The sequence below is a fragment of the Anastrepha obliqua genome, chromosome 3, assembly GCF_027943255.1.
Source record: "Anastrepha obliqua isolate idAnaObli1 chromosome 3, idAnaObli1_1.0, whole genome shotgun sequence".
In the NCBI taxonomy this organism is placed as follows: domain Eukaryota; kingdom Metazoa; phylum Arthropoda; class Insecta; order Diptera; family Tephritidae; genus Anastrepha; species Anastrepha obliqua.
In genome coordinates, this window is record NC_072894.1 from 66277465 (window position 1) to 66565822 (window position 288358).

At 35.4% G+C, this 288358-nt stretch overlaps 8 protein-coding genes across 12 annotated transcripts; 6 read left to right on the forward strand and 2 right to left on the reverse strand.

Moving 5' to 3' along the window:
* Positions 1-4219: 4219 nt before the first annotated feature.
* On the reverse strand, positions 4220-5390 carry LOC129240393 (oxysterol-binding protein-related protein 11-like). Its single transcript, XM_054876160.1, has 3 exons — positions 5076-5390; positions 4626-5022; positions 4220-4560 (listed from the first exon to the last, which is right to left on the reverse strand). Exons 1-3 carry the CDS (start codon positions 5164-5166, stop codon positions 4374-4376), a joined length of 675 nt encoding a protein of 224 aa, XP_054732135.1. The 5' UTR covers positions 5167-5390; the 3' UTR covers positions 4220-4373.
* Positions 5391-7482: 2092 nt separating this feature from the next.
* LOC129240394 (triple functional domain protein-like) lies at positions 7483-131831 on the forward strand. 2 transcript variants are annotated; one of them, XM_054876162.1, is made up of 22 exons: positions 7483-7581; positions 8289-8924; positions 22720-23275; positions 23349-24647; positions 24726-25520; positions 25593-26398; positions 26467-26585; positions 26704-27555; positions 27617-27738; positions 29913-30116; positions 78284-78554; positions 78633-78693; positions 108503-108602; positions 110007-110252; positions 127037-127111; positions 127181-127339; positions 127473-127588; positions 127657-127773; positions 127848-128037; positions 128124-128261; positions 128339-128605; positions 130747-131831. In XM_054876162.1, the coding sequence occupies exons 2-22, from the start codon at positions 8746-8748 to the stop codon at positions 130966-130968; spliced, it is 6894 nt and encodes a 2297-aa protein (XP_054732137.1). In that variant the 5' UTR covers positions 7483-7581; positions 8289-8745; the 3' UTR covers positions 130969-131831. The 2 variants fall into 2 exon arrangements, with proteins under 2 accessions (XP_054732137.1, XP_054732136.1); XM_054876161.1 differs by having other exon boundaries at positions 7500-7581; positions 7656-8924.
* Positions 131832-144270: 12439 nt separating this feature from the next.
* On the forward strand, positions 144271-148066 carry LOC129240395 (ubiquitin carboxyl-terminal hydrolase 5-like). The gene is made up of 3 exons (XM_054876163.1): positions 144271-144888; positions 144945-145474; positions 146451-148066. The coding sequence occupies exons 1-3, from the start codon at positions 144399-144401 to the stop codon at positions 147864-147866; spliced, it is 2436 nt and encodes an 811-aa protein (XP_054732138.1). The 5' UTR covers positions 144271-144398; the 3' UTR covers positions 147867-148066.
* On the reverse strand, positions 147881-149677 carry LOC129240397 (alpha-1,3/1,6-mannosyltransferase ALG2-like). The gene is made up of 2 exons (XM_054876165.1): positions 149537-149677; positions 147881-149464 (listed from the first exon to the last, which is right to left on the reverse strand). Exon 2 carries the CDS (start codon positions 149451-149453, stop codon positions 148170-148172), a length of 1284 nt encoding a protein of 427 aa, XP_054732140.1. The 5' UTR covers positions 149454-149464; positions 149537-149677; the 3' UTR covers positions 147881-148169.
* A 3085-nt stretch (positions 149678-152762) lies between these two features.
* On the forward strand, positions 152763-155089 carry LOC129240396 (ribosomal L1 domain-containing protein CG13096-like). The gene is made up of 3 exons (XM_054876164.1): positions 152763-153624; positions 153709-153982; positions 154040-155089. Exons 1-3 carry the CDS (start codon positions 152849-152851, stop codon positions 154922-154924), a joined length of 1935 nt encoding a protein of 644 aa, XP_054732139.1. The 5' UTR covers positions 152763-152848; the 3' UTR covers positions 154925-155089.
* A 1308-nt stretch (positions 155090-156397) lies between these two features.
* Positions 156398-191416, forward strand: LOC129240832 (hippocampus abundant transcript 1 protein-like). 3 transcript variants are annotated; one of them, XM_054876849.1, is made up of 10 exons: positions 171203-171446; positions 176548-177938; positions 183966-184061; positions 184159-184491; positions 184627-184818; positions 184923-185131; positions 185237-185323; positions 185387-185484; positions 189952-190239; positions 190300-191416. In XM_054876849.1, exons 2-10 carry the CDS (start codon positions 176931-176933, stop codon positions 190395-190397), a joined length of 2409 nt encoding a protein of 802 aa, XP_054732824.1. In that variant the 5' UTR covers positions 171203-171446; positions 176548-176930; the 3' UTR covers positions 190398-191416. The 3 variants fall into 3 exon arrangements, with proteins under 3 accessions (XP_054732825.1, XP_054732824.1, XP_054732823.1); XM_054876848.1 differs by lacking the exon at positions 171203-171446 and adding an exon at positions 175546-175720; XM_054876850.1 differs by lacking the exons at positions 171203-171446; positions 176548-177938 and adding an exon at positions 156398-157148.
* A 3580-nt stretch (positions 191417-194996) lies between these two features.
* Positions 194997-205669, forward strand: LOC129242042 (uncharacterized). The gene is made up of 12 exons (XM_054878603.1): positions 194997-195209; positions 195281-195368; positions 195472-195600; positions 195665-195819; positions 195877-196032; positions 197814-197932; positions 199061-199223; positions 201307-201449; positions 203410-203516; positions 203594-204404; positions 204472-204649; positions 204729-205669. Exons 1-12 carry the CDS (start codon positions 195071-195073, stop codon positions 205667-205669), a joined length of 3129 nt encoding a protein of 1042 aa, XP_054734578.1. The 5' UTR covers positions 194997-195070.
* Positions 205670-209428: 3759 nt separating this feature from the next.
* LOC129240742 (prominin-like protein) lies at positions 209429-261642 on the forward strand. Of its 2 annotated transcripts, none has more exons than XM_054876714.1 (16): positions 209429-209554; positions 236994-237748; positions 237840-237984; positions 238087-238215; positions 239301-239488; positions 239553-239717; positions 239809-239933; positions 241643-241808; positions 241918-242087; positions 244330-244439; positions 244524-244628; positions 244695-245553; positions 245619-245740; positions 253742-253792; positions 257732-257872; positions 260908-261642. In XM_054876714.1, exons 2-16 carry the CDS (start codon positions 237394-237396, stop codon positions 261017-261019), a joined length of 2943 nt encoding a protein of 980 aa, XP_054732689.1. In that variant the 5' UTR covers positions 209429-209554; positions 236994-237393; the 3' UTR covers positions 261020-261642. The 2 variants fall into 2 exon arrangements, with proteins under 2 accessions (XP_054732689.1, XP_054732690.1); XM_054876715.1 differs by lacking the exon at positions 209429-209554 and adding an exon at positions 223665-223938.
* Positions 261643-288358: the final 26716 nt, after the last annotated feature.

Sequence of the window (288358 nt, forward strand, 5' to 3'; positions counted from 1 at the left end):
AAACCGCACCAAACAGTCACACGTTGAGGATGATTTTTCGATGGAATTCCGGATCTTTTTCATGCATTTCAACGACCCAATCAGCAAAGAGCAAGGACACAACGTTGTTGATGATCGGCCGGCTTGAGTTCTTTTGTTAAGTGGACTTTAAAAGCCTTAAGACCCAAATCTTAATGCAAAAGACAGTGTAATGACGTTTGTGGAATGCCTAATTCCAAAGAACGACGAGGAATGGACAAACCTGGTTTTTCTTCAACACTTTCGGCTCAACAGCAATATTTGAGGCTGTTCTTGAGCGACGTGCACGGGTTTTATTCTTCACATTACTAACTCGTCCCAACAGCTCGAATTTGTTCACAATTTTTGTATTACGGTCCGACAAGGTGCTTCACGATGCCCCAAAAATGTTCGAGTTTAACGAACCGTCTCTGTCAAATTTTCACAATTTTTATAGTGAATTTTAATAATTTTAGTGCGTTGTTTAAGCGTGTAGTGTTCCATATTTATTAATGGCGTGGTTTCTGCTTGTCAAATATCAAAAAATGACCGCTTCAAAAGTGGCATCTACCAAAATAGCGGGCTATTCAAAACAACACCTGTTATTGGAAAACCCTTTATTACGGCAGCTAATCAGCTGAGTAAAAAGTAGCAGAAGTTGTATTGAGTGCGACGAATACACCCGTACTCATCATGGAATATAAAATATCTGCCCAAACTTTCCGCCAAGGATGGCATTATCACTCCTTGAACTAACTTATCTTACACCCTTGCTTTGGTTCGACCGCATCCAAAATGTAAGTCTCTTTAGCCTACCGTTAGTTTAGCACTAACACAATGGTTGACAGTTTTGAAAACTTGGGATAAGCCCAGGTTTACTTCATTGCGTTAATGCGCCTACAAACGGTTATTTCAAATTTCTCAACGGAGTCAGCGGAGTGCTTTCGATTCACTACCCACCTAGCGAGTAGTGAATAAATAAAAAATGGCCTTAAATCAAACGTTGCATATGATTTAGCAACACTGTTTTTATTTTCGTTTTAACGAACTGTTAAGTAATTATATTGCTTTTCAAAGCGTCCCGTCCGAAAGTAACGACAATGGTATGGTCCCTGGCTATGGTGGCTCGCAGTGGACAAAGCTCCAGACCTGTCAAAATACTGCTATCAAGGCAGCCACGGGATGCCACTCACCTAACACTTCTCTCCCTCTGAACCCGACCTGCCCAAGCAGCACGTTTCCTGGGTCTACCATTAAATAAGTTAAAGATTGACTATCGGTGACTACACCGCACTGGCAGGGCCTAATGAACTGCTACAACAACAACAAAGTAATGTAAAATATAATAAAAAAAGTATTCCCACTCTTACTGGGCTAAAAGTACGTTCACATATACAAGGATTGGCATTAAATCCAGAAAAAATAATCTACCCGTTCACATACAGTGTGCCACTTAAGTCACCGTACTCTTGTTATATTTGCACAAATCATTTGTTTTTTAATTAATAACATTACATTAAGTTTGAAATCTTACTATGTATTTTTATTTCATGATTTAAAAGAAAATATATTGTTTTGTTAGCCTGCATCAAAGTTTTTTAAATTTAACAAAAATTTGGCCAAGTTACCGGGTGATTTGTGCAAATATGACAAGAGTACGGTAACTTAAGTGGCACACTGTATGACCGATTAGCTGCAAAATTGGCAATCAGCTGTGAAGATTGTTTTGAATGGTTTTTCATAAAAATTTGTTTGGTGGAATATTTTCTGGCTTTTGGTTTGTTTAATTATTATGAACGGTATGAAAAAATGGAAAAGAGAAGGATTAGTTAGTTGCGCCAGGGCTGGAATTTAGAACAATGCCGATTTTGGAATTTCTGGCAAACTATAATGTTTTTTTTAATGAAACTTGGTGGAGATGTTAGTGAGGTGTGAAGGAACACTCTTTATAACTTTAAATTAATCGGGAAATAATAATTTTTTAATTATTTACATTCAAAATGCCCTTGGGAACATCACTCTAATTTGCCACATTACACTCTATATTTTTTAACATTTCACTATAAATCACCAAATATACACTCACGCGCGTGTTTTTACCGATTTTCATGCTAATATTCTAATTATATCTATTAAAATTAAATGCAAATACATTTGCCTATGCAATCACATTCCAATTTTAAGCGCGAATAAGAAGAAGATTGGAATTACAACAGTATGGTGTTGCCGGATGCCTGCAAATGAAAACAAAAATTAAGTACTTGAGTTTAGTGTTAATGATGGGAATGGGGGTTATTGTGCCTGCTTACTACATACACGCATATGACGTTTTAATTTTGGGTTCAATGGTTTTAACACGGAAAGGAGTTTTACGCAAAAATACTGTGCATTGCGTAGCCGGAGTTGGACTGATGAGGGTTATTTTTTTGAAGTGCGGCCGAAGGCCGCCCACGCGAAAAGGAGTTCTACGCAAAAATACTGTGGATTGCGTAGCCGGAGTTGGACTGATGAGGGTTATTTTTTTGAAGTGCGGCCGAAGGCCGCCCACGCGAAAAGGAGTTCTACGCAAAAATACTGTGGATTGCGTAGCCGGAGTTGGACTGATGAGGGTTGTTTTTTTGAAGGGCGGCCGAAGGCCGCCTACGCGATAAAGAGTTCCACCCAAAAATACTGTGTTAATTAATTTAATTTAATTTTAATTACTTTATTATTTTTTGTGATACGCTTAATATCATTGTTTTTAAGTTTAAATGAGTTGTATGTTTTTATTTTCAAATTTATTTCTCAACTTTAAATTACAGCAAAAAATACTACAGTTTTACAATGAACCTACCACTGAACATCCCTGCGTGCGAACTTCGTTTTTATTTCAGGTGTATGGCAACACCAACTTTTCGCTAAATTATAGAACTTTAACATTAAATTACTTAAAAACTATAAGCCTCCGGCAGGTTCTGTTTTCAGTTTTACGATGGGGATACACCCCTCTATCACCCCCTTTTTACCGTTTTTTCCAAAGCGATAGGCATTATACTAAATTCTAGCCTGCGCCAGTAATAAATAATTTGAAGAAATCCGTAAATGACATCTACTGAAGCTGCAAAAAATTATGGCAGCAATACGAAAGCAAAATTCGAATAATTATTATTTTATTTCGGCCGCTGTAGGCGAATAGATGGTGCGTAACTCCCATTCGGATTTCAGAGAGAACGTAAGTTCGAATCTCGGTGAAACACCAAAATTAAGAAAACGTTTTTTCTAATAGCGATCGCCCCGCGGTAGGCAATGGCAAATCTCCGAGTATATTTCTGCCATGAAAAAGCTCCTCATAAAAATATCTGCCTTTCGGAGTCGGCTTAAAACTGTAGGTCCCTCCATTTGTGGAACAACATCAAGGCGCACGGCACAAATAGGAGAAGGAACCCGGCCAAACACCCAGAAAGGGTGTACGTACCAATTATAGTGAAATAGTGGCGTTAGAGCGTGCAGTCAATGGGCGATCGCCATCCAAGTATCTTGCTGGTGGGCATTCCTGAAGTTGCAATTTTTCTCTGTAATTAACAACAATTTTTTTTCGTTAACAACATGTTTCCTAAGAATATAAACCGAGTTGTGATAAAATAGTATTGAAAATTACATGTTTTTGAAACGCTTGAAACGCATCGTATCGTAAGAGCTATGGCGCCCAACCGACGGGTGGTTGCTTAAATGATCATAGAATTGGGAATACGGCAAATTTCGCTTTAACATTTTTACTACATATTCTTGAGTACTAACAATTATACAATTTATACAATAAAATTGTCGATTTTTCGATCAGTCTAAACTGGTTTCCCCCTTAAATATACGACATCATGGTCAGAGCTGGCCCTTGTGTTATCTAACAATAGTAAAACCCGGCATCACACTAATTATCTTATTGGAAATACTTGGTTTGAGGTTCACCGAGTAACAATGGGTTCGAACACTGTTTAATAATTTAAAAACATTTCATTTCAGCATTTTAAGCTTAAGATGTGTGCGTATATTTAATAACTCCATCGAATGTATTCTTACCTAAAACATGTATGTATATGAGTAAATATCGTTAATGTAATTTGTAATAAAGTGTAAATGTCTTTCATAATATATGTATACACATACGCACATATTGTGAATAAGTGTTTAAGGTTTCCAATAAATTTTCAAATGTTTAACAGTAGAGAATGTAGAAGCACATCGGTTATAAAATTAAATTGTTTTACGATTGCACTTATATTATAATTTGCAACCATACATATTTAAATATATGAACAAAATAACAACGTACTTAAGCACTTAAAAACGAATTCATAATTCACAATTGCAACCAATGTAGCTTAAAAACTTATGTCGTCTCAAAAAGCGCCCGCTGATTCAACACTTGTACTGTGTATCTCTTCATGTCGTTGCAATAGGCTTAGGCACTGATGTAAACATTGTGTGCTAGCAGTCGAAATGGCTTTCAGCAAAAGCAAATCTGGATCTGTCGGCGAAAAGGTTTCACATTCGATATTCTCAATTGTACGCGCAAGCGATGCATTGCTGTAATATATAATACCGACATATAACACATATATATAATAAGGAATAAAATCAAACCATCGCACCATTGTTCGGTTAGATAGAGTGCTTGTCTGGCTGATACCATCGCATCAGAAGCAGCAAGCAACTCCCGAGGCGGCAGGGGTGATGAATTGCTAATATCCATTGCTTTGGTGTGACTCTCCACGACTGCCCGCAAACCATCTACCCATTCTTGCCGAGAACGTGCATCGGCAGCACGCAATTTGACTGTATCTCCAGATGCACAACCGATAGAAAACGTCCGTGAATCTTCATCACTAGGACAGACCACAGCGCCTGCAAGTTGGACTTGACCACGCGGCGCACAAGCCAGAACTTGTGCGGATGGTGTTACTTCATCTCCAGTTAAAGAGGAGTCACATAAGTAATAGCTAAGTGTGCCTGTCTGTGCATCAACAGTGAACCAGCGGTACTGCCAACCTAAAAATGATAACATATAAAAGCCTTTATGGTGCTTGATATCATTTTTGCACCTTTCATAACATTGGTATATTTAAAGAGCAGTCCGTGCAACGGATGACGCAAAGTCTGATTTAGCACCCGATTAAGATTGGTGGTATCCATGACCGCGGTTTCCCCGACTTCGTTTACTGATTTCTCTGTGACGGTAACCACTTCACTTATAGTAACTATTGTAGCAGTTGTCGGAACTCCAAATAGCGATTGATTTTGCTGTTTAGATTTACGTTTACGATGCTGCAGAGATAATTTGATTTTACGTAGAATTTTTGCAAATTTGGGAAAAAAAACAAGATATGTGAAAATTTTAGAAGCGATAAAGAACCCAAGATTTGGAGCTGTCAAAATTATCCGTTGACAAATTGACATTTCGGCTAAAGTGCATTTTATCCAACACAGAGTTGTTATTTGGCAGTTTTCGAGTTAGCTCATTCGCTGTATGAAGCCCAGTTAATATATAAATGCTGTTGAATTTTGAAATATATTCCTGCACAAAAGGAGTAAATCGAATAACTAGAAAACCGGACAAGAAACCTCATATTTTATTGTAGCATTTGCTTTCAATATCAGATATTTCAAAATAGTGAAATGTAAATGTATTTTTCTTTCGGTGTAATTGACGCAATCTCTCCACCCAGGGTTGCACATTTTCTTCTTTTACGCAAAGAAGATTCAAATGTGGGCAATAATGATAAAATAAAAATTGTACCTTCCCATTCAATATGACGTCAGTATAGCAAATAAACGAGCAAAAAAGAGGGAAGAGTAAACGAAAACAACACAGAATTTTTTGTCAAAGAGTTATTGACAAGAAATGCAAAAAACTGCATTTGGCAGTTGTGTTATAATTCCTGTTTTCACACTTAGAAGGCGGCACTTAATTTGTAACATTTTGTTTAATTTAAAAATCACAATTTTCCCCAAGTCATTCACTTAATATTCGCAAACAATCAGCTTGTAAACAAAGGTTAATTAATTTAACCCAAACAAAACCCCGGGGCCTAATGGAGTCCGCCCGGTAGCTGTACAGCAAGGCGGCGATGTAATACTAACAAATGTTGTTGGAATAATAAGAGGCAATCTCGCGGCCGCCGTAGCCGAACATTTTTCTAATAGCGGTCGCACCTCGGCAGGCAATGGCAAACCTCCGAGTGTATTTCTGCCATGAAAAAGCTCCTCATAAAAATATCTGCCGTTCGGAGTCGGCTTGAAACTGTAGGTCCCTCCATTTGTGGAACAACATCAAGACGCACACCAGAAATAGGAGGAGGAGCTCGGCCAAACACCCAAAGCGTGTGCACGCGCCAATTGTATATATATAAATCTCGCATTGACCTACATCCTAACAGTGTTGGAAAAAGCAAATCAACATGCATACAGTGTCAGTTGTCTACGGAGATCCCGAGTGCTTTTGGCTGTGAGGAAATAGTACTCTATGCCTTATTTGCTACGGGGGTGCTTTCTATAACGCTTATCCCTCGGGAGCTTATCGCACACTAGGGATGTGGAACGCACATAGATTGATTGATATTGATAGATTCCCTGCTACAGGCAAGGCATTGACTAGGGAGGCTGTGGCCTCCACCAACCCAATTCGCTACGGCGGCCGCCATTTATGGAACAATATCAAAACGCATGTCACAAATAGGAGGAGGAGCTCGACTAAATGCTTAACATAAGTGTACGCCCCAGTTATTGTTTTTATTTTTAAGATTTGAGACGTAAGGTGGGACCAAACAATGGTCTATAAAAGTCTTTATTACTGGGGGAATATAGTCAAAAGAGGTTCAGGCAACTCATAACTGTCCCTAAGGACAAACTGAGAATATTTATAGGGATTTTCACAAGTTACTGCAGATTGCGCAGCTTTCACAGAGTTAGCACACCTTCATCTAGAATGTAATGCTATAGCGGGAAGTGGGATTAGATATCTCCGTTCCCGTTGTTGTTGTTGTGGCATTATAAATATTCCCCATATAAATATATACAGGAATGCTGCATGCTGCTGAAGTGACAGTCCTTGGTTGGATATAAGTCCTAGTCGTTCCAATTACGTAGAACCGACTGTAGTGGGATCGATAGGCTATCACTTTATTTACTTCCGGAATTTAATGAAAGTCATGATGGAAAGAATAATACTCATTCTTGAATGAAAGTAAAATTCAGCTTTCAAAGAAACTGAGGTTCATGTTTGAAATTTTATCCATTTTCTAAAATGCTAAAAATATAATATTCGGAATAAAAATGTTTAACATCAAATATTTGGGGAAAACCTTGTCAATATAAATTCTTAAAAGAGAAATTTCGAATACGCCTTCTAATATGCTTCACCCGTCAAATTAGTTAGTATATTATCTAAAACTTTAACATTCCTTTTTGGTAACTTTGCATTTGTTTACTTTAGTATCATTCGTATTTTCGTTGTCATCGACAACAGTGGAGAGTTTGGAGAGAGCTCAAGAGAAAAATTTTGTTTCGTTTCGTTCTCACATTGGGCAGCAAAATCCTCTTGCAAAATTGGTAATTTTCAATTAGAAATACATAAAATTTAATTCAAATTCAACTAAAAAGTGAATATTTATTGTGCACGCTAGTATAATATAATAAAAAGTGTTAAGATTTGTGGTGAAATAAAGGTTTTCCAGCGACACGAAGTTTCTCAAAAAATCAATGACAGCTAAAAAGCTGTGGAGCACCACCATCATCAGTCACCACAGGAGGAGCAAAAGAATAGCGGGAGGAAACAGAAATCGTCGAAGTGTAATAGGAGGATAAAGAAGAAGCAAAATACAGGCAAGTAATTAGGCAGCAACCAGCGAAATCACACAACCAGTCCGCTAGCGGCAACCAGCTCCGAAAAAAAAAAACAACAATAAAAGTTCTTTTTTCATGCGTTTATCTGGTTCTTTTGTTTTTATTTTTTGTATAAGACAATTCCAATGAATGTTGGTGAGTTGGTGATGAAAAATAATACGAAGATTTCAAACAGATAAATATGAAATCAAAGAAAGAATTAAAATAAAAGAAAACGGAGCGAAGTCTGGAATGATTTTGCTGTCTGTGTTCTGCTGATGATGCTACTGAAGCTGACGACGACGAAGTCAGCGACGTCAGCGGCAGTCAGCTTTTGCGGCAAAGGTGGCAGTGGACGCAGCGTAAACGGAAATATTTTCACCAAGTAGTGTTTTCCCAATGCAAATTAACAATTAATAACCTAAGTTATATAGCTATACGAAAATGTGCAACTGGAAAGCCAACATTTTTATTAAAATTACAAGGCCATGAAACGCAGTGATTAAATAAAATAAATTTGTTAAAACCTATTGTCTCAAAATTGACAGCAGAAGCAACAAAAAGTGCATTTTTATAAAAATAAAAATAAAAAAATATTTTATATTGGGTTCGCGATCATTCTTGAATATTTTTGTGAGCTCATATAGTATAACTATCCGCATTCATTTTTGCGCGCCCAATTACCAAATTGTAACCCAACATAACAAAAGGTTGCCTACGCAAAATTTACAACACAACCCAAAAGAAAAGATCGGATTTGCAATGGCGGTAAAAAAAAAACTATTCGTTGAACGTAAAAACCGTGAAAAGGTTGGCAAGAAAATCGCTTAAAACAGTCATAGTAGTGACCTTCGAAAAAGAACATACACACATTTACGAAATACGAGAAATATGGATGGACAAAGAGCGCGCGATATTTTAACCCTCCTACAGGAGCGAGTCGTGTGCCTCACTGGTGGCAGGGACAGACGAGGTGGCCCCCTATTATGCTTCCCGGCAACACCGAAACGCGATCGCCTCAAACCGGAGGATTTACGGCGACTTTTGAGTTACTTGATTATGATACCAAGGTATGTATTATTCCTTCAGAAAAGATAATGTTTACTAATTAACTAACGTCCCTGAGCCTTCTCCCAAATATATATTATTGTAAAGCATAAAAGCCTTGCTTTGACATTCAATTAGATCATGAGTTATTTTCTGAGTCAATGTATTAGTAGTTCATAAAGTCTCCAATATCTACAATAGTATCATTCTTAGTTCTTGCATATTTTCCCCCTGAAGTCTTTGCGAAAGTGCAATGATAGGTTAATCAGCAGCAACTGCTCGCTTTTATTTCGTTACTTCGCACTCTTTTTTTTTTTTTACTCTTACATATTCTCTTCTTGTTTTTTTTTTTGTATTTTGTGGCTTCCACTATCCGCTTCATGGATAAAATATAGGCATACGAGAGAAATTTCACAGTGAATAAAATCTTATACTAATTACATATAAGAGCGATTGCATATTGTGGCATGATTCATCTAAGTGATATGCGTTATAAACTCCAAGCGCAAGGTTTCAGGCTCAATGCAACCTGCGCACATATGGTACTCCAGGCAGTACATAATAGTCTCATATGGACATGTAAATACAGCGGTGGTACGCTACCTAGCACAGCCTGTCATGTGCGATTACAAAATAAACATTCTCGAAAAAATTTTACACTACAATTTATTAATATGTCAACTTCAATTGCAACAACAAAAAATTTTTCAAATTAATAAATATTTCACAATGAATATTTTACATTTTGGAGTATATGCGGTTAAAACTTTAAGAGTATTTTGAGGTCGTCGTCATAATTGATGCCATAAAGTCTGCTTAACACGTTCCCTGTCCCAATACAAAAATGCAAAATTGACCGACAAGGGTATTTCTACCTGAAACACATATGGTCCATGAGCGTAGAGGGACATTTTTGCTTCTGCAGGTTCATGAAACACATGTGGTTCAAATACCTCCTGACGCACATATGGCTCAGGAACGTATCAGTGCTTATCAGGCGCACGTTTACTGAACCATATGTGGCTCAGCGGACAGGGAACGTGTTAAATTCAGCTTTGACTCGTCGCTGCAAATCGCAGCATACCAGGGGTCAATCGCAGTCGGAGAGGAGTCAATGTCGCTTCTGACAAACGCAAATCTTTTTTTGGTCTCTTTTGGCTTCTTCAAACTGTCACATCACCTGAGGTAGTTCTGTAAAAGCCGCTGGCCTATGGTTGTGCTAGTAAGAATTATACTATAATATATTTGCACTATGACTTTAATTTGTGTCAATATGACGAATACATTTTGCAGCGCTTATTTAACAATCAACGAATCCTTCCATGTTGCAGTTTATCGACCTGGAGCGTTGTGAATTAGTTTTTTTTTCGATAATAATTACTCGCATATTGGGTTTTCTTTGTTAAGAAGCTAGCAATTTCGCTTATGTTTACTACTTTTTTATAAAGGGTGGTTAAGTTTCAAGAGCCGGTGTTGATTTTGAATAAAATACAATTTTTCTAGGAAATTATTGTCCTTTCTCTTTATTATCATAATATTGGTATGGCTCAATTACTTATGGAACAAAATATCGGCCAAATGGCCGCCGCGACCTCGGCGGCATACCTCCAAAGACCACTAAATGCAAATAGTTCCTTATCTAAAGGGTGGTTAAGTTTCAAGGGCCGGTGTTGATTTTGAATAAAATACAATTTTTTTAGGAAATTATTGTAATTTCCCTTTATTATGATAATATTGGTATGGCTCAATTACGTATGGAACAAAATATCGGTCAAATGGCCGCCGCGGCACACCTCCATCCGATGGTCAAAGTTTTCGATGAGGCTGAGTCATAATTGAGATTCTATGCCGTTAATGTGCCGAATTATATCATCCTTTTGCTCTTGAATTGTTGCTGGCTTATCGACGTACGCCTTTTCTTTCAAATAACCCCAAATAAAGAAGTCCAACGGTGTCGTTGACGTTTAGGTGTGGTTCACATTCATTCCGTATTTCGTATTCGCCTCTCATCCCACGTAGAGCTGTTGTTTGCCATTCTGATTTTTTTAAATTCAACTTAAATAACCTCTTTCCAGTGTTTAATATGACAGTGGTTTTAAGTGGCACTGGATAAACTAGAAAAATCGCTGGTTGTGATTTTCCAGCCAAATATAATGTAATCACACTATTCCGTTTGAAATCCATTACTTTTTTTTACTCTTTTTTCGTGTTTACTCTCGGCAAAATGCTCAACGAAGCAGCGATGCCATTTTCAAAAAGGCGTAATTTCAATAAATTTCAAATTTAAATTTTTCCGAGCGATACAAGGAAACCGATGGATAAAGACAGCGTAGCTATTTTAATGACCATATGTGTGTATATACATATAATAGGCGTGGGTGTTTAGCTGAGCTCTTTCTCCTATTGTGGTGTGCGTCTTGATGATGTTCCACAAATGGAGGGACCTACAGTTTTAAGCCGACTCCGAATGAATGTGGGATGTTTTAAAGAGCTTTTTCATGGCAAAAATACACTCGGAGATTTGCCATTGCCTGCCGAACACTATTAGAAAAAAAATGTTCTATCATTTCGTGCTTCATGCACCAACCCAATAAGTAACTGCTATAATAAAATATATAAAAAATTCAATACATGAAATCCCTAAAAATCACTAATATATATAATATAATTCTACGCACAGGGTGTGCTAATTAGCGTGCCAGCACTGTACGTACAGTTATGTGAAAAATAATAGGGACAGGCCAACCCAAACTTACATTATATTTACAACCGAATAAAAAATCCAAAATTTTTTCTTGTTTAAACGATTTATTTTTTCTTAAACGGCAGAAAAAAGATTAATAACAAAATTTTTGCTATTCCTATAATATATTCTGTTTTTTTTTTTTGTGATTTTATCTGAATTTATATAGTTAAACGTGTGCAAAAAATAAGGCACTTCATGAAATCTTAGAGGTATAAATAACTTAAGTAAAACTAAATAGGTATTTTAACTGAATATTGTTGCATAAAGCCTTAGTGCCATATTAGTACTTTGTTGGGGATCCTTTGTTATCCAGAACAGCAGCACATCTTCGAGGCATTGAGTCGACCAAATTTTGACAAACATGTACCGGTTTTGCGTTCCATGCATCCTGAATAAGATTCCAAAGCTGGTCGCAACTTGATGGACACTCTCCCCTGATTGCCCTCTTAACTTCGTTCCACAAATTTTCTATGGGGTTCAAATCAGGGGATTGCGCTGGCCATTCTAAAACATTGATTTTGTTATCCTGGAACCAAGAGAATGACCCCCATACCATGATGCTACCACCACCGTGTTTGACCGTCTTTAAAGTATATTTTGGATTGAATTCTTGATGGATAGGCCTTCTTACATGGTGCACACCTCTATCAGAAGAAAACCAGTTTACTTTTGTTTCATCGGACCACAGAATGTTACACCATTTTTCTTTAGGCCAATTGATATGATTTTTAGCAAATTGTAATCTTTGTTTTATGTTCTTTTTGGATAACAATGGCACTTTTCTCGCACTACGGGCTCTCAATTCCTCACCGATGAGTGTTTTTCGAATCGTTGATGTGTCAACGTCAATGTTTAAATCATTTTTATTCGTTTAGATGTGATAAATGGATCTTTTTTTACGCATCGAATAATACTTCTCTTTATAGTAGGTGTAATTTTTGGTTTTCTACCACGGGTTTCATCCTTGGGAATCCATTTAATAGCATTTTCAACCATCGTTTTTGAAATACCGAGTATTTGTGCAATTTTTCTGTACGAATTTCCGCTTTTACTTAAATTTTTAATATTATTTCTAGTAGCATGGTCGCAGTGCGTATTTCTACCCATATTTGCCTAAAAAGTTACAAAAGTGCAATTTATTTAGCAATTAATGTGAAGCGATTTTCACAGCAGAAATCGCGCACTTCTTAAAGAAAATAATTTGTTATCTAAACGAAAGAAAAAGACACACAAATTGTAACGGGATTTCTCAATGTCGTTTACAAGCATTGCTATACAACTCTCTTTTAGCACAAATTCTTTCATTTTACATGAATTCGTAAACACAAAAAACGGTGAATACAACTGTCCTTATTATTTTTCACATAACTGTATGTATTTACATAAATATACTAGTGCATTTGGCCTTATGCTCTTATACATACATACAATATTTTATTGGACGTGAGCTTTAAAAAAAAACGAAAGAAATTATACCTTGCATAATAATACAAAATTTCAAAACAGGCACTCGGATATAAAAGCGAATTAATTATTATATAAAAGCATTGAAAACATGCAGAAAGTAAAAAAAAACGCAATCGAAACAATACAAAAAAACTTCCACAAACATATTGTCACTCGAAAGCCCCCTAAGAGGCTTCGCCCCTGTCGAATGCACGAATGCATTAACTTACGAATAAGGAAATATACAAATTAAAAACTAAAATAAAAATAAAAAAAATATAAATATAAACACGCCAAAACGACACAATAGTGGCAGCTAGGAGCCTCGCAACTGCACGCAACGTCCAACAAAACGCATAATTAAAAAACAAAAAAATTATACATACATACACATATACTACAAAGCAAGAAAAAAATCCAAGTGAAAAATTACGCAAAATAAATGAAAGAACAGAAACCGAAAACAACAACATAAAATAATAAATCAACAGACAAAGAACAGCATTGGAGGAGCACACTGCAAAGGATTGTCAAAACTTGAGAAGAAGGTGATGGCGACGGTGTCGGCGATGCGGCAAGTCTGAGGAAAACAACGGCGCTGGCTGCTACGCGGACGACTTATGACTGCGGCTCTGGTTGCTACTTCGACAATGACGCGACTTATGCGACATTATTGGCTACCCGGTCGATAGCAATACCACAGCCAACGCCTCCTACTCCGCTGGCATCACAAACATCATTGTCAGCTACATCAGTCCCAATGCCAAAACACATAGTGGCAAAAATTTCTACGGAAATCCATATGCGTTGAAAATACGTCTTTGCATAAATACACTCGTAATAATACAAAAATACAGATTATATTGTATATGTGTGTGTTTATAAATGTTATGTATGAATTAGGTACCAAACTAAAATACCACACAGTAAATCACCATTGCTAAGAATAGAATAGAACAAAATGGAGGTTTGCACCGTCGACCTTAAGATCTTTTGTCTCGCCTCATCGCAATACCTCATTCAAAACTAGTTCCCTCAATAAATTTGGATGGAGCTTTGTTGGTCAGAGCGTATGTGTCTTTCTTGTGGCTGAGATTTTTACTCCTTCTTATCGCTATGACATGGCATACGAGACACAAGGGTAATAGCCGGAGATAGGTCGCAGGAACGTTAGACAACATCCTGAACAGATGGCTGTCCTGTGCAGATGACTGCGCAATCTGGTATGCCAGTAAGCATTCTCAGTTTGTTGTTGGGCAGATTAATTACATTTTGAAATCCATTTTGATTATACCCTCCCATTAAATAACTTAGCCTATAAAGCTACAGTTTGGTGCCAACTAACGTCTCGTCCTTGATAGTATTTTTCTCATCGCGTCCGTTGTTGTTGTTGCAGCAGCATAAACATTCCCCAATCATATACGAGGAATGCTGCTGATGTGACAGCCCTTGGCCGGACTTAAATCCTGGTCGTTCCAGTAACGTAGAACTGACTGCCGTGGGAATGACTACCAAACCTTATTTTGGCATGGTTGTAGGAATATTAAAAATAGTTATTTTGGGAACGCTGCTAAAGTAACAGTCTGTGGCCAACTTGAATGTGTTGACTTTAAATCGGCGACACTTAATGCCAAAAGTATGTCTTGAACCATCTACTTTTACCGAGCATGTACCCTTGAACCCTTTCATAGAACACCCCCTTTTCTTTTAGACCGAAATTAAGTTTCCTGGACGTACCGGCTTACTGGACTTACTACAGCCTTACTGAGTTAAGGCGGCCTTAGAAATGATTTTACGCCAACATCAATGTTAAAAATAACAGCCATATAAAATTAAATTCTGTCGCGTACTCGCATTCACATTCGTCGCTTGCCTTGGTTTAGGGATAGTTCTTAAGTAAGTAGTATCGAATTAGTCGTTTTATGAATCTGGTCCAAGTATGGGCTGTAGGGTATATGCAAGCATACATACATATATAGAGGTGCATACATATGTATTCATATGAATATGTACAAACACAAATGTTCCACTGTACAAGATTCTGTCGAAATGAATGATTGAGTTCATTTGGACAAGAGAACTTGCGAAATACTTAAATGAATGCAAGACTAACGGTTGCGATAGTTGAGGGTTGCGACCATAAATACTGAAGAAATTAGTGATTAAGAGTATTTTCTTACGAGGGTTGATATTTATATTTCCGACCTAACAAGGAAAAATGAACATTGATTGTTGAAAACGGTTTTATTGTTTTTCAAAATATTCTCCATAATAACCAAAAGTCTTCGAAACACTTTGTCCGGTCGCTTTTCCAGACCGTTTTTTAAGTTATATGGGATCCAATGCGAACCCACCTTTTTACCAACACAAAATCAATATTTTTTGGCATAATATCTGATTTTGAACGTCCTTCGGTGAGTGAACAGGGGCAGTGCTTGAGCGCACTATAATGGGCTTAGTTCATCCATGCGTTCTTGTGTTGAAAGCCAAGCTATTGTTGAAAAATATGTTTCCAACGGGAGTAGCTTTCATCACTAGGGTGTTTAATTTGTCTACGACCACTTTTTTTTACCCTCAATACTGTAGACTTTTGAAGCCCTCCTACTTCCGATCTGCATCAGACATCTGATCCCAGCTGTACCTCAACATAGCTTCCTTAAAGTACACAGCACCACCATTGCACTTAAACACACCGACTTAGTTAGACCAGTTAGCTATTCCAAGAATGCCGCAGGGTGATGTCCTCCTTTCTCCCTTGCTTTTCAACTTCGATATTTCCAAGCTTTCTCAACCATCATAGACAGTTGACTTTCTTTAATACTCAGTCGATTGTTCGAAATTGGCGTCCGGGAATGCCATCAATGGCTTATATTCGAAAGTGAACGATTATCTTTCTAGACTTTTTCACTTCTTGACTGCAAAGAATGCCCAACTATCCCCTACTAAATCCATGGCGGTTCTATTTACCATCTTTTTACCAGCAGGGTGTTAAACTACAACTAAAGGTCAAAGTGGTCGTTTCAAAGGTAGGTGTACTCCAATTTGCCTTAATGTCCAGTTCAATTCTGAATGATTTCATGTTTTTTTCCCCTTTGCCAAAATTTTCCCCAGCCATGTTAAATAAGGTACGCTTAGCTGACTGTTAAACTACTATATTGTTAGCTCGGGGAATAATCACAACTGTCTCACAGCTGACAGTCAGGGATGCCCCTACTGTCTATAGGTTGGTTATTAATGCTCACGAAACTGTTGCTACGACCCTGCTTTATATCTGGACAAGCACTGCCACTTAAAGGGCACTGAAATCTAGTTAGGCAAAGATATGCTAAATATGTATGGTCTGAACTGCCACGAGCTACGGAAAAGATGATTATATATAATTGGCGCGTACAGCCTTTTTGGGTGTTTTGCCGAGCTCCTCCTCCTATTTGTGGTGTGCGTCTTGATGTTATTCCACAAATGGGACCTACAGTTTCAAGCCGACTCCGAACGGCAAATATTTTTATGAGGAACTTTTTCATGGCAGGTTTGCCATTACCTGCCGAGGGGCGACCGCTATTAGAAAAATGTTTTTCTTAAGTTTTGTCTTTCACCGAGATTCGAACTTACGTTCTCTCTCTCGGAATGCCGAATGGCAGTCACGCATCAACCCATTCGGCCACGGCGGCCGCGGAAAATATGATTATTAGAATAAAAATTAAGTGATTTGAAAGGACATCTTTCAAAGCTCATGGCAGAAGTTGTGAAAACGTTTATGATGCTGAAGGAACTGACTGCAAGTTATCTTAAATTCATAAATAACGAACATTTTTGCTTTGCTCTTCAAGTTTCTCCCTGATGCCAAATAACTGATTACATTGCTTCTCTCTTGCATGCCAAATCGTAGCATTTCGCGTTCTGTCGCATTTTTAACGAATTACCAAATTACGGTAGCTTCACGTATTTCTGTTTTGTCTAACGCGAGTACTAAAGCTTCATTTCTGAAAAACTCGTTATCAGTCAACTGTCAATGCTTAATGATGCATCTCATTGTTGCTGTTCTAATTAACTCGTTACAAACGACTGAGTGCCGCCCCCAACTCTTATCAGTAAATATTTTTATCGCCGTCGTCATGGGTACAAATTCCAAGCAGCCCGTTCAGCAGCCAGTTTGACCACATTTTGTTGCTTATCAATGCGCATACAGCATTACATACTTATATACATATGTATTCGTATACTTTGCTATTTATATTTGGAATGGCTTGTTATTTTTCACATTACTTATTTGCCATTTTGCGATAAGTTATTTGTGGATGTTTAGAAATTATCTTTTTTTGGTGTCGAATGTCATGTTGTCATTTGTTTAGAATTAGATAGCTATTACTTACCATTTTATAGTTGCTAATTTTAGTTTTTTGCGCGTAAGCATGGTACCGGAAGGGCTTTGTTTACTGAAAAATTATGATGACTTTCAAGCTATATAATTTGAAGTTAAATAAAAAACGAGTTAAAAAAAGTCACTTTAGTTCCTTTCAAAATTACATCAAGCAGTGAGCTCACCGCAAACGTGTTGTTAATATTTTTCAAAGTTATAGTAGCGACTAGCAATGTGTTGTGGACCACTTAATGTTGGAAATTGTTCCAGTCTCAAACCATTCCAGAATTTTTACAAACCTTAACACTAATTTTGTTTGTCCCTTCATGTTTCGAAATAACTTAGAATTGGAATATGTCTTAAAGACATATGCGCTGAAAGACACTCTTTTCCCGAACTACAGTGTATCATCATACGAACTAGGCGAAGTTGATCGACTTCAGATCGTCATTGAATAAATCTTTTAGAGGCCAACTTCGTTTCTTAAGTGAATTTGATCTTGCAAGGGTGCCGTCCAAAATTTGCTATGTGCCTGAAGGCCCTCGCCTCTTGGCTCTTTCTATGTCCATTGTCCATTAGCATTAGATCTGTTCAAGGTTTGCGACACAGCCACGCAACATTACTATTTGACTTTGAAAAATTCACTCTCCCACAAGGACTAAGAAGTGGCTTGCAAACTATGTGTGATAACTCGATATCAAATTTCCAAAAAAAAAAAGAAGAGCATAGAGCAAGGGGAGCTACGGTGTAGTGTCCTTTTTCGCGATGCTTTTCAACTTCTATATTGCGAAGTTCATTCAACGACCAGAGAGAGTTTCGTTGATCTCATACGCTGACGATTGACCGAAATGGCACCGCCAGTTCTTTTGATACTCGGTAGAAAAAGAATACAAGTACTTTTACTTGTCACTTTTCGCCCCTGTTAAGATATACAGGAGTGTACGAGAATTCCAAAAAGAGTTGGAATTTCATTTAGTGTAGTTAAGTAGCATTACACATCAAAAACCGCATAAGATTGAGTTGCTCACTTTTGATCCAATGAAGTTTACATTTTATTGTAACACCCTATACCTACGTAATTATTTTACTTTTACTTTATATAACCCTTATATGGTGCCGACGGGTTTTCTAAGTCCATAAACATTAACAATGAGCACATTCATGCATGCATTACCCACGTCATTTGCCGCCCATTCCCAAAGAATCAAGAGCGAACAGGCACAATTTTATTGTTGGCTAATAAAAATATATTTAAATTATGTATTCAAAACAACACATCGGAAAAAGTAGGCATACACATCTATACATATATCCGTGTATACAAACAAACATTATTCATTTCATTGTGGCTTGTGGTTAGCCAAGTAATAGCTTACAATACAAAAAAAAAACAAGGAAACAATAGTAAAAAACGATTAAAAATACAAGACTATCGTATTTTTATAACGAAAGTTGATTTTGTTGTTAGCCAAAAGTTTTAAGTCACAGAAAAATGTATCGATAAATGAAGCAGTTTAATTTTTATAAAAAAAGTTTACTTGATTTAGGCCTTTAATTGAGTTATAGGTACTTAAATGTGCATACTCATGTACATATATATTTATTAGGGATGCAAGTTCTGTAATCACTGAATCCCGACATCTTGGCAGCATGGAAAATGAAACTTAAATATGCTTTGTTGCTGTCACTTGCGTTTCCTTTATTATAGAATTTGTTTAAATTTACTCATCATCAATTTTTGTTTTTCTCTATTTGATTTTAATGTATTTCGTTTTTTTTTTTTACTTTTATTTAAATGACGGGATGAAAATCTAAATAACGCCATGATATTCCACCGTCTGTGGGATCACTGGTGTGGAAGGCAGTGCTAAAATTCAAAGGTAGTTTCTTTAATAAACGGAAGCAAATTTACTGTGTACTTTTCATTTCCATGTGATAATACTGATTTAAAGCCTTTATAGCCTTTATAGTTATCGAATAGTTTATATATCTATACTCTTTATGAGCATAAGAGTTTACCTTTCCGCACTCAGATAGCTCCGCGTCGATGGCACGAATCATGTATAAGTAGCTGCCAACAAATATTCTGTTGACTAGTTTTATATATTCAATATGGACTTACAATTTTTGAAGCAGGTTTTTGCTGGTAACTTTGTGAAAATTTGTGCAAAAAGGTCGATTAGGTCGTTTATTTACTGATGACAGGAATCCATCGTACTATTCAGAGAAAGTGATATTGCAAATCATTCTCAAAGCAACTTCGATGACAGTTGTTGTTGTTGCTGTAGCAGCATAAATATTCCCCATACTTACATACGTGGAATGCTGCTGGAATGACAGTCCTTGGCCGGATATAAATCCAGGTCGTTTCGATAATGTAGAATCGACTGTCGTGGAAACGTTCGATGACAGTGCTATTAGCTGCTGCTTTTTTTGAAATTTGATCTGACTTTTCATTTATTGGAATACCAGGACGGCCCAGAGACCACCCACAGAAACAGAGCGTTACAATGATTGCTGGAACAATTGTTTTTTAAGAGGTTCCAGGCTGTTTGGCAGTCTGAGAAGTTAACGACTTTGCCTGCGCGCGTCTGATAAGCAACAGCTAATGTCTTTAACAATACCCAAAACTCTCCATGGATGACGTGGGAAATTCTTTTTTTAAACAAAAATTTTCTTCTTTGTTCTGATGTCAGTCCCTGCCCCCACCCGAGGCCATCAGCCATCATGCAAAGGTTGCTCTCCTTTCTGCTGTGGTAATCGTGCTCTTAACGTTTGGTAGGGTGTGCGTGTCAATGCATAGGCTTTATGCAGCTTCGAAAGGATCACCAACGTTAGGTGTTGTTAAAAACGCCTGACATTTTTTTAAATACCCAGGTCTAACTGGATTTCGTGTCAGTATTATTGGCAATTTTGTCATACATTGTAGGTAGGTAGGTAGGTTGGGTGGTTGTTGTAGCGACACTCTTAGACCTTTCGCAGTCCATTGTGATACCACTGAAGCTTATCCTTACCCTACGTGTTCCTTTTCAAACCACCCGGTAGGTTTAATAAACGAGCAGAGCTTCGTTAGTTTTAGATGCGCTATGTCCGCTACATCGGTTAAAAATGCTGTATCAAGAGTGCGCAGCCTCCTCATAGCTAAGTTTTTACACTCACATAAAAGGTGTCTGAAGTTTCCTCTTCTTCTGTATTAAGGCAGCTTCTACAGGCATCAAAGTACGGGAGTCCTAACCTTCTAGCGTGGCTGCCTATTAAAGAATGACTAGTTAATACCCCTATCATTTTTCTTATAGCTTCTCTGTTAAATCTAATAAAACAAGATTTTCGATTGACCCTTTCGGCCATGTCTGTCTGCTTAGTTCGCATGTTGTGAGATTTTGCCAGCTTGTATTTACATTTTTTATGGTTTCCCTATCTATAAGTAATTTACAAGGGGCTATAGGCGTGGGTATCAGCGTCTTATCCGGTTGGAGGTCGAGCGTTGTACCGGTTCGAGCAAGTTCATCTGCCACGCAGTTACCTGCTATATTCCTGTGGCCTGGCACCCAAGTAAGGTGCACTTTGTAGCACTTAGATACGTCATTTAGAAGTTTAAACCATTCATATATTGTAGCATTGAATTGTTTTAGCTTTAAGATATTTCGTTTTTTTTTTCATTTGGTTTTTATGAAGTTGGGTTTTTTTATTAAGCAGACTTTTTAGGGCTGCATAATGAGTTTGTAAACAAATTTCTCATTTGACAATTAATAATTTGAATTTTTGTATGGTAAATTTGATTACAATTAAATCCTAAATTGTTTAAACGATCTTAATTGCCAATAGATGCCTGTTTAAAAGTAGTCTTAGTTGATATCAAAAGCGGAATAATTTATGATTTTTTTTTTCAAGGCTTTACTTTGATAGCAAGAAGAATTTTTACGGGATAATATTTAAAGAAAATTCATATTAATATTTCAAAATTTTCCTATTGCCCTACAAAGCGTGCTTTTGAAAAATGTGTAGTCTGCAGAAGAACCTTTGCTAAAACGTTCTATTCTTAAAGACATTTTCACTTTTTAAACGGCACACTAGACAGGGTTAGTTTACTGGGGTGGCAGCCCTTGGTCGGGAAAAACCCGAGTCATTCCGATAACGTAGAACCGGCTGCTATAGGAATGTCATTCCGGTAACGTAGAGCCGGCTGCCACTTTTCGTATATTGTTTTAATAAACAGGTATCCAACTTCTTGTCTCAAACCACTTGTATCAAATTCATCCTAATAAATTCATTTTTACGGTCACCGTAGCCGAATGAGATGATGTGTTGTTGTTATTGTTGTTGAAGCATACATGTGTAGGGAAAGCTGCTTAAGTTGCAGTCCTTGGCCGGATGTAAGTCTGGGTCGTTCCGGAAACTTAGATTCCACTGTCGTGGGAACGTGGTGCGTGACCACCATTCAGTCGTGCATGGGTTTGACACCCCAGGTATGAAATACCAAATGATGGAATTCACCTTGCAAGTAATGACACACCTTCAAGTGTATTTCTGCCATGAAAAAGCTGCTATTAAAAACCATCAGCCGTTCGGAGGTGGCATAGAACTGCAGGGCCTTTCCTGTTATTTGAAAAAGATTAAATAGGAGGAAGAGATCATTTTTTTTATCTGCTTAACGCCGTTTTCGCTAATGTTTTTGAAAACACAAACCCTTGCCCCTGTTATTTAAACTTTGTTGAACACCCTGAACGCTATGATTCGTGCGAGGCACATGGCAACAGGCTCATGCTTAGGAGAATCCAATTACATATTTTTTTTTAGTTCCGTGGGTCTATCCTAAGTAATTTTAGTTTTCTTATCACTGTATTTAGGAATCTTTCAGAAATTAAAAAAAAAAAAACAATTTTGGTTGCAATTTGCCTTTACAGCGTAATCTCCAGGGCGCGCGGCTTAGCTTGTTTATCAAAAATGACTATGAAGAAACTAATGAAAAGAAATTGTGTCAGTAAATACATAAATTAATCGTAAAAATCTTAATTAATGCAAACTTTAAGCTATCACACATGAAACTCAGTTACCTGCCTATGTCGCAGTTCATTGTCGCATCGAACATACACATTTGTGCATAGCTACACGCCGGTGTTCGTTGTATTGTTTTCGCTCCTATTTTCGGCTTGTTCACGTTCGCTTTCCCTCTGCTTCTGCCCTCTCGACCACTTTACACTTCGACTTCAGCACATTGTTTTGGCTCCAACTAGTTTCACTAATTTCCAATTCTTTCACTCCATTGCAGTGATTCGGCGAAGAACCTCGGCTTCACGGTCATCATTGATATGCGAGGCAATGGCAATTGCTCCACCAATCTAAAGACAATACTTAAAGTACTGCAGGAGCATTTTAGCGCTAACATACACAACGTGGTACTCATTAAACCGGATAATTTTTGGCAAAAGCAACGTGCGTCCATATCGACAAATAAATATAAATTTGAAACATCGAATATATCGATCGAAGCGCTACATAAGATTGCCGAATCTCATCAGTTGACTTCCGATTTTGACGGCACCCAACCTTACGATCACCAACAGTGGACTGAATCACGTCTAGCCATCGAAGACTTCTTTTGGCAAGCGAGCGATATGGCTGATCGCATTGACGATCTGCAGGAAGATTTACAGCGCAATGACTTCGCCGAAGATGTGAACGGCGCAAAGCATTCGCTAGACCATCACAACGAAATGAAGAAGAAAATACAAAATCTGCCAATTGAAGATTTGGAATTGCAAAGTAAAAAGTTGCTAGCTAAAATAAATAAGAATTCTGTTGGTACTGGTGTGCCCGGCAGACAGGTAAGTAAAGTGGCGACATAATTCACAATTAAATTTATGATTTAAGGTATTTATTCATTTATTTTTACTTTAGCCCTGTGTTGGTTCTGGCGCCGACTGTGGCGGTAGCGATTCCGGCACTTCAACGCAGACACAAAACTCTTCACCAGCTTTTCGGGCGGCAACTAATAATCCCGATATGGCCGCGGCTATTAATAAAGCGCTGCGCCAAGTTGACCTCATACGGAATGGCCAACAGCGCCTGCTTACACTATGGCAACACAAGAAGTCCAAATTGGATCAGTGCTTTCAGTGGCGCCTCTTCGAGCAGGATTGCGAAAAAATGTTCGATTGGATTCTGCACAACCGCGATGTCTTTCAGATGTCGTATGTCGAAATCGGGCATAACTATTCTGTGGCAAAATCGCTGCAGGATGAACATCAGAAATTCGCAGTCGCCTCAATGAATGTCTCAGTTAATATCGACCGTATACTAGCTGTAGCTTCACGCCTCATCGAGAGTCAGCACTATGCCGCGCAACATATTAAAACGTTGGCAACGCGCCTCGATCGCACTTGGAAGGACTTTGCGGCTGGATTGGATGAACGAACAGCTGTGCTGCAACTTAGCGTGCTGTTTCATCACAAAGCGGAACAGTATTGTAACAGTGTTGCATCATGGGCAGCAGCCTGCCAAGCATCGCAACCACTGCCCTCGGACATACAGAGCCTGGAGACAGCAATTCGAACACATCAGTCACTGTACGAAGCGATGTGCCAGGCCTATACGGAGGTACACTCCACCAGCAAGAAACTACTTTACCAATTGGATCACCTGGTGCAGGTGTGCAATCAACCACCGCCACCTGGTGTACCCGATCACCGCAAGAACAGTAGCTTTAATAAATATGAACGTCAGAATCCGGCAGCTGACTACAGTGAGGGCGCTTCACATGTGCTTGCTGTAATCCACCAGATCCTCGGACACCATCGCTCATTGGAGGCGAAGTGGCACCAGGAGAAAATAAGATTGCATCAAACTTTGGCACTACGTCTATTCCAAGAAGACGTAAAGCAGGTACTAGATTGGTTGAAGAATCATGGTGAGGTATTTTTGCGAAAGAACACCGGCATTGGACGCAATCTACAGAAGGCGCGTGTTTACCAAAAGTCTCATGAGCACTTTGAAAATGTGGCACAGAACACTTATAGCAATGCTGAAAAGTTACTCTCAGCAGCGGACGAATTGGCACGCAGTGGCGAGGCAGACCCAAATGAGATTTACTCAGTTGCGCGCGAGTTGGAGCTGCAAGTGGCCAGTTTCGCTGAACGCGTAGAGCAACGGCGGCGTCGCTTGGAAATGGCTGTAATATTTTACACTCACGAGAAAGAGGTGCGTTAACAAACTTAAATTTGTACATTTTTTCTTTTTTAATAAGCGAGATATTTCAATTTTTTAAATTAATTCTAGGTTACCGCTTGGATTGATCAATTACGCACCGATGTTTCCACTGACCAAACAATGCTCTCACAAGAGAATCTCGAAGGCATTGAGCGACATCTGCAGCAGTTTCGTGAACAACAGGAGAGCACACTGAAAGGTTGCATGCAGACTATAGCTCAAGGCGAAGCTCTATTGCAGGAAATGCGTTCGCTCGAATATGATGAAAACAGCGTGTCGATATCTGGACTCGAAACCACTTTGGAGAAATTAACAAAACAGAAAGTGGAATTGGAGGAACTCTGGTCAGCACGTCAATATCGCGCAGATCTAATCTTGCGATTACGTTATTTCGAACGTGACGCAATGGAGCTATCATCCCAATTGGAAATTTGGTCGGAGGAATTGCAACATGCCGATCTGTCACGTGATTATCAGAAGGCAGAGCAACTGATACGCATGCACAATGATTCTGTAACTGATATTCAGAATACCACCTATGAAGTGCTGCAACAGGGACAAGATTTGCTTCAAATGTTCGAAACAGCTGGCATCATTTCGATGGCTGATGCCACACATACTGCGCAGGCGCGCATACAGTACCTCTTGGACTTTTTAGGCGAACGTGAAATTGACCTTGAGGAACTGTCTGAGGCGAAGCGTGCGAAATTGGAACAAGCTGTACAGTTGTGCCAGTTTCAAAATGATGCCAATCAAGTTATATCGTGGATACGTAATGGCGAAGCTATGCTGGTGGCCAGTTTTGTTACACCAAATAGCTTACAAGAGGCAGAACAACTGCGCAAGGAACACGAACAATTTCAGGTGCTTTTCTTTAAATGTTAAGTGCTTTTATTCGATTTTATACTATTTTATGTACTTTTTTTCTTGTAAAAGGTTGCTATTGAGAAAACGCACACCTCAGCGGTGCAGGTGAAATATCGTGCGGATGCACTCATCAATGCCAACCATTACGATCCACAATCGATACGCGAAATTTCCGATGATGTCACCAAGAAGTGGCAACAGTTGGTAACCTACGCCGAAGAGCGTCACAAACTAGTGACCGCATCAATGAATTTTTACAAAACCGCCGAGCAGGTATGCTCCGTCCTCGATAGCTTGGAACGTGAGTACCGACGCGAAGACGATTGGTGTGGCGGTGGTGGCTCTAGCGATAAAGCGCAAACCATTGTGCAATTAATCTCAAAGCATCAGGAACAAAAGGAGGCATTCCTCAAGGCGTGCACACTTGCGCGTCGTACCGCCGAAACATTCCTTAAATATGCAAATCGTTCGCAACAATACTACAAGTATCAGTCGCAGGGTAATTGTGAGACGCATGTGCGCACCATTCTTGACAAGTTGTTGACTCAGGAAAACCAGGTGCTTGAATTTTGGACACAACGCAAAAAATCGCTGGACCAGTGTCAGCAATTCGTGCTGTTTGAGCGTAGCGCAAAACAGGCAATCGAATGGATACATAACACAGGCGAGGCTTATCTTTCGTCACGCACGAATCTTGTAGGTAAGACGCGTGAGGAGACCGAAGGTCTGCTCAAGGAGCACAACGAATTTCGCGGCACTGCGAAGGAAACACGCGAGCGGGTTAAACTGCTAATACAATTAGCCGATAGTTTGGTTGAGAAGGGACATGCGCACGCTAGCGCCATCAAGCAGTGGGTGGCTTCAGTGGATCAAAGGTTTGTAAAATTAGATTTAAAATATATTTTTATCTTTAATTTTAAACATGAAATTTATTTACAAACAGATACAAAGACTTTAGCAATCGCATGGACACCTACAGAGAGCAATTGGAAAAGTCATTAGGCATGTCAATGGCGGTTCCTGTTGAGTCGGATGCCAATTCTTCTATTAGCTCTGCTTCCGGTAAGTAGAAATAATGAAATATTGTGAGGTAACTGATGAAAAGGGGGAAGAGGGCATACGAAATCATTATAGAAATGTTTAAATTATATTAATGACTTTGTACATTTATCCATCGCAGGCTCCACAACTGATCGCCACTCGGATCCGTCACTCGAGGCCAAACTTACCACATCCTCTACGGCCGCATCTAAAGAAATTAATGAAGAAAAACGTAAATCAGCTCGTAGAAAAGAGTTCATCATGGCTGAACTAATGCAGACTGAACGTACCTATGTAAAAGACTTGGAAACGTGCATAAAATGCTTCCTTGAAGAGTTTCGTACCGGCCAGGGGGTGCCAACTGCATTGGCCGGTAAAGAAGATACACTATTCGGCAACATACGCGAAATTTATAATTTCCATCAGAAAATATTTCTGCGCGAATTGGAAAAATACGAAACCATGCCCGAAGATGTTGGCCATTGTTTTGTGACTTGGGCATCGAAATTCGATATGTATGTGTATTATTGTAAAAACAAACCGATTTCGAATAATTTGATGGTACAACATTCGGGTACATATTTTGATGAGCTCCAACATCGGCACAAAGTTGAACATCCCTTGCCAGCGTTCCTCATCAAGCCAGTGCAACGCATTACAAAATACCAACTACTACTTAAAGATTTACTCTCGTGCTGTGAGGAGAGTCATGGAGAAATCAAAGAAGGTTTGGAGGTAATGTTAAATGTACCGAAGAAGGCAAACGATGCGATGCATTTGTCATTGCTGGAGAACTGTGATGTGCCCATAGATAATTTGGGTGAGGTAGTGCTACAGGATGCATTCCAAGCATGGGATACAAAACAATTGATACGTAAAGGGCGTGAAAGGCGTGTGTTCTTATTCGAATTGTATTTACTTTTTGCAAAAGAAGTGAAGGACTCAAATGCTTCAGTGAAATATCAATTCAAGAGCAAACTCATGACAACCGGTCAGTTCGAATTCATAAAATAGTGCAATTTAATGTAATTAGTTTTTAATGGTTTTTTCAGATATGGGTATCACCGAACACATTGAAGGCGATGAAACTAAATTCGCTGTATGGACAGGACGTTCTCCAATGCTCTCTGATTGCCGCATCGTATTGAAGGCAAATAGTTTAGAGACCAAGCAGGTAGGAAAAAGAAATTTGGCAGATAGGAAATATTTATGTATGTCGGTAGCTTTATTTATATATTATATATTTACTCCTTCTGCTCCATAATGAGGCATGGACCCACGATCGGCCTTTATTTTAAATAAATATAATATGTGTTTCCCGCCAAAATGTAGGAACATTTGTTTTAGGTAGATCTGTCACGACCACTTGTTGTAGCAACGTAATGCATTTGTGAAGAACCCCGTAACACCATTAAACTTGATGGTTTTTCTTAAAATATGCATAAATATATTCTGCAGTATTTAACTTTAGTCTTTAACTTTTTTGTTAACGTTTAACACTTGCGTAGAGATTTTCGTTGCGCTCTTATTTTCCAAAATTAAGTTTCTAGAAATATAAGGCTTTTTACTTTGTCACACAGCTTGCAGCATGTGGAGAAAGCGAGATAGACCTATCTGAACCAGTCACATAGTAATTTCAAATTTTTTTGCATTTTTATACTCGCGGACTTGTGCACAAAGGTATTATAATTGTGCCCAAGGTTATTATATGTAATTTCGTTCCACAACGGTTGCATGTAACACCGCAAAGGAATCAGGATAGATATAGACATACGTATATGTATCAAACTGTTCAGAATAATGAGAGGCGCATATTTACCTATATATGCCCACCCGTCCTCGTCTGTGCTTAGCCGACTGGCCGAAATGTACATGTATTGTTCTGATATCCCTCATTTCTGGTAAGACGCAACCTTGTCCAAAGCAAAAAAGGCGCTCATGATATGCAAACGTTTAGCGGGAAAATCCTGGGGCTGTAGCCCTAGAATCCTGTGGATAATAAGGTTAATGACAAACTATGCGTTGCTTGGGTCCGCTCGGTCTGCGCTTAGAATGCGTGTGCATCACGGGGGCGATACGGATCTGCCCTACAGCTGCGATGGAGGTGATGCACGAGCTGACGTCGCTTCACACAGTTATTCAGCAATTAGCCAATCGTACCTTGTTGAATATGGCTAGGGAAGGTTTCGGTAAGGGAAAAGTGATATCAGCTAAGAACAAGGAATTGCTATTTTCCAAGCGGAGGTGTGTGCATTCAGTCTATGTGCAGGGATCAATTTAGACAAGAGTTTCTGGAAGAACGAATTACCATTCTGAGCGGCAGTCAGACGGCACTCACGGCACTGCCATCCTGTGAGATTGAGTCCTCACTGGTCCTTGAGCGTATCGAGAAACTAAATTTGTTGGGAATGTAAAATCGTTTCCACGACAGTCGGTTCTACGTTACCGAAACGACCCGGATTTATATCCGGCCAAGGGCTGTCACTCCAGCAGCATTCCCCGTATGTAAATATGGGGAATGTTTAAGCTGCTACAACAAGCTGCTAAGCTGGAATGTAAAATCGCATTCGGCTTATTTGAGTCCCAGGAAACAGGGGTATAACATTGAATGAAGTAATGGACGCATTGGCTAGAGAGGCTGCGACCTCGTTACCAATAGTACTCGAGCCTTTATTTGCTATGGAACAACACACCATGAATAAGCTTAGGAGTGAAAAGTAAGGCTAAGGGAGTTTAGCTGGCACCAAATTATGCGGCTGCGCCAAGCGAAATTTTTACTGGCAACGTACAATCAAAAAAGATTTAGGAAACTCATAACCCCTCCCTTTTAATAAGGGAACTGAGTTCGGATGAGGTACTGTAATGAGTAGAGGGCACAGAAGGCCATGAAGTCGAAGTGCAAACTTCAAATATATCTATCTATATGAATTTTTCCTCGAATTAGCGGACGGACGTACATAGATAAATCTGCTCCTCTCATTTTGAGCATTTTGGGATATAAATACTTGCACATTTTTATCATCATCATTATGCAAAGCATTACGGCTCGATGTGAGCCTTAGCTTCCGCCACAATTTTTCTCCATGCATCTCGGTCCACAGACATACTACGGTAGTTGGTCGTTTCTATGCTTCTTAGATCGTCTTCAACCTCGTCTTCAACCTCGTCTAACCATCTTTTCGGCGGTCGCCCTATTCGTTGTTCACCAAACAAGCGTGCAGCCAAAAGTTTGCGTGGTATGTCTATATCTATCTCGATTCCTTTATGCTGTTACAAAATCAGAATTCAAATAGGGAAATAGTGCTTTTTCTGTATGTCGTTTCTAAACTCTTTTTTATCTTTCTATAGGTTTGGGTAAAGAAAATGCGCGAAGTAATGCAGGAAACCTGCTTTTCGGGCACATCCCTTACGTTACCTAAGTCACCAGCAAAAAATTCTGGATCATCACAACGTTCGTCGCGTGATTTAGATGAACCATTGACGGAAAACGATCATGATCGCTGCTCATTAGCCAGCTTCGGTTCCGGTAACACCACAGATAGTGACAATAAGGTAAGTGACCTTAGCTTCCTTTGTGCTCGGCGAACAGCGTTTTTTTATACACTCATGCGGCAAGTGTGAACATCCATTTTCCAGCTTGTTTTGCTTACGTTTGCACATTTCAGTGAAAAAGAATCAAACAAAAAAAAATAAAAAATGAGAGAAATTGTTTCACACCCATATTTTCAAATTTCGCACTTCAATTATCACATTTCCTTTGAATTCAATTTTATAGCTGCACTTACCAACTACTAATGGCCCGGCGTGAATACTCAATGACACCATTGCGAAGGCACGTTTTGCAAACATTTCCAAGAAGAAAATGTCTAAGCGATCGATTGATTGCTTATGTTTACTACAATATGCAGCCACATCTGTTTGCTTATTTGGCGTTCGATCTGTTTGCTGGCTTCCTTTAAAGAAATCGCAATAGTAGAAGGCATGCATCAAAAGATGTGGAATTGGCGGTAAAGACCGCATTCGCGAATTCTAAAAGGATGTAAGCAATTCACATACATCGTTTTGAAAGATGCATTTTTGCATGCAGATGATTTAGAGAAATGATAAACAATTTTCCGCTTTCCCTTTCGCTTTCTTTTTTGTACATCATCAAAGCTCTACAAAGATTGTGAAGTATCTCTCGCAATAAAAACTTTATCAAATATTTTGTTACAAAAATAAGAAATCCAAAAAGCGAAAAGCTTCTTGTTGCGGTCGCGGGCTAACAAACATCTGAAATAGCAGCTTTTTCGTGTCACCTGCTATGACATTGCGTACTTTGTCAAATTACAAGCGTTTACCCCCACAAAAGGAGGGCAAACACTGAATTTGGCCTACCTCACTTTGGAATTTGGTGTATATTTACGTGCGAAAATTCTGTGGGGGCCATATGTTATATGTAAACCTTACCATGTTTTTGATGGTTTAGCTCTTTCCAGTCATCCTTTACTCTCGCAAAGGACCGCTCTTTCTGAGCGAAAATATATTTTGTCAAGGAGAGACGGAGAGGCGAGGGAGAAAGAGATTGGAAAACAAGAGAGTAAGAGCGCGAGTGTATTTTCAACCCTCATTAAAGCTTTTTGCCACTCAAAACCATTTATTTATACGTTTTCTGCTAAGGAGCGCAATGTGCATTTATGTATGCTTGTGGGTATATTTTTATACCTATGCTTCACACTTTAAGATTACAAAATTATTACTTCTTAATGATTATCAAATTAAAGCTATGAAATAAATGCAAGTCTATATCGCTAAGAGTTTAATATGTGTTAATAAATTCGGGACTTCAAAATTACAGCTTTCGCGGTTCTTCAAACCATTCAACTATTTTTTATCATAATAACATCTGTTTCACTGATCATTGATATTTATTTTATTCCTTGCGTGGTAACCAATACACAAATTAAAAGGTTTTTTCCAAATTTTCACAAAACTGCGTGAATTATTCTTTATCATATCAAAACGCTTTCCGTGAATTAACTTGAGTGAGGAAACACAAGAGTGTCCCGTGGGATAAGGTATTAACGTTCGAGCATTCTCGCTCAAACACTTCAGTACGCTCACATAATAATACTTCTTACTTACTTACTCTTGCAAGCAAATGAAGCAACAAAAAACAAATTGACGACCATCAAAATAGTCTCTTTATACGTTACTCCCATTATTGTAAGCAATCTTGGTAATCCTTTGAAGGCAAACTTCTTTCCCAAATGGAGAAATCGAGACTATAAGGTGGGTGGTATAAGGTTCAATTTACTCACCTGTTCTTCTGCTCAAGTATACATATATATAAATTGAAATTCCGTTGGAGAAAATAAATCAGCCACAAACTTTTACCTATTTGCTGTTGTTTGATAGATCTTCAGTAAGTTAACTTCTTCTTCTTCTTAATTGGCGCGATAACCGTCTTCCTTTTCCTCTGCTACCACCAGCTGGTACCGCATCGAATACTTTCAGAGCCGGAGCTTTTGTATCCATTATTACAAAAAATAGTGTGCCTGTGCAATTAAGTTCTGCGGCTCGTACGATCATTTCCAACATCAGATTAAAGAAGTCACACGACAGCGAGTCACCCAGTCTGAAACCTCGTTTGGTATCAAACGACTCGGAGAGGTCCTCCCCAATTCTGATAGCGTTGCTGGTATTGAGCAACGTCATCTTGCATAGCCGTATTAGTTTTGCGGGGATACCAAATTCAGACATCGCGGCATACAAGTAACTTCTTTTCCTACTGTCGAATGCAGCTTTGAAGTCGACGAAAAGATGGTGTGTGTCAATTCTTCTTTCATGTGTATTTTCCAAGACTTGACGTATTGTAAATATCTGGTGTAAATTAACTAAAGGGTTTTTTGATATCAACCGCATAAGCTTAATCACTGAAGTTGTTCTCGGAGTTATCTCACCGCCTTCATCTTTTATCAATTGCCTTCTACTCGGACGGAATAAGTTAGAAAGGATACCCTGGCGTATAGTAGAGAGTCATTTAAGTAGATCTTAATTTAGAATCTTAATAATTTTGCACACTATACACGAAGGAGAGAAAATTTCGTTTAATTTAGTGAAAAAATATGTCGGCATGATATTTTCTTGTATTTATTTATTTTTGTTTTTGAACTGCTACCAAATGCTTATCTTGAGTTTATGCCATGTCGTAGAGTGTTGATTTAAAATCTATACCGCTTATTAAAAATATATCAGAGAATGTTAAGGGCCCTAGAAGCTGTCATCCATAACGTCTTATTTCAAATAGTCTTCTCACTTTGTTATGTGCCAACCAGCAATCACCTTGTTTAGCCATAATTATATATGTATATATTACACAACAGCCGCCAACCTCATTTTCCATGGAAACCGGTTTTGGTCCTATCTCACGAATGGCTCGGTCGATATTCGTGTAAGGGCAAAAATCGTTTTTAGATTATAAGCTTTAAGATATGTCTTTAAGGATAACCCACAAAAAAGTCTAACGGGTTTCAATCGCAACTCAGAGCCGGTGAATGAGCAAATTTTAGATTTTGTGATGAGCTGTGAGGCAAGATAAGCTATCCTGCTAAAATTAAAATCTTTCACGTTCATTTTGTTAATTTCTACTCACGAAAATCTATAATATGGCTCCCTACAATATTAAAAATAGGCATTGCTGCTTTCACTGAAACAATAGCATTAAATGTTGTTATCTAATGTCGCTTTGCCAATCACGTGCGAGTATCCCTATCATCATAACCTATTTAAAAACAAAATTATATAATTATTCAATAAACGCATAGCTGGGATTACGCATAGCTTGGACCAAATTTTCAAAATTGCATCGATTTTGTGCCACGAAAATATGGCATTGGGTATATGCTATTTTTTAGCGTAAAATGATACCATGTTTAGGCATGCAACCTAATATGCAATAAACGAATTTAGGTGAGCTCAATTAAAAAAAAACCAAAAAACATATTTTGCATTGCAATTTCCCTATGCTAGCGTGTGACAATCGAGGCAGGAAGAGTTGTAAATGTTTGAATATCGGTAAAATATAATACAATAATTTAAACAGTTTCTGAACATAGCTCTAGCTATTTTAAGAAGATTTATGCTGCTGGGTGTTGTAAAATTAATCACTCTTCCGGAAGATTTATAATTTTTGTCAATTACAAACTAGACAGCTGCAGTATACAAACCTTCAAACAATGGAACGCATAAATACCAATTAAGATTTCCGTCACACTGTATGTATTTAGTAAAAAAAAATTATTTAAAAACAAAATTGGATGATTAATTTTGCCGCACCTTGTATAACCGTCTCTGATAAAGGGTCTGAGAATTGTAGAATAGTTTATCAAGTAGAATTTTACAATACAGAATTTTGAATGCCTAATATTGCACCATAAGAGTTTTGTATACAACCCGTTCGATTTTTAAGTGGCAGCAGCACATCTACTCACAGTCGCCGCCCAACAAATTAGAAATAGATTTACAATTAAACAGTTGCAGTCCTGCAGCCAAAATATCGTGCTGTCGTCTAAATAAATGCATTCATGAGAACGTGTGCGTTTTAATATTTTGCAGATGCTGCCTGTTCATAGTGGCATTAATTTGATATCAGTGTTATCCCAATTTTCTTCAACTACGTTAGAGCTTTTATGAGTGAAATTTGTATGCCAGCGCCCAGTGCGCCTCACATTATTTAGCTATGCCTATCTCACTCCTCCCTCTTTGTTGTTTCTATTTGTTTGTTTATCATCAGCTCCGCATTATTTTTTATTAATTTCGTTATACGCCACTTGAGTTGTAGATATAGCAGTAATGTTTTTTTTTTTGTTTTTTTACCTACTTTTAAGCACAATGTGGCGCATTGTTAGAATAATAATAAAGTTGTGCAAAAACAACAACTGAGAAAAAATGAGCTTTTACGTCAATGCAGAATTTGTTTACGAAGAGCGAGTAAAAAGTGCTCTCTCCACAATCTCTCAGCATGTTCGAGAGTTCCTTTTTAACACAGCGCATTAGCTTTACCCTTTCTCCGAGTCGTATTTATTGCTTTTGCTGCTATTCATTACCAAAAATCGTTCTCACATGCCATCTACAGCTGCTCGACGCAACCTCAGTACACATTAGAGTAATAGTGGGTGATGTGGGGTTAAAAGTGCCCGAGTATGCAACGTTAGCAGCAGCGAGCAGTGTTCGGCCGGTGGGTCGGTCGTGCGTGGACCACCGACGATGCTATTTGAACTATAGAATTATGTTATCTCGTCGTCGTTGATGACGGTAGGAGCAGTTCGTGTGTTCCCACTCTTAAACTCATATGCTCGCTCGCTTTGCTTGCGAGTCGAGTCAAATTGGTGGTAGACTTCCCGTAGCGGCTTCCAGTTACGGTGTTTTGTTATGTGCGAAAAAATGCGCATACAGTCTAACGCGGTGCGGAAATTGTGTCGGTTGGTCGTGATAAAAACAGTCTCACGGTCGGTCACACGACCGTTTGATGGTTCTGGCGATTCGCGGACTATGTAGCTGCTACGGCCGCTGTTTTTTTCAGCCTACTTACCTATTTGTGCGCCACCTCCTTCACAGGCACAGCTCTATATTTTCTTCAACTGCGCGTCTACAACTAAATGAAAAAAACAAAAAACACTAGGAAAACTATTCCTTTGGCCATCTTTACTACCACTCACTATTGGTCCTGCTGCAGCTGCGGGCGACTGCACTTCTTCAACTTAATACTATTGTCTTTACGATGATGCGCGTTTCTTCGTCGGTCCAGTGATTTTTTTGGAGATAAAAATTGATAACGATTTTTGTTTCGATAAAAGTGAAAAAGTGCAATTTTTTGGTAAAAGAAAATGTTAGCTGCAGTGATATAATTTTTTGAATTTTGCAATATTCAACGAAGCTTTTAATTGGTATTTCAAGTGTTTTCCCTTGTTGTTGTTGCTATAGTGAACTACCAATACTTTGATGTACTGACTATTGAAAGTAATGTGTGAAAGTGGGTAGCTACTATCTAATCTGCAATTGTTGCTAGTAAAGTGCAAAATAAATGTAAAAAAAGAACTCTAAGGAATCAAGTCAGTAAATTAAGCAAACTCAGTGAGCAGTTTTGCAAAGTAAATACATAAGTCGCAACACTTAAGAACCAATGGACGCGCAGTGACTTGAAAAACAAAAATTTACAAAATAAGAAAACGGCCGACCGATAAAGTATTGCAAGAATGCTTGTGAGCTGATTAACCCACCAGCAGTAGCAATGTCTGACTTAAAAGGAAAAAACCACATACACAAATTCAAACACATATTCTTATAATATACTAATGTACATGTATAGGGAAAAAATGCAAGCGCAAGCAAATTTTATGGATCACATTTAGAATATTGAAGCTTTCGGTTTTATCAAATCTATTATCCGCTTACGCCCCAGCAGCCCCAAAAGCAATTGCCGAAATTCCGAGTGTGTGCATGGTCACGTACGTGTATGTATGCGTGCGTGTGTGTTTGGGTATGCGCAAATATTAAACGTTAAATCTATGCTAGATATCATCTATGGGATGCTTTGATAACTTAAATATTCTTATAGCAATCGTTGTCACCAACACATATTCTCTCAAATGCACACACACACTTATGTGTATTCTTTATAAAACTTTTATATACCACAAAACAAAACAGCTGAAAAGAAATAAAATGATATAGAAAATTGACAAACAAAAAAGGGGCAGCAAGAGAAAAGTTGGCACAAAAAAGGCAAACGAACGGCAAATACAGCTCTCAAATTCGTAACGCATTCCTTGTAAAATATGCTGCCGGCACTGGCTGGCTATGTCTATGGCTGATGGCAAAGTGGCATGGTGATTGGTGGTAGGTGGTGCTGTCGGACGGTTAAGTGGTCTTTCGTTGTTTGGCTTGGATGTCATAAAATAGGCGAACACATAATGCGCCAGCTCTCATCTGCAGATTTACCACAAATCCGCATTTCTTGGGATATTCATTCAAATACCCGCACACACATGCGCACATACATTCATATTAATATATACAATATACAAATATACATAAAATATGTATTACAAATAGTGCTGCAATAAAAACGAATGTATTTTATTATTATTATTATTTTATTAATGTCGGAAAGCCCAAATTTATTATTGCACAACCACTATGGTGAGAATACCATCTAGTTAAACTAGTTTAGAATTACTTCCTATCTAGTGGTTGTTAAAAAAATCGATAAACAAAGCATTATGTGCATTAAGTAGCTGCTTGCATGAAAAAGTAAAGGCGAGTAAATTAATCATGCGTTCTACTTCACTAAGAGCCTGCCAGTTTCCGAAAACCGATTTCTCCGCAGGGAGAAGCACATACACATACATACATATGCATGTAATATGCTATAGCAACAATACGTATGTATATGTACATGTATGTAGTTAGTACACTTGACGGGAGCCCCTGTTTTTCCTATGAAAAATAAAAACACCCTTCTATCCTCTGCCTGGTACAAACGCACTTTTGTGTAATAAAATTTCACAAAGACGTACAAACGCACTTTTGTGCAATAAAATTCCTCAAGAGCGCTGTGGATATAACCATATTTGGTTAAAAAAACAGAAAAGTTTTAGTATTTACTCAAATTTTGTGTATCGCCTTTAAGGTATGCTCCTTCTTATATAATACTCGTACTTATGTATACACTTCTTTCAACGTATAATCCACTCATGAAAATATAATATATTTTAAATGTGAAAATATCTTTCGGAATGGACTTAAGTTCTCGCCGCGAAATCTATTTTATGTTTTCTATCGACTGACACGGGGTGGCTTAAATTGGTAATTTAAGTTTTGTAAAGAGAAAAGAGGCTGCCGGAGCCGTATCAGGTGAATACCATATGTTCAGAATGATATTATAGCCTTGATTTTTTTCCCCCAAATCTAAGCATTTTTCATGCAAATGCCGCACAGCTTTTGTGATATTCTTTGTTTACCAAATAACATATTTGTTCAATTTTGGCAATACATACTTTTAAATGGGCTATTAAATCACCAATTCCCTGCAATTTTCGGACAGAATGTGTGGAAGCGCTCTTACTTACAGGCTTGTTCGCGTACTCGAAATGTTAGAAGCATAGAAAGTGACAGCTGCATTAGATTTTATAGATACTTTCTTTTTGTTATTTTCGATGCCCATTAGAGCCGGTACCAACATACATATGTATGTAAATGAATGTAAACTATGGTGAATCTCTTCTTGCTCCACTTTTTTCGTATCACGTTCCATTAATGGCAGCGAATAGATTTCTGAGAAAATAAGTATTCAAAAACTTTTTACTTAACATAATAAATGGCGTTAATATTTGTTAAAATCATCCCATACACTATGTGAATACTGGAGTGAGTGGTGAAGGTCTGATTATGCTATATTGGGTGTTTTTAGCTGCATGAGAAATGTTGATATCGATAACTAGGGTTTGACAGAGAAACTGTTGCAAACTTTTTTGACATTTCTGTTCAAAAAAGGTTGGCCATCTTTTAATGCCAGAACAACGATTCCACATTGTGGAAACTTCCTTTGGAAAAAAAACATGTTCAGGTATTTCATTGAGCACTGGCAGCATCGTCGGTCCTTATTTTATTTATTTCTTAATTAGGAAGGAAGACGGCGCAACTTCCCATACAACGCGCTTAACAATCGATTTAATGCAATATTCAAGCCACTATTAAGGCCATACGGCCAGATTTATTGCACTGATCGAATGGACCATGCAACTCGTAGCCGCGGCGGACATATGTCGAGTATTATATTCATAAAATAAATGCCATGAAATTGTCTACCAAATTATAATAAATCCATTCCAAATATATTTCTGTTCTCAAGCTCTTAAAAAACACCCGATTCTATGAATTTATAAGTATATGGTATATAATTACCCGTACAATCTTTGTTAGAGCTTGTGCGTCTTAATGTCTTATTGTTGCGCCACAAATATAGGGATCTGTAATTTTACGCGGCGTCCAAACGCCAAAACGTTTTTCATAAGGAGCTTTTTCATCAAATCACTCACGCGGCCGCCGACGGTTTAATAGTGATATTCCATATATGTATGTATGTAAAACTATAGTTCAAGAATTACTTTTTTTCTGAGTTCTTTCTTATTAAATTCAAACAATATTTTTGTCACTACCCTAAATTTACATTGCCAGATAAGCCTCCTGATATTAAGGGTTCTTTTCCGGCTCTCCGTCACATTTAAAAAAATTAGATTTAGATTTGAATACAAATTAGTAGATTCACTGGCTACTTTTCATTCCATTTATGGCGCGCATTTTGAATTCTCCCTCAAATCAAGAACTCAGCAGCCTTATGCCCTTATCCCATTTGCAAATAGTCTTTATACTAAACTTTCTGAAAGTTATTCAACTAATAATTTCAAATTTTCTGTAAGCTGATATTCTTACAAGCAGATGTATTTTTTAAGCTTTTTTGGCCATATGTTATGAAAATAACGACCCGCAACGACCAGGATTTATATCCGACCCAGGACTGTCACTTCAGCATATGTATGGAGAATGTTAATGCTGCTACAACAACAACAATACATTTTAAAGGGTACATCAATTAACCATTAATTTGCAAGCTTTTGAGAGAGCACAAGTGTTTATCGTCAATCGTCACGATAAAGTGCTCTGTAATATTAGAAGTTAGCGGACAAACGGCCCTAAGTCTACCGTAATAAGTTTAGCGCAATCGGTTGATGCGATTTTGAAATTTCATGAGAAACCTTTTATATATATATTATTTTATATAGATTTAAAAAGCGTTTTATATGCAAAAACTTGTTTTTGTCTGCTTATGTAGACTTTTTGCTTCCTTTTGGCCATACTTCCTTAAATATTTTGGTTCGTTTTGTTACAGCCGGTATATACAAATGAGAGGCGATATAAAAACATTTGCTTTTCATATTTGTTTCACACTAATATCAATCAATCAATTATATTTATAAAAAAAATCGTATCACAGTGATCCCCCGAACAAGAAATATTATTACCACAACAACACAGATTTTCTAGTTATGATTAATGGTTCACAACTTAAATTGTTGATAGGAAATTCACTGTCTGCTCATCTGTGCTTTGTTTAACTATTCAATGTGGTATACAGAGAAACAACAATAATTTTTGCGAATATTTTGTTGCGCTATGGGAAATGGCGTTAAAAAAAAATACTTTGAAATAAATATTCCGTGTAGGTGTATATACTTAGTGGGAGATAAAAATATGCTAATTTCGTATATTTTGCTTTTCGAGAGCATTTTTTGTTATATTTGTCATATTATTTAACTTTGCCTATATTTACTATTTTACTGTTTACTATTATTTTCTTAGGCGTCCCTTTACCTTTACCTCGATAACGATTTTGTATGGTAATCAAAATGTTTATTTGCGACTCCTCTCTACCAAACTTCTTCATGTATCTCATGCAAAACAAGTAAGCATGAAGGCATAAACGTAGAAGTTATATAACTCCTAGTAAAATGCTATAGAGTTCGTTGCCTTCATGTACCTGGTCTTTAATTTGCATTGGCTTTTCAGTTGTTTTGCCCGAACCTTACTTTCTATGCGTGAAATACGGAGCTTTACCATATCGTTACAAAAAATCACTTGAACAACTCAGTTGGACTTGGAGCATGAAATTATGCCTGTTTTCCATGCTTCATATGATTTCGCATGATTTTTCACTTATGAAGTAGTTCTCAAATCTGATCTTGACTTATTTTGCGCGAGGTTATGACAGTAAAATGTAGATGTTTTTTTCTCTTCTCTAGAAGAGGTTTTTCAGGAATTGTTGTTGTAGCGCCACCTTCAGAAGCTAAAAATATTACTCTAAATTTAGATGTGAAATCAAAAATCATAGAATTCCGTATGTAGAATACATCTAAGGGGAATTTCCTAATTATTCGTAAACACTGTATTGGCTGAACCAAAACAAATCTATGCAGAAATGTTAAGAATTTGATCAATAAATGAATTGTATTAAACAGATGTTTAAAAATACTTCGAATGTTTCTCAATTAAAACCAATAATGTTCTTAAAGAAATTAGCATTAGAATATTAACTTAATTTGAAACTAGGAGTTACATTTGAAGTAAACATCCGCTGATATAGACTTTGAAACCAAATACGTATGCATCTAATAATCAGTAATTAGGTATAAAAGGTTCATTTCAAAATACGAGCTAGTAAGAATAAATAAATGCCCTTTGAAAATTTTCCCCTATTTATATCCGAAAAGATTTATCGCAACAAATGCCACCAAAAATAAAAAATACATATAATATTTTACCAGACGAGGAAATAAAACTGAAAAAATAAGACAAATACTAAAATTCATTTAGGAAGTTGGGATCAGAGAAATAATCTCAGTCCACAAAGGGGGCAAAATGGATTTTCACGTCCCAGTGCTAAATTCCTTCATAGTAATAATACTAAAAACTTAATATCATTGCACCGTGGCCCGAAAAAAAAATTCAAATTTTAATTAAAACACAAGTTCGCGCGGTAAATTTCAAGGCATTTACTCGTGTTATTGTTTAAATAGGGGACGAAAATTATAGGAAATGTGCTGCAAAAATTAGTTCACAAGATGTGTGATTATAGAGCCATTAGATTAGATTTAGATTTATTGGAGGTTTGCACTTCGACCTCATGGTCTTTTGTGCCCTCTACTCATCACAGTGCCTCATCCAAACCCAGTTCCCTTAGTAAACCATAGATATAGCTGGGTTAGTCTGAGCGGATGTTCCTTTCTTCCAGCTGAGATATTTCATTCTTCTTCGCGTTATAGCATTACATTCAGGACTGCTCGCAGAATGTCCATAAGAATTCTGAGTTTGTCGTTAGGGAGGGTTATGAGTTGCCTAAACTTCCTTTGATTATATCACCCAGTAAGGGAACGCGAGGCGTAGCCTCATAATTTTTTAGTAGCTCACGTCTCTTATTCTTCAAGGTCTTGATGTTTATACTCATCTACATGTTTATACTCGTTTGCGCTATACAATAATAATTTTTTATTACATTTTGCTTAATACTTCAATACATAGTTACTCGTATAAACATTTTCAAACCATCAAATTAATTTCCTTTCCCTTCAAAGAGGCTAATTTCTCTATTTCCTTGCTTTACCAATACACCGCTCTGTTGCGGTTATTCTGCACGCGGTAATTCTCACAAGCATTAATTTTTCATACCGAAATGATAAATGTTTTCACTGTTCGCCACTGTTTATCATACTTCTCTCATTATTAAAACATACCTTCCTTCCGTACCGTGATTCGCTTGTTTTGCTATGTGTATCCAATGTTTGATTTGATTGCTTTTGTGTTTTGCTCGAATTGTTCATTATGCTAAAAGTTGTGTAATGGAAAAGAAAAATTTTTGTACATAGGTATTAAATTCAAATTCGTGAATCGTCATATAGCGATGATTGAAACCATTGTATAAAATATTAATTGGACTGTTATTGATATCTGTTAAGGGTCGCGCCTTTGATGTACCTATGCTTATGTGCAAGACATTTAAAACTTTCTTGTTCGAGTCTACGTTGGTACGAGACCTCAAAATTTCGTAATATCCGCCCAATCTTTATACTCAAAACTAGGAACAAGTAGCCAAGCGCCAATTATATGTATATCTAATATATAACTGTACAAACAGCTGTTGTAGCAGCATAAACATTCCGAATGTAAATCCCTGTCGGTCCGGTTACGTAGAACCGACTGTCGTGGGAACGACTAACTGCTTTTCTTACTGACTGGCCAATTGTGTTGTGGAATATGTATACCTGCAAACCTTTCATTGATAGCCTAACAGAACTGGTAAACATAAATTCATTTAATTTGCCACGAGTTGAATTTAATGAAAAGAGAAGATTTTGCTGGCCGTAGTCGAATGGGTTGCTGCGTGAGTAATAAAGTTCTTAATAAAAAAACTATCTGCCGTATGAAGATGGTATGAAAACAACTGTAATAACTCTATTTGTGGAAAAACGGCAGGACTCACATAACACATAAGAAGTAGAGCTTGGCCAAACAGCCAACAAATGGATATAAGCGCCAATATATATATACTATTTACTTGTATACTATATATTCATATAGAGATTGAGCGCTTTGAGAAATCAATCGTTTGATTAGGCGGTAGTAGCTCATAATATTATTATTCCCTTCCGATCCAATTAATCGCACGTTTAGCTTTACCATCTTTACTATCAATTCCGAATTTTCTACCATTATATGGGTTTCAGCTCGCTTTGTACACAGTCGTGACAAATATGGACATTTTTAACCATCCTTTGACATTACAGCCTACTTTAACAAGACGATAAACATATTTTCGTTCTCTCACAAGCTTGTGAAACTAATGTGAAACAATATAATTAATTAATGGTTAATTGATGTATGAATTGAAAAATTGTGGCTAGGACGCCTAAATGAAACTATTTCAAGTGATGTTGCAGTTGGTTGTGCTCACAGATATGACCAGCCTTGCTGTAGTTTCAAGACTGCAGTCCCAAATTTATCTAGCAAAAAGTCATAGTGCACTTTAAAGTTGGGAATAGTATATGGGCTGTATTAGTAAAGCTCACTTAAATCGCAAGATGAGAAAAGGCCTTTAGAATTCCTAACATGATGATAGTCAGTCAATTGCAAATAATTTTTTTTTTACATTATTTCTGACCATTAATTTAGTTTAGAAAGAAATTCCATATACATATACATATATATGCAATATTTTTCTTCGCAGTTATAGTTTTATAGTTTCCGAGAAACGTAAATTCTGGCTTTAATGCATCCTTAATTTAATCTCACAACCACATCAATTTTACATCACCGCTAAGTAGCTGCTCTTAGCTTACTTGTAAATAAAAAATGAAATTTATTCGAACACAGAATTTGTAAGCACGTGCAACTACTCAAACAGTTATAAACTTACTTACATACAATGTGCAACAATTTTAGCTTTGCAAAAGTTTCAGCTAAGAAACAGCTTCAGTTTTAAATTCACTTGCAATATTTCCCCAGTTTACAATGTTTCACACTTTACTATTTTAATTAGCATTCCTTTTATGTACGGGTGAAATCTGCATAAAGAAAAGCTTGTGGAAAACAATCAGTAACGAATAATAAACGAATTTTACAGAAATAAATGCATTTAATGCAAGAAATAGTAAATAGTATAGAATTATGTATAAGCAAAAACCTGCATATTTCTCGCCAAGGCTAAGCTGTAGTAGAGAGAGCTGCTGTATCAAATCAATTCACATTGCCTACCTTCGTACACTCTGCGTCCGTTGACCGAAGATGGCGCAATTTTTTATTTCTTTGCGCGTTTTTACTAACTCTCTTAAAATCAAATACAGTTCAATTTTTCTTATGGAGTACTTTGCCTCTTAATTTCAGTATCGAAAATCCGAGTGTTACTAAAATTAAAAACTAAAACATACATAGTAGTCACACATACAGTGACTCACAGCTTATTTAATGCAGCCAAAAAAAATTATTAAAATATCAAATATATTTTATGATATTTCCATTACAGAAAAAAATTGTATATTGTGAAATAGCATGTTTTATTTAATAACAAAAAATAACAAAAAATTTTTCTTCTTAAGAAAGATATGGCAAATTAAAATAATTCAGTTACAGTTTTGAGGTCACAGCATAAATGATGCACTAAATTAAAAGTATTCAAAAAACGTAAAGACATTAATATTTCGATTTCATGATTACAGCTAATACTTAGTGGAGTATCCTTTTTAATTCAGAACAGCTTTTAATCGGGAATTCATAGATTCTACAAGTTTTGCTGTATAATCGGAACTAATTTTATCCCATTCTTCCTGTAGTGCCCATTTCTGATCAAAAGCATTAGAAATATTGTGGTTTCATATTTTACTTTCCAGCACTGACCACAAATTCTCAATAACGTTGAGATCCGGATTCTGTGCAGGTGTGTGTACTACAAGTGGGCAGTTCCAGATAAGCCAAGTTTTTATACCAATACTAGACGTATGCTTGGTATCGTTCTCTTGGTAGAACCTAAACGAATCCCTAATGCCCATTTTATCCGCACTTTGTACTAACTACTACTATGTTTCCTTCGATAAATATAGTATTAAATTTCCGACGCCTGAATAGGACATGCAATCCCATACCATCACACTGCCCACGCCGTGTTTAACTGTAGAGCGCAAATTACATGGTTGAAGCGCGGTGTTTGGTTTTCTCTAAACGCAGGACTTCCCATCAGACCTGAAAAGGTTAAATTTGTTGTCATCCGCAAAATCAACGAACTTCCAGAACGAAATGTCTTTGTTCAAATGTTGTCTGCAAAACTCTATTCTTTGTTTTCTATTACGAGCATTAATCAACTACTTATTTCGGGAAGTCCTTCCATGAAAATTTTCTTCGCGCAGAACTCTACGAACAGTTTCAGGGTTACAGATCTTGCCTAAGTATTTTTCGACTTCGTTTGTTAATTTTGGAGCGCTTAAATCGGGGTTCTCTTCTGCATCGTTAAATATTTTATTTCGCGCAGATCTGCCCTTATCTTCTATCCTGTTTTCGTGGCGAAACCTTTCTATAATATGCTGGACAGTTGAGGAACTAATAGCAACAATTTCTGCATTTTTTCGTTACCTTTTGACCTCTTTATAATAACGAGTAACGTCTTCCCTTTTTCCAAGTGAGGTCCGTTTTCCCATTTTATAAAATTTAAATTTTTTCAACTTTTCTTTACAACAATTTTTTGAGAATGACTTAAGACGCTAAGCTAAACAGGAAAAATACATTTCACCCTTATTCCATTCTCAGAGAAAATATAAAATACACTGCATCATTTAAGATATGAGTATATTTTGATGAGAAAACTATTTGTTTCTATATTTTTTCAACAAGCTTTGTTTTTGTTATTGTTCTTTCAGCAGTGGTAAACGGTACATACATATTTCAATACAAGTCGTATACATTTTTTATTAAATTTAATAATCGAATTATTTTATTTTTTCTAAAAAAGTATTACCTGCATGAAATAGCTGTGAGTCACTGTATGTATGCATGTAGGACTACAGTACTTACAGTCGCCGCCTTGGTTGCCTTCACTTGCATTTCAGCTGTTCTTATATCTTAAAAAGTGTTTCGGTGGCCTCCTTTTGGTGATTTGATTATATAAAGTATGATTCTGCTGCTCGTTAGAAGCTACAATACATTTGAGCACATAGGAGCCTGGAAAATACCCGACGTGCCACACAGCGAACAAGATAATTTTTTTTTTGTTTTTTTTTTTTTTATATAATTTTAATATGTAGTTCGAAATAATTGATAAATTTGATTAATGCCGAATAAAATGGGTTGAGTTATTTTTGATTTCCTACAGTTTTAAAATTAATTGTATGATTTTTTAACACATTTTGGCATACCATAAGACATAGAAAAACTTGGAATATTCTGTGTATAGATATTAGCATACTAACATTTTTGGGACTTAATTTTATAAGATGTTGATGTCTTGCGTAGACATCGGTTAACTTAAGCCTCTAGGCAAGAATGATAGAATAGAATACAAGATTGCGGTCATAAAAATTTTTTTTTTTTAGAGTAATATTTGCGTGATGCCGCACTGGGACCTTGCGTGAGAGAAATGTGTAAATTCTTGCAAGAAGGCAAGATGTAAAATAAATTACACAACGTGTGTTACGAATGAATTGCCCGGGTGTATTGTCACACGTAGACATTTTGTTAAATGCACTGAGCGCGGAATAGTGGTACAAGATGGGCGCTGCCTTTGGTATTCTGTTAACATTGATTTCAACCGGCAGTATGAGCTTGAAAAGCTTAACTTTTTAGTAATGATCATAGTTCAGACTGCAACAAACTATAAAGAAAATACTTATATTTATAATAAAATAAGTTATAAGGTATCACTGGAGACACTGTGAGCTAGAAAATGTTTTCTATCCAGATATCACATTCAGACTTGACGTAATGAAAGCTAAGGAAGCCCTTTGTAACCGCATTCCTTATAGGTATTATTAAGATCAGCTTTGATTTTAAAAGTCGATGGGAGGTAGTGATGCATTATATTTAGGTATACTACTACCTGTACTTTAAATGGCGAATCCAACTCATATGGAATATGGGTTTGGGAGCTTGAGACTTGTCGTAACTAGAATATTTTGAGCTACTGAAAATGTTCAGTTCTCACTAGATACCTAAATTCACTGAGGTGTAAGTTTTTTGCGTTTTATATTTCTCAAAAATATATGTGTGGATACATTTATATTTCATTATAAACAACAGTTAATGGTTTGAATGAAAGTAGCGAGAAATTGGATGATTTGTCAGCATTTGTCGTATTGAATATATTCAATCCATTCAGTTTTTTTTTAAATCACGGCGATAAATTCAAAATTTCCGTAGCGCGATTAAATCTGCTCTGACATCCTATCAAAAGGTGTTCGAAGTGGTTTCGAAAATATTCACAGATCTGTTTGGGCACATTCAAAAATAAATGTATTTGTATTTTTGTATTTAAATATGGATTAAAATATCAGAACTTAACTAAATGCCGCGAACTGTATATAAGTATTTATGTAGGTATGTATGCAGGTATAATGGCAAACGAGCGCACACCGGGCCAAAGCTTCTCGTGTATAATTTTTATACTTTTTTCTTCAAGGTTTCGGTTTTTCTCTTTTTATTAAAGTAAATATCATGCAAACGGGCAAGGCAAAAATCCCCGTTGCATGCGATTATACACTGGAATATGGGAACAAAATATGTAAATGCAAAGCTTGTACTAATTAGTTTTCGATTTTTTTTTTCATAAAAACTGCATTTGCTAATTTTTTCGTGTGAATGCAAATTAAAGCAATGTTTGTAATAAATAGCTAGTTTTAGTAATGGTTTAAAGAAGCTTGAGCGCCCTTGTATTACTTCAACTCAAAATAATATCAATTAATAGAAATTATTTAAGGAAACTGGTTACAGTTGCTGTCTGATATTTATAGAGTTTTGTTGCTGACATTGAATTCCCCCTCTCATGTTACAGACCCTGTTCATATTGTTGACCGAATTGATAACATCACTACGAGTCCCTCTAATCAGTTAACACAATCAAATTCCGTAAATGACACACTTTATGCATGAACTTACATATGTACGTGTATGTATGTATGTATATACATGTGCATATATAATTGGAAAATATATGAAGCGTGCATAATACCCAATGAAAAATTCACTAGATTCATTTAACAGTTTTACAGGTATTAGTGCAAAAAATATTTATTGTGAAATATTCCATGAGAAGAAAATAATGTAAGCTGATAAAATATAAGTTGTTGTTGCTGCTGGGTCATTCAAATGATCACTTATGCCGAATAATCATTGGCTACAAGACAATTCATTGAATATATTTATTCGTTAGAGCTCGGTAACCACTCGCGCTCAGCTTTCTAAATGATCTGCGAGAGTGGCTCAAGGCCTATAAAATTTCAAATAAGTAAAATTGTACGGCAGCAAACAACTTTTTTATGTTTCCACACAGCTTTCTATTTGCTTGGTACACTTCATTCAAAGTTACTAATATTTTTTTTTGGATCTCCCCTCGTTGTCTTATAGACCCGTCGTGCCCTTTCGACCGCATGTCTCGATATTTTGTGGTTTATAGTCAATCATTCGTCTATGGTTACGAAGCGTGCAAGAATTTAATTGCAAGAAAATGTGGCATCCATCTTGCGGATAGCTTTTTTTACATTTGTGTATTAATTATATATGATCTAGACTCGATCCCAATACCTCGGAGCGCTCTTAACATGCAAAAACCATTTAATGTAAGTTACTCCATTTACAGCTTATCCATGTTTGCTAACTCTTAGTAAAAGGCTAATACGCATTGAAATTTCTTACAATGATCCTGACATTGTTTTTCACTAGTCCAGGTATGAATTGCTTTAACTACAGAGGCTTTCTAAAAGTAATCAATTTTTACTGAGTATAATTCGTTGCGGCCGCCGTAGCCAAATGGGTTGGTGCGTGATTACCATTCGGAATTCACAGATAGAACGTTGGTTCGAATCTCGGTGAAACCAAAATTAATAAAAACATTTTTCTAATAGCGGTCGCCCCTCGGTAGGCAATGGCATACCTCCGAGTGTATTTCTGCCATGAAAAAGCTCTTTAAAACATCCCACATTCATTCGGAGTCGGCTTGAAACTGTAGATCCCTCCATTTGTGGAACAACATCAAGACGCACACCACAAATAGGAGGAGGAGCTCGACCAAACACCCAAAAAGGGTGTACGCGCCAATTATATATATATATATAATTCGTTTTATGTTTTCTCCCTCTCCGGTGTATGCAAATTTCTTTCGAAATGTGTTACGACATGACGAAGAAGTTTGAAAAAGGAGACATTTCTGTTAACTACATTTCCCATAAGGCGACAAAATAGTAAACATCCTACGTGCATGCGGTGCTAAGCTTTTGAGAGCAACTCAAGTAATCAGTAGCGAAATTTGCAAAGTTTTTTTTGTTTATAGTGAGGTTAAAAGATGTATGTATTTCATGTAAATAGTGCATGTCAGCTCAACCAATTGCTGAAGAGTCAAGGCAACATCTTTCGGATGCGCAGCCATTATGTCGGTAGTCACACAGTCTCATGCAACCCCACATACATATATGTATGTAAGTATGTAAGATATTGCATGTACGTAAGAAATTTTGGTTTCGCTCATAATATTTAGTTAGTATTGAGCGAAAATTAAACAAATTATTTTTAGGCATTTTGAAGACTAAGGGATATTAGGCGATATTGCTTTATTAGATTGTTATTAAATATATTATATTAGAAACTATTGCTTTCAGCGATTTTTAAGGCAAATAGATTTTGTTTATTTTCTCACATTATTTTTTAATTAATATATTTTTAAGTATTTTAGTTGGTATTCTGTGCCCATTAAAGCGCCGCGTTATGGACCTAATACCTCACTGGTCTTCTGACGTCTGAATAAGTGTTACTATAACAATGGTTATTGAATTGGCGCCTTAACTATTTCATAGCCTATGAACTTATTATCAGATATGCTGCAGTGGCCTATATATATCTATTGAAGGGAAATGAATTCAGAAAAAAAACTACAGTTTTCTTATCAGCATTAAAAGTACACGTATTTGAAAAGAGGAAACCTAAGGATTAATGGGCGCTTTAAAATCAGGAAGAACTTGTCAACTCGGTTAGTAAAGACCCATTTATTATTTCCACACAAGTCGAAAGAGACGTTCTAAAAGTTTTAGTACTAATGAAAAAAAAAACAATATTCTATTGTATTATTTACTCGAGAAAATAGTTCAATAACCAACCCAGGCGGCCGCCGCACAGTATGGCCGATTCCCAAAAAGCTGGCCAAAAGTCGAAAAAAAAGTTTCTAGATAGAGTTTTTTGTCTTTGGGTTGGCTACAGTAATGCTTTGAGTAGTGAAAACCGTTCATAGCAACGTCCTGTACCCTAAGTATCCTCTGTATTTTCAGTCGCAACGTGGCCTTCGTTTGAGCATCGTATTACTGTCGATGAATAGTGAAAGTTGTACACATTTCAAAGATTTTGTAATGGAGTAAATTGAACAAAACCAAATGGAATCATCTTCGGAAGGTTAGTAAAATACGAGAAATCTTTAGTACATATCAATACCTCGACACAAAATTTTTAGCTGCAGCAATACGTAGATACATTTTTTGCAATTTTTTTTATAAAATTTGAGTTTTCAAACTGTATAGTAATACAAGGCCGTCATATGCTGCTTTGAAACCTATTAAAGGTTACTCAAAAAAGTAATGGTTACTGAATAAAACAAGATTCAGCTGCTCCCACTTGCTACCTTGCGACCCCGAAAACATATAAATTTACATGCATCTTGATTATGTTCTTGAATATACGCTATTTCACGTGAGGGGGTGGCCAATAGGGGTGGAAGGGGGTGGATTTTCAAAATTTTAAGATCAAATTCGTAATCAGCGACCCCGAACACCCCCGAGTAAGAAATTTTGAACCAATTACTTAATTTTTTGAGTTTTGACCAGCTTTTCGGGAATCGGCCGCACTGTGCGCCGTAGGCAAATGGATTGGTGCGTGACTACCATACGGAATTTTGAGAGAATGTATGTTCTAACCTCCGTGAAACACCAAAATGAAGAAAAAGTTTTTTCTAATTGCGGTCGCCCCTCGGCAGGCAATGGCAAACCTCCGAGTGTATTTCTGCAATGAAAAAGCTCCTCATAAAAATATCTGCCGTTCGAAGTCGGCTTAAAACTGTAGGTCCCTCCATTTGTGAGACAACATCGAACACCACAAATAGGAGGAGGTGCTCGCCAAACGCTCAAAAGGGGTGTAAGCGCCAATTATTTATTTATTTTATTTCATTATTATTAATTTCAGTATTTCTCCTATTTTATTGGGTTAGATTAACCCATTTGCATCTTATGGAAATATGAAAAAGGCCAATATCGCCGAATTTTTTTATGTGTAAAATTGTGTAGAAGTAAAAAACATCATATTTCAGCATTATTTATTATTAGTTTTTTGCAGTATGGTAATATTTGAAATATGGGATGCATATAGCCACTTAACAATATTCACACTGATAAATAGTTTCCCTCCTTTTCTTTTCTTTTAAACAAACAACGCAAGGCTATTGAGCTGGTATGATAGTTGAAAAATGCAGGCCGGAAAATGTTGATGGTAACGATGGGGACTTTGTAATTTTTCGTGTTTTTCACAGCTATCTGTGTGATCTTATACTATCACTCGCTGACATTATATTATTTCTCCGGTGATAGTAGCCAGGAAAATTGACGTAAATAGTCGCTTTTGATGTAAAAGGGTTAAAATTAGTTTTAAGGAAATGTCCATGTAAATATTGCCAATTCGTTTGCCATACCATATAAACATAGTCAGCGATGGATCACAAGTGGCTCGTTTACCTAACTTACACACATACATAGCACATGCACACTCGCACAATTCTCCATGCTAGTCCGCATTTTGTGAAAATTATCGATTTTACTTACATATATGGATATACTGCTGCTGGTGGGTTTTCATGTGACTCCAGTTCGCTTTGGCCAACGACTGTCAATTATTTTTAAACGTTGTAAGGTGAAAGGAGCAACATGCTAACAACAACGTTTAAGCCGATAAAATTGTAACGTATTCACAAACATACAAACATGCTTAGTTTTTTCATTTGCAACAACGACAACGGCACCGACACGTTTAATGGTTTATTAATTTTATTCAATAGAATTTAAAATCGAACCAAGTCGTTAGGTGGTTTACATGGATAGAATCTCATTTCAGTGAAACAGTCGTCCGTCGAGCAAAGTATTGAAAACATTACTTTATTTTAATATTTACCTTATACATATAATATATAATAAATAAAAAATAAAAAAGTGCAAAAAACAGTTATGCTTACCTGCATACTGCATATGTTTTTACATGCATATGTTTTTGGAGTTAAATGCGGATAAGTGTCGGCAACAGAGCTTCAAGTGTCCATGCGATATTATTCTTGTGTTACGAATTAAGTGTCAACATCTGTGATTTATTTCAACATTAACGGTATACGTTTGCCTAAACAAATTTTATGGTAAAGGAAAATAATAAAACGTAAAAAAACACAAAAGCAAATATAATATAATTTAAGAAAAGATATCCACATCAAAGCACAAATTAAGAAAGAAAAACCAAGTCACAAAATTAGCTACCATCTAAACAAAGCTCAAAAAATACAAACCAAATGCAACGTTAGCTTTAGTTATTCGATTTTATATACAAAAAATTAATAATAAATATTTGCAAGCGTTTAAGTAGCGCGAATAATCAAATCACCAACTTAAAGAAATTAATAAAAGGAAACGAAACAAAAAGCACACCTAAAACAAATGAAGACGGTTAAAAAATTAATTATCGAGCGCATCAGCAGCATCGATCATCCGGATGGCAGCGCGTCGCCCAGCGGTAGCAAGAAACCAACTACAAACAAACAGAAAGCAGACAGCGGCGGCGGTGGCGGTGGTGACGGTGACGGTGTCATTGGTGATGTTGGTTGTGCTTATGGCGAAAGTTTATCGTCCTATGCCACCACTGATCCATCTCCTAGTCCTTCTACAGGCGCTGAAACACCCAACACTGAGTTACAGCCAATGACTAGTGGTAGTAGCCGTTCACCATCCTCTGCTGCCACCGGCAACAACAGCAACTCTCCCATATCCAACTCACCTTTTAATTTTACTCCCAATACAACCGCAGCTGGTGGCGCAATTGGCGTTTCAAATTCACTTTCCGCACCAGCTATTAAACCGCAAAAAAGTCGTCGGAAAATCTCATTACCCTGGTTTCGACAATCGAGCGTCGTGCATAGTGGTTTGGCGCGTCAGTACACCATCGATTCCCCGGGCTCATTTCGCCTCTTTCGACAGACGAGTAATACAGTTAAGGTTTGTGCCAATGGCATATTTTAACGCAAAATATTGTATGTAATTAATTGTTGACGTATTTGATACCAAATGCATAAATGTATAAGCCTATTATATACATATAATATAAGTGCCCTCTAGGAAAATTCTCTAGTACTGATGTACGTACTTTCCATCGAGTTTAGGTATAAGTCTGACTAGTTCATCCTCATTCGCAATTCGCTGTTCAATTTAGGTAAACGAAAGCTAGTTTCAAGACGGATTTATTACAGGTGATGGAACTTCTAAAAGCAAAAACAAAATACATTTATATTTTCACTTATACGCGGATGTAATCACCTATAATAAATTCGCCTTGGATAGTTTGTTCTGCATCCTTTTTTCGGTAGTTTTGAATCAGGCTGAGTTGATGACTCTCGCGATAGTCAATAAGGTAGATAATTGGTGTAGAACTTCTTTTTAGAAAGTAATGTAATTTCTTAACATCAGGTTTCTCCTCATTTTACATTTTACTTCGATCCATATAAAATGTTTCCTAATATTAGAGATAAACGAAGGCTGGCGAAAAGCTTTGAAAAGGGGAGTTTTACCACATAGTTTCTCTCATAACCCTTTCCTACTTGTTCACAAGTCTATGCAAAAAAGTTGTAAAATTGAATGGACTATAAAACTGCATACCCACACCTATTATACAAATTTTGGTTAAAACTTAGAAAATTTTGATAATAAATTTTTAAAGTTTGTTAAGTTTTTGTAAATTTTGTACAAAGTTTGGAACTTCTATTTATGATGTTTCTGTTATGCAATGAATTATATTTTTTTAAGTAAAGACAATAATTTATCAAAACTTAACTAGCTAAAAAATAGAGAAAAAACAAACAGTTAAAATTTATCTAATTGCACAAAGAATTAAGAGCCTGAGCAAATTGAGTATCTTGAACTCTTATAATTTAAGTCCCATCAAAATCTCAAAATTCAAAATTTTCGCATTAAAATATCTTCTCTTCTCCTCATTATGCATATGAGGGTTCTTAAAGTGCATCGCTCATTATCGAATTTTGAAATAAATTGCTTTTATCGTGATGCTTTTCACAACAAAAATTGTACACACATGCATACGTATTATATCTACTTACTTACATATGTACATACATACAGTTTGTCTCTTAAATGTATTATACTTACTTACGTATATATACAGTTTGTCTCATAAATCTTTTGATAAAAACATATTTGACAAGGAAAAATTTGAAGTGGGTTTCGAAAGTAATGCACGTATTTTTTTTGTAACAAAACAAGCTTACTAATTACTTTACTATTTTCTCCGCCATATTTAAAGTGATTTAGTAAAAACAATTAAAAAATAGATGTTATATTCCGCACTGTCTCAAAATACTTTTCACATATCAACAAAGTAAAAGATCCAATAAATGCGCATGACTATTTTTATGTTAATATTTGGCGTAACCACCTGCAGCAGCATCTATTACCGATTGTAACCTGCTGGGCATAGTTCTTTAGGTCATTTCTGTGTAACCTTTTCCCATTTCTTTGATGCACCGTATCAAGTTCTTTTTGTTCGTAAGACACCTTTTTGTCACTTTCTTTTTTAAATGCGACCATAAATTTTCAATTGGGTTGCTATTTGTGCTTTTGGCAGGAGTATCTAGCACTTTTGAGCAATTATGTAGCAAGCAAGACTGGAAATGTGTAAGAATTGTACGTTGTATAATTATTGTAGTATAGTTTGAGTAACAATTTATTTGGATTTTCTGGATCAGTAATTTAATTGTAATTTCACCAACATCTTTGCTACAAATACAACCCCATCCCTTTACACTTAGCTTCCCAAATTTCACTTTGGGAATAATGTTCTTTTTTTATGGCTGTTAGCAGCTTTCTCTAAGCTCTGTTGAGTTCATCGAGGTTATATATAAGGTTTTCAGAAAAGTCTTGCGGTATTTTTATTGAATTTTCAATTGTTCATAAAATTGGTTATAATAATGCGATTTAAGTCAAATATGCGCCGTTTTGTTCGATGACGAGTTCCCAACGAGATGCCAACTTCATAATGCCCTTCTTATAGAAGCTCGCTTCCCTATTGTCAAAAAACTCGGAGAGCCAATTTTCACAGGACTCTCTTGTGGACAACTTCCGACTACCAAGCTCGTTCGCCATGGACAGAAATAGGTGGTAATCACTTGGTGCGAGATCCGGACTATACGGTGGATGCAAAAGAACCTCCCATCCGAGCTCCCGGAGCTTCTGGCGCGTCACCAAAGATGTGTGTGGCCTGGCGTTGTCCTGATGGAAGACAATTCGGCCTCTGTTGATCAAAGATGGCCTCTTCTGCATGAGTGCTGCATTCAAGCGGTTCAGTTATTGGCAGTACGGGTCCGGATTGAGCGTTTGGCCATAGGGGAGCAATTCATAGTGGATGATTCCCTGCCAATCTCACCAAACACACAGAAGAACCTTCCTGGCCGTCAATCCAGGCTTGGCCACCGTCTGGGCAGCTTCACCGCTTTTTGACCACGACCGTTTGCGTTTCACGTTGTCGTAAGTGACCCACTTTTCAGCGCCAGTCACCATCCGCTTCAAAAACGGGTCGATTTTGTTGCGATTCAGAAGCGATTCGCATGCATCCATACGGGCAAAAATGTTTTTTTGCGTCAAGTCGTGTGGCACCCATACATCGAGCTTCTTTTTGAATCCAAGCTTCTTCAAATGGTTTATAACGGTTTGATGACTCATGCCCAGCTCTTGGCCGATGCTACGGCTGCTACTATGCCCGTCTCTTTCGATCAATTCAGCGATTTTATCGCAATTTTTGACGACAGGCCTTCCGGACCGTGGCGCATCTTCGATCACCTCTGCACCAGAACGAAAACCTTGAAATCATCGTTGTGCGGTGGAAATGGAAACTGTATCGGGTCCATAAACTGCACAAATTTTATTGGCAGCATGAGATGCATTTTTGCCTTTATCGTAGTAGTACTGTAAAATATGCCGTATTTTCTCTTTATTTTGCTCCATGTTTGCGACGCTATAACTCACGAACGACTAAAAGCAAACAACAATTAATCAAACACGTGTTAGCACGTGAAAAGAGCTTTCCAAAAAGCTCTAGCGTGAATCGATGCGACGAATACAACTAGAACTACGCGCTTGCAAAGACAAGCTTGCGGAAATACCGCAAGACTTTTTTGACAACCTTATATAATAGCATTATATTTTGTTTCATAAAAAAGAAATCCAAAAAAAAAAATCCTAATTTTCCACTGAGTGCGAAATTTCAGTTAGAGCAAAATGAAATAGTTTGTCAACGTTAGCATGCGATAGGAATGACTTTTTTCTTGCACTTCTTGATTAAAATTTGAGTTTTAAGAGAACTCTTCGGACTGTTTCGTGACCTACCTTCACACTGTGGCGGTCTGCCAAATCTGCGACTATCATCCTAAGGCTGCACTGCGATTTTTCGCAAATTTCTTTCACTATTGAGGTTACCATACCTGGTGCGAGCATTTTAGTCTGCCTCTGGTGTATTTTAACTCTAACCAATTTTCGTTTTCTACGTGATTTATAATGTTGTACACTGTTCTTGTATTAATAGAACACATTGCAGCCATTTGTTTTGCTGATTTACCTTTATGGTAATTATTACAAACCAATTATACACTAATTTCACTCCTACACAATTTTTTGTTTTTGTTGATGCGATGTAATGAACAATATGAATCACTTGTAACTATCTGATGTAACATAGTATACAGTTAAGTTTCTGGTGTTTGCTTATATTTCTATGATTCCTCGAGTTGTGAAAATAAATTTGAGACGAAGCAAAATATGACACATTTTGGTTTTCGTGGTTGGTTTTGTGTGTTGCGCGTTCAAATAACTATTTTTGTTTAGAGGATCAAATAGAAGGCGTTAGCAAAGTCGCTACAAAAAAAGAAATTCAAAGCAATATGTCGAATCTACTTGGAAAATACATTGTAAAAAGAATTATGAGGCAAACTGTACATATGTACATATGTAGGTATGTGCATAGTTACCTCCCTACAAAACACAGAATTCTATAGAAATGTTGAGTGGATCCTTTTCCAACTTATTTCATACGCCCACTTACTTAGTGCCTAATATTTGTGAGCATCTTTGTTTTTGTTTTCTTTGCACAGAATCCGTTATTCGTACTACCTGTAACTATTAGGCAAAACACACACACTTCTGTTGCTTCTACGAAAGTAAGTGTAAAGCTCCGCCAACTCGTTCTTAATAATGTGGCCAGTAAAAATTGTTCATTCATTTGTTTGAATCGATTTGCTTATTTTTATTTTCGCCAGCACAGGGGAATTTCTGTTATTCAATTAAGAAAATATATTTTGTCATTATTTCTTCGAAGTAGTTACTCGGAAATGTATGCAATTTTGTGGAAGCGGTTTTTCTTCTTCTTAATTGGCGCTATAACCGCTTACGCGATTTTGGCCGAGTTTAACAAAGCGCGCCAGTCGTTTCTTTCTCGTGCTAACCGGCGCCAGTTGGACACACCAAGTGAAGCCAAGTCCTTCTCCACCTGATCTTTCCAACGCAGTGGAGGCCGCCCTCTTCCTCTGCTACCACCAGCTGGTACCGCATCGAATACTTTCAAAGCCGGAGCGTTTGTATCCATTCGGACGACATGACCCAGCCAACGTAGCCGCTGGATCTTTATTCGCTGCGCTATGTCTCTGTCGTTGTAAAGCTCATACAGCTCATCGTTCCATCGTCTGCGATATTCGCCGTTGCCAACGTGCAAAGGTCCAAAAATCTTACGCAGAATCTTTCTCTCGAACACTCCAAGCGTCGCTTCATCGGATGTTGTCATCGTCCAAGCTTCTGCGCCATACGTTAGGACGGGCATGATGAGAGTCTTGTAGAGTGTTAGTTTTGTTCGTCGAGAGAGGACTTTACTACTCATTTGCCTACTTAGTCCAAAGTAGCACTTGTTGGCAAGAGAGATTCTACGTTGGATTTCAAGGCTGACATTGTTATCGGTGTTAATGCTGGTTCCTAAATAGACGAAGTCTTTTACAACCTCGAAATTATAACTGTCTACAGTGACGTGGGTGCCGATACGCGAGTGCGCCGACTGTTTGTTTGAAGACAGGAGGTACTTCGTTTTGTCCTCGTTCACCACCAAACCCATTCGCTTTGCCTCTTTATCCAGTTTGGAGAAGGCAGAACTAACAGCGCGGTTGTTAAGGCCGATGATGTCAATATCATCGGCATACGCCAACAATTGTACGCTCTTATAAAAAATTGTGCCTGAGCGATTAAGTTCTGCGGCTCGTACGATGCTCTCCAACATCAGGTTAAAGAAGTCACACGACAGCGAGTCACCCTGTCTGAAACCTCGTTTGGTATCAAACGGCTCGGAGAGGTCCTTCCCAATTCTGACGGCGCTACTGGTGTTGAGCAACGTCATCTTACATAGCCGTATTAGTTTTGCGGGGATACCAAATTCAGACATAGCGGCATACAGGTAACTCCTTTCCGTACTGTCGAATGCAGCTTTGAAATCGACGAAAAGGTGGTGTGTGTCGATTCTCTTTTCATGGGTCTTTTCCAAGATTTGGCGTATTGAGAATATTTGGTCGATGGTAGACTTTCCAGGTCTGAAGCCACACTGATAAGGTCCAATCAGTTGGTTGACGGTGGGCTTCAGCCTTTCACACAATACGCTCGCTAGAACCTTATAGGCGATATTTAGAAGACTAATCCCGCGGTAATTGGCACAAATTGCAGGATCGCCCTTCTTATGGATTGGGCAGAGCACACTTAAATTCCAATCGGCAGGCATGCTTTCATCCGACCATATTTTGCATAGAAGCTGATGCATGCACCTTACCAGCTCCTCGCCGCCATGTTTGAATAGCTCACCCGGTAGTCCGTCGGCGCCCGCGGCTTTGTTGTTTTTTAGCCGCATTATCGCTATTCTCACCTCGTCATGATCGGGTAGCGGAACGACAATTCCGTCGTCAACGATTGGGGTATCGGGATCTTCACTTTCTCGGTGACATGCGCAGCTGTCACTGTTCAATAGGTTCGAGAAGTGTTCCCTCCATAATTTAAGATTGCTCTGTACGTCAGTCACCAGTTCGCCGTCTTTGTTCTTACAGGAAAACGCCCCGGTCTTGAAACCTTCTGTAAGCCGCCGAACTTTCTGGTAGAATTTTCGGGCGTTGTTCCTGTTGGCCAGCATCTCAAGCTCTTCGCACTCACGTATTTCGGCCTCTCGTTTCTTCTTTCGGATAATACGTCTCTCTTCCTTTTTCAGCTCTCTGTAGCGATCCCGCATGGCTCGCGTTGCGCCCGATCGCAGCGTGGCTCTATAGGCGGCATCCTTTCTTTCTGCGGCAGCATGACATTCCTCGTCGTACCAATTGTTTTTTCGGGCTCGCCGGAATCCGATTTCTTCTTCGGCGGCGGTACGTAGAGAACGAGAAATGTTGCTCCATTGTTCGTGGATGCCGGTTTGTTGGGCAGTGCTCTCCGAGAGCAGGAGTGAGAGTCGAGTGGCGAATCTTCTGGCTGTCTGTTGTGATTGCAGCTTTTCGATGTCGAACATTCTTTGCGTAGGTAGATGCACGTTTTTTGCTGCACAGAGGCGGGTGCGCAGTTTGGCTGCAACAAGGTAGTGATCCGAGTCAATGTTGGGTCCTCGGATCGTACGTACATCTAATACACTAGAAGCGTGTCTTCCATCTATCACAACATGATCGATCTGGTTTCGTGTTTTTCGATCAGGAGACAGCCAGGTGGCTTGGTGAATCTTCTTATGCTGGAATCTGGTGCTGCAGACTACCATGTTTCGGGCCCCGGCGAAGTCGATCAGCCTCTGTCCGTTACCGGATGTTTCGTTGTGCAGGCTGAATTTTCCGACTGTGGGACCAAAAATTCCCTCCTTGCCCACCCTGGCGTTGAAGTCGCCAAGCACGATTTTTATGTCGTGGCGGGGGCAGCGCTCATAGGAACGTTCCAGGCGCTCGTAGAAAGAATCTTTGGTCGCATCGTCCTTCTCTTCCGTCGGGGCGTGGGCGCAAATTAGCGATATGTTAAAAAAACGTGCTTTGATGCGGATTGTTGCGAGACGCTCGTCCACCGGAGTGAACGACAGTACTTGGCGACGAAGTCTCTCTCCCACAACAAATCCGACACCGAATTTGCGCTCCTTTACATGGCAGCTGTAGTAGACGTCGCAAGGCCCTATGGTTTTCTTTCCTTGCCCCGTCCATCGCATCTCTTGGATGGCAGTGATGTCAGCCTTTACTCTCACGAGGACATCAACCAGCCGGGCAGAGGCACCTTCCCCATTAAGGGACCGGACATTCCAGGTGCATGCCCTCAAATCATAGTCCTTAGTTCGTTTGCAGGGGTCGTCATCAGTATAGGGAGGTCTCATCCGAGGCTTTTTTAAAGTTTTCATTGGGGGGGATTTTTAAGTGGCGGGTCCCAAACCCAACGCACAACCAGCTATCCTGGAATGTTTCGCCTTCTCACTTTAGCTCACTCCCGAACGGGTGTTCGGAAGCTACCCAGAGGATACGTGGGCTAATCCCGGCCGTTGTGAGCTGCTTGAACCATATGCAGAAGAATCGTCCTGGCCATTCCCAAGTGAATGGCGATCAGTAACTTTCCCCACTTGCGTGGACTTCTACACATGGAACCATCCTCCTAGGAAGCGGTTTTTATCTGCAATTAATTAACGGATGTACATATATTCTATCTTTCGTTTTAAATTTAGAATTATTTCGATAATGTGCTATAAGCAAAAAGAAATGCATATATATTAGTTATATTTAGTTGGAATGTGTTTTTTTTGTTAAAAGTAAAAACTTCCCTTCATAGGTTTTGAACACATTTTTATTACATGATATACATACATATCTAAGTATGTATGTACATACTGTCTGTTTTGTCTATTTTTTTATTTTAATGTTTATTATTATTATCTTTATTCTTTTGTTAAAACATAGTCCACTGTATAACACAAACCAAGTAAATCCAACTTTCAAACTTTATATTATATAAAAATTAGAAAAACTGCACAAACTTTTCATCATAATTCCAATATTTTTCATTATTATAAAATTTACAAACAAAATTTGGGTATGAAGTTTTATGGGCTTTTTTTTTGTTCTCCTCATCAAGGATTTATTTTTTCTAATTTACTGCCGTGCGTATTGCACATTGTCTCCAAATGACGTATGGAATTTTATTTGATTTAATTTGGTTATAAATAAAAGAAGAATGGATGATTTATTATGTTTTTTTTTATTTTAATGAGGGAGAGTCAAACTACTTCCCGGCTGGCCGATCATTGACTTGTCGAAGATTTCCGAATGTTTAAGTCGTCAAAATCGAGCAAATCGATAGCTCATTTTCCAAAGCCAGATAAACACCTTGTATTTTCAAAATCAACAGTTGTTACAGTTAATTTATAAGTGGAAAATGGATGTAAATCAGCGTTTCTTTTTATTTTTTGCATTACATATTAGTATTAATAAATAAAAAGGACATTGTGTCTAATAATAATTACCAATATTTGTGATGCCTCAGACTATTGTCACTTAAACAGGGTTCATCGTACTTTAAATCTGATATTCCACTGTAACTAAAATAAACTATGTCATGTTATTTGTTATGTGGAGAAATTCGTTTTTACAAAGTAGCCGTCGACTTAGATTTTTCCCAATATTTTCGCGACACTTTAATTTTCTTTGAGTACCTAACAATTGCATTATCTTTGTGTTTTCAAAGGGGGGGAAAAATAACTTGTTTTTAATCGGTTCTAATTTATCACTCGACCTACTGCCGCTGTTATTAATATACTACGCGCCAACTTATTACATAAATAATGAAATAACTATTATTTATAGTTGTTGGAATCATGACGCCATGAAATAAAATTAAACTAAGAAAATTAACAAGTGTGCGTCTCTATTTTGTCGCACAAAACTGTGTACAACTGTAAAAATTCGGTTAAAACTTATATTTTCAATACTTCTTAACATTAGGTTTATTCATGTAAAAATGATCCAGTAAGTTGCCAGTAACTTAATTTCTGAGAATTCGCTTGCAAAGAGAAAAATATCAAAAAAAGTACATAAACGTAGATTCAGTAACAACTTGCAAGTTTTACAAACATCTGATTAAATTGATGGCGGGAATAATCACAAATATAAAAACAAAAAATTAGTTGATTTACCGCGCATTCCATTAAACAAAAAAATCGGTTGATCTACCTCGCATTAAATAAAAAACAAAAAATATAAACTGAAAAATAACGAGCTTAGCATCACATGATTTTATTTTGTCTTTAATAAGTTGTTTCATTTCATCATCGTTGGGAGAACAGTCCATCAGCAATTGTGTTGTTTTGGCAATCATAACATTCTTCATATTTTCCTTGCTTCCGTCTATGCATGTACATATATACAAATTAATTAATACTACATACATATAACACAAAAGATAACTTCAATGCTTGCAATTTGTATTTCGGAAGCTGCAGCAATGGTGGCTGGAAACTGTGGTTCAAAAGTACATATCTCTATATCATTGGCCGATTCCTATTTAATATATGACTTAGAATAAACTTTATAAATTTTATCTAAAATATATTTACTTACATTTTCTATTTTAATCACCAAATTTAGAACTTTGCATTAATGCGCAAATATCCATTCGTGTATATTTTTACTTTGCAATAAGCTGTTTTTCTCACTTGCGAATTCTTACAAGTAAAAATTTATACAGTAAAAACTTGCAACTCCCCTCATTTTAATTTTGCTCTCTAATTTTTCCCCTATTTTGCAAGTTTTGCAGATACATAAACACCAAAACTTGATAACTTGTAACAATTGTTACAAATTACTTGTTTCACGAACATACCTATTATAGGAAAATTATGAATATTTACATATAATCCAATTTATTAGATTACTTGCCAGCCTCTTTGTCATGACATACATACATTATATGTATATACCTACATATGCATGTGTATTAGATGCCTTCAGACCATCCTTAAGCGAAATATGTAACCAAAATTTCCGCTCAACATTTTATGCTGTCCATCATATTTAACTTATGGTTTGCCAAATGCTTAAATTCTGTTTAAAAGAACAAATGGTACATACTCGTATAAAACTTTTCAGAATAAGTCTGAGAAAATATGTGTTTACACAAGATAAAATATTCGTTGGCGATAAAAAAAAAATTTATATAAATAAATAAATAAATAAAAATATGAAAACTTATGCTCAGTCATTCATTCATTCAACATCTAATGTGAATTGCGATTTCAGTGAAATACATGCTTACATGCATAATTTTGTGCTCATGCCATTTCCCATTTGGAGTGCGTCCAAGAAATAAAACTGTTTGTATATGTAAGGGACATACATACATATGTATACTAATTTAAATAAGTATGTTTACATGCGCACACCTATATTTTAAGTGGGTGAATTCATGGGAATATTAAAGTCTTCAGCACTCTCTGCCTAATTTTCTCGTCTTATATGAAATATAGTAGACGGTTAAATAACTAGGTACATACTTAATGTATATGTAAGTACTGAACATCACAAGCGCCACCGTTGACCGGGTTTATTTGTACCTCTTATATTTGATTCCCACCGCGGATATAATCTTCTTCTAAAATGTTGCCTTGTTTTTTCATATGCTATTACAATTTAATGCCCCATATTACAACTCTGTCATTACATTTGTTTGATTTATGCCAAAATTTTTGCAACGATGATTATTCCTTATCTGATTACTATTGGTTTTTTTATAGGTGGCAACCTACAATATAAATATTTTTTGATACACAATTAAAAAAAAAAGAGGTTGTCTGTAAAGTCGGTTTACTGACGATAGCTTAACGTGATAACGTCATAAGAAAATACTGATTGAATGGTTGCATTTTCAAAAGAAAATTTTAATTTTATTTGTTTGATAGATATTTTGTATGGATATAGAGAATGAGTTAACATTAACATAACATAATATACTTTAACATAACATAACATAACATAACATAACATAACATAACACAACACAACACAACATAACATAACATAACATAACACAACACAACACAACATAACATAACATAACATAACATAACATAACATAACATAACATAACATAACATAACATTACATTACATAACATAACAAATTACCCCGTATTAAAGCACTTATCAACAGCTTTCATTTGATACCCATATTGTACATACACAACCAAAGGTTACCCTGGTCCACGTTTTGACCTATATCTCGAGACCCCAGTCACGGAGCGGCATGAAAAATACTCTGTACTAAAGCATTCACCAACAGCTTTCATTTGATACCCATATTGTACATACACGTCCGAAGGTTACCCGGGTCCACGTTTTCACCTATATCTTGAGACCCTATCTACCAATAGGTATTCAAACTATACGGAAATCATCTTCAATACCTACTTAACAATGTGTGTAAGTTTGGTTTAATTCGGTTCAAAGACACGGCGGGTCCACGTTTTGGCATATATTTCGAGACCCTAGTCATCAATATGTATGAAAACTACCCCGTATTAAAGCACTTATCAACAGCTTTCATTTGATACCCATATTGTACATACACAACCAAAGGTTACCCGGGTCCACGTTTTGACCTATATCTCGAGACCCCAGTCACGGAGCGGCATGAAAAATACTCTGTACTAAAGCATTCACCAACAGCTTCAATTTGATATCCATATTGTACAAACACATTCTAGGGTCCACGTTTTGGTCTCTATCTCGAGACCCTAGTTACGGAGCAGCATGAAACATACTCTGGACTAAAGCATTCACCAACAGCTTCCATTTGATATCCATATTGTACATACACATCCGAAGGTTACCCAGGTCCACGTTTTGACCTATATCTCGAGCCCTATTTCCAAAATAAAATATAATCCATGTTCTCGTGGATGATGTAGCTTTCGAATGGTGAAAGAATTTTTAAAATCGGTCCAGTAGTTTTGAGCCTATTCATTACAAACAAACAAAGTTTTCCTCTTTATAATATTAGTATAGACAACATATCTTATAAGGTATATGGTAAATATTACCATACATTTTTTCCTTCATATATAATAAAAAAATTAATAATTATAACATTAAAACAACAGGTATTATTAACAAACTTGGTTTTATTTTAAATTCTTCAAGTGAATCAAATTAATAATAATCAATAAGAAGGCATATGCAAATACAAATACGTGAATTTATATATGTACATATGCGCATATACATACATATATACGCTCACTTAAGTAGGAGAGAGCAAGATATCGAACGTTGCCGTTCGTTTGCTTTGTTTGCTTTGTCGCTCGTTCCGCCCTTTCGCTTGCAGTTCATTCAATGCAATGAGCAAGGTAACGGCAATGAGCAAGGTAACACTAATATGAGCAAGGTAACACTAATGAGCAAGGTAACACTAATATGAGCAAGGTAACGGCAATGAGCAAGGTAACTACATATGAACAGTAATGAGCAAGGTAACGACACATTTTTTCGTGCGTGCAGCCTGTTAAATCGAATTATAAGACGTTATCACGTCAAAATGTATCTGGACTTAGCGCCATCTATCAGTAACTTTTCACACAGTCATCCATTCCACGCTACTAGATTATATCCAACAGTCGACGAAACTGAAGAGGTGGTCTTTGAACTATCTGTGTAATTGAGAATCGTCTGTCATCTTTCGAAACCACATTTTCGAGAACAGAGGAGGATAAAGCAAGGTGTGCCGCAGGGTAGTGCCCTTTCACAGTAGAAGTTGAAACTATATCTGGAAGCTCCCGCAACCACTAAAGAGAGTTTCTCCTATGCTGACGATTGCTCGACAATGACGTCCGGCAATAAAATTAATGACTTGGGTTCCAAAGTGATCGCTTATCTCGCCCTCCACTAAAGGCACGACGACCATCTTTACAATCTGGACAAATGAGGTCAAACTGCAGTTAAAGGTGAAAGTCGATGACACACTAATACCGACCATTAACTACCCCCAAAATTCTGGGTTTCGCCTTCGACAGTTTGCTTTACTTCCCAGGGTATACAATCGCAATTGCCACTAAGGTCCAAAACCGCAATAAGGCCCTCAAAACATTAGTCGGCATCACAAGGAGATGTTGCTGGCGACATTTAAACCATTGACTCAGTCAGTACTAAATTACGCTGCGCCTGTCTGGTCGCATTGTACTGCTGCTTGGGAGTTACTGCAAAAATAACTCTTGCAAGAGCTTCAGCTGCCTCGTGAAATCCGCATAACTTTGGCTCAATTAAAAATCTGGATATTGTAGCAGGTTAAACTCCTACTTATCCAGAATCAACCTAGACATACTCAATATATGACCACCTATTCACATGCGTAATAAAACCCGTCGAATCAGCACGTTCTTGGGGCTACCATTAGAGAGTTAGATAATGACGATCGATGATTACGTCGCATTGACGGGCCTAGTGAACTGACAAGTGTTTTTGCTAGTGTTTGCGCTCAAAAATACGCTAGGGTTTGCTGCAGACCCAAAAGTAAGCTACAGTGGGATCGTTCAATTAAACGCTTGCAATGGTAGTCGCATTCTATTTTCCTCGCCACTTTTATGTTTTATTCTTATTATTTATACAAATAAAACAAAGAGCAAAAAGAAAATATTTGGGTAATTTTGAATCGAAAAAAGTAAGGGTTAAATTTTTCAATCCAGTACTTTTGGTTGCACTGCACCTTCAAAAATGGCATTTAAAACCTTTTTAATCGAACTGACTTACCTTGGGTATAACGTATAAAATATTTATTTAGTCATGGGTTAAAAATTGTGGAGGTCTCATTTCTTTGTGTATAGTACTTGCATCACGTTTAAATCTCCTCTCTGTCTTTTTGTGCAGTACATGTTTTGTATAAATTGAACCGCCGCCTTTTCTCTGTATGCGCTTTCCGCACTACTACCACCCTCATTATGTGCTGTGTACTTTCGAATTCTTTGACGTTATGATGCTTGCAAGGACAAATTGTTGGGCGTTTTCCAGCTCATGCACTCGCGCAAACATTCTTTCAAGCATACCTGTGAATATAAATTGTCCTTTATGTGTGACTTTAAAGCTTGGTTATTTCCCCTCAGGTACACATATTCGCACGCTAGGCTCTCAGGCATAAATACATACACTTATGTACATGCATTAACTATGTAACACGATTATATAGCTTGTGTCGTACACATTATTACAGCCATTAACGTATCAATGCTAATATACTTGGTAAGTGGCATACTATTACTACGCCATTAACAATGCCACCAAACACCAGAACAAAACGTCAAGCTTCCGCTTGTTGTGCTGTGCAAAGACTAGTTGCTCGGGCACTCCTTATATGGCACATACATAAATAAGTGTACATATTGTTCCACTGATGGCACAATCAACTGGACAAACAGGAGAGCGTGTAAACATCATTGGTTCTTCGTACTGACACTTATTATACTGATACTCAGTCACATTCGTAATACCTTCCCTGTCAAGCAATTTGTCGGACATGCCAAAGCCAGATGATTTAAACGGGCGGCAAGTATGATCGGGGTGTACACTGCTTTCACAGAAGTGGACAGGTCTGTGGGCGTACACTTCCTTTTGCTCACCATTGATTGTTGATATTCAATTACCTCTAGTTGAGTTTATTGGATGTATTAAGTGTTGTCCACCATGCATTTTATCGTTTTCCTTGGGAATAGTTTATAGTTCAAGTAGTCGCTTGTGAAGCATGTTCCTTAATGCAAAATTATATATGTATGTATGTACTTATAGTGCATAGTTCTGCAGCCAAATTGTACGTAGTTATGTACATAAAAGTGTGTATGTGTATTTAGTTGTTTGATACGATTATAAAGGATTTATATTCTAAAAAACTATTGAAAATTAAAATTCAATTTTCTTGCATGCGTCACTGCAGCAACTGTGTGGCAGATGAGGTGGAATCTTTTCAGCTTCTTCTGTACTGCTTTCGCCGGACGAGATGTCTAAATATCTGAGCACTTATTTTTTTGTCACACCTGTGGGTATGCAGGTTTAGATATCACACATCTCATGAATTTCATCAGTAGTTTGAAGCGGCTTAAGCAAATGTAATTAGTTGTCATCAACTTCCTCTCACCCAAAACCCTCCCTTCTTTATCTCCTCTCGGTTCAGTTGTCGTGTACAAATTTTTTTACGGTCTTCGCCTTTAAACTTTTATATAAAGGGTTTTTCAGTAAGAGCGCTTCAACTTTGAACTTTTTTGAATAAAACACAAACGGTTTGACTTTTTTAACTATTTTTTTTTTTTATTATCGAGTTTAAACATATACATTTAAGTATGAAATTCGATTTCTTTTGCATGACCACCGCGAGCACGTTTTACGAAATCCAATCGTTGAACCCAATTTTCGACCACTCTTTTGCATAAATCGGCCGAATTTCCAGCAATTTCGCGTTCAGTATTGGCTCTGAGCTCACAAATCGTCGCCGGCTTGTTACTGTAGACCAATGACTTCACATAACCCCAAAACGGGAAGGCTTGTTAAATGGACCGTAAAATGGCCGTAATGCTCTTAAAGTAGCAGCAACAGAACGATTATTTTCATAAAAAATTTGCACGATTTGCAATCGTTGCTCAAGTGTGTAGCGTTCCATGATGAAATGTATACTAATGAAGTTTACAAATGACAAGCGAAAAATAAAAAATATTGCGTCGTTCGCCCCTCCCTATCGGAAAAAAGTTGAAGCGCACCTATTGAATAACCCTATATTTGCTTCCGAATACATATGTATATGGCGAATGCCCGTTGTTATTTACGGAATGTAATCAAGTTGTCATGCTTATTTGTTTGAAGATTGGTCCAGCGATTGTTGAAGCGCGTATACTAGAGGCTTTGTAAATATCTTTAATATAACGTTTAATTTTAATAAAAATTATATAAAAACAAAGTATAGCAAATTTTATTGCCTTTATTTTGATATATTATTTACTTTGATCGGTTAACGAATTCTCCAGATTATAGACATTTTTATACCCCACCTTTTTCACTTTAATCCAAAACGCTTGTCAGGCGATATCTTGATTTACAACTGTCAAGAATAGGAGACGCAAAAGTCCATTGTATGGCACTGTATGACAGCTCCTATAACAGAGTCGGGCCTATCTACTTAACTGTGATATCTAATTTATATATGTGGCGGTATTGAACAAAGACTTGCTCTCCTTCAACGAGTTGAATGTGTCATTAAAACGAATATTCCAACAAGACTGCCCCAATGATAGTCTTTCTCATAGAAAAGTATTCCAAAGGTCTTCCAATTCTCAGTTAATGGGAGTGGGAAAATAAGCGTGAGAAGTATCCAGCAGCAGTTTAAAAAAATTGCGTTATTCTACAAAATATTAAACTCTTTGATTTTTTAGGCTTATAAGATTTCTTCAGCCAACTATCAATAAAATATTTCTTCTAAAATGTTTATTTAGTTTTTAGGTTTATAAGATTTATTCAGCCAACTATCAGTAAAATATTTCTCCTATCATTTAAAACACATATTTTTATAAAGAGCTAATTTTTATTTACTATTTTTTTATGTTTAATTTTGAAGACTTGAAATATGTAAAAGTTAACTGCGTTTTGTTTTATGGAAAAAATTAAAAAAAAAATTTCAATATTTTAGTTGAAAGGGAAGGAATTTTTATTTTGGGTATGACCACATTATTTTGTATCCAACTGTATATTTATTTTCTATGAGCGCTAGTTGGCCTATTGCGAAAAAGCTCTCATATTCATATGTTGATTGATTGCATGTAAAGAAGGAGTGACTTTCCAATGTTTAATGTTTGCATGTTGTGTGGTTTACTTGTACGCTCAAAGGGACCACAAAGCTTATCACAAACACCATCTCATTCATATACAAGATATTCGAAATACTACTTTCATTATGAAAATTAAAAGTGAGCCAACATTTTTCCACTTACAAAGCATAATATAAGGTGGCTCGATGTTTTAGAGAAACAAAAATATTATATATTAGACCCTAACATTGTTTTAGTACAGATATAAATAAAAGACGCATGAATATTATAAATGGATGGAACTGGAAAATGACTAACTGGTTTAATCTGTAGCGTAGCCTTTAAGGGTTTATTACTATTTTAATAGGATTGACATAGTTTATTGAATCTTAATAAAGTATGATAATTCTGCAAACATATATCGGGTGTTTTTTAGCTGCATGACAGCCGAAAAAGGAAAACTATGTGAACATTTCTGTTCAGTAAGGTTTGGCAAGCTATCATGAATCGTTTAACACAAAATTACTTAAAAAAAATAAATCTTGTCGCGAAGATCATGGAGCACCGGCGGCATCATCGAACCTTATTTCTTTCGAAATGAAAAAGGGGCTTTTGTTACGGTGAATGACAAGCGCTATCGAACCATGCTAACTGAACTTGTATTTCAAAAAATTAATCAGCTAAACATCGACGACGTTTGGTTCCAACAAGACGGCACAACTTGCCATACAACGCGCCAGTACAATCGATTTATTTCAATATTCGAGCCATCATTGACGTCTTATGGCCAGATTTAATGGAAAAAGTAGTCAAAAATTGGGCTTAACGAATGGACCATTCAACTCGTAGCCGTGACGGTCATATGCCGGATATTAAATTAAAACAAAAAATAATAAATGCCATGAAATTAAAAAATATATATATTCATTCCAAAAATATTTCTGTTTCGTGTTATCATTTTAAGTTCTCAAACTCTTAGAAAAACACCCGATACATCGTTGCGCGTAAAGTAAAATATAAATAAAACAAAATCGTTGCACCCCTTCTTCAACCTCTCCATTCGGCGAACTTTGTGACTTTCTCGTGTGAGTAATCAACTTTTTGATATACCGATTTTAAATTTCAGCGTCATCTAATCGGTTTTCAGCTTAAACGGGGATGCATACATACATATACCTGAATGTATATATGTTTGTATATCCACTTGATAAACCGAAAGGCGATTGATTAAACATACCCTGCATGGAAAAATACCAGTGGTGAACTACTTATAGAATACTACCAGTTCACTTTTCAACTCAGCCAATTCGCTTTCTATCGTTTTCCATTTTAGCAGGTATTGGTATTTTTAACACCCTGATGCCCTGCGAAATGTTAATTATGCGGTCATGCATCAGCTTATGCACCGACTCACACTAGGCTCAAAAAAGTCTGATCCAATTTGTTTTTAAAATAAAATAATAGTTTCACGCCAGTTAAGATAAAATATTCATATTAAAATTGTATACAGAATTTCTTTTAAATTTAGTAAATTTCCTTTCAAGTACAGTTATTGTTTAAACATTCAAAAATTGGTTCAAAATTTCACAAGAAGTAAATTAAAAAAATGTTAAAACAAATAAAATAAAAGACGAATAAAGAAATCAAATTTACGGAAGTAGCTTTACAACATAAATAAAAGTAATACTATTAAAATATTTCCATCCATATTTTACGTTGCTGGGTGCTTTTTTGTAATGGCCCTCTTTTAGAAAAACGGTTTTTATTAAATTGAAGGGTTTTTCTTAATTTAATTTCTAATTCATCAGCGCTGTTAAAGCTTATCATCGATTCCGAAGCAAAATAATATACATTAATTGAAAAATATATCTACAATTATTTTAGGGTTATGTAAAAGTTCATTACTTAATAAAACACAAAAGTTTTTGTGTGTTTTTTTTTCTGGATCCAGTCGATGTTGTACTCCATTATTATATTGCTCGTTTTTAACGTTTACGTTTTACGTTTTTAAGATTTTTGCTAATCTAATGCTAAAACCGACGCCTTATTGCTAATGCACACCATCTTAGTGCGGTTTTCCGGTACCATCTTTTCATTTTGTCTTAATTGCGTCTTGTTTCAAGCGGCTGCCGCAACCGAATGGATTGGTTCGTGACTACCATTCAGAAGTGCGTAGAAAGAAATGATAATAGAGGTCGCCCCTTGGCACGCAATGGCAAAAATCCTAGTGTATTTCTGCCGCGAAAAAGCTCCTCAAGCCGCTCCATTTTTGGAACAACATCACGACATAATGCACATTGGAGGAGGAGCTTAACACCTAACAGAAGTGTTATTTATTTTTTTAGATTTCGATAAATATCTTTTAATCGCCGTAGATGCGCCTGTCTAAAAAATCAAATAATTTGCAGCCAAATTGATACTTTATTATTGCCATTATTCTAGTCAATTGCAAAGAAGTTTGATTTATTCTATTAAACACCAGTGTCTGAACTAGTTTGACTTTTCCTTGTAGGGTATGCACTAGTATATAGAAAAAGCTAAGGTAGAGCTTTCACATTCTGACCGTGTGGTGAAATTCCAAACTCATGAATTTAGTGACTAGTTTTTTGCCAGTGCAAATTGTACTAGTTGAAAAAGAATCAAACAAGTAAGAACAAAACTAAACAAATTCAATAGGTTTCAAAACCACCGCTTTCTTGTTTCAAAGTAATTTTCTAACTTCGTGGTTATAAATGGTTTTCCGAACAGAGGTGTTATTTTGATATTCAAAGAAAAATGCAATTTTTTAATAAAAATGATCGGATGTTTATTTCATTATAAAGAGGAAGGTATGCCGTTAATAGTGGAAAATAACATCAGCCAAATTACAACCACGACCACGCTTAGAGGACAATATCCTTTTCATGAAATTCTCCATAACCGAATTGCAAAGTGGCAGCCCCATATTCTCGATAACCTCACGAATTCCATCGTTGAGGACTTGAATCGACCCTGGGCTGTTGGCGTAGACCTTCTCTTTCACGTGGCCCCAAAGAAAAGAGTCACAAGGTGTTAAATCACAATCGGTGGCTAATTTTGATCACCACTTCGAGAGATAACACGGTCCGGAAACTTTTCCCGTAAAAGATCAATGGCTTCGTTGCTTGTGTGGTCTTGTTGAAAATAAACGTTGTTCAGATCAATACCATCCTATTCCGGTCATAAAAAATCAATAATCATCTCTCGATAGCGCAATCCACTCACCAATGACACCTTTTGTTTTTAAACATATTTTTTTAATGGTATAACTTCATACGTTTCCTACTCATTAGGGTAGCTTTTTGAAGTTTCAATTAATCTTTTGTTGTGAATCAAAAGTGCAGAATGTTCGGATAAAACCAAAGGCAGCTTACACCAATTTCTGAAACCAAAAATTCAATCTTAGTAATTTTATAACTACGTCATCCCATTTAATATTAAAAAGAAAACTAAGTAATGTAAAATCTATATTGCACCTGGCGTCTTAACTTGAAAATAAATAAAACATTCCAACGACATAGTACAAAAGTAGATTATTTAATCCAGCAGACACTTAGCTCAAAATTAAATATCTACTATGAGTAAACAAAAACAAATTTTCAATAGTTTCGAAATGTCAAAGACAATTTTTGTATAAGCAGTTATTTGCTATTTATTTTATTTTTTGTTTTAATTTGAAAAAATACTAACTCAAAAAAACTTTTGTGATTTCTTTGATTTGCTTGTTGTTTGTTTGACTAGTGGGCAATAATGTAATGGGTGAAATGTGATTGCTAGCGACCGGCACATAGGCAGGCATCGCCATGTAAAAGTTATTGTTTGCTAATATTAAAAATAGATACAAGTCGGACTAGTTGCGTTTTTATGGATATGAACTAGTGCTTCATTAGTTTAGAAATGTATTTATACACTAGTATACGAGTACATATGTATCTATGTGTAAGTATCTAAGCTTGAATGGTCGAAAGCTCAGTCAAAAATATTATATTATACTTGGTTTTGAAATGGAGTATAGCAAATTAAAAACTAGTCTTAGAAAAAGTGTAGCATTTTGCAAATTGTTTACAAATCACTATCTTATAAAATTCAAAGAAACTCAGTATAGGAGAGAGTTTATTTGGGATCCCTTAGTTCAAAAATCCCATGTTTTTTTGATTTCGTTCCATAAAAATCGTTTTAAGATTTTGAAATTTCCGTAGATTCGTTTATTTCGTGCATACGATATGTGAGTTTTAAGTGGTATGGGAGATGAAATACCTCCTTTTCCAATACCTAATGCTTTTCGCCCTAAATACGGCATTCGTAATTTAAATAACTGTATGGAATTTCAGAACCTTAACATACTTGGTTCCAGAGAAAAGCTGTATAAAAATTTCAGTTTATATGCGTGGTGCTACGCCCCCTTTTTAAATACTTACTATGATACTTTTCACCATAACTAAGGTGCATACAATTTATGTATTTTATGCCAAGTTTTATGTTGGTTTTCACATTTTCGTCTATATCTCAGGTGTCCCGCCTCCTCAAAAAAGGCTTTAAATATGAACCAATTGATTGAAAATGTGATGTTAGTCGAAGCAAACTAATAGCAAATCGGCCTGTTTTTCTACTCTAGTCCTAACTTTAAAATTCGATTAAATAAGTATAATATTTTTAAATCGTATGATGAGATGCTGTCGATCTAACTTCGTTATTCAGCACCAACAAAATTTTTTTTCGTATGTATGTTTCTGCAGAGATTCAAAAGATGTATTGTTATTTTATTTATTGCCAAGAAAAATGCTGTAAAACAAGAAAAAACAAGAACATTTTTTTTTAAATCCGAGTCCATCGAGCTAATTTTTTTCTTACTCAATCTTAAAAAGATTTTTCATAACTGATGGATTTTAATAGAAGGTTTTTTTATGGTAGCAATAGGAAAAACTGTCCATTCATATTTTTTTTATCTCCGTGGCACACAGGTCCAGTCTTCATATTTACAACAATTTTTTCTTTGCCGTTATGAATAATTAAACGATTCAATAAACATAATTGCCTATTCATCCTTTCCCATTGCAGCCTGCTTACAACTACATGCATCAATATCCATACACAATATCAATAACGTCACACACACATTAAAATAAGCTCGCTACCACTAACTTATTGATATGGATATGTTCTGAGATTTTACTCTCATGAATAATTAATCCAAACAGTGTAAACCCATCGAAGACTTGGCATTGTTATCTGAATAAATGTGGTAGTCAATAGCGACCTTGTTAGCCGCAGCTGACGTAGTTATATTGGCGTGCATGCAAGTGTGTGGTAATACGTCCCGGCAGTGAATCACCAAACTAGTCAGAAAAAATACTAGCTTACAACTAGAATTTCCTGCTGAAGTCGAACTAGTCCAAAAGGACTAGATTTGTAGCGATACAAAACGATTTATTCATGAATATTTTATTTGACTACAATCTTTGAATTCACTGTAATGAAAAGTCCTTTTACTTAATCTTTGGAAAGATAATCTCCTGAAATATTTATTTTTTCAATTTTTCCATTATATCCATACTTAGAAAATGTAAGACTAATATTAATAAATTTAGTGCTGCTAAATGTGATTTTTATTGTGAGTATTCATGAATTTTTTTTATCGATAGCTTATTAATTTTAAATTAATGGTTTTGGTCCATAATTTGACTAGTATTTTTCTGATCGAAATCTGACAATTGAGAGCTTGTACTCGTAGAACATCGCTACGTAAAAAATACCAGTTGTTTGTATGGAAAAAAGACAGTTGGCTGACTAGTTGCGTCTGCGGCTGGTACTACTTGAGAAGCAGTTTACAACTATTATATTTGACTACAGGGATATGTTGGGGGCACACTACAATAAGGTTCATTATCAATGCTTAAAAAAATATATTAGCAGGAGTATGCCAATATCAGTGCATTGTAGTGGAAATAGCAAGATGAGAAACTTGATGAAGTGAAAATTAAACGCTACCTCATCACTTATTCATATGACTACATATATACATATGTATGTATGCATGCGCCTACGTGTGTGTATGTAGTTGGAATTAGTATGCAATGTGAAGCGCAAAGATCCAAATTTAGTGAGAAAATATCCTCCATAGATTAGCACGTTAATTGCCCTCATATGAATGAAATTTGTATTGATTATTGTTGTAATTAGTTGTAAACTCTTAAATTTACTACAATATTTGTACAATTGAAATAGTTCCTTCAAAATCCTTAGTTGTAAACTTCAACTTAAATGCATTTTTGATCAGTACGGTGACCGCCGAGTTGTGCGTGACTACCAGTCGGTAGGGCCTGGAAACCCATTGATGTTCGAGGGCGGCATGAAACTGTAGGTCGCGGGCAATGAAGAAAACGGTAAGCAAAACTTTTTTTTTCGACCGAATTTGGCGCGCTTTTTTCGGTCTTGGTTCGTGCGGCAGCTTCCATTGAGATGATTGAGCTTTGGTTTCCACGTCATAACCATAAACCCACGATTCGTCACCAGTTATGGCCCTCTGGTGAAAATTTGGGTCGTCGCGGATAGAGTCAAACATCTCATTAGCAATGTTCATACGATGCTGCTTTTGGTCGAAATTGAGCAGTTTTGGTACGAATTTTGCGGCGACCCATCTCATGCCCAAATTATTAAAAAAAATCGAATGGCACGAGCCAATCGATGTGTCTAGGCCTTCAGCAACTTCTTTAACAGGGATTCGACGATTGGCCAATACCAATTTCTTCACTTAATCAATTTTTTCGTCTCTTGTTGAAGTGCTCGGCCGTCCGGCACGCTTTTCGTCGTTCACACCTTCTCGGCCTTCTGAGAACATTTTATACCACCGATAAACGTTGCTTTGGTTGAAAATAGCTTCTCTGTATGACACAGTCAACAATCGGAATGCATTCGCGCACTTAATTTCGTTTTTCACACAAAATTTCATACAGTTCTTTGATCCATCTTTTTGAATAGGAAAAAATCGAAGACGAGCCGAAAGACGTGCAAGCAAAGCAGCTGTCAACAATTAACTGAACATTCAAAATAGCCGAACTCGTCGGCATGAGTGAGAGACATGAGTACCAACATATCGCCATAAAAAAAATCGAAATTCGAATATGCGTAACCTGCGAAAATTCCAAATTCGCGATACTTTTTGAACACACCTCGTATAGAAGCGCTCAAACAGATGTAGGGCGCTCAAACAGATGCCGCACGCTGAGATCAAAAACTACCTATACCGCAACCAGCCCAATTGACCTCACGGTACGAGTGATTTTTGCATTGTAAACGTGCATCCGCTTACAAAAATGATTATTAATTCATCATTCGAGTCTGATGACTCGCATCATAAAATTATTAAATTCAAAAAAATATATCTTCACAAAATTTTTTGATACTTTTAAAAAATTATTAATTATTATAAAAAACGTTTACCAAGCAAGGCGTGGGGCATAAAATTGTGCATCTATCGTTAGGGTTCATAGTATCTTTACCGCGAGGATGCTAAGAACGTTCACGGGCATCTTCACAGGCCACTGCAGACTGCGAAGTCATCTGCACATGATCGGAATTTGGTCAACGGATTCTTACCGTTTCTGCGACCAATCCCAGGAGAGTCCAATACACCTTCTCCTGGATTGCAGCGCTATAGCGCGGAGAAGGTTGAGACATGGATGAGGTACTGTGATGAGTAGAGGGCACAAAAGACCATTAGGTCGAAGTGCAAACCTCATTCATATATCTATCTACCGTGCCAAATACGATATTATACGGCTCCGATAGTACCGCATTTGCTGGAGGGCACCTTTAAGCGGCACACACGTACCATACTTACTTATACAATATATTAATGGATAAACGAATACTATTAATTTTCAACCAATTGTTAGGATTTCCTGGCATTTCGAACCCGTCCCTTGAATCTACATCACAAATCCATCTCGTTTTTTTCTTCATCTCATTTCAACTAGTCAAGTTAACTACTACACATGTACATTCCTTTACCTTGCCAATACATATGTCTATTTATTTAATATGCTTCATTATAAATTTATATGCCTTTCAATGCTCTACTGTTTGCCTCTTGCCTACAAAAACAAGCTATGCTAACTGGCCGTGTATGTACAAATGTATATCGACACATTGTGCCAGCATTTATTGATTTTTATTTTCAAGCTGTTGCCATCGCCTTTCTTGTTATTGTCGCTTTTGTCATATTCAATTAAGTTATCCTTTTATCTTGCTTTTTGTATTTTTTTGCAGATTGGCAGCCACGAGGGCACCTGGGTGGTCGCCGATTATATTGCAACACTCGGTTCCAATGAGTTGAGTGTAACTAAAGGACAACAAGTTGAGGTTGTGGAAGCACCCTCAGCTGCTGAACCAGATTTCTGTTTAGTACGCCTAAATACTCAAAGTGACGATGCTGCTATACAGGAAGGACTGGTACCCGTTTCAATACTTAAACCATCGCCAAGCGTACAGAAGAGCAGTTCTGCGCGGAAGGAAGCAAACGATGTCATGCAGGAACAAAGTGAGTAGTTGACTTTTATAAACTTAAGAAAGTTTTATGAAGTATTTATTTTTTTAAATGTTTCCTTCAATTTTTTAGGTAACAATCGCGGCAAGCCAGATCCGTTAACTTCATCAACAAAAAGGCGCGGCTTTAGTGGGTAAGTTTTGATTTGAGATCCAATTGAAAAGTTGTAAAAGTTTGCATTGATTTGTATTTTGGGAAAGAAGGACAAGTTTGAGCACGAAATGAAAAGAATGAAGTGTAAAGGTTTCAGTTAAAATTAAATGAAAGTTTTGGGTGGCATAAAATCTACTTAAATACAATAATGAAATAAAAAAAATATGTTCATAGATTTTGTGTGTGAAAAAACAAAAATGACCGCTGGAAGTACTTGTAAACTATTATGTTATATCAGATCTTTGCAATTGCTTTTAATAAAAACGCATGAGTATACATTTTTCATACTCACATAAAGATGAAGAAAATAAAGTTAAATACCCTATGAGAGAAGGGGAAGACTAGAGCAGCAACTAAAGTAGGTCGCCTACACTGGATGAACAACGAACATGGAACTTACTGAGGTACTCAGAAATGTGCATACGGTTTATGGTGAATACGCTAACGCGTATCTCAGAATCTTGCATAACGTTTTCTATAAGAGCTCTAAAGCTCCATAAGAGGCCAAATTCATTCAGAGCTCATAGGGTTGCGTTTTCTGTTTCATTTCCGGGCAAAAGTGTAATGTATTCTACGCTACAGTAAAAATGCGAAAACTTTAATTGTTACAAAAACATGAAAGCAAATCTTTCATTTTTATTATATTCATCACCAGCAAACCGCAAGTTGTTTTCCCACAGGTTTATCATAAAATAAGCGCTATAAATAAAAATTTTTTGTATAATTAATGATAATTATAATAAAAAAATATTTTTTTTGGAATACTTTGCATGATGTTTCGATGTTGCAAACGAATGAACAGAATGCACAATTGAACTCCAACAAGTGGTTATATGGTTATACCCACATACATATATGGTAATTAAAATAGGTACCACCCACGTTCATGCGGAAAATGCATGTTTTTTAAATTAATAATAACAGATATTTAATTGTATGTGGTTTTTATATCATAGTTTAATATAAAAATTTGAATAATAATTCAAGGTTCTTTTAAAACTAGTGGTAATGGGAGCAAAAAGGAAATATTCATGTGGCAATTAAAATAGGTGCGAAATAGAAGTAGATAAGATACAAAAAGAACTTAGTGATTTTATTAAAAATGCTATTTAAACTATCGTAGTGTAATCAATAATTTGATTTTTTGGCGTAAATCCTTCTTATTTTTGAATATTTACTTCCCAATTCGCTTCTTTAAATCTCTGCAAAAATTTTCAATGGGGTTTAGGTCGGGTGACTGGCTGGGCCAACCCACACCTTTGACATTATTTTGCAAAAACCACTAACAACCCCTAAACCACGTACTAACATTGAGGGATTGGGTGCGGTGCACTAGTCAGGGCTAGTTAAATTAGTCGGGGAAAAACCCGAGCTATTCCGGCAACGTAGAATCAGCTGTCCTGTAGGAGTGCTTTGGGTCATTATCTTTCACATGAAGCCATCGAAGTGGCATATTCTCCTCAGCAAATGGTAGCACCACATCTTGAAGTATGTCTTTGTAAATAAATTTCTCCATCTTAGTGATTATGAGGTGAATAGGTGCTACTCCATGCCAAGAGAACCATCCCACGACAGTCGATTCTGTGTAACCGGAACGACCCGGATTTATATCCGGCCAAGGACTGTCACTTCAGCAGCTGAAACATCCCCAAATAATTATGTTGCCACCACCCTGCTTGACTGTTTTTTTTTTTGTTTTTTTTTTTTTTTTTTGAGCCGCAGTGAGAACTCTTGTCCTTAATGACGTCTAACATTTCACCCAGCAACATTTCCAATAATTCTTTTTTTTTTTATAGCTCCAAAGTATGGTATACGAGGGGTGCCTTTTATATGTCGGGATTAGAGAACAAAAACAAATTTTAATCATCGAAAATCACTTTATTGTTTTTCAAAATAGTCTCCATGAAGATCTATACACTTTTGCATGCGTTTGAACCAATTGTCGAAGCACTTTTGCCACTCTGAATGAGGTACCTCCAAAACATGCATTCTGAATGCCGCAACCGCTTCTTCAGGTGTCGAAAAACGTTGATCTCTCAGTTTGTTTTTTACGTACGGGAATAAAAAGAAGTCATTCGGTGCCAAGTCAGGACTATACGGCGGATGACCCATTAATTCGATGTTTTGGGTGCTCAAAAATGCAGTTGTTTGAGCCGATGTGTGAAAGCTCGCATTGTCCTGGTGAAGAGTGATCCGTCTTTGGCGATTGGTTTTCCTAATTTCTTGGAAGACAACTGGCAAACAAATGGTTGTGTACCACTCAGAATTTACTGTTCTGCGTTGTTCTAGTAGTACGGTTGCGACATGTCCAGTTTTTTCGAAAAAACAGGCGATCATTTGCTTTGGAAGTCCTTCGTCGAACAACTTTTGTTGGATTTGGCTCATCTTGAAACACCCATACAGTCGACTGCTGTTTACTTTCGGGCTCATACGCGTAAATCCATGATTCCTCACCTGTCACGATGCCATAGACGTGTTTCGAAGCCCCGCGATCGTATTTTTTGAGCATTTCCTTCGACCAATCGACACGAGCCTTTTTTTGAGCGATTGACAAATTGTGTGGGATCCAACGCGAACAAATTTTTTTGACAGTCAAATGTTTATGCAATATTGAATGTATGCTGGTCCCACTAATGCCTAAGATTGTCTCAATCTCACGATAGGTCACCTGACGATCTTGCAATATCAGTTCGCGCACAGCATCAATGGTTTTCGGAACAACAACTGATTTTGTACGACCTTCACGAAGTTCGTCTTGGAGTGAACTACGACCACGATTGAATTCACCATACCATCGATAAACACTGGTCCTTGATGGAGCTTCATCGCCAAAAAATGAATTAAGTTCATCCATGCAATGTTGCTGAGTTAATCCACGTCGAATGTTGTAAAAAATAATCGCACGAACATGTTCACGATTTAATTCCATTTTTGGACCGAGATGAATCTTTTAAGTTACTGTAAACAACACAAATAGCGCTGGTATTTCAAAACGTTCTGAGTACGTAAAAGCCAAAAAATGTCAAACGTTGCGATACAGCTGTCAATTGCCAAATTGCGACACCAGGGTTGCCAAATCCCGACACATAAAAGGCACCCCTCGTACCATTTTTTCATACCCTCTGATCCTCACCATAACTTGTGCTCTTGAACAAAACTTCTCCTCTTCCTTAAATTTGCTTGTTTCGAGAGAAAAAGCTTCAAGTTGTACAATCGACGCCGAAAGTGCTCGCTGCTACTACGTTGTTGATTTTAGCTTCAATGGCCTTAAAAGGATCACTCTTGGCAAAAGTCACAATTAAATTATCAGTAGTGCAAGTCGTTGTCTTTTTGACACCACGTCGTTCTGTGAATTTTTTGAGCTTTAGGGCAGTTACAACAAAATCTTTGGACCGTCCAAGTGACTGAGCGCTACATTTTGACGATGTTTTTTTTTTGTTGCAAGATGTTTCTTTCTTTGAAAGAAATGCATGTTGTTGTTGTTGTTGCTATAGCACTATAAACATTCTCCATACATATATGGGGAATGCTGCTGAAGTGACAGTGAATATAAATCCGGGTCGTTCCGGTAACGTAGAACCGACTGTCGTGGGAATGACAAATTCATATTAAGTATTAGTTATTAAATGAAATTTCTAATTCGCTACTTACGTTAGATTGAATATTTTTCACTTAATTAGTTAAAATGCTAGAGTTATCCGCAAAGTACCAATCAGTGGCCAAGCAAAATTACGTTATATGAAAATAATCGAATCTGTGCAATCAATCACGCAATTCAATTTAACGGTTCTTTGAAATTCACTACGAAGCAGCGAAATTTCAATAGTAGCTTTTTCAATCAAGGAAATCGATAGATAAAGGCAGCCACGCTATTTTAATGGACATATGTGTGCATACATATGTATGCATATTCAACTTCCTTTATATACAATTTTTTTGTACAATATTCGGCGCTTTCCATCAGGAGCCAAAACATATAAACTTTCTTTATTTGTTGCGCGGAATAGAGCTACAAATGATTGGTCATGTGTAAATCATTAGTATCTAGGGTCCAAACCGCTCACCTTAAGTGTTTGCCCTTAAGCTTTATTTATTTTCTCTACAAAACATAATTTTGCTGGGAATGGGAGTCATTTAAATTGAAATGGAAGATTCTTCGGTATTATCGGGCTTCTTGGAATCAAAACGTTTTCTTCAGCCCACAGCCTTGGCATGCTGTAGCATTCAATTTTCCCCATGTACATACATACATACATACGTAGCAATAGTACATACTTTTGGTTAAAAGTTTTATCAACAAAGTATGGATACAGTCAGTTCGGTTCTACGCTGCCGAAACGACCCGGATTTATATACGGCCAAGGACTGTCACTCCAGCAGCATTCCACGTATGTAAATATGGGGAATGTTTATGCTGCTACAACAACAACAACAAAATTTCATGCCTTCTTAATCAATTTTGCTGTTTTACATGACAACACACACAAATAACACACAAAGCTTAATCAAAACGAAATCGAAAGAAATACATCCAAAAAGTTTACTGCGTTGAAGAGGAAGAAAATTGAAAACCAAATACTGTTAGTTTTCGTTTCGTTTCCCTTAAAGGTTTTTTCACCAATTTGATTTAATTTGACCTTACGGCTTCTTTACGGGCTGAAATGTGCTTGTTTGCAGCAGCATACAAATAAGTCTGCACACAGAATTTTTCGGAAAAATCGTGCCCTAATAACGCTAATAAGCAAAACTCATCCAAAGCATAGAAATACAAAAGCAATATTGTGAAGCATATCCAAACGAAAAAACAGAAAATCAGTAAGCCACAAACAAAGTAGATACGTGAGCGCACAATTTCTCACCTTTGCTTGGCCTGCTTATTTGTGGAAAAGTGTCACATTTGTTCCAAAAATGTTGGTTATATTAGAAAATCATTAACAATTTTACGAGGTTGCCTTTTATATGTCGGGATTAGAGAACAAAAACAAATTTTAATCATCGAAAATCACTTTATTGTTTTTCAAAATATTCTCTATGAAGATCTATACAATTTTGCATGCGTTTGAACCAATTGTCGAAGCACTTTTGCCACTCTGAATGAGGTACCTCCAAAACATGCATTCTGAATGCCGCAACCGCTTCTTCAGGTGTCGAAAAACGTTGATCTCTCAGTTTGTTTTTTACGTACGGGAATAAAAAGAAGTCATTCGGTGCCAAGTCAGGACTATACGGCGGATGACCCATTAATTCGATGTTTCGGGTGCTCAAAAATGCAATTGTTTGAGCCGATGTGTGAGAGCCCGCATTGTCCTGGTGAAGAGTGATCCGTCTTTTAAGATTGGTTTTCCTAATATCTTGGAAGACAACTGGTAAACAAATGGTTGTGTACCACTCAGAATTTACTGTTCTGCCTTGTTCTAGTGGTACGGTTGCGACATGTCTAGTTTTTCCGAAAAAACAGGCGACCATTTGGTTGGAAGTGCTTCGTGCGCGAACAACTTTTGTTGGATTTGGCTCATCTTGAAACACCCATACAGTCGACTGCTGTTTACTTTCGGGCTCATACGCGTAAATCCATGATTCATCACCTGTCACGATGTCATAGACGTGTTTCGAAGCCCCGCGATCGTATGTTTTGAGCATTTCCTTCGACCAATCGACACGAGCCTTTTTTTTAGCGATTGACAAATTGTGTGGGATCCAACACGAACAAATTTTTTTGACAGTCAAATGTTTATGCAATATTGAATGTATGCTGGTCCCACTAATGCCTAAGATTGTCTCAATCTCACGATAGGTCACCTGACGATCTTGCAATATCAGTTCGCGCACAGCATCAATGGTTTTCGGAACAACTGATTTTGTACGACATTCACGAAATTCGTCTTGGAGTGAACTTCGACCACGATTGCATTCACCATACCATCGATAAACACTGGTCCTTGATGGAGCTTCATCGCCAAAAAATGAATTAAGTTCATCCATGCAATGTTGCTGAGTTAATCCACGTCGAAAGTTGTAAAAAATAATCGCACGAAAATGTTCACGATTTAATTCCATTTTTGGACCGAGATGAATCTTTTAAGTTACTGTAAACAACACAAATAGTGCTGGTATTTCAAAACGTTTGCGATACAGTTGTCAGTTGCGAGATTACAACACCAGGGTTGCCAAATCCCGACATATAAAAGGCACCCCTCGTATTTGATGCAAAACAAAAGTAAACATTTCAAAATTTAACTGCAACGAAGAAATGTTTCAATTGATTGATTCGTTTTTGATGTAATAGCTACAATTGATGCTTTTTTACCACATTTTTGCACTTCGCATTTTTTACTTTTATAGACTCCCTCAAATTATGTCAAAATTAGTCTTCCTGGATAGCTGAGCATTAAAATGCAAAAAAAACTTTGCAAACCGGAGAACTGTGCTAAATTAACGGGACCTAATTTTATAAGATATATTAGGTTGGAGAATAGGTTCGAAGCGTTTTTACCGAAAGCTTTTATTTAAAAAAAAACAACAATAATTACATCAATAAGTTAATCAATTATATATTCGCCGTTACTGTTTACAACCTCTTCCCACCTCTCGATCAACTTGTTGATGCCATTCCGCCAAAAATCGCCTGATCTGGTGTCAAAGAAGTTGTTGAGCCAGTTTTTAAGAACCTCTTTGTTATCGAAGGTAACGCCCTTCATATGGTTTGACAAGGAGCGGAAAAGATCGGTCGGTGCAAGGTCCGGAAAATACGGCGCATGCTGAATTACCTCCCATTCGAGCTCTTGGAGTGCAGCTTTGACGACTTGTGCAACAGGGGCCTGGCGTTGTCGTGGAGGAGTATGGTTTGACCGATGACTGATCGATTGTCGAATAGCCTCATTCACACGGTGTAGCTGGGCAATGTAGAGCTCCTTGTTGACCGTGGCATTCTTTTCGAGCATTTTCCAATGGAACATGCTGTTCCAGTCCCACCAAACACATATCATAATCTTTTTAGATGAAGATCTCGCTTGACTCTCGGACCTGGCGTATCTCCTGGAGCCACCCATTCCTTTATTTGCTTCATGTTGAGGTATAGACACCATCTCCCGTGACGATTCGTGCTGCTCGATGGCGGGCGAGATGATGAGAAACAATTTGAATTCGCCTTTCTTTGTTTTTTTTTTTTGTTGAGCTCGTGAGGCACCCAGGCTCCCAATTTTTCGGTAAATCCCATTGAATGAAGGTGTTTGAGAACCGTTTTTGATCGCAGTTCATTTTTTTCTGGCATTTCACGACTGGTTTAGCGACGTTTCTCCTTCAATAGTGTTTTCAGACGTTCTTCATTGAATTCAAAGACGTCAGTGTTCATCGACTTCAAGGTCAAAGTCACCATTTTTGAACTTTGCAAACCATTTCCGTGCTGTAGACTCGCCTATGGCACCTTCTCAAAACCCATATGTCCCGGGCTGCTTCGGCAGCTTTTTGATCTCGATAAAAAGCAAAGAAAAGCAGGTGTCAGAAATGGAGATTTTTGCCTCCTGGGTATTCCCTTTCTAAGCCTTAAAACTAATGAAGAATTAAATAACTCAAAAATACAATTAACATGGTTTTGTAGAGCAGAAAGAAAATAGTTGTGATGATGAAGTATGTATTGAAAACAGAGTAAAGCTCGAACGTCTCCGGAGTCGCTACAACAACAACCCCTGAAAAACCTACCTCTTAACAGGTGATGACAAAAAATTTGCCTTGGTTAAACTCCTTTAACTTAAAAGGTAATGCATCGAATTAATAGGCGTTAGTTTTTGTTGTTGTCATAGGTATTTATATTCACTTTATAGTTTTTGCTTCCAAAAAAAAAAATAGTTTTCATTAAAATACCGCCAAAGCAGCATAACATCCGCGAGAGCATTGTGCAATTCTATAAAAAATTGAAAAGCTTGAAATTGTAAGGCCGATAAAATATCAACATTTGGCACCAAACTCACTAATGCATACACAGTCAATGGCATAGGTATACGCTTACAGACATATAAGGTACTTATTTGTAAGAATAGCAAATGAAAGCTGGCATAACGAGCCCGGCAGTTGTGGCCGAATCTCAATGCGAAACGCACAAAACTCGGTTAAACAATAGCGTTGTATCTTTAATTACCAAAGGATCAGTTGTTGTTCCAAATGTACTTCGTAATAAGCGTACCGTGGATCGAAATAGAAAAGTTTACTTTTTGTCTGTGTGCTTCACCATCTATTCTAATCTATCTATTATGTAGGGATATTACCGTAGCCGAATAGGTTGCAGTGACTACCATTCGGAATTCAGAGAAAACGTAGGTTCGAATCTCGGTGAAACACCAAAATTAAGAAAAAGCTTTTTCTAATAGCGGTCGCACACCACAAATCATGTTGCTCAGCTTTGCCCTGATTGGCTTAAAATTGCGGCACGTAATTGCGGAAGTGTCAACCTTTCTAAATATGCAAAAATCATGAAAATCAGTTGCGACACAACAAGACTATCAAACCTCCTCGGTGAAGATGCTGTAACTCTCTCAATTTTGCTCTGATTGGCCTGAAACTTCGGCATAAAACCTTTCAGTAAAAGTGCTATAACTCGCTCAACTTTACCCTGATTGGCTTGTAATTTCAGCACGTAATTGCGGAAGCGTCAGCCTTTCTTGATACGCAAAAGTCATGAAGGTCGGTTGTAAAACAACAAAATAGTTAAATCTCGTCGGTAAAAATGCAGTAACTTCCTCACTTTTGCTCTGATTGACGTACTGTATATCCGAAGAACGAAGAAATTCGGAATAAGTTAAATATATAAAGTAAGAAAATGCATAAGCCAAACCGAAAAACCAAGGGGAGACACAATATACCCGGTAATTAGGAATTTGTATATCTATTCCTTTATACATTTATATTTGTAAGTATGCATGGAAATAAGCAAACAATATTCATGTACAATGAATGCGTCTTATCAACAACATATTGGCGTCATGATATACTGAAGTTCTTATCGTTTTGCCATTTCGTTTTCTCTATTTCTTTTTATTGCAAAGCTGTTTTTTTTATTCTAAGTATCTTCAAAAACCCCGAGCAACTATCGAATATATAAGTATGTAGGTAGGTAATCGTTTCTTTATGCGGTCACAATAAAGTATTTTATACCCAATGCATAGGTTGGTCGAAAAGATAGTCCACAGAAGTCATACCACAGTAGCAGTTGATCTGCTACACCTCGATGAACCATTCTGTTTTAAGTGCAAACCCATTGATCTGGCTGACACTTATATCCCTAAAGTCATCAGTATCATTGTCAGTTTGCCAAAGGCTGAAAGGTTTTGTGGGAATTTTTTAGCCAACAGCCATTGAATTCAACTTATATGATTCCCTGCAATTTTTTCTGTTTGATCGAGTCAAAAAACCTCTTCGTTTTAACAACCGAAAGGAAGTAATGAAAAAATCGAAGACGGCTGTGATGGCTACACCGAATATAGAGTTCCAGAGATGTTTCAAGAGTTGGATTAAACCCTGGCATAGGTATAGTGCAGTTGATGGTGGGTAATAATATTACTTTTGAGGAATAAACTTGTATTTTGAATTTTCTGAAAGTTCCGGAACTTTTCGATCAAGGTTGTATGATGCACTTTTGTCGGTGTATGTCAACCATTCCAGAAAACACATAGTGTAAGAATCAGTATACATATTTTTCAAGCAAAATTTTAATATGTCTTAAATCTATATCCTAGCATGTCTCTAAGCTCATCACGTATACAAAAATAAGGAGTTTTTAGGCGTTTGACCAAGCTCTTCCTCCTGATTTGTGGAGTGCATGTTGATGTTTTCCTTGTACAAAAAATGGGGGTAACTTCACCCCTATACCGCCTCCAAATAATAGATGATTTGTTGAATGTGAAGGTGTTCCATTAAGTAGTGCACTTAGAGATTTGGTATTACGTAGCAGCCGCTATAAGAAAAAGATGGTCTATCGTTTAATATTTTATGTTCTTCATTTTATTATATTATAAACTTTTGTACAAGGTTATCTTGGTTTGTCATTATGTTGGAGTGCATACATACATACACACATCTATAGGGTCCGGCACTCAAAGTGTAACCAATTAAAAAGACCATAAATTTAGTTTGGAAATTTACTTTTATTCAATACGAAGTAAAAAATTTGTGAAAATAATACAAAATTAAGAGTCAATTTACTTTTGCTCGTTATGACCACCTTTTGCCCTCACTATGGTTTTGAGATGGTCCAGCAATGAATCGCAAGCTGAGCGAATGTGACTTGCAGGTATTTTGGCCCGCTCGCTTGAAGGTGGTCCAGCTTACGAACAATCGCTGGTTGTGATTTTCCAGCCAAATATAATGCAATCACACTATTACATTTGAAATCCATTACTGATTTTCTTTTTTCCCGTTTACTCTCGACAAAATACTTCCGCGCGCTTGTAATCAATACTCTGGACTGTCATTTAGCCAACTAACGGGCATCAGCTGCGCGAGTGGTTTGAAGTTGGTTACATTTTGAGTGCCGGGCCCTGTATTATCCTTTTAAAAATAATTTATTTTTCTGTGAACGGTCTTGTCTTTGGAATTTCGGTCGAATTCAACAAAGTGTGTTTGTCATTTCTTTATTCGTATCAGCCAGTTTCGAAGACAGTCAGGTCTGCGATATCGAAATGATCCGGAATTCAATTCTACTGCTGTAAAAATAACTATGAAATAAGGACAAGTCCAATGTTTGGTCTTTGTAACACAAAGAAAATCTCCAATTCCTTTGACAACAGCAAGGGTCACTTCTTGATACTTTTTAGCAGAATGCATAAGGCTGCACTCAATGGGCTAATTTTAGGAATATTACAACATCCTAATTGACTAATAACAATTTAAATTTTTTGAAATTTATTTATACAGCTCAGAAATGAGTCCGTAAGGTTTGTAAGTCACACAAAAGTTAATTATGAGCTTCATAAGCCTGATATCAGAGTTAGAGATAACAGGGCAATGAAACCATAACTCATTTGTAAATTGGGTGAGTCTTCATTTGGCTCGGGGATTCCATGAGAGGAGTGTTGCTCTGACGGTAAAGAACATGGCCCAATGAATGTAATTGTAATATGGAAGCCGTGTATATGTTTAGTATGCCATTTCATAAGTAAGTTAAGATCTGCAGATATAACACATGGACAGAAAAGTCCGGGGCCTAATACATTTTTGTTCAAAATAAGCTTTATTCATTAACGTAATTTCCATCAAGAACAACGTAATCATTCCAGCGCGGCTCTAATATTTCAATACCAATTTTGTAGAACGATTTTACTTTTGCCTCAGTTTCAGCGAGGTTATCGCTCATTCGAGCGAAATTTCTTACCGGCGAGCATTTTTTGTAGGTCTGCGGGCAGCCAATAGTCGCTGCGAGCCAAATTAGTGAATTTGGTAAATGTGGGTGCAATTTAATTATTATTATTACATTTAAACAGGGCCAAACTCTGCTCAGAATCATCAACACGTTCTTGTTTCTGGTCAGCAGTAAGCAAACGCGACACCTTTTGGACAGAGCTTTCTCATAGTCAAATGCTCCCGCAATATAAACCCAACACGTTCTTTTGATATCTTTGCGATGCCAGCTAACTCACGCAATTTCACTTTTCGATCATTCAAAACGATTTTGTGGATTTTTTTTATGTTTTCTGGTGTTACCGCCTCATTTGAATGTCCACTGCGGTCATCGGTGTCATCGGTGTCTCTACGACCATGTTTGAAGTCAAGAAACCATCGTTTTATTGTTGTTTCTGATGGAGTGGAGTCCCCATAACACTTTTCAAGTCATTGCTTTGCTTGGACGGTATTATTCCCCATCAAGAATCACTGTAAAATTAAAACACGAAATTCTTTTCGATTCATTGTGTTGATAATAACAAAGAAATTTAAACAGCTGTCTTTTTAAGGTTAGTAAAGGGTGTTTTTTTTAGAGGTTAGGTTTTCAAGTTGGCACTACTTTTTTCGTAGATGGTCTTTTTGACAGCTGTTACTTGATTTATGCTCAGTTTGGTTTGCCATTTCATAATGAATAGACTTACACCTGAACAACGTTTGCAAATCGTGCAAATTTATTACGATAATAATGGTTCGGTTCGCGCGACGCATCGAAGAAAATTTTGTTCAGCGATGAAGCTCACTTTTCGTTGAATTGGTATGTCAAAATTGTCGCATTTGGAGTGAACATAATCCACAAGCCATTGCTGAGACGCCGTTACATCCTCAAAAAGTCACTGTTTGGTGTGCTCTATGGGCAGAGGGAATCATTGGTCCGTATTTCTTTAAAAATGAAGCCGGCCATAATGTTACAGTCAATGGAGAGCGCTATAGAGCCATGATTAATGACTTTTTCGTGCCTGAATTGGACATGTGGACGACCTTTGGTTCCAACAAGACGGCGCTACATGCCATACAGCCAACGCAACAATCGATTTATTGAAGGAAACTTTTTGTGAGCGCATTATCTCGCGCCGTGGACCTGTGGCGTGGCCTCCAAGATCGTGCGATATAAAACCGCAGGACTATTTCTTGTGGGGCTATGTGAAGTCGCTTGTCTACGCAGATAAGCTCGAGACGATTGACGTCTTGGAAGAGAATATTCGGCGCGTTATTGCTGACATACGGCCCCAATTGCTGCAAAAAGTGGTCGAAAATTGGGCCTCTCGGCTGAAATTTATTCGAGCCAGCCGCGGCGGCCACTTGCCGAAATCATTTTTAAAACATAATGGCAAACCCTTATCTTTATAATAAAGCTAAATTCTTGGCCATAACATTAAATTATATACGTTTTATTTCATCTTGAAAACCTAACCTCTAAAAAAACATCCTTTACTAACTGAAAAAGAGGGGAATGCAATATTGCAATCTTTCCGCTCAATTTAAAAAAAGCCGTTTCGGGAATAATGCATTTAAAATTTTACAAGTAGCCCCGCAGGTGGCGAAAAAAAGCGTAATGCTTGAGCTAAAAACAACAAGCAATATATATCGCATCAATGTTACAATTTAGGAGCACGTAATCCAAATTGAAAGAGGAGCTTTTTTCCTAAACACCTTTCAGTGACGCTTATGGTATATTATTATTAATCGATTTATTTAGATTAATAGATTTATCCTTCGAATAATTTGATTAAAAAACCCAAAATTATGAATCACAAATATACTGCAAATTTTTTAACTAACTATTTTATGTCAGTATGTCAGAACGAATTTGAGTAAATCCTCTGTAAATTACAGCAAATCAAAACATTACTAGGTATTGAAAAAAAGCCTTGCCTAGAGATACATTAAATTTGTAATGCCTACACATGCTGGGAACAACACTATTTAGCTCCTGTAGCATAGTCAAGCACACAGCCAATACAAAACTGGCCACACTCGCTGCACTGCGCCTTTTGGGAGAGCGTCATACATAACTACTCGCAACTATGTATGCACTTGTAGTTATTATATTTTGCTTTCAACATTTTCTATACACACGCTTCCTTGTGTCTCTCATGAATGTCTCTTTAGTATTAAGCACAACAGAAACAAAAAAAGCACAATGACAATTGGTATAATAATATAATAATAATATCGCAATATGAGCATGAATGGTAACGTAGTTATTACACATTTCTTAGCTCTTAGGCGGTAAATTGTTCTCCTTTCGGTTTGCGTAGTGTGCGATACGTATTAAAAGTTCTGTAGATTGACGTACGCGACACCAACGCCACTTTAGTAATTGTAGTCGGTTTTCTTCACCATATCGTTGGCGTTGAACTCGAAGACTTCTATTGCAAGAAAATCAGTTGGTCGCTCTCATTTCGCGCGGTAGAACGTTTTGATGAAAAATACCGCTTTCATTTTTGCAAAGCATTTTTGTGATTATCGTGGCAGGAATATTACTCATTCGTTGAAGTGAACACAAGCGCACATACTAAAAGATATGCAATTATTGATGTGCACATAAATTTGTATTAAAATATTTATATCTGTGTACTAAAATTTAATCCAAACAACTTATACATACATATGTTCGTTATGTGACTGAATCGGGGCAATTGCATTTACCATATATTTTACGGTCAAATTAAAGTGTCTCACGCGTATAACGACGACGTTGCGATTGGTGACTAGCCTTATATTTCACACCGTCGCATATCTACGACAGTGACTATCAATTTGTCAATGAATAATATCTTACGTGCCTTTAAATCTGTGGATCCCATCATGTCCAAGTCACTGAGCTGTGACCATTCTGAACATTTTTTATGTTTTTGCTGTGCGGATGCAGAACCGTTGAGCCGTAAGGAGAAGTACAAGTCCTGGTACGGAAACAATACATGCATATATACAGACATACATTGATTATAATTATTGAATATTCCACCATAACATTATTTTGTTAATTTATTGAGTGGTGTACCCCTGATTTTGTATTGAATCATGCAAAAACCAAAAAACAAAAAAGGGAAAATAAAATTGATATCAGTGAGGCAAATGTGTGATTCACAAAGTGGGCTACGATACGCGCCTATTTACTTAATTTGCTGAACTTATCGGATACACAATGCCCATTTTGTATAGCGATTACTTTTATTTCATTGAATTTAATTTTTTTGTTTGTTTGTTTTTGTGATAAGCAAACGAAGAAGGAGGTAAACGTATTGGCTGGCATGCACAAACATACATACATATACAAATAACTTTAACTTGTGATTGCGAAGTTATTCTAGAAGGCGAAAATGGATTAAACTTGAATTGGAAGCGATAGTGAACGCTAAACGGCTAAATTGGTTAAAAAATGTTGATTAAAAGAACAAGAAGTCAAATACTGTACAAAATCGTAGAAACAACCTGTGGCGTCCCTCGAATACTCAGTTTTTTTTTCAAGCTCGTTCCGTGCAAGTACAGGAAATTTCTGTATACCGCTGTTGTTGATCAAATTGAAAAGTCACTCGGAGAAATATTTTATTTTTAGTTCATTATTAAATCCACCGAATATAATGCGTTATTTAGTTGAAGTTTAACCAAATTTTTTTTGGCAAATCAATTTTTCAGCAATATTTTTTATTTCGGCCATTATTTTTTGTTATATTTTTAACCATTATGTTTCGTAGAGAATTTGAATAAACATCTCGTTCGAAATGAAATTCACTTTAGTAAGTTGAAATTTCTACATAGGATCTGTTAAAAGCGCTACCAAAACAAAATACTACTAACGTTCCCACGACAGTCGGTTCTACCTAACCGGAACGACCCGCTTTATTTCCGGCCAAGGACTAGCATTCTTCGTATATTTATGCGGAATAATTACGCTGCTACAACAGCTACTAAAAAGTTAACTGGACCTTGAAAGACCGTGTCTTACTACTCTGTAGGCACCATTTGGAATGCCTGTAACATATTCAACGTAAATAGAAAAATGTTTCCAAAATCAGGGAAAAAGTTGGCATACGCGCATTTTGTAGGAGACTTTTTACTTTGAAGAATACGAACAAGATAGACAAAATAAATATAAATTTTTAAATTTACTAACCAGATCACCTTTCAATTTAATTATTTAAACTAAAAACAATCATGAGTTTTTTTTTTTTTTTTTTAATATTAATATTTAGTAGTCTACAAGGTGGAATAAAGAAAGAATGACAAGTTTTTGCTGAATTTTCTTTCTGTATCGTTTAGATCGATAATCTGTATAAAAAATATTACAGATGCATTCAGAAAAAAAATACATGGCACTGCAACCATCTTTAGCAGATATGAGACTGCTGATCCTCACCTTGAAGTTGCCATTCATTTAGTCCAGATTCTAGAGCACCTTCGAGTTGATTACGTTGAAACTAAAGCCCAACTATAGATGACTCGAAATATATGACGCAGCAACCCAAAAAAATATTGGAATCCGAATTAATTTACTACCCCTTAATATATTGCAATTAAAGGATGAATCGTGAAAGATTCACGTTGTTTTAAAATAAAACATAAAAAAATTTAAATTCTTTCAGGTTTCACAATTTTTATTCAAAATACGGCCTTAACAATTATTTTATATGTGAAAACTTACATCATTTAAACGTCCACCTTAAGCACGTCTACAGGCAAAATACGGCAAACAGCCGATTGACGGTTGCCCAGCAACATTTTGCGCTACAGTAGCAATATTCTGAACAGAACGTCCAATTTTTGGTCTGCAAGTCCTTTTTCTATCATCGACAAAACCAATTTTAAAAAATTTTTTCACAAATCTTTGAATTGTCTTACTCATTTGTACGATTATTTCAACCAAAGAAATCACTACTTTTACAATATGTTGTTCTTAAGAACCAACCATTTTCATAATAAGTTTCAATAATTTTAACGCGTTATTCCATTGTGTTAAACTACATATCTGTCTACTTCACAAATATCAAGATGAGATAAAAAGGTACCGTCTAAGAATTATTCACTATTAACATCTAAACGTCACTTTTGAAAGATCTTTAATTATTTGGTCCTAATGCACTGTGACTTCTAAAGTAGTCTATTTTAATTGGCATCAAGCCTAAAATTGGATACTTCAGATGAATTTGAGTATCTCCTTAGATTATTTATTCCAGACCGCTAATGGTTCTCCTTGAATGCAGCGCTATAGCACGGAGAAGATCAAGAATGATAGAAACAAGATTGCGCCCATCAGAGCGTACGTGACGTCACGTTTGCTGAGTTGTGCAGTATTGCCAACCATTTGCTCTTCGCAATAAATTTAGTGCTTTTTTATACCGAAAATGCGAAAATTTTGAAGTTTCGTGTTTGTTTCTTTTGCGTTTAATTTAAAGCTACCGAAACTGTAAGTTAAAAAAAACTTTATTATTAAAGAAAGAATGTTATAAAAGGTCACTCTGAGAAGATTTTAGTGCTAATGAAAATTTTTTTACTCTTATAAAATTTGATAATTTGAAAGTGCAAATTTAATTTTGGGCTTAGGTTATGCAAAAATATTAAATGCCCCTCTCTCAACTCTTCTTAAGATTGAAAACCTTTTTACACATTTGAAAAAGCCTTTGAATTTATTGAATGCGAATTAAAACCATAGAGGTGTAATCGTTTCTTCCGGTCATCAATCCTTAGTGAGACATAGAGTATCAAGAGGTGTATTCATAGTAAAAATAAGCAACAAAATACCAGAAAATACAAAAGAAACCATACTGACATTTTCACAAAAAGAGTACCTTATCTAGTCACATAACTTCAAATATAGCAAAAAAGTCGTTCCCTTAACAAAAGAGTTTCGCTTAACAAAAAAAAACTCAAAAATTATATTGTACATAAGCATAACACATTTATTTAGAAAAGCGCACATTCTAAAAGCAATTTGTCCCGCATACAAAGTTCTTTAAGTGATTCAATAAAAATTTGTTGGGTTATTTTCTTTGAATGGGCATTTCAATGCGTTTTTATATCCAAAGCTAGGCAACACTGCAGTAGCGAGAGAGAGATTTGACTGCCGAAAGCAGAAGAACACCAACAACACCTGTACTCGCGGGCAATGCCACCAGATGCTAAAAAAAAGTAAAGCTAAATAAAACTGAGTGAATTATTTAACTAATTATTAAAAAATGTATATTTTACAAAATTATAAACATGACATTTTAATTAGAACAACTAGAAAAATGTTATGAAGAAAGAACTAAAACTCCGAGACACAAAATAATAAAAATAACAAAAAAAAAATGCTAAATCAAGTTACGAAAATGGTAATCTGGCCATACTGGAGCTAAAATCACGTAATTAGTTGTCAAATTCGCTGAGCGCAAAATAACGGGACCACGATGGGCGCCATCTCATTATTCTTTGCATCATGGGAGAAGATTGAGACATTTCGGCCATTTGCAGTCAGAAGAAAGGCGCATACGCTCAGTCCAATCCGGCCCTATCCTTAAGTTCAATAAAAGAACTGTCTGGAGGAGGCACTGTGATGAGTAGAAGGCAGAAAAAACCATGAGGTCGAAGTGCAAACCTCTAATAAATCTAAATCTAATCTAATGGCTCTGTAATCACACATCCTTGCAACTAATTTTTGCAGCACATTTCCTATAATTTTGGTCCTATTTAAACAATAACACGAGTAAATGCCTTGAAATTTACCGCGCGAACTTGTGTTTTAATTAAAATTCGAATTTTTCACAGTTTTTGTTTTTAAAATTTTCTGTTCAAGCGTTAAGCGAACCATTTCGTGCCACGGTGCAATGATATTAAGTTATGTATTATTATTATTACTATGAAGGAATTTACCACGCGACGTGAAAATCCGTTTTGCCCCCTTCGTGGACTGAGATTATTTCTCTGATCCCAACTTCCTAAATGAATTTTAGTATTTGTCTTATTTTTTCAGTTTTATTTCCTCGTCTGGTAAAATATTATATGTATTTTTTATTTTTGGTGGCATTTGTTGCGATAAATCTTTTCGGATATAAATAGTGGAACATTTTCAAAGGGCATTTATTTATTCTTACTAGCTCGTATTTTGAAATGAACCGTTTATACCTAATTACGGATGATTAGATGCATACGTATTTGGTTTCAAAGTCTATATCAGCGGATGTTTACTTCAAATGTAACTCTACGTTGATTAGTTTCAAATTAAGTTAATATTCTGTGCTAATTTCTTTAAGAACATTATTGGTTTTAATTGAGAAACATTCAAAGTATTTTTAAACATCTGTTTAATACAATTTAATTTATTGATCGAATTTTTAACATTTCTGTCTAGTTTTGTTTTGGTTCAGCCAATACAGTGTTTACGAATAATTGGGAAATTCCCCTTAGATGTATTCTACATACGAATTCTATATTATTAGAAAAAAATGATTTTTGATTTCACATCTAAATTTAGAGTAATATTTTTAGCTTCCGAAAGTTGTACAACAACTCCTGAAAAACGTCTTCTGAAGAAGAGAAAAAATCATCTGAATTTTCCTGTCATAACCTCGCGCAAAATAAGTCAAGATCAGATTTAAGAACTACTTCATAAGTGAAAAATCATGCGAAATCATGTGAAGCATGGAAAACAGGCATAATTTCATGATCCAAGTCCAACTGAGTTGTTCGAGTGATTTGTTGTACCAATATTTTTTTGTCTTTCCGTCTTTAGCAAAAACAAATAAATTTTTCGGTTGCCCGACTTGTGAACAAGCAACGTACTATATACATACATATGTAACTGGCCATGTGGAAAACAGTCATTTTCTAGATTTAATTTGGACACCTAATTGATGATTGATATTGAACCTTGCTAATGTTCATAGAGAGTACAAGACGAATGGGGAGATGCCGTCATTTGAAATCAAATGACATATTGTCGAATGCGCATATCCTCTCGACTTTGAGTGATAATTTCGCACACCAGGAAGATACAACGAGTTTGAAAACACGATATTTTAGCTTACAATTTTGTTTTCATCTATATTTGGAGAAGACGACCGTCGTGCTTCTTGTACAGGTTTTATTGACTGCTTCTTAAAAAATAAATATAAATAAGGATGGGTCGAATTATAGTCTGAACAATTTAAGTCAATATTCTTGATTTCTTCTCTGAAATTGGGTTATCCTACAATTCTTTATCGCCTCCTAACGGAAGCCTTTTATTAGAAGCTTCATAGTGACAGTAAATCACTCGCACAAATTTGCTCTAATTAGCCGTGTTTTTTTTATGCGCATATGTGCATTCTGTGGCCGTGGTACCCAAATGGGTTCGTGCGCGACTGCTATTCAAGAGTGCGTAGGTTCGAATCTCCGTGCCAGAAACAGCAAAATTATAGCAACAGGTTTTTTTTCCTAATAGCGGGCGCTCTCGCCAGTCAATAACAAACCTCCAAGTGTATTTTTGCCATAAAAAAGCTCCTGACAAAAAAACATTGCCGTTCGGAGTCGGTTTAAAACTATAGGTCCCTCCATTGGTGGATCAATATCAACATGCACGCCACACAGTAGTCTCAAACGGGGTTGCGAGGGACATATCTAATTTCCGCCTCTTAGAGAAGAGCTACGGATATGTTTGATATATCATTTGAAAGGTAATTAAATGTACTTTTATGGAAAATTATAGAATTTTTTGTTTCTAATAAAGAAACAGTTAAAAAATTCTACCAAAGTGACGATTTATTAGCCCTTTTTTCTTTTTTTAAGAAAAGTATTAGTGAAATGGAAGTTCTGGAAAAAAATGATGACATTTTTTTAAAGTTCAGTTAAAAAGCTTTAATTTGATAGTTTTTTCATGTCTGTAGGTACTACAGACCCAAAGTTATGATACTTTAAAGATGTCAATTTTTTCATTTTTAATTTGTTTTTCGTTATTATCCAAAACTGAACCACAACGCTTAATATGCGATCAAAATATCAACAAAATTCTTATAAATACTTCAAAATTTTTGTTATGACTAATCTTCTAAATCCCCTATATTGCTGGTACTACTGAAAAAAATATTAAAAATATACATAAAATTGAATTTTCTCTCAAAACTATCTTTCCATTATTCAATTTAAATTTGTGTATTTTTAAGTTCTTAATTTCATTTCGTAAGCGCTCATATTCTTTATGTATAGCTGCATCATCCTCTTTTTCAAAACACATTCGTAAAGGTCTAGTAAATCGAACACTTTGAGGTGTAGGATTGATCCACGTACAATTTTCGTCTGAACTACTTTTAACTTGAATTATATTAAAACAGCTTGTGAACAATGACTGCTGGGCACAAGTAAAATCGGCATCTCCATTTTCAGAGTTTTGGTGTGGACTCAAATGGCCAGAAGAGCTATCAAATCCGATAGATACTTCCATTTCTAAACTGTTTTCGTTCCAATCATATGTGATTAGATCACATAAACGTTCGCTAGTTTTATTTAAAATTGTTTGCAAGGATACTTGTATCTCTTTATTTGATATTACTGAAAACTCTACCAAGCAATCCTTTTTTGCATGATCGATAACCTTATACGGTGAATAAATACAACAATTGCGTAGCATTGCATCTGCTCTTCATCCACAGTATTGATATTTAGTAAAATTATTTTCTAAATAAAATGCTAGTCCTGAATCCTTTGTATGTTGCAATGTGTCACAAGTAGGTTCAATACTTTGATCAGCAGCAAAAGGTGCATTTGCTGCTTTTTTAGCATATTTTAGTGCTAATTCTAACAACTCAACATTGTTATTGCAATTATTTGCTATTTCAATTGCTCTTCTTCTAAATGTTTTTTCTATAACATCTTGACAGGAAACAGTTTTACGAGTTCGGCCTTTCATATTGTTACTAATAGAAGCATTCCTTTTGAATTTACAAGGCCTTCCACTTGAACAACGCTTTATCCCTTTCCTTTCGCAACCCATAACAAATGTTTTATTTCTGAATTAAAAATTTTAATTCAAATTAATTAATTAAGTTTTGGTGTGCTTTATTTAAACAATAGTTAAATTCTTTTGTTGAGTTGCAAAAGAACACTCGTTTAGATAGCCAAACACTCGTTTAGATAGCCATGCAAAGCAACAACACAAACTTGTGAAAAGAACGTGTTGAGCCAAGGTGTGTTGTTGATTCGCATGTATTTGACTAACTCACAGAGAGTTCTTCAGCAAACTCGGTAATCATAGAACGCAGCTAATATTGTTTTTGTAAGTACTATAAAAAAACTCACCAAAATTCTAACCAAGTGGTAGAATAATAATGTAATCGTGGAATCAAGTAAGCAACACTTTTCGATTAATAGGAAAAAAAATATATGAAAATATATGAAAAACTAATAAACCACACAAAGAAAAAAAACCGTATACTAATTGCTGATTCTAGCGTTTTAACGAAGAAATCTTCTTGATATTTTGATCGCATATTAAGCGTTGTGGTTCAGTTTTGGATAATAACGAAAAACAAATTAAAAATGAAAAAATCGACATCTTTAAAGTATCATAACTTTGGGTCTGTAGCACCTACAGACATGAAAAAACTATCAAATTAAAGCTTTTTAACTGAACTTTAAGAAAATGTTATCATTTTTTTCCAGAACTTCCATTTCACTAATACTTTTCTTAAAAAAAGAAAAAAGGGCTAATAAATCGTCACTTTGGGAGAATTTTTTAACTGTTTCTTTATTAGAAACAAAAAATTCTATAATTTTCCATAAAAGTACATTTAATTACCTTTCAAATGATATATCAAACATATCCGTAGCTCTTCTCTAAGAGGCGGAAATTAGATATGTCCCTCGCAACCCCGTTTGAGACTACTGTGCGCCACACATAGGAAGAGCAGCTCGGCCAAACACCTAACAGAAGTGTATGCGCCAATTATTATTATTTTTATGTGCATTCTGCCCTTACAGCAACAAAAAAACTTTCATCATCAATTGACTATAATCCGTAATCCGTAAAAACCTTTGTCAACACTGCTTTTCCATCAATATGTGTTATGAATTGAAAAATGCAAGCGGTACAAAAGTTTTTAATTCATAGAAAAATGTGTATTAATGCATATATCTTAATTGTTTTCCGAATTGTGAAAGTTTTTTACACGCCATCTGTTCTGGCATTTCGTTTAATATTTAAGGGCGATAAAGCAGATTTTAAAAAGCCGTTAAGAACTGCATAACAAAAATTTGAAAGCACCAATTTCATCCGCAATTATTTCATAAGCGCTTATTACTTCATAAAAATTTTAAGCGCAGAGGCATATGCGCGTGAAAAAAATACAGTTATTATACCCGTGTCACTTCCTGGCATTTACTTATACCAAACCTTAGTTCCCTCGCTACAATTTGTAGTGCATTTCTTTGATATTTAACTAACGCCAATTTTGACTTTGGAAGAATAACCTAGGAGACCGTTGAATAAACAAGCTCTATTAGAATATTTAGTAAATTAGACTTCATTTATTTTCTTTGTGCTAAGGGCTCTTAACCGTGCCAAGACAAATTTCACAACGAATACTAAACAATTACTCACATTTTATCATTATTACCACGTCCAGTCTGAGCGATTCAATGAAAACGCCTTAACAAAAATTACCGAAATAAATAATTTATTGACATTTTTTACATACCGCATACCGTTATTGTACACCAACTATGCTATCCTTTTTCCATCCCTCTCCTCCACTGCACTAGAACCTCGCTGTTCGCTACGTAAATTTACATGTGAACTGTCACCGCTTAGCCAAACAAAACACATCCTTATTTACTTTCAAGACGCAAAACGCCACAATGACCGCTTTGTTCGACACTCCACTAATGAGTCGCCAAATATATGACTATGGCGATGACCTCAAACCTTAATATGTACACACCGCACACGTGGAGCAAGTATACTACGAAACTCCTACACATTAACATAGGAGTATCGCGTTTTAAAGGCAGTAGATGGGTAAGAGAATGAGATAAACACTAAAATAGGGGCACAAATTGTGTTGGTGTTAGGACGTTAAACGATATTCAGCTACCAACATTTTAACTAACCAAATTCAAATATGCATAACTAAAATTGAGAACTACGCAATGGAATTGGGTGCCTCGCAACGGAAATTGTGTTCTATTGAATTCGGAAAAAATATTTCGAGTTCTCTCTTTCTTTCGAATAATAAAGGGCAAATATTTGAAGGGAGGCCATTGAACTACTTCCGCGATGCTCCAAAACCACTAGAGTATTTTATTTAGAGGATCTTGTAAGTGGCGTTATTCCCCGCCACATGCATCCCTATTTTCACTATTCTGATGTAGCTTTTTATTCGACATATTAGATTAGATCCTATATGCATGACTTTTACCTGTAGGCCTGAAGCTAGAATTCTTGAGCTTTGTCAATAATGCGGCACCACAGACTATGAAATATAAGATATAAGTTATATATAGCGGCGCGTATATCCTTTGTTGGGTGTCTGCATTGATGTTGTTTCATAAATGGGGGGACCTATAGTTTTATGCCGCCTCTGAATGGCAATTATTTTTTTTTTAGGAGGAATGTTTTCATGGCAGAAATACGTCCGGAGGTTTGCCGTGGTCGGCCGGTGAGCGACCGCTATTCAAAGAACCCTTTCTATCATTTGGCCCTACCGAGTGGAAGTCACTCACAAAGCCTTGCAGCTATGACGGCGGCTAACACAATAATAATATTACGCACGTTTCAGCGAACAATTTATTTATCTTTTTGTCATTCGTTTACAGCACAAGCTCGTACTAAATTTGGTTTTAACCGAATTAAAATACAATAAAAATTACGAATGTATGCACACCGCCGTTTTCGAATGGGCTGGTGCATGACTACCATTCGGAAGTATATAGGTTCGAAACCCCATACAGAATATTGATGGAAGAGGTTTTCTCTAACAACGGTCGCACATCGGCAACTAATGGGGAACCTCCGAGCGTATTTCTGTCATGAAAATGCTCCTCATAAAAAAGCATTTGCCGTTCGGAAGCGGCATAAAACTGAAGGTCCCTCTGTTTGTGAAAAACTCATCAGTACGCATAACAAAAAGGTGTAGTTCTAATTATTTTTTATTATTAATAGTAAAGATCAAAAGAAGCAAAAATGGCTTAATAACATGTGTCCGCAAATTAACGGCTTTGGAAATATGGCAAGTTAATCTTTTTTTAACTCATTTGTTAATTGGATATTCTCATCATAGTTTGCTGAAGTTGTGTGAATAGTTTGTATTTTCTAAACAAGACGAGGACTAATTCCCCTGATATTTTCCTTGTAATCATCCCTGAATTGTGTTCTATTCATTCTGAAAGTTCTTCTTCCACGCTAGAAGTAGGCGCCGATCTTGATCTTCCGAACCGTTTTCTTTGGTGAATTCGGATATGATGCATTAGCATGACCATACAGGAAATGTATGTCGGTTGGTTTTACGGTTAAATTCAAATAATTTCATAAAACATCATCCCACGATTATATTGAAGCCGAGGTAGATGAATTGGAGATTCACAATATAACAGATGAAAAGTTGTTTGTTGCAAACTATATTCTTGTCAAAGAGCCAACAAGAAGCCCGTTTTTCTATATAGTAGATAAAATACCAACTACAATTATAACTTCCAGCTTTTTTCGGAAGTCATCTCCATCGAGGTTGAGTTTTTGTTAGACCACAAATAGAAGATATGGCTGGAATTATGCATAGCGAAAAAAAGTGAGTTGAATTAGAGGGACAACAGCTTTTATTTTTCTTTACAGCTGTAGATGTCAAATGTGCCCCCCTTCAAATGAGGTCCTTCACAGGGGTGCATTGACAATAAAGAAAAAAAAATATTAAAATGTAAGTTAACAGACTCATCTTAACTCACTTACAACAAGCACCGTACTTTTTATTTTAAGTTAATTAATGCTCCTATTGCTCCATGTATATATTCAAAGCTTTTTAGTTGATTTTGTTGGTAGCAGTTCATCGGGACAGCATAGTGTAGTCACCGGTCGTCTGCGTCTATCTCATCTAACGGTAGGCCAAGAAACATACTGAATCGAAGGGTTGGGCCCAAAGGGAGAGTGGGTAGTGTCGTGCAAGGTACCTTCACATGTCGTGGTCAATTCTGGATAGGTCGTAGTTTAACCTGCTACAATTTCCTGAACGCAATTGAGCCAATAATGTTTATTAGTCATATTGTCTCCCTTGACATTTCTGTTTCAAGGCCAGTTTCTTTGAATATTTAATTCTGTTTTTAAGTTTTTGAAATGCAATGTTTATGAAATTAGTTTAACTTTAATTAAATGCGTAATTGGTTCTCACGTTAGCCCCATAGAACGGAAGTAAATTACGAATCTCGTTCTCACGACAGTCGGTAACCGGAACGACCAGGATTTATATCCGGCCAAAGACTGTCACTTCAGCACATTCACCTTAGTATGCTGCTACAACAACAACAACAACGAATCCTGCTTAAGAAATACAGGCAATCAATTGCAATATTGACAGTTTTATAAGTATAAGCAAGAATTAGGATTGAACTACGACTCTCAGAAAATTTAAGGTTTATGACCGACGAAAAACATATGAGAACACGGGTTTAATTCTATTAGCAGTGAGCAGATTGACAAACCTAGTACGGAGTTATTTAATTGATATGTTTTTAAAACATTTTTTTTTTTTCGAAATAGTACCACGTGAATTAAGATACTTAGTAGGAAGGTCTGAGACTGGAACTTTTTGCCTTTAATACGTCCTTTGGTACAAAATTGCCTCCCCAAATATTCAAACTTTCCTTGCAGAATATGCTCATCTTACATTAGTGACATTCTTAGTATTGTCGATGCTTTTAAAATTATCGTTAAGGTGGGATGAAGAGGAATGCTTGTGACAATGAGTCGGTGCGGTCAACCATCCTATTCCGGTCTCATTTCCACATTTTTTATGACTTCCTTCTTTCCTTCCGTTTAATTGTGCGCACACACAATAATGATTGAACGAATGAATGAGCAGCTTGTTGATGTGGTGCTTCTGTATAGACACATATGTATATGTATATGTATTTTTGCACAATATACACAGTGGCAGTCAAAATAATAGCAGTGCGACATATTGCAAAGTTTTCACTATTTGTTTATTTATTTAAATTTTTTATAAAAATATAGATCATATGTATATATACATATATATATATAATTGGCACGCACACCCTTTTATGGAAGCGTCTTGATGTTGTTTCACAAATGGAGGGACCTACAGTTTCAAGCCGACTTCAAACGGCAGATATTTTTATGAGGAGCTTTTTTTCATGGCAGAAATACACTCGGAGGTTTGCCATTGCCTGCCAGGGAGCAACCGCTATTAGAAAATGTTTTTCTTAATTTTGATGTTTCACCGAGATTCGAATCTACGTTCTCTCTCTGAATTCCGAATGGTAGTCACGCACCAACCCATTCGGCTACGGCGGCCGTCGTACCACCACATACTACCACAAAAACTAGTTAACTGACAATTTCAAATTGTGCACAAAATTAAAAAAAATTCAACAAATTTCCCAACTTTTTAGATGGAATTTTTAGAACAATTCTGAGGATGCAGTTTTGCACATTGCACATTCCCTTTTTGGTGTAATCAGGCGGGCGCTGAAATCCGAGTGAAAGGGATAATGAAAATTAATACGAGTGAATTTAGTTTTGGTGTTCCGAAAAACGAATAATTTGTCCATTTTAAATGAATCATTGAATTCATCCTAATTAAAAATTAGTTCATTACTTCGTTTGCGGTTTTTTGAGTAGAAAACAAGAGACTTGAATTACCCGAACTGGTTCAAGAGCTTATTTTTGTATGTTGGTGTTCATAAATGGTTCCATTATTTTCACAAAGGAGTTTAATGTGTTCATGTCCACCGGGTCAACAAATGTGCTTTTAAGATGTTATTGTTATCGTTGTCGTTGTAGTTGTAGCAGTTCATCAAGCCCTGCGGTGTTGTCACCGATCGTCATCATCTAACTCACCTAAGTTAGGAACAGGAAACGTGCTGCTTCGGCAGGTTGGGTCCAGAAGGAGACGAGTGTTAGGTGAATGGGTTTAAGAGGGCATTTGAATAGGTTGTTAGTATTGTGCGGAGTACCTGAGTTATCTGAAACCCTTGTGGTAAATGTTTATCAAATACGGTTGCTTTAATAACTATTTTCTTCTATAAACATAATTGTCAAGTGAACCGGGTAAATAGGAGTTTAACCTGTAACAATATCCAGAGCATAATTGAGTCGAAGTTACGCGAGTTATTTTTGTTGTAGCAGCATTAACATTCCCCATACATGTACGGGGAATGTTGCTGGAGTAACAGTTCTTGGCCGTATATAAATCAGGGTCGTTCCGGTAACGTAGAAACCACTATCGTGGGAACGAAACTTGCACTGGTCTCACGAAACAGCTGAAGCTCTTCCTCTGCAATAGGTGGTGGTTGTATCCGATGACCGCATTCGTGAGCTTAGAAAGGTGCTGAAAGACACCCGATGAATGTCGTTTGTTTAAGACGTTATTAGACGCTGTTGGCTCCATTAAAACGAAGTGAATACTAACTGATATTTTTCTTTTAAATTCGTTTCTCAGAACATCTGAATTCACGCGAAGTTGAAAATTGGAAGTGAGACATACAACACTTAATGTCAGATTTACAGTGAATTCGATTAAAATTAATTTGAAGTGGCTCCAAAGTTCGTTTTGATTTTCGATAATTTTTTTTTTTGTTTGTTGACGGTGTTCTGCATTTTCTCCCATGTATCATAAGCTCGAATTTTTTTTCTTTTAAAAGTTTGTTGAATTTGTTTTCTCTTTTCTTTTTTGTAGTATGATCTATATTTTTACGAATAACTAAAAATATTAAACAAAATAAATAAATATACAAAACTTTGCCATATGTCACGCTGCTATTTTTTTGACCGCCACTGTTTATGAAAAGTAAGTAATATTTATGTGTAGGCAAGCGTCCGAGCATGTAACCGCTAGACACATGGCCAAGTGTAATGATGGTCATGAGACTCGAAGTTGTGTGTTGTCGCCAATTTCGTAATCAAATTTATTCATTCTTGTATACAAATATATACAAACATATTATCGAAATTAATAATTTTTAAAACATTTTAATTTTGCTCCTCTGATATTTTAGTTATATAGGTATGCTTGTAACGCGGCAGATATCGGGTGATTCATTTAGAGGTTTTTTTTCTCCCCCTCAAAATGAAAAGCAATTTTCAATGACACATTAACCACATACTAAGTGGTATTTGGCCAACGACTCCAGTAATGTTGGTCTCCTATGTCTCAATCGTAGTCAGCTTATCCATGCAGACTTTGGACTTAAGCTAGCTCCAATGGAAAAAAGTGTCACTGGTCACTGATCCAAAACGTAAAATAAATTTTTCATCGAATCGCTTTCGCACGATATTCCTGGTTTCAGGAGCTGAGCAAGTAAATCAAATCTTGCTGCAATCGAGACCACGGGTGTTACCGGCTACCATTCGTAAGCTGCCATTAAATCGTCACCAATAAAAGTATCTCTAAATGAATTACCAGATATGTGCATACATGTGTACTTATGGCTTCCGTATGAGTTGGGGTATGGTAGCCAAATGGGCTGGTGCGTAACTAAAAATAATAGAAACAGATTTTTCTAATAGTAGTCGCCCCCTGGGCCGACAAAGGAATCTGCTATAGAAAAACTCCTCATAAAGAACCATCTGCCGTTCAGATGCGTAAAACTGTAGGTCCCTCCATTTGTGGAGCTCGGCCAAAAACAGCCAACAAAGGGAGTAAATGCTAATTATAAATATATATACAGTCCTTGGACGGATAAAAATCCGACTGTTTGGGTAAAGCAGAACCGCCTATTTGGGAAAAAATTAATGTTATAATTAGAAAACGAGCCAAGACCACCGGACCTAGTTTTTTGTTAATAAAAAGCAAAAAAGACAAGATTCAATCACGATAATTTGAACTATTAACAAATTGTTAGATTGGTAAAAATTAATAAAAAAAAATCCGTATTTATGTGCACATGTGTAGGAATTATTTAACACTCGTACTTGAATAATTTCATATTGTAACGTAAAAACAATATCTATTAGCATTTCCCCCTCACTAACCACACCATCCATCGTTATAGAGCTGACATTAAAATTTAAAGAAAAGTTCAGTCGCTCTCTAATTGTAACGTTTTGTGATTTATAAATTAAGGAAATTTGATTTAGTGTTCGCGAAAAAATTGGTGTAAATCCTTTATTTAATTAATACTTTTTAATTATATATGCTTAATACTAAATGTATTTTAATGTTTTTTTTTCTTATTTTCAGGCCAAAATGGTTTCCTTTACGAAAACACTCACAGAACAAAAATGAGAAGACACCAGCAGATAAAATACTTACCAAGAAATCCTCAGAGAAGAGCTTAAGAGTAAGTATCATACTTATAATCCTTATATGCAAAGTAGACTTGTCAAACTCCATTATGGGAGCTATGCGCTCACACTTTTTTCCCATGGAAAATATTTTCGAATTAACGCCTTAATTATAACTACATGCAACAGGTACTTTTAAGTGAACTCTACTAAATGAATACGTTTAAAATATGGATTTAAATAAGCGAGCGATAATATCAACTCCCGCTGGCTTTACATGCCAGATCCACAGATGTAATAAAGGGTTTTTCAATTGGCGCGGGTCGATTTTGGCGCCCTGTGGCAGCCATTTTGTGTTGGTGACATCTGTCAAATCTTTTGTTTATTATTCAGTTGTTTATGCCAAATCATCATGGCAAGTTACACGATTGAACAGCACGTTCAAATGATAAAACTTTATTATCAAAATGAGTGTTCATTAACGCAAACGTTGCGCGCATTGCGCCCATTTTTCGGTAGACGTGGTGGCCCATATTGAACCATATGGACCTAGACGACATGTGGTTCCAGCAGGACGGCGCTACGTGCCACACAGCAAACGCCATTTTATTCCATTTCAACATCTACCCGCCCTTATTGAAAAACCCTTTAGAAAAAAAAACCAATTCGGTGGAAAGATTCAGAATCGAACTGAACAACATGGTAAACAATACGCTTTCGACCATAAGATACATCTTTTTGCGAAAAATTTACGCTGGTACATAAACTCCGGAGGCATAGGTGTTCCAATTTTCTGTCCCTGGACTGAATTCTCTGAGTATATTTCAAAGGAAGATATAAGCCATCAGTCTGGGGTCAGATATAAACTTATAGTAAAACTAGTGTAATGAGCATATTTTCATCGTAGGTGATAGTCAGGCTGCACTTGAGGCCCTACTACTATTTGAGATAATATCCTCATTAACTTTTGTAATTTTTGTCCGCAATTTTTAATTTTGTTAAACTGTTATCGGATTTGTTATTAGCGACGCCAAAAACCCCCCGAGTGTTAGTTTTTAAGAGCTTAGTTTAATTGAATTTAATAATTTGCAATTCGATCGTAATCACTGGGCCTTAAAGGTTTAGCCACACTTCTTTCCAAGCAGTTAATTGTTGTTTGGACTTGAATATATGGTTACTTTGGTAACTCTTTGGCTTAACTCTCTAGACGCCAGATTGATATGAAAAGAAAGAAAGGGGGGTAAAACCACCCACAAACTCATTTGTATGTGGTTTTACTCCCGATTTTCTTTAAACCCTGACGTAATAAACACTTTGGACTTCAGGCCAGTGCAGAAAAAAATATCGAAAATCAGTCTCGTATCAATCAGGAAGAATTCAATAGACCTGTGTTGCTGTTATTCAGCTGTTTGGTCTGTAATCAATCTAATGTATTTCCTTGCTTTCTTCGTTTTTCCTAGTTGACGCAAAAACAAACCGAACAGGATGAGAAGAACCTCTCCACATCGGCCACAGTAAGCAGTCGAAGTCACTATGGCACATCGGCGACAACATCACAGGCCAATGCCGCACAAGCCGATTACGAGGCCGAAGAAGAAGCCGGCCTAGAATTACCACCGCCTATGAAACCTTTACAGGAACCGCACTTAATGGCAAATGGTCCACCCGTATTTGCCAAGGATCTCAAAGAGAATTCCAAAAACTTGGTAAGTTAACTAATAAATAAACTTCAGCGTGACCTCTCCGGCTAATTACAATTTACTATAATTGACCATGAATAATAAATAGTACATAGTTTATATGTAGTTTTCAACCTTGTAGTGGTGCCTGTTTGTGTGTGCGTATGAATTTCTATTTGGTTTTAATGTGAATAAGACCTTTTGTCATGCAAAACAGCCAACTTTTATGCTTAGCAGTAAAGTTAATGTATCGTCACTGCGTATCATGTTGCTTATGGCGCCTTGTTGGCACACTTTGTTTAAGGCCTTAAAAGGTCAATGGCATCGCTTAACATTTCAAAGTTTTGCCGAAAAAGAAAATGATTTGTCATTTATGTTACGATTAAGCAGCATTTAAGTTTGGCCTCGTTACTTTCAACACTCTATTCATTCACACTTCATTACATACCTGATATGCCGCCACTTCTCGAAATGAAGGCATGTATTCTATTTAAAAAAGGAGTGGCTGGAAACTTTTTTCTAGTTTTTGTCATATAAACAAATGTTACTCATACGCGTAGTACTTAACAGCAGAAAATGCGCACTACAAATAGGGCATGCTTTTTATGGTCGACATTTTAATTTTTGCACAAATAATATTTTTTTTTTTAATATTATTTATTCATTTTATATTTATGTTTTTGATTTTTTTCTTTTTTTTTTTTCAAAAATTAAACCTTAGTTCTTGTTTTACATATCATACCGCTCTTTTGCTGGTAAAACGTCATAACCCAAAAAGACAAACAAATTTTTAGATAAGTGTGCAGCAAGTACTGGCAGCTCTTCTTTCACGCGGTATGAAAAATTCATGGCGTTATCTGTTAACAGTTTCTCATTAGATGAAAATGTTTCTTTACTTTTACTTACCGAGGCATAGTAAATTGAAAATTTGGAGACAATTTTCTCCAACTTTTTTTGAGTTATAACGTTCTTCCCGCAAACGAGCGATATGCACTTAGGATCTATTCCTCAATGTCCTGCTTTCATAACGTATATAACTTTATAAGTTTCTGCTAAACACCACTAAATGGCATTTGTGGGTTGAATCATTTTGCAAATATAATATAATATTACATAACACTTTCCATGAAAAGGGAACATATGTACACAAGTCGTGGGAGCAGGAAAGCTCAAAAGTAGGTACATATATATATATATATACGTGTATATATATAATTGGCCCTTACACACTTTTTGGGTGTTTAGCCAAGCTCCTCCTCCTATTTGGGGCGTGCGTCTTGATGTTTTTCCACAAATGGAGGGACCTACAGTTTTAAGCCGCCTCCGAATGGCAGATGTATATATTTTTTTTATGAGGAGCTTTTTCATGGCAGAAATACACTCCGAGCTTATTTTAGTTTCGCTTGTCGTATTAATTAATAGACTCAGATCATTTCGTGATCGATAGTGATATATTTGATAGCCTTTTGGTCTAAAAAAGAGACAGAATGCTGCTCTTCAACTGGTCTAAGTCCCGTAACATCATACACCGGGCCGAGTGAATTTCCGTGCCCACACAACGAGTATAATTTTGATTCTTTTTTCGATATTTTCATCACAAAGATGACGATAGATATACAAATAGAAATACGAAATTTCAGGCAGACTGTGTTCTACTAAATTCGAAATATTACGCTCAAAAGTGGCACGTAAAAACTGTCAGATGGACCAATTAAAAAAAAATTATTGCGACTGCTTCATGAATATATTTATACTTACTTATAAAGACACTTTTAATGAACTCCTCCACAAATGGAAGGACCTTCAGTTCTCCGCCGTCTCCGAACAGCGAATCGTTTTTTTATAAGGAGCCGAAATACACAACAGTAGTTTGTCATTGTTTGTCGAGTGCCTACCGCTAAAAAACTTGTTCTATTGTTTTGGTGTTTCATATACAAAGATTCGAAACAATGCACTTTCGAATGGTAGTCACATAGGGTTATCAAAATAGAAGACTGTTTGAAAAAATTAGGAAATGCTAAATTCGCTCCGAACCGAACATTTTAATAAAATTAAAGTAAAGCTCGCTTTTAATTTTCGGAGTCGGTTTACTCTGTATTTTGTTTTTGTTGTAAATATTCATTTTGAATTAAAATTACTTTGAACTTATTTCTTGATGTTCATAATTCAAATATTTGTACCTTTGAATGAACATCTAAATTTTTTTAAATGTAATTTAAGAAAAAATAGCGCACATTTTCTTTTGAATAGAGGCCTACATGAAATTATAAGCTGTGAGCCACTGTATATAAGTCAGTATCTATCTCGATTCATTTATGTTATTACTTACAACCGTTATGTGCACAAAATTTGAGAAGGTAAAAACATTAACTAAAATGAGCAAATCTAAATTACTTTTGATATGCTATCGCTTCTTTAGAAAGCCTCCTCCGAATGGATGTCACCGCTCCAAGCAAAATCCACATCGAATTGTCACTCTCTTCCGATCGCCAGATACGATAGCTTTGTTTGTTACCCTAGTCGCCAAGATAAAAAATACGGCTCGTTGAAAATTTATTTACTTTAAACACTGAGTATTGCAAAAACTTATTTTTTTTTATTTATACATATATTTATTTATTTCAGAAAGTCAATAAACTACAAGGGTTTTACTGACTAAAACGATAACTGCACATTAGTAGTGCAGAAAGCACGAGAACATAATTAAATTGAATAATTTCGGAAACACATTCTTAGGCAAAGAAAAATCAAGCAAAAGAGAGTTCGAAATCTCGTTGAGTTCTGATAGTGGAAGCACTAAAGGGCATTTCTTGCTTAATTCCTACTGAGGGTCTTGAGTTAAAAAAGAAGATTAAAATGAAGGGTTTTCACAGGAATAAGGGTTCAATTAGAGATCAAAAGATTGCACTTATGGTGTGGTCGATCTCACCTATATCTCAATATCAATAAGTGTTATCACGTTACGTTCTCCAAACTACCTAACGTAGTACGAACGTCGTGCAGTGTCTCAGGTATCCCCTTCAGCCTGTTGACAAGATCAAATACCTTCATGTAAGCTTCGATGCCTCTTTTATCTAAATCATATGCTGCATTAAAATTTGTTCGGCAAAATAATTAAAATTTCACAGATCCCCTAAAATTAAGTTTCTTTAAACTCATCAAAAATTAATTATTGATAGAATTTTTCCGGCTCCTTTTTATTAGCATTAAGTAATTTAAGTAATTTATTTTCTTTATATCTGCAATAATCCGAAACATTCTTAAGTATCGAGCTGTGATACTGACTGAAGGTCAAGACTTTAATCGTGAAAAATATGTCAGTGTCAAAAAAACGGCTAATTCAAAAATATATCTGACCACCCTCTGTAAGAAAGAAAATCCATTCAAAAGCACATTTCAAAAAAATGCTATTAAATAACCAAATTCATAATTCATGCATACATTCAATGAATTTCAAAGAAAATACTTCATTTCACAATAAACCAATTTTAATATTAATTTTGTGTAAATAGTTATCAAGAACTTTATTATTATCTAAAGGCGTACATTGTGGCTTTTGGTGTGCGTAGTTTTGCTTTAATTTGTTTGGTAAGTCAAAAAAATTGTTATCTTATTTGAATGGACATTCTCACGAAGTAAATACATACATACATAGCAGTATACACACTATCAGCAAATAATAATATTGTTTATGGTTTTTCCGTAAGCTTCAGTGATTTTATTATCTATTATTAAGCGCTAGAAATTGTGCTTGTCTCCATTCTAGTTTCATAAGTGGTTGCGTGTTGAGAACCAATAAAGAAAGCATCGTACATGCATCTATTGTTTTTCTAATGGATACTAAATCTGCTCTTCAAGACACATAATAATATAACCATGCCATGGAATAAAGGCATTTTCCACTCTTACATATGTACATATGTAAATGTGTGTATATCATTGGTGTATTCGGCCTTTGTCAAGTGTTTTGCCTAGCTCCTCCTCTGTTTTGTGGTTTGCGTTTTTATGACCTCCACTTAAAAACCAATTAAAAACTTACAAAAATGTACTAAATAAATATTGTTTACAAGTCATAAAAGTGTCCAATTGAACTGCAACGTTAAAATAAAAAAAATCCTGGACACTAAAAAAATTATATTAATATTGTTACTGCATGACTTTTTTGCATACAAATGTTTTTTTAGATTTTTTTGTAGCAACAGTGGATACTGTGTTTTAAGAATTCACTACTGGAAGGCCAGATTCAAAAATTTGTTTATAAAAGTGCATAAACTTATGTGTAAAATACAGATATGCAAAGTGTTTTTCTTGGAAACATGATTTTCACCTTAGTTGGTTATTGCTTCTGACAGGAAATGGGCAACAAAATTTGAGATTGACTTATTTTATTTAAAATTTAATACGTAATAAGCTTTTATTTGGACTACCCTGTATATGTAAAGGGGTTTGCAATAAAAGATGTTATTTTGATATTCAAAGAAAAATGCTATTTTTTAATATAAATGATCGGATGTTTATTTCATTATAAACAGGAAAGTATGCCGTTAATAGTGGAAAATAACATCAGGCAAATGACCACCACGACCACGCTTACAGGACAATATCCTTTTCATGTAATTTTCCATAACCGAATTGAAAAGTGGCTGCCCTATGTCCTAACGAATTCTATCTTTGAGGTCTTGAATCGATCCTGGACAGTTGGCGTAGATCTTCTCTTTCACGTGGCCCCAAAGAAAAAAGTCACAAGGTGTTAAATCACAAGATCTCGGTGACCAATTCTGATCACCTCTTCGAGAGATAACAGGATCCGGAAACTTTTCCCGTAAAAGATCAATAGTTTGTTGCTTGTTTGGCACGTATCGCCGTCTTGTTGAAAAAAAAAAACGTTGTAAAGATCAATACCATCCAATTCCAGCCATAAAAAATCGTTAATCATCTCTCGATAGCGATAGATAACACCTGTTTATTGGAAAACCCTTTATATAAACCGCCAATATTAGCACATGAACATACCCATGAATAAATTTGCAGATACATATGTACATACATAGATTGCCGTTTGTATATTTTCGTAAAAACCAAACACGTCAGAAAATAAACAAACCTTCATTTCCACACTTTGGAACTGAATCATCTTTGAAAATTTTAACTAAAAATTAAAAGCAAGACAAACTAATGGGAAGTAATACTAAAATATTCAATTATAAAATTAATTAAATCTTACGTTTTCTTTATTTCTAGAAATAAGCACAGTAAGCCTTTTTAAGGCAGGTGAGGCATTAAAATCTTATACCTGAGTGCGTATGTACACATGTATGTATACTAGGTTGTGCAATAAGTTTTGCGGTTCGATAAGAAAAACACAATGTTATTGTTTGCAAAGATATATATATAAATATAATTGGCGCGTACACCCTTTTGGGTGTTTGGCCGAGCTCCTCCTCGTATTTGTGGTGTGCGTCTTGATGTTGTTCCACAAATGGAGGGACCTACAGTTTTAAGCCGTCTCCGAACGACAGATATTTTTATGAGGAACTTTTTCAAGATAGGTGTTCCAACGGGACTCCAATTTATTAACACCATCCCGGGAGTGAAAACCTGGAAGGTTTGCAAATATGTTTCCACGCATGACATTTTTTAGTCGCTAGGCACCAAATCTGGGTGAATACGGTGGTTGCTCCAATAATTCGAACTTTAATTCATGGTTTTTAGCTGTTGTCAAGATGCTCTTGCGACACGGTGCATTATCCTGATGAAAAATAATAATTTTCCTTTCACAACAATATGCAGAATTTATTTCTTTACTAGTTTGCAATTAATCTACAATCGAAATTCCTTTCGCTTCCCAAAAAAAACTGATGCTAACACCTTCTTGGACGACTTCCACACACGAACTCGTTTCGTAGTCGAGGAGCCAGATCCACGCTACTCTTTAGAATCATGGTGATAGACCCAAGTGTCATACATCATGATGAATCGATGCACAAAATCCACTTTATTCTTTCGAAAACACTCTAAATGCTGCTGAAAAAGTCGCATTCGAATGTTTTTTTGTTCCATTGTTAGCAAATGCGGCACCCATTATGTACACTCTACTTTCTTAAACCCAATTCTTCAGTCAAAATATTGCTTACACTGCTCAATGAGGTGCCTAGAGCTACTAAATACCCTTCAGTCACTTGGTGATTTCCCAATTCGATATCCTGTATTTTTTCTGGTATCTTTGCTGTTGCTGTTTTTCGACGTCTTTGACGTGGATCGTCTTCAAGGCTTGCACGACCACGTTTAAATTCATCTTTCTACTGAAAAGTCCTTATTCACTTTTAACATTCATTCATACATTTACTTTGCTTTTAAACTATCCAAAAATAAAAATTCAATTTCCGATACTTGATTTTTTCCAATGTAGAAAATACTATGACACGTCGATACTAAGTGACTTGTGAATAAAGAAAAAATATGTAGATGCATAGATTCAAATGAAACTTCACATAGGTTCGTATGAAGAATGTACCGACATAACAAAAAAAATGTAAGCTAATAGTCTGGTTCTTATCGAATTGAAAAATTTATTGAGCTACCTAGTGGTATGCATATATTTACGTACTAGTAGACATATCGCAATTTACTTCAATGCCTGGGTGAGAAAAAAAGCACCAACATTAAGGAAAGCTCAGCCAACACATGTTTACATATATAAATAAAAAAACAAATACTTTTGGCAAAATTTTCTCACAACCACTAAGTAGCGAGAAACCGCAACAACCAAATATTTGAGGTTGCTAGCGCTGATCTCTTGATTAGTGAAAATAATATAGCCTATAGAGATGAACAGTTATGGCATTAGACGGGTCAGTCATACCAAGCATTTGTTATTTTGTTAATGAGAAATTTGCGTTATTGGTCGTATTTATAGACATGCACATGTACATACATACACTTGCATGTAAGTATGTGTCCATATGTACATTTATTCAAATATGCAACTGGCTATTTGTTGGCCCAATATTTACCTTTTTCATGAGTGGTCACACTTTTTCGCTATTCCAATCGCTTTCAACCGATCATCTGCCGATTCGAATGTGAGAACAGCGCACGAGTACAACAATTCTCTCACTACATTCAGTTTGAATTTGTCTGTCTGGCAGAACGCTTTCTGTGGCATTTAGTCTTATTCGTGTTCAAAAAAACAAAAAACAGAAAAAGGCGCGCGTGTTTGTGAAAAGTAAAATAAATTAGCATAAAAACGCATTTTGAAATAAAAACTGGCATTACTTTTTGTTGATTTTTTTAAATTTATGGTTTGTGCGAGTACGGCTAAATTGCGTGCTATCAGCTAAATGGCAACAATAAAGTACTAAGCCAAAAATTAAATTTCTTAGAGTACTTTCAGAAATTTGTTATGGATTTAATGTGATTTTTGCGTTGAAAACCAACCAAAGTCCGGGCGGATACCTCTACTGAGTTGTTTAAAGGCTTCGACAGCTTTCTCAGGCGTTGAAAAACGTTGTCCTCGCATTTTATTTTTAATGTTCGCCAAATCAGGGCTGTAAGGCGGATGATCCATGAATTCGATCTTTTAAGTGCTCAAAAACTCTCTAGGTTGTGCATCACTCAGAATTGATTTTTTTAAGTTTCTCCGAAAAAACAGATGACCATTTGCTTTGAGCTGTTCTTTCGCGAACAAATTTAGTTGCATTAAGGGGTTATATACCTTGTGGTCCGGTGAAATTAGCGAAAGTTGAGTTTTTTTTTAAGATATGTAGCAATAATTTTATTGTATAAAAGTTTTTATTATTGGATATTACAATGTTTAAAGAAAAAAAAAGGCTTTGTTTGTGTAAAAATATTTAAAAATGGCGGAGTTATGGCGTTTTCCCCCAAGACCCTTTTTTTGGAAGAGGCTTGCGGTGGAAGCGATTCAAGTCCACCAAGTCAACTGAAATCAAAAAATCGAAAAGATTTCATTAGTATAGGGTTATATCTTCTTAGTGAACGATCAATATATTAAATATTTTGATTTTTGTGAAAATAGGAACATGTTTTTAAAAAACTCCACTTCTACAGTCCTAAAATTGGCATTAAAAAATTCATATCTGCAAAATAAAAATTTATACATAAAAAGTTGATCGTTCACTAAGAGGCGACATCAATTACGAACAATTTAAAAAAAAAAATTATAAAAATCGGTTGAATACTTTTTTTGCAATCGCGTCCACCGCAAAATCATTTTTGGAAAAACACGTTTTTGAGATAATCGCGTTTAAAGTTTCAAGCGCCGCATGAGGCCATACGCTCAGGACGTGACGACGCACAATTTAAAACGCTGTAACTTTCGATCTATTGCTCAGATCTCTATGAAATTTTTGGAAAATGTTCTCAAGGGATTGTACTTTACGATAAAGAAATAAAATTTATTTTGATTTTTTTGAAAAACACAAGGTATATAACCCCTTAAGCTCGTCTTATATCACCTATTCTGCGATTGCTGTTTTGTATTCGATTCATATGCATAGATACAAGATTCGTCAATTGTTACAGTGTCATGTCATAGATGTGTGTGTTTGAATCACCACGGCTGAATTTCTTCAACATTTCTTTACAACAATCGACCCGAGTCCTTATTTTGGACATTTGAGCAATTGTCATTAAGCGGCATCCAACGAGACGTACAGCAGCGATTGTTTGTGGCACAACAACTGTTTTTGAACAATCTTCACCAAACTTACGTTACAACTCGTTGTACCAATCTACTCCTGCCCCGATAATGCACGTCGAAAATCGTCATAAATCATTGCACGAAAATTTTCACGATATGAATTTTTCAACTCACTGAAAAACAACAAATAATGCTTCTAAGTTGAAACGTTATATAATATGTTAGTTTATGATAAAAAATATCTAACTTTTCGATAAAAATTTCGAATTAAAGCTCATCAGACTTTTGCAACACAAAGGCACAAATTATAAAAAGCATCCCACGCATAACACAAAACATTTTACTTCGTCATGTCAAAGCCAACTTTTCTACGATATATGAGTTATTGTTAGTGTATGTGTTCAGGACATAGCTTCTCTGCAATTGGGCCAGCAGGACATCCGGTTAGAGCAGGTGATAGACAAAGGTCCAATGACAATATTTCGTATTAAGATTGTTTTTTTTTTTTCCTTATTATGTACCAAAGAATATAATTTTTTTATTCAATTGTTGCAGTATGTTATTGTGGTGATTATCCTGATTATGGGGTACATGGAAAAATTTATCAAAAAAGTTAAGAGGGTTATTAATCGATTCGTCTTGACTCCAGTATTAATTAATCTCACACGTGCTATTTAATTGAAATTTTGTTTATATTTTGAATGGTGAATATAGGGAAAAAGCACCGCATAAATACGCACAGGTATACTAGTAAAATATTAAAATGACCTATGGGAACTGGGGGCCGCCGTAGCCAAATGAGTTGGTGCTTGACTACCATTCGAAAGTGCGCAAATTCGAATTTCCGTGCATGAAACACCGAATGATAGAAAATCTATTCTAAAAGCGATCATCACTCGTCAGATTATGACAAATCAGCGAGTGTATTTCTGCCACGAAAAAGCTCCTCAAAAACATCTGCCGTTCAGAGGCGGCGTAAAACTGTAAGCCCCTCCATTTGTGGAACAACATCAAGACGCACGCCATAAATAGGAGCAGGAACTCGACCAAACATACAAAACGGGTGTATGGCCCAATTATATGTATGTACGAGGTTTGTTCAAAAAATGAGATAAATTTTCAAATTTCGCGAGCTACGTGCATTCGACTTTCGATTATTATTTTTTTTTTATGTTGGTACACTGTCAACATTTCAAGTGTTTTTGAGCACTTAATTCCATTTTTTGCACAAAATTTGATGCAACCATTTTTTGCGATGGCAGAAAATTGCCGAACACGTAAAACACTTGTCTTATTTAAGCCTCTCACAAACAAACTAAACATGCTATATTGCTAAAACCGTGAACATATCACCGAGAGGAGTGCACCAACATAAAAAAAAAATAATAATCGAAAGCCAAATATACGTAGCCCGCAAAATTTGAAAATACACCTCATATTTTAAACAAACCTCGTATATATAATATGTATATATATGGGATCTAGTACCAAAGTCTTTTAAGAAACTTGCCTACTTGCAATATATCATTTGTCTGATTTCTTTCAGCTATTTGAAACTCTACTAAAATCTAAAAAAATTATCGAAATTTAGCCATATTCGCATACAGTCACAATAGCTTTAATTTGACAGATTTTATAAATTATATTACCGATATTATTTTAATAATAAAGTGAAATATAACACAATACTCGATTGATCCAATCGAAGTAAAAGAAGCTGGAAAACAATAGTGGTTGGCGAAAATTTCGTCGGAAAATACACAGTGCATTTCACACCGTTTTAGTAAGTTTACAGTGCATACTGCCAAAACAAAAGGCCGACAACAAAAGGCAACAAAATTATTACATACATATGTATTTCAATATTCGCTCAATCCACGCGGAGGGGTGTAATATTTCTCTATTGCTGTTTCCTGTCAAAGCGGATAGGGCATTTTTCAGATAAGCTCTTCCTTGAGGTGCAACACTTTGGTGAGTCCGTACCAATCTGGTTTTCGATTAAAAAGGAACTGCACTAAAGCTTTTATTAGGGTGTCAGATGATATCACACTTAACATTGAGAACAACCTCGTAACCATTTTAACGGTTCTGCGTTTCGACACTGTTGGTCACGGACTACTAATCTAATGTTATTCAACTCTGATCGTACGCAAGTTGTATGTGCCAGTCACAGTTTATCTAGATATTTGCCTATAACTAACGGTGTTTCCCAAGGCTCGATTCTTCGCCCGCTTTTTTGGGATTATACGTAAATGATCTTCCAAACGTGATAAAATATTGTAATATTCATGTCTATACGATGATGTTTAATTGTAAGTTAGTTGTCCTTTTGGGCCTGCGATATTGGGTTGCTCTTAAATCCAAACAAATCACAGTGCATCGTTATTTATAAAAAGAAGTTTAAACTTGACGACTGCAATTAAGTGAAACTGAAAAATTCTGTTATAAAATTTGTGAACACTGCAAAGAACCTAGGAATAACTTATAATAGAGCTCTGACTTGGAATACCCACAGTTGATGTAAATGCAATAGTAAAAGTCTATGGTATGCAACGAGCCTTATGGACTACTCAGCACTTAACCTAGTAAAATTCGATTACTTTTAGCAAAAACGTTCTTAATGACAACGGTACTTTATAGATGTGAACTGTATGCCGATTGTTATAGTCTACTACGCTTAATGTCCATGACAACCATATTGCGATATACGCCAGTAGCACTTATCTGGTTTTCTAAGCCAATATTTTCCAGAGCATTTAATGACTTCCTAAAGTTAAAATGTTTATTACTTCTCAGAAGACCAAATACCTTATGGACCGACTTCAATTTAGTAAAACATCTTGATCTCTTAACTGCAGTAAGTTCGATCTCTTGATAAGTTCAAACACTGTAAAATAACTTTTGGTTGTGTGTTTGATAAACAAATAAAATATAAATTAAATATTTCTTATCAGGGTTTTTCTGCTAATCATGTTTTCTACTAATGCAAGTAACTACTTTCCTTGTAGTTTTTATGTTCAAAATTCAGCCTTTCCTCTCATCTCCACTATTGTCGTAAATAATTTCGTAATTCTGGTTACATATCTGTAAGCTCTAATTTGCGGATTAAAAATCTAAAATTACAGAGTAACGTTTGTCTGAAACGTGTAAATTCATTCGACAGGTGGATATAAACAGGTGGTGATAAATATAATATATCAGCCCAAAATGTGCGAATATGACTTCAGGAAAATTGTTTAAATGGACCCAATGTATCAACATAAAAAAAAAGTATTGGTAAACAACATTTTAATAAAGCACGAGACCCATTGTTTGAACCACCAGGTGTTGGTCGGACAAATTCTAGACAAATGGGGTGAAATTATGTGCAAGGAAATCTCGCAACAACACACAAGATCACTCCAGGCCAATGCCAAGATTTAATGCGCACCGTGAGTAAACGATGTGCGGGAGCTATACGGCACAAGGGGTTTCCAACAAAATATCAGCAGTGGAAGTTATAGAGTTAATCGAAATATAAATAATATTTCAGTAACATGCATTTTTTCCAGATGACTCAATTATGTGAGCACAAGATGTGTGATGAAACACATTGTTTTGCTCATAAAAGTTTAAGAGTTCTGGTCGTGCTCCTCTTATTTGTGATGTGTGTCTTCATGTTGTTCCACAAATAGAGGGGCCAACAGTTTTTTATGGCAGATATACGCACGGATGTTTGCGATTGCCTGCCTAGGGGCGATCGCTATTAGATAAAACTTGTTTTCTATAATTTGGTGTTTCATGCACGGAGATTCGAAACTGCGCACTTTCAAATGAACCATTCGGCTACATCGGAAAAATAAAAATTAATTACACTTTCTCTTGGGCTCAACCGGGCCCTATCATCGAAATCGAAATGGGATTAATAACTTTGTACTTTTGGTCATTATAATTCAAACTGTACTCAAAGTAATTTTATGCAGTTTTTACGATTTAGTATAGGAGGTATCACGTTCCTCACTTGCGATATCCCTAACACATATTTTTCGTATCGTAATTTAAAATAAAATCGATCTATTGATGCAATATCTATAATTATCTCAATTACAGCATATTATATTTTTTTCAAAAACATTTCTTTAAAGTTAACTAATATATATTTTTAATATGACTCAAATCGTATCACAATATATCGGCCGCACTACGCCCACCCAGCTACGGAGCGGACCCAAACCAGCTTTTGAACCTTTCCCGATGTACTCAGAACTACTCACTAAAATATCATTGTAATCGTATAAATGGTTTAGGAGTCTATAAACTACAAACAAACTAACCAAGAAACTTTCAAATTCATAAGAATTCTCTTTAATTATAACTTATTCTTCTCATCGAAAATGTATAAATATCTATAGATATCTATACATTTTTATACTCCTACGTTCACAAAAATGTTTGTTCTGATTTATGAAGAAAAAATCACCAGACGAATTTGCTCCTCTCACTTTATCACTGCTTGTTGCGCTCAGTGATGCAGTGCCTGTCATTCATAAAATACATTTTATACAATATGGCCATGCAAGTATAATAATATTGACACACACAGCCATACATATACACACGTGATCACTTAAATAGGTGCCGCTGTTAAAAAGGTATGGCTATTATTGAATTGAATTGAATTTATCTGTGCGGTGAAATTAAAACGAAGTTCCGAAGTTAAAGTTCATTTAACTGAAAATTAATATGAATACCACACCAAGTATGGGTCGTGCGCTATACTGCACAGTTGATGAGTATAACGGAGCATCTTCTCAATTTTCGAAAACAGAAAATATCGTACAAATGTTTCGCTAAATATTGAAACGGTTGAAAAGAAAATAACTACCTACAATCTACAATTTATTTATGACAATTGCCGCGAAGGACATCCAGGCATCAAAATCAATTTTAGTCGAAAACAACAGCGCAATTTACGGAAGACAGAACCTTTCGCTGATGACCACAAGTGAAGGTGTGGCCCAGAGCGTATCAAAAAGTATGTAGTATGGAGAACTTTGGAGCCATGAAACAAAAATAAACTTGTTTTAGGATGTTGCTAGATGTCGAAAGCTTTTTCGCTTTATTTCGATGAAGGAATTAACATAACTAAAAAAAAACACTTGCTTTTTTATATCGAAGTCGGTGTACTTGTAGCTATTATAGTGGCCACGTGTGTACGTAAGCACATAAGTAAGTGCATGCAGAACGCACTTAATTAAGAAACGACAAATCGCATCAACACATGCCATATACGCGACGCGACTACAATAACTACGTGCGTGTATTTTTAGTAGCGCATTGTGCAAATTGAAAAAAAGTGAAGCATTAAATACCTGCATACACACATAAATATTTAAAAGCAAAACAGGAAACGCGGGCGTTGTTGAAAAGCTTTTTATTTTTGTCTTCTATCCTATTAAATTTTTTTTAATACATTTTAAATTTTATAATGAATGAGAAGAAAATTCTCGTTCATTGTAATTTATTGATGTCACACCAAAAACATACATAGATTATAAAACAAAAACACGCTGGAGTCTCTTAATGAATTTTAGTTATTTTAAAGTATTTAAAAATGAATTTTTGTCTTCCATCCTTCGCTTATAAATTATGTTTTTCTATACAAACCTTTCATAAAACTTAGCAATCGATATGATTAGAAGGGGGACGCAAAGCCGAGCAGGGAATTGTGCGTGACTAGCGTTCGATTAGCACCGTATTCAAGGACCGTTGTCGGCTTTATTGGCTGGGCTGCTCTTTCCCATTGCAGCCAGTTCTACGTACCGGAATGACTCGGGTCTTTCCCGACTAAGGTCACCCGCTCCAGTAACAGCTCCACCCAAACTCCACATCGGTTAGATGTGACCAGTGCCGAGGGTGGTGTCACCTTAATACCTGCTCAGGCCTTAAGATATAGGAAGTGGTCCATACGGTTTCTGGCCACATATTTCTCCCACCATCCGGCGCTCTTAGCCCCCACGGCTTCTACTTCGCGCAATTCGTTGGTGCAACCATCCATCATCTCAAATAGAACCTCTGGGATTCCTTGAAGCTCAGCCGAGCAACATTACTACCAACTTCGACAGTTTGCTCTCCAATACCGCAACAAGGTTCTCAAAGCGCCAGTCGGCAAACAGCACGTTTTCTGTTTAACTCAGATGAGCTAGACGATGACGATCGGTGACTACACCGCTCTGGCAAGGCTTAGTGAACTGCTACAACAACAACAACAGGTTACAATGCCATAGATACACAGGCCGAAGTGCACACGAAGTACTAATATCTATCTAAATAAATGATCTGATTAGAAATACCCATACCTTAGCCCATTTCTGTAACCCTTCTCTCACTTCTTGCGGTTCGGTAAAAAAAAATTAGTCGTATTCATCGACAACCCTGTTAGTTAATTGAGATATTCCAGTATATTTCAGTACGAGTACTCGATGGAAAGGGTTTCAGTAATCGAATGAAATAAAAAATTGTCGATCATTATTTTGATTTGGCATTGAGATGATGGCAACACACATTAATTAAATAAAACTTTTTAATGTATTTTGTAATGCCTTTGAAGTGCAAATTATAAGTGTTAAGTATTTGGTTATTATTTGAATACGTTAAAGGTAAGTTAAATGGGATATGATGTAAATATTGAGTTAGCATAAACACATATACATAGATAATATATGGACGTGTATAGTATGTATGGATATGTGAATATTGCAAATATGCAAAGTGTTCTATTGGTGCCCCATGTGCCACTACACTCCATTCCAGAAAATTCTTTTCGGACAAACAAGCAGATAAATAAAGAAGAAATTTAGATAAAATCTTCTTAAAAATGTAATGTATTGTCACTAAAAAAACCTTGTTTAATTAAATTTTAAATATAAATTCAAAACGTGTAAAATAGTTAATTAGAAAATTGATTTTTTAACGTAGTATTTCATACAGCTCTTCTTTATTTAATTAAATAGCCGTTCATAAATATTTTAATTTCTTTATACACATTATGGTTTTCATGCTTACTTTTCTCAATGTTGCCATAAAGAATTGTTGATTCGATTTCACACATTCATTGTCGATTAATGGTTACAGAAACACTTTTCCAATCCACTTGTCCAATCAAGCAATTTGGATTGAATTTTGTCGATTTTTTATAGAAACTCTGATCCTGTAGAAATTTGAGCGCTTACATCGAAAAATTCTTTGCAATGCCCTCTACATCTTCTAACCTTATCTGCATATATACATATATATATATAATATATAATATTTATATATACATGGATGTACGTACACCTAACGACCGGCGACATCTAATCGGAAACGTGGCTTTTTTTCTTGTTTTATTTTCAATATTTCTAAAAACAATTCATCTGTTCATATGTATAGTACATCAAAGTTTCATACAAATGTGCATTCGTTATATGGAGAAAATGCGCAATACCGTCAGAAAAACAAATTATCAAAAATCAACGAGAATTTTAGCCACTTAAACCTAGCACTTTATCACACAAAAATTGAATGGGCTCTGAAACTGCGTGCCCATTTTTTTTTGTAATTCTGATGAAGAAGTTTGATAAATATTTATGAAAATTTGTTGAATTTTTATAATTCTTGTACAAAGTTTGAAACTTTGAATTATTTGATATTTGTTGTAGAGTGAACCAAAAAAAAAAACTGAACTTATATAATATAAAAATTAATGAAAATTAAAAAAAAAATCGAACTTTGTAAAATATCGCATTTAGATGCGTAGGTACACGAAAGTATTTCTGAGGTACTGAACTAAATATATGATTAAATTTCTAACTAAAATCAACCCTCCGCTGAAAGTTATATACAATCCAAGGCGAATCTATTAAAGATAGTATCGATAAACCAGCCATTTGCTTTCTTCATTCGCTGTGTACATCTGTATCTCAGCATAAAATAAAATTACCAAAAGCTGTTCCATTCGCACAATCAACAGATTCTTCTACCTCCAACTTCTTATCGGCTGTGGAACATCACCTTTAATGAATACACCTTGATACATTCGTAAAAGCTTAAACTATATAATTTTTTTTTTTTCATTCAATACACTGGTGTACATTATTTTAAAGATTATCGTTTCGCTTGAATTTATTTGCAGGCAAGTGCAGGCAAAATGGAAGGCAACCCAGCCGTAGATTTATCAGAAATTGAGCAAATTGTCAAAGAGAAAACGGTGCGTATCCATTTAAAATTGTTCTACATTTACATCTGTTCTCATCTTTCACTTTTTTCTATGTCACAGGAGCAACATGAGGAGAATTCAAAAATATTGAAACCAAATGTAAACAACTGCAGTAATATTAATGCTGATGTGTGCGCCAGCAACGGTTGCAGCACAGTTGGTGAGAAGAAAGATTCCACAGATGGTTATGGCAGCAACAACTCTTATAACCATGAGGAGGTATGCAAATATATAAATATATAAATAAATATTATATTAATACTACTTACTTTTAACTTCACAAAATATGAAACTACATTTAAGCTGCATTCAATAATTACTAGTTTTTTTGTGAATTATTCTCCCCACACAGCGCAATACGGAAAATAGTGATATTGAAAGCGCGCTTAGAAAGCGCCAATACGCAATCGATGAATTAATAACCACCGAAAAGTCATATATTGAAGACTTGAAGAGCATTGTTAATGGGTGTGTAATTGATATATTGACGCAATGAGCCAGAAATGATTTAAAGTGTAATTATTTTGCATCTTCAGTTACCTAGCTGAAGTACTCGATCCCAAAAGTGATATACCTATACCCGATGATCTGAAGGGCGGCAAAGAACGCATGGTTTTTGGAAACATTGAAGCCATCTACGAGTGGCACAAGAAGTAAGATTTCTTTTAATTATATGTCAAAACAAATTTCGAAACTAAACCTATTGAAATTATTCTCCTTTTCTCAGATTCTTTTTGGAGGCGATAGTTCGCTGCCGTAATTCGCCCGCCGATTTGGGCCCTATTATCAAGCGTTATTTACCTAAATTTGATATGTATAATAAATATTATCAAAATAAGCCAGTGTCGGATCACATTGTCACAACTCACCTTTTATATTTTGATCAAATAAGACAGAAACTGGGAAGTCGTTTGGATGTAAGTGAATATTTTTAGTGGCTATTAATTGACATTCACAATGAAAGATTTGTATTTGATTTTAAATATGTTTTGTATTTGAATAGCTCAACGACTTGCTCATAAAACCAGTGCAAAGATTGCCTAAATATGAATTGTTATTCAGAGAAATTGCAAAACATGCTAGAGCAGCTGGATGTGATGCTGAAGTTGTTGGCATCGAAGAAGCTATGCGTGTTATGGGGGTAAATTTTGTTTAGAAATATTATTAAACGTTAATGTTTTGCAATATTAATTTGATTTATATCTCTGTCATTTTTAGATGATTTGCAAGGCTGCTAATGAAGCAATGGAATTACGTCGCTTACAAAAATTCGAGGGTAAAATTACTGCGCAAGGAAAACTGCTGCTGCATGACAAACTCACCTGCATTGAAGATGAGAAAGGTGCTGAGCGTAATGCCTACATGATGCAGAAACCGCGAGAATTGTATGTTTTTCTATTCGAGCAAAGTATCATTTTTGCGGATATTGATGGAAAGAAACTACAATATAGTAGTCCAACCTACACGTATCGTTCGCATATACAAGTAAGTGAAAGTTGTAGTGAGAAAATTAGTGCTAAATTATACAAAATGAAACAAAGTTCCGCGCCTAGCAAAGAAGGCATTCTTTCAAATACACAGATAGTTATAAAACAGGGTTGTAATACTAGCGACCAGTTTATTTAGCAAAAATATACTAGGCAATAAGATATTTATCTGATACTTGTGCAAGAAAGCGCGAACCGCGAAGCTTTGCATGCCGCAATACTACAATGAAATAAAAGTATAGCAACGGTCATAGAGTCATAGCCTGAAAGTATGCGTTGGATTCACTGCTGCATATTTTTCAAAACTTTGCATTCGTCCAAAAGTCCTGCAAGACTAATATCCTAGACTGACATGTATTACAAAATGTATTCCGTTCCCCTGACAGTCGGTTCTACTTTACGGAACGATCCTGGGATTTATATCTGGTCAAGGACTGTCACTGTATAACAGCATTCTCCAAACATTTATGGGGAATATTTATACTTTTACAATAACAACCACAAAATGTATTATGATAATGAAAGTATGTACAAGGTGGCGCAAAATTAGTCATTCGATTTTGTTTTTTCATTAACTTTTTTATTAAATTAAAAATTGACTTTCAGTGATGGAAATCTTTATTTTGTCCTTTACGCGTTTCATTGCTTGTTTGTATAAGATTTGTAATTAATCGCTCAGAAAATGCAATGATATACGAGTTACATATTTTTTTATCAAAAATAAAATAAAAAAATATTTTCAATCAGAAATAATAGTTATTCTGTGAGTTTTAAACTTTAATAATGATTATGTTTTTATTGTTGTAATTGTTTTGGCAATCGAGATACTCAAAGCACCAACCCTCACTTAAATTCACCTGAAGTCACACCAAATCACCGCTTATGGATGCACGATCGCGAAAATAATAAGGTGGCGCCGATCGTGGTACCGATACTTTGCTCTCAGCTAATTTGACAATGTCATTTGATTTTCGTGACGTCGCACCGGTGCAATTGGTGATCAGTGTGACCAGATTACCATTTTCGTAACTTGATTTAACATTTTTTTGTTCTCTAGCCTCAGAGTTTTTTTTTGCCATTTCGTCGGTTTATTTACATTTTTTCCCAAGTTTGGTCTTCTCGAAGGAGAAGAGCAATCAAATATCTCTCTTCCAACTGCAGTGTTGTCTAATTTTCGATATAGAAAAGCACTAAAATACCCATTTAAAGAAAAGAAAATACCAATGCTATACCAATACTATGTACAATAAACTGAATTGAAAAATCAGAGTTTTCAAATCCATCCTGGTATTTAAAACTTACTTAAGAGAATTTCTCTGAAAAAAGGCCGAAAAAGACTTGTTTGCTATATTTGAGGTATGTAATGTAACAAGATAAGGTACTCATTTGTCAAAAAGGTCGTTATGGTTTCTTCAGTATTATCTGCTATTATCTTTTTACTAGGAATACACCTCTATGGCTTTAATTCGTACTCAGGCTTTAAATTAGAAGGCTTTTTGAAATTTATAAAAAGGTTTTAAATGTTAAGAAATGTTGAGCGAAGAAGATCCAATATTCTTACACAAACTCAAAATAAGGAAAAATGAGATTTGCACTTTCAAAATATTAAATTTTATACATTATAGTTTTTTGGTCCGCCTTTTGTAAATATAAATGGTGTTTTTATGAAAAGCGTGTTCATGAACCCCTTCCGATATGATTTAATAATAAAAAAAGGGCATAAAAAAAACATTTTATTGCTATTTAAAAAATCTGAAATCTTACAGACTCGCAAAAATTCGCTCGTGACTTGTAGCAAGAAGTTTTAACGGTAAACAATATGTGATAGGGATCTGTGATATTTCCACAAGTAAAAAAGGTGTTGCCAAATTCAGTACACTAGAAATTTTAAACTAAATTAATTATCATATTCAACAGTATGCATGACGCGTGTAGCTCGTCATTGTGGTATATGGCATGAAATACCAATGACGAGCTAGACTCGTCATTTTACCGGAAGAGGTTAAGGAAATTCATTCAGATTTTTGCCAATACTTCTAAAATACCAAAATTGTCGAATTCGAATATTTAAAGTAAAAACAAAATTAACTACGTGTATCTAAATATTTATAATTCTTAACTATCTTTTTTTCCAAACAGGTCAACAAAATGCATCTAGAGGAACTACCCAACAATCGTTTTCTGCTCAAATCAACCGATCCAAATAAGCCTGGTCTAAATATAATTTGCTTTGCAGCCACAGTAGAGTTAACCAATGAATGGTTGCGCATCATCCGCAACATACTGCAGTCACAACATGATTTTCTTAGGGCAATAACCAGTCCCATCGAATATCAGCAGCAGCAACAGCAACAGAATTAGAATTCGACAAACAAAGAAACAAATCGCAATCATGTACAATTAATTGCAACAAAGCATTTCATGGAAATTTAAACAAAAAAACTATTAATAGAACAATATTTGAAATCTATATAATCATGGCAAAATAAAATTTTAAATCGATGGATATATGAATGCAAAAATATGTGAAGTAGAAGTCGATGGAAGAATTGCAAGAGAAGTTGCCACCGCTAAGACATGACTTTATTATATATTTTAACAAAAAATGTTTTAAATTTTCTGCTGGTTTGTTGAAACCCTTTGTATTAGTTGAGAAAAAGACTATATAAAACTCTCGCCAATTTCAATTTATATTTATACATGTAACGCTATTCATTTTTAGTACTGTGGGTGCATTTGATTAATGTATTTCTATACTTACATACATATTATTTGCAATAAGTATTAGCCAATAGACTGGCTGTATTTGAGTTTGAATCCAACCCTAGTTTTACCAATGTGTTTACATAGTTCAACAAAACAACATGCCCAACTGACAAAAGGGACCAGCTATTTTAAAAGGAAATTCTTTTCAAACATAAATTGCATAACTCTAGTGTAGATTTTCAAAAACGCATAGAAAGCGCATATACACTTTGCGTTCGATATTATATGTAATTTAATTTAATTATTTAAGTTTTTTTAATAGCGAAAAATCTATGTCTAGCTATTAATAAATCTGAAAAGATAAGTGTATGGATTCAAGAGAAAGTTGAAACAGTTTGAATACTAAGCTAAAAATGTAATTTAAGTGATCCTAACGAGTGATTTATGCTATTAAGAAAATATGTAATTAATTTAATTTAACTCATTTCTTTTATAAAATTACAAATATCTTTACTAAGTAAAAATATAAAAAATTAAAATAGAAATTTTAATGTTTCATTTCGCATTTTTTTAATTTCTTTTCCTTTTTTTTTATTTATTTATTTTTTTTTTTCAAAAGTCTTAGCAATCGAAAGATGATAGCAAAATTAATAGGAAAATCGCAATTCTAGAGATGGAATTTAAGCCAATCAAGTGTAAGGCGTTTTGATAGAAAATTATTCTACCTTATACGAATTTCATTTGTTGGACTAGGCGCACAAACAAATGCAAAGCAAAGATGCACAACGTTATGCTTCATATTTGTGCAAAATATTTAAACAAAATTTGTATTTATAACAGATTTAAGTAATATAAAATATTATGAGACAAGTTTCATAAAATGATGTGGTTGCTTCATATATAAGTGCACGTGTATGTATGTAGGTGAAGTGTACCATTGAAGTCAAGCATCTATATGTATGTCTAAGTGTGATTCAAGTATAGGAAGATTAAAGTTAGTAACGATAAGGGCACAATGTACAGTTTAATATTTAAGCGTTAAAAAGTTTAAACATCAAGTGTGATGTGAAAGTAAACGTAGGTAAGTGATTGAGTAGTTAGTAACGCGGCGATTAATTTGAATTATTGATTTTATAAATTTTAAATTTTTATTAAAATTTTAGATTCATTGATTTTATATTTTATAAATTATTATTATTATTTTTTTAATTTGTATACTTTTTTTCTATATTATTTTGGTTTTTTTTAATTGTTAATTTTTTTATATAACTTTTTTAACTTCGTTTTTCTAAATTTTTTATTCTGCTTTAGGAAGCCTAACAATATTTTAAGTCATTTCACGAATGAATATGACTTTGGGTTCTGCATATCAAAAATGTGGAATACTTCATTTTGTTTGAAATATAAGGTCTCTTAAATTGTTGCTAAAGAATTCGCGAACAATAAATACATAAAACATAAATACATAATAAATAAATAATAAGAAATATATTTTACGTATATGATGTGAATCTTTGCTTTTCCCTATACATTTATGGCCCAAGTGTTATACGAGTATGTCGCATTTAATAAATCGATGTTGACGATCAGTTGACGATTTTTATGAGACGCTTTACGCAAACGTTTGCCATTGTTTTCCGCTGCTTGGAAAAAATGCGTAATGGGATTCAAGCCTACAAATTACCTTCTAGCAGCAAATACACTCGGCCAGAAAGAAAGTCATGCATATAAAATGGAACTACAGACTGTCTTAATAGACATATGAACGCGCTAGACCAAATATGTAGGCAAATCTGGGGTGTACTTTGTAATGAGATGCGAATGCAAACTTAGTATTTTATATAGCAATATCGTATTTGCATATATATCTTTTATAGAAATATAGTTTAAAAGGAACTTAACTACGTTGTCAACATTTTGCTCAAATAAAGACAACAAATGGTTTTTGTAATACAATTCTTATCGCAATTACTACTTGTATTGCATTAGAGAAAATGCCCCCTGATGATGGTGTATCATCGCCTTATCAGCTGTGACCAAAGGTAGTAAACGGGCTCCAATTTCGCTGCAACTTAGTACCTGCTTTACTTTCACTTAGGAAAGAAGAATCATGAAATACCGTAAAAGTTGGCATAGAGCAACGCCTACACCTTGAAGGTCCTCTACAAAAATCATGAAATGTAAAAGGACCAATACGTGTATGTGAACAAATTTTTTTAGTTTCCAAACAATTTTTTGGTAAACTGTATGCGCACTTTTGCGGATAATTGCAACTACAGAAACTTGATAAGGGCCTCACGACAGCTTGTAATCAATTAAAAATATTTAAGATTTTATTGATGAAATCCTTTCACTTTGAGAAGTCTAGAATAACAACAAAAATGTTTTGGAACTAGTAAATTTGAGGTATGTAGAGAAAATCACCATATTTTTGCTTTTAAATTCAGGCATCAACTTTTTTCTCTTTTGGTCACACTCGCAACACGGTGTGACTTGACTACAGATGGATTAGTCAACAATAAAGGATCTTTCAATATACTTTCTGAGACTAAAAGATGGACCTATTTATTGTGTTAAATGATAAAAAGTAATAATAGACTTAATAATAGACTTAATCATCAGGCTGAGAAAGTCTGCAGAAGAAGTTAGGCGAAAGAGTTCCACTTTTTGTTTGTAAACTACATTGAAATACCTGCAGAAAAGCATCATAAGGCAGCTCACAATTTGTTGCAATTATCTAGATTTCATTACCTTCACGAATTACTAAAGTAACACAACAACAAAATGTTTAGTGAAGTTCGCAAATCAAAAAGTAAAAAAGCAGAAGAAGAAAAAGCATGAAAGTTAACGTACAGAAAATTTCAAGGGTTCAAACAAGCCCAAACCTTCAAGTTCTAGATCTTCAAGCAGACATTTAAGTGATTCGTAAAGCTTCTGTGTCTAAGCTTCAGAAACTTCAAAAAACGTGCTTCTTAACCCTTTCGCATCACAACTCGAAGTGCGCGATGTACTCAAAATATCTTGCGTCGGCAAGACTTTTACTGTTTGTTCTAACGAAAGAGAATGTTACACGATTACAAAATTATTTATTTTCCTCAAACTTTAACAAGAAAATAATTTATTGCGGATTATTCCGTTCTTGATGATAAGAGATAGTTTTTGTTCGCGGATTATTCCGTCGAATGATGCAAAAGGGTTAATATATATGTATGTATATGTATATCCCGTATAATGCCAGTATATGTGCATTCGTTTCCTCCAAACCTTATATACACTTTAGGAAAATTAGCTTAGGCAAAGTGTTGTAAAGAATACTCACATTGGAGTTTTTGATTTGAATTTAGAATAAGCAAAAGAAAGCCGAATCTATTTTTGAAGCACTGGAAAAGAGGTTAGTTATGTAAATCCTCTTAGGGATAGTTCAAAAATTATCTACTTGGTAACTATCCGCAGTCGAGGAGTATCGTCGATATTCCAATACTCCAAAGGTTAATATAAATATATTTTCATGCGATTATTGGTCGTACTTCTCTTTCTTCTTGAGTGGGGCGATAACCGCTTACATGATTTTGGCCGAGTTTAATAAAGCGCGCAACATGCGCCAGTTGGACACACCAAGTGATCCCAAATCCTTCTCCACCTGATCTTTCCAACGCATAGGATCCCTTCCTCTTCCGCTGCCACCACCAGCTGGTACCGCATCGAATACTTTCAGAGCCGGAGCGTTTGTATCCATTCGGTCGATTTGATCCATCCAACGAAGCCGCTGGATCTCTGTTCGCTGCACTATGTCTATGTCGTCGTAAAGCTCATACACCTCATTGTTTCATCGCCTACGATACTCGCCATCACCAACGAGTAAAGATCCAAAAACTTTTTGCAGAATCTTTCTCTCAAACGCTCTAAGGAACGCCTCATCGAATATTGTCACCGTCCAAGCTTCTGCGCCACATGTTCGATCGGGCATGAGTGTTAGTTTTGTTCGCCGAAAGAGGACTTTAGTAAATTGCCTACTTAGACCAAAATAGCACTTGTTGCACGAGAGATTCTACGTTGGATTTCCAGGCTGACATTGATATCGGTGTTAATGCTGGTTCCTAAATAAACGAAGTGTATTACAACCTCGAAATTATAACTGTCAACAGTGACGTGGGTGCTGATACGCGAGTGCGTCGATTGTTTGTTTGAAGACAGGAGGCACTTCGTTTTGTCCTCGTTCACCACCAGACCCATTCGCTTTGCCTCTTTATCCAGTTTGGAGAAGGCAAAACTTACAGCGCGGTTGTTAAGACCAATGATGTCAACCTCAGGTTTTTTCTAATAGCGGCCGTCCCTCAGTAGGCAATGGCAAACCTCTTAGTACACACATGCCATGAAAAAGCCTCGCATAAAAAATAATCTGCTAATCGTAAGCGACATAAGCATTCAAACATCCAGCAAAGGATGTACGCAGCAATTATATATATTTATATACACTTGCGAAAAAAATAATAGAAACGAAATTTGTTGAGCAGTTTTAACTACTTTTCTCTTTTTTTTTATTTTCATTCAGTTTTTATAAAAATAAAGCTCATTCCACAACAAATGTCATATAAAATTCGAAAAATGTTTAGCAAAATTTAGAACTTTTTAACAGGATTAAAAACAAAATGGTACGCAGCTTTATAATCCACTAAGTAGTATAAAGAAGTGCTAGTTTGAAGTGGCTCAAATTTCTTGTAGCTTTTGAATAATTTTTTCCTCTGGATGAAGGTTAGGTTAGGTTAGCCTGGTTGGCAATAAGCCGCGCATAGACCTTTTGGTCCCTAGCGATACCAGATGGAGACCGACCTCTATGAATACCTGAAGTAGACATCATGTAGGATGTCAGCGCTTTTAGCGAATCTAAGTAGGGCTAGGAGCTCCGCTTTAGAGACGTCTTCCAGACCCTCAAACAGTGGGGCTCCCAGGCATTTTAGTCGCGTTTTTAGTAATGCCGGACAAGCGCACAGAAGGTGTTCTAGAGTCTCCTCAACATCCTCTCTGCATTTCCTTCATTTGTCCGTGTTAGCAATCCCTATCTTGTACGCATATGCAGCCAGTAGATTGTGGCCTGTTAGCATACCTATGATAGTTCTGCATTCCTTTCGCGAGAGCGTAAGTACGAATGGAGTCAGTTTTTTGTCGTTAGTTCTACACATGACTTTTACTGTTTTGCATGTGGTCAAGTTAGTCCACCTACCTTCCACTTGCCTTTTCATGTGGTCGTCCATTTCGTTGTATATTGTGTTTAGCGGTTTTGGTATGTCGTTCTCTTGTTCAAATGGTAGCCTCACAGCACTCCTCTGGATGAAGATCGAATACTAAATAATTTTTGAACTGATATTTATTGTGAAGGGTGGTTAAGTTTCAAGGGCCGGTGTTGGTCTTAAATAAAATACAATTTTTTTAGGAAATTATTGTTATTTCTCTTTATTATGATAATATTGGTATGGCTCAATTACGTATGGAATAAAATATCGGCCAAATGACCGCCTCGGCCTCGGCGGCACACCTCCATCCGATGGTCCAAATTTTCGATGACGCTGAGGCATAATTGAAGTTCTATGCCGTTAATGTGCCGAATTATCTCATCCTTTAGCTCTTGAATTGTTGCTGGCTTATCGACTTACACCTTTTCTTTCAAATAACCCCAAAGAAAAAAGTCCAACCGTGTCAAATCACATGCTCTTGGCGGCCAATTGACATCGCCGCGACGTGAGATTATTCGGCCATGAAATTTTTAGCGCAAAAGAGCCATTGTTTCGTTAGCTGTGTGACAAGTGGCACCGTCCTGTTGAAACCACATATCGTCCATATCCATATCTTCCAATTCGAGCCATAAAAAGTTCGTTATCATCTCACGATAGCGAACACTATTCACAGTAACTGCCTGACCGGCCTAATTTTGGGAAAAAATACGGCCAAATTATGCCGCCGGCCCATAAACCGCACCAAACAGTCACTCTTTGTGGGTGTATTGGTTTTTCGGCAATAACTCTTGGATTATCCTTCGCCCAAATGCGGCAGTTCTGCTTAATTGAAAAATGTCAAATGAAATGCAGAAAAAAACTTGACGTTTAGGTGCGGTTCACATTCAAAATCGGCCCTTGAAATTTAACAACCCTTTAGAATAAGCTATGTTGTTATGCCTCGTAACGTAAACCGATCCGAAATCTCCTTTGGTAACAAATGGTTTGGACAAGACGCTCAATATCATTTCATTTTCTAGGCTTAGCTTATCGTGAATTTGTAGTCCATTGTAGAATTCAGAATGGAAGTGAACACAAAGCCTTGTGCGTGGGAATTCGCTTATACTCGTACAAAAAAACGCAGCCTTGTTATGTAGATGAGGATGTACTAGGCTTTCTGATAGGAACTTGCAAATGTATACTTAGTGATTTATTTTTATTTATTTATTTATTAATTTTTTTTTTTAATAAGATTAATTACTTATTTTTGATGGATGTGAGAAAGAAAATCAAAAATCATTGCACTTGAGAAAGAAGATAATCAAAATATGTATGTATGAATAATCATGTCGGGTTTAATTCAATGCCTTCATTTCATTAATCTTTATGAAAAATATTATTTTATTAGTTCATTCTAAATTTTGTAAACAAATTAAGTTAACAACCTTATTATTAGAAATTAACTATGTTTGCTTTCAGAGCAATAAATATTGCGATTGTTCATATTTAAAAACTTTTTTATACTTCAAATATTTTTGGTCAAAAGTCCAAAGAGTTGCATTGTTAGTAATATACATATGTTGATTATATGACCACATACATACATGTGTAGGTGAGAGTATTGAGTTTATTGATCGCGCAAAGAAAACAGAAGAGTAACAGTTGAAATCGTCTACTTATATAAGGATACACACATAAATAATACAGAATAAGTAATTAAAGCTAAAGGTTAAAGTGTTTTCTGAGCCAAGATGTGAGTTTGCATGTATAAATCTGTGTGAAGTTAAAGATTAATAGAAAGTAATAATAAGGGGATGGATATTGATATGTATTTTTTTACTCGATTACTAACGGTTCAAATATTTAAAATAATAATAATAATAGCATATAAAGAAACATGCTTTCATATGTATGTGCTCTGAGTACTAAGTAAATGTGTATGCAAAATTCATAAAATTGTCATAAAAATGTAATAATAAAAATATACACATGCGAAAATGAATATGTGTATGTATATATCTATACACATACATAAGTATATGAAAAGGTGAGCGGTAGTGGAAAGAGACCTAAAATACGTATGTGCTTAATTGAATGTGGAACATATGCAGATACATACATATGTATATATGTAGCAGTTTGAGCTAACTATATCCCAATATTTGAGGATTCTCCTCGTACATTTTTAAACAAATTATTTTCAAACACATTTAGATTAAATTGAAGGCAGTTTATAATGAAAAACAACACTAACTAACTAAAGGTGTCTTAATATATGTATGTATGTATATATGAATATTATTATATATTTATATATACTACGTATGTATGTATGCGCATACGAGTACATATGGATACAACATTTTTTAACTGCAATCATCGAGTAAATATTAACAAGTCAAATTACTTACTCAATGCAGCAATCCATTGGTCAATATATTACGTACTTATATATGTACTACGTGTAATTATATCGCGTGTATTTTTTTTAGCTGCATGAGAACTGTCGATATCGATAACTATAGTTTGACAGCTGAGAATGACATTTGTGTTCAGTAAGGTTTAGCAAGTCATTTTGAATCGTTTAATGCCAGAACAACGGTTCCAAATTTATTTTGAAAAAATAAATCTGTTCGCGACGTTCATAGAGCTTTGGCGGCATCATCGGTTCTTATTTGTTTCGAAATGAGCGAGCGCCAACGAACCATGCTGACTGAATTTCTGTGTCCAAAATTAAATCAGCTAAACATCGACGGTATTTGGTTCCCACAAGATAACGCGCCAGTGCGCTTAATAATCGATTTATTGCAATATTCAATATGGCGTCGTATGGTCAGATTTATTGGAAAAAGTAATCGAAAATTGGACTGATCGAATGGATCATGGAACTCGTAGCCGCGGCGGACATAAGCCAGATATATTCGAAAAATAAATGCCATGAAATTATGTAGCAGATTATAATAAAAACAAATTTATTCCAACAATATTCCTGTTTTATACTATCACTTTAAGTTCTCAAGCTCTTAGAAAAAATACCCGATACAGGGTGCGGCAAAATATATCACGCTATCGGAAGATTTACAAGACAGTAAACAAGCTGTACATTTTTTTTTAGTAAAAAAGTTATTCAATTAAGTGATTACTTTTGCTCCACCTTGTATGTCTAAATGTACCTTCTTTCCTTTTTTTGTCTCTATAAGCGCTTATTTTAAGTTTGGTTCGATCGGTCCTTCCTAAAAAACCTAGTTGAACTGATGATAATCTCGCGTACTTTGCTTATGCGAGTATATAGATTTTTGAGTATGGATTTCATTTTCTCTTTTGAGATTTGTTATGACCAAATAGGATTGACTGGAACAAAATGTATGTGTATATAGCTTTTGATTGAACAACCTGGTGCTGGATAATATCTATATGTATGTATACTAAAAATCGTATTGTATTATTTTACATCATGAATTAAAATTTGACGAAAGATTTTATGAGTCACAGAATGAGAATCCCGAATACTTTGGTATATAACAATATTTTATGCTTGCAATGTAGCAATAAAACTTGTTTTGGAAAGTGAAAAAAAAAAACAATAAGCAGCACTTACGATGGCGGAGACCACTGAAATAAGGCCTCAGAAGATCTCAGAACCAATGCCTCTATATGTCGTTTTAGAAGTTTTTCAATTCAATACCGATTATTTTCTCAAACAATATTATATTTTGCGGGCTCTATCCTCTGTGGTTGATGTGATAGATAATGTGCAGCAGAATACGAGTAAGTGCTTGAAAACCAAAAAAAAAATGTCATGTATGTCATTCATCTTTCTCCTTATTGCCTTAGAGCCTCACAAACAGGTATCTAATCAAACATAAAATGGTAGATAAATTTAATTAATAATTTAATTATAATATATTACGTGAATAAAATCTTGGCCATCACATGAAATGGGTTTCTCACTAATTGTAGAGATATATGATGGTAAGTTACATATAATCCAGATTCCCACAAAAATGTGTGATTTTAAGTTATGGGCATAAGAAATGAGTTAAGCTGCATACATTTAAGTAGTATCAGTATTAAGCTGATTATATAAAATGATTATGGTGGATTGATTTTGATTTGTGTGCATAAAACTATGTATATACGTACATAGGTATGTATGTAGATATACGGAATGGAAAATGGTGTGGTCGTATTCGTATTAAAAGGAAGTTTAATACATTTTCTCTAAATATTACAAAATTTCTTACAACAAATACACAGATAATATCTTGAATTAGAATTTTCAAGGTTAAACATGCATGCGTACACTTACGTATATATACTTATGTATAATTTATAAATATGCAAACAGAAAAATGAACTTAAAAAATGTATATCGCATTCTACATAATTATTTGTTTCTATTTAATTCAATTAAATTAAATTTGTAGTATTCATAGTAGTAAAAATAAATGAAAGCAGCATAAATAATAAGCATACACATTAAAAGAAAAAAAACAATAAGAAGTAAAATTTATAAAACAAATTATGATAATATAATATTAAATATTCACAGTGAATGGAACAGTGGAATAAAGGCATAATACTTTACTTCGAAAAGAAATAAAAAATAGAATGCAGTTTTATTAAGATTGCCTGAAGTTGTTTTACTGTTATTTGAAGCAAAAGCTCTATTGCTATTGAATTTTGGCTGTTATATTTATTTTATCGGTTTTTTTTTTCATTATAGTCGATCGTGTGATATCTTCACCTTTGGGCTTGTATTTGTGGAGGTATGTAAAGTTTAAATCCTTTGTGGATAAACCAGCTTCCATTGAGGCATTGGAAGCCAACATTACTAAAGTTATTCACGAAGTACCGACCGAAATGCTCCAGCGAGCCATTCAAAATTAATGTTTACGGGTGGCCGAATTACGGCACAGGTCTGTTCAAAAAATAAGGTGAATTTTCAAGCTTCGCAGGCGACGTATATTCGACTTTCAATTATTATTTTTTTATGTTGGTACACTCGTCTCGAAGATATGATCACGATTTTAGTAATGTAGCAGGTTTAGTTTGTTTGTGAGAGGCATAAATAAGAGGAGTGTTCTGCGTGTTCGGCAATGATTCTACGGCACAATTGGAAGTCTGGAACATCAATTTTAAAACCTTTTAACCATGGTTTGGATGGAATTTTGTCAGCCAGTTTGTCAAGAAGATTGGAATTATTTTGAGAAAACTCATTATACCTGTGAAACCACTCCCTCTAGATGTTCATTTACCACTAATGGCAGGCCTTTGCCGACAGCCTCTTTTGCAAGAGTCAGCCTTTTCATTTATTTTTATACCAGAGTGGCCTGGCGTCGAAATAATGTGAATATTTTGAAGCTTGTAATCTAGGATTCCACGATTCAGCAGGGCAGCGCAATAGTTATATGTGGCATCTTTAGCTAAGATTTTGCAAGCAGTGAGACTATCAGAAAAGATTGCAAGGCTTTCTTCATTGTTCCCATGAGCTGCAAAGTCTATTCGAAATTTGTGTTCTGTCTCTTTCCAAGTAAATAAAAGTGTCATTCATGGCAGGTAGCATGGTGCATAAATTATTGTCAGTCAAGGCTGTTAACATTTCACATGTGATACCGTTAGAACCGCCCGTTGATCTTTTTCTTCTCCGGTCAAGGACAGCCACTATCTGCTCATACGTGAAACGAAGCCCCATTGGAACCACACCAAGAGCCAACACCAGAGGCTCTTAAGTGAGGCTAAATAGTCCCTATTTTAATCCTCGTTCCAACCGTAATCAGAAGATAACTCATTAAAACCCTTCAAACATTTAACAAAGCACCAAGCCTCAGTGGCATTTGAGTTGTGATTAATCTCATCAATTTTGTTCGCAAAGCTTTCTTTTTTGTTTTTTTTTTTTACATCGGATTTTCATTGTTCCCTGCGTTGCAGAGCAACATCAAGATTTTCCGGCGTTGGGAAATGTTTACTTTTTTTGAAAGACGCTACCATTAACCGATATGATTTAGCAAGTGCATCGTTCCACCAAGGTTTGGGTACCATCTTGACCTTTAGAAGAAAAGTGTCAGCCTGCACCTCCTCTTTAAAAACCTTCTCATATTTTCAAAGCATGGTCCAAATTTGCATCTTTTAAGGCGTAAAGGAGTTTCTTTTTGACGATAAATTTAACTTTTTTTCGCAACCGTTTCAATATCAAACGACTGGGAGATGGTGGCTGCCCCAAGAGGGAAGGGAAGAACTCTCCAAGTACAATTTTTAGCGATGCTAACAAAGATTAGATCTATTCGAATTCTTTAGGTCTTTTTAAACGAGATGTAACCAACATTTAGGCATATAAATTTTTAACCGAGAATGAGGCTAACTAGCTTTTTCCCCCTTCCTGTGTCCATTGCATTTCCCCATAATTTGCTTCTACCAATAAAATCACCCACGATGATAACCGCCTTTTAAAAAGCCTAAAGTCTTTCAATTTTTGCTTCAAAGTCACCCGTAGAGATGCTGGGCGGGAAGTAAACTGAAACGAAAATCAAATTTGGGACTAGTTTTTTGCTTTAATAATTAAAATGTCTTGAACTGTTTAATATTCTACTGTTTTGAATATAATGTTTTTTCGTATGGCTATGGCCACCATAGCTCTTTTTGACAGATTTTGAAGTTTAAAAAATTTCTATTGTTTGACACTTGAAATGAGAAAATTTCGCTAATAATAATACGTTAACATATAAGTAGACGATCTACTTTTTCGTGCTTAACTCCCAATCCGTAATTAAAAGGCGAGATTTCCCATACAAAATTTGTCTATGATAGGGGTGGTTTGTAGGGGTTAGGGCTGTGTGTGACTCGGTACCCAAAGGTTAGATAGTGTAGGGGTGTGGTAAGTCAGCACACTTATGGTGTGAGACAAAATTTTAAGAAAAATAAGACTCAATTCAAGAAAATTAGTAAACGACTATATCATGTCTATGTTATCTCAATCGATTTTCAGGTGTAAGAAAATTTAGAAACATGAAAATTTCAAAATGCGATAACTCAGCGAAAAAAAATGATATTTGAGCAAACTCAACGCCATTTGAAAAAAGAAGGCTTGTATTTAAAGATTCCATCCTTTAATTTTGGTGAGAGAAAACATCTGCAAGGTTACATAACCTCAAATATGGGCAAAAACGGTGTTTTTGCACTTTTAGGTTAGGATATCTCGAAAACCAAAGCTGATAGAGCAATTCTGAGGCCAGATTTGGATTCAGCGCATCATAAACCTTCGGAAATATATAATCTGGTTTCTGGGTCTGAATGTTGGTTAAATTTTGTCGGCCTGTGTAATTAACATTCTTCAACATTTTTTTAAGTTATTTTAATAAAAGTTATAATTTTTCTATGTTTATGTTGTAAATGACTTCGAAATGTAGTGTTTGGCAACACTGTATGGTGAGAGCGCAATCAGCTGGCACGATTCTACGGAAATTTCCAATTTTGGATTTTATAAGTCCAATGGTCTAATCGGTTAATGTTCTGGGTCACGAAAACAAAATGAATTATGACGGAGCCAATATATTTACGGCCTGATATAGTGTAAATATGTTACACATTTTGAAACAATTTGAATTTCATATTAACATTGGTACGTACAACATATTGCATGCATTTGTATGATAAAAATGGCATTCACTGCCATTCTGTCGTGTTTCGATTGCAACCTATCTGTTTCAAATGCCTAAATCCTAAAATAAAACTTGCATTGACGATAGGTTGTTAAATTGCTGATTAATTGCTGTAAAATAATATTTCTTGTAACTTTAGTCGTAAAACAATAATTGGACTTTAAATTCAATAATAAACTTTAAATAAAGATAAACGTTCCAAGGTATTATCAAGGCAATGGAACAGTTACAAAAGCATTTGACGAAAATTCGCGTACCATGCGATAATGTACCCATCTATAAAGATGAATGTGTCTATTCATATGATACCCCGGAAACTCCGACTGGACTTTATGTGAGTTTAAGTAGCTTTCTTGGCTTTGGTGAAGCATACGTCAAACGATATGCTGAAAAGACTGGAAATGCGGTGTTCTTGCATATACAACGGATTAAGACTCCCAAAGAAAGTACGGGCAGTGCATGCGCTGAAGAAGGTGGACCAGAGCGTAAAATAACCCGATTGGCCATAGGCGTTGAGGGTGGTTATAATGAGGCAATTGAAAAGAAATTTGAAATTAAGGATACTTTTAGTATTGTGGTAATGCCAGACATTGAAAAGAAATTGCCATTCCCCGATGAGCAATTGCCTCTGCTTATAACACAGTCGGTTGGGGCGGTGCTGGCACAGGATTCAGCTTTGGCTCAATTAGAAAAGAAAACACTAACAGGTAAGACTTCAAGTACATGATTTTAAAATCTAATTGGCTATTAATAATTCATGTAGGTACTTGGGATGGCGAGGTACGACAAGTCTCCAAGTATTCAGATACCTTAATTCAGCTAGATAATGGCAAAAAAATACCGCCTTCAGGTTGGAAATGCGAAAAATGCGACTTAACAAACAACTTATGGTTGAACCTAACTGATGGTTCCATACTTTGTGGACGTAAATTTTTCGACGGTTCCGGTGGCAATGATCATGCTGTGGAGTACTACCAAGAAAAAGGCTATCCGTTGGCCGTTAAATTGGGCACAATTACTGCCGACGGTAAATCTGATGTTTTCTCATATCCAGAAGATGACATGGTTATCGATACTAATCTGGAAAAGCATCTCACTCACTTCGGTATAAATATGGCCGCCATGAAAAAGAGTGAAAAATCGATGGTGGAATTGGAGATAGAAATTAATCAACGCATTGGTGAATGGTCCCTACTTACAGAAAGCGATAGTGAGCTACAGCCACTAGCTGGTCAAGGTTACACGGGTATGCGTAATCTCGGCAATTCGTGTTACATCAACAGTGTAATGCAGGTGAGTAATATTATATCAATATATTATATATACATATATATATAAATATATGTAATTAGCCCATATACCCATTTTGGATGTTTGGCCGATCTCCTCCTCCTATTTGTGGTGTGCGTCTTGATGTTCCACAAATGGGAGGACCTACAGTTTCAAGCCGACTCCGAATGGAAGATATTTTTTATGAGGAGCTTTTTATGGCAGAAGTACACTCCGAGGTTTGCCATTGCCTGCCGAGGGGCGACCGCTGTGAGAAAAAATGTTGTCTTTATTTTGATCTTCCACCGAGATTCGAACCTACATTCTCTTTAAATTCCGAATGGTAGTCACGCACCAACCCATTCGGCTACGGCGGCCGCCGATCAATATATTATACTTGCATAAAAAAAAGAAAAAAATGTGATTTTACTGCCTAACTCATATTTTTTGATGTTACTCGTAGAAATTATTTTGTTCTCACATAGATACATACATATGTACATATGTATATTTAGAAAGTTCTCATTTAGTATTTTTTTTTTTTGTTTTTTAAATAGGCTCATTTTAAAGAGCAATCCTGTACTAGGGCTACTATTCTGTTGCAAGACACATATAACTACTTGTTTTTAATTTTTCCTTTTCTAAAACCTAAATTTTAGGACATTTTCAGGATCATTATAAACTATATTTAATTTTTTTTCATGCATAAAAAACAGCATTTCCAACGTATGATGGTTCGTAATTTTAAAATCATTTTTAACTGGAAAATATTTGTCAACTATCTATTTATTATTCTAGCTGGAAAATTAATTTAAGAACACTGACGTCATATAACTTTAGTCCTGAAAACGGGAATGCCCATTTCTTTGCGTTTAACTCCTTAAGAAAAAATAAACATTTTTTCGGCATTTTGTTATCTATATTTATTAATTTACAGAATTTATTTAATTATTTTTGCATAAGTAAATAATTTTAATTTTTCCAAAAACTCATTTAACAGGTAATATTTACGCTGCCTGATTTCATCAAGCGATACGTAGGACAGGGTGCTGAAAAATATTTCAACGCATTTCCATCAGACCCTGCAAATGACTTCAACATACAAATGGCCAAGCTGGGAAATGGCCTGTGGTCAGGGAAATATAGTAGCATTTCGGAGAACTCGCTGGATTCGGAGTGTACTGGTATTTCGCCAACTATGTTCAAAAACGTAATTGGCAAAAATCATCCTGACTTTAGTACAAAGCAGCAGCAGGATGCTTATGATTTTTATTTACATCTTATCAATATAATCGAACGAAACTCTCGTGGTGAAGCCAACCCAGTAGAAGCACTCACAATCAATTTGGAAGACCGTGTAGAGTGCATGACTAGTAAAAAGGTAAAGTACACACACCGCAATGACTATTGCTTGCCCTTGGAAATACCATTGGAAAAAGCCACAAACTTAGACGAAGTCAAAGAATATTTGGAACGTAAAGCCGCAGATGGTAAAAATAATATCAGTGACAAAAACGTAGTGAGACACAAAGTGCCCCTACTAGCTTGTTTAGAACGTTTTTTCGCACCTGAATTGCTTGATCAATTCTACTCATCCGCTGCAAACTGTATGACCACCGCCAAAAAGACCACACGACTTGAAAACATGCCAGATTTCCTGATGTTGCATTTGCGTAAGTTTACACTTGGCTCCGATTGGGTACCAAAGAAGTTGGATGTGTCGGTTGATATGCCAGAGGAATTAGATCTCAGCAACTGGAAAGCCACGGGAATGCAGCCGAATGAGCAACCTCTACCTGAAACAGAAGACAAGCCAAAATTTTCATTTGATGAAAATTTAATGGGCGAGCTGATGCAAATGGGATTCCCACTTGAAGCTTGCAAACGAGCGGTGTTTCACACCAAAAACATTAGTCTAGAAGCAGCTTCAAATTGGTTGATGGAGCATATAGGCGATGCGGATATATCGGAGCCGTTTACTCTGCCTGTTGATGGCATTGGCGATAGTAAAGCAATTGAGTTTATTGCTAATCCTGATAGTGTAGCTATGCTAATGAGCATGGGTTTTGAGGAACGTCAGGCAACTAAGGCATTGAAAGCTACCGATGGCAACATTGAGCGGGCAACAGATTGGATTTTCTCACATGCCGACGATATGGACATAGATGAAACCCCACAAAGTCATGCTGACGCTGATACTGGTGTTGGAGAGCAGAGAACGTACCGCAATGGTGTAGGCAAATATAAGCTCGTTGCCTTTATCTCACATATGGGCACATCGGCCCAAGTTGGACATTACGTGTGCCACATACAAAAGGATGGACGATGGGTGATCTTCAACGATAGTAAAGTAGCTCTTTCACAAAATCCACCAAAAGATCTTGGTTATTTATATTTATATAAACGATATGAGTAACTTGGCAAAGTAGATTTGGTTAGTTAAAATATGCGCATTTCAAATGAACTTGCCTTTATTTCAATATTGAATTCTTAAAGTATAACACCTAGTTTTAAATGCAAAGAACTGAAAAATTTTAATACTTCAAGAAATATAGCTTATCGTCGCAATTAAATTATGCCGTGAAGAATAAAATTTCAATCGAGTAAATTTACGAATGATTTTCTGGCATTATTTATAAAGCATTCGCGAAAATCTTATTATAAATTTTTCATGGCGTTATAAATAATTCGTGCTGATACATTGCAATCTCTTTATTACTTATGTCTCTTTTTTCATATTATTTTCCTTTGTCCATGCCGGTTTCATTACGCTTTCCACAATATTGTTGAGTTTATCGGTAAAAGCTTCGAAAGAAAATTTTTGCTGTACCCGCTTGTGCCCCATCACACCCATTCGTTCACGCAATGCATCATCCTTATATAGCTGTAGCATTGCATCTGCAAATTTTGTCGGTTGTTGCTCACATAAAAATCCTGTTGAGTTGTTTACAATTGTCTCCGTCGGTCCACCACTATTTAATGCAATCACTGGTTTTGACATATACATACCTTCGAGTGGCACTATACCGAAATGCTCGTTATCAGGGGTATAAAGTAGACAATGAGCTTTATAAAGCAATACAAATTTTTCATCGTCATTCGGGGAACGTAGCAATAACACGTTTTCCCTCAGTTCAAGCTTGTTCACCAGCTGATGGAGTTCTTCGTAGTGCTCTACATTTTCTACAATGCGGTTATCGTATCCGCCAGCGATTATTAACCGGCAACGTCTCGATTCCGAAATGGGCAACGCATCGATCAGCAAACGAAATGCGTGCAAAGCTAATGCATGGTTCTTCTTTCGTTCATATCGATTAATATCAAGAAATACAAACGCATTTCGTGGTATATTTTCACAACCATGAACTCCAAACTCAATACTTTCCTTTTGTGCAATTTTGGCTTGCATTGCATCGAAATTTTTAGTGTTCAAAGATGGATATAATACGTCGGGTACTCCATCTAGGCGACGGAAGGTGTCACCGAAAACACGTAAGGTAAACTTTGAGTTGACTAAAGTCACATCGGCCATACCAACAGTAAATTCTTCCAAATAATTTAATGGTGCTCTGTAAACACTTTTAATATACCCTTCTCGAATACTCAGTAACTGGTCGGGAAAATGACAGTAGAAAATAATTTTTGGTCGTCTCTTAGCAAGTTTCAATATAGGTACACCAACAGAAATTTGATCACAGAAGAAAACGTCTAAATGTTCCTGACGCGACAACACGAGAGATGCATATAATGCGGCATACATCATACGTAAGTATGCGCAAAGGGCATAAAATCGGCCGAATATCTTGCGTGGCAACCAATCACCAACTACTTGCACCTGGAAAGTGCCGTCTGAAGTTTCCTTAAAACAGTGCGATGGATCATGATGATTTGTCAAGAAACTGACTTCATGCCCTCGCGATTTCAATGCGAGCGCTGCATCCACAACCAATCGTTCAGCGCCGCCTATCCCCAAATCGGGATGAAGAAAAACTATACGTACCATTTGGCGGTTTGCTTTGGCGTAAAATAGAAAAATTAATTAGCAGCTTAAATCAAAAGAAGTTTTAGACTAACGTTCGCACTTACTAAATATTTCTGTGTCATTCAACCAAATTAAAATTCCGCATCTGTTCTAAACGTCTGAGTCAATACCACAGCTATTATTTTTACACGTTTGCTTTCCGATGCAAAATAAAAGACAGCTGATTAAAGTACACAGAACTGCCAGCGGTGTTGAATATCCAGGATTTCTACATATAACTTATGGTATAGTTAGACACCAATAGATAGAATATAAATCTGTCAACTAATAATACGTTCACATATGCATTAATCACATATAAATCCACCAAATTAATCTACCCGTTCACATATTACCTGCAAAATTGACAATCAGCTGTTAATACTGCTTTGAGAGGTTAATTGGCTGCTAATAATAAACAGTTGGAGGAAATCCGTATGCGACGTTTACTGCGGTTGCAAAAAATTGTGGCAGCAATGCCCATGGGATATTCTATATGGCATTTTATAATAAGTAATAAGAGGACAAAACGTTTATGAACACACGTTGTTTTCTGTAAAATGATTCCATAATTACTAATATTTAAATAAAATTTTATTAGAATTATGTTTACAGATCTGTTTTCTTTGCCACCGTCCATTTCATTTAGTTTTTATTTTGATGTTTCTCCTTACATTCGTAATAATAATTATCGATAACACAGGGTTGTATGTCAAAAGGTGTCGTTATTATCTAGGATTATTTTATAATCTCAGATTTTGGGAGAGAAATTTTGTATGGGAAATTTAATTACGGATTTTGAGTTAAGCGCGAAAAAGTAGATCATCTACTTATATGTGAACGTATTATAATGTTACCTATCCTAAAAGCACGTTTACATTTGCAGTGAGTAGCAACAAATCCACATTAATTAATCTATCCCCTCACATAAGGCATATTAGCTGCACATTTGATCATCACCTGTCAAGATTGTTTTGAAAAGTTTTTCGTCATAGAAATTGATTTGGTAGAATATTTCAATGTTTTTGATTTGTGTAATTATTATTAACCATATGAAGAAAAAGCAAAAAGAAGAAATATTTAATTTAATAGCGCATTTTTCTGCTAGTAATAGACAATTGGCAGCCACCGTAGACGAATGAGTTGGTGCGTGATTACCATTCGAAACTACATGAAACACCAAAATGAAGAACAAGTTTTTTCTGATAGTGGTCGCCCCCCGGCAGGTAATGGCAAACCTCCGAGTGTATTTTTGCCATGAAAAACCTCATAAACAAATATATGTCACTCGGAGTTGGATTGAAACTGTAGGTCCCTCCATTTATGGAGCAACGCCACAAATAGGAGGAGAAGCTCGGCCTAACACCCAATAATGGTGTAGGCGCTAATTATATACATATATATATAATAGGCAGTTGGAGGAAATCCGTAAACGACGTGTACTGAGATTGCAGCGAAACCCAATATTACATTTTATAATAAGCAATGAAAGGGCAAAGCGTCTGTGAACACAATTTTTTTTCTGTAATATCAATGCAGAATTAATATCTAATAAAAATTCTATTAAAATTATGCCTGCACACCTCTTAAGGTTTATCCTTACATTCGTAATTATAAGTATCGATAATACGGCGGACGTCGGAGCCGAATGGGTTGGTGCGTGACGACCATTCGGAATTCACAGATTGAACGTAGGTTCGAATCTCGGGGAAACACCAAAATTAAGCGGTCGCCCCTCGGCAGGCAATGGCAAACCTTCGAGTGTATTTCTGCCATGAAAAAGCTTCTCATAAAAATATTTGCCGTTCGGAGTCGGCTTAGAACTGTAAGTCCCTCCATTTGTGGAACAATATCAAGACGCACACCACAAATAGGAGGAGGAGTTCGGCCAAACACCCAAAAAGGGTGCACGCGCTAATTACACATATATAATACAGAAAACATAGATTTTAAACATAAATTTTATACAGGCAATCTCGCTTTTTACGGATTGGGAGTTTAGCTCGAAATGGTATGAAACAAACAATATCAATCGGCAAGGAATGTGTGAAGTTGAATCAACATTGAGAAAAGTAATCATGAATACAAACATGTTTTATACTTCTCCAAAAATGTGTAACCAGTTGTGCTAAATAAGGTCAAGTACGCCTAACATTTATATTTGGGATGACATTGAAATATTTAAATCTCATACGCTAATTCGTAGAGCCTTGCGAAACACTATTTTAGAAAACCACTTCTGTAATTAATTATTGTACACATTTTCAATTTATATTTGAGATTTAATTGAACAATAACTCTATAACTGCTTAACATATTGCAGTAGATTGGATGTACACTTCAATATGTAAATAAGTACATATAAGCATACAAAGTGTAAGAATATAGGACAAAAGTTTAATAAGTACAGACTAAAAAATCTGTGTTTTAATATTGCCTAATCCCTGGTGGGATATAGGAAACCAATAAAATTTCATAGGTGGTAAAAATCTTTGCTAGGTTTCATTATAAAGTGTACACACATACATATAATGTGGGTTGCGCATTACATGAACTTGTTTTCTGTTTCTTGTTTTCGTACGCAAAAAACTTTCAAGGACAGGGAAACTGAGAGCGCAAAGTTACATTTCATTTTTAGATGAAATGGCAAGTTTTTACTGAATAAACTTTTACTTGTAATAAAAAAAATTCATAAATGTCAACCTACAATTAGTGAACTGATGAAGCAAGTCTTTTGAAAATTGTTTATGGAAGAGTCTAAGAGAGCCAAGAGTCGACAGCAGAAAATCGCCGGACACGCCAAACACTTGTCTTATTTATGCCTCTCACAAACAAACTAAACATTCTACCTCGTACATCGAAATCAATTAATGTTCATATACATGCGAGTATGGTACACTGAAATATTATTAAAACCTAGAAATAAATTTTCCTGAAAATATTTGAAAATTTGATTAACACATGCAAGCTACCGTAAGAAATAAGAGTAGGGAAGTAGCTGCAGGCAAATACTTTTTTCGTTTGGTGTTGTATGAAATATAATATTACATTATTAAAATCATAATTACATAAACCATACTACATTATTAAATATCTAATACCTTCAAAAGTGTTTAAATTTGAACTCTGTAAATTTATATTTGCTTGCACATATTGGTAGGTATTTGTTTCGTTTATGTCACGATGAGAATAGCTGACTGTCAAACTCAAACCAAAAAGATAGCGAAACACTCGATGCGCAATCTTATATTCGTCATTCTTGGTCTGGCATCACTTGACCGTTGACATACACATATAAACTATTTGACAGATTATCCGAACTTTCAAACGCACGTGTTTACTTGGAGTAATATTTTTGATTTTTTAGCAGTGAATTTATGGTAAAAATGGTGAAATTACAAAAATCATTAACCAAACCAGTGGAGATAATAGAGAAGAAGAAAAAGAAATTGCTGGCACCGCCTCTTGCTGGTATTTCCAAAACGAGTAAAAAAGATAAGTCAAAAACTTTTGAGAATGTTTCGAAGTCTAAAAAAGAAATTCTCGGAAAGGCTATCGCTAAAGTTGCTGATATTGTGGTGCCTCTAAAAAACGAAAAGAAAGAAAAGTTAAAAAAGGAGAGCAAAAAAGCGTCGAATAAACAATCTAAGGAAACACAGTCAAAAGACTTAAAAAAAGAGGCAGTAAAAGCTAAGAAAATACCATTAGTTCTAGCACCACCTGAGTCTCCTGCTGCTCCCAAGCCCATAAAATCTGTGCTTAAAAAAAAACCACGGCATCACAAAAAGTCTAAGGCACAAAAAGACGAAAAAATAAATTCAGCAGAGCAAACATCAAATTTAACGAAGTTGGAAAAGAAAAAAGCCGCTAAGCGTGCATTTAGAAAGCAACAAATAAAAAAGAGGCGTGAGAATAAATTAAATAAAATCAAAAAGGCCCAACCGAAACGCCTATTTAAAGCGCCACCATTTGATGAAGAAAAATTCAATGCTATTGTTAACGAAGATAACATAAAGAATATAGCGAGAGGTCTCAAAAAGCAGGCGGAAAAGGAAGTGTCTGGCAAGAAAACTGCTATATTTAGCGATTTTCAATACTTCTTAAATGTTGCTTGTTTTAAGATTCCCAATGCTCCTAAACGCGTCGTAAAACTGTAAGTGTTAAATATAAATTATTAATTAGATTAGTATCGATGTATTTACTTTTATTAATATCTCCTTTTTCCTATCACGTTAAGCAATTTGAAGCATTCTTTAGTCGATAAGGATGATGATGTAGCTATTATTGTGTCGGATTTACAACGTGGCGCCAAAGTCGACTATGAACCAACAATTCAACACTATGAGGATATTTTTCGTGAGGCCGGAATTGAAGGACTGACGATTATACCATTTAATAAACTTAGAAATGAATGTAATACTTTTGAAACGGTACGGAAATTTGGAAACTCCTATGACTATTTTCTATGTGATGGCCGATTGGTAGGGCATGCATCTGGCTTTTGTGGCAAGGTACGATTTAATGAAATATCTGTAGAATTTTTAATTTTTCTAATAATATTCAAATAGGTGTTTCAGAAACCCCGTACTACTTTCCATTCTGTGCGCATGAGTAATGAGAAAAATTTAAAGCGTGAGATTGAAAAATCTCTACGTCGTACTGCTTATAAACAGTTGCAAAAAGGTGATCTCATATCCATACCAGTCGGTAATCACAAGTTTACAAAAGATCAAATAGCTGAGAATGTTATGTACGTGATGGAACAATTAAAGAATATATATCCAGGTAGTTTTCCCAACATACGAGGCTTATATCTAAAAATTAGCATTGCTGGGACATCGTCATTGCCAATTTATCTCAGCGCTGCCAAAGCTCCTGAGGATACACCATACGTTGTTGGTCCACGTGAGGAGCGTTTGATAAAACTGAAACGTAAAGCTAACGAAGTTTTGACACAGTTTGAAATGACAAAAGAGGGTAAATTGTTGAAACTCTCGAAAACAGACGTGAAACGTAAACAAAAACTAAAAGATATGCGAGCTGCCATGGAAACTGAGAATACTGCATCAGAACAAAAAGATGCCGATGAGTCCAACGGAAAACAGTGCGTTGTACCCACAAAAAAGGCTAAAACTGAGAAGGGTATAAGCACTGGAAATAAAACTGATAAGGAGAAATCAAAAGATGAAAAATCAACTGTAAAAGAGAGCGATGAGGAAGAAGACAGTGAAGAGGAACAAGAAGATGCTGATGATCATGATAGTGAAGATGATGATGTTGAAGGAGATGATAGTGGAGAAGGGGATGATGATGATGATAATGATGACGATGATGATGATGATGATGACGATGATGATGACGATGATGATGATGATGAGGGTGATGAGGATGAGGATGATGATGAGGGTGATGAGGATGAGGATGGTGAAGGGGATGATGATGATGAAGAATAAAGAAGAGGATAGTAAAAATGGCGATGTCTGGAAATAGTTTTAAGGCTGTGTATGTAAGTGTAGAATTTAAATTTATATATTATATCATAAACGATAATAATGAAACAAATAAAATTCGAAATGAAAAAAATTACTACTATTACAGCAGTGGTTTATGAAAGTTAATAGTTCATGTTTTTGTACTACCCTTACGTATTCAATCCGATCCGCTAAATACACTGGTGCATTTTTATTTTTAATTTTGTGAACTGAGATAAGGTTATTTAGTTCAAATCTTTCTTTCATATTAAGCCACTTTAAAGTCTCTAAACATTTACTCAATTGATGTACTTACATATCTGGTTCTGGAATAATATTTTTAGAACCGTAATAGCCCGAAAATGAATATGATACCGCTTAGCCATCGAAATCGTTTAGAACATATTAGGCCGTAGTTATGCTGAAGTTTTGTTTGGCAAACATCGAGCAATTGTTGCACCAAACACGAAGAGAGAAAGTTCGCCGACTCTCACAGCAATCAAAATTTGTCCAGAGAAATAGCCTTAAAGCATGGTGTTGCCATATATAAAAAATTATTTAAGATCAAAATATATATAAAACAAAAGACAGCAAATTAAATGTCACGGCCTATCTGGAGATGTAACATCGCTCATAAAAACATCGATGCTGAATTTGCATTCACACGTCCACGGTTTTAAAGATCCAATAATATTTCGACAAATTTTAGGGATTTTCTTTTAAAACTTATGTTCATAATATGTAATTTTTTTGCATATTGCATATATTTAACGCTTTTTTGGCTAGTATATATGTACAAAGTGGAATGTAGACGTCTATACTTTCAGACACAATTTGAAACGAACTGTGAACACCCCAATTGTTGCACACAGTACAAGGTGAAAAATGTTTTACTAGCGTAAATAAACCTGCCCTTTAAACCAATTCAAAAACCAACTGGTTTTGATAAAAAGAACTTCATTCAATATAACCACAACTGTTATTTTTCAAAAATATTTAGAGCATTGGAGAGGTTGCCTTCACTTAATTTCAAACTGGAAGAGGTTTTACATCCGCTTGGCGACACCCACATACCACTATCCTGCTCTCAGTGAATTCAACAAAATAAGCTGATGATATAATAATATAATATTTATGTACATTCATTTTATTTTCGAACTGTCTTTTATTTTTATTGGTATTCACGAGCGAAAATTTCCTACAACGCCGTTCTTTTTTTCTTGTTTAGGCAATTGTTACATCAATTAGAAATGCTGTGACGAATGTTGAAGTCCTTTAATCGATGACATAAGGAGAGTTAAGGTTTGAACTATACATTGAACACGTTTTTCAACAGAAATATATTTTTTTATTGTAAAAAATCACAAAATTATCACCCATGAGTCACCCTGCGATATATATATTGATAGAAATGTCAGTTTACCGAGTATTAAAAGTCAAATTGGTCTTAAAATATGGCAACTAGGTATTTTGTTCTGAGTGTGTTTTTCTTTTAGTCCGTCTCGACAATTTCCTTTTAAATAAATATACAAGGAAGTAAAACTAATATAGAAGAAATCAGAGCTAAAAAGAGTAGGTTTATGTGCGTAGTGTTTTCGCAAGTGCAAAAAATGTAAATTCATAAATTAACTACGGGTTTGTTGTTACTTGTTCGCTGCAAATTATTAACGTAACTAAAGTTCTATCCTCAACTCCGCGATGATGTGTTTTTTATTGCATTCGCCAAAGAATTGTGTGGTGTTTTCAGTCGTCTATTAGTTGCTTGCGCTATGCATTTTTGGTAAAACTTATATCAAAGTACATAATTGTAGTGTGCTAACTCTCGCGCCGCGATATGTGGATCTGTCGTTCATTGCCACTAGTAGTATTTAATTAACTTGTACATAACGTGTGAAATAGCTCGCATTAAAACAAAGGGCTTTGCATTAAACACTGTCGCCAGTCCATTGCAACCACAAGCGGCGAAAAGCGCCAACTTTGGCGCAGCTGCCGGGTTCCGACAATCCACAGAGAAAAAACTAAGACACTTGCTTGTATGCTTGTTCCATTGTTCCCTTCGAGAGGACAAACAGAAACTAGATAATCTTCGTTTCGGTCACCGATTGGTTGTTAGGAAAAATCTAAAATGCCGAAAATTTATATAAAAAAACCACTAGGCGGCATGGTAATACGCAATCGGAACGCCATCAAGGACGTGGTCATCACTGTAAGTTGAACTACATATTTCAGAATTGTAACTCTTCTTATTTAATTTTTTTAAAGAAATATTATATTTGCTACATGTCATATGTGTGAGTACCTGATAAGAGTAAATATTGGTGATTCATGCCAATTGCACGATATTACCTATTGATGTAGCTTGTACTGAGGATCGGCTGAGCTTAGTGAACACTTAGCTTGCACACATTTATCGACAAGTGAAGGCTTATCGCTATGACCATCACCCAGGTTGTTCCACCCACATACATTCTTTGAAGTACATACTATATATGTGTATGTATGTACATATATGTGTGCCTATATATTCGAATACTAGGGAGCAATACTGATGATGTCGCCTAAATTTATTATACCAGCGCATTATGCTCATGGGTATTATAAATTGGTTCACATACCGGTTGTACATTCTGTCATAAAATATTGGGAATTGTTCATAATAAAGCGCGCGTTACACATATGTATGTCTAAATTTCTTTTACTGGAATATTGGTACAACTGTCCTCTATAGTGTCGCACAGTTTGAGTGTAATCTGTCAATTATCTTGTTGTTGGTATTTAATTATATCAGTCAATAGCAGGTATACTCCGGATTTTCACCATAGATAAAAATATCGAACAAAGAATTTGCCTTAAATTTTGTGTGTTTGAACAGGATTTCGTGTGCCGAATCGTGGAAAATGTTGCAGGAAGCCTATGGCGAGTGTGCTTCATCATAGACACCGGTCTACGAATGGTATAAGGCTTTTGCTGAGGCCGAGAAGTCGTGCAAGATTTGCCCCGATCTGGTCGCCCATCATTGAGGGAGGTAGCTCATGACTTTAGTGTGTCTCACGAATCAATTCGCAACATTTTACATCATCAATTGGGCATGCGACGCGTGGCTGCTCCACTCTTTCCAAGAGAGTTGAATTTCTTGCAAAAAATTCATCGGAAGAAGGTGGCTGAAGACATGAAGCAAGTGAATTCGGACCCAACGTTTATCCAGCGCATCATAACAGGTGATGAGCCGTAGGTATATGGTATGAGTTTGATATGCAAACCAGTCAACAGGCGGCTGAATGGCTCTATCCATATGAGCCGAAACACAAAAAATCACGTTAAAGTCGGTCAAAAGTGATAATGCTACCCGTTTTCTTTAATTATCATGGGGTTGTGCACTCGGAATTCGTTCCAAATGGTAAATAAAGAATATTATTTGAAAGTTATGCGACGTTTGAGAGAGAAGGTGTGTAGGAAACGGCCCAAAATGTGGAAAGAAAACTCTCAAAAGGCTCATATTCTGAATACTTTTTTGACCAAAAACTCGACAAATATCATGGAACAACCACCGTATTCACCAGATTTAGCCCCCTGTGACTTTCCTTTTCTCAAACCTTAAGGGGTTATATACCTTGTGTTTTTCAAAAAAATCAAAATAAATTTTATTTCTTTATCGTAAAGTACAATCCCTTGAGAACATTTTCCAAAAATTTCATAGAGATCTGAGCAATAGATCGAAAGTTACAGCGTTTTAAATTGTGCGTCGTCACGTCCTGAGCGTACGGCCTCATGCGGCGCTTGAAACTTTAAACGCGATTATCACAAAAACGTGTTTTTCCAAAAATGCTTTTGCGGTGGACGCGATTGCAAAAAAAGTATTCAACCGATTTTTATAATTTTTTTTTTAAATTGTTCGTAATTGATGTCGCCTCTTAGTGAACGATCAACTTTTTATGTATAAATTTTTATTTTGCAGATATGAATTTTTTAATGCCAATTTTAGGACTGTAGAAGTGGAGTTTTTTAAAAACATGTTCCTATTTTCACAAAAATCAAAATATTTAATATATTGATCGTTCACTAAGAAGATATAACCCTATACTAATGAAATCTTTTCGATTTTTTGATTTCAGTTGACTTGGTGGACTTGAATCGCGTCCACCGCAAGCCTCTTCCAAAAAAAGGGTCTTGGGGGAAAACGCCATAACTCCGCCATTTTTAAATATTTTTACACAAACAAAGTTTTTTTTTTCTTTAAACATTGTAATATCCAATAAACAAAACTTTTATACAATAAAATTATTGCTACATAGGCCATTAAGGAGAATTCGCTGAAGGAGCTGAAGAAGACCCTTTCAAACGCGTTTAAAAGGTGCTTTGATGACTGGACTAAACGTTGGCACATGTGTATTGCTTCGAATGGAGACTATTTTGAAGGCGACAAAATAAATTTTGATGATTAAACAATTATTTTCTGTTTTATTGAACAATTTCCGATACTTTTTTGACCGTATGATTGTAACAGCAATGATTGCAACCACGATAGATGTGTACATACATATATAACCAAAATGTTCAGAACGATAAGAGGAGTCGATTACTACATGTCTGTCAGTCCGTCCGCTGGCGCGCATAACAGTAGTTTAAGAAAAAGAAAAAAGTGATATCTTTATAAACTTACTGATATTTGATATCAATTTTGACCCCAAAAAATATAGACGACAAAAAAGTATAGATGACAAAAAAATATAGATTAAAATTAAAAAAAAAAAAATAAATACTTAATAAAGCTCCAAACTTGGTACACGTGTTGCTCCCAACCTCATTTAGATCCGACGCAAATATGTTTGCGGTCGGATAAAACCCACGCCCATTTATTGAATGCTAAGACTAAATTGCCACCCGCCCATCCATTACTCTCATTGTCTATGCGCCTGTTTGATTTAAAAAATTAGCAGCTATTCCATATTAAATTATATTAAAATATTCGCGGACCGAACTTGGCCTTCCTCGCCGTTTTTTTATATAAAATCGTATGACTCTTATAAACATACAATATGTATGAAAAAATTACAAAAATACCACTATAGCAATAATCATAAGCTTCATCTATTAATAAGGCTCAAGTTTTCTTTTTAAGCTTTTTTTGTTTAAAAGTCCATGCAAATCACGTCTGCTTTTGATACCGTTTCCCCTAGTTAAATTGCTTGAATCATGACGGCTCTTGATTTTCACTGGCAACTTTGCGATAAAATATTCTTTAAACGCTTAATTTGGTTGTCATACTAAAAATAGCCAGTTCAAAGCAGTTGAATTATAAAAGTATCTACATACTTACACATGTGCACATGTGTATACTTACCTACATACTATACCTTACATACATAGGTACGCACTGAATGTTCGTTTGAGTAACAACATGAGCGTTTGCAGTAGTTAATTTGAATTAAATGAAGATTTAAATAGTTAAATGCATTTAAAAATTCGTTATACTTAATAAATTCATATTATCCGCCATTGAGTGTATTAATATTTCGTTTGAATGCTACACATTTTCAATAGGATCATATAAAAAATTGTGCATACATATGTATTATATTTATTTTCGATCGGCGAACATGTAGATTATAGTTAAAACTTTAAATTCAAATTATATTGTACGATCACTTGCGAAGAAAGCAAACAAAATTAAATTTTGATAAGACTTAGGCAATATTCATTATGAACATTCATATGTACATACCGACGAACCGGGCAATTCAACGTTATGAGTAAGATAATTTCAAAATTGAAATAAATTGTACATACCTTAAATTTTGAAAACAATAAATTTTTGCGTGATTCATTTTCTTCAAAAAAAGAAAGAAAGAAATAAATCAAACTAAAGGCACTTATTAGGCATATTTTGTTCTGCTCACTTATGATTTCAACCTGTTGTTTAAGGGGTAATAATTTTCAAATTGATACTGTATATTTCCAATGACGAGCACATAGTTTTTGAATGTCTAACGCATTTATTAGATAATAAATTATTAAATAGAAAAAATTGAATAAGGTACAACCGAATTGCAGTAATAAAATGTGTTAGATACTGGCATGCACCCTTAAGCAAGCAATATTCGAAATTTTTCTCGTTTGAACTGCGACTGGAATTCCAATTCTTAGCCCTTTACAATCCCTATTTTTAATTTTTTGATATAAATTATAAATTGTGAGTTGCGCGACAGGGTGCTGTGTGTGGCATGAGCTTGAACAATAAAACAATAAGGTTGAGCATTATTTTAAGCCTTATAATTGTCAAGTCAAGCAGCAATTTTTAATCATATATTTACTAAAAATATCAAGGTATTGTTCTTTAATAATCATTTTTGTCGTTTATCCCTTTTAGAAAATCTATCCAAACCCTTCCGTAAAGGCAGTGTCAAATATTTCCTACTGCTATTATTACTTCACCTTTATAATTTCATCATATTTCTAGTTAAAAAAAAACGTTTGTTTACGTTTCTTTTCCTAATTAACCCAAAAGTTTTTTATATTAAAAAATAAAACACTTTCATCCGTTTAAAAAGGCAAGTGGTAATTTTTTTTGTAATTGCTTAAATAAATTTTAAATTTTTGAATGTACATATACATTTTTCGTAAGTTGCGCTAATTTCTGGGTAATCAGACATATGAAGAATATCATACATTCAACATACTTTTATCTGATACTTTAAACTTTATGCGAAGTTGTGCAAAGTACGTATAATCAGGGTTATGGTGTATTCAAACACGCGTGTTAAAGACATCGACAATCTTATAGTGTCAAAAATTTTCAAACTACTTAACCTATGACCATGAGCAAACTAATAATCAAAAACAACATTATCCAGAAGCCAATAGGTCATCGCGAGACCAAGTTCAGGGTCCGGCACTCGAAGTGTAACCAACCGCAGCTGATGCACGGGCAGTCTGTTTGTTGGCTAAATGTCAGTCCAGAGTATTGCTTATAAGCACGCGGAAGCATTTTGCCGAGAGTTAACGCGAAAAAAGAAAATCGGGATTTTAAACGCAATAGTGCGATTGAATTATATTTGGCTGGAAACTCACAACCAGCGATTGTTCGTGAGCTGGAGCACCTTCAAGTAAATAAAGTTTCTATTTATCGCACCATTACTCGTTACAATGATACTGGTAGCGTCGCGAAACGTCATGGAGGTGGTCATCAAAAGACTGCAACGTCACGTGAAATGGTTCAAAAAGTGAAGAAGCGACTTGAGCGAAATCCCCGACGAAGTGCCAATCAAATGGCGAAAGAACTGAAAATATCTGACCGCAGCATTCGCCACATACTGAAAAATGATCTCAAAGTCAAGCTTTACAAGATCCAAAAGAGAGCGAAGGAGTTGCTGCGCTTGGCCGAAAGCGGTCAATTTCCGAAAATTGTGTTTTCTGAAGAGAAAATGTACATGATAGGGTTTATTTGACCGACCGTTCATACGAGAATTTGAGTTATCGATTGGGCACCATGAGGCAGCACCCGCCGCAGGCAATGGTTTGGGCCGCTGTAACCGCAGATGTGCGCTCTCCAATCGTTTTCATCGAGCCTGGCGTCAAGGTAAATGTGAAATATATAATATTATCGGGAAAGTATTCTGGTGGGTGCTTTGAAGCCGTGGGCAGATAAACATTTCGGTGGCAGACCATGGACGTTTCAACAGGACTCGGCACCGTCTCACAAAGATCGAGTGAACCAAGAATGGCTAAAAAACAATCTTCCGAACTTCATAACGTCCACACCATAGCTCTCAAATTTACCAGACGCGAATCCGATGGATTATTCTCTTTGGGTCATTTTGGAGAGCAAGGTCAGAACTAAAAGATTCAGCAGTATCGAGGCGTTGAAAAAAACCATTGCCTGCGATTGGGCCAAAATACTTGCAAGTCACATTCGGGCAGCTTGCGACTCCTTTCTGGACCGCCTCACGGCCATAGTCAAGGCAAAAGATGGTCATATCGAGCAAAATAAAATTGATTCTTAATTTTGTATTATTTACACACATTTTTTACTTTGAATTGAATAAAAGTAATTTTCCAAACTATATTTATGACCTTTTTAATTGGTTACACTTCGAGTGCCGGACCCTATAATAAATATAAAATAATTTAGTTGGCGCACAAATTTTGGGCTACAGGATATGGCTTGAATGTGGGCAGTACTCGTCGATACTATTGTACTATATATATATATATATATAAATGGCGCGTACACCCTTTTCGGGTGTTTGGCCGAGCTCCTCCTCCTATTTGGGGCGTGCGTCTTGATGTTGTTCCACAAATGGAGGGACCTACAGCCGACTCCGAGTGGCAGATATTTTTATGAGAAGCTTTTTTCATGGCAGTAATACACTCGGAGGTTTGCCATTGCCTGCCAAGGGGCGACCGCTTTTAGAAAAATGTTTTTCTTAATTTTGGTGTTTCACCGAGATTCGAACCAACGTTCCCTCTGTGAAATCCGAATGGTAATCACGCACCAACCCATTCGGCTACGTCGATACTACTAGATTACTAGATTAATATAGCTCTTGAAGTATTTTTCAAAGTTAGCTTGTTTTTACAAGTTATAGTCGTTTAGGCTGAACACTTTCAGTATGTTTTTGTATTCCAATGCATGCGCTTCAAATTAGTTACACATAAAAAAGTTATGCTAACTTTCGTTGTTTCTTTCTACTAGCGCATACATACGAGTATGGGCTAAAGCGAACTTTTCACATTATCATTTTTATACAAAAAGTGTGCTATAATTACATAGCGCATATGTTTGAATACACATTGCGTGAAACAACACATCAATTTTGTTATCAATATGACTCAGATTTTTCATAAAAACTATAATGATAGTATTGTCCCGGTAAAATGACGAGTATAGCTCGTCATTGGTTTTTCACACCATACCGAATAATAACGAGCTGTATTCGTCATGCGTTTAAAGTTACTAATGAATATGATAACTATTTTAGTTTTGAATTAAATTTAATATAATAATAAATTAATTAAAATTAAATTCAGTGCACTGATTTTGGCAAAATTTTTGTTATATACTATATATTGTGGATTGTGGAAATATCACAGAAATCATCACTTTTTTTTAATTTTGCCCTTTTTCATATTATTTAAAAATATGTAAAAATAGATATTATTGAATTTGCCATTTGCGGCGTCATACATATCTGTTGATCTAGGTTTTTTTGAGCAATTTGAATCACTTCTAAATTCTTTTATTGTATTATTGTAATTCAGTTTCTGTTTGATTCTGAAACGTAGACTTGGCTGTTATTTGAACGAACACCTCTAGTGTACGCCATATTATGATATTCGGATAAATGGGGCACTTTTTTCCATTATAACGGATGACCACACATCCATTTTGTGTACGCTCTCTACCCAGAAAAAAAATTGTAATTACTATTCTTGTACGATTTCGTCAGGGGTAGCTGCCAGGAATGTGCTTGTGATCTTATATTTTATGCACAAATTTTCAAGGCAGTGTAGGCTAATGTCTATGAAGTACACGATAGATTCCAATTTCCATTAGAGAATGTGTGACGTCATGGAAGGATGTGAAAATGCGAACAAAAGTGCAAGAAGAAGAAATTACACAAACAACACACAATTATAATAAATTGCACAAGTGCGTCGTCACACACACAGTGATTCTGTAAAATTTTCTGAGAGCAAAGAAGCGGTGCCACGATAGGCGTCATCTTATTATTTTCTCCATCGTGCATTACATATATGTATATGTATTATGTACGCATACATATACATACCCCTTTTTATGTCTAATAACGAGTTTTTGCTTCAATTTCACAAGTCATACTCACAGTGATACTTTCGCTGAAATTCACTCGTCTACGTCAGTTTAGCTTTTCAATTTGGGATATACTCGTATGTCAACCTGGTAAAAAAGATGTCGCTGGTAGAATAGTTACTGCGGTTTTTGGTAGAAATTGTGGTAATTTCTAAAAATTTTTTTGGGATTAATACTCTCTTGCTGTCGTACCTGAATGGGTTTGTGCGTGACTTCCATTCGGTAGGGTCCGGATGCAAAACTTATTGTGGCCATGAAATAGCTAATGAGAGCAAAAGTTTTTTCTAATGACGGTCGCCCCTCGGTATGCAATGGCCAATCTCCTAGTGTGAAATACCTCATAAAACTTTATGCACCTCTACTATATTTGTGGAGCAACATCAAGACGCATACCACAAATTGGAGTAGTGACTCGGTGCAACACCGGACAAAGAATATATAAACTGATTGTATATATATATATATATACTATTAACAAGGGGGCGCAAAACTAATCATCCAATTTTATTTTTGGTTAACTTTTTTGTTAAATAAAAAAAAAAAATTGACGACATGACCCAGGCAACGTAGCTGCTGGATCTTTATTCGCTGCGCTATGTCTATGTCGTCGTAAACTTCATACTGCTCATCATTCCATCACCTGCGATATTCGCCGTTGCCAAAGTGCAAAAGTCCAAAAATCTTTCGCAGAATATTTCTATCAAATATTCCAAGCGTCGCTTCATTGGATGTTGTCATCGCCATATGTTGCTGTCTAGTTCACAAGTGTCAAATATTGATTGGCACTATGAATCTTCCTATAGGGTGATTAATTTTGCGTTACATTATATAAGACACTATAAAAGTCAATCAGAGCGAAGTCTTTTTCACTAGAAAGCATCAAAAAATAGTTTTCCTCAATCTCACACACAAGCGATATGCCGATCTTGTAATATTGGTCCTTGTGCATCATCAATAATTGCTGTGGGCGGTCCACAAGAGTTTCGTTATTGAGGTTTATAAATCAATTTCGTAACGAAATTTTCTTAAGCTTATTCCATTCTTATGCTGCCACACTACTTTGAAGTTAGTGTTAGCACAAATCGTGCTAAAAAGACAAATGATTTTGAATATGTTTTTTATTAAAATTGTGAAATTTTCGGGTGAAAATGACAGTTAGCATCTTATAGTAGCGACCCTCGTACTTTACTTTTCTTTGAAGTAAGCTCTTAAAGATAACATTGAAAACAAGTGTGAATACGGAAATCTTGGTATGTACTCTACGATAACACATAACTACCTACCTGTAGTAGATCAGAAAAGGCATAACTTTTAAAGGTGATTTGTCCGTTTCGATATAGAAAATTATTTTAACATAGCTAAATACAAATTCTTACAAAATTGTGTTAATGAGCAAAAATATTTATTATGGTTTTAGAAACGAAATTATCTAACTCAATTCATTTATTTATCAGCCGAGTTTATTAAACTTAAAATTAAAGATGTGGAAATTGATTTAGAATTTAACGTCAATGGTTTCCCCTAATTGCTGATAGCATACGCATATTGATTAATTAATTTTATGTTCCAATAAAGATTGTGGGTGCGTTGCGCATATTTGCGTATTTTTTTCTTGATATTTTTTATGTAGGTTTGCCACAAAAAGTTCATTGCTCACACTGTATTAAAAAAAGTGCATATTTTGTGATAAACATTTTTTTATCAATATTAATGTATTCGCCGTCTGTTTGGATACTGAATGTTGCACGTTCTCCAATTGATAAAACCAGCTATTTATGTCCTTTTTATGTATGTTATTTAGGATGGTGGTCAAAACAGTTTGTATAGATTCAGTCGGCTTTTCGTCGGGCTTTTCTACGTTGCCAAATTAAGTTTACGAAATAGATAATAGTCGCAGGAGTGATTCTTCTCTATTCATTACTCATGCAGATTCCATAAAAACACGAATCAACTAATTTTAATGGTATGCAAATATTTCTTATAATGTACACACGAGTATGTCTAAAGCTAGTTTAGGTGAAGTTAGTTGATAAGAGTGAATGCATATGTATGAACTACAGAACTGGTTCCCTAAGGCTACCAAGAGGTTGCACGTAGGTGTAGGCTTTAGATGCACGATTTGCGAGCTGAAGTCGTATTATGCAGAATACTGGCACCTTTAGCATTGTCTTCGAATTTGCACTTTAGTTTTCAGTTTTACTTTAAATTTGGCCGGATAAGATGTTGGTGTAAGAGACATTCCTTGATGTTAAAAATTTTCCATAGTTGAGATCTTCTGATTCGAAGCACCGTGCGCTATATTGTATTTAATAGGTAATAAAATTATATAAATAAATTATTAATAATATTTAGTTAATAAAATTACGCAATTTGATGTTGAAATTTATTTTAGATATTTTTATTAGATTTTTTTTACTCGATTACAAATTTTACAGTGTTGGGTCAGTTTTCTGTTTTTACGTTCTTTGGTGTAAATGATATACAAATAGAAGTAGACGATATCTTATTTGTAGGTATTATTGGTATTTGAAGCATAATTTGCACAATACCTTTATTTATTAAGGCCTGCTAACTACAGGGAAACCTCCCTTGGACGAACACTCACCGCCAGTCAGCTTGCACAAAATTTGTTACAGGAAAAAATGCCAGGCCAGGGGAATTGCCTGTCCAATAGAGGGGTCCATTATATGTTACACTCTATTCTTTGATATCAATGGGACGTTAAATTTAATTCTTAAATAACTGAAAGTGGGGAAGATATAAGACTGATTGACTATTGTCACTGGTTATTGTTCGTACCCAAGGAAAAATTAAGAAATTCCTTATACCTTACTGGGTTAAAAATATTACAAACATGTTAATGGAAGCCATAATTTCAATTAAGTGAGTCTATTTAAACACTATTTTTGGCTACCTTTTTCCAATAAATGTGGTCATAAGGCGTCAATGGTGGCTTGAATATTTGCTGCCATGGCTTCAAGAGTTGCTTGTTTGTTGCACGTTAAATTGCACGAAGGATGCCAGTGAACAGGACCAATTCTGGAAAGAAAGTTGCCACCAAATAAATCGATTCTTGAGTGGGCTGTATGGCGAGTCCTCTATGAAATTCGCACGCATTTTTTTTTTTTGAAAGTAAATTTCCACAATTCGGAAGCGTTGTTTTGGCGTTAAACGACACATGATGACTTGCCAAAGCTCACTGAACAGAAATAGTTTGCCTTTCTCAGCTATCAAACTATAGGTATCGATATCGAATTCTCATGCAGCTAAAAGAACACCCAATATAATGCTGCAAATAATTTAATCCGAGTGTGTTTAAACTTTTTTGACGGAGCCGAAATGTAAAAACAAGTAATAAAGTAACGCTTATTTCTATAAATTCTTCTATGGTTCAATGGTATAGTATTCAATTAAGATATAAATTAGATATGCTTCATTTTCCATGCCATTCGTGTATTTTTAATTTTAAAATGCTACTTTTTTAAAAGGCTATTCTAAAATAATTAGCTACGCCTTTGCACATAATTAAGAAAAATCAGTGTTTTCATTGTTATTGCATAAACCGGTTTCCGCGGCAGCCAGTGTTTTAGTTTGTGAGTGTTACATTTATTTATGATTGTTACTCTTTTAAATAAATAAATGAATTTATTGGACAAATATGTACATACTCTTTAGTTCAAACGCATACATATGTACCTTGCACGGAAAACACCATTTTTCACCATTTTTTTTTTTTTTGTTTAAATATTCTCACAGAATGTTTCCCAGAAACGGCTGTGAGCAAAAAAAACTGCTTATGTGAATGAAATCGTATTTGGTGCACCACGTGAGGGCGTAAAGCTTGTTGCTGTGCTCTCACTATGTTCTCTTTCCCACTGCCTCTCTCCATTCATTTTCAGCTTTCCTATGTAAATACAGGCAATAATAGTTACGCGAGAAAAGCTTCTTTTCTTTCAACATATGCACAGTATGCTTGGGAATGTACCGACTTTTTGGAAAATTTTACAAAAAAGAAAAAAAAAGATGTTGTGGTTGTAGTTTTTGTTATTGTAGAGAATGAAAGTAAAATGATGATGGCAAGCACGCAATCAAATAATTACTTTGTGTATAATGGAATGTATGTATGCATGAGAAGCTTTTCAACCCGAGTCGGAAAGTTTAGCAGAGAGGACATTTGAATACATTGTAATTGAACTAAAGTTGATTGAATTAATTCAACATAATGTAATTCATATTTAATTTAATCTTTTAAAATATTCTGTTTTGCATTCATTTAATTTAATGGAGCTTTGTTATTTTCATTTTTCATATATTCAACTAGTTGCAGCTCATTGTTGCAAAAAAAAACTTATTTCTAAATTATTGATATTTTGCTGGTTTTCTTGTACAAATAGAATATTTTTTGCTTGTTATTTGTCTGCTCTTGCTTTTAAGCAAACAAATTGTCATCAAGTAATCAGAAAAGCAACCCTGAGTCTTCAACCCGACGGAGAAAATAGAAATGAATCTAAATATGTTCCCGCCGTAAGAATAACCGATGGCAAAAAATCCGTCCCCGCCCAATACTGTGCAATTACATGCTAATTAAATATGTTCTAATTTTGACAGCGGGTACCCGTCAACCCGTTACCCTACCAATGTGAAAAAAATAAGAAGGTGTGACCAATATCAGACCGTTAACCGGCTCTCAGCGAATTTGGAAGAATAAGCTGAATAGCTGAAGTAACAGGGGTAGTCATGACAGCGGTTTGTTTACGAAAAAACTGAGATTGTGTTGGTGATATATGAAAAAATCAACACATTCTACACTGATTGGACGAGTGTGAATAAGTGTGAAATGAGTGGGAAGAATTCTGCTGCCGAGTGCCGAGTTGCCCGGTCACATGGTAGCCGAAGTTACTCGCCCAATTTCGTTTTTCACCATAACTGAGAGCCAAACCTGGTAATCTATCATCCTTTAAATACTTTTGAAAAGACGGAACAGGCTGTATGTGGACCCAATGCAGTATCGAAAGCAAAAGTAAAAAGTCGGTTGGCATGGTTCCATTCTTGTAATAAGGATGCTGTAGGTAGACCAATCGTCGAAAATGGCGATAAAATCATAGAAATCGTGGAGTCGGACCGGCAGGAAGATTAGCCATAAGAGCGCTTAGAATCATTTACAAAAGGTCGGTCTCAAGAAAAAGGTATATGGGTATACATACAGGTATATGGTATTACATTCGCCGTATACTCGAGAGCTGGCACCAAACGATCATTACCTTTTGTAGCATATGAAAAATTTTCTTAACAGTAGGGACGAAAACTTCTTCTAACACGGAATTATGAATTGTTCCGGAATTATATACATTTATCTTGATGCAGCAGTTCATGTTTGTTTTGATTCGCATCGTCTTCATCTGGGTTCAAATTAGATACCTGTATGATCAAGTATTGTAACTCAATTGTAATGTCGATAATACGTAAATTTTTAAAGTTAAAAACTTTGTTATAAAATATTCATTCTCTCATCTATTTAATTTTTCAAAAGGCTTTCAAGTTTCAATTTTTCCTTTTTTCAATTTCACTATATTTAAAAAAAATGGTTTTAAATATTTACATATACTCACTCTGTATAATATGTACATCAAATGAAAGAGGATTTACTCAGCTATAAATATAGCCAGGATAAATATAGATTTTGTTTAGTATTCATTGTGTATTCTTTATTTCATAGGAAATAAGTTCAACTATTATTTAATGTTTTAATAAAACAGCAGGAAGAACCAAGTTGAAAAGTAAATATTTTTTTTTATAGATGCCCATATTAAGACCACAGACTGAGTATAAGTATGTAACATTTTTTTGAAACTTCAATGTCCTTTAAAATATTAAATTGATGGAAAAATTAAAAACTGAGTGTGCAGCATTTCTATGTATATAACAACTTTAGTTTCATGTGCATATGGAGTTTTTTCGGTATGACTTTTACAGTCGCATCGTGCTATACGTGGTAACTGAGAGAGAAAATTATTTCAATTGAATATTGACATACCGTTTTACGCCCTTCAGTAGCAATCAATTATCGAAAAATTTTAAAAGTATTAAAAGTATACTTCAAATTGCATATGTTTTGTTTTCGTAATTTACTAACTTTACAATATTTAAATACAATTTACAAGATTAATTAATCGTGAATTTTACCCTGTTATTTTATTATATTAGGGTAATTTTTGCTTTTTCCTCATTACAAAGTCTAAAATTCTTTACAATATGTAAATCGCTTTAATATCTTGTAAACTTTGTTGCATTTATGCGCAAATTTGGCCCTGGGCCAGCCAATGCAGCAACTTTTGCCAATTATAGATGTAAAGAATCGAAAGCTTTGTGGAAAGCAAAAGTTTCACTGTCGCATACGCTTTCCTTACTCGTACATGTGCAAAATGAAACGTGTGCATACGCGAACGGTCGTGGAAACTCGGCTTCCTTTTATATACATTTTTATTTTAGTTATTAATACTAAATTCTACAAATATTAAAGGCGATAGAGAAAAAATTAGTGAAATTAAATAAATTTGTGCAATGTCAATAATATTCTGCTTAAATTCTATCAACTTAAATAAATACTAGTCAATAACAAAGAAATTTTGTCGAACTTCGTGTTGCCTCAATGTCAATGCAACAATAACAATAAAGGTGATCAACAAACAAAACAACAAAAAATAAATAAAACATATATACAAATTTAAGTGTTCGAAACGTGTTATCAATCCATATGCGGTGAAAAACCCATTAATAAAATATTTTTATTTTTATACGAATGAATGTTCCATTGAATGAACACATAATTAATTCCTAGTTTGGAGATACTGAAATGAAAGTGTTATTTAATGCCACAACGAAAAACTCATGCAATGAAATAATCGATTTCCTAATACCACAACAAAAGACATATATGTGTATAGCTGCAAAGTAATATAGAGAAACATATAAAATCTGGAAAAAAGTAAAACACACATTTGTGTAGTATGCATGTTGATTGACGAAGTAAAATTCCATGGTGTGTATGTGCCAACTATCAGTCAATTTGTGCTTTATTTTTCCTTGTGCGTGGATTTATATTAGTTAATTTTTTTTTGCTCCCAGCAGTTTGTTACTCTTTTCTGTAATTCGAGAATGCGACAATAGCCAAACAAAAGAATATTAGTACATAAACCTAATGAGTTTACAAAGAACACGTTACAGAGTTGCAAAAAGTCAGCTGTCAAGGCACTAGAAAAAAGTTTCACACACAGGCATACGTTTATATGAATCTTCGTATGTATGTACATACAAAAGTATGTGTATGTATATATTTATATGCATATGCTTGCACTCTGTTATGCTTAAAGGTAAAAATATTTAAAATGTTACACTCCAAATAACATTGATGTGTGCTGGAATTCGCGATCACGTTTATTTGCTCAGTTAATTGCAAGTAATACAATACGATCGCTGTACAACACGGCGTATGCGTAATTTATTTACATTGTACACAGTCGATCAATACATGTAGTGGCATATTCGTTTTGTCCACTTCTACAGTGGTGACTGTATGTAAATAACTGTAAAGTAATTACCATTTTGAAGTTAAAAAGAGTTTTGCATGATAAATTTATTAATTTGAGTTTATTTAGATAATTTTGTAACGTAACTCTTTTGAATTGAATCTGCCATCAATAAGTCCTTGGAAATTAAAAAAAAGTAATACTCTCTTCGCAAGCTCTCCGATACCTATACATTTCATACCATATTTCTGAAATTTTTTTATGCTCTCAATGCTTTCTCATTCGACTTAAATCTCTTACTGCCAAATCATTTCTTCACATTTAGGAACTGGAAATAGTCTCTTTTGCTATTACGTATCTATAGATCGTTCTCAACTGGGTTACTTATTTAAATGCTGGTTAAAATAAATTATCATTTCGTTGTATTGAAAATATCATACAACTTTTTTTCGGATATTAATATATACAATGATTTTGAACTGTTTTAAGTAGTAATGAGGTATGACAAACGGTAGTCCAGAAGAACTTCGGGTCTTAAAAGTTCTTTTCTTGGTTTTAGGATGAAGAATAATTAATTAATATGTGTTTTTTCTAACAAAATATAATAGATCTATTGGTTTATTATTTTCTTATTTTCTAAAATGTGATATATTTCAATCATGCATAAAATTATTTTTTGATACCACCTTTTACGTCCTCGCTTGTATACTATTTTACATCTTTTTGATTGATTATAACTGCCAAAGAGATTTCAACCACATTTTCCTTCTAGTGTCATATGATGCCAATTAAAAACATCAGTAAAGCCATCACATTGTTCTCCATTTGACATCTTTGTGTATAATGTTTAGTTAAGCTGATTGTTTCCAAGGGATACACTATACAAGTATTATATATGCATACATATGTATGCTATTAAAAAATCTTATTTCGCCAACATGTGGCTAATATGTACTAATGGTCCAATTCTTGCTTTGTGATATCGCATTTCGTTGCCTGGTTCTAAATTTTCTTTTCTCGCTTTTCTGAGCTTTTTTGCATTTTTTATACCAGCGTACTTGTGCTCAAGGGTAATATAATTTCGCTAAACTGTTGTATGTATGTAACAGAATAAAGGAATCGCGATAGATTTAGATATATATACCTTATGATCTGAAAGTACCGGGAATGTTTAAATAAAATAAAATAGAGTTAAATTTCAGGCAAATTTATTTTATCTCCTTCAAAATATGACCCGTCTGAAACAACACACATATGCCAACGGTTAACCAAGTCCTTCATGCACCCCTGGTAGGCCGACGAAGGGATGACCTTCAGCTCCTTCGTCGCATTCTCTTTGATCTCCTCTATCGACTGAAATCTCCTTCCACGAAGTAGGAACTTCAACTTGGGAAACAAAAAGAAGTCGCACGGGGCTGTATCAGGTGAATATGGGCTTGCGCGATGGTATTTACTTGGTGTTTGGTCAAATAATCCAGCACAATTTGGGGTAATCATCATGCAAAATCCAAGAATTGTTTGCCCACATTTCCGGCCTTTCGCGACGTACAGCATCTCTCAAACGCTTCAAAACGAATAAATAATATTTTTGATTGACTGTCTGGGCCGATTGAAGGTACTCATGGTACACTACGCCTTAGTAATCGAAGTCAGTCAACATCAGCTTCCCGGTACTTTTTGATCATAGGGTATATACCAAAATGCTCAGAATGATGAGAGGAGTCGAGCAGAACGTCCGTCCGTACCCACGAAAACTTGAGCAAAAATTAATGTATGCATTTCAATGAATCTTGGTACACATATCTCTCTTTGACTAATTTAGTTTGGTATTGCCACGATGCCATGCCCCTTTTAAAAGCGCGTATCTGAATAACGATTTACGAAAACTTACCGAAACTTGGTTCGCGTGTTGCTCAGCACCTCATTTAGATCCAACAAAAATATTATCCAGATCGTATAAAAATCCTGCCCACTTTTTAGGTGCTAACATTAAATTTTCGTCCTTCCGTCTGATGTTACAAGCAAACCCATGGCTGAAGTAGTTGTGAAAATTTCAAAACTTTTGGTGAATAATACTTTTTTGTGACTCTTAATTTGGTCTGTCGCACATATAGCATGATTGATAATTTTTGAGGACTAGTTAAATTTATGCATTCAATTAAATTTTACAAAGTCACTAATTTTTTCCAATCTAAAAAAAAAAGAAACACAACTTCTCAGTAAAGCTAAAGTTTAATATCAATTTTGCGATTCTTCACATGATAAAGCAGGGTTTATTTAGTCCCAATTAAAATTTATAAAACATATTTCTCAAGTTACTTGCGGGCCTTAGTGAAAAATTTTTCAAGTAGCGTTACTTTAATTATCGTACTACAGATATAAAGAAATAGAAACGCACAATCTATTAAGCGATAGGCCACACTTTTCGACGTTAAATACGAACGAATAAAGCTAAAACAAATCCAACCAACGTCCACAATTAATAGATCAAAGTCTGAAAAGGATAACTCTCATTGTCTATGAGTTTGTTTGATGCCAAAAATTAGGAGCCAGTCCAAATTAAATAATACTAAAATGTGCGCGGGCACAAAAAGTTCGATCCAGGCCGAGTTTATCTTCCTTACTCGGTTCTTTTTCTTCTGTTTTTTTTTTCTATTTATGATTTTAAATCTGGAGCCTTTGTGCCTCTTCTCTTTGTTTTTAGTCCCTAGAATGTCAAAATCTATAAAAAATTGGCAGTTTAGAGTAATTTAAAAAATGTTTATAATTTAGAGACCAAATGAATAGAAAAAAATCAAATCAGTTGCTCTATTGAGAATACCTGTTCAATGTACCTTCATCATGAATGTCTAGAGCATAGCGCCACCCACCTCAACTCGCTCGAGGCTGATCATTTGGTTTCACAGAGGCCAAGAAAACAAAGAAAACAATTTGCCTTGGAATTCATTTTTTGCAAATAGAAATTAAAATGGTGTCTTTCTTTAAGTGCTAATTTTAGATCAAAAATCTAAATGTTATTCCTCGAAGAGGTAGTTAAAAAAAATTGCGTGTGCAAATACTACTTCAAATATTTCGTGAAATATTTACTAAAATATTATTGAGGCCAATGTTTGCTCGATTACTTTCATTCTAAAATCTTAATTTTTACAACACTGAAAGCGGCTAACATATCTGGCACTTATTTTTTAATTCCGACATTTCATTTAAAATCTTTTTGTATCTTTTTTTGAAAAAGTCAAAATGAAATTAAGCAAGAAGCAGTTAAACAAAACAAACCAACAACTGATGCGATCTGTTATAACAAAAAATTAAATGTGCATAAATCTTGCTGTGATATTTGGCAAAAGAAAGAGTATAATATACGCATTGTTAAGTGATACAACAAAATTGAAACGTTTTTAGAATGCAATCTCAAACACATTTGTATGTCAGCAAAAAATACAGCAAAATGTTTAAGAAATGCTCATGAGTCATGCGCCAACTATATATGTACAAAATATCACCTATTATGAAGACCGTGTGACAATTTTTACTAGCTTCGTTTACATTTGATGCTGATTTTTTATGATTTAAGACTGATTAGCTGTTTTGATGCAAATATAGTAATAATAAATAATATAAAGTGAACTGTAATGAATTGTAAAAATAATACCAAAATCAATCTACAATTTTCATTTTCACAGTGTGCTAAACTGCTGCCAGCTCATTATGCTTTCTGCTTTCTGGTTTATGTTCTTTGTTTACTTTTTTGTTGCATTTGGCAGCTAAAATATGTAGGCTTATGAACTGATGTTACTTTTCTTACACGCCGTGACTATCCGTTGGCCTATGGTGGTTATGATCAAAATGATGTTGAACAACTTGAAGATGGCGTACTATCTGCCATATAGCTTGAGGGTAAACATCAAAGATAAAATAATTCAGTTGTAAACAAATCACAAACTTACCTTATGTGATAAAAAAGTAAGCGCTTAACTGAAAGCGTGTGTGAGTTGCAGTTCGGAATGGTTCATTGAAGCAGTGAAAAGCTATTGTTAAGCATATGGAATTTGAAAATCGTGAAAACACGTTTCAAACACAAAATTAAGTGACTTTAGCTCTTAAAAAGGAAACTACCCTTTTGTGACACGCCGCATTCATATATAGATTTTTTCTAAAGTATGATTATTCATACATATATGTATGCGTCCGTACTAAAGTGCAATTAACAAAAAATCTGCTTACAGAAAATTAAATATTTATGATTACAGCCACGAACTTGTTTAAACATATAAATTATGCTGTGATTATCAAAACAAAAACAAAAAAATAGGAAAAAACTTAAAAAGCAAATCGTGCACAGAATTCAGTGACGAATATATATAATCGTTTTGGAAGTGTGTGATACGCGCGTAGCGATATTTTGTGCAATTAAGACTGTTAATTCCTTTGCCTCCCAGTGAACGGCATTAATTAACCAACAATAAGCTTTTCTTCGCAAAAAAACCAACACTATTTATCATCATCACAAATACTCAAAGGAAAGTAACAAAAAAAAAAAAGCCCGAAACATTGTAGACTACCACGAAACGCCGTTTTTGTTGCAAATGTTTAACATTTGCCGCAAATTTAAATTGAAAAACTTTGCGCCGTCATGAGCATTGATGCCACAGCGTCTCATGATGTCGCCGAAACTTCCAATACAGAAGATCCAGTCTCGAGCTGTGAGATCACAGAGGCCGATACGAGCAGTTTTGAAATTGACGAGAGTGAGGATGAGGCTACCATTACCGATATGTTGGTCGATGATGTGGCCACCGCCCCGCCACTGATGATCGTAGCCATACCTGACACTCTATGCAAAAGCAACATAAGTAATAGCAGCAGAAGCAACAGTAGTAGCAGTCATAGCAACAGCAGCACTTATAGCATCGGTAACATACCAAGGGATGCAAATGCAAATCCGTCTAGTGATCTCAATAAAAATGAGTTTACAGCAGTGGTTACGCTTAATTCATTTGGCTCATTTGATCCCAGTACTACTACTGAAGAGCAAGCGGCTGATGTGGTATATCAGCAGCAGCATCAACAGCTTACAAATAATATATCGCCAGTTTTTGCTTTGGAAGATACAGATAACAACAGCTCAAAGACGTCTACTGCATCGCATACCACTTCATCAACCCCTACAACGGCGGATGTTGCCAATGTTATGAGGGATAATAAGACGTCTTCTTACAATCTGCCAAAGTCAAAAGCAATTGCTTTGCCTTCTACACAAACGCAATTAAGATTGATCATTGCTTCGGCTGCTTCTGCAAAACAACAACAGCAACAGATTTTTATAGATGCAAATAATGCAACTTCCATTTCTGAGGATAATATTTCGTTTTCCATTGCAACCACAACTACTATCACTGACTTAGACGCAGACAATATTAGCACAGCTTTGCCAGATACTAAACCAGGGCTGGCAAAACGTGCAATCCACAATCAGGTCACTAAATTAAGTCATAATAAGCCATTAAAAAGTGCTGACGATGATGCCACATGTTCAGCATATGCAATGGGTAATAATGACTTGCCGCTTCCGCCGGTGCTAACTGTGAAAACGGAACGTCGTTGTGTAAATTGGACTCGATGGCTTTGTTTGCATTTCAAGGTGAGATGGGAGTGCACTGAACTGCGAACGTATGTATGTAATTGTACTATGTATAAGTATATAATGACACTAAGTGCGTAATTCGGCATAGTTTTGGGATGTACGAAATTAAGACCTTCCTTAAATCCTCTTTGACTACATATAATTATATAGGGAATTTTTGTATAGAATACAAGTACGCCACATTTTTTATTACCGTAATGAGGCTATTGAATGAGAGTTTCTGTACCGAGTTACCTTTCTATCAGTTTCTCTGTTTTACTTCAACGTACCTAGTATGTAAAGATGCTGACCGAATGCAGGCTTTGTTCGCTTTAATTTAGTTTGAAAGCTTTTCTGGCGAAATAACGAAACGTAGCGACGCCTAATACTGAAGCCTGTTGTCGAAGCAAAGCAAGCGCCCCTTGGGTCAGCAGCCTTTCAAACATATTCACCCATGATGGAAAGAATAATGAGATGGCGCCTATCGTGGTCCCGTTACTTTGCTCTCAACGAATTTGACAACGAGTTAAGTGATTTTAGCACCAGTATGGATTACCATTCTTGTAACTTGATTTAGCATTTTTTTGCTATTTAGTTCTTTCTTCATGACATTTTTCTAGCCTGTTCTAATTAAAATGTAATGTTTATAATTTTGTTAAACATACATTTTTTAGTAATAGTTAAATAATTTACTCAGTTTCATTTAGCTTTACTTTTTTTTAACATCTGGTGGCATTGCCCGCGATTGCAGGTGTTGTTGGTGTTCTTCTGCTTTCGGCAGTCAAATCTCTCTCTAGCAACTGCAGCGTTGCCTTGCTTTAGATATAAAAAAACACTGAAATGCCCATCTAAAGAAAATAAAACACCAAATTTTTATTGAATCACTTAAAGAACTTTGTATGCGTGACAAATTGTCTTTAAAATGTGCGATTTTTTTTTTAATAAATGTGTAATGCTTATGTACAATTTAATTTATGAGTTTCTTTTGCTAAGCGAGACTCTTTTGTTAAGGGAACGACTTTTTTGCTATATTTAAGGTTATGTACCTAGATATGGTACTCTTTTTGTAAAAATGTCGGTATAGTGTCTTTAGTATTTTCTGGTATTTTGTGGCTTATTTTACAATGAATGCACCTCTTGATGCCCTATGCCCCACTTGTTGTGCATAAGCTTCTTTTCTAAGGCATATTTTAAATCTTATTTATTGGCAACACAATAAATAACTCTCTTTTTACACGAATTGATTTATTTTAACACGTTTTTCAATATATAATGAATTTTTCTTGAATTTAAAAGAGCAAATAGAGTGAGTTTTTTCGACGCCTGTACGAAGCGTTTAAATTAGTCTCAGGAAAAGTCTCTGAGACTCGTTAGATTTTGCTCTCGCCGTTCAATAATTTTTTCATATAATATATTTAATGAATTAAAATGTGTAAACACGAAATAAATTCTTAAGTGAACTCCAAAAATATTTTTTTCGTATTCTTTTCTTTCAAAAAGAGAATTAGGTATTATCGTAATGTTGCTGTTACATATTGTAGCTACACATTTATGTATGTTTTCCTATACGTCGCGAAAAAGTATTTTGAAATATCCTTGTGCCATTTATGATCGATTGTTGGCTCTCTGATAACATAACCACTAGCTGCTCGGACTGCTGTTTAATTGTTATTTTCATCTGTAAACCTCAACATGTTCAATAACTGTAATAAATTATTTAAGTCAACAGTCGGCCGAAATTTTTCAATGGGCACTAAAATGACGTTTATATTTACTAATTTTTTCGTGTCGTAAATGTGCTATTTATCACGATTTCTGTCGATTTTGATTGTACAATTCGACAGACGTAATGCCAATTTGTGGAACAACATCAAGACGCACGCCACAAATAGGAGGAGGAGCTCGGCCAAACACCCAAAAAAAAAGGGTGTACCAATATGTATATAAAGCGTTTTTCAGTAAGAGCGCTTCAACTTTTTTTTTTAATAAAACACAAACGGTTTGACTTTTTTAACTAATTTTTTTTTTTATTATCGAGTTTAAACATATACATTTAAGAATGAAATTCGATTTCTTTTGCATGACCACCGCGTGTACGTTTTACGAAGTCCAATCGTTGAACCCAATTTTCGGCCACTCTTTTGCATAAATCGGCCGATATTCCTTCCAGCAATTTCGCGTTAAATATTGGCTCTGAGCTCACAAATCGTCGCCGGCTTGTTACTGTATGTTACCAATGACTTCACATAACCCCAAAGAAAATAGTCTAGAGGCGTCAAATCACACGAGCGTGGCGGCCATTCGACCGGTCCATTTCTGGAAATAATGCGCTCATCGAACTTACTCTTCAACAAATCAATTGTAGCGTGTGCTGTGTGGCTTGTGGCCCCGTCCTGTTGAAACCACATGTCGTCTAAGTCCATACCATTCAATTGCGGCCAAAAATAATCGTTTATCATGTCGCGGTATCGATTTCCATTCACAGTAATGGCGATCGTTCTCGTCAACGAAAAAATATGGGCCAATTACGCCGTCGGCATGTAAACCGCACCAAACAGTGATTTTTTCGGGATGCAACGGTGCCTGATGAATCACGTGTGGATTGCTTTCTGTCCAGTAACGCATATTTTGCTTGTTGACAAAGCCATTGAGCCAAAAGTGAGCTTCATCACTGAAGATGATTTTTTGGAAAAAATCTGGATCAAGTAGCAGCAACAGAACATTATTTTCCCTATCGGAAAAAGACTGAAGCGCACCTATTGAAAAACGCTTTATATAATGGCAATTCAGCCCTAGTGAATATGTTTAGGTTGAATCCGTCAAACACAACTAGGGCGATTATTAATACGAACATTTGTGCTCACATGATTAGTTTTTTTCTAATGTTCGCAATATTTTTCATCCTAAATATTTGACGTAATTTTTTTATAAAAACGTAGTTCACTGTATAGCAGAAACTTTATAAATTAAACTTTGAAACTTTGTACGAATTCACAAAAATTGCAAAAATTTCTAAAAAATTATCATCAACATTTTCAACTTTTCAATCAGAATCTTAAAAAGCTTCTGTGTATGCTGTTTTATAGCCCATTCAATTTTAGTACAATAAAGTGCATGTTGGAAATGGCTCAAAAGTTATGTTGGTTATTTTTTTTTGCATACGATGTTGGGCATGCATTTTCTTCCATATAAAATACTTCCGAGCATGCGCTTCATATGGAAGAAAATTATCCACATTAATCGCTTGAAGAGAATTGCAGCGGACAGCGGTTTACGCCTTGACGGGTACCCGCTGTTAAAATTAGAACACATTTAATAGTATGAAACTGCACATAATTGCGGCGAGGACGGCTTTCTTACCGTCGGTTATTTTATTCAATAATAAGATTGTTTTCTTTGTTATCCGACGTGTTGAAGACTCAGGGTTGCTTTTCTGATTACTTGATGACTATTTATTTAAAAGCGGCAGCAGACAAATAACAAGCAAATAATATTCGATTTGAAACCCTGCAAATTATTAATAATTTAGAAAAAACTTGTTTATTTGTAGCAATAAGCTTCAACAAGTTCTTAAATATAGCACATGAAAAGATTTCACTATTGAAAAATATTTTATTATAGCCACAAAATGTCAGCTGAAAACCGGTCCGTCGAAATAGTGTTTTCCGTCTCCGTCGCAGTTGTGTTTAACCGACTGCATTTTCCGAAGGAAGTGGATCAGCTGATCATGACCCGTCAACCCACTGCAATTCTGTTCCGGGCCTCAAAGTAATGGTTATCCGTTGCCGCAGCCGAGTGGGCTCGTGCCCATATATTATATGTTTGTGGGAATTATAGATCTAAAATTGTAAGCAACAAAAGTCAACTTGGGCGGCTGGCCAATTAGCAATAGTTCAAATGTTATCCGATCATAGGGCGAAAAAATTAACGAGTTCCCCCTTGTAAAAGCTGTGGGGAACTTTCAGAGAAGGAGACTGTTGGGCACTTTCTCTGTAAATGTCCGGGATTGGTACTTAGTCGATTAAGGCCGCCAATCTAAATCCCATAAATTTTCTCCATGATATCAACAGCTCTGGTTGGCCGTAGTTGTCTGCCTATTGGAGGTTTCATAACGGTATCAAAACGGCGGTTTAGTGCTACTGTGGGAGTGCCAGAGTGGTACTTCAACCATTTCACCTTTTCCCCTACTTACCTTCTTTGTTTTGATTTGACAACTTACTTCTATGATTTTCCGATAAAAATTTGGTAGACAACGATTTTTTCGTAAATCGAAAGGTATCGCACAAAAGTAGCTCTCTCAAAATTTTTTATGGCGAATTACATAATCCGAAGGATAATTGGAGCACCATTTTACTATATTCAAATGACTTCCATAGCTGACGGTACAATAGCCCATTCTGACAAAAAAATTTGGCTTAACATTTATCCTTAAATGCTCTCTATAAAAAATAGTCTAATGGGATCAAAAGAAAGCTTGTAGGCGGTCAATTGGCAACAAAGTTTCGGCTGATTTTCGAAGACAGTGCACAAAATTTCGAATAACGGTGGGGCATGTAGCGCTATCTTCCATGCCATCCTCTTTCATTTGGGAACACAAACAATTACTGAACATGACGCTGTAATGCTCGCCATTAACTGCAGCGGTGTCGTCTGACTAAAATCCGCACCAAACAGTCGTTTGTTATGAATGCAACATTTTATCCATGATTTCGACCTCCAAATACAACAACTCTGTTTGTTAATATAGTCACCGAAGTGAAAGTGGGCGTAATTTGAAAAGATGATTTTTGGGAAAATTATCATTTCTAATATATTTTGTAAATATCTAGCCATAAACTAAATCTGTGACACTTCACGGATTTTATTTTAGCTGTCAAAAAGAAAAAAAAGATGGTTCAAATCCCAAATGCTGCTGTCCTGGGAGTTCAACGCAAACAAGGCTTAAACGATTTTTATGTAATATAACTTGGCTTTTCTCCCTAGTTTTATATCACCCCGCACGAAAGATGATTTTTAAAAGAAATACATTGTTCACAAACACAAACTTTGTACACTTATTTTAACATTTTGTAGTACTTTGTTACACTTCAGAAATTAGATTTTACAATGTTCGCTGATATGCAATACTTTTTGATATAAACACTTGGTACCTGAACGAATAAATCCGTGAAATTACCGACACGTGCATACGTAGCCAACTATAACTCACCTGGGTTTTTTTTAATTTAATTCGCACATTAGAAGATACTGCCCCTAGTTTTGTTATAATATATACATAATTGGTGCTTACACCCTTTTTGAGTGTTTTGCCAAGCTTCTACTCCTATTTGTGGTGTGCGTCGTAATGTTGTTCAACAAATGGAGGGACCTACAGTTTTAAGCCGATTCCGAACGGCAGATATTTTGTTCATGAGGAGCTTTTTCGTGGCAGAAATGCACTCGGAGGTTTGCCATTGTCTGTCGAGGGGCGACCGCTGTTAGAAAAAACTTTTTCGTCATTTTGGTGTTTCACGAATAAGTATCGTTCAAACAAATTAAAGTTTATACTCATTGCCAAGGTGACATTTCACACTAAAAAAATATTTGACTGTTTTTTGCTTTGTCCCATTCAGTTGTGGGTTACAGGGCGTTAACAGTGGATGTCAACAAAGAGAAAATTCGGTACATTTTACAGGTTTTGTTTGATAGGGGCGAGCATGCAACCAAGGCCACTGAAATTGTGAATGGTGCCGATACTGTAACAGCTAATTACCTGCAATTGTGCTTTCCTTGAAAATGTCGATAAAATCACAAAAATAATCGAAGTTCATTTAATTCATAATTTTTTCCTGCAAGTCGGAAGTATTTTTAGAATATCTTGACTCCAGTAACGAATACAATTTTTTCCAAAATAGTTTTTTCCCGTTTATCTTCTATAGCTAATAAAATAATTATAAACATAAATAGTTTCTAATAGCTATAAATCTTCTTAACTTAAACTTTTTTATTTAATTTATTTGAGTAATTTAAGTATTTGCTACATTAATTTTGCATATCTTTTTACAGAGCTCTGGCATTGGCGAGCCTAGCGTATATCACGCCTTAGTTGTAATATTTTTAGAATTCTTTGCATGGGGTCTATTAACAATGCCAGTAATAGCGGTAAGTACTTCTGAAGTTTTGATTTGTACAATTTGTTTCTTAATTATCTTTAAATATTTTAATTATAATTATATAATTATTTTTTAATTTCTTACAGACTCTGAATCAGACATTTCCTGATCACACGTTTCTCATGAACGGACTTGTAATGGGCATTAAAGGTATATTGTCCTTCTTGAGCGCGCCACTTGTAGGTGCTCTCTCCGATATTTGGGGACGGAAATTTTTCCTACTCATCACAGTATTTTTCACGTGTGCACCTATACCGCTAATGGCCATCAATTCGTGGTGGTTTTTCGCAATGATCTCCATAAGTGGTGCACTGGCAGTTACTTTTTCTGTGGTATTTGCTTATGTGGCTGATGTCACTACTGTCGAGGAGAGGTCGCGTGCGTATGGCTTAGTTTCGGCTACATTTGCAGCCAGTCTGGTATGTATTGCGCATATGTATGTAGTTTATGCTGATGCATGACTTAGAAATAACACAAATAGCAAACTTAATTAAAATTAAAATGAAATGAATACTATATGTTTATATTTTCTTTTTTTTCACATTCCTATTAAGGTGATTTCACCCGCACTCGGTGCTTTGCTAATGGAGACGTATGGTGATACGCTAGTTGCTGCGCTTGCGACAGCCATCGCTGTCCTTGACGTATTCTTCATATTGGTTGCCGTGCCCGAAAGCTTGCCAGAAAAAATTCGTCCTTCTTCATGGGGTGCGCCCATAAGCTGGGAACAGGCTGATCCCTTTTCTGTAAGCTAGTAGTGCTTTAATTTTTCACATCTGCATGTTTATGTTGTATATTTAATGGTTAATATTTCAATTTGTTGTCATATGTACGTATGCATGATGAATAGGCGCTGCGCAAAGTGGGCTCCGATCAGACCATACTTATGCAATGTGTTGCTGTGTTGTTGTCATACTTGCCTGAGGCGGGGCAATATTCATGTATATTTGTATATTTGAAATTGAAAATGGGCTTCAATTCAATGGAAGTGGCCGTTTTCATAGCAGTTGTTGGTACGCTTAGTATATCCGTGCAAGTGACGTTGGGCTATCTTATGCGGTGAGTAGCGGCTACATTCCGTTTTACATATAAAATGTGCATTAATTTTGCTTCAAATTTAAGCTATATACTCGTATTCTAATGAAATATGTTTCCATCTTACAGGGTATTTGGTGCAAAAAATACTATTATTTTAGGTTTAGTACTAGAAATGTTGCAACTATTTTGGTATGGTCTAGGCAGTAAGTCATGGTAAGTAATAAATATAATTTTGTTGTCATTATATCCTTGACTTGTTTTGTATTTCACTTCAAGGATGATGTGGGCAGCAGGCATATTGGCGGCACTCGGATCAATAACTTACCCAGCCATAAGCGCTTTTGTTTCTATTCATTCACATCCTGACAGACAGGGTAAGAAGTTAACTAAATATAAATTTTATTGTTTCACTTTAACTAAATTCAAGCGTGCGGCACGTAAAAGCGATAACTATGTTTAAGGGCCGCCGTAGCCGAATGAGTTGGTGCGTGATTACCATTCGGAATTCACAGAGAGGTCGTTGGTTCGAATCTCGGTGAAAGCAAAATTAATAAAAACATTTTTCTAATAGCGGTCGCCCCTCGGCAGGCAATGGCAAACCTCCGAGCGTATTTCTGCCATGAAAAAGCTCCTCATAAAAATATCTGCCGTTCGGAGTTGGCTTGAAATTGTAGGTCCCTCCATTTGTGGAACAACATCAAGACGCACACCACAAATAGGAGGAGGAGCTCGGCCAAACACCTAACAGAAGTGTACGCGCCAATTATTTATTTTTTTTTTTATGTTTAAGGGCCAGTTTTTCAGTGCCAATTCAACTGTGGTGAATTTTTAAACAAAAAAACAAATTCAAAATGAAATAAATAAATACCTGGCGCCTATACTTCGGTGATGTCTTTAGCCGAACACCTCTTATTTTTGTTATGTTTAAGCCGAATCCAAACGCCAAATGGTTTTTATGAGGAGCTTTCTCATAGCAGAAATACACTCGGGGGTTTGCCATTTGCCTGCCGAGGGGCGACTGCTATTAGAAAAAAACTTTTTCTATTATTTGATGCTCATGTCTGGAGATTCGAACCTACACACTCCCGAATGGTAGTGACGCACCAACTCATTCGGCTACATAATAAATTCGAACGCTAAATAATTAAATTAACACTTAAAAATTGGCCCTAAGCGAGATAGTTTTAACTTTCTCCTCTCAAATGGCTTGTGAAATTTTAAATTAAAAGCGTAAACAGTGTGCATACTACAACAATGTTTTGTATTAAGCTCTTCGAGCAAATCTCTTTACAATAATCTCTCCGTGTCATATGGCATCACATTGAAGTGCGCTAACAGGCTCACTGAGCTATAAAATTCAAATAGAAAAGTATGAAATTCTTCCCTTTCTTTACAAGAATCTTCCGCAGTGTTTCCAACACTTGCATCTCAAAAGGCATCAAAACTTGGAGAAAAGTGTTTTGCCATATTAAAGGCACTCTATTTTTTTCAATCAAAGCATGCATATTTAGCATAACTGTTTATATTTAAAAATGTAAAATATAAACATATAATGCATCGTATAATTCAATAACACAAATTTTATTCGTTCATAACGATTCAGTAAAAACAATTACCCTCTATGTATACACAAAGTGTGTTCAAAAAGTATCGCGAATTTTGAATTTTTGCAGGTTAGGTATATTCGAATTTTGATGCCGACGAGTTCGACCATTTTGAATACTAAGTTAATTGTTGACAACTGCTTTGCTTGCACGTGTTTCGGCTCGTCTTCGATTTTTACCTATACAAAAAACCTGTATCAAATTTTGTGTGAAAAACGAAATTAAGTGCGCGGATGCATTCCGAATGTTGACTGTGTCATACGGAGAAGCTACTTTCGACCAAAGCAACGTTTATCGGTGGTACAAAATGTTCTCAGAAGGCCGAGAAGGTGTGAACGACGAAAAGCGTGCCGGACGCCCGAGCACTTCAACCACAGACGGAAGAATTGAGGAAGTGAAGAAAATGGTTTTGGCCAATCGTCGAATCACCGTTAGAGAAGTTGCTGAGGACCTAGACATATCGATTGGCTCGTGCCATTCGATTTTTTTCAATGATTTGGTCATGAGACGGGTCGCCGCAAAATTCGTACCAAAACTGCTCAATTTCGACCAAAAGCAGCATCGCATGAACATTGCTAATGAGATGTCGGACTCTGTCCGCGACGACCCAAATATGCTCCAGAGGGCCATAACTGGTGACGAATCGTGGGTTTATGGTTATGACGTGGAAACCAAAGCTCAATCATCCTCAATGGAAGTTGCCGCACGAACCAAGACCGAAAAGAGCGCTAAGTTTGGTCGAATGTAAAAGTTTTGCTTACTGTTTTCTTCGATTGCAGGGGCGTTGGGCATCATGAGTTCTTGCCACAGGGTAAAACGGTCAATAAATAGTATTACCTGCAAGTTATGCGCAATTTGCGCAAAGCAATCCGCCAGAAACGCCCGGATTTGTGGAAGAACAAAAATTGGCTCTTGCATCACGATAACCCCTGCTCACACATCTTTGCTTTTGCGCGACCCAGATCTGACCCATAAAAATGCTTTCTAGTCTTGAATTCAGATAAACGTGTTTATTATTCATGTGATAATTCACATCATCTGGAATAACTATTCAACAACGATTTTCTCTTTTGCATAATTTTTTATGTGATACAATTGATTTACTGAGTGAAAGAACAAACGGTTAGGAATTTTGTTTTAAAATAATTCATTGCAACTTCTGCATTTGAGTATGACAATGACAAGTTCGAATTGTCAAATCTGCCACATTTTCAAATGAGTATTTAGACGTCTTAGGTTGAACCCAAAATTCTGAAGAAGAAATTAATATTTCAAATTACTTCATGTTTTTAACTATCTTAATATTAATTAATTTTCAATAAAGTTTAAGTTTGCTTCAAAAAACCGTTAGAGGTTTATTTGTTTTTCCTTTCAATACATTGAGTCGACACCAGTCCTTTCCTAAGACCATCATTGGATAAAATATATGTATTGGTAAATTGCTGGGAATTCGCATAGAACGTGTTCTGCTGTTTCTTGTGCCTCTTTGCAGAGTGTACCGGAATCGTTTTCTATAGTACCCTAAGGGAATTATAAAACGATAAAATTTTTTGGTTTTCTGTTTATTTTTCATTTATTATTTACAAACAGGTTTGAGTTTAATTAAGTTCTTGGAACTTTCTATTTGCGTTTTTTGGCTTGTAGTTGCATTGCATACCTCGTAAAGCTGATTATGAGGCTGTTACTTATTCACTATTAACTAAACTGTCCATGGGGTATACTTTATGATATGATAAGAAGTATACGGCGAAAAAATTTAAAATACGTTTGCGTATTAGAAATAACAATATATAATTTACGAGCATTACAAAACAATAAATCTGAACTCTGTTTGAAAGTGGCGAGGGAATATTAATAATATCAAATAAAATGCCGAAAATGCAATATATGATACGTGTTGAAACAATAGACCATATATGCTCTGAGGTTACCCAATATTGGCTGCAACAAAAGAGTACATGGAGTGGTATAACATAATAGCTAAAATCATTCACAAAGAAAATATTCAGTTAAAAATCTAAATATTCAAGAAAACACTCTCTCTGCTATACTATACATAAATACACACCAGACACAATAGTTAAAAACGACAGATACAAAATATACTATCATAGAACAATTTACACAGACAAAACAATAGCATGCAATAAACCAGATATTACAATAATCAATAAAAAAGACAATGCTACCCAATTACTTGAAATAAGCATACCAAATGATAACAACGTCCATAGAAAAAAACACAGATTTAGCCAAGGCGAATCTATTAAACGTGGTATCGGTAAATCAGCTATTTTTTTTTCTTTCGTCGTGTTCATGTGGCTGTCAGCCCAGCGTGAAACCAGGAGAATTCATTGTTTGTTTTCTACTTTGCCTATACTTTTCTTTGACAATCAAATGTACAAAATATTGTTGTTGGTCTAGTGGATTTAGCAGAACAAATAAAACAGATATGCAAACAGAACGAAGTGAGTATCATACCACTCATAATCTCAAATACAGGAATATTGCATACAACTTTTATAGATATACGATACACTAGACAGGGCTAGTGTGCTGGGGCGGCAGCCCTTGGTCGGGAAAAACCCGAGTCATTCCGGTAACGTAGAACCGGCTGTCATAGCGAAGACGACCGACGATATACTTACACTGACAGGGCTAACTATGCTGTTAAAACAACAACAACAACAACAACTTTTATAGAAAATTTAAAATTAATTAATTAATAAAAATTGACAAAAAAAAAAAATACACGGTAATATTCAAAAAGCTGTGATAATAAAAACTTGCAATATTGTTTTAGGTCCTTTTTAAACGAGTTCTAATAAAAAATCAAAATACTTTGAAATAAATAACAATAAAATAATACAAAACATAACATAAAAAACAAATATTTAGTACCGATACGACTTGTAATCCCAAATGTGCCGTCGTGTTCGGTGAAAATGGACCCCGCTTCGCGTGGCATGCGGGGCGAAATTGGCGTGGGGAATATAAAATAATAATAAATAATAATATAAAATAACTTCGCTCACATAGAGGCTTACCTGAAAGTTTTTTGATGATGGATTTTTAGTGGTTATAAAAATAATTGTAACAATTTTATTTATAATTTTAACTCTGCATCAGTGTTTGTTTCCATAGGTCTGCTTTTTTAATTTTACAGCTTTATATCAAATTAGATAAAAAACTATTTACATTGCCCTACAACAATATAATCTTTTAAATAAATTACAGGTGCCGTTCAAGGTATGGTAACTGGTATGAGGGGCCTTTGTAATGGATTGGGACCAGCTTTGTTTGGTGTTATTTTCTATTTATTCAATGTGGATTTAAATGATGATTTGTTGGGAAAAAATCCTGATGACTCAGTACAAAAGGAGAGTAATAAATACACAGAATTGATACCAGGTCCACCATTTGCTATTGGTGCACTAATGGTAATTCTGGCAATTTTGGTTGCAATCTACATTCCAGAAAAGCATAACGATTTAAATGTTAGTCGAACTTCAAGTGAAAAGAAGCGTAAGTTTTTCACATTTTTACACACTGCAAGCAGGCATGAATGCATTTTATATTTTCTAGGTACCTCCGTAGATGTGCAGTATGAAATTGAATGCGGCAATAAGTCGACGAGCCCACTAGCACCACTAATGCGATCTGATTCAATGGCACAATTGTAGTTTTTAGTAAATTAAAACCAAAAAAGGACATATTTGTTTTCGTATTTTTTTGATGAATTTGTGAAATGCAGAGCAGAGAGGAAAAAAGAAAAGATATAAACTTTAAATAAGTGCTGACTTTTTATTTTGTAGATGCTAAATTTTAAGCTAATAGCAAAATGAATTCCTATAATGAAGTTATTTATAATTTTAACCTTAGAGAGCAAATGTATTTTTAATGCATGTATGCATGTTTGTTCTGTATGTATGTATGTGCTGTATATAAAAAACAAATGTAGAATATTAAAAAGAGCTCTAAGCTTTGCTTGTGGTTTTGTTTTTAAAACCTGGATTTGTTTAATAAATTTGTAAAAAACTACGCAATGTCCTGGACATAACATAAGATATTATGTTATACGAATTATATCTTCAATATCAATACAATACATCTAATTCGATATAGTTTTTTTTCACATTAGGTGGCTACTCCACTAAGTTCAAATGTATATTTTAATAATGAGAGTTGAAATATTTTTGTGAAACCTTAAACTTAGCGTTGTATTTGAATAAAAGAAAAGAAAATCGAGTGCGATAAAGCAGGTGCATTTCCTAAAAGTTGTAATTTTAACTTGAAATTAATCGCTTTTCCTCAATGGTGGCGCAATTTGGGGCATTCATATCCAATAAATTCTTCGGTGTATATGTATTATATAGGACATTTGTACATTTCCGTTTTTTTTTATGGAAAAAGTCATTTGAACTGTTTCTATTTTACTAAAATCGGTCCTATTATCTTCTTATGATTACTTTTAGTAGCTAATTTAGTTATTAGAGTACATATATGATTATGTGATTAATTGCTATGAGAGTATGTGATTAATTGTACCACCACTTTATTACACATTGAAGATAACTTGCAGCATAATGTGATTAACTGCACCAACACTATTGCACATTTAAGATAATTTCACTGTACAAAATTCAAATTCTTGTTTGAGTATTTTAATTTAATTACAATACATAACAGATATTTGCACATATATGAAGCTTAATTAACTTTTTTATGTAAAAATAATAATTCTAGTGCTCAACCGTGTTTTCAAGGTGGGCAGCTCCTTCAGACAACGAGTTTTTCAATCATTTCATGCAATAAGAATGGCGGCGCTACAGCTCAGACGTGGCTTCTTTAATTTGCGCCGTGGAATGTACAGCCTCTTGTATCAAATGAAATTAACCAAACGAAAAAAATGAAAATTTGAAGGGAGAAAGAAAAAAAATACACTTTTTTATAAACAAATTGATAAAAACAATGTTTTTAGTGCTGATATAAAATTTGAGGTACATGCAAAGGCCAATACTCGTATGTTAAAGAATATTCCTGTAAAATTTTAAGTTGATATCTTGATTACTTTTTGAGTTTTATTCGGCATCGCGTAAAAAAACCTTATTCCGGAAAAACGCGATTAAAGTTTTCGTCTTTATAAAGTAGAGTTAAAAGAGAGTTAAAATTATAGTTTCACAGCTGACTGTTTGTGTGTAAACAATAACAACAGTTACCCAATTCGAATAATTGTTTAAAGTAGCTCCTGTACTGGAAAAAGCAAAGCACAAAAATTAGGTGGGAAAAAATTAAAAAATATAGGCTGTGAAGAGTGCGCGCTCTCTTACCTACTTTCGGTGCTTCCGACGCTCATCACTTCACTCACTTTATAGGGGCTTTTTAGACTTTCTATTAAGCTTAAACCATTGAAAATATATTCTTTAGATTGCAAATGAATTTTTAAAGCAAAAACAAGAAAGGTAATGGAAAATTTTGAAAGTGCTAGAGGAGCTGCCCCCGTTAAATAATGAGAGTGAAGTTGTGAGACATTTTATTTGATTCTACATCTTTTTTCTTTCTTAATATCACCTAGAATATACACTCCTCCTCTATTTTTACAACTCTCCATGCGAATCTTCCATTTTTCCGAACAGTGCTGAAAGTATTCTTCTGTCAGCTGCTTGAGAACGTACGCCGTTCTTTCTTTTAATGAGCTTTTTTTAATACAGACTTCACTTTAGAGAACTAATTGGAGACTCACAGTGCAAACTGACCTTCGCTAGAAATCTCTTAACGACAATGAGGAATGAGCCGTTGCCATTATGCCAAATTTGAGTAAAAGATATGCTCAATCATTTTTGTTTTGACACATACGTTATTTTCTCGATAGATGGCTTTAATGATCTCGTAAAGCATTGATCAAATTCAATTGTGAGTTACTGGGTGTCAACAATGGAAGACAACAAAGAGTTACAGTTTTTCATTGATAAAGGCGAAAATGCAAGCCAGGCCGCTGAAATTGTGAATATTGTTTATGGTGCCGATACTGTAACAGCTAACTTAGAGCGAACTCGGTTTCGTCGATTCCATTCATGTATTTTGATGTTAAAGAAAATGTTGATAATGTCGAAAATGTCTATAAAATTATATAATTAATCGAATTTGGCCGGCATCTTAGTAGTCGTAGCATCACCCAGAAACTAAAGATCGTCCATAAAACAGTGGTTTAACACTTGCGTCAAAATTTTACGCAAAAAAAAAATAATAATAATAAATAATTGGCGCGTACACTTCTGTTAGGTGTTTGGCCGAGCTCCTCCTCCTATTTGTGGTGTGCGTCTTGATGTTGTTCCACAAATGGAGGGACCTACAATTTCAAGTCGACTCCGAACGGCAGATATTTTTATGAGGAGCTTTTTCATGGCAGAAATACACTCGGAGGTTTGCCATTGCCTGCCGAGGGGCGACCGCTATTAGAAAAATGTTTTTTTTATTAATTTTGCTTTCACCGAGATTCGAACCAACGACCTCTCAGTGAATTCCAAATGGTGATCACGCACCAACCCATTCGGCTACGGCGGCCGCCGCAAAAATAGGTGACTTAATTTCCCCCAATCATACAAAGCAGGCTCAGAGATATCGGACGCTCCTTAAAAGACGAGCCAGCTGGTTTTCGCCCTCACCGAAGCTGTGTTGACCAAGCCAACACACTTCGGATTATAGTATTATATAACAATCAGTTGAGTGGCGCTCCCCCTCTTCATGCTGCTCATAGACTTTAAGAGGGCGTTCAACAATATCAAACAAGACGCAATATGGCTGGCATTGAGAAAGGGAGTTCCCGCCAAGATAATCCGCCCCATCAAAGCTCTCTACGAGAACTCCGAACTGACAGTGCTTCACAAAGGCGATATCAGCGATCCATTCACTACCACTATTCACTACACGCCCCTTCTCTTCGCCATCGTCCTTGATGACATCGTGAGCCAACTGACCCTGCACAAAAAGGGCATCGTATGGAGACCAGACATCTTGAGGATCTGGACTTCGCCGATGACATCTGCCTCCTCTCTCACAAACTCTCCGACATGCAAGCGAAGGCGGACAAACTAGTCTCGCTGGCACGCACTGTCGGACTGGAGGTCAACATTGCTAATTCCAAGGCCATGAGAGTTAACCACAACAACGCAAGGCGGATATTGGTTGACGGATGCCCGGTGGAATTCGTTGAAAGCTTCTGCTACCTCGGTTGCATCATCACGGCAGATGGTGGAGCAGATGAAGATGTTAACTACAGGCTAAACAAAGCAAGGGCGGATTTCGCAAATCTCCAGGAGCACTTAACTACGAATATTCGGCTCATGCGTAAAGACAGTATTGTTGTACGGAAGCGAAACATGGCTGGTCTCTAACACCATCACACAGAGGCTATAATCTTTCATCAACAAATGCCTCCGCATCATCTACAGAATATTCTGGCCAAACACCATCAGTAACGACGCACTGTGGAGATTAACGAACGAGGAATCCATTCCTAGGCAAATCAAACGCAGAAAGTGGTGATGGATAGGTCACACACTGAGAAAACCACCAGATAGCATCACGAGCATGGCACTTGACTGGAATCCGCAAGGTCGACCAAAAAACATTTGGAGAAGGTCGATGCTGTGCGAAATAGCAGAAGCCGACATCTCATGGGACGGTGCAAAAAAAACAGCACAGAACCGTGTAAGATGGAAGAGTCTTGTCGAGGCCCTGTGCTCCCGAGACGAGTGAACAAGGAACAAAAATAATTTTTTCCCCCAAACTAATATTTGGGTTGTTTCGGTTACGTAGAACCGATTGCCATGGGAATTAAAAAAATAGAGGCAAACATTTTTATCCTAAGTTCTATTGTGCTCCGTGTTTTTCACAATATCTCATCCAGACTCAGTTCTTTCAATACAACTAAAATGGTACTGGGCTGGGTTAAGCGTATGAGTATCTCTTCCGGTCACAGCAGGTCGAAATACTTCTTCTCGTTATGCTATTATAATCGAGACCCAAGCATGATGATGCTTCTGGGGATAGGTCGCAGAATCGACAAGGGTCATTTGACCATATCTCGAGGCTGTGCAGTTGCTGTCGCAATCTGCAATGGCTGTGAGCATTCTAATTCTATCCTTGGAGAGGTTTAGACTGCCGTAGAAATTTTATGTATTTTATATATACATATATATATTTTCACAAAACACTGGCGGCTCTTCAAATATTTGTAAGCACTCATCGTTTCACGCAGTTAAAAAAAATGAAAACAACTTTTGTAAATAAAACGAAAATTCTTCAAATATATTTTTATATTAATGTACGATACCCGCGTATAAACACATTTAAAATGGCGCCTAATAAGTTTATGTACACTCCTCTTCCGGAAGAAAGGGAAGCTAGCGATAATATGCAACCACAGTTTATTGACATGCTAAAATGGGCAGAACATTCTGTTGAGCAGTTCGGCACAGAGGATGTGAAGTTTGGTATGCTAAGGACCAGATTGTTGATGATTCTAATTCGAGATTTATTCCTGTCTTGTATTTTGTTACAATAGAAGATAGCGAGGATTGGGCAGTGATATTGGCCACTTTTGAGATCACTTGGGTTATGCTAATCATCACGATAGCAGTGCCATTGATAGGGTAAGTGGAGCATTCCTATACTTATATAAGTTAATATGTAACTACATAACTAGATACAATTATTGGTGTGTATGTGAGCACTTCAACAGCATGTAAATTATAGGTTAATTTATCTGTTACTTCGCTGCCAAGGATATCTAAACCCAACCAAAGATTATACTGAGAAAATTTATCAAAAATGTATACGTTGGCTTCTAATACTACTAATGCTGATTCTATTAGCGGCAATTCTGTAAATTGAACATCATTACATTTAAAATTATGCACATATTTGTTTATCTTGTTTTTGCTCTAAGATATTTTCTAATCTCGTCTATAACGAGCAGTCTTGCCTTGAATCCTATACAAAATGAGAAAAAAAAGAAGCTGCATGTTACAGATCGAAGACTAGATCACGTTTTAGTTTTCAACTATCAAGAGTTCAAAAATAAGACTTATCGCAGTGCGAATGGTTTGTAAATATCAATTTTCAAACATATCTTTTATATTAAATTTTATAATGTATTAGATTTGATTGATAACTCGCTTCGAGCGTCGAATGTGAATGATGTGCCAGAAACTGCATGCCCACCTGCCAATGATATCGAGGGTGTAAAAGAGAGAATCCAGAATATAAATAAAGAATTCGAGTTGCTGTGCATAGAAGTATTGATATGGACTGACTGTAAGTGTGTGTGTGTGTGTGTATGTGTATGTATACATGTGTTTATTAATTGCTTACATATAAGTAATTTCGAGCTCTTAAAATAGATAACATTAGATTTGTTAAAGGACTTCTGTCCGCTATCATTTGTAGTTTACTTAGGAACGAATTAGCGTAAATTTTTTGTAGCCCATTTTGATGGTTCAGGGTTCATGACATGTTAACGGTTTTATTTCCGTAAAAACAAGAAAGCTGTTGAACTTATCTTCTTCTTCTTGAGTAGCGCAAGTGATTTGTTGAACCGATTTTTGCCGACTTCAATAAAACACTTCCTCGTGTTTTCTTCATGCTAATTGGCAATAAATGGAAACATCAAATAAAGCTAAAGCTTTATACATTTATACATAGCTCGCGCTGTATACCATTTATAAAGTATTTGTTTTCGAAGAAGTACGGCTTAATAACTCCGCCAGCTCAAAAATTACAAAAAATAGGGCATGGGCATAGTTTTTCCTTGAATCTCATGCGAATTGTCAGTACCTCAAATGCGGCAGTTTTGTTTGTCAACGATTTCTTTTAGATTAAAATGTGCCATATCGCTTTCACGCAATGCGCAAAATGCACTTTTTCCAGAACGATCAGAAAGGACCACTTTTACGCGTTGTGCAACTGAATATCATTCCATGACTAAGTTTGTTAAGGCTTGTAGTATTACTTGTCTAAAAAAAAAACTTTTTAAAAAATTAACATGCCAGAGATAATTTTTATCAAAGATCTGCATCACCCTTAAATTACCCTGTACATCGAACCCTTCATTAGCTTGAAATACTTAATGACAAGTTGGCGCATAAATAATGATCGCATTTTGCTTTTGAATAACTTTTTTACTAAATAAAAAAAGTGATTTTATCTGACGGAAATCTTTATTTTGACCTTTACGCTCTCAATTGTTTGTCTGTTTGTATACTGCATTTCATTAAAGGTGGTGGCACTAGACCAACAATACTGTTCTGTACGTTTGATTGATTGTCAAAGAAAAGTATTGAAAAACTAGAAAACAAATAATGGATTCGCCTTGTTTCATTCTGAGCTGACAGCCACATGGACACGGCGAAAGGAAAAAAAAACAACTCAGCTGATTTACTAACACCACCTTTAATAGATTCGCCTTGACTGCGGCTGTCTTGTGTCAAATAAAATTGCCGTATCACGTCATTTGCAAAAATTATATATCTTCCTATATATATATATATAATTGGCGCGTACACCCTTTTTGGGTGTTTGGTCGAGCTCCTCCTCCTATTTGTGGTGTGCGTGTTGATGTTGTTCCACAAATGGAGGGACCTACAGTTTCAAGCCGACTCCGAACGGCAGATATTTTATGAAGAGCTTTTTCATGGCAGAAATACAATTGGAGGTTTGCCATTGCCTGCCGAGGGGCGACCAATATTAGAAAAATGTTTTTCTTAATTTTGGTGTTTCGCCGAGATTCGAACCAACGTTCTCTCTATGAATTCCGAATGGTAATTACGCACCAACCCATTCGGCTACGGCGGCCGATTAGGTTGATTAATTTTGCGCCACCTCATTATAAATATGCGGAGATTATAAAACGAGTACATATTTATATGTATCATCAACTCCGTTTTTCTGGATAAAATGTTTGAGGAATTCTTGTGCCTTCTGATAGTGTATATATAATTTTTTTTGACTCCTTCAAGACATATTTTTATTCGATTTTAGCTAATTTTCAATACTCCAAGAAGCGATTTTATACATATGAACATTTATTTTACGCACAGATATGCGATTTTTTCATCGTAATATGTCTACAAACCTGTTACAAATGGATTTGGGTTCGACGCTATTAGTGGATTTGGATTTTAGTAATTTTATAGAGCGGTCGCTGCAAGTGGATGCGGTAAGTTTATTTTATTCTTAAGTTAGGGTTAAGTTAAATAATACGAACAACACATCAAATGTTATCCATACTCCATCTTAAAAGTTAAGTTTTTAATTGTTTAAAATGCACTAAAAAATCAAGCAAGGATATTTTAGTAAAATTTAATATGGGTTTGTTTGTTAAAATTTGGAATAAAACAAACTCATGGACAATGACAGTTATTGATTGTAAAATCAGACGGTCGTAGGGAAATGCATTCTTATGCTGAATGGGAATACTCTTAAAATTGAAGCCTCAAACAGCTTGTACAGATTGATTACTCTGATCCACAAAACTTCAACGCCCCAAGTCTTCGGACATACCGCCAGTTTTGATGATGCCTGACGCATTTTAAACCCCCTCTCTCATCCGCAAAAAAATAGCCTTAAGTTTTTCAAAACTGAGATGCTCCCTCAAACTTGGAAGGAATATTTTTCTTTGTTTTGGATTTCTATCATAAAAACGAGAAATCAAATAATCAATCCAAAGCTTTTTTTGAGTCTATCACCCAATGCTTGTACAAAAATATCAAATCTTCTACAGACAGCTAAAGTTTTAGATGTGCCAATTGGATTTCCCAGGCATAACTACCGTGATCTGATTATTTTACCACTAGAAAGGCCAAAGCGGTCAAATGAACGCAATCATATTTTTGATCGAACTTATTCAAACTTCACAGTGTTCTTAAAAATTGCGCTTTTTAATACTTAACAATTTTTTTTTGAGCTTTTAATAAATTCATTCATTACTTTTTTATGTCCCTTTAATGCAATAATGTACAAAAAACAAATAGGTTTTATTGATCCTAATGATTTATGTTTTTTGTAGCCAGAGATATTTAATATTTATAAATATGTGATTATTTATTAATAAATAAAAATAATAAAAAATAATAATATCAAACATATTGGCTATTTTTAATTGTTCGTTATTATTAAATTAATATTTTTGATTTTTGTTTTTTTTTTTAATCGTAATTAGTCAAGTGTAATCTATCGTTAAACGGATTCTTAAAAAACACAGTATAATTTACAATCATTACAATTAATTTAATAATTTTATATTGTATAATAGGTGTGAATTTAACAGACAAATATTTCTTTTAAGCTATTGAATTTCCATAGCACCTTCAGTTTTGTGGAACGATTTTTCAATTCATATTCGTTACTCTACAATACCACAACGCAACTGCCGGATGCAATGCAAAATAGAATAATAAATGTACTGTCCCCGTATTTTCTAGAGGTTGAAAATGATTTAAAAGAAAAAGGTAAGTATTATATTTAAATGAACCAAGGATGAAAGGTTTGCCAGGTTTGCTCTATAACTATGGTGAACAAGAAAATTGCGAGTGTAGTTTTTGGTTGTCACGGAACTTGGGGATTCGACGATTCTGCACGATGCACACTCGTCCAATCAGCCGTTGTTTAGACGGCAACGAAATGTCAATGGCAGATTTTTTATATCACCAACACAATCTCAGTTTGTTTGTAAACACATCCCAAGTGATCTCAGCCCCTCAGCTGCGTATTTAAAATTTGCTGAGAGCCAAATAACGGTTTGATAAATAGCACACCTCTAAAAATCTTTTCACCATGTAAATGTACTAATATTTCCATGACTATATGACAGTTTAAGTTAATCTGATTGCCTAGGCATCCGCATAGACGAATGTACAATCTCAAATTATAAGGGAGTTAATAAATTTGTTATATAAGACACATATAACAAAATTTTAATATTTTATTCCATGTTTTATTATCTTCAAATCATAGGTTCTTTCATTTCGGCCAGACAGCCTTTACACAGATCAAATACACCATTTTTTTTATATTTTTATTTAAAAAATGAGGTCATGCTGAGAATTAGGCCCCAATAGTAGAATAAGCGGTAGATTTCGAGAAATCCGTGCCATCTAGTGTTTGTCTCAAGATACAGAAATATCACAAGATTTACCTATCTCGTGTATTTCTCGCCGTAGGATTGTCTGTCTTGCCTAAAACAAATAACAGCACACCTGAGATAGTCTAAAATAGTTACCAGATAACGTCTAAAACAGTGCATCTGGTCTTTTAAAAGTTTGGGAACTTAAATGATAGCACAAAACAGAAACATTGTTGGAATGAATTTTTAGATAATTTCATGGTTTTTATTTTTTAATCTGATATCCGGCATATGTCTGCCGCGGTTACGAGTTATATGATCCGTTCGAACAGTCCAATAAATCGATTCTTAGGCGCGCTGGATCGCAAGTCGCGTCGTGTTGTTGGAACCAAATGTTGTCGATGCTTGGGCGATTAATTTTTGGAAAAAAAGTTCTGTCAGCATGACTCGATAGCACCTGCCATTTATTCATTTCGAGAACCGATGATGCCGTAAACTTCGGGAATAGATTTATTTATTTAGTTTTTCAAAGTAAATTTCCACAAGTTGGAAGCCTTGCTTTAGGGTTAAACAATTCATGATGCCTTGCCAAACCTTGCTAGTTGAAATGTCAACACAGTTTGTCATTCCTAGCTGTCAAACCATAGTTATCGATATCGATAGTTCTCATGCAGCTAAAAGAAACACCCGATACTAAAACTAGTCGATGGGCTGCCACTGGCGACTTCCGAGTCAACTCTGAAAAGACGGAGCTGGTGCTATTTACCAGAAAATATAAACCTACATCCTTTCGACTTCCCAAATTAAATAACCATGTTCTCCCGCTTTTACTCCTTCTATGTTCGATAAAAAATGGCCACAGGTCATGCTGTGGGTGTACAACGCAATGGTTTTGCCAATTTTAACGTAGTTTGGTGGGAAGGTCTTCGAAAGGGCTATAATAACACTCAACTGGGGAGGGTGCAAAGGACTGCATACATTGGCATCACCGGAGCACCGTAAAACTTGCCCTGAATGTCCTTTTGCACTTACTTTCCATCATCCAAATAGGTAGGATTGGATCGAGGGGACAATCTGCACCGAAGCTTGCATCTCTTCACTGACAGTTCCGAGATGGAATCGGGAGTCGGAGCAGGGGTTTTCTCTAAATCAGCCAATTTATTTATCTCATTTAAACTGCCGAGCACTACTAGTGTTTTTCAAGCAGAAGTCTTTGCGATCCGGGTGGCATTCAAAATGCTTAGGGAACGCGAGAGCGAGGGAGATATTAACATTTTCTCCGATAGTCAAGCCGCGATTCAGGCTCGGACGCCACAGGGCAGAACGAAATTAGTAAACTCCTGTAAGGAAGTGATCAAATCTCTTGAGGGAAATTGCTGATGAGCTTGCCAGGAAGGGGACTGAATTTAGAATTTAGAATTATTTCATCAATTCATTGCACGCCTTTTCATATCCTTTCTCCCTGTAAGGTCAAACATTTCGATCACTTTCAACGAAACTTGGGCAGGACCGAGCTGAAGACAGATCAGAACAGAGCAAAGGAAATTGGAGGTCAAAGAAACCACTATGGGTTTATGTCTGGGAATGGATATGCTATCTAATAGTTATATTGGTAAGTGTAACAGATGAATATTAATAAATATAAAAATATATTATATTATTCAAGCGCAAATGATCTTCATAATTTTGGCGGAGCTCCTTTGGGCCGAGCTTTGTGGTGTGCTTCTTTGGTGCTATCATAGAAATCATAGAATAGAAAGCGTTTGCCGCGTACTTTTAAGATGATTTGATTTTCTTGCTCCTGTTAGGATCTGCGACGGTTCCAATTTTAACATATTCATTATACCTAGGACAATTTCCAGTAACGTAGAACCGACTGTCGTGAGAACGTCTTCGCTTAACTTCCTTAACCTTTCTTGTTGTCAATGAATTCTCTTATGCCATCAAAAAATCGACTGTCATTCGTAATCCATTTAACTCTTTGAATGAATTTATTACCACCATTGTAGGACCGGGCATTTGGGATTGTTGCGCGGTAATAGACCATCTCATCAATCGACTAAAAGTCGTATTTTAAGTAGCAACCCCTCACGGTGGAGAGAATTCAAAAGATGTGGCCAACATCAGACGGTTAACCTAAGGATGATAGATTACTAGGTTTTGCCACCCGAAGCAAATTTGGGAGAGTAACTTCAGCAGCTGAATTCTGTCCGGTCATTTCACACGTATTCACACACTCGTCCAATCAGTCGCTGTTCAGGCGGTTCAGACCGAACATGGACGATGGCTGCGTTGATTTTGTTGTATATCACCAACACAACTTCAGATTTTCTGTAAAAACCCGCTGTCGTAATCCTGGGGGCGTCAGCCAATCGGCTAATTGAAATACGTTGAGAGCCGGTTAACAGCTCTGCTTTCTGTACATCATGTGTACAACCGAATGTTCAAATGGACCTCTAACATGTCAGCCGAAGTTACTCTCACAATTTTGGTTCGGAGGGTCAAACTTTGTAATCCATCATTCTTGCTAACCACTCTCTGTGTTGCTACCATACGGTGAAAGAAAGGTAGATATGGTATATATGGAAGCCATTCATAGCTTTTCGTTTGTTGTAGGCAGGCCGACGATCTAAAACACTCGGTATGCAAATATTTGTGCTTAGTGGAAGTAATTTGAATAAAACAAATCAGCACGATTACTATTTTTATTTTCAAAACATCCTCCTTATTTTGGGAAGTAACTTATAGAGATATCGATCTCTAAAAAAATTCTTAAGTACTACACTAATCATACATATCATATGTACTAATTCTTGTCAAGTATAATTCAATGGAAGATGTAGAAAAAAAGTTCACATTATTCCAAATTACAAAATTTTCTCTTACTGCAATTTACTGCCAATTCAACAAATATCATGCATAGCACTACAGCTCGGTGTGACCCTTAGCTTTCTCCACAATTTATCTCCATGCACATCCATAGCCAAACTACGGTAGTTGGTCGCCCCTATGTTTCTTAGATCGTCCTCAACGTCGTCTAACAATCTTTTACGCGGTCGCCCTCTTCGCTTTTTACCATACATGCATGCATCCGAAACGTTGCGAGGTATTCTTTCAACTACACTTAACACTTGTGCTTACCGTCAAATGCGTTGCGTGGGCTTGCCGTCGAGAGTGTAGGCATTAGTTATTTACAAAGTTGTGTTCTTGTCGTCTATTAATAAGCTTCTAATTTTTATAAAATTATTGGGATTATTTAATTTGGAAAACTTAGGTCCCAGGATTTGTTAGAATTTTTCAAGCAATATCTGCAAATACTTTCTTCCAAAAATCTAAATAAAATCGGTAAAGATCAGTGACCTATTCAAGACTATTTTAATATTTTATGCACAACGAGCCCCTAGGCGGTGCTAACCTTATATACTGCTGCGTACATCGTTAGAGGATAACGCTGAAACAAAATTTTTCGAGAGGAAAATTATTAAACATACATAATAACTTATTCAGTTTCGAGAAATTGTTAAAAGTTAAATTATATTAAAGTTTAAAAAATTTTAAATTTTCTATTGCAGATTGCCCTTATATTATTAGTTGCATCCTTACTGAGATGCTTCGGTAAGCGCTATAGAAATGAAGCCGAATGCTGCAATCAAGAAAATGGTTCCATACTTTTTCAATTGTAAGTGCCAAATACTATTATATAATTTCGAATCAAATTAAAAAATTAATAACTGTTAATGTTTTATTGGATTTCAGGGCGGCATTTCTAATATGCATATTTTTTCTCATCGCCCTTTTACCATTTCTGTGGAACTTCGTCCATGGTGTTGGCCTTTACAATGGTGTTTGTTGGAAACTTGGAACAAATCGACAAAAGCGAGCAATTGAGGTTGACGCCACACATAGCGACACCAATTGTCTAAATGAATATTCCATCCAAAAGTTTGTGGAATCTGTAAGCATCAAACCAAATTTCACCCAACTGATAGCAGAAGATTTGAAACTGATTGAAAAGGAGCCTGAATTGCGTAAATATTCAAATGATTTTAAACAAAAGGCAAAAGATGCGAAGAATATTAATCTAACAAATGTGTGTGATGATATCAAAATTGATATGGATCCAGCATATTTCAGTAAAGTTTATAATAAAATGTTCGAATATGTAAATGGCCCCATAGAAAATAAGCAAACCAAAAAACTGGGGCTGTGCAATTTAAATACTTTTAAGAAATATATAATTGATCAAATTGGAACTAATACAATGTATAAAAGTGCCGATCAAATAGCTGAGGAATGCAAAAAAGTTGTGGATTTCTTTAGTGAAAGTTACACACAAATTACAACAAAATGCATAGATAGTATCGAAAAAATGGGAAATTATTATTCAAGAGATAATAAGCATAATTTGAGTGCAATTGTTGATAGCTTGAATGAAATGTATGCTGATGAGCTTAATGGTTATGTGGATATGGTGGAGGATGCACTAGCCAATAAAGTTGGTCTGTGCCGCCGCCTCGCGGATACGACAGATGATGAAATGGAATGCCATGGATATGCACATATACTAGTAAATTCTCTACATACAAATATTTTTAAACGTTGTTTTTTAGAGTCTTCATATTTCTTTTCAATAGAATACTATATGGAGCGCTTTAATGATTTTACTCTGGCTTCTACTGCCTCTAATCCCAATAGCACTTTATTTAGCTAGATTATATGGTACGAACTGGCCGCTAAAAAAATGTAGTTGCGTAAACAGAAAGTCAAGAGAGCAAGAACAATCCAATTGGAAAGGAGATAGAACAAATCAGGGTGCATACATATACATCTCGAAATTTGATGTCAGCACAACAACAAATATTAAAAAATCAATATCGCAATTATAGAGTAGAAAATCGTGCACAGAATGGCCAGCCCATGTACCGAAGGGGAAGAATTAATAAAAAAGTAGCGTGCAGCGAAGTACAGCAATCTGAAAATGTGTCAAGAGACTGCTATGAAAAGTGTTCAGCTCTAGAAGATAGAAGCAATAGTGTTCATCATAACGTAGTGGTACATGAGACATGCATACGGTTGTATAAAGAAGAAATACGAGATGCACACAAACCTTCAACTTCAGAAAGTGTTTGCCACGCAAGAAAGGAATCAACATGCAAATCGACGCCGCCGAAAATAAAAACTGAAAAATGTTTCAATGAGGTAGAAGATGCGCTAATATCTTCAACTCCACAAGATGAATGCCCTCACACTAAAATGGAATCATCATACAAGTCCACGCCTTCGGAAAATGTAACTAAAAAATTTATCAACAAGATAGAAGTTACATATAGGCCTTCAACTTCGAAAAGTATATGCGACACTAGAAAGGACTTAACAAGCAAGTCGATGCCTCCGAAAAAGATAACTAAAAAATGTTTCAGTCAAGTAGCAAGTGGGTTAAGAAGCATACCGGAGAAGGCTAGAACCCCAGTGTGCAGTGAGGAGCACTCAACATATATGGGAAAGGAATCAATGGAAACTGCAGTACACACAAGGAACTCTAATGCCAGTAATATTAAAATACTCGAAAAGGCGAATACCCCTGAAGATATGCATAGGGAGCCAAGTAGTTCTGAAGAGAAATGCCCTGGACGATATAGTAACGGCGAAGAGATTATACCAAGTACTTATGAACCCTCAACTTCTACAAAGCAAACGACAAATAAATTGCAGATAAAGATACCAGAACAAGTGCAAGACCCGAAGGAATTTGCGAAGAAGCGACGAGAGTGCAGAGAAAAAGTAATCAAGGCCACTGCTTCTCTACATATAATACAATTTAGTAAAAAATGATTGTTGTAAAGACGGCAAATAATGTTAAGAAATTTAATAAATCATTTTATATTTATGCGTTTGCTTATGGTTATTGTACGGATAGTACAAATGTGCTAGAGGGAATGGAAACCATAGTACAAGTACTACTCTGAACTCGGCGTCTATCTTATTTTTAGACAGTACCTAAAGGCCAAAGAAGTATTGGAGGATTATAGTATGGAATATGTATGCCTTTACTGGGCCAGGATAATGTGTGCTGCTAAAAGGGCTAAGAGTACGCCTTATGGGGTTAGGGGTAGTCAGAAATTTCAAAAAATTGAATTTTTTTTTGCATTTTTTTTTTTAAGTATAATATCTTAAAAATGTTGTGTGAAAATTTGAAGTAAATCCGACAAATACTTTTCGAGTTATTAAACAATTAACAAAGGGCACTCATGCGCTCCGGAGCGTTCGAGAGCAAGCAGATAGCAGCAGCTGTAAACAACCGCACGTTTGAAAGTGGTAGATAAGCGCACTAACGATAACACTCGAGAAGGTAGACAACAGGCAACAGTAAATCGATATTTTGGAAGATGCTATGACGGCTAAAGAACTATTATATGGCCCAGGAATACATGACACAGTGTAAATTATTAAATAATTCGCATAACTCTACATAAATCGATACTATATTTTTTGAACTGGTGATCACTGCAACTTAAAAACCGCTTGGTAGCTTTTAATAAAATGTATACTGCTTTTGAAAAAACACAAAAAAACTCGTGCCTGATCCAAAGAATTTTTTTTTTCAAAATTTCGATTTTTATTTTAATTAATTGTCGGTTTTTTTTTCGAAAATCTGAAAATTATTTTCTGAGGACGCCATATTGTTAAGTTAAAAAAGCAAAGGTTCGATCAGACACAAGATTATCAGTTAATAAACAAATTTCTCTTGTCCGATTAATTTTAGATGAACTCATGATCACCGCAAGGAAAAATTACAATAATTAATTTTTTTTTTTGAAATTTTGCTAAAGTCAAGTCGAAACAAGATGTATTAATTTTATGTTTTTATTTTTGTAAAATAAAGCAATTGACTAGCAAAAGCAATTGAAAATCATAATTTTCGGGGCTCTGACTACCCTTAACCCCTTATCTTACGATGCAGTTTCATTTTATTTGCAAATGAAATGGGAGTTAAAGTACGTTCACATATGCAGTAATTAGCAGTAAATTCAAAAAATGAATCTACTCGGTCACATATGGCTCCTAGTATAAACTGTTGGACGAAATCTGTAAACGATGTTTACTGAGGCTTCGAAAAGTTATGGCAGCAATACGCATGCGAAATCTGATATTACATTTTATAATAAGCAGGAACGCCAAAGCGTCTATGGACACAGCATATTTTATTAGTGAATATATGTAATAATCAATGCGTGTCCGTGTATTGTAGGTGAGGCACGGCAAGTTCTGGGAGATAGAAATTCCTTTCGGCATAAATAATTTTTTAAGGAGTGTCTTAAGATTAGGTATTCCTTTGCCTTTTTATGTCACGAAGTCACGCCCATTGCAAGAACTAATACAACATTTAGGAAAAGTGCATCACTTTAGACAAACGTACCGCATTTTGCTTCATATGCGTGTGGTTCCTTAGCCAGTAATGCTGTAGACTATTATAACTCTAAGGGTGGGTTTATATAAGTACGTTCGATGAAAATACTGACCTTAATTTTTTATAGGTATAGGTTTATGTATATAAATGTTGGGGCACCTGGCTGCTGCAAAGATTCTCAATTTTCGAGCAGTCGTTATTAAAGCACGTTTCTAAAGCCCTCTTCTCAGCGAGAACTCGAAACCAATTTTTAGCATAAGTCTCAGTCAATGTGCGCAGCATTTCGCTTTACACAATTTCTAATGAAACCAATGGCCAGATGAAAAGAAAAGGTCTTTAATTACTAACTTTCCAAGTTTAGGAGAGTAGTAGAGACCACTTTCGGCCACTTTAATAGTCCATTGAAGTAGTTTATTTATGCATTTATCATTTTGACCTCATCATTTCATATCGACTGATTTTAATACTGAAGGCAGACGCCATCTAATTGATGTCGAAGCCAACCGTCAGTTGGTCCAGTAGCGGTGGGTACGTGCGTAGGATGCTGCGAAACATGCCGAAAACATTTTTTAACAACTCATTTAATACCGGCTGAAATTTCTTTTGTGTATTGTTGGCATTTAGTAGAATAAAAAACAAAATAGTCAGCTGCGCCGTAGAGGGAGGAAAATACGTCAGCTGAACGGGCGAACTTGTAAAATAAATTAAAAAGTAAAACTACTTTATGCCGATTGCAATTTTTTTACATAATTTTGGACACATATGAAAATATAATAATGATGGTCAGCTGCGTTTATGGCGGTGGAAAGACCGTCAGCCGAAACATTGAAAACTCCGCGCGCCGCCGCGATATATGTATGAACGCAATGATACATTCTTGCTTCGGCTGTCAAGAACTTAACGGTATAAAAACGCAGCCCAAAATCAACCCCTGGCTCCCGGACTAGAAAGCAAGGTTTAGAAATTCACAAATCAACAAGAACAACAAGAATCGACCTACTGTACTCAAGAGCACAACTTCAGCGCAGAACACATAAGAGAATCAATTGCTTCGTTTTTATGTTGCTTTTAAATTTCATTTATTTTATATTCTTCTTTTTAAATTCAAATTTTATTCTTAAAATAGTTAAAGTACTAACAACAAATACATGGGATATTTTTGTTCGATTAGTTTTTAATTAAAATATTGTTCAATTTATCTGCAAACTTGAAATACATAAATATAATTCATTTATTACATGTACATATTTTTCAATTTTGCTAAATTGAAAGATTTATACCCGCCAATGATATGATATCGTACTACTACGCAAATGGGGTAGCGCCTGAAGGCCCAACAAGTTTCTTCTCAAATTTGTAAAACAAGAACACTATTTGAAGTGCATACAAACTTTTTGCTAGAAACAAAGTTACATATATTTATTAGATAAATTGTGAATTTTGACTTTTATTTCCCTCAACGAAAACACAAAGCCTCTTATAGCATTCTTTTATTTAAAAAAAATTGTGGTGCTTTTAGTGTGATAGAACACTCTTTTTCCATGTTTCAGTGCTTTTTCAGAGTTGGCAACACTGATTTTTTCAGCACTGGCGGGTGAACACAATGGCTTACCAGATCGGCGTATTAGTTTGTATTACCAATGTGAAAAAACGTTATATTACATCAAAACTAACAGAGGAACAGATAACGCCTTCCGAATTTGCCGTGACATTTTGTAATCTTTTTAATCAATTGGCAAAAACAAAGTCACGAAATTGACATATTGATAAAATATTGTTAGGAATACTTGTTACGTTAAAATCCAAATAAATCTCCCACAATAATTCCTCCAAGTTCGATCATTAGATTGTCAAATAAAAGTCACAAAATTAATGGCAGCATACTTACATGTTTTAGTGAACCACTTTATTACTTTTCATTTATTCATTTACACATTTAACTTCCGACTAAATATAAAGCTTCTCGTGCACAACGTTCATTTATTGTCCAAAAGTAAGTGGATGTTAAAGAGGGTAAAAGTTGTCAGCATATTCATTCTTTACAGCTCAAAATAAATCTTAACACTGTCAAGTGATTAATACGCATCTGGCATTACCCCGATGGGATGATTAGTTGAATGAACGCATTGGGAAAACGGTAATTTGTGGAGAATGAACTTTTTCATGTTTAGTGGAAGTTCTTGCTTCGATAGGGGAAGACGGTTTAGTTTTTCAACTAGTGATGTGGGTGTATTCCGCGGTGTGGATGTGAAAGTTAAAGTTTCTTGTGTAAACTGTGTATCGGAAAAAAGAATGGTTTAAGACAAAAGGTGAATCATAAGTATACAGTTTGTTGCAAATGCGAAGTGTGGATTTGTTTTCTGTATTGTTTTAATATGTTAAATAGTGTTAAAATAGTGATTTGATGCTGGAGTTGTTTGCTGTGCCCATGCCTACAATACATATGCTAATTGATTTTTCCCCTATTTGGCGTTATGGTAAACAAGCAAACACATTGATGTAGTGTATTTATGCAACTCAAGAAAACAATGCATAATTTTTAATCTAATTCGATATGCTTTAAAACAAATAAAAATAAGTAGGTATAAGCAAATAAAAATGAATAATCTGCAGCAATGAAATGACAAAAGATATATGTATATACATATGTATGCCGATTTATTAAGTAACTGTGCGTACTTGAAATTTTGATGACCCCAACAAAGACGCGACTGTGTATTAAAACAGATAGAAAAAAAAACTTGAAAAAGTTAAGAACAACAAAGAATGGATAACTTATAAGTGAATTTACTATGCTTTTATTATTTCTCTGATTGCTTGCATGCTTCTATATACATGTTACTCTTGCAGGAAAGATTAATTTGTGTATTTGATTACATCTGTGAAAGTGGTGCAGCATTTTATATTGTGATACTCAAGTTGTACCAAATGCATGAATAGTGGGTACTCTTATTAGAAAGGTTGAAACCCTCACTTCTCTCCAGTTCAATTCAATACATTTATGAAAAATAACTAGATTTCAAAGATAAACAAGTATTTTTATAGTATGCTGCTTGTTTATCAATGCATAAACACTCAACTTTCTGTAATTTATTTAATAAAACCATAGAGGTTTATAGAAGTAGCAGCACAATTTTAAAAAATGAAAACCAACTATTTGTTAAATTATTTCTTTTATAAATTAATCTCGAATATTTTTTGTGTGCCCGTCAATTGCTTTACTAACAAATGATATCACTGGCGCGTCTCATTGGAATAGTGTGTCGTGCCTTTACTACTTTATTCTCGGCCAGATTCGCTCGTTTCAGTTGTGTGAGAATGGAACAGCTCTATTCCCTATCGTCGGAATAATCTAGCGGAAATAAGCTGTGCGTTATCTGAAGTTGCTTTATTGAGTGCCTTCAAATATAGTTAATGCTTACTTAATAATGGGATAGTGGCATTACAGAATGCAAGAAATGTAGTTTTTTACGGTATTTAAACAGAAGCTACTAAAAATGGCTCCCTCACACAAAATATAGGGTTAACTTCAGTGTAATGTCGCAAGAGGAACTTTAGACAAAATATAATTGTTTTTTTTTTCAATTGCGCTTGGTGGAGATGCTATAGTGGCAATCTCGTTCCTGATGTCTTGCAGTACTAATAACTTTAACAATAAATTATTTACTTAAGCCTCCGGAGGTGACCATAGTTCAGACGGCAACGAAGTAAAATGGAGGAGTGCGTTCATTTTTTTTGTATATTACTACTTTTCTCTCATTTTTTTTGTATATTACTACTTTTCTCTCAGTTTTATCGTAAACAAACCGGCGTTACATTCCCTGTTATAGCCCTTGGTGACGCTCAAGCATGCATGTCCAGCAGGCTTATATGTGTGCGTGTCGGGTGACACTCGTACTTGCTTCGTGTCACAGATACTTGTTGTCGGCTTTTGCCTGATGAAAATCAAAATTTTTAGATATTAGCAAGGTGGATTTATTAAGGTGACAGCATTCACCCAGCTGAATTTTTCGCCGTAGGTATGGCTTACGTCAAAATGATATGCTTTGTTTGTATGTATTGGTATGTTTACATTCGTATGTTTACATTCGTATGTTTACATTTGATTACTGATTTTGACGTGATGCTTGGACCAAACGCAACAACAAATACATGTAGGGTTTTACTTATATGTGTTTGCTGTCACATGTAATAAATTCGCCTTGGATATTAGCGTCAAGCACCCGACACGCACACATATAAGCTGCAGAACATGCATGCTTGAGCGTCACCAGGAGCTATTACGTCATAAAATCAGCTGATTTCTTCAAAATGTCAGAGACCTGGTTAATAGTCTGATGTTGGTCATATCTGAATTTATTTCGCCATGGTGATATATTCCTCTCCCTTTATTTGCACCCTTTTTTCAAAGCATGTGACATTATACAACTTATGCCCCAAAAAATGTGCTACTGAGAGTAACTTGCTTCTGCAAGAGCGATTTGACCTGTCCCATAATCAGATAGTGCAGTACTTGGAGCCAATTTATTTATTTATTTTTTTTTAAATTGCAGCATTAGCAACGAAGGCCATCAGCTATCTGAATACTTACATATTCATAGAGCCAATTTACACTATGACTTTTCACCTTGGGTGGGTTCGCGCCCGTATTGCCATAATTTTAAACGAATGACCAAAATAAATTGTCCGCTAAACATTAAAAGCACGCAAGGGAAACCGCAAACAAATTCGTCATGTAAATGGCCGAAGAGAATGTGCGAAAAACCCAGGGTAAAAAATCATCATGTATGTATGTAAATTGGCTCTTAGTCCAAAACTCTTTTATTGCCCAAACCCTTGGAAAGTGTTAAACGATTAGCTGAGCTACGTTTATAAACCAAAAAACCAAAAAAGTTAAATCAGTGAAATCAAGGCGAAGTTATGTAGACAATTACAGTTCGGTATTTTGAATATAAAAATTACAATGAGAATGTAGACAAATAAACAAGGAAACAACAAAGATGATGTTGTTGTTGTTTTAGCAGCATAAACATTCCCCATACTTATGGAGTGATAGTTCTTGGCCGGATATAAATCCGGATCGTTTCGGGGTGCTTTGACAGTCAAAGTACCAAATCGCAAGAACAAAAAAGCAAATCAGCTGTTATACCGAAGTCCACTTATATGAACGCCTTGAATAAAACTACACGAAATATAATATTCAACTTTTTTAACACTTTTGTTCTCCAGAGGGGAGTAAATAATAAATCATGACCAGTTCCGCTTACATGCTAACGTTGTGCTTTTTAAACTGAGTTCTTGTTTAGACAAATAGCGCCACAGACTCACACAGATTTAAGTAGTTCTGAAGAAGCACGTATTGTAATCCGGACCGAACTTTACATACCTGTGCACATTTTAGAAAAATTTTATTTGGGTTGGCTGTTGATATTTGCAATCAAACAAAGGCTGACTGCCTATACGTCCGTTGCTCTACAAAAGTTCAAATATGAGTACGAATATGAAAGAATCACCTAATTGGTTGATGTTACGTGGGCCATGACAGCGATGGAAAGCGACAAGCGATATTAATCTGGGTTGTTGACTGTCGTGGGAAGGGCATCGCTGTCTAAACTCTTCTTTGGACGTTTAGCAAACTTGGAACCTGCACCCATCAACAATATTTCAACGTTTATCAGAGCGACGAAGTGGTTTCATCACTCCGGGAATTAGAGAGGGAGACTTTGAGTCTAATAAAATGATATCACAATGCCTCCAGGTCTATGTGGACCACTCTACATCATCATGGAGACTGGTAACCACCTTAACCTAACCCAACCTAATGAACATTAAACACACAAAAAGTTGAAAAATATTGAAATTCTTAAAATAATCCGTCAGCAAACGCAGATGTTTCTTCTGCATGAAGTTATAGAGTTCGCGATAGCATTCCGTTTGTCTAAGCTCAGTCGTAGTATTCTCGATGAAAGTTGAAAACTCTTTAATATTGATGTGGTTGCCCTGAAATATATGTAAATTATTAAAGCACTTAAAAAGTATGCAAGGAGAAAAATAAATTTAAATAATATTAAACAATTATAATAATAACAATTATAAAGCATACTTACTTGTGAATGTGTGGCGTTTATGGTATGCGGCATTTATGCATCGTCTAGTTTATTTTTTATATTTTATTTTTTTTTTGTGGGTATTTTCAATTAGTTCTTTATTTAACAACTTTTTTTGTATTTCAATGCCGCGATGAAAATTTCAAGCTTGAGCAATGTGTTTTTTTATAAAATTGTTTGTAATGAGCAGTCAACTTCATGACATAAAATACAATAACACCCTTTCGCACATTTGTATTCATCGTATTCTTTATGCCATGACACAGAACGCGATCATGACCATTAACGTTCTCTGCACGGCATTGGCAGTGGCTATGTTGAGTTTTTTCGGTATATCACCAACACAATCTTAGTTTTTTTCGTAAACAAACTGCTTCATAACCCCACTTATGTCAGCACCTCAGGTGATTCCGTAAAATTTGCTGAGAGCCCGTTAACGTCCTGATTAGGAAACACCTGTACAAATCGTTTCCCCATGTTTCACAATCGGCTTGATCCTCTTCCGGGACGAATTTTTTAAAGAAGCTATCCTTCCAATGCTATAAAAACACCATGAATAAAGCAGAATATTCCGTTATCCGTTCCGTTATACTTAACGATTTGTTTTTCTTTAGTTGAGGGATTCTGTAGTGAAATATTCTCTAATAAAATTTTACTTCATTTCTCTTGAAATAACTAAAATAAAAAAAACAAACCCTAAACGTACACATATGTCGCTGAAGAGGTTAAAGAGTTTTGGAACTACAAAACAAAATTGGATTTAGACCCATAGGCTTGCTACAAAAGTTTGTCTTTATAATAATTACAAGTTTGATTAATAATTTTGTGTGAAAATTCCACGTATTGGTCACAACTGAAACATCTCGTATGAAATAAAGTGGTTTAATACGGGTTTACGGCTACTCAATTCTACTATTACAAGAGAAAAGGAAAAATTGGCGAGTATGAATCATCTGTCGGACATGTGTTGCCTTAATCAACAATAATTTCCAAGTTTTCTGGTTTTTGTATATATAAGTTATGTATGTGTGCGCGCCTTTTTTCTTCAAGACTTGCTTTAATAGACAAAAATACATATTTATGTGTGGTACACTGCATGAGTACTTGTATGTCTTGTAAACCGCAGTTGACGTTGCGTTTTGATCTTTTGTATTTATACACAAACAAACAATTATATTTGTTGGGTACAGTATGTATTATAATAACAAATTGCATTAATTTGGTCTCATATCTTTGAGAAGTCGTCGGTCTGCCGATTATTCTCATTCTTATGTACAGTGAATGTGACTGAAAATCGTTTGAATGGTAACAAAAAGAGTACACATCGATTTCTTAGGTTTTTTACAACAAAGTCTATGAAATTCCGTTCAAATTGCAAACATTTTACTATTTTTAGTATATTAATTTGTTAGAGTATAGTAAAGGGTTTTCCAATAACAGGTGTTATTTATCGCTATCGAGAGATGATTAACGATTTTTTATGGCCGGAATTGGATGGTATTGTTCTAGATAACAAGACCGCGCTACGTGCCACACAAACAACGAAACCATTGATCTTTTACGGGAAAAGTTTCCGGACCGTGTTATCTCTCGAAGAGGTAATCACAATTGGCTACCGAGATCTTGTGATTTAACACCTTGTGACTTTTTCTTTGGGGTCACGTGAAAGAGAAGGTCTACGCCAACAGGGCAGGGTCGATTCAAGACTTCAAAGATGGAATTCGTGAGGCCATCGAGGACATAGGGCAGCCACTTTGAAATTCGGTTATGGAAAATTTCATGAAAAGGATATTGTCCTGTAAGCGTGGTCGTGGTGGTCATTTGCCTGATGTTATTTTCCACTATTAACGGCATACCTTTCTCTTTATAATGAAATAAACATCCGATCATTTACATTAAAAAAGAGCACTTTTCTTTGAATATCAAAATAACACCTCCTATCAGAAAACCCTTTACAATATCTGGCATAAAAATTTAAAGTTTGAAATTTTGCCAATTTTTTTAACTGTTCTAAAATTCCACATATAATTAATATAATATGTATAAGATAAGCACACATTCGAAAATATTGTAGCCATTTTACACAAATAGCTGTAACGTTTTTCAAAGACACTCACTGTACTTTTGACGTACACAGAAACGTATCTGTACTTTTAACTTTCATTGTTGTTATCTATGGTCCAATTTACCACTGCTTCTTTCTTTGCTATTTTCTTGAATTTTTGTAGAACAAGTTAGCTTCAAAATACAATAAATACAATGGTGATATTTGATGTGCTTTGCGGTAGTGAGTAACCTTGTCTTTTCTCGTCGCGTTTCTACAGTATCTTTCATTCTATTTTTGCTACAAACGCAAATAGTTACAGTTATCTTTAAAATCATTCTTTATATCTATCTGTTCGCGATAATAAACTCATTCTTCTTAGTTTATCAGTGAAGTTGTGTATATATGTGCATGTTTGTGTGTGAACGTTGTTACTGCTATGGATGTTTTCTAATAGTTAACCTCTGTTGAACCAGGAAACTTAACTATGTGAAGTTGCATCCGTTCGGAAAGTGTACGTAAACCTCTAAAGGTTAAGATATTACCGGGTTTGGTACTAAAAATATATTTGGGATTAGAGTATACTCTACTCCCGGAAGAAGTCGAATATAATCTCTTGCTTCCTTTAACCAACGCTTGTACTTTCATTCCAATAACTTCGGTACTTTTCTTGTTATATACGGGACTTGATATAATATACCGATTTTATTTTGTCTCCTGTACTTCTTATAGTCTTCCATATTCACATCTCTCATCTGTTAGATCGTGTGCGTTTTTCTCTTTCACAGCTTCAACGGTACTCAAATGCTATTCCTTTTAATGAAGATTTCACCTTATCAATCAATATAGAACCCGCTTGACGCAAAATCTGGCGAATGAGACGTATTGATCTAATGTTGGGATATGCTATACTTGGCTAGAAATCTCTCGACAGACAATGCGAATGAACCCTATGACTATACTGATTTGTTTATGGGTATGAGAAGCATTTAATCTGGAAGAGAAGGCTACATGTCAATGGACGCTGGGGTAATTTAGCAACGCCAGTCTTATTATTTTATAGCCAAATCTAATAGTATATATTTTTTCATGGAAAGGCATACTGTATCACTCACCATCACTAGTTACTAAATAGGCACTAATTCGTACATTACATTGCTTGCCATTTCATAAGCGGTTAGGGGTAGTCAGAGGCTCGAAAAAATGATGATTTTCAATAATAGTTTTTTACTAGTCAAATGCCTTATTTTACAAAAATAAAAACATAGCATTAATACATCTTGTTTCGACTTGACTTTAGCAAAATTTCAAAAAAAAAAATAATAATAATTGTAAAAGCTATAGTTGTTTGCGTGAAGCCCGTTTGTTGCGGTGATCATCACAAGTTCTTGGAGACTCATCTAAAATTAATCGGACAAAAGAAATTAGTTTTATTAACTGATAATCTTGTGCCTGATCGAACCTTTGCCTTTTTAATTCCACAATATGGCGTCCTCAGAAAATAATTTTCAATTTAAAAAAATTTTAATTAAAGAAAACAAATCTAAATTTTGAACAGAAAAATTCTTTCGATCAGGCACGAGTTTTTTATGGTTTTCAAAAGCAGTATACATTTTCTTGAAAGCTGCGGAATTTAAGGTGCAGTGATTACCAGTTCAAAAAATATAGTTTTGAGAAAAACGCATGTAAAGTTTTGCTATCGATTTATGTAGAGTTATGTGAATTATTTAATAATTTACACTGTGTCATGTATTCCTGGGCCATATAATAGTTCTTTATCCGTCATAGCAGCTTCCAAAATATCGATTGACTGTTGCTTGTTGTCTACCTTCTCGAGTGTTATCGTTAGCGCGCTTATCTGCCACTTTCAAACGAGCGGTTGCTTGCTGCTACCTACTTGCTCTCGAACGCTCCGGAGCGCCCGAGCGCCTTTTGTTAATTGTTGAATAACTCGAAAAGTATTTGTCGGATTCTCTTCAAATTTTCACACAACATTTTTAAGATATTATACTTAAAACAAAAAATTCAAAAACAAATTCAAGTTTTTGAAAATTCTGACTACCCATAACCCAATAATGCAAAGGGATTACATCCCCAAACAGCATTCACAAATTGTGAACATCTATTTTCTCAGTGTGTAGTACAAAAGTTCTCAAAGCGAGTTGTGCGGTTTTTATTATTTAACCCTTTGAAGCACACATTTTACTTACCAACCGCTTTTATGATTGCATGTAATTTTAAGGGTTTCAGGGGTCGCTGATTACGAATCTGAGGTCAGATTTGAGAAATTCAATATGGCGGATACAAAATGGCGGACCTGTTTTTTGAAAAATTTTTTGGAAACTTACCAAATTTGACATTAGGGGGTTTTTGGGGTCGCTGATTACGAACTTTGAGTCAGATTTGAGAAATTCAATATGGCGGATACAAAATGGCGGACATATTTTTCGAAAACTTGTTGGATACTCACCAAGTTTGATATTAGGGAGTTTTTGGTATCCAACAAGTTTTCAAAAAATATGTCCGCCATTTTGTATCCGTCATTTTGAATTTTTCAAATCTGACCCAAAATTCGTAATCAGCGAACCCAAAAACTCCCTAATATCAAACTTGGTGAGTATCCAACAATTTTTCAAAAAATAATAGGACTATGAATAAGTTCCTTGCGGTTTTACAACAGATGGCGTAACTTGATTATTATTCCATCGATCCACATTTCCAAACATTCATTGGAGAGCTACTGTCGTAAGGCACAAACGTCAGTATAAGTTTTTTATTTGAAGCGTAAACAACAATATTTTTACCACACTTGAAAATGTCGAATTTCGTGCCAAATAATGTGTTTTTGCGGGGAATTTTTTAATATGAAGAAAAAAGCAGCCGAAAGTCATCGTATCTTGGTGGAAGTTTATGGTGAGCATGCTCTAGCTGAGCGAACGTGCCAGAAGTGGTTTGCACGCTTTAAAAGTGGTGATTTTGGCTTGGAAGACGAAGAACGCGAGGGTGCGCCGCCAAAGTTCATGGATACCGAATTGGAGGAATTGCTCGATCAAGATCCGGCTCAAACGCAAGAAGAGGTTGCAAAAACTTTGGGAGTTGATCAATCAACCATTTCCAAACGTTTAAAAGCCATGGGAATGATCCGAAAGGTAGGCCATTGGGTGCCGTATGAATTGAAGCCAAGAGACGTTGAACGCCGTTTTATGGCATGCGAACAACTGCTTCAACGGCACAAAAGAAAGGGTTTTTTGCATCGAATTGTGACTGGCGATGAAAAGTGGGTCCATTATGACAATCCAAAACGTCGGGCAAGGTATGGATACCCTGGCCATGCTTCAACATCGACGTCGGCGCAGAATATTCATGGCCTGAAGGTTATGCTGTGTATCTGGTGGGACCAGCTGGGTGTTGTGTATTATGAGCTACTGAAACCGAATGAAACGATTACGGGGGATGTCTACCGACGACAATTGATGCGTTTGAGCCGAGCACTGCGAGAAAAACGGCCGCAATACGCCGATAGACACGACAAAGTTATTTTGCAACATGACAATGCTCGGCCACATGTTGCACAAGTGGTCAAAACATACTTAGAAACGCTCAAATGGGATGTCCTACCCCACCCGCCGTATAGTCCAGACCTTGCGCCATCCGATTACTATCTCTTCCGATCGATGCAACATGGCCTGGCTGACCAGCACTTCCGTAATTACGATGAAGTCAAAAAATGGATCGATTCGTGGATTGCGGCAAAACCGACCGAATTTTTCACAAAGGGAATCCGTGAATTGCCAGAAAGATGGGAAAAAGTAGTAGCAAGCGATGGACAATACTTTGAATATTAAATTTGTAACCATTTTACGTCAATAAAGTTTCAAATTTCGAAAAAAAACCGCACGAACTTATCCATAGTCCTATTATGTCCGCCATTTTGTATCCGCCATATTGAATTTCTCAAATCTGACCTCAGATTCGTAATCAGCAACCCCAAAAACCTTATAGTATCATGTCCCATCTTTATACATTATGTACTTTGTTGAAAAATGAATTTTTTCCTGAAAATAGACGATTTTTTCAATTTGTTTATCTGTAATTGTTTATAAATTCACGCAAAACAATTTTCTTAGTTTCAGTTACATTCTTTGATATATGGATTATCATATAAATAAATTTTCTCGGTCCCATTTTCATAAATATCAAATCTGTAGAGAAAAGTTGAGAAAAAAGAAGGTGGGAACCTGGCTTCCCACCATGCTCCTAAGGGTTAAAAGTGTACGTTTTGCACTTATTCATATTCATACTCAGAAAGTTGTCTACTACTTGTCTATTTCTGGGTAACTATGACACTATGCACTTCAAGATTTCGACTATCTACTTCTACATTGGCCTATTTTATTCACCATAAACTACCTGCAAATCTAACAAAAATGTAAAATAGTTTAAAATACGAATACACTCAGTCTGGGCTTCTTTTCCACCAGATAGATTTGGAAAGAATGTAAACCCAATATTTTGTAAGATGAATGAAATGTGAGCAACTAATTGAATGGATATAAAATTTACTTACTTTTATTGCAACAAAAATAAATTCAATAAAACGCCAGCAAAAATAAATATGAGTCACCACTTTTATTAATTAAAATAAAAAAATTATTACCTTGAATGTGCGAATCTTTTTTAGAAGCCATACTGGTTTTCTGTTGCCTTTATTGGCAAAAAATTACCATTGAGCGTGAGCGTGCAGTTAAGTGGCCATAAACAAATGTACTCCTGGAAATAGAGTTTTTTATACTAGATTTGTGCATTAGTTTCGTCAGTAAAAATTTGCTGCGAGAGCGTAACAGAAAAACTGAGAGATATTTTGTGGCAAACGAAAAATATCAGAAAAACAGTAAAATTTTGCAATTAAACAGCTGATGAACTGTTTTGTCAATTTGTTATTATTATTTTTTTAATTTTATTTATTTAATTATTTCCAACCAACTTCCGCATTTTGCCGTTGCTTTGCCGGTGAACTTTGCTGCGGTAATCGAGACTTTTTTAACATAATTTCCTTTTCACCAACTTATGTATGTACTTGCAATTTCAACACCACCAATTCCCTTTTCACTCGTTTCTATTTATTTTTAAACTTTATGTAGGTGAAAAATTCACAAATGTATTCACCGAAATGTTTTGTTTACGTTTTTCGAAATTCATTTAGCTAAATGAATGAAGAGACACTAATGAGGTGTTAATTTGACTTCGTAAAGTCGTATTGCATGGTCTTCGATTTTGAAAATGTCTACCACTCGGGCAGCCACTTGGCTTTGGAGCCTAACAAAAAAACAGCCCTATATGTACATTATTTGTAGGCCATGAAGCTCAAATAAAGGGTGAGCATTTATTATGTCGAAGGAAATGCCCAACACCATCTGCAAAAAAAAAAAAGAAAATAATTAAAAACAATATCAAAAATCAATGGAAATTCAAGAAATTAAGAAAATTTGTTGAATTTTTCCAAATTTTGCATATTGTCTGAACCTTTGATTTATGTAGTTTTGAATGAGGAATGAAGTGTATTTTCTTAAAAAATGTGTTAGAACTCATTAAAAAAAAATAATTGTTAAAATTTTCCAATATATAATGCTCGTATTATTTTGTATTTACTAAAATCCATACATTCACGTCATGTTGAGCATAGATACATAGATACATCCTTATAAGTATATATTATATTATATAAAAAATATTTAAACAGAATTCACTCAAGATTAGACTTCATTGCTTCTTATTCTTTTGTATTGAGTTTGTGTGGTTGACGTCTGAGTTCATATTTCGGTATAAAATGCAGATAACCAACTTTTTTTTGTTTGAATTTGAATCATACTTTAAAATTCGAACTAGTCCGCAAATGACCAGATTTGCATCAATTATACAACAATTTACTATTGCTTATTTTATTTGAGTTTAACCTTTAAATTAACTTTTATTTGGACATGTTGTAAACCATTAAAACTATATAACAAGTATGCAATTTCATAAATCGTTGCTTAGCCAAGAAAAACATATTTAATATAATTTCAAAAGATTAAAAATATATTACTTATTGTATTTGAAATCTTTTATTTGGTTAATATGTACAAAAAATGCGTTTAATTAAACTTGGAATGATAATTTTTAGACAATTAATGGGGTATATTATTTTTCTCTGCAATATATAGAAAATGTAAGATTAAGGCTGCAAATAATAAATCTAAGGCTGGCAAATAAAGAAGTGTAATGTTTTAGTCTTAATAAAAAGGTTTTTATTTTGTATTCACGAATTTATTTTATCTTTTAATTACCATTTTAATCTCAAATTGGAGGTTTTGGTTCATAATTGGACTGGTATTTTTTACTTATATTTTGAACTAGTATGAGACTGATATTATATATTTCTAATCGAAATCTGACAACTATCAGTAGTACATCGCGATGTAAAAATACGAGTTGGCGTATGAAAAAAGACGGTTGACTGACTAGTTGGATCTGCGACTCTTATTCTGAGAGGTAGTTTATAACTAGTACATATGGCTACAGGGTGCTCACATACATATGTATGAACATATATGTATAACATCTGAGTATGTACGTATATGTTTACTAATTTACGCACTCAAGAGCTTACTATATCTTTTTATACACAGTTGGCATAAAAGTATGCGTACGTGATAATGATTAAATAAATAAATTAGGTAAAGTCACTTTCACAGGGGTTTTCTAAAGTCTAAAGTATTTTATTTTCATTGAGTTAGCATTTTTACAAAGCTAAACATGCATGTAATAGAAAAATCCTTAGAGTTTACGTACAAGGACAAAAAATAACAAAAAGATTTTCATTTAAAATTTTACATAAAATTCAATAACTGTTTGATAGCATTTACGTTTTAAAACGGCTGCATTGAATTACCAAGTTTGTAAGTTAAAAGATACTTGACTCCTTTGCTCTCGCAGGATTTCGAAAGGAGTATTCTCTTTGAGGAAATTTTGCTTTGGCGTATTTTTCAGTTGAGCACTTCTCATAAGTGCTTTATAGGACGGTACTTAGGTCTGTTCGTTGTTCGATGCTGTTTGGGCATATTTTAAAGCAATCAAAGTTTTACAATATCAGCTAGATCAGCAATATCAGATTTTCTTCGTTCCTTTACCGGAACGACCCGGACTTACTACTATATATCCGGCCAAGGACTGTCACTCCAGCAGCACTCCCCGTACATGTATGAGGAATGTTTTTGCTGCTATAACAACAACAATACACCTTTAATTACAGGGGATTTAACTTCCAATGGAGTCCATGCACGTTGACTTTTTAAAATTACGTTTTATACTTTTAGCAATCTGGATTGGTGAAATGGTGGGCTTTTGCTGGTGTTGCTAATATCGAGGATCGTCCTGAACGTAATCGGGGCAAAAAAACATTTGTGGATACAACTTTTTTGAATAAAAGAATGTGTCTGGCCAGTTTTTTTATACAATATATTCTCCTTTCTTTGAAAAGTTTTATAATATCAGTGTAGGGACGCTAAATGAATATATATTATAAAAAAGGCGATACACATAAACTTAATGCTGGGCCGTAAATTAGGGATTGGCATTTCGTTTTCCTGGATCAAGTTTTGAGTTTGCATTGTCTCGCATGTAACGCATCGATTATATTGGAATGAAAAAAGTCGCAGTCTCTTTTGAAATTGCTATAATTATTATCGTCTCGGAATAAACAAACGAGTTACAAATAAAAAAAAAAATCACATCCTCTATAGATGGAACTGGCTATGGCTCTGCGGTAATTGGAAATACCAAATTTTTGCAAGCCAAGAGGTGACAAAGTTTATCCTGATAACGCAGTTGAAAAATACCATTTATGCATATACATACGTTTCCGCGTTAAGTTGATCCACCTCAGTTGCTCGATCTTTTCGCTGACGCTATGTCTAATAAACCGTGTGAACGGCAACAAGTGAAATTCCGCGAATATGGTCACGCGGTATAACAGGAGAATGAGGGAATGCATAGATTAAATTTGCTTTAAGAAATTTTGTAAAGTTCAGTATATAATTTTCAATTGTGAAATAAAGACGGAGTTGCTCCGGAAAAAATTATTTTTTTTAAAGTTATCAATGTGAAGATAATTAATTGGCGCCCAACGTGGTAGGAGGAATTCGGCGCGAGTATTTGTAAAAAGGACAAGCAAGTCAAAAGCCTAAGACGACCTCAAGTAGCTCGCCGCACCTCAAATAATTACAATGACTTTGATTTTTGCGTACTTAAGACGACCTTAAGCAGCTCGCCGCACCTCAAATAGCTTCAATTTTTAAGTGCCTAAGACGAGACGACCTCAAGCAGCTCGCCGCACCACAAATGTGCCGAAAACTCCAATAAACCACAACAACTTCCTGTATAAGGACACCCGTACTGCTGTTCTGTAGCATTCGTTCGCAGACGCCCACACGAGTTGGAGACCCCCAGTAGCTGCCAAAATTGCAAAAAGGACCTCTGCAGAAGCCTGTGTTGGAGTATTGCGGTATGTATACATTTATTTAGCGAATAAGAAAAGTGAAAAAGAAATAAAAATATTGTGAAAAAATAAATATAATAAAAGAAATTAAAGGAATATTTCAAAGTAAAATTAATTAGAGGAAAATAAAATTAATTTCTAGAGAAAGAAAAATTAACAAAGAATAAAAATTATTGCGGATTCTAAATAAATTAAGAAAGCGAAGAAGAAAAGTGGATACGAAATAAAAGTGAAAATATTGTAAAAACAAAATATAATTACATATAAAATGAGTAACCCAAATAACCTCATTAGGCCCCCAGTCCTTAACGCACCAAACATACCAATCCCTCCAAATCCCAATACTATACCCGGACTCAGTGAATTTATTACTAATATTGTAACGAACATTCTTAGAAACACGAACAGAGAAGACATAGGGATGGACCAAATAATTAATCCCGAACATCTTAATAATTTAAACGAACTAGACAAAATACCGGACATTGTCAGGTCTATAAGGGAATTTTCAGGAAAAGAAGATGAATTTAATTCATGGAAGAAATCGGTAGAAAGAATCCTTAAGATCTACGAACCATCTGTAGGAACACCAAAATTCTATGGCATTTTAAGTGTCATTCGAAATAAAATTATCGGTGAAGCTGATGCTATTTTGGAGTCATACAATACTCCATTAAATTGGAAATCCATACTTAAATGTCTAACACTTCATTACGCAGATAAACGCGACATATCAACCTTAGAATATCAAATGACCACCCTAGTACAAGGCAATCAATCTATACAAGAATACTACCAAACAGTTTACAAACATCTATCTCTAATACTAAATAAAATAGGATTTATGGACATATCTCATGAAGCAACCTGCCTCCTTACACAAATTTATAGGGATAAAGCCCTCGACACGTTATACGTGGACTAAGAGGAGACCTTCCACGCCTTCTCGGAATGCGAGAACCTGTTGACTTACCACAAGCACTCCACCTGTGTTTAAAACTCGAAAACCAAAATTACCGTACGAACTACGCTTGTAATAACCACAATAGAAAAAGTTTTCAGAGCCAAGCACCACCAGTGCCACCAAGAAGATTCAACCAGCCAACCCCACAAAGACAACAAACATTTTACCCTCAGTTAGCGTACATCCCGCAACCCCAAAATAATGCTATCCATAATAATAATTTCCAAAGACCCTTCTTTAACCAAAACAATAATAATCGTCCACAATTCGTACCACCTCGAAATTTTGCACCAAAACCGCAGCAAAAACCAGAGCCTATGGAAGTAGACCAGAGTCTACAAACAAGAAGAGTAAACTATATGAATCGGCCACCATCGAATCGAAATTTTCAAGGAAAAAGGCCAACAACAATGCAACCACCAATACAGGATAAACGTCAACGCAATTTTAATATAGAAACACATTACGAAGATGTAACCAACACGCCATACTACAAAGACACTCTAACATTACCCGAATACGTCGACCCTATCAGGAACTATAACATAGAAGAAGACGACCAACCCGATTTCAAGAACCAATTCAGGACGAGCGATGGAGAGATAATAAAAATCTTGATAGATACTGGTTCTAACAAGAACTACGTTCAACCTCGTTTAATAAAAAAGAAAATTAGAAATGAAACCCCTTTTAAAGCCAATTCAGTAGGAGGATATATCGATGTTACCCACCACACATTTGCAAACCTCTTTAACTTAAAAGAATCCAATATAAAATTTTTTATTCTACCCAGTTTAAAATCATTTCTCGCCATCATAGGAAACGACTCTTTAAAAGAATTAGGTGCAATAATACACACCAAAGACAATTATATGACTATTAAAAACTGTTTAAGAATAAAACTAAAGCAACAGATTTCACAGGATGTGAATTCAATCAATATACGGTCAGAGCATTTGACCCCAATCCAAAACTCAATGTTGAGAAAATTAACAGAAAACTACAAATCTTTATTTAGCGATCCAGACGAAAAACTGACGTTTACAAACTGACGTGAAAACAAAACAACATCAGGAACCCCAGTATATACAAAAAACTATCTCTATCCGATGTGTCTCAAGACCAATAGCAGATAAATATCCAATACCCGAAATAAATGGAGTACTTTCAGAACTTGGAAAGAGTAAATTCTTTTCAGTACTCGATCTAAAGAGCGGCTTCCATCAGATTCCTTTAAAAGAATCAGATATAGAGAATACAGCTTTTTCGGTGAATAATGGGAAATATGAATTCACCCGATTACCTTTCGGTCTCAAGAATGCTCCTTCTATTTTCCAAAGTGCTCTTGACGACATTTTAAGGGATCACATAGGGAAACGATGTTATGCTTACATCGATGACGTTGTGATATTCAGTAAAGACCAAGAAACCCATTTTAATGATATTAAAACAATTTTTGATACCTTGAAACAAGCAATTTTAAAAATTCAGTTTGACAAATGTGAATTCTTAAAGACAGAAGTAGAATTTTTAGGTTTTATTATTTCGGAAAACGGTCTCAAAACAGACCCCAAAAAAGTGGAGTCAATAATAAATTTTCCAGCCCCCAAAACCTTGAAAGACTTAAGATCATTTTTAGGTCTGTCTGGTTTTTATCGCCGCTTCATCAGGGACTATGCGAAGCTTGCGAAACCCCTGACAGCCCTTTTAAGAGGGGAGGATGGACGTGTGTCCCTAAATCGATCCAAAAATATTCATATCACATTAAATGAAGAAGACTTAAGTGCATTCGACAAACTTTCTTTGACTACAGAAGATATAATACTAAACTATCCCGATTTTACAAAACCCTTCCAACTAACCACAGATGCATCTAACTATGCAATAGGAGCAGTCCTATCTCAAAATGACAGGCCCATCGTTTTCATATCTCGTACATTAAGCGAAACAGAAGAGCACTACGCTACCAACGAAAAAGAGATGTTAGCCATCATCTGGTCACTAAACAATTTACGTAATTATCTCTATGGGTCACGAAAAGTTCAAATCTTTACGGACCATCAGCCTTTAACTTACGCCCTCAGCAATAAGAATAATAACAATAAAATGAAGCGATGGAAGACCATCCTTGAAGAGTATAATTATGAATTATACTACAAACCAGGAAAGGCAAACGTCGTAGCAGATGCCCTATCCAGACTACCCCAAATCAACCATCTAACAAATTCTGAAAATGACAATAATTCACTAAGCGAAACTATCCACAGCGACATTAGTTCTTCGCATCATTTGATACCAATAGCCCAAGAACCAATAAATGTGTTCAAGAATCAAATTTTTCTTAAAATAGAAGAAACGTCATCTTATCAATTCCAAATTATATTTCCAACTTATCATAGGCATATCATTACTGAAACCGAATTCAACCAACAAAACTTAATAAATCTTCTGAAAAGATATCTCAACCCATCAGTTATTAATGGCCTTCATACTGACGAGAACACCTTAGGAAAAATCCAAGAAATTTACCCAATTTATTTTAGCAACTACAGAGTAAGATTCGCAAGAAACATAGTGAAAGACTTACCTAACGAAACAGAACAGAATAATGAAATAATTAAAGAACACAAACGCGCTCACAGAAATGGTCGCGAAAATAAAGCACAAATTCTAAGAAACTTCCCACAAATGCAAGCGAAAATTGATAGAATCGTTAAACAGTGTAAAATATGCAAGGAACAGAAATACGAACGATATCCTACGAAACCACTATTACAATCAACGCCTATTCCTCAATATCCAGGACAAATAGTTCACCTCGACATTTATCATACTCACAAAAAAGTAATACTAACAGCCATAGATAAATTCTCGAAGTATGCCCAAGCAAAAATAGTCAATTCTAGAGCAACCCAAGATATAATACAACCCTTGAGAGAAATCCTTTTAAACTACGGAATCCTCGAAAAAATAGTCATTGATAACGAAAAATCTTTGGGATCACACCTAATAACTCATTTGATAGAAGATCAATTTAATATAGCAGTTTTCAGAGCACCCCCTTACACCAGTACTGTCAATGGACAAATAGAAAGATTCCATTCAACTATAGGAGAAATAATGAGATGCATAAAAGCCGAGAAAATCCATACCTCATTTCAAGACTTATTAGAAAAATCCATGTACAAATACAACTACACAATTCATTCCACTACCAACCAAAAACCAATCGTGTTATTCTTCGGAAGAAGAGTATCAACAAATCCTTTGGAATTACAGAAAGATAGAAATAAAAATATTAATAGATTGAAAGCAAAACAAGTAGAGGATCTTAACTATCACAATAAAATTAGACAAGTTTTAAAAGACTATAACCCATGTGAAATAAAGACGGAGTTGCTCCGGAAAAAATTATTTTTTTAAAGTTATCAATGTGAAGATAATTAATTTATATGCCTGCTTAAGTTTGTGTGTGTGTATATGTAAATCCGCATGTGCATTAGCGCGGGTCGATTTTCCTCTGACAAATTTCATGTCTGAAGCTTATGCTGAATAAAAAAATCACTAATCTCATTTTATTAAATTCGATTTTCGAGGTTTTACCAAAAGCAAAGTGTGCGGAATTTTTCGAAAATTTGCAATTAATATAGTTTACGACAGAGTTAGTCGGCAGAAAACGGAATAGCAGTTCTCAGAGGAGGAGGGAGTAAAAACACGTAAAAAATACATGATTGAGAGTATAATTGGGTGTCGCCGATCGTGGTACCGTCACTTTGCTCTCAGCGAATTTGCCAATATCAGCTGATTTCGTGACGTCGGAGCGGGGCAATTGGCGATCATTTTCCTAACTTGATTTGTCATTTTTTTGTTCACTAACCTCGGAGTTTTAGTTCTTTCTTCCTGACATTCTTCAAGCCTCCTTTAATTAAAATGTGATGTTAATAATTATGTGAAACATATTTTTTTCAATTAGTTCAATAATTCACTAAGTTCTATTTAGCTTTACTTTTTATTTATCATCTGGTCACATTGTCGGAAATTGCGATTATTGTTTGTATTGGCTATTATTTGTGTTATGTGACATCTCTATGCTTTATTTACACTTTTTTCCCAAGTTTGTTTTTCTTTTCAAGTCAAATCGCTCTCTCGTTAAAATTCCGAAAAGTCCGTCCTTGTATTTAAAACTTATGTTAAGAAAATTTCTTGAAAAAAGCCCTAAAATACTTTTTTGCTATATTTAAGGTTATGCAACAAGTTAAGCTACTCCTTTTCCGAAAAGGTTGTTATGGTTTCTTCAGTTATTTTTCTACTATGAATACACCTCTATGGCTTTAATTCGTATTCAGAAGATTCAAAGGCCTTATACAATTTATAAAGATGGTTTTAATGTTAAAAAGTGTTGAGAGAAGATGTAATATTCTTGCATAACCTCAAAAGAAGCAAAAAATGAGAACATCAAATTTCATAAGAATCAATAAATTTTCAAAAGCACTGAAATTTTATCAGCATAAGCTTTAAATGCGAGATTAACCTTTTTAATATTTTTTTTAATTACATATGCAAATGTTTTTTTTAACTTATAGTTTTGGTAGGTTTAACTTCAACACCAAATTTAAAAATTTTCCCATTTTGGGTATAAAAAGCTATAAATTTATTGGAAAGAGCAAAGTGTTGGCAAAACTGCATCAATGTGACGTCACGCACTCTTTGATGGACGCAATTTTGTTTCTATATTATCATTTACGTAAAAAATATATTCAAAGCATCGTATACTCCCACTCTCGTGATTTTTATTGAACGAAAGTTGTGGAAATACTAAAGAACTGTCCACATACAACTTTGGTGTTGGTGTCGCTTCGGCAACTGACTATGAATGCATGCATTTATGTATATGAAGACGTTCACATAACAAAAGTTAAGCAAAGCCAATGCCAAAGCCAAGCGTAAATATAGGTAACTCTCATCTTCTCGCTTGCTCCGGCAATCATCAGATGTAACCAAATGAAATTATTCCAAACAATTCAAATTCCAGTTAAATTCAAATGAGTATGATATTAGTTATTTTAATTATTGTAAATAAGAAATTGTACTAACTTTATTATATATAATTTACACATTTTTTAGCTTAAAGCTTTTGCTGCGAAAGCGTTAGAGCGTCAAAGCGAAGCGAACGCCAATGCGAAGCAAAAGAATCGACAAAAAAAATTACGTTCCCACGACAGTCGGCTCTACGTAACCGGAACGACCCGGATTTATATCCGCCCAAGGACTGTCACTCCAGCAGCATTCCCCGTATGTTAGTATGGGGAATGTTTATATTGCTACAACAACAACAACAAAAAGTAAACCTGAAACATTGCTGCACAGGTGCAAAACAAAATAATGCGATTTTCGATAGGAGGTATGAAGCGTTCTATAGCAGCATAAACGATCCCCATACATGCACGGGTAATGCTGCTGCAGTGACAGTCCTTGGCCAGATAAAATCCAGGTCTTTCTGATAATGTAGAACCGACTGTCGTGGGAATGAATTTCTATCACTATTACATATTTCTGTATGCAATTATTTGTACTATACGTAAACAGCATTTTTCCATAAAATTGTAATGTTTTTATGTTTATTAAAACAGTTTTCATGTCGCAGAAAGTAGTAGTCGTTGTACCAACAGTAGTAGTATTAAGTAGAAATACGCAATCGTATGAAAACGCAATCCTCCTCCTCCTCCGCAAGCAACGGTATTCAAAAAATGTATTTCGTTAGGTTAAAATCTTATTCTTATAATTCTTGTTATTATAAGTAAAGAAAGACCGAACTTCGGCTTGATTCATCTGAGGCCCGTTTGGTTTCGGTTCGTCTTTGGGCAAAAAAGCCCGAACTTTGGCCAAACATTTTGGTACATTTTTTGCTTAAAAAAGCTTTTAGATATAAAAAATTGTTGAATATTGGTATTAAACTTAACATTTTTTATTGCTTTGAAATATCATCTGCTTCTCCATCGAGTGTGGCTAGCAAGTGGAATATTCCGATAAGCTAATATTTTCACATTACAATATAAAATTATTCAACTTTAGTATTCATGTAAAACAGAATATTTTTTTTCTATACTCGTATGTTATGAGCTGAAATGAATGTGATTGGGATGTATGAACCTTTTATTAATAAAAATACTGAATTTTTAAAAAGCTATTGCTTCTTTATTAATTGTGCCCTTTAAAATGTTCAGTTCGGTTTCGATTCGACCGTAAAAATCGATGTTTGGTCATTCTCGAATTATACGTTTATTTTTTCAACTTCTGAAAACCGAACCGACTTCTGATATAAAACCGAATGCAAATGGTAAAGTTACTGACAATGAGAAAAAATAAAATATTAATAAAAACAACAAGGAAAATTTGCTAAAAACCAAATGCTTATTTTTTAGTTAAAGTTATTTGTATTTACATAAGACGTAGAAGCTGTGTAAATACTGTCTTTATTAACCCACCGTTCAGCCACATGCGCATTCTCTTTTGATTAAGTATTAGTAAAGTAAACGAGATAACAAAAAAGAAATTGTCACACTATTCGTCCCTTCATGCTTAAGAGTATCTCTGTTTATGATATTCTCTGTTGTAATATACTCGAACAAATTTATGTTCCATGTGTTAGAGCCGTCTTAATGCAAGTGTTTAAATGTGCACAGGGAAAGGAGGACATAAAAAGTTGAAAAGTAAGAGTCGTAGTATTGCTGTAAGGAAAAGCATCATAGAAAGTTAAAGTTAAAGACTAACATTTTAAAAGTCTCTCATCATGTCCGCCCTATTTTATGGCGCAGAAGCGTGGACAATGCCAACATACGATTAACGTCTCTTGGTGTCGTTCCCACGACAGTCGGTTCTACGTAACCCGAACGACCCGGATTTATATCCGGCCAACGACTGTCACTTCAGCAACATTCCCCGTATATATGTATGTATATGGGGCATGTTTATCCTGGTACAATAACAACAACAACAAACGTCCCTTGGAGTGTTTGCGAGAAAGTTTCGGTGAATAACGCAGACTATAGAACAATTAGCTTCATTGGATTTACGGCACCGTACTATACATACATTTAGGGTAGCTTAGTATAGCGTAGTATAAAGATCCAGTAGCTCCGCTGGCTAGTTTATGTCGTCCGAATGGATTCTAATACTCCAGCTCTGAAAGTATTCGATGCGTTACCAGCTAGTGGTAGCAGAGGAAGAGAGAAAGATCAGGTGGAGAAGGACTTGGCTTCACTTGGTGGTGGTCAGCACGAGAAGGAAACGACTGGTGCGCTTTGTTAAACTCGGCCAAATTTGTATGGCCATATGTGTATAAGTATTTTTAGAAATAAGGTTAAGCTAAGTTTTCCTAGACGGACATGTGAAAAGTTATTTCTGGCCAGTAAAAACATTCAATAATAGAACTCTGCTTAGCATTGAAGATGAGCCATCAGACGCATCATTTGCGTAACTTCAATCTAGGGCTTATACATTTTGGAAAACCCTTTAAATAGCTCTGGGATGTACACATGAATATTTTTTTTATTCATGAACATAGTATGTATGAACTAATTTCTCCAGCTGTATAGAAAAACAAAACCGAATGGTCACTCGTGTTGGCCACTTTCCGCGTTGATGTTTATTTGAATTTATGTATGTATACGTGTGCGTTTGCCTTTATTAAGCGGTTCGTGAGGTTCAACTATAGGGTGTAATTTTATTGGTGACAATTTTAAAGTTGCCATTTATCAATGTGAATGACCACCAAACTGTATATATGTATGTGTGTATGTTTGCATGTAGCACTAATCATGAGTATGTATGAATTTTCATATACATTGTATATACGCATACTCGTGCTAATTTAGCAGACATATCTAAAAAGAACATCTACATATACATATGTATGGAAAAAGTGTTCGTAAACAAGCAAGTAGCATAAGGTCCATTATAACGGTAAAATGCATGAATGGATGGAAAAAGTATTTTTACACTACGCAAAATTAATTCTTATAATGAAAGCAGATTTTTCATACATGTCGCACAAAGGTCGAATTAATTAAAAAATGCGTTTTGCCTTTTTAGCCATATTTTAAAATTCTTGTACTTCTCTAAGCAAATTTCTCCTATAGTGTCTGCTATAATCGCTCTAAAACCATGGTGTGGATTATTTCGAAATGAAGTTCGTTTCAGTTGGTGCCGTAAACCGGAGATCATCGCATAATAAATTTATTGCTCTGCCGGTGGCAAAATTTCCAACCATGTTACTGCAAAAATTTAACGTTTCTTTGTCTCCAAAGTTATAATAAAATATGATAACTTCATGCTGCACCGTTTTCTGTCTTTGGAAATTGCAAAAACAATAGAATAGCATCAATTCACCGAAGTTTTGACCAATATGTGTGAGCGTGGACGAAATGAATTGAAGGCTCTCAAGCAGTAAGCAAAGTCGCGTTTGACATTGGATTGTAAGGGAAATATATTTTGAGCTGCTACCGCTTCGGCAAATGTTCGATTCTGATCTCTACTTTAAATTGTTAATCTTAATAAGTAAACAATTCAATTGAAGCGTCGAAATTTTTATCAAGAACGGATGTTGTGTTCTGTCATGCATACTAACGATGATAACGCTGAAAAACTTACATACTTCTTACCTTCAATGCATTTCTTTGTACAGTACAATTCCTCTTAACCGGTCACCTCGGGACTGCATACCTGGCTGGTTGCCGTTTTGGCCGGTTAATCCGAAGTGTACTTGTATAATATATTGTATACATACATATAAAAAAATGGAGAAGCATTTTTTACATATTTATGTATTTCATATTTGCATATGTTAATGTGTTACATCAATAAAATATAAGTGTAATAATTATTTTTTGAAAAAGTCTGTGATTTTCTTCTGTTTTTTAACCTTCAATAAATTTCTGAATGCGACATCCCTCCATTCTCTAATCACCAAAACGTCTAATGCTGTTGACTCATGTTGCTGCTCAATGTATTTCAATGCAATTTCCATCAAATTTTTGGCTTCTTCATGAGAAACTGTTTTCTCCTCTTCAACGTCACTACTCTCATCATCTTCCTCTTGTTCTTCGTTTGCTAAATCTATAATTTCGTCATCATTCAAAAATTCAGTTTCAAGGTGTTCGTCACAGTTTATCATCCAATTTTCCACATCTTCTGCCTGTAATGATTCGTTACCCGATAACTTTTGAAGGTCTTGTAAAGTAGATTTGTTTTCTTCTTCTTCAGTCCCTGCAATATTCGAGATCACAATTTGATTCTCAACATCTGGCCAAAGTTTTCTCCAAGACTTAACAAACGTTGAAGAGGGCATTTCTTGAAATACTGTAGCTAACATATAGATAACGTCCTTGATATTGATCTTTTTGATGACTTCTAAAAGACCTTTGTCTTCACTCTCCGAATGTTGCAGAATTTCAGAAACAAGTTTACGCCTGTATCGTCTTTTTAAGCTTTCGATCACTCCTTGGTCCATTGGTTGCACTAAGCTTGTCACATTAGGAGGAAGATAAACTAATTTTATGTCATCTACAGCGCAGTCATGAGGATGGGTTGGAGCATTATCTAACACAAGAATTGCTTTAAGGGATCTCCCCGGGGGAATCCCAGCCGCATCGCCTCGCCGGTGAATTTCTTGGAAAATATTGCATTGCGCTCTGCTGTTGTAAACAGGCCGGTTAATCCGTCGACCGGTTAATGCGAAGCCGGTTAAGAGGAATTATACTGTATTTATTTATTTAAGTCAAATATACAACCATAGGTTAATTTTATAATGACTGACCTTAAGAACAGTTTACGTAATTAAATCCTAGATAAAAGAATTAACAATAAAAATAAAATTAAAATTATAGTTAGTAGTAAAGAATTTGAAGTTGTAGGAGGTATTAAAGAGAAAGATAAAAAATAGTAGTAGTAGTAGAGATTAATTAGAAGCAATTGAAAGAATGAAAAATTATTTGAGTACGTTCAGCAATATTCGTCAAGGCAACGAAACAATTTATGACTGAAACGCAAGTTCTCTTTCATACATTTAATTTTTAGTAGTAAGTTATGCCAAAGACGCCGCCGTAGCCGAATGGTGCCGGTCGATGCGTGACTACCATTCGGAGTACGTTGGTTCGAATCTCCGGGAAACACCAAAATAAAGAAATCATTTTTTTTTTTAATAGCGGTCGCCACTCGTCATGAAAAAGCTCCTCATAAAAATATCTATCTTTCGGAGTAGGCTTTAAACTGTAGACCCCTTCATTTGGGGCAAAACATCACGACGCGCGCCAAACATTCAAAAAGGGAGTAAGCGCCAAAGACGGACAGAGAACACAAAAAAAACTGTGTTTCATCGGAACTAAGTTTAACGAAAGGCAAGATTTTGAAAACATGTGTCGATCTTTGAGATATCTGGGTTCCTGAGGTGTTATGATCTTCTGAAGTAACACTAAACATATAAATACTTCCCTTTTATATCCTTACAACGTTCCATGCGAATTTGAAATTTGTTGTTACACTACTGGAACTCTTCTTCTCAGCTCTGCGTTTCTTTCTCTTTCACAGATTGGACGACCTTTTACCCAGCATGATTTCCAAATAAATTTATTTTTGTTTCATCGCTCTAAAGTACATATATTGTACATTTTTTCCCCTTCCTTAAATTTGTTTGTGTCAACAGAGGAACTTTACGAGCTATTCTGCTGGTAGTTTCATGTTGTACAATTGACACCGTACAGTTCTCGCTGATACTACGTTGCTGCTATTATTCATTTATAAAACTTTTATTTATCGTATGAACGTGGGGGTACTACAGGGTCCAGCCCTCTGTTAGTTGTATTGTAAACTAAAAGATTCCCCAGTATCGAGGCGCAGAAAAAAGCCATTGTTCGCGAGTAGGCCAAAATACCAGCAATTCACATTCGAGCAGCTTGCGATACGTTTCTGGACCGCCTCAAGGCCATTTTAAAGGCAAAATGTGGTCATATCGAGCAAAAGTAAATTGATTCTTGATTTTGTATTATTTTCACACATTTTTCCCTTCGAATTGAATAAAAGTAATTTTTCAAACTTATGGCTTTTATAATTGGTTCACTTCGAGTGCCGCTCTTTGTATTTTAGGCACTTTATGTGTATGTATATGGGAGTTATAAAACGGAAGTAAAATTAAAAATGGATATTGAAATTTATTTTTTATTCTGATGAAATTAAGTTTGCTAAGGGGAACTATGAGGTCGAATTCCCCTTAAAATCAGTTTTAGTCCTATCATATCCTGAAATTTTGAGAGTATTTTGAATTACGAGAGTAAAAAGGATTTTGTGAAACCTTTAAAGATTTGTTTTCTAATATTGACGAAATTATGTATAATTGACCTGTAACATAAGAGAAATATTTCTTTGATCAAAGATGAACAAAAATAGAGTAAGAGAGTCGTAAGGTATGAGTAAATAATCATAGGATTCTATCTCCTTTAAAATGTTTTATTACACATCTTTATACTTTCAAAACAAATAAAAAATTCGTGTGACGCATCCTTTATGGGCGTGCATCATCTGGCACCGGGTATCACAAATAAATAGCAAAAGTAAAAACAAAATAGAGCATCTTAAAAAATATTTTCTTAACTTTTATAATTAGCACTCTAACCTTAACTGTGCTTTTTCCTCAGCATAACTGTATATTTGCATGACAAATAAGTTTCATCGAGTTCTTTTAACAATTGCTATTTAATCATTTCTTTTGAAATTCCATTCCGAGTGATTTCTGTTTAACAATTATTAATACACAAATGAATTTCCTTTGTCCGGTTGGGTTTGCGTACGTCTACGGATGTGTGTGTGGGTGGGGTGGTTTTTTACTTTACAATATGTCACGTTAAATTTGAAGAGACACTTCAAACGTGTGGAGTAGATACATTACCCCTCAAAGTACTTGTTTTATCATAAGCACATGCACTCACATACATATATACATATGTACATGTACTTATTATGTCCGTAAAGCGTTATCACTATTTTCCTATTTAATAAAATGAGTATATTTAATTAATAACTCATTTTATTCATAATTTTTTTACAGCACTTCCAATTTGTAGTTAATTGCTGAAGCGTAACTGCCTTGTACGGAGCGCATCGTTTGTTGTGTGCCAAATCTACAGCAACATAAGCTATCAATCAGTCATACCTACAGTCAGTCACTTAAATAGTTATATTCAATTACTCACGCACCTACATACATACATATTAAATGGAAATATATCATAAATGTAGCACATCTCAGCAGCATTGATGATATTCATATCGAAAATTAGCACTTGCTCATTGTAATAAAGAAAGGAAAACAAGAAGAGCAACCGCAAGAGCAAATAAAACACGTATATACGCACCAAAGCATCAATGTTTTAGTTACCTAGTGGAAAAAAGTGATTGCTTTACACTTTCTCCGACAAAAAGTTTAAACAATTTCAACATAATCAAAAATGCACCAAAAACTAACAGCAACAACAATAACAACAACAAGACAAAAATTAGCTGTGAAAATGTCAACAGATTCCAGCAACTCTACACAGCGCCATAATATTACCAATATACGTTGCCATATTTCCTGTTGGAGTACGCTTTTTGTGCTTCTAGCGCTAAGCACTTTTGCCAGCCAAGCTCGAGCATTCGATTTGGGCAATGAATTGAATCTCAAGCCTACCAAGTATGCAGAATGGACGAAAAATGTCACGTACGTTAGCTCGACAGTTTATAATGCGCGTGGCATGCAACCACTTTACGATATTACACATAAAATTATTTGGTTCTTCACCGGTGAACATCCACTGCCAGAAGGTTAGATAAGGCTTGCTGTGCTTTTCCCTATTAATATTAATTAGTAATTAAAAAGTTTATATATCTAATTTTAAAATTTCTCCCTTCATAGGCTACCTCGTGGTCAAGGATAAGGATATTGAATTTGGACCAAAAATTGAACGAAATGAATGGATTGATTTAATTAAACACTATTGGTTAATATGGCTAATTGTTTTGCTCGTTGGACTGCTAATTGTTACAATGCCAGTCGTTGGGTAGGAAAGAAAATTGTATTTAAAATGGCACAAACTAAATAACAAAATAAAAACAACAACACAAGAATATTTACTAAGTAATTTTGTTTTATATTTGTATAGCTTATGCTTCTGTTGCTGTCGCTGCGCTGGTGCTTGTGGTGGCCGTTCGGAGCCGTTTGACAAGAAACATGACACCTGCCGCCGTGTGTTCTTGGGACTTTTGCTCATAATATTGGCAACAGGTTTACTGTAAGTAGAGTATTTTTTTGTTGCAATACACGTTTCTAAACATTTAACAACACACACAGTACCTCACAAAAGTATTCGGCATATTATTTCTTTTTCGCAGTGTTGCATGCTTATTTTGATTTAAATTTAACGGATGATAGTTTAATTTGTACAAAAATATTGCAAAAATCCAATCAAGGAAAAACTGAACAAAATATACTATTTAATCTTATAATCACTTGCAATCAGTTTGGTCTAAATAGTCATGAAAGCTTTGATTATTTCTATATTTGTGAATTTTCGCTCTTAATAAAAAAAATCGTAAATATATCTAGGTTCCTTCTAAAATTTGACTATACGGATATTCGGCTGGCAAACCTTACTACCACAATCAAGTAATAGATACTGTAGTAGGTTAAATCCGTGCTTATGGAGAATAAAATCCGAAAGATCTACGTACTAATCAACTTATGCCAACCCACCTAACACCACTTTCCCTTTCTGAGCTTACCGTTAGACGACTATCTTCGTCAATACTTAATCGATCACCGACCTACATATGTATGCTTTAATAATAACGCAAGTTTTCTTGCCTCCAAGAATGTGTGCATTCAACCTGAGTAGACTTAATGACTCGATTTAAAAAACTTTTTATTCATATGAGTTTAATTAACCCATTTTGAATAAAAGTGAGTTTAATTGAAACATAAACATAGTATATGAGCCCATATTGAAAAAAACTTCCGCTCGCTTATATTATATAAGGTCTACTATAAGCTCAATGATCAGATAAATCGAGATGATTTCCATTGTAGCTCTGTGTGAGCGGTGCCCTATTGATGAATTCCAGAGTTATTTTGATATTATAATAAAAAAAAAATTTTAGGTTCATTCGAAAAAAGTGAAATTGCGATTACTTTCGCGAGGCACTGTAAACATACTTTATACCTACCTACATACATTTGTGTGCATATATTTAATAGTACGCTTAAGTGGAAGAATAGTATATCATTTATTGGTTTACATTCCTTATAAAAGATTATAGCAAACATATTCATTAGTGTTAATTTTCTCCACTTGTTATTTCTTTCTCAACTCGTTTTTAGTTTCGGTGTTATAGTTACATTTGCAACGAACAGTTATATGCAACAAGGTATTGAGAATAGCACAAATCGTGTGCGGGATGGCAGTATCGATACCCGTAAATTCCTCGAAGCCTCATCTGAGCAAATCGATCATATTCTAATAACAAATTACAAACAATTGTCCATACAGTTGGACAATATTTTGCGGGGTAAATATAGCACTTGACAATTCATTACATTCATGAGAAAAAATGATCATAAAATTTTTTGCAGAAACATCAAATTTCATCATAAAGGAATTGGAACAGAAATCCATGGCAGTTTCGCTCATTTACCTTACAGACTTTCTTGAAAAACTGCCTCAGCTGAGATTAAAATTACAAAAAATGAAAACCATTACCAACGAGTTGCGTGTTTATGCATCACAATTGAGTGATGGTAAGTTGCATGTAGAGTTAGACGAAATTCATATTCACACGTATCTATGTACATATATATTAAAAACATTTTTTTCCTTTTTTTGTAAAAGGCCTGCGCGGTGTTAAGCGTGATTTGTTGGTTATGCTTACGAAGTGCAATAATAAAGCATGTCAGGATGTTCTCAACAAATATGAGATCGGCAAGCTTGACGCTAACGGTATACACTATGACCAGGTAAGCAGAATAAACGGCGGAATCATATGGAAATATGTAATAGGGCATTCGTTTTTTTGTTATTGTAAAAACAAATCTCTTTTTCCTATATTAGACACACTAAGTCCGTCGTAGAAAAGTTACGAACGCAACCCTCAGCTATGGCTATGAAACATTTGCTAACATTGAATTCATGTGAGCTCAGGAAAAAGTGCCGCCAAACTCAAATGTCAAATACTGATGTTTGGATGCTAGCTGGCACAAAGTAACAATACAAATTTTAGCGCTATTTTTTAATTTTCCCGCGAAAAAATATTTTTGACTGACGAAACGCAGTAGAATTAAAGAATATTTCAAATGCAGTGAGACATATTGAGAGATACATTTAATCAATAGGAAATTAATGGAAACATATTAAAAATTTCAGATTGAAAAAAAAACTCTTAAACTCTTCTGCAATATTTATTCAAAATTTGTCCAAGTCATTTTTTGAAATTTGAGTAAGCCATTCCAAATCTTATAAAAATGCCAGGAACTGAATGTTTTGCTGACGCGTAGTTAAAATTTTTGACTTGCAAGAAATTAAAAAAAAAATTATTAAAGTAATTGCATTTTACTAATTTACTATATTTTTATTAATTCGTAAAATAAAAGTGGTTGCATTTTTTTTTTTAATTTTGTATCCGACAACCAAAACACCTCGTAATAAATTCTTTGAAAAATCTACGAAATGACACTACAAACGAACTCAGTAATGTCACTGGACGAATTTTGAATTTACAACGCAGTTATTCGATTTTAGTGAAATCTATGAAAATAGTACTACGATGGATTTAGTAACAGGTTGACAAATTCTAAAAATATGACAAAATTAATTTTTGAATTGAATGAAGAATTATTGAAGAATGAATAAAAAACCAATGCATTTTCTTATACATATATTAAATATATTTGTGATCAATTTTGATTAACACTTTTTACCTGAAGTGCACCAAATTTCCGGTTTAAAGATGGATTTGGTTAAATTAGGTCATGAAGACGTCGAATTTCCAAATGATCAAGTATAATTGCCCAAATATTTGAGAACTCAAAAAAGCCCCTTATCCTTTGGGAGAAGCAGAGCTTAGCTTCGTTATTTGTTTTTAAATCCTTTTAACCCTTAATTAAGCTATTAGCTGAAGTCAGGCCATAAACGACTTTGATCGAGAGTGAATGAAAACCTTGCATTTTCCTCCCCTAAACGTTGTTATCGGAGACCAACCACCATCTCGTTGCAGATGAAGAGCTCGATCTGCCCCATTGAGTTATCCATATTTGCTATTTGTTTGTGAACTGTTTATTTATGCACATGAAGGCTCTACCTCTCTAGCAATGCTCTGCAAAAAGTTACTACGACAATAAAAAAATATGTTGACTTAATATGCTGTATCTCGAAAGCATGGCTTTTGACTTAGGCGGTTATCGTTTTGGACCACAGAATTCTTTTTAAATATTTTTTCATTTAAATGTTTTTTGTTTTTGATTTTGAAATGCTGTTGTGCCAAAATTAACAAAAATAATATATAAAAAAAATTAATATTTCTTTTTAAATGCTATCAGATGGTAGACCGATATTTTCCCAAGGTAAAAAAATTTAATAACAAACTAAAAATTTGTATTTAATGTTATTTATATAGACATAAATGTATTTATATTTATTTACTATTTACTAATAATGGAAATTTTCTTAGCTACCGGATGTTACAGAAATTATCGATAATTTGGATAATTTGATAAGTAGTCACATAGCTTCGGCTGGCAAGCGTGGACGTGATATGCTCAAACAAATGCGGGCACATCTTAATACGACTATAGCCAAGTATACGCCAAAAGTGATTGACTCTATAAATAAAGCAGGTGAGTCAAGAAGATGATAATATATTCATTATAATAATATATTTTTAAAAATATCTGTAAGAAATTTGAATTTTTTCGATTTACTATATAATATTGTCTTATTTTAAAGGAAATGCTTTCCAACATGCCTCAAATGAAATCAAAATGGAACTTAACAAACTGTCATTAGTTATAAAAGACAATACTAAGAAGTATACCGGCGTTGCGGATGATTATTTGGATGAATATGGGCCGTATCGATTCTATTTTGGCATTGCAGTTTGCTCTATATTACTACTGGTAAGTCAAGCTCCAAATATACGGTAATATTTGTTAAACAACGTTTTTTAAGTTTACGACGCATAAAACATGTTAAACAATTTTAAGTGGATTACTGTGGTGACATTTTTTCACATATGCTTCGTTTTCGCCCATTTCAGGGAATATAGAAATCTAAACACAAAACAGGCATATAAATGCTTTGAATATAGTAGAAAAGCGTTTGCCGTAAAGTTTCTGCATTTATCTATTATTTTAATGGTTAATTGAAAATATTCAAATTCGAACGAATCCAAATATAATATGGTGCAAAATTAATCACCTTATGAGAAGCTTTATAATTTTTGCAAATGGTGTCGTACTTTAATCATATTTGAATCTTGAACTAGATAGCTGCAATATACAAACGTACAAGCAATGGAGGGTGTAAAAATCAAAATAAAGACAAAAAGATGAGTGAAAATGTAGGTATTTAATAAGGCATGCATTTGTTTCTTCGGCATATACAAGGCGCTCCATAGTGTTTTTTTAAATAAAATTTATTAAATAATTTTATTTTGACAATTTACTCATCTCTGGGTAATATCACTAAAGTTATCAAATTCAAAAAGAAGTTCAGAATTGAACTGGGCGACAAGGTAAACTGGAGTATACTTGCATTCGAAAGTAAACTCGAGGTATAAGCACTGCAATATGTGACCCAAAAACAAAGCGTTCTGTACCGAAGGGTAGTTTTCCAAGCATCTTCCAAGCGGAGGTTAATATCATCTGTCGATGTGCAGAGATTAACTTAGATAGGAACTTCCGGAATGAGCGAATTGCCATTCTGAGCGACAGTGAGACGGCATTCAAGGCTTCGTCATCCTGTGAAATTAAGTCCTCATTGGTGCTTGAGTGTATCCAGAAACTGAATCTGTTAACATAGGACATAGGGGTACAACTAGGAACGTAGTAGCGGACGTTGTGGCGAGAAGCTTAGGAGTGAAGAGCTAAGGTTAAGGGAGGTTAGCTGGCACCAAACTATGGGGCTACGCCAAGGAAATGCTTGCTAGTGGGTTACAACTAAAACAGGTTTAAAAATCTCACAACTCTCCCCAAGGATAAACTGAGAATGATCCCGACATACCAAACATATGCCCAGCATGTGAAGGCACTCCGCACCACACTAAGCACCTTTTCGCATGCCCCATCAAACCCACTCATCTAAAACCCCTCGCCCTCTGGACTCAATCTGTTGAAACAGCAAGTTTCCTGGGTCTACCGTTAGATGAGCTAGACGAAGACGACCAATGAATTGTACTACACTGACAGGGTTAAGTATACTGCTACAACAACAATAACATGCGTTCTCACAGGCCATTGCAGGCTTCGTAGTCATCAAATGACCAATCCCAGGAGACTCCAATGCACTCCTTGAATCTCTTTGAATGCAGCGCTATAGCGCGGAGAAGGCCGAGATATTTCGGCCATTTGCAGCCGCAAGAAAAGCACATAGGCTCAGTCCAACCCAGCTGTAAGTTTATAAGATTTCAGAAGGTTGATAAAAACATTATATAAATGTATATATATAATTGGCGATTACACCCATTTTGGGTGTTTGGCCGAGCTCCTCCTCCTTCTATTAGTGGTGTGCACCTATAGTTTTAAACCGACTCCGAACGGCAAATGGTTTTTTTATGAGGAGCTTTTTCATGGCAGAAGGACACTCGGAGATTTGCCATTGCCTGCCGAAGGGCGTTATTATTATTGTGTTATTATAAATAAATAGGGTAGGAATTCCGAAGTTCTCTTCTTGGTACATTAAAGTTTATTTTTCCCAAAAGGGCAGCACAGTCAATTAATAATGCCATACACAAATGTTAAGGAGAGAACAAAACTTCTACTTTCTACAGGTTTGAGATTTAAAAGAAGTAAACGAGCATTATATGATGGAAGAGGCCCAGTAAATCGTAAAGACCGCAAAGCATACTTAAGAAAAACCTTATGAATTTTCTCAATCTTGTTCATTGAGAATTGTTGATAAGGCCGCTAAATAATAGTGACAAAAGTCTATATGTACTATATTTTCATTTTAAAATCGCGTAAACGTTGATCACCTCTTACAAAAAAGTGCAGACAGAAACTTTTAAAACGGTATTATGACAGATAATACATCGTATCATAAACCGTTTTATCACCTTGTATTTTTTTTTTTGTGTTGTTCAGTGTTATTTTCCTCAAATAGTGAGTAATTCTTATACAATAATCGGTATTTCATCCCCAGATTTTGGTTTGCATAGTGGCTGCATTGTTATGTGGTATATGCGGCAAACGCCCAGACGGCTATGGAGATGACTGCTGCAATAAGGGCTCCGGCTCGCGTTTCTTGATGATGTAAGTCTTTCAATAAGCCTATTTATCCATTTATACATATATACACATATTTCACTTCACGATTGACGATTTTTTGGCTTACAGGGCTGTAGCATTGATTTTCCTATTTATTTCATTGGTTGCCTTAGTAGCTTTGGTACATTTTTTGATCGGCCTGATAGCCTATCGCGGCTTATGTCTTCCATTAAAGTAAGTGATGCCTTTTATAAGTTACCCCCAATGCAAATATTTACATATAATGTTTTGAATTTCTAGGGACCCTCAAAACGATGAGATATTCGCTCAACTTGACAATTCTATTGACTTAAACGATGTGCTTTACCCCCCCAAACAGAAGGGCAAGCTGACTTCTGGTGGTTTACCGCCCTTACGCATTTCACATGTGATCACCGCTTGTCAGCGCAATCAAACAATTTACGAGGTGCTACATATTCACAACCGTATCGATATTCATGAAATTAATGATTACCCAGCACAATATAAGATAAATCAGACCTTAGATGATTTGGTAGATGGCATTTCCTTCGATGATAGCGACGTAATGATACTTAGCCCTGAGGACAAACAACGTATATTGAGCCTTAGCGAATCGGCATTGAAAAACTTCGATTCTGCCCAATATATTGACAATCTTAACGACACAATAACAAAACATTCGTTAACTGAAATTGCTCAAGAGCTCCGCCAAACAGCTAAGAAAATCGACAGCAGTGACGATATGAAAGATGTACAGGTTAGTCTGCGTAATCAAGCCTTGCATTTGGAGACATACGAACAGAATTGGGTGATACCAATGAAAAATCAATCAGTGGAACTTATTCGATTGGCGAATGATTTGGATCATAGCTTACGCTATAAAGATCGTCCATTCCACGAATCCATACCGTTGCTGGTCAATGAGATTGAACGTGCGCAAACATTTTTCCGCGTAGAGGGTCGCCAGTTTGTTAAGGCTACAGCTGAGAATTTGACTCACTATTTTGCAAGTGAAATAGAGAATTATTTAAAGATGGTTGTGCAGGCAGTGGAGAAAAAAGTTGGCTTATGTGCGCCGTTAGCGAACGTCTACGACTCTGGTATAGTGGCATTGTGCAATTCTATTGTAGATCCATTGGTAAGGCGTTACTATTTTTATAGAATTTATTTTTAACTAAAACTGCTTATTTTCGTTTTGTATAGAACGGTTTCTGGGCTGGTGCCGCATTATGTGTTGTACTCTTTTTGCCAACGTTGATGGTGGCAGTTAAATTAGCAAGTTTATACCAGAAGTCTGATCCGTATCCTGGCCCACTAGTTGAATCGTAAGTGCAAACTTACTACAGTCTTTTAGAGAATGCATATTAATTATAATATTATATTATATTTTTGTATAGTTCATAATAATATGCTTATATTTTTACTAACATTTTGTTAACTTATTTTCAATATGTTGTACTAATTTATAAAAATACCATTTTTTCAATTGAGGGTTTGTTTGTTTTAACAATTTTAATACTTGATTGAACAAAGTGTTGGTGTGTTGCAAAAATCTCCACCACAAGAACTCGAACATCATTGCCGCGTTGTAAACATTAATGATAATAGTTAAGGGATTTTTGTCACATATTCATGGCATATAAAGGGTGTTTTTTTAGAGGTTAGGTTTTCAAGTTGGCACTACTTTTTTCGTAGATGGTTTTTTTGACAGCTGTCACTTGATTTATGCTCAGTTTGGTTTGCCATTTCATAATGAATAGACTTACACCTGAACAACGTTTGCAAATCGTGCAAATTTATTACGAAAATAATGGTTCGGTTCGCGCGACGCATGGAAGAAAATTTCGTTCAGCGATGAAGCTCACTTTTGGTTGAATGGGTATGTCAATAAGCAAAATTGTCGCATTTGGAGTGAACATAATCCACAAGCCATTGCTGAGACGCCGTTACATCCTCAAAAAGTCACTGTTTGGTGTGCTCTATGGGCAGAGGGAATCATTGGTCCATATTTCTTTAAAAATGATTAATGACTTTTTCGTGCCTGAATTGGACGATGTTGATGTGGACGACCTTTTGTTCCAACAAGACGGCGCTACATGCCATACAGCCAACGCAACAATCGATTTATTGAAGGAAACTTTTGGTGAGCGCATTATCTCGCGCCGTGGACCTGTGGCGTGGCCTCCAAGATCGTGCGATATAACACCGCTGGACTATTTCTTGTGGGGCTATGTGAAGTCGCTTGTCTACGCAGATAAGCCCGAGACGATTGACGTCTTGGAAGAGAATATTCGGCGCGTTATTGCTGACATACGGCCCCAATTGCTGCAAAAAGTGGTCGAAAATTGGGCCTCTCGGCTGGAATTTATTCGAGCCAGCCGCGGCGGCCACTTGCCCGAAATCATTTTTAAAACATAATGGCAAACCCTTATTTTTATAATAAAGCTAAATTCTTGGCCATAACATTAAATTATATACGTTTTATTTCATCTTGAAAACCTAACCTTTAAAAAAACACCCTTTATATTTACAAAGGTAAATATCTAAGGTCGAATGTTGAGTTCGAAGAACGATTAATCAAAAATTGAACGTAAGCGCGTCAGAGTGTTGGAGTTGAAATGAGCTACAGGCTATAAGGGCTTAGTTCCATATTACTTCTTTTGCCATAGTTTATTGAGTGGTAAATTGATAAGTCTTCAAGTAGTTTTTACTTAGTCTGCGGCTAGATTTTAATGACATAGTTTCAATGTGCTATGTATCAAAATTTGGGCACAAGTTCAAATTGGAGTTATGAAATATGTACAATTTCTCATACAATTAAAGTATACTTTTTGATTATTAAATATAAAAAAAAAAAAATAATTGGCGCGTACACTTCTGTTAGGTGTTTGGCCGAGCTCCTCCTCCTATTTGTGGTGTGCGTCTTGATGTTGTTCCACAAATGGAGGGACCTACAGTTTCAAGCCGACTCCGAACGGCAGATATTTTTATGAGGAGCTTTTTCATGGCAGAAATACACTCGGAGGTTTGCCATTGCCTGCCGAGGGGCGACCGCTATTAGAAAAATGTTTTTATTAATTTTGCTTTCACCGAGATTCGAACCAACGACCTCTCAGTGAATTCCGAATGGTGATCACGCACCAACCCATTCGGCTAATTAATAATAATTAGAATAAATAATATATGGGTTAATTACATATTCCTCTCTCAGATTGCCTCAATTGACGTCTAGGTTATGGCAGTCAATTCCGATTTAAGGTATGTGATTCTTCTAGGAAGGCGAAATACATATACATGTCGGTTTTTTGTTAAAAATTTCTCTAGGCAAAACGACAGGGTAGTTCTAAAATTATGTCTCACCAAATCTTAGTGTTCGTCTATCTGACCACTGCAGCCTGTTTCAAGCTGAACTGACAACAATAAAATAAGCCACGCCTTAGCTCATAACCTGTAAAGCAACTGAATGACCTTTTCCCATTTATTCTGCCAGATCGGGTTGGGAATTTTGCACTACCACTAAATTGCACTTCCACTAACTTTTTAGTGGTAGTTAAAATAAGGGTTTCGTTATCACAAAATCTTCAAATCACTAAATCCGCTTATTGCACTAATTATTTAGTGCCTTATGCCCAACCCTGCTGACAGTTAAGATGTCATGGAATCTACAATGAGTCTCTGATCACGGAGATATCTCTGTGTACGGACTAGAGAGGAAAACATGGTCAATACTGCTTACTGTGTAGGCATCCTCCTATCTTCTTGTAAGCACTGACTCATCTAAGTTTTCGTCGAAGATTCAAATATCTAAAAAAGCAAGTCAAGCAAAGATTGGATGTAGAATGTGTCAATTTGCTAATACATCCTGATCGCCCCACCGCCATCTTGGTAGTCGATACAAAAACAGTACTCTGTCTTGTCCGATCGATATAAACGAAGAGACACCGATGTCTAGCATACTAGTGAATGTTTAGTAGATCTTGATCTAGCAAGTATGCACAGTTTATTGATCTTCGTAAGTCACATTGAATGGTGCGATTTGAAGGGAATGTAAAATAACCGGTTCACTGGTAACGCAAAAATATGAGCCCCATTGTCGCTTACCTAAACATTCAAATTCTCTACAGAAATATACCACAACGTATCGACAACCCGCGACAAAATGATAGCAACTCAATAGTTTCAACAGTTTTTGTTATTTTAATGTTCGTAATTTTTTTTGTTATAAATATATAGAAAGGCATATCTTGTTGTCTAACAAAAACAATATAAACCCAACTTTTGAATTTTATGCAAAGAGAAGAAGAAGCACACAATTTTTTCATGACAATACCACAGTTTTTAATTAAGACTTCTGGTACAATTTTCGGTGTGTAGTTTTTTAGCTTCTTAAATTTCTAATAAAATAAAGGAAAAATTTGAAGTTGCTAAAATATCCCGTTAATTTTTTATAATTGTTTCCCTTGACGGTGTTGTGTTTCATATATAAAAGCATGTGAGCAAGCAGAGACCAAAAATATATGACATAATAATTATTAACAAGTGCCTTACTAGTATACAGATGCTTAAAAATTAGCTAAAAACACCATAAATCAAATTGTAAAGCAGCAGAATGAGCGTTAAATTGAGATAGTTCTCTATATACCTATTTCCAATCTTCACTGCAGTTTGCTGGCATAACAGAAAATGATATGTTAAAGGTTATAGCCATACTTTTATATGCAAATTTACAGAATACTTTCAGGTGCATCCATGTAAATATACGAGTGTAAAGGAGAACATTATTAACCTTTTTGGTGATAGAATGTTCGCACATAAAATTATATCTTTTCCCTTATTTTTATCGTAAATATTATATAATATATATCCAGTGGGATAAATGAAGTAAGTGTTTATTGGAAATAAATGCTGAAAAACCAAATCAAAAGCATAAAATAAGCAGATGACCTCTATATAAAAATACTGACATCTGCTATCAGATATCTTAACCAAGCTTTAGCCAAGAATGCTGAAATAAAGATTGTGCAATGCGAATTTCCGTTACATATGTTTCTCTCTGCGTCGCAAAATCCAATTATTTGGTGAAGTATTTATCGCGAGGGATTGCACCTTAACTAAAACGTGTTCTTATTAACTTAATTTGGTTTCAAAAAAATGTAGTGCGCGATTGCGAATTGTACGAACAATAGAAAAAAAAAAACAAAAAGGTTTCAGTTCTGCCGGTAAAGCAAGGCTTTTAAGTTTAAAATTTGCTAAATGTGTATGAATGACTTTTTAAATTATTGAAAACACTTTAAAGCGTAAACTTAAGAACACAATTACATAATATTCGCATTGCACCGGTAGCATGGTGTTGTTGCTTCAAAAAAAAGATTTAGAATGTTTGCAGCTTAATAGCTCCCTGGACTTAACCATAGTCCGTCGTCACCAAGCCACAGGCCCACAGCAGGTTTCAGACCCCAGGTGTTGAAAAATCCTTAATGTGCGATCCACATTCACCAAGTCAGTTTCTGAAGACTAAGTCTGTCCAATTTCCTTTTTCTCGCGAACAAAACTAACGTAGTTTTGTTCGGGTTGACGAAAAGACCTTGTCTCATGCACCAATCGTCGATTTTATCCAGAATTCCCTGCACTTCCACTTCTTAGGTATTTACCCGATGTTAGCGCACAGACATCGTCCGCATATGCTTGGACATGAAATCCGAGTTTCTGCGTCTCCATCAGCGCAGAGTCTACGACGAAGCATCATAACAGCGGAAAAAGAACATCCCCTTGGGTACATCTTTGCTTGACCCTGAAGGTAATTAGTTCGTCATTGATCTCACCAGCGCTTAGCAGCCTATCAGAGACTATGGTTACATTACAATGGTTTGATTAATTTCGTGCCGTTCGGCAGAGGAACATATTGAGTCAAGAGTAGCGTTAATGCCCGTGAACACGCCCACTGTGTACTCGTCAGCTTCCAGGCCGGCTTCACTCTTTCTAACAAGATCGTGTAAGGCTGATTCATATGGTTTTCCACTCTGGTTAGTGTGTTGATTTCTACTAAGTGGACTTCTCGGCAATACTCTCACTCGAATATGTTTCTCTACTACTCGTTCTAGACAAGTTAAGATTTTTTTTTTTTTTTTTTTTTGTCGGGACAACTATGTAGCAAGTGCAGCACTCAGACATTAATTGAGTCCATTGTACTACACTTGGATTCCCTTTTAATTTTCTTTAAATCTACCCGATCTCCGAAGAAATCTGAGTAGATCTTGTGGTGCCAAGGAGCCAAGATGGTCGCTTCTTAACACATCAGTGCCAAAGACCTCAAACCTGATTCGGGCGAAGGCGGGGCAGACACACAGGAAGTGGTCCGCCGTCTCATCCTCCTCTTCACAAGCTGGGCAGAGTACACTGTCTGAGATGCCCAACCTTTCCATGTGCTTTGCCCACAGAAAGTGGCCCGTCATTAGTCCAACCAGCCGTCTGCACTCCCCTCTGCTTAATGACAGAAGGGTTTGCGACAGTTGATCGGACATGACAGGTAACATCAGTTTTGTCCATCTGCAGCCTCTCTCAGCCTGCCAAGCTCGCTTGTGGGTAGTAGTTACCCATTTGCTAACCGTGGCCGTGATGGCCGCAGAGGGGAGTGGCAAAGCGGGCTCTGGGCCAAAGAAGTTGGCTTCAGAGCCCATCTTAGCTAAGTAGTCAGAGGTCTCGTTACCCGCGATACCCACGTGTCCCGGGACCCATGTTAGCATCAGGCTGTTATGTCTGCCGACATAGTTCAGCCTGGATTTACAGGACTTCACTACCCCTGATGTGGTTTGAGGGCTGTCTAAGGCCATAAGCGCTGCTTGGCTGTCGCTGCAGACACATATAGATCTGCCTCTCCATCGTTTTTCCACAACAAAGTTCATCGCTTCTTGAATTGCATACACCTCCGCTTGAAACACAGATGCATGCATTCCAAGAGCAAAGTGCAGTTTTGTCCCGCTGGATTCCACGTAGACCCCAGAGCCGGAGCCATGCTCGGTCCTGGAGCCATCCGTAAAAATGCGAAAACAGTGTTTGCCGGGCTCATTTTCTGAGTCTCCCCACAACTGAGCCTCTGGTAGCACTACACTGTATCTCTTTTCAAGTACGACTCTTGATGGCATTGAGTCAAGGGGCATGGAGAGAATCGTTGGATCGATGTCCATGCCTTCTCTGTGTTCCAATGCCGGACAAGGGCCGTACCAGTTCCCACTGTGTTTCAGTCTGCAGATGGCCTTCAGGGCCTCTCCTCGGATGAAAGCATCAAGTGGTGGTAAACCAATCAGAGCATCTAGTGCCGGGCCTGAAGTAGTCGGAAAAGCTCCGGTGCAACAGATGGCCACAGTGCGTTGTAGTCTCGATAAGGTCCTCCTGACTCCCACTAGGGATAGTCTACTCATCCAGACCACTGATGCATAGGTGATAATGGGTCTTATCATAGCTGTGTAGATCCATAGGACCTTGCTAGGAGAGAGACCCCACGTTTTCCCAAAGACACCTTTGCATTGCCAGAAAGCTGTCAGCGCTTTGGATGCCTTTGTCTCAACGTGTGATTTCCATAGGAGCTTACTATCGAGGATTACTCCTAGATATTTAATTTCCTTGGATAGCTGGATTGTGACTCCTTTTAGCTTTGGCAGAACGATTCCGTCAAACTTCCTCCTTCTGGTAAAGAGGACAATACCAGTCTTGGCGGGATTTGCCGACAGCCCGTTCGCACAGCACCAAGTGTCAATCCAATCCAGAGTTTTCTGCACTTTCCTGCAGATGTTCATAAGCGAAGAGCCTGTTACTAAACAAGCAACGTCGTCCGCATATGCTTGTGCGTAGACTCACGAATCGTTTAAGGTGGTGAGTAGAGGATCGATTACCATGCACCAGAGTAACGGAGACAGCACACCGCCTTGGGGGCAGCCTCTGTTAACCCCAGATGACACCAGCAGATCTTCCTCTGCTCGCACCGAAACGATTCTTTGGGCCAGCATCGAACGAATCCAATTTACTAGCACCAGGTCTACGCCGTGCCTACTAGCAGAGTTACACATACTATCAAAAGTGGCATTATCAAACGCCCCCTCTATGTCTAAAAAGATACCCATAGCGTAGTCCCTCCTGTCGATGGCCAGCTCTATCCTAGCAACAAGGTTTTGCAGTGCCGACTCGCAGGATTTTCCACTCTGATAGGCATGCTGAAATAGAGACAGAGGGTGAGCCTTCAGCGACTTCTGACGTATGTGCAGTTCCACCAGTCGTTCGAGACTTTTCAGCAAGTTAAGATAGTAAACAAAAATACCGCAATTTCAAAATGTCTTACTTCTTTATTTTTAATTGTAACAACCGAATCTCATGTAAATTGTGTGCGAATTTGAAAGCTCGTGAGCACAGCTTTTATATTGTGACGCAGATGCGCAGAATGAAAAATTTGTGTACACTTATCGGGCAATCTTTGCATTTTATCATTCTTGGCTCTTACCTGCAGTGAAAGGTTCGGGGAAAATAGGTACGAGCGTATAAAACTTCTTGAAATACCTTTAATTACAATCTGGTTAGATTTTCAAGTAGATAAAGCTGTTATTTTTAGGTACATACATTTGGGCATGAACTCTAATACTCGGTGAAAAGTTCAGTTAACCGATTGTTGTGTTTTGTTTTTTATTATTTCTGTTTTTTTTTTCAATTCTTATTACTTAAAGTTATCGTATACTCACTAATATTTTAGAATTAAATGAATTCTTACGTAAAATATAATAAATAAAAAAATCGTTACCCAAGAGGTTAAGAAAAAAATGTGTGTATGAATTTCTTAAATGGCAGCGACACCTGTATCAAAATAAAAAATTTAAATGTAAAATTTAATAGAAAAAAATAGACAATGTTTTTCTTATATTTAATAGTATGATTAAATTTTTGCTTTAAGTAATGCAGTTTTTGAAACTTATCTAAAAGTATGTTTATGATCGTCTCGACCGAACGACTCGCTAAGAATGTTTACTAATCCTATTCCGTGGAAATATAATTTGACAATAATGGGTTTTCGATTAGCTTGTAAAATGTGTTCCAATTATAAAACTTTCACCGTTTATTAATTTCATAATTTTTTCAAATACAAAAATCAATTTAATCCATTAACATTATTTCGTTTATTATTTTTTTATTTAACTTTCTTTATTTAAAATAAAAAATCGTAACCTGATTTCGTTTATTCATTCTGTTTTCATTAATTCATTTTTATGTGTGCCCTCTTGCATGCTGTTTTCATATTGTTTGTGTCCTATGTATGATTAAATTTTGCAACTACCAATTTTCAGGGAGTATTTGTATGACGCATATAGTGAACGTGATCACATTCCATTGGCAAAGTAAGTGAAACGTTTCAAATAACAATAATTTTATACACATTTTTATTAACAATTACAAATTTAGTTTTTTGTATTTTTAGTTTTTGTCTATGTTAAAAAAGAAAAACGCCTATGCGCCTGTGTTCACACAATTAAACTACTTTAGCTTTTTATAATATACGTAATATTTTTCACGCAAACTTTTCCCGTTAATTTTTTTCCAAAATATATTACATTGCATGACGTAAACCTTGTAAAACTTGGAACTGTGATTGCTCTGTACAAAATTCATAAAAATTTAACGAATTTCAAACAATTTTTATACAAATTTTCATTTTCAGTACCAGTAGGCAGACAACTTCTGGCTATGCAGATTAATAGCTCATTCAATTTTAGAAGAACAATAAAGTGTAAATTATAAGTTGCTCAACGTTTTGATTTTTTTAAGTAAAATATTGTTTTTTTTTAATAAAAGATTTCAAAACATGCGCTTAATCTGGAAGAAATTTGTCATCATCGTAAGCAAAAAAAAAATCGACTTAAAATTTATATTTTATTGTACCAAAATTGAATTGACTAAAAAACTATACATATATATATAATTGGCGCGTACGCCCTTTTTGGGTGTTTGGCCAAGCTCCTCCTCCTATTTGTGGTGTGCGTCTTGATGTTGTTCCACAAATGGAGGGACCTACAGTTTCAAGCCGACTCCGAACGGCAGCTATTTTTATGAGGAGCTTTTTCATGGCACAAATACACTCGGAGATTTGCCATTGCCTGCCGAGGGGCGACCGCTAAAAAACGTTTTCTTAATTTTGGTGTTTCACCGAGATTCGAACCAACGTTCTCTCTGTGAATTCCGAATGGTAATCATGCACCAACCCATTCGGCTACGGCGGCCGACTAAAAAACTACATAACCAAAAATTCAGATTAAGACGATAAAAATTTTGAAGATAATTTTTGAAAATTTCTTAGATTTTTGTAAATTTCGTATAGAGTTTGGTACTTTGATTTATAAGGTTTTTTTGTGCTGCAATGAACTATATTGTTATAACAAATTAATAAAAAAATGTACCATGAAAAATATTACCAATATAAATATAAAAGTATAAATATTGTATTAAGGGGGGAAGCTGGTCTAGAATTTTGAAAAAATCGAAAAATTTTTTTTTGTCTTAAAAGGTGCTTTAGGGTCTTAGAAATAATATACCAAATGAGGGATGCCAGCAAAAATGTCTAAATGCCCAAATTTTTCATTCGACTGCAGTGCCTCGCAGGTATGCCCCGAACGCTATTTACAACTTTAAACGCGTTTTTCTCGAAATCACTTTTTTTAAACTGGCCGAAGACATAACTCGAACAAATCTTTACCGATTCTTACGAAATTTTGACAATACATTCGAAATACCTTTCTCCGGAGACGTACGTAGGATTTTTTATTTATATTACCTAGTTTTTTTTTTAATCAACAATTTTATGTCGTTCTTTATAGTGAAAATTGTAACTTTTTGTTCAAACGTGCACCATTTCGCGAAAAAACAAAATATCGAAAAAATCCTACGTACGTGTCTTTCTGTTATATAGAAACCAAAAAAATTTTATTTTTTGATCCAGGACAAAAATTAAGGAGTTTACGTCTTCGGCAATGGACCCACTAGAAAAAAAGGCGCCTTAGGAGAACTGCTGGACAGCGGCCATTTTGAAATTAATTCAGACGAAAAATTTTGTATTTGTACCATGAAAGCTATATTATTAAACCTATTTCACAGATTTTCGATTGATTCCTTTGTTGAGTCAAAATAAATTCATAAAATATGCCCATTTTTTGCGCTCTAGACCAGCTTCCCCCCTTAAGTCACTTTAATTATGTGAGCGCAAGCGTAGTTTTTTAGTTTCAGCTGTGAATGATTAAATAATATCGGCTTGTCTTATACTCTGTAATTTAGTGCTTTTCATATTTTTTATGCTAAGTTAAAATTTCGTTCATATAATATACAACTAATTTGTTTAAATTTTTTGAAAAAAGCTTTTGTTTAGTTAAGTTTTCTAGATAAAATATCCATATGGATTTGAAAAGTAATAACAGATTTATACAGTGAAATCACATAACAAACTATGCTGTAACGAAGAATTCTATATATGGTACTGTTTGTTGTGTCTCCTGAAAGAATCTCATTTTTGCGATGGTTTTCATACAAAAATGCTCCGTAGATAAAAAGAAGAAGTTGTAGTATTGAAATTATGAAAATGCTTCATAAAGCGAATTTTTGGTTCTAAAGCCTCTGTGTACAATGCACCCTCTACTAAGCGAACACCCAGGTTAGATTAGATTAGGTTAAAATGGTTTTCAAGAAGTGGGTACATTTGGACGAAGAAATCTAATTAATCTTTTGGGTTGAAAGGAGAGGCGGAGAGAGGTGGGGTGGGTTTAGAGTGTGTGGATTATGAACGATGACTGCGCTGCGTTTGCGTCAACCGCTTTGTGCTGCTGATGAATTTCATCAGATTTTTAATGTCACGGCCTGCTATATCAGTAGGCGTACCTAAGAAGTAAGAGCCCAGATGCCTAAATCCTACCTCCGTGAGAGCAGGGCGGCTAAGGAGAAGGTGCTAAGATGATTCCACCTCATTCTCCATATAGTTAACGCAAAAAGGACTCGAGGTAATTTAAGTCTCACAGCATGCGCACCTCGCGGATAGTGTCCTGTGAGCCCACCCACAAAGCTCGAGTGCTGAAATTTTGTCAACCTCAGAAGGTCACTCAAGCGCCCCCAATCCACACATGGCCAGAAGGATTTTGCGGCCTCACAAGTTTGTGTACTTGCCCAGCGCTCGCTAAGTTTGCGCGAAGCCCATCTTTCCAAGAGCAGAGCCTGTTTGCGCGGAAATCACCTCACATGCTATTTGTTTGGCCAGCTCATTCGCTTCACAGTTTTCTGCAATGTCCCTGTGACTAGGAAAGCCAACAACTAAGGTACTCAACAATTTTTGCGCTTATGGGAGGTACCCGTTAATAATACTTTGTGACAGATCTTTAACCTTTAGCCAATTTTATTTCCAAAACTAGAACATAGGTATGTATGTATACATAAATATTTGGAAACAAAAATTCTTTGAATTTTCATTGGAATTTTATAATGTAAGGCATTCAAAGTCCGACATTTTAGCATGGCGAGTTTTTCCTTTCATTTCAATATCTTCGAGGTGTATTTGTAGATCAGTGAGTAATTCAACTCCATTGGATTTGTTTTTAACAACTCATTTAATACCGGCTGAAATTTTTTTTGCGTATTGTTAACATTTAGTAGAATAAAAAACAAAATAGTCAGCTGCGCCGTGGAGGGGGAAAATACGTCAGCTGAACAGGCGAACTTGTAAAATAAATTAAAAAGTAAAACTACTTTATGCTGATTGCAATTTTTTTACATAATTTTGGACACATAAATAATATAATAATGATGGTCAGCTGCGTTTATAGCGGTGGGAAGACCGAAGCAAGAATATTTCATTGCGTTCATAAATCTCGGCGGCGCGCGGAATTTTCAATGCTTCAGCCGGTATTAAATGAGTTGTTAATGTACGACACGTTTCGTAGCATCCCACGCACGCATATACCGCTACTGGACCAGCTGACGGTTGGTTTCGTCATCCATTGGATGGCGTCTGCCTTCAGTATTAAAATCAGTCGGCATGAAATGATGAGGTCAAAATGACCCATGGCTCCCGGACTAATAATTAATGCTTAATATTTGTAGTACTGGTAATTTATAGATCTACACTGCTACTGCACTACAATAGATTGTAATTGGCACACAGAAACTTGCAAAAATATATGCATCATTTTATTATGGCCTTTAGTTCGTAACAATTATTTTTATTTTAATTTTCCAACACACAAATTTCGTTTTTGTTTATTCTGTTGCAACAAACTATACGCTTTTACCTTGACTTTTTATAGTGGACCAAAGAACAAGCGACGAAAGAATAAAGATCGACGACGTGGTCGTGAATACTACGAAGATCCAGTCGCTTCCACGGCGCATGGTGTGCCACCAACTGCTGGTGTGCGTGACACTCGTTATAATGACATGGCTCCCAAGTAAGTGTGCAACTTAATTCTTAAATTTTTCTTAACTGCTATTTTTTCCTAAAATTAACTATAAATATACTCTCGCTATTCTTAAATTTAGCAATAATATTGTTGGTAATATTTATTTGCTGGGCTGTTGCCTACTAAACGTACTCAAATGCCAATTTGCTATTAATTGTATTTTTTTGTTTCAATATTTCGAATGTTGGTTTGCTATTTTTTAATATACAATAATTTTTATTTCATATTTACATATACATATATATTTCTTTTAATTTTTATCTTAATTTCCTTAGAGCTAAGAGTTTTATTGGGTCTATTGATACGAGGCCAAGATCTCTGACGGCAGATGGTTACTATTAGGTTAACACTGACGATGTTGATGATTATCGGTGATATTTTTAATGGTGGTGATAGAGTTGTGGTGCGTTGCATAATATTTTTGTTTGAGAGCTCTAACTGTTTCGTACTCAAATAAAGGGTTCAATCAAAATGCCTAGTTCAATTTTTAACCTTTTTGTTTTTTTAGTTTTGCTGCTACTAATACTTGTCGAGTTCAGCATTTACTTTTAATCATTAATTTCACACATACCATCTTTCAACATATTTTTATATTTATTTTTATATGTATGTATGTTCATACCTGTCTGCTTGATTTCGCACTTGAAATGAGAGAAGTAGTTTAAAAAGCCACATTTTCATTTTGACATTTGTGTTCAGTAAGGTTTGACAAGTAATTAAAAATTAACACCAGAACAACGCTTCCAAATTGTGGAAATTTACTCTGAAAAAAAAGAATAATAATAATAATAAATAAAAATAAAATACATATGTTCGCGAAGTTCATACGTGAAAAATTTGCAAGTTCGTGCAAGAATTGGAGCCAAATGACTATCGTTTGCGTCACATTTTTGCTGATATATTAATTATATTTATTGGTGAAGGGGATATGCCGGATATGTAACAAAATAAATGACATGAAATTATCTACCATATTATAATAAAAAAAATCTAAAATATTTCTGTTTTGTATTATCATTTTAAGCCCTCAAGCTCTTAAAAAACATCCTTTACATAGTAAAATTACTTCATTAGCTTCACATTACACATAAGGTACACTTATGCTCACATAATTAAGGGGGGAAGCTGGTCTAGAGCGCAAAAAATGGGCATATTTTATGAATTTATTTTGACTCAACAAAGGAATCAATCGAAAATCTGTGAAATAGGTTTAATAATATAGCTTTCATGGTACAAATACAAAATTTTTCGTCTGAATTAATTTCAAAATGGCCGCTGTCCAGCAGTTCTCCTAAGGCGCCTTTTTTTCTAGTGGGTCCATTGCCGAAGACGTAAACTCCTTAATTTTTGTCCTGGATCAAAAAATAAAATTTTTTTAGTTTCTATATAACAACAGAAAGAGACGTACGTAGGATTTTTTCGATATTTTGTTTTTTCGCGAAATGGTGCACGTTTGAACAAAAAGTTACAATTTTCACTATAAAGAACGACATAAAATTGTTGATTAAAAAAAAAACTATGTAATATAAATAAAAAATCCTACGTACGTCTCCGGAGAAAGGTATTTCGAATGTATTGTCAAAATTTCGTAAGAATCGGTAAAGATTTGTTCGAGTTATGTCTTCGGCCAGTTTAAAAAAAGTGATTTCGAGAAAAACGCGTTTAAAGTTGTAAGTATTGTAAAATCATACCTGCGAGGCACTGCCGTCGAATGAAAAATTTGGGCATTTAGACATTTTTGCTGGCATCCCTCATTTGGTATATCATTTCTAAGACCCTAAAGCACCTTTTAAGACAAAAAAAATTTTTTCGATTTTTTCAAAATTCTAGACCAGCTTCCCCCCTTAAGTCGCTTTATCTTATTACAATGTTCGCAATGTTTTTCATGATGCATGTTTTTCGTTAATTTTTTATAAAATTATATAGTTCATTGTATAACTTAAACCCTATAAATCAAAAAAATTATATTCAAACTGTTTAACTCTATAATTTAAAATAATTATATAATTTTTAGGTGTAAAGTGTAAAATATGATTGACGTATGTTACGATGCCATTTGCAAAACATATAAATCTTCCGACAGGGTGATTATTTTGCGCCACCTTATAGGTGCTTTTAATCGATGCTTAACAGTTTCTTGTTTTTGTAAAAAACAGTAATTGCGGTGCAGGATGAAATTTAATCCTTGCCTAGTATACTGTTATATGACCACCGCGAAAAAGGCAGTGTATTTTTTTACCAATTATATTTTTAATAAAATATGTTTAACCAATTACCTACCACTCTTCCACAAATATCGGCGGGAATGACCGCAATTTTGTGTTCGATAGTTTTTCTGAATTTTATTAAAGAACTTTCGGTGCTTCGAATGACCAACATACTTTACTTCTTGAGCTGTCTGATTGATGGTAAAGGTGTAGCTTAAAATTTGTGTGCCCAATTCGCCACAAGGTGGACTTAGTAAGCGTTTTTTGTTTTGTTTTGTAATTATTAGACATGTTGCAGCAGTCCTTTGAATTTTCTCTCGTCTTAAGTTGAATTTTCTCACATTACTTGCTTAAGCGATTCGCCTCTCGCATGGCGTGTAGAATTGCTTACTTTACCGCACAAGCATAATATTCACGTGTCCACAACTATCCTCATCACCATAACCATCATCATCATAATCATGAACTAGATTTCTATAGAAGTCTAAAAGTGATAAATTTCGAAAATCTATTTATACTAAATTACTTTGTAATATTTATTTTTGATAATTATTTTATATATGTGTGTGTAACTTGTACATATGTATATTCACCTTACAGTGTAAAACCAATCTACTCTGGCTGTCTAATAATATCAAAACTATTTGCTATGGCCACTTACACCATTTTCATCAGACCTTATGTTTGTGTGTCATTTTCGTGCTTCATAAATATATACATATGTACATTATGTATCGAAGATTTTGTTTTTAACTTAAACTTATTTTTTTTTTTATCAAAAAATTCTTTCATATAAAATACATATTTATTTTGCAGGCATTGGGATGGCGGCCCACCGAGATACCAAAATCCTCCAATGGCACCACCTGCATCCGAGTATGAACGCCCACCGCCATATTATTATCCGGGTGCTACGGAGCAAGACTAAGTAATACAGATTGAGATACATTTTTAAAATGTGAACAAAAACAGCAAACAGATAACAGCGCCATTACAATAAAGAAAAAATAGCAATAACAATAACAGCCAACAAAGTGACGTGACGATAGACAATGAGAACGCTTGAGATGAGGATGTATGTGATGTTTAAGTGTGGAAGGGATATGCGGGAGGGGTGTGTGGTTGTGTGCGTGCACCAACAACAATAATGCGAATTACTACAACAGCAACGACAACACCAATGTGTGCATATTGCGCATATTGCAAGTTATTTTTAGTGCGAATTTCTCAATTGAATGATTTGCCTTTTTACATCTGTGAAATGCATGGAAAATTCCAATTACATTTGGCGGCATACATTCACAGCCACATACCACATTAGTTTTCTACTTCTCAAAAATATAAAGAATCAAAAATATAAATAAAAATACAAATAAAAACGAAGCGCAATAGCGAATAACTATAAAGTAAAAAATTTCTTGGTTGCACATAAAAATGTTGGTTTCAAAAACCGAAGAGCAAATGGTACGGATATACATGCAAAGATATATAAAAAAACAAATTGATATGAAGGAAGAAACAACACACAAAAAACGGAAACAAAAACAAAAACACAGCCATTATGCATTCTTCATTCCGGCGCTCAGACACATACATACATACATATGTGTTGTGTTTAGTAGATACTCAAATAATATTTCGATTGTCTCAAGTATTTTAGTTAGTTTTATATTGAAGTGTTATTCCAAAAACAATATACATATATAAATATATATACGAGTATATGTGTATGTAAAATGAGACTGTATTTATTAGGTTTTGTAAACACTTTTAATGAGTTGGTGAGTTCTTGTCTCATTAACTATATATGTATGTACATAGGTATTGAAACTTTCTGTTAACATCACATCATTCATATATTTGAATTTTTTAAAACACAAAAAAAGAAAAGAAAAAAATATTGTACTATTATAGATTCATAAATTTAATACATACATATATCCATTTTTAATCTGTATGTGTACACCATTCGATTAATTGCAAATGTTTGTTAGATTTTAAACATATATGAATATATATATTTATGTATACATAAATGTACAAGCGAATATAAAATTAATTTTCAATTGTGAACGCAACCATTTATAATGAAATGAACGAATTTTTAATTTTTAAAACCAAATGTCTTTTTATATTTACAAATTAATCAAATAACGGTTGCCAGAGATAATTATAAGCAGTAAATTTGGCTTTAATTTAAAGTTTTTTTTGTTTTGTTTTAATCTTTTTGGCATCTTTCATGCTCACCAAATGTCGAGCTGAAAGATGAGTTGTGTAATTGCAACGATATTGTCATAAATACCGTATTATCTTAAGAAATGAAGCGAAAAGAATATCCTTAGCAAGTTTTTCTAGCAGCCGAGAAGCAATAAGTTGGCATCGTAGCAAGTAAATATAAAAGTAAGAATGTTGTATTTAAAAATTTTGCTCGTATATGAAAATGGAAAAATATACAAAAACATAAAAATATAAAATTTAACTAAAAAAAATATAAAAGAAATATATAGGCCATCAAACATTGTTTGTTGGTTTTTCAGCAGTAACGAAACACTTCTAAAATGCTTCAATTTTACTGTATGTTTAGATAAATAAAGCTGCAAGTTTATTATTACATATATATAAGACATAAAAGAAAATGCATTTTTAGAGTACGAAAGGCGTGAAAAGCAGTAAGTTGAACTTTTAAAATAAAATTATATAATAAATAAAGTATATAATAAAATTTATTAGCCATAAATTAAAATACAAATGGTATTCAACAGTAAAACCATGAAAACAATTAATAAAATAAATGTTAAAAACAGGTAGCAGAATGGAAGTCATATTTGTATGTAGGTTAAATGCAATTTTACGTAACGTCATTTGTATTTCGGATAAATTGAATAATTGTCAATAATTTTTAATGTTGAAAATTTTCTCCTCCATAATATAAATCTAAAAACAAACAGCTGACTTTTTGAGAAACATACCAAGTTGGGGTTGCTCCCATCCACTTTAATAGATATTAGTGGAGTTCCCCTATATCTATTGTGCCCCTTTCTCTTCACAGTTTTTCTGCATCTAAACCTATTTCGCTAAAGAAATCTAAGACGGCCGTGGCACTAGTTTCTTCGGAACGACCCGTATTTATTTACGACCAAGAATTGTCACTTAAAAAAAAATATATATAAAAGGCAGAGGTTAAGAGTTTCTTGAAATTTAAATATTTGAATAGGTTAAGTTGGGTTGGGTTGACCTGGATGGCTGAAAGCTATCGCATAGACCTATTAGTCCTTAGTGGTGCCGGATGGAGCTTGACTGTTACGTTTCCTTGTAGTAGGCTTATTGCAATAAGCCTCCGTCATTTGCGAATCGAAGTAAGCTCTAAAGCTCTAACCTCGAGAGATATTCCAACGTCTCATATTGTAGAGCTCCTAAACATTTCATTCGGGTTCTAGCTAATATAGTTTCCCTCTCTTCTAGTTCATTGCGTGTGCCGCTAACAAACTGTGGCCAGTCAGTATACCTATGATATTTCTGCTTTCTTTTCTGCTAGTACGAATCTGGCGTATTTATTAATACGTAAATATTTGAATAGCCTTTTCCAATTTTTTGCAGTAGTTCGTATTAGGTTAAACAAAAGCTCGTTTGATTGAGGTACTAGGATTGCAAGGACGCCAAAACAAAGACACAGACATGTTTGCTCATGAGGAATTTCTTTTCGTTGCCCTTTTCTTGTTGTAACAGCAACTAATCTGTATAAAAATAAGCGTTTTTTAATCGGAAATGAATGGGGTTGTTTATTTATTTTCTTTATCAATGCAATAACGATGCATAGCCCTCTATTTCTTTAAAGTATTTGGTTTGTATATCTAGCTATGTATTTATGTATGCATCTAAATTATTTAATTGAAATAAGAGATTATTTTGGCGGTAAAAATATCAACTAATCGATATGGAACATTAAATAGCATTTATAATAAAGCCGGTTTACTTTTCGTCCCCCATCTCAATTGGGCAGTAAAATTTGTTGTATGCATAATGAAAAAAAGAAAGTAGTTCCACTAAAAATTTTTTGACGACTACAGGGATTTTTGAAGCCTTATTATTTGTTGTGGCAGTGTTGCCACTTTCTTAATTATGTTATGTTAGTTATTATAATTCGAGTTGGGAATTTCTTTTACTTAATTAATTTTACTTTTTTAACCTTCTTAAAAGAACGCAACCAACTTGAGTACAATGTAAATGTTAAATTTACTTCACATTTACTTCGTTAAAGAATCTCTCACCCTTATTCAAAAACTAAAAATAAATCTATAAGTATGGATGTCTGCGTAGTACTCAATAATTACAGCAACATCGCGACGACCTGCTTTTTATTTTTTGTTGTCCTGATGGCTGATACTCATCTGATTAGCTGTTGCAATATTGCAGAAGTTATTTCGCACCAAACGTGTTGTTCGAAAATATGGAAATATGGACCAATAACTTCGTTTCATTTGAACTTAACTTTGCGCTAAAGCGAAGATAAATAAAAAGTAAATAATAAAAATTAACTTTTCCTCTTCCGTTTCTACTTCGGAGTGGAAATTTTATACTGCATAGCTAGCGAGTTCCGTCAGATTGTCAACATTTTACTAACAGAATGCGTGACGTTGGCATTGTTGTATAAATTATGTGACAGAACGGGGTTATATCTCATAAAAAGTGACAATGCCGCAACTATTACAGCTCGAGCGCGCGCTATTTTGTCTTAACAGTATAAAGTTTTTTATTTAATAAATTCAATCAACGCATAAAGCTGTCATTTTTCGCATCTTCTTATTTTGATACTTAGTTTTATTCTCCTTTAGTTTAAAATTGAAGTAGCGATGCGTAAAAATGATCTTACCGAAAAAAGAGTTTCAAAATTCCTTCCTTCAGGGTTGCATTTGAATAGCACTTACAATGAATTTTGTAAAAAAATTGGATTTGCATTAAGATTTAATGTTCCAATATATTCAAAACATAAGATTTCGACTTATAAAGATCTTCGGACAAGCATTTCATAAAGATTTCTTCCATTACCCCGCAGGCCTCTGGCTATTTTTGCCTGACCAAAGGAAGCGTGGGAAATTAAAAAAACTAGCGTCTTCCTTGTACTGGCATGCCATGTTTTTGCAACTTGCAAATGGGCATCTAATTTATTTCTTTTAATTACTTCCCTAAATTCAAATTGTCGATAGAATTCTTTCAAAGGCAGTTGAAAACAAATTTGATTGTAATTTTCAGTTTGGTAGCTAGATTTCGATGAACAAGTCAAAGAAGTACCACAAAACATCAAATGGTTAACTTGGCTACTAATGTCATTAACTGCAACTACCTTCTTTTTTGTCATTATTGTTGGCATAGAATGGGTGTTGATAATAATGAGCAATAGAAATGCCAATATTACGTTGATGGAATGCTTGATAATATCAATGTTGCCGAAATTTTCGCTTAGAGCGTTTTTTTATCTCATGAAAAGTCACTCTGCACCTTTTGATGCTCGAGCCAGTGCGCCACACAACTCCCAAGTTTTTCCGCAGTCAGAATTTTCATCTTATACCTTCTTTTCATAAGATTATAAAGTCGCCAAGTAGAAATTTTGTTTAACTGGTTTATCTCGACAATATTTTCCGACTCAACTGATTTTCAAACCACTATACTTTACATATTTTGTATTTTTTTTCAAGCGTTATCAAACAACTTTTGCGCAAGTATATGCACTTAAGCAACTGAGTACATACAAGTACAATGCAATTGTTGTAGCTACTAAGAAGAACAAGAGTACAGAGCATAGGCTCGGGTACGTGTGACTCGGTATCAGTGCCCTCTCCTGTTTTTGTTGTAGCAGCATAAACATTCTTCATGCACATACGAGGAATGCTGCTGAAGTGACAATCCTTGGCCGGATATAAAGCCCGGTCGTTCCGGTTACGTAGAACCGACTGTCGAGTCCTCTCCTCATCGCTCTTCGGCTATTTTCGGCAATTTGTCTCGAAAAATCAGTACTATTGAAGTTTTAGACAAATTTTACATGATTTTATTTTTGTGTAAGTAAAATTGATATTAAAAAAAAGATATATTTAATTCTGAAAAACAATTATTCTAGCGGCTTTTAGAAAGAAAATGACGAATACAACCAAACCAAATGAAAGGAGTTCATTGTAACAGCCTCTGATTGAAGTAACATACAAAAAATGGACTATGATGTTGAAAGGTTTTAAACTGCCATTTAATAAATATTAAACTACGAGAATAAATATAATAGAACTTGTCCAAGAAAAGTTGTAAAAATATCACAAATACGAACCCATGCGAAAAATGCATTTTAAATAACGCAAATGTTGTATATTAGTATGTATTTATTATGAGACATTATTGCGGTATATATTTACAATACAAACCCATACACACGCACATACATAGGTATGTACACATCTATACGTTATGTATGTTAAGCTAAATAAATTGATAATAAAGAAATAATGAAGAAAAGCAATTTATTAAGTGAAGTGTTTACAGCCAATATTTACTTTTTTTTAAGTTAAATGAAAAACAAAAAATAAAAATTGGTATGCTCATATGTCAAATATACTTATGAATGCTCTATTGATTGACTAACTAAAAAAGACAAACACAAGTTTATAACAATACTTATACTATAAAGTAATATATACACATTTATTAATACCTATTATTGTAACAAAATGGCGGGTGCCCTTTCACCCGTTGCATGCATTTTAACTTGGTTTTTTACAAGTAACTATGCCTGTATTTTAACATTGCACCAATTAAATGTTACTGCCCTTATTTTTTTTAATATTTTTCATATCAAAATGAAAAGGCGAACTATTTTATGTGTTACAACTACATAAAAAGCAAAATTAAAAAACAAATATTTGCCCCTTTTTTCTGGGTTTTCTAATATTTTATTTTCAATTTGATTAAATTTAACACATTCTTTATATTTATTTTAAGTGTATGTTGGAAATAAATAGAAAGAAGTTGGATGAAATTAAATAAATTACGAAACAAAAATCTAGTGTAAAAGTTTTCAAATAGTAAACTCATATATTCACCTAAATATAAACTTAGCTACTTGAAATCACTCTAAATCTAAATGAAATCATTCGTAAAAAGAATAATGCACTTAATTCAAGAAAACAAAAATAAAATATGAAGTAAAAATATAAAAAAATTATACAAGTGTCCCATAACTTTTGAGAAAATTTGCATTTCAAAAAACATTAGTAACTAATGGTTAGACAAGAGAGAAGGCAAAAGTTAATTAAAGCGAGTTACAAAGAAATCATATGAAATGTAATTGAATGACGCAAAATAGAAAATCAAACACACATACATACACACTTCTAGTAAGAGGAAATGGAAAATGTAATACAATATATTCAACATCATAAACAAATGTAACGAGCAATCGGTATATCTTCAAGCCGATCGAATCGTTCGACTACATGAAATTGTAAAAGTGGAACGAAATCTTAAGAATTACAAATAAAACTTGAAACTACCAAAATGTGGTTTACATTCTGTGGAGAATTTTTTCTGTGGGTAATTTGTTAGTGTTATTTTATAAGTTTATGGCATAATATAGGGTGGACCATGTAAAATTTACTTTTTGAATCGGCTATAAAAAAAAACTAATGAATATTGTTTCAAACCTTTTTTTTATTTTGAAGATTGAACATTGTTATTTATGAATAAAAAATAATATCGTTCAAATGACTGCCACGACTGGCTTTACAGTGGCCATTCGATAAACCCAGTTTTTAAGCACATTTTCCATTGTTTGGGCTTCAATTTCATGAATGGCAACTTCGATTTCATGTTTTAAAGCATCAATCGTCTCTGGATAGTTTGCATAGCATTTGTCCTTAACGGCTCCCCACAAAAAATAGTCCAGCGGACTTAAATCACAGCTCCGAGGCGGCCAATTGATATCGGAATTCAAAAACGGTATCCAAAAGATCGAGTGTAACTTTGGCAGTGTGACAAGTTGCACCGTCCTGTTGAAACCAAATGTCGTCCTTGGTTTCCTCTTCAATTTTTGGAAACAACTCGTTGAGCATGTCACGGTAACGCTCGCCATTTACTGTAAGCGCGGCTCCTCGCTCATTTTCGAAAAAAAATTGCTCGATGATGCCGCCAGACCAAAAACCGCACCAAATAGAGACCCGTTGTGGATGCATTTGCTTCTCTACAGTAACGTGTGGATTTTCTGAGCCCCAAATCCGACAATTTTGCTTATTGACGTAGCCACCGATGTGAAAATCAGAAAAGAAGAAGAAGAATCACCACTTTGGAAATATGTTGTCAATATTTCCCAATTTTGTTCAAGCGTATAGCGTCCTATTTCGTAAATGTTAAACCTTTAAGTAAATTACAATATGAACACATTTGACATATCATTTGTGTTACCATTCTCAAAAAAGCATTCTTCAAAAAGCAAACGCTATATGGCCCACCCTGTACTACGAGAGTAGGTGGATAAAGGCCTTATCTAATCGCCAAACAAAGTGCGCCAGTCGTTTCTTTCTCGTGCTAACCGGAGCCAGTTGGACACACCAAGTGCAGTCCTTCTCCACCTGATCTTTCCAACTCAGAGGAGGCATTCTTCTTCTTCTGCTACCACCAGCTGGTACCGCATCAAATACTTTCAGAGCCGGAGCGTTTGTATCCATTCGGACGTCATGACCCAGCCAGCCAGTGTTGCCGCTGGATCTTTATTCGTCTATGTCGTCGTAAAGCTCATACAGCTCATCGTTCTATCGCCTGCGATATTCGTCGTTGCTAACGTGAAAAGGTCCAAAAATCCTGCGCAGAATCTTTCTCTCAAACACTCCAAGCGTCGCTTCATCGGGTGTGCTGCGCCATATGTTAGGATGGGCATGATGAGTGTGGAGTGGCAGTTTTGTTCGTCGAGAGAGGACTTTATTACTCAATTGCCTACTTAGTCCAAAGTAGCACTTTTTGGCAAGAGAGATTCTACGTTGGATTTCGAGACTGTAATTGTTATCGGTGTTGATGCCGGTTTGTAAAAATAATTCTATTAAAATGTTTATTAAATGTTATTAACTATGCATTCATATTATAAAAAAAAGATAGCAATAGTACAAAGAATCAGTCAAATTTCTTCGGGATTTGTGGTTCGAGAATCTGCCGCAACTACCCGGCTGAAAAAGGAACTTGTGTGCATATATGTGCAGACAAAGCAGGGAAAATGTCTACATAGGCTTTGTGCTTTCATTAATTGACAAGCTGATTGCTAATATTACAACAAGTGAACAGGTAGATACAGTTTTTGTTAATCACTGCATATGTGGATGTAGTAGTTGCATTACTCGACTCTATTCTACTACTCCTTCACTTGAGCCATGGAAAGTCAAATATTTCGGTGGCAGACCATGGACGTTTCAACAGGACTCGGCACAGTTTCACAAAGCTCCAGTGAACCAAGAATGGCTAACAACAATGTTCGGAACTTCATAACGTGCACACAATGGCTCCAGACGCGAATCCGATGGATTATTCTCTTTGGGTCATTATGGAGAGCAAGGTCCGAACTAAAAGATTTACCAGTCTCGAGGCGCTGAAAAAAGCCATTGTCCACGAGTAGGCCAAAATACCTGCAAGTCACATTCGAGCAGCTTGCGATTCGTTTCTGGACCGTCTCAAGGCCTTAGTCAAGACAAAAGGTGGTCATATCGAGCAAAAGTAAATTTATTCTTAATTTTGTATTATTTTCACACATTTTTTACTTTAAATTAAATAAAAGAAATTTTCCAAACTAAATTTATGGCCTTTTTAATTGGATACACTTCGAGTGCCGGACCCTGCACTTTAAGTCGCTTAAACACCCTTATTTGCAGTACTCGACTCTGTTTCCACCCAATGTTTTGACTACTCCTTGACTTCCGTGACTTCATTTTTTTTATATATGATATAGATATAACCACATTTAACCAAGAACAAACATGACAAGTGATGATGTGGATGGGTCCGGGATTCTGGGTTCATTCAAGGCACGTGATAAAAGCTGCAGTATTGCATCAAATCTACCCTGTTGAAAAAGCTAAGCTGATACTTTTCTGATGTTTGTTACTTATTTTCCATAGAAAGATGAAGGTACGTACATACATATATCTTATATATATATTAGGGTGGTCCAAAAAAAATTTGTATGCTGCCGCCCCCCAAAATAGTAAAGAATGAAAAATAAAAAGACCCGTATTTTTTTTTTTTTAATCAGACCATATTTAATGGTGCCGCCGGGGCTTTGAAATATCCCATGTATTTTGCATGGGAAAAAAATACTTTTTCGTAGATTTCATGTAAAAACCTGGAAAATGAATATATTTTAACCGGATAACTCAGTTTCTCTTCATAATTGGTCAGGGAATAACAACCAATTATGAAATAATTAATTTTTTTTGTATTAACTATTTTCATAAAAGTAATATAAAATATTGTTTTTCGATTTTTTCTTAGATTTTCGTTTTATGGGGGCTTTTTGGGGTTCTATAAAAAATAGTTAATACAAAAAAATTAATTATTTCATAATTGGTTGTTATTCCCTGACCAATTATGAAGAGAAACTGAGTTATCCGGTTAAAATATATTCATTTTCCAGGTTTTTACATGAAATCTACGAAAAAGTATTTTTTTCCCATGCAAAATACATGGGATATTTCAAAGCCCCGGCGGCACCATTAAATATGGTCTGATTAAAAAAAAAAAAAATACGGGTCTTTTTATTTTTCATTCTTTACCATTATGGGGGGCGGCAGCATAAAAATTTTAATATAAATTTTTTCCCATGCATTTTTGGACCACCCTAATATATATATATATAATATAATATATATATATATATAATAATATATAATATAATATATATATATATATAATAATATATATAATATAATATATATATATATATAAGATATATGTATGTACGTACCTTCATCTTTCTATGGAAAATAAGTAACAAACATCAGAAAAGTATCAGCTTAGCTTTTTCAACAGGGTAGATTTGATGCAATACTGCAGCTTTTATCACGTGCCTTGAATGAACCCAGAATCCCGGACCCATCCACATCATCACTTGTCATGTTTGTTCTTGGGTAAATGTGGTTATATCTATATATATATATATTATATTACCAATAAAATTAATTAATTTTTTTATAAATATTTGCTTTGACAATTTCGATATTGGCGGTAAGTTACTATTGAAAATGACAAAGAAAATAATAAAGCAATCATGCAAACAAAATTTTTATGAAGTCGATTTAAAAGACTGCGCGCAACATTGACTGAATTTTTGACAGTTAGAACGCCTAACTTTAAGCAATTTGCCAAATTTCACATCGGAGGTGATACTTTAAAAAGTCCTATAACATTGCGGTTGTAATTGTAGCTCGGACAAGTCCCCTGAACAACGCTTCCATAATTTTTTTCGGTGGTTTTCCTTTTACGTAGTCTGCTAATCAAGTTCTGAGATATGGCAACAACTGGGCGAAAAATCAAATCTGATATTTTTTATCGTAAAGTTTAAAATTTTAATGGTAATCGTACTCAGAAAAAGTTGTTTCTATTCGAATGGATTCGTATGTGACTACCATTCGGAAGATGTAGGTTGGAAACTTCGTGAAACAACAAAATGAAGGAAAACGTTTTTTCTAATAGCGGTCGCCCCTCGATAGGCAATGGCAAGCCTCCGAGTGTATTTCTGCCATGAAAAAGCTCCTCATAAAAAATATTTGCCGTTCGGAGTTGGCTTGAAACTGTAGATCTCTCCATTTATGGGACAACATCAAGACAAACACCACATAGAGGAGCAGGAGCTCGGCCTAACATCCAAAAAGGGTGTACGCGCCCATTATATTATTACTTGATACATGATCTTGCTCCAAAATGTAATTGATGCGTGCGTAGCGATGACATTTTATGACTTTCGACATACGTATAATCTTAGCCACCAAAACAAGGAACTATAATCATTTTATATTGTATTTATTTATATAATTAATTAATCTTGTTTATCCTTCATAATCTTGCATCTAATTCCAAACAGTACGACACCCATGTCCAAATATAATACGACCGTAAATTTTTAAATTAAAAACAATGCGCCGATCCTCTCGTTTCGACTTTTGGTGATAAAGTCGTGCCTCGTGAAGATCGCCCAAAAAATAATCGTTTCGAATATTTCGAAATACATACAAACGTTTTGATATTTATAAATAAATATTTGGACCTACTTTCTATCTCAGACATAATTTGCAACCGTCGTATGTGAGACACGAAAACAAAAGTTATTTTGCTGTTTGTTATTAGTGAATGAAGATACAAATAAGATTTTTATATTATTTCCGCCACAAAGAAGACAGTTAAAACTGCTTTCGTACTATCACTGAATTCTAAATAAACATAGGTGAATGCTTTCCAACCCAATATCTGGGATGATTTTATAAAGCTCACGATTCTTCTGACTATGTTCTCATATTTCCTTTGGCAAACACTAGAAGTTACCAAATGTTTTAATATAACTTTTAGTAATACGTTATATCCACTTCAGCAATCCTCCAGAAAAGTCTAAAAAGGTATTTATTTAAATTTTATCCATATTAGAAACTATTATTAACTTTATTAGTAAACAATTAAAAAATAATTGTTTCCCGACGCGAACACATACAGGTCCCGCCATCTATCGTTACGGATTTGAACTAGGTATTATTTGAAGAATGGTAACACTTAGCTGTCATCTGATTTAACAGAAAATTAGTTTTATTCTTCCGCTGAACGAAAATGGTTGCGTATATGCTCAAACTGGTGGCATTTGGTTCCAACAAGATGGCGCTACTTGCCACACAGCGAATGCTACGATCAATCTTTTGCGCACTGTCTTCGAAGATCGCATTATCAGTCGAAATTCTGATATCGTTTGGCCGCCTCGGAGCTGCGATTTGACGCCGTTGGATTATTATCTTTGGGGTGCCGTCAAAGACCAGTGTTATGCCAACAAACCAGCAACAATTGATGCACTGAAAACCAACATACGCGATGTCATAGCGAAATACAGCCGCATACAATGGAAAATGTGTTGAAAAAGTGGACCGATCATATGAGATGGCTAGCCGAGGCAGCCATATGAATGAAGTTGTGTTCCATCATTAATCGGAAAGATTGTACTTCAAAATAAAAAAAAAACAGTTTGGAAAAATATTGAGTAGTTTCTTTTTTATAGCATTTTTAATTCCGTAAAGTTATATGGCGGACCCTTTATAAGCTGCGGGACATGCATGCTTGAGCGTCACCAGGAGCTATTAATTTTCTAAGGTCGCATCAAAGTTCTTGGTAATTTTAATCAGACAACCAGATTCTGGAGTATTATGCAGTATCCTCTTTCAAAGAGAAAATTATGGAAATTGAGCGCAAAAGAAAATTTTGAATGACAGCTGATTTCTTGTTGCTTGGTTTGATAAGCATAAAACAGAAAACATTGCAAAGTATTGAAATCTCGGTTAAACGAGTACACAAAATGCTTCTTTGGGAACACTTATTATTTATATATATGGTATAATTGGTGTTTACAGCTTCTATTGGGCGTTTGACCGAACTCCTGCACAAATGGCGGCATCTACAGTTTTAAGCAGACTCCGAATGGCGACTGGTTTTTATGTAAAGCTTTTTCATGGCAGAAATACACTCGGACGCTTGCCATTGCCTGCCGAGGGACGATTTTTATTAGAAACCACTTTTTTAACATTTTGTTTTTCGTGTTTGAAGTTTCGAACCTGTGCACTTCCGAATGGTAGTCACGCACCAACTCAATCGGTTACAGTGATGCCTTAGAGAAGTACATTCTGTCATAAAAATATCGGGAATTATTCATTTAAAAAGCGCGCGTTACACATATGTCTACATTTTCTTTTGCTGGAATGTTGGTACAACTATCCTCTATACTGCCGCAGAGTTTGAGTGTAATCTGTCAATTAGCTTGTTTTTGCCACTTAATTATATCCGTCAATCGCAGGTATACTTTGCGATTTCCACTATACATAGATAAAAATATCTGGTTGCCCATCCACGTCTTCAAAGTGAAGGAAATGGTTGTGGAAAACCATCATTTAAGTTTAAGTAAGGTAGCTCCTGACCTTAGCGTGTCTCACGAATCAATTCGAACATTTTACATCATCAATTAGGCATGAGACGCGTGGCTACTCGACTCGTTCCAAGAGAGTTGAATTTCTTTCAAAAAATTCATCGGAAGAAGGTGGCTGAAGACTTGCTTGAGCAAGTGAAATCGGATCCAACGTTTATTCAGCGCATCATAACAGGTGATGAGACGTGGGTATATGAGTTTGACATGAAAACCAGTCAACAGACGGCTGAATGGCGCTATCCTCATGAGCCGAAACCTAAAAAGCACGTCAAAGTCGGTCAAAAGTGAAAGTCACGCTACTCGTTTTCTTTGATTATCATGGTGTTGTGCACTCGAAAATGCTCTCGTTCCAAATGGTTCTACGGTAAATAAAAGCTATTATATGGAAGTTATGCGATGTTTGAGAGAGATTGTGCGTAGGAACTTTTGGCAAGAAAACTCATGGATCTTGCACCATGATAACGCACTGTCTCACAAGACTCATTTTGTGAATACTTTTTTGATCAAAAACTCGACAAATATCATCGAATAACCATCGTATTCACCGGATTTAGTCCCGTGTGACTTTTTCCTTTTCCCAAATCTTAAATTGCCACTCCACGGACGCCGCTTTGAGTCGATAGAGGCCATTAAGGAGAATTCGCTGCTGAAGAAGATCTCTTCAAACGCATTTAAAAGCTGCTTTGATGACTGGATTCATCGTTGGCGCATGTGTATTGCTTCGAATGGAGCCTATTTTGAAGGCGAGAAAATAAATTTTGATGGTAAAACAATTATTTTCCGTTTTATTGAACAATTACCGATACTTTTTTGACAGGATATACAATATATTAATTTAAATATGAGCATATTTAATTAGTTGGCTCATCATTCATCATCACTCAAAATGATAAAATTTATGTCGATTGGTACAAATTGGTAACAATTAGCTCTTGCGCTATCACACTTTTTGTTGTGAAAGCGTGGTAGTTAAATTTAAAAAACCTTCAGAATTTTTTTGTTAGCCCCTGAATAGGCAACATAATAACCTATGTATAATGATGATATTTACCTAAAAAATACTCGTAAATATCATAAAAAATTCGGCCGATAACCTTAGCTGCTAGTGCCTATTTCGAACTGTATGGACTTAATTTATTTTCCTGATACAATAAATAAAATATTTAAACGGTGAACAATTGATTTTGAAATGAATTAAAAAAACTCAATCTTAAAAAATCCATTATCTACATACAACAATGCCTTAAACTCCATTCATACATCTTATTTGAATAATAACAATTTTTGGCTACCATTTTATGAACCTCGAACTTATCAGCTATAAATGAACAAAATGGAATACTAATATTCACCTGTTTCTTTTCGTTCTTTAAAAGAGTTGAAAAAAACGCAAGTTTCTGTTATATTTTGATGAAAGGAATGAACAAACTGATAACAAGGTTACAAAGTTGACAGTATCTTTTTAGGTGGTTCAACTTATGGTATTGAACTTAATGATACTTAATTGATATGTCATGAAAGTACTTGTACAATGCACGAGCAATGGCGTTATTTATTCTATTTAATTTCTTTATTATCCATTATTTTCTCGGTAGATGGCTGTGGTGATCGATATCTCATAAAGTGTCACTCAAACAATTTAAAGTTTATGCTCGTTATCAAGGTGACATTTCACACAAAAAAAATTCTTTTGCTGTTCTTTTGTTCTTTAAGCTGTCACAGAAATAATCGAAGTTGACCGGCATGTTAATAGTCATAGCATCGCTCAGCAGCTAAAGATCGACCATAAAATAGTTTTAAGCCTTGTGCGTACAAATAATGAATTTCTAATATATAAGCAATATATAATAATATTTAACAAAAATATTTAATAAATATTAAAAATGTAATATTTCTCAGCCTGAATTGTCAAAAGTGAAAGGAGTGAATGGAATTTGAGTTGGTTTTTAAAGAATATTAAAAGAAAACTGCTCCTTGGCCTACCTTAAGACTAGGTTAGGTTAGGTTAATATGGTTGCCCAGGGAGTGGGCACACTTGGACGAAGAGAGATTCGTCCTTTGTGATACCATTTTCAAGGAGGTGAGGAGAGGGGAAGGACCGATGAAGTGCAGGGAGAGGGCGGGGAGAGGTGATGATGGGAATGAATCTGAGCCCCGCCAGGGCAGGGCAGCTAAGGAGAAGGTGCTGAGATGATTCCACCTCATCCTCCATACATCCTGCGCAAAAAGGACTCGAGGTGATTCCAAGTCTCACAGCATGCATTCCTCGCGCATTGTGTCCTGTGAGAGAACCCACTAGATTGGAGAGCTGATATTTTGTCAGCCTCAGAAGCTCACCCGAGCGCCTTCGGTCCACACGTGGCCAGAAGGATTTCGCGACTTTGCACGTTTGTGCATTTTCCCAGCGCTCGCTGAGTTTGCGCGATGCCCATCTTTCCAGGAGCAGACCGCAGGTAGTCAGGGGGATTCCAATTTTCTCCCTCCGCGGGGAAATCGCCTCACATGTCCCTTGTCTAGCCAGCTCATCCGCCTCACAGTTTCCCGCAATGTCGCTGTGACCGGGAACCCAGATGAGGCTGATGTCAAAGAATTCGGACGCAGTCGAAAGTGAGGTCAAGCATTCCTTGACCAATTCCGAATGCACCGTCATAGACCCGAGGGCCCTTATTGCCGCTTGGCTATCGGAGTAAATATTTACCTTTTTGACTGTTAGTACACATTTGAGCAGCCAATCAGCTGCCTCCTTGATTGCGGCTACCTCTGCCTGGAACACACTGCAGTGGTCCGGTAACCTGAATTTTAGTCTGATGGGGAGCCCTTCGCAAAAGACTCCTCCGCCAACCTTTCCTTCCAACTTCGATCCATCCGTGAACAAGTTCACCAGGCCCTGTCCCCAAGTGTAGCCCCCCGTCCACTCTTCCCTTGACGGGATGTGAGTGGAGAATGTTCCGGTTGGACTAAATTAGGGTATACACTGGTCTGTTGACAGAGGGATGAACTCAAAATTTCTAAGGATGCTTGAGTGCCCATATGGGAGATTGAGCTTATAGCTCCAGCCCCTCAGTCTGATTGCGGTACGTGTAGCGACAGTTCTGCCTGCGATATCTACGGGTACCACATTTAACATTGCGTTGAGCGCCAGAGTAGGAGTCGTTCGAAGCGCCTCACTGATTCCAATGAGTGCCGACCTCTGAACTCTTTCCAGCTTCTTCACCAATGTCGTCTTCTCTAGTGAGTTCCACCAGACTATGACTCCATATAACAAGATAGGCTTTACAATAGTATTATACAGCCAGAAAACAACTCGAGGCGAGAGGCCCCATCTTTTGCCAATTGCGCCCTTGCAACTTAAGACTAAGAAAGCTTTATTTTTTTCTTTTGACTTTCACTTTATGAAAACTGAATCATAAAGTATCATTTTTTAATATTATATTGTATATAAAAAAAAAATATATTTTTTTAATTAGTACTAATTCATTGAAAATATCTTTATTTCTATTAACTTAAATTTAAAGGAACTTGGCTCTATATACACCTATTATATATTATATTATAATTAAGTCACTTTATTTTTTCACAATATTCGCAATAATGTTCATGCTAAATTTTCGTATTAATTTTTTATGTAAATATGGTTCATTGCATGACAAAAACCTTATAAATCTAAGTTCCAAACTTCGTACAAAATTCATAAAAATTTAACAAATTTCAAAAAGTTGCCATTAAAATTTAAAACTGTTTGGTAAAACTTTTCAGAAACTTTTTAAATACGCATATTTGCAGCTTTTGGTGAAATCTTGAAGTGAGAGTTTAAAGTCGCTTAAAAATCGTGATGATTTTTGATAATTTTTTTTTGCATGCGTTTATGCATAAAAATTGCTTTGGAATTATTAACAATTAAAAAATTTGTTTGCATGATAAAAAAATTCTACGCAGAGTGGAGCGAAAAGTAGTTTTAAATAATACAGTTCAAATTTAAAGTCAATCGAACAACAATTGTTCGATATCCGTTTGACCAACTCGAAATTTCTGGTTTTGAAAAAAAGAAACCGGGATTAAAGCTTTAAATTGTACTAACACAGAGTAATGAAAAGGACAGGGATAAAAAGTATTTAAAACTCGACTTACAGATTTTTCCCGAACATGAAACTTTGCAAAGTAATTTTTCGGAACTGAAGGTATAATTTAAAATCGATTTTTCGAGAACTCTAGAGTGATCAGCAAGGCGTTACATTTACAAACATACATCAAGAAATTTTATGAAAAAGCGGTCTAAAAGTGAATAGGCTTTGTTTATATTGTGAGGCTGTAAAAGATTTTTTTTGAATACTATTTTTTCTAAGAGTTATGAATATGTAGGATAAGTGCCCTAATCTCTATTAACTCGTACCCCACCGCTGTCTTCTCATATACACACCGTTGCAAAATGATAACTACGCCACTATAAAGCAAAAAGATTCCCTTGAACGCAACGTTGCATATGATTGGGTACCACTGACATATTTTCACTTGAAATTGCTATGTATGTAATTCTATTGCTTTTCAAAACATCTGGGCTGAAAGAATGCGAAGTATAATAAAAAAAACAATTTCATCATCACGCGTGAGCTAATCGGTACAAAAAGTCGCTTGCTCATTGCTAAACTGTTGTTCATTTTACGCACCAATGTCTCGTTTAGCGATTAACGGTATTCTCTAGCGAGCAACGAGGTGGTGAAACGAATGCGACAAGTAAATCTCTGTCGTATGCACCAGACTGTGACAAACAACTATTATGAGAGGAAAGTTATTATTTCCCAATGTACTAAAGCGCCATTTTTGTGCAATTTCTAGTTTATCCGGCTTTCCTGCTTGACAAGAAGGAAATACATGTATTAGTGGAGTTTGCTCTTTTGATAAGCAACCGTAATAATAATAATAATTGGCACTTACATCCTTTGTTGGGTGTTTGGCCGAGCTCCTCCTTGCTATTTGTGCTGTACGTGTTGATGTTTTTCCAGAAATGTGGAGACCAACACTTTAATGCAGTCTCCGAACGGCGGTTGGCTTTTTATGAGAAACTTTTGCAGGGGAGAAATAACCTCGAAGACTTGAGATTACCTGTAATTGAGTAACTGCTTTTACAAAAACTCTATTTTACCATTCGGCCCTACCGAATCGTAGTCACGCACCAACCAATTCTGCAACTAGTTCTAAGTAAATTTTTTTAGTTGAATTACAACAGCCAAAATGCAACTCTGTGTATGATGTTCGTTTACATAATTTTTTTTTCATTGTGGGAAAATTTTTTTGTATTTAAATTCTAATATTGGAACCACGGATTAAAAAAGAATAATTAAAAACCACTGAAGAAGTGGTCACATTGTGCAATACATATAAAGGTAAGTTTCAAGGGCCGGTGTTGATTTTGAATAAAATACAATTTTTTAGACAATTATTGTTATTTCTCTTTATTATGATAATATTGGTATGGCTCAATTACGTATAGAACAAAATATCGGCCAAATGGCCGCCGCGGCCTCGGCGGAACACCTCCATCCGATGGTCCAAATTTTCGATGACGCTGAGGCATAATTGAGGTTCTATGCCGTTAATGTGCCGAATTATCTCATCCTTTAGCTCTTAAATTGTTGCTGGCTTATCGACGTACACCTTTTCTTTCAAATAACCCCAAAGAAAGAATTCCAACGGTATCAAATTACATGATCTTGGCGGCCTATTGACATCACCGCGACGTGAGATTTTTCAGCCATAACATTTTTCGCGCAAAAGAGTCATTGTTTCGTTAGCTGTGTGACAAGTGGTACCATTCTGTTGAAACCACATATCGTCCGCATCCATATCTTCCAATTCGGGTCATAAAAAGTTCGTTATCATCTCACGATAGCGAACACTATTCATAGTAACTGCCTGACCGGCCTCATTTAGGAAAAAATACGGCTCAATGATGCCGCCGGCCCATAAACCGCACCAAACAGTCACTCTTTGTAGGTGCATTGACGAATCCACTGAGGTAAAAATGTGCCTCATCACTGAAATCACGAAGTGCGCGATATGCATTTTGATTTGAACGCCCGTTTTCATAATAAGCCTGAATAACTTTAACGCGTTGCTGGATTGTGTATTTTTCCATGGCTCAAATTGAGTTAGTCTGAAATTGAAAAATGTCAAATGAAATGTAGAAAAAAACTTGACGTTTAGTGTGGTTTAGATTCAACATCGACCCTTGAAATTTAACCACCCTTTAGAAAGAAGCACACACTCGTTTCATATTTACTTTTTATATTTACCAAAACTGGATGTTTCGTTAGTTCTCTTGCAAAGTTGAGACATGGAATACTACTACTCAGCAACTCAGTAGAAATACCTTATTCTAAAAATTTTTTAAATCTCCGTTTTATAGTGTTTTTTATGAAATGCTCAATAAATAATCATAAGCGTCATTATGACAAACACCGCGTTCTTGCATGTGTGCAAGTACAAACTTCTTTCAATATTGAGATTTAAAATCATTTCGGTTTTTATTGCTTTTTTTGTCTCAAAATATCTCAAATGAAATCGAAATAAAGAAATGTCTTAATATAATAGCTTTTTATTTTGAGACTGGTTTCTTTCTCAGATTAGTTCATTGACCACAACAAAGCACTGAACTATTGATTACGAAAATTGAAACTAATCGAAAATGAATGCCAATACATACAACTGTGACGAAATCACTTGATTGATTTGTGTTTTTTGTTTTACATATCCGCTATTGGTATTTAAGTTGCATGCACGCAAATACCTTCATGTTTGCATGGTTTATGATTGTGCATACGAGGTAAGTCTGTACATATTTATGTATGCACTTGTATAAATAGTATATTTAATCAGCAGGCCAGCATAGTTGAGCCTTTTGCTTGGGTTACACGACATTATCCATCAATATGCAACATTTGTACTGAGGAAAAAGTAAACTAGAAAGTACTTTCACTATTAACTGCACACATACATACACACTTGCTCATTTATGGTATATGTACACATGTATATACATATGTTTAGGAGTGATCAGTTAGTTGTAGGAGTTTCACTAAAAACGAGATTTAATGCGAAACAAACAAAAAAGAAGCAGAAATGGACATTAGTATCGTGATTTTGTTCGTTTGTTTAAAAAACAGTTGCGGACATGAAAAAATGGGAAGAAACAAATTTTTGGAGTTTTTTTTTTTTAGTTAATTGCTATGGGAAACAGTTTATTAAAAACGAAACTTTGAACAAATATTCTGTGCCCCTTTACAAGTAGTTCGGGATAGAATTATGCTATTTTCTATATTTTGCTATATTAGCACTAAGCAAATTATATTGTATGTCACAGTATATAAGTGGAAAAATTAGATATTTGAAAAAAAATGTGCTTAATATTCAATTCAATTCAATTTATTTGATTTGTTTTGTACATAGTAAGACAAAGTCTTGTGGTAGTACATCTTCATATAATTCTAGAATACGAGAATGGTACCACATAAAAATGCTACTTAAATTTTAAAACTATTTGAACTATTAAACTTATGGACTAAAACTTAGAATAGTAAGTGAGAAAAAGAGAAAGATGGTGGGAATGGGAGAATGGAAGGGAATTAGAGGATAGAAGTAATTAGAAACTGCAGTTTTAAAACACCTTGCTTGTTTTATAAGCTTTATTGTAGTTGGTATAGAATTCCATAGTTTTATGGCACTAACAAAGAACATGCGTTCTGATTCCAAGTAAGTGTAAGTCGGAACAATCAGATTCAATGTGCGGGTGCACTGGCATTGTTTAATGTTTTTATACAGGTACAAGGGTTTTTGTGTGTATATTAATTTATGCAGAAACAAAAGAGAGCGTATTTTGAGATATGAGTCGAGGTTATGAGCGAGAATATTTATCGAGTATCCTTTAGATTTAAATTTAGATTTAATTTCGTTTAATAGAATTTTGTAGTGCTCCTTCTGCAATTCCGTGACAAGAAACTTCTTCACACAACACAGGTAAACACTATGGCTTCCTCTGTTTTACTTCCATCTTCAAAAAGTGCCAAAGTTGAGGTTGGAGCTTATTTCAATTTCTTCAAAGTAATTTTGTACCTTTAAAGACAAAAATGCACCAATTCATGAACCTTCTAAATAGATTTGCCTGTATAATATTCAGAGGAATATGTTGGATATATGTACATAGTATGTATGTCTATTTGCCATTTTGGGATCATAACAATGTGCGGAATCATTTTGAAAGATAAGGTCAGTTGTTTGTGAATAGGGATCTTCAATCGGTTTGATCATACTTTCATCAAGTGTATACTTGTTAATGAAAAGTAAACTTTAACTAAACATCTGTTTACAGACATCTAGGCAGCTGTATAGCGGAATAGCGTATATCTGTGGCAGTCGTAGCCGAATAGGTTGGTGCGTGGCTACCATTCGGAATTGCACAGGTTCAAAACTCCGGACACGCAACATGATTTTATAGAAGGCGATGAAAAACCTGTGAGTATATTTCTGCCAACAAAAAAGTTCCTCATAAAAAACCATCTGCCATTTGGAGTCGGCTTATTGGAGTAGGTCTCTCCATTTGTGGGACAATATCAAGACGCATGCCACAAATAGGAGAAGGAGCGCAGCCAAATATCCAAAGAGACTGAAACGCCAATTAAAAATATGTACTCGTACACTTATATATATATATATATATATATATATTTACTTATGTCTGGAGTTAAATGGTATAGACATTAGGAAAATTTTCAAAATATAATGGTTTGTTATTTTTTTGTATAATACGCTTAAGGATATATCCCAATAATATTATGCTAAACTATTACACAATACATATTTCTTCAATCTATTTTAGAGTATTGGTTGCAATCCGATGAGTCTAGCTCTAAAAATGTTTAAAAATAACACTGTGCGACAATTTTGGGGTCATCAAAATCAAACCGCACCGGACCTTTTTTTTCTGAAAATATACCTATTCAATAGCAAAACCCTCGCTGGGTTTTTAAAAGTTAGCTCGATTTTTTTTTTATTGCGTTTTGAAGTTTTCTATTTTCATGAGATTTTGGAGTTTTACCTGTACGCTAAATTTGACTTATAAATCGACCTTTGTTTGATTTAATCGATTTATTTTGTCATAGCTTGATGCAGAAATTTCGTACATGTACAAATAAACTTATTTTGAGAAGAACCTATATCTCAATACGCAATTTTGAATACCAAAATTTCGAAAAATTGTATGTTTTTACCATTTTTTACTGTAATTATGAAAATAATTTTATACGTAACCACCCGTTATACACATTTTCAGATTTTTCTATTTTTGCTAGTATTTTTTCCAGATACGGTTTTCCAATGAATATTGGATGTAACAAAATGTGATCGTGAGTAGTGAAAAGCAAGATTGGTCTCACAAGACTTTTAGCCTGTTAAGTACATAGAAAAGTGGCTAGCACACATTCCAAAATAAAAAGTATAAAGAAGGTTGTAGTCTGTCTTATCAGGAAATGTTTGTTTTAGAAATTCCAAAATTTGTTCCCAACGATTTTACCTGTTCTAAGATCGCAGCAGTCTTGCGAGATCAGGTTCGTGCATAACAACTCCTAAAACACATTTGACGCGCTAAATATTTTGTGAACAATACGGTTTTTGTTAACATATTTGAATTTATTAATTTCATTTACGTGAATTTTTTATGAATTAAGAAAATAAAAAATGTACAATTGTCCTGCAAATATTAACGTTTTCTGCTATTGTTGTGGACGTTTCACACCAGCGAGTGAAAAGCATGGATCAATCAGTGATGATTTTACTGTGGCATACAGACATTATTTTGATCGTGAAGTTATTTTGAATGTACCTTGGGCGCCAAACATAGTGTGTAGAGCTTGTTATGTTGGTTTAGTTAATTGGTTGCACAAAAAACAAAGCAGAATACCTTTTGGAATGCCAATGCTATTGCACAATCCAGAAGAACATGATCTTTACTGATGAATCTGATTACTCTGATAATGATGATGTTGAAATTCAATCATTGTCGAAAAGAGCTCGTCTCTAAGGTTTTAGTACGTAAAAATTCTTTATTTTAATAAAAAAAAAAAAAAAAAATTATAAGAATTCAAGTCTATATTCTTTTTACTTAATCTATTTAATATTTTTACCTACAGAGTTTTCAGATATTTAAAACAAAATTTAAAGCAGAGTATAAAAAAATTATTTTTATGAAGAAAAATCTTGTTAAAAATTTATTTTTTTAGAAAATAACAAACTTAAAGTTCAGTTTTATGTTTTTATCTTATAAATGACTTTTTTAGTACATTTTGCAACATTTTTGCTAGAAGAAATAGTGAGAAATTTTAATTATTTTCATAATTACAGTAAAAAATGGTAAAAACATACAATTTTTCGAAATTTTGGTATTCAAAATTGCGTATTGAGATATAGGTTCTTCTCAAAATAAGTTTATTTGTACATGTACGAAATTTCTGCATCAAGCTATGACAAAATAAATCGATTAAGTCAAACAAAGGTCGATTTATAAGTCAAATTTAGCGTACAGGTAAAACTCCAAAATCTCATGAAAATAGAAAACTTCAAAACGCAATAAAAAAAAAATCGAGCTAACTTTTAAAAACCCAGCGAGTGTTTTGCTATTGAATAGGTATATTTTCAGAAAAAAAAGGTCCGGTGCGGTTTGATTTTTGATGTCGCACTGTGTAATTGAAGCTCTATTAATTGGAGCATTAGTATTGTAAAGCGTTTTAAATAAAGTTGTACGAAAAGTATCGAAACTGTGAATGTTTTTACCTGACACATTCAAATCTATAAACACAAGAAGGGACGAGCAGTCAATTTTACCCAAAAGAATATCGAGAAAAAAGAAAAAGACAAAAGAAAAATTTAAACGCAGAAATATTTAATAAATAAGGTCCCCAGGTAACAGCAGCGTATTATAATTTAGACCGAGCAAACGTAGAGTATAGAGTCTTGAGCTTATATAGGTCAGAGAATTGCGAACATGTTAAGGGAAAACCAATTCATTACACACCTAGCTTATTGAGTTCTGATTGTAAAACAACTTTCATTAAGACAACTAACCTTGGAGTAAATTTTCTATAAATAAATTTGCCAATTCAGCAACTAAGATTTTGTTGGAAATCGTACCAAAAGCTTTAACGAAATCAGATATCATATATGTTATAGCTGTTCATTACCACAACAGGAGATGAATCCACAGCTCACCAATTGGCTTTCATCAACTCGTTGCCATAGCGCTTACCTACAGATCTTTTAACAAACGTATGACATCGCATCGGAAAGATTTTGCGACTTTTGGTCTCGTTTGAAAAAATACCTTTCGTCAGTGTAATTTAGATGTAATTTAGTCCAACCGCGTTTTCGGAAATATCTTTTTGGCAAGCTGCCGCGCGGTTAGACCAGCATCTTCAAGTTGCGAAAGAATTGTACAATATCGAATTTTGTTGTCACGGTCTTCTATCAATTTTCTTCCAATATCTTAAGTGCTTTTGAGTTTATTTTACAAAATCATCTCATTCAGGTAGCGACCCTCACTCGGTTCACCTTGAGACGGCACACTTCTTCACATATGTATATATATATAAATATACATAATACACACACACACACACATATATATATATATATAATTGGCGCGTACACCCTTTCTTTCTTTCATGACAGAAATACACTGCACGGAGATTTACCACTGCCTGCCGAGGGGCGACCGCTATTACAAAAAAACTTTATTTTGGATTTTACCGAGATTCAAACCTACGTTCTCTCTAAATTCCGAACGGTAGTCACGCACCACCCATTTGGCTACCGCGGCCGCACATATATGACCTGCTTAAAATTCTTCAAAAAATATCCAGCAGCGAACTTGCCAAATCATACTTTTTCGTTAATTTTCCAAATAATAGTCTTTCCGTGTGACAAGAATTGTAACCTTTCCACTTTCGTAATTTTTTTTTAATTCGATATATTGTATGCATATACTATAATTTTCATTGAAATTGGGTAACCATTTTTCAAAGTTAAAATCAATTTATGTAATAAAAAATACTTAATGCATTTTTACTAAAAAAAGTACGTAACTAATTTACTCCACACTGCTTTTCCGGATTTTCAAGTCCACAACTGTGCATATTTGTAACTTGATGTTGGTATGTGTATTTTTAAATTGTGAAATTGCCTTCCCTCTAATCCATTTGTTTTTAGTAAATAAGTGTAAGCGCATATCGGAGTTGGTTAAGTTACAACTAATTATTTTAGATTTAATTTTACGCTAATGCGCATTCATTTAACATCCAAAGGAAGTAGAGCATTGAATTTCACATTTCACGGTTTCTGCTCATTAATACCCATCTGTGTATTATAGCGTGCTTATGCGCCTGCAATAAAAATTAATACTCGCCTACTCACTCACAATCGTAAATACGTACAGAGATACCTATGTATAATGCATTAGATCTTTTTGGTAAATTTGTATGCAGCTAGGAAATTGTGTTGGTTTCAAGTGAAAGCATCATAAATAGTGTTAACAATTATGAATGTTGTTTTATTTTTTTGTTTTTTGCATTTATTTTAAGTATTTGTAGGACCTTTCTCTCTTAGTAGCTAACAATAATTCATCAAATAGAATATTTTCTTATAAGCCAAGTTAGCTGGCTATTTATATGACCATTTAAGTAAGATGGGTTCTATTATAAAGACTCTGTGCTTTTCACATTATAAAGTTCAAAGTGTGTTTTCATTGTAGTTTACAGTATTCGCTTTAATCTTCTATTAAGATGCCGAATACTCTTTGGCTTTCTAGACATGCAAAAATGATAAAAATCGGTTGTAAACCAACAAAACTGCCAAATGCCGAGTGAGCCGGAACACTTCCTAATTCGCTGCTGCTTTGAGTTCACCATAACTTTTCAGTTGAATTTCTATAAATCGCTCAATTTTGCCGCGATTAACCGATTGCCACCAATTTTGTCGATTAGCCTGCTCATTAAGCTTTTTAGATCAAATGTTAGGGATCAGTTGATTTTTAAGATAGCAATATCATCTTCAAATATTGACTTTAGAACATTGTCTAACACTCTGAGATTTATGGTGAAATTTAAATATATATGTACATAGTAATGTTGAGAAACTGCAACTGCTATAGGGAACTTCTGAGATAAGTATTTTTACAAGTTATAACTCTCATCTTCTATGAGTTAGTTGGTATGTTTTTTAGGTCACATGCGACCAATGATGTGGTGGTGTGAAGGCTTCTATGAGTTTGTTTGATCCCAAAAATTTAGAGAGAGCCCAAATTAGATACACCACCTTGATCAAAAAGTTCGAGGAATATATTCAGAAAATTCAAAATATAAGTTTATTCCTCGAACGTGATACTATCGCATTCAAAGTACTCCCTATCAACTGCAACGCACCTATGCCAGCGTTTTGTCTTGGTGCGAAATCCACGAGTTGTTTTACCACAAATTCTTTCTTATTTGTATTTCTTTCACGCCCGAATAATAGTCTTTGTTTGTTATTGTTTTAACTGTCTAACCTTTTTAGAAAAAATATGTGATGTACTATACCATTGTAGCCCATAAAACTTGTGAGTATCGCTTCCCTTTTTGACTGAAAACGACGTGTTTTTTTTTTTGGTCTTGATTCACTCGCCTGATGTTACAGTGCAAACCCAAACCATTAACTATGATGTTCTGAATGGATATAAAGGGTGATTTTTTAAGAGCTATAGGAAAGTTTTTCAAAAAAACACACGTAAAATTCAGAAAAATACATGAAATTTTTATTTAAATCGATAGTACAGTCCATATAATTTAATGTTTGAAGATTATTTCATGCAAATGTTAACCGCGACTGCGCTTCAAATGGTCCATCCGCTTAGTCCAATTTTGGCATACTCTTTCGAATGTTTCGGCCGGTATCTCACATATAATTTATATGATATAAATGCTTTAATGTTGTCTTCCAATGCGTTAATTGAAGCAGGCTTGTCTGAATAGACATGAGCTTTAACATAGCCCCACAAAAAATAAT

Coding starts and splice junctions, on each gene's coding strand:
- LOC129240393 (XM_054876160.1), bottom strand. CDS start 5,166: ATGGATACCACCAATCTTAATCGGGTGCTAAATCAGACTTTGCGTCAT. Junction 5,023..5,075: donor ATATACCAATGTTATGAAAG/GTGCAAAAATGA, acceptor TATCATTTTTAG/GTTGGCAGTACCGCTGGTTC. Junction 4,561..4,625: donor CTCTATCTAACCGAACAATG/GTGCGATGGTTT, acceptor TATATATTACAG/CAATGCATCGCTTGCGCGTA.
- LOC129240394 (XM_054876162.1), top strand. CDS start 8,746: ATGGATGGACAAAGAGCGCGCGATATTTTAACCCTCCTACAGGAGCGA. Junction 30,117..78,283: donor CCACAGATAGTGACAATAAG/GTAAGTGACCTT, acceptor ATTTTTTTGCAG/ATTGGCAGCCACGAGGGCAC. Junction 78,694..108,502: donor AAAAGGCGCGGCTTTAGTGG/GTAAGTTTTGAT, acceptor TCTTATTTTCAG/GCCAAAATGGTTTCCTTTAC.
- LOC129240395 (XM_054876163.1), top strand. CDS start 144,399: ATGGAACAGTTACAAAAGCATTTGACGAAAATTCGCGTACCATGCGAT. Junction 144,889..144,944: donor AGAAAAGAAAACACTAACAG/GTAAGACTTCAA, acceptor TAATTCATGTAG/GTACTTGGGATGGCGAGGTA. Junction 145,475..146,450: donor ACATCAACAGTGTAATGCAG/GTGAGTAATATT, acceptor CTCATTTAACAG/GTAATATTTACGCTGCCTGA.
- LOC129240397 (XM_054876165.1), bottom strand. CDS start 149,453: ATGGTACGTATAGTTTTTCTTCATCCCGATTTGGGGATAGGCGGCGCT.
- LOC129240396 (XM_054876164.1), top strand. CDS start 152,849: ATGGTAAAAATGGTGAAATTACAAAAATCATTAACCAAACCAGTGGAG. Junction 153,625..153,708: donor CCTAAACGCGTCGTAAAACT/GTAAGTGTTAAA, acceptor TATCACGTTAAG/CAATTTGAAGCATTCTTTAG. Junction 153,983..154,039: donor CATCTGGCTTTTGTGGCAAG/GTACGATTTAAT, acceptor ATATTCAAATAG/GTGTTTCAGAAACCCCGTAC.
- LOC129240832 (XM_054876849.1), top strand. CDS start 176,931: ATGAGCATTGATGCCACAGCGTCTCATGATGTCGCCGAAACTTCCAAT. Junction 177,939..183,965: donor GGCTTTGTTTGCATTTCAAG/GTGAGATGGGAG, acceptor ATCTTTTTACAG/AGCTCTGGCATTGGCGAGCC. Junction 185,324..185,386: donor GGTCTAGGCAGTAAGTCATG/GTAAGTAATAAA, acceptor TTTCACTTCAAG/GATGATGTGGGCAGCAGGCA.
- LOC129242042 (XM_054878603.1), top strand. CDS start 195,071: ATGGCGCCTAATAAGTTTATGTACACTCCTCTTCCGGAAGAAAGGGAA. Junction 195,369..195,471: donor ATAGCAGTGCCATTGATAGG/GTAAGTGGAGCA, acceptor TGTAAATTATAG/GTTAATTTATCTGTTACTTC. Junction 197,933..199,060: donor GGTCGCTGCAAGTGGATGCG/GTAAGTTTATTT, acceptor ATTTCTTTTAAG/CTATTGAATTTCCATAGCAC.
- LOC129240742 (XM_054876714.1), top strand. CDS start 237,394: ATGCACCAAAAACTAACAGCAACAACAATAACAACAACAAGACAAAAA. Junction 237,749..237,839: donor TGAACATCCACTGCCAGAAG/GTTAGATAAGGC, acceptor CTCCCTTCATAG/GCTACCTCGTGGTCAAGGAT. Junction 237,985..238,086: donor GTTACAATGCCAGTCGTTGG/GTAGGAAAGAAA, acceptor ATATTTGTATAG/CTTATGCTTCTGTTGCTGTC.